Genomic DNA, 203,858 nt, shown 5'->3' on the forward strand with positions numbered 1-203,858 from the left:
GGGGAGCTGAGGGGCCGCTCCGTCCCATTCCCAGACCTCGGGAAAGCCGACCAGCAAAAGAAAGGAACCTAAATCCACCAGCTTCATCTGCTGTGAAGAGAAGATCAACATCAGAGATTCACCAGGTTCCCATCTGTTTTTTTTCCCCGAGCTGCTGAGTGAACCTTTTGGTTTTTTTCTTCCCTGAGACAAACGCTGTCGCAATTCTTTTCCCCCCTCCTCCCTGCCATGTGGTCGGCAGTTGGGTTTTTTTTGTGTGGTTTTTTTTTTGTTGTTTTTTTTTTTTGGGGGGGGGGGGGAGTTTGTTTTGGTTTGGGTTTTTCCCTAGCATTTTAGTTGTGTTTGGGTTTTTTTTGAGTTTTTTTTGTTCCGGTGTGGGTGTGTTTGTGGGATAAGGTTCTGACAATTCAATATCTAGCATTTATTCACTTTTTCTCCCATGCCGTGTGGGCACTTGGTTTGTTAATAAAGGGTTGGTTTTTTCAATTTCATCTACTAACATTCATTTCGTATCGGTGGGAAGGGATTGCTGAAACCCTTTTCTTTAGAGGAAACACTAATTCCAGAGCATTTTCTCCTAAATTTGTCTCTAAACCAAGACACATTGCTTTATACAAAGAAATGGAAATAAATGGGGAAGTTGCTGTAAAGCTTTGAGGCATTAAAGTGTGTGCAGCTGCACCTTCCTGCCTGAAGAAGTTGTCCCCAGCCAGGCCTGTCTGCACCTGCAGCTTGTCAGCTGAGAGTACCACAGGAAAAGTGGGGCTGGGGTTGGAGTCCAGGACAGTGGAAGAAAGCAGCATGCTGGTACTGAATATATGCACAAAAGTGACATTGGCTATCTCCCATCTTACTCTGTTCATCTTTCTGTCTCTCACTGGATGGAAGGCTATTGGGTGCAGAAGGGTTCCTATAAAACATTTAACAGCAGCCAGTGTTTCTGGGATTATCATGAGCCTCTGTGTATTTTACTACGCTTCTTATCTCTTTCTTAGTTTAACATCAGATACCTGTCCTAGCAGAGGCCATGGTTTATGTACAGCTTGCTTTTTCTGTTCCCTCTATACTTTGTAGGGCTGGGAATAAGATGTTGTATTGGGTTGACCCTGAGTTGATGGACAGTCTTTAAGACCAATTACGCTTCTCACAATTTACATATTTAAACCGCACAGAAAGGCGGGACTTCCCCTTTTGGTCGGAGCTCCCTTGCTGGGAGGTGGGGGCAGCTCGGAGCCTCCTGGCCCCGCTGGGCCGGGCCAGGCCGGGGCCACTGCCCCTTTCCCCCTTTCCCAACGCTGCGGCACAGACCCTGGGTGGCTGGGGGGGACTGCCTCAGAGCCACAGGCAGCTAAAACCAGCCATGGACTGCTCACAGCTAAAACCAGCCATGGACTGCTCACAGCTAAACCCATCCAGCGCGGCTTCTGGGGACCGGCGGGTCCCTCTCCTCTCCATGCGGAGCCGGCGGAGTCAACGGGAGCTGGCAGAGCCCCCTGTCTGCAGCCAGCACACTTCGTGCTGAACTGAAGGAGACACCACGCAGCCAGCAGCACAAAGGGAGCGAGGCTTTCCCCACCGTAAAGCCCGAACAAGAACACTCTTCAGCATGGCGGCTTCAGAGTCAGAGAGAAAGAGAAGTGAGTCCCGTGGGACAGAGCTGGAAATGGTGACGGGAGAAAAGAGGGCGGTGCCGCGATTCTGGCGCGCAGCTTAAAAGAAACCTTCTTGCATGCCGTGGTAAGAAACTGTAATACCACAAACTGTTTGTCTCTTTAATCCATTTGAAGAACATGGGGGGATGGAGTATCTTTGTGTGCCTGTGAAGATTGTGAAGAATGCCGATGCCAGGCTATATAGTAGTAAGAAGCTGCTAGAGACTTGTGGCGAAGAAGAGCCTTTGTGTGCAGGCCAAAAGAACTTATCCTTAAAAAGATGAATAACCCCATGTGATGGCCCATGTTTTGCAGTGTGAAGGAACTGTGAGAATTTTCATGGGAGAGATGTTCTACACACAGCAGATTGATTGTTTCCGGGCGGATCTGCTGTTGGTGGCAGTTTGGGAACCACGTGCAACTGAAGGAAAAACCCTTTTTTCCCTTAAGCATAAGAGAGAGACTTTTCAAGAACTGGAACGCTGACTAACATCCCATGTTCTGTTATCCCTTGTGTGAGCTAGGTAAAAGGAGAGAAGTGCTGGGGGGGGGGGGGGGGGATTTGCTTTAATTTTGTTTTGTTATTGTCTCTTTATTTTTAATTCTATTAGTAATAAAACTCTTTCATTGTACTGCAACTGTTTAAGGTTTGTGCCTGCTTTGCTTTTCTCCTAATTCTTATCTCACAGAAGGAAAATAAGTAAGTAATGAATATTTTGAACCAAAATCACTACATTTAATTGGTGTTTTCTGCCCGGTTTCGAACTCAACCCGCTACAGATGTCTAAGATCGGTGGGCTAGAACATCTTGGCCTCATTCAGGAAATCTTTTTTACCTTCAGTTCAAGGTCTACTCATTGATTTAATAAGCATGAAAAAACTAATAAAGCCCACATGCAAGTTAATACAAAGAAACCAACCCTGAACTTACACTTTGCATGCACTTGTAGTGTTCATATCCACTGTGAATGTGATTATCATCTTCCCTGAAAAGCACACTTTGATATCAATAACACAGCAATAGGAACTAGTGGAATACAGAGCTGGAAGACAGGACCCTTATCCTACAGCTGCTCACAGATCCCACTGCACTCAGGGTTTGGCAATTAGCACAATGCTGTTAGAAGGCAATGGTGCACCACTCACCCATCATTGCCTGCTACAGGACAGAGCTCTCAGGGGACCTTCAGCTGTGAGTGCTGGGGATGAGATGGTAGCACACAAGTCCAGCAGCTTATTGTGACAGATCAAAAGGTGCACAATAACTGGGTATGTGCTAATTTGGGGGACTGCGGCAAAAAGACATTTGCCTTAGGCAAAGATGCTATTTTTAACATTGTCCAGAAAATGCTACTGAAGCGCACTTGTTGGGGAAGATGAAACAGGAAAGCCTTATAAATATGATTGCCTGACAAAAGATTTTGGGAATATGAAAACTATAAGCGACATCGAAATGAAAGCCACCTTTGAGATACCAAGTCTTAGTTACTGAACAACTGGAAAACAATGGTATGGCCAACTGAAGGTAATCCCCTCTTGATTGAACAATACCCTCTGCTTGCAGGCAGGTCCAAGGGTCAGAGCAGACCCTACTAGCTCAGAAGAAGGTGTCCAAAGAGTAGTTTTTAGAAGTTAAGATGTAACACTCTATGGTAATATAAGAACTCTCATAGGCTGTATGTAAATGCTACAGGATTTGTATCTTGTATTAGATTGGTTAGTGACAATTAGAATATTCAGTACAGAAGATGATTTATTGTATTGTAACCAGGACTTCAGACACTCTTACTATACACTCTTACTATACACACTCTTAATACACACTCTACTATTCTCTCTTACTATTCACTCTTACTACTACTTCCACTCTCTCTCCTTACTTACCCGCTTACTCTCTTGCTCTCTTGGGCCTGCTCAGAGCTGCCACCTGGCAGCTCTAAGCAGTGCCCCTGTACCCACGCCCTTTGCAATAAACCGCATGTTCCAAGATCTGACTACAGAGATCTCTCGTCACCGTCCGAACCTGCACCGAGCACCCCCCAGACAGAGCTCCCGCAGTCTGGCGCCCATCGTGATTGCCGAACCCCCCTGCACCTACAGTCTGGCGCACAACGTGATTGAAGGCCCGGTTCAGCTTTTTCCATCTGTGGGAGACTTCTCCATGGACGGTAACTAAAAGACCAGTTATAGCCACCTAGAACGTGTCGTGAGCACGGCATACCGTTGCTGCGCATCGTAAAAGCCGGAGCTCTATAATTCTGCCGAGGCAGCCCTCGAGCACAGGGATTACCTGGAGCTCTTGGAGGGAATTGCCTGGCAGTCCTCGAGCACAGGCGGCCACTGCTGCGCAGCGGCTCCCTGGAGCTCTTTGAGGAAGTTTGCCGTGGCACCCCTCGAGCACGGACACGCTGCTAAGCAGTGCCGACCGGAGCTCTAGGGAGGGACCCTGCTGCCCGCCCTGAGCACAGGCGAGTAGTGCTCAGCACCGCCCGCACTGGAGCTCTTAGTGTGACCCACCCGTGAGGTCCTGAGCACGGAAAGCCGTTGCCAAGCGACGCCTCAAACCGGAGCTCTGAGGAAGGACCCAAAAGCAGCGTCCTGAGCGCCGAGTGGAGTGCCTGGCCAGCCCCCACAACGGACCTCTGAGTAAGGACACTGCTCCTGCGACATCATCTAAGTGAGTATCATACTGGTCTAATAATGGGACAAACGCACTCTGCCCGTGACAGAGATCTCTATAAGCAACTTAAGCATTTACTAAGCTCTAGTTCAAGACAATTACCTAAACAGGAGCTAAAAAACCTCTTAGAATGGACTCTGATTAATTTCCCAAATGCTGACCGTTCAGCAGTCTACACCAGAGACTTTTGGGACTCAGTGGGAATCAAATTATTTAATGCCATATCACACTGGGACAAGAGTACCGCAGAACTCATCCCGGCTTGTGCAGCGTTAGTGGAACTATTCGCCGCGCCCCCCCCACCGCCGCGCAGCTCCGCCCCGCCCCCTCGCCCGCCGCCGCCTCAATCGGCCGTGCCGGAGTCACAGAGCGAGTCCCCCGCGGCCCCCCCGCCTCCTCGCCCACCGCCACCGAGATCGGCTGCGCCACTCCCGAGCTCGGCCGTGCCATCACCGCCCCCGCCGGGCCCCATCCCCGCGCCGCAGCCGCCCCCGCCGGGGTCCCCCGACACCGTGCAGCTGTATCCCTCCGCCGCCCAGCCGTATCCCTCCGCACAGCGCAGCCTCGCCTCAGAAGCCGCGAGCAGGGAGGGAACGGGGAGCAATGATGCAGCTCCAGTGGCAGGGGAGACGGAGAGCCCCTCTGCCGGAGCTGATGCTTTAAATCTAACACAGGTTAACTCTGAAAAGCAGCCAGATTTGTTTGCAATGAGCCCCAGAGTCCCACCAGCGAGCGGCGGGGATCTTGCAACCCATAAAGTGAAAAAGAGTTCTGAGAGTTTGTCAGCGCTACCTTCTGAATCAAAAAATCCTCCAAAGTGCTCAGATTATGCTCAATTAACAGATTGGCATGAAATAAAACTCCAAATCTATAAAGATAAAAGTCTTAGTCTATTAGCTAAGCCTGTGATAGCTAGCCAACAGCCTGACAGTCCTAAAACGTGGGCTCCCATCCCCACTCTTGAAATTAAAGAACTAAAAAGGGCTGTAAGATACAGTGGCATTTGCTCACCATATCTTAAACAACTGCTAAAAAGTACCCTAAAAGGAGCACATCAAACTTTAAAACGCATTTTAAATCAACAGAAAGGGGGAAAAGCCCAGGCTACACCTCAAAGAAGGTTGAATGTATGTTTTTAATTTCTTGAACAGCTCTGCAGAAGAGCCTGATCCCCCCATTTTCAGATATTTCTTGAACAATAAAAAAGCAAAACTGAAAGAACAGCCCCCAGTTTTAATTAAGAATCTAGAATCAGGAAAAATAGAAGGACCATACAATCTTATAACATGGGGGAAGGGGTTTGCGTGTGTTTCCACAGGTGGAGAGCTCAAGTGGGTTCCAGCAAAAAAGGTGAAGCCATACCATGCACCAAAGCCTGCTGACGCCTCCACACCAGCCAGTGACCCTGCAAGTGGAAGCCAGGAAGCAAGCACCCAGACCTGAAGTGCGCAGAATCACCAAAAGAAAGCGATCTGCCAAAAACAGCTCAAGAAAAGAATGGAGCTTTCTCATTTGCACGCGTGCATGTTGCTTTTATTCTTATGTTTTAGTTTTTGCAGTGAAGCTTTACCTGTAAATCAACCAAAGACGAATGTCTGGGTTGCCTTAGCCAAATCTGCAGGCTCCGATACCATCTGTCTGTCTGACACAAGCCCTGACAAACCTTTCTCAACTTATAGAGTGCCTTTCCCAGAAGGTTTTAGTACAGTTACAAAACCTAAGGGACCTAGCTAACCAAATTACAACAGATAACCCGTCTTGGCTAGACAGTTTGTTTAATGGTTGGAGCTTTGCACCTTGGCTAAGGGAACTCTGTAAAATAGGCTTGATTATTCTAGTAGTAATAATTATAGTTTTAGTAGCAGTACCTTGTATACTTCAGTGTGTGCAAAAAATGACGAGTAGGACTGTGTCTAATATCTTAGTTGTTCATCGGAACGGGGGAGATGTTGGGGAAGATGAAACAGGAAAGCCTTATAAATATGATTGCCTGACAAAAGATTTTGGGAATATGAAAACTATAAGCGACATCGAAATGAAAGCCACCTTTGAGATACCAAATCTTAGTTACTGAACAACTGGAAAACAATGGTATGGCCGACTGAAGGTAATCCCCTCTTGATTGAACAATACCCTCTGTTTGCAGGCAGGTCCAAGGGTCAGAGCAGACCCTACTAGCTCAGAAGAAGGGGTCCAAAGAGTAGTTTTTAGAAGTTAAGATGTAACACTCTATGGCAATATAAGAACTCTTATAGGCTGTATGTAAATGCTACAGGATTTGTATCTTGTATTAGATTGGTTAGTGACAATTAGAATATTCAGTACAGAAGATGATTTATTGTATTGTAACCAGGACTTCAGACACTCTTACTATACACTCTTACTATACACACTCTTAATACACACTCTTACTATTCTCTCTTACTATTCACTCTTACTACTACTTCCACTCTCTCTCCTTACTTACCCGCTTACTCTCTTGCTCTCTTGGGCCTGCTCAGAGCTGCCAGCTGCAGCTCTAAGCAGTGCCCCTGTACCCACGCCCTTTGCAATAAACCGCATGTTCCAAGATCTGACTACAGAGATCTCTCGTCACCGTCCGAACCCGCACCGAGCACCCCCCAGACAGAGCTCCCGCAGCACTGAAGAGAGGCAGAGGAGAAAATAACTTTTCTGTTGCTAAACCACCTCAGCACAGCAATGAGCAGGGCACTTTAACCTTCATCAAACCAGATGATTGAAAAAAAGTTATAGCAAATTGTATAAATTGTGTTTTGATCAAAATGTTGTAAAAAAATGTAACTATTTGAAGCATTTCAAATACAGAATCACAGTGCTTATAAAGTAAATTCACCTCTGCTTTGTTATGTTCTTTAAAGAACTTAAATCGAATACAAAGAAAGAGTAGGAGTTGCTTTCAGGGATGCAGAAATCCATGTTTGTGAATCTCAGGGGTTTCACCCAGAATGAAAATTGCTTTCACTAATGTTTTATGAACACTAAACAAAACCTCTCCTGAGCCTTCCCTACAAGGCCTGACTTCCCCTTGAAACCCTTCTGCTTTTCCTTCCCTTCCCCTTCTGCTTTCCCTTCCCTTCCCCTTCTGCTTTCCCTTCCCTTTCCTTTCCCCATCCTCTGCAGACTGAGGCACTGTGTGCAGTGCTGCCAAAAACATCCAAACACCTCCTTGATGTACCATTAGTGTTGAAAAGGGAGCAGCGGCCTGAGATCCTGCTTGGTATTTTCATAGTCTTGCCTGGTTAAACATGTTTTTATTTTGTTTATCATGCACATTTATACCAGTGCCACTTACTACACTGAAGCAATATAAAGGATTAGAGAGAACAACAGCATACCCTGTTTCTCTGTTGGTTAGAGAGAGCAATATGCTACACTGAAGCTATTAATTATATTTTGACTAATGAGTATTGTTTGCCAAACGATGATGGAGTGCTCAGACACAGCTAGTCTATAGAAAAATTTCATGGATGTGAAGGTATCCAACCCCCAGTTTTATCCACTTTTTCAGCCCCTTTAATTAATAGAAACTCTCTGTAATAATGTAGAAAACTACACAGAGTCTGCAGTCAGATGAGAATAGAACAAGCAGAAATAGTTGAGCCTGTGGTCTCTGAGTACCTAACAAGGATGATGTCTGATTTGAGATAGCTCTTGAGTCCTGTAGGAAACCCCATGGCTGTAAAAGAAAAAGAAAAACTTTAAAGGTGAAAATACTGCTAAGGGTTTCCAAGATATATGGCAGGTTGTCTATTTAAAAATGAAGGCTGATGATCTCTATAAGACACATTCCCTGGCCAAAGCACCAGTCACTGCCACAGTTCAGAAATTACTTGGTGAATGAGGTTTTGTGAAACTACCAAAATGGGTTTTCCTGACCTTAACAAATATGGAAGATGCTTCTGCAGTGGGAGGTGAACTTCATTAAACTACTTGAAGCCAAGCCACACATTCCTTTTAAACTTTTAAATAGGAATGCCACTAACCAGTTCTTATTCTAGACAGAGATAAACCTTTTAAAAAAGGTTTTATACACTCCCATCGCTGCAGCTAAAGCTTGTCAGTCACCCCTCCAGATACTGTCCTATTGAAAGAAAGCATAAGTAGTTCCTGCTGTCCATGTATTTTTAAACAAGAATAATCACTTGTAAAGAAAACCTGGTTTACATAAATTCTTCCTTCACCACAAGTGTCTTATGGTACTGTGGTTCATCTTTTTTCTGTAGAAACATCATCTTGAATTTCAGCTAAATACTAATTGAAGGTGAATTCTAGGTACTAAAACCAGTATCATATTTTCCTTGGTTGTGTGCCATCAAAGTAAAAACCTAATTGAATCAGGGGAGGAGGGGGAAGCAGAGGTTAAATGATTTGCTAAGAAGCTGTTTGTTAAAAACAACACATACAGCTTGCTCAACACTTATTGTGCCTACCAAAGCAGGATGAGAAGATAGAAGAGTATTGATAAAGGGAAGGAATCTTGACCAAAGATCCTGTTTTCAACCTAAAACTAACTTAAACCAGCCTTGAAGTTTGGACTTGGGCCAGGGACATAAAGAGCATGTGCAGGGAAGCAAGGTGAAGAGTTCAGAAGGATAAAGACTCTTCATCCCGGAGACCCCTGCCCACGACCACCAGACGACACTGTGCAAGCTCAACGCGGATGTAAATGACTTTTGGGCTCATTGTAATACGAGGCGAGGCTGGGCAGGGCCAGGTAATGAATATGTATAGGTGTATTGGGAAATTTAGTGAATAAGTTTGTAACCTGATATACGCCAAGCTGAATGGAGCTGTCGGCACGCAGGACTTTGGAGGAGCTATCGCCCATGTGTCCCAGCGCTGGAATAAACACACCTACTTTACTACTTAGTGGAGTCTTTTCCGTGTATCATTTTGGCGAGCCAGATAGGAGGAACTCTGTCCGGCTGCAGGATCGGCTGAGGAGCGGACATCCTAGGCGCGCCCCAGGGCTTTCCTGGAGGAACTCTGCCTCTTGGCTCGCTCACTGCGGGGGCAGACAGCAACCTGCTGGGACTGTGGATAAAGGGTATGACTGGTATGACTGGTATGATTTAGGGTGTCTGTAAGTCGTACGCGTGGCCAGGGCTGCTGGTAAGCCGCGAGGAGACGTCCCGCACACAGCGTAGTCCCTGTGAGGGTAAAGGTGGGGCTTGCAAGCAACCGGAGCCGGCAAGGGGGAGTCACTGACTGACAGAGCGGCTGCCGGTGATCCTGAGAGCGGATCGGGTGATTCCAAAAAGGGGGCTTCTGCCAGAACTTGATGATTGTATTGAGGAAAATAAATAAGCGGGACCCTGAGGTTATTAAAAGTGAGTGTTATGAATATTTTAGCTACTAGTAGCTGGTTTGAATGTTGTTGGGTCGCTTATATGTCTGTGTGGATATTGGTTGTTGTTGGACTGCTTTTATGTGTATGTTGTCGTGTGTTGTTTGAGTAAGTAGTATTTAAGCATTTGTTTGGAGCTGTGCTAGATTACTGATTTTTGTGCTAATAGAATTAGAATTGTGGCTAGGCGAGAGGTTAGAAGAACCCCTTCCCCTCAGTAGTTTGGTCTTGATTCTTGGAAATTTGTAAATCCGATAGAACATTGGATAGAGAGAAGAGGTGACCAAATTCCTTTAAAGAGAATATACAGAACCTCTGCAGGAAGATTAGTAGCTTTAGATTGGGAACAACCAGCGGCAGAAGATTTAGGTTTTGAAAGAATACATGGAATAACTTGTTTTTGTGGATGCATTAGAATTTTTCGTTCAGCAAGAGGGTGGCATGTTGCGTGGGTAAAACACAGTGTAAAATTTGTAAGAAGAGGTGGTACCTTCTGCCAGGCAGCAGCACTTATGCTTTCAGTGTTATCAGAGGCACTCTAATGAAGTTGATTTTGAGCCTGAGATTTTAATGTTTGTGTGTGGGAAGTTGCATTTGGTACCTGAGGTTTGGGAAGTTTGGGAAGAAAACTGGGAAAGAACTGTGAGAGAGTGTGAAGAAAGGTTTGGGTAGAAGTGAGATAAAACTAGGAGAAAGAGATAGAAACAACAGTGGCTAAGCAGGGAGGGAGGTCGTTACCCCCATCCCACAGTAGTTATATGGTAGGAGTATAGCCCCCGACTCTTTCCATTCATTTGTCCTACGTGCATGAGTGATGCTTTGTGTGTGGGCATAAGAAGATTCCAGCCCCACACCGGCTGTGGGTTTTAGCTCAGTGCGGATTCTGTAGAAGCTGGAGATACTATGATTCTATTTATTTAGCAAACAGAGATCTGTGCCCGGAGTGCTGAGAAAGCAAGGAACATTTTGTTTTAAAACTTTTGTGTGGCAAAGAGCATCACGTTCATGAAAATAGTAGTGTGCTAGAAAATGATTGGGAGGAACTAGTAAAGGCTTTTGAAGAAGATTTTAAGTGGCAGCGAAGCAGGCCTGGCAGAAAGCATAAGAGAATTTATAAAGAGGGGCTTATACAGTATACAGAGTGGGTGGTGTCCAAGCTGCCAGAGGAGAGAGCTTGGTATCAGACTAGAAAGAGCAAGAATAAAAGAACTTGGCAGAAAATGAAGGTGTACATAATGTTAGAGCGAGGGGAGAGTAGCAGAGAATAGTGAGAAATTTGAGATGAACTGGTTAGAAAAGAAGAGATGAAGAAAAGGCAGAAGAAAAGGCAAAAACAAAGGCAAAGGTGATGGCAGAAGTTGTAAGAATTGTGGACATTGTGGTTAATAGATTTGGGTGTTTAGTTCCCTTTTCTGCTTGGCGTTTTGTGCAGAGCTGTAAGGCTTCTGTTACATGGTGCTTGTGCAGAGTTGAAAGGCTCCTGTTTGGAGGGGACCTGTGCCCCTGTGCCTTTTGTGTTTTGTTGTGAAAAGCCAAAATTGGCAGGTTTCAGTCCTGAGGCCAATCTGGGGCTCCTGTCTTGTGGGGAACCCCCCCACCAGTCTGTGGTTTATTGTGGAGAACTAGAATTGGCAGATTCTAATCTTGAAGCCAATTCTGCAGCTACAGCCTTGTAGAGATGGTGGTGTGCCTATGCAGGCCTAGGTATTTGTCATGCAGCCTCATCTGTGGGGGCTTTAGAGAAACTTTAAGAGAAAATGCCTGTCCTGAGTGGCCAGTGAAGGAAAAAAAAATAAAAAAGAGAAAAAGCAAATCAAATGCCTGATTCACAGACCGCAACTCTTGCAAAACTTTTAAAAGCAGTCTCACTCTCTCCGCTGAAGAATCAATTGGAGGAAAGCCCACTGAAAACCTGTAGGAAACAACAGAAGTGGTGCAACAAGCACTTCATAGAATAAAACCAAAACACCACTTGAATAAGTTAATGCAATTAACAACTTGCTTCACTCAGACATATTTTTCATTTTTTTTCAAGGAGGTTTGTTTCTTTTCTCCTTTCTAAGAATGTCAAATATCCCTGCATCGAAAATAAAGCAGTTTGAGAGCAAGGAAACTGCAAGCAGCAAAATCATGCCTAAATGTGATAACCACTGCTTCATTGTCACTTTGTGTTAGCCCCAAAAGGCTTTACTTTTTAATAATCAGTCTAGTGGGCCAAATTTTCACTTTTCTTTTACAGGAATCTACCAACACAGGACATAGAACTGTATGAAAACCAATTAAATTTAAAGTGTCATCATAATTGCTTGCATTGTGAGTTTGTTAATGTTTGTAATTTGTTTGTGTTTTCATTGCAAGTGACTTGGTGGGAGATCAAATAGTAGTTAAAGCATTCTACATATTGTTGAGTTTAATTTTTGTCTAACTTGTTTTGTCTTTTTACTGAAAAATGTTGTAGCTAAAGTCTTATAGATGTATAATTTGTCTCAACCAATATTATCCAGAGAGTTGGTATAAAAATTTATACATATTTGAAATCCTACAAATAGGGACGAACCTTCCCAGCTCTGCCTCAGAAGGCTTCAAAATTATTATAACCTGGCTAAATTTTTTAGATTTTCTTAATTAGTGAATTAAAGAATCTTGACAAAACACAAGCAAATGCTGCATGAGAAATGATTGGATCCCCCTTCCTAAACCAAGAGGAATAGCCATAGACTGCAGATAGGACATGAATAAAACACAGAAAAGCCTTCTACCAGCTCTCAAACTAAAGTGCTGTTGAATCTCATGCCATATGTCTTAAGAAGGTATTTTAGCTTTGCCTCACTCCTCCTATTTATAACACATTCTGCAATCTCAGATGGGGGGTGCAGAATGTGATGAAGGCAATTTATGTTTTACATTTCATGTGTCTGAATTCTAATCTTAATATAATATTTTAGAAGTGGTGATACATATTAGTATCTTCTGTCCAGTAACAGATTTCTTAGAGAAAAAGTATGGCAACCTCACAGTTGTATGATGCGTAAGTATAAAAGTAGTAAAGCCAAAAATTGCCTCGTAGACAAACATGTTGTGTTTATAGGAGATTCCAGAATTCAACAGCTATTCTATTCATTTATAAAACTCATAAATCCTCAAGTCAAAGAAGAGGGAAAACAACCAGTTAGAATTAAACAATAACTCCTCAAAAAGGAAGACAGAGAAAGAATTAGCCCAATAATTGAAAAATTCTTACAGTTAGGACTGTTAAAAGACTGCCAGTCTGATTTTAACACTCCTATCCTGCCTGTCTGCAAACCTGATGGGTCCTACCGAGTGGTACAGGATTTACGGGCTGTTAACAAGATAACTGAAGATCTCTATCCTGTGGTAGCGAATCCTTACACTCTGTTAACATGCCTAACACCAGACCTAACTTGGTTTATCATTTTAGATTTAAAGGATGCCTTCTTTTGCCTCCCTCTCCATGAAGCCAGCCAGAAAATTTTTGCATTTGCATAGGAAAGCCCTAAGAGTGGGCGCAAAACTCAGCTCACATGGACGGTGTTGCCTCAAGATTTAAGAACAGTCCCACCCTGTTTGGAGAACAACTTGCAAAAGATGTAGAGTCCTGGGAAGCCCCACCAGGAGAAGGGAATCTATTGCAGTACATGGATGACCTTTTAATAGCTACCCGAACAGAAAAAGCTTGCACAGCCTGGACGGTAAGCCTCTTAAACTTCCTGGGACTCCAAGGGTACAGGGTATCTAAGAAAAGGCTCAGGTGGTGAAACAAAAAGTGATCTATCTGGGCTGTGAAGTCAGTGCCAGGCAACGAACTTTGGGGCAAGATCGCAAAGAAGCGATATGCCAAACCCCGAAACCCCAGACAGCGAAAGAGTTACGGACTTTTCTGGGGATGACAGGGTGGTGCAGACTGTGGATTTACAATTATGGGCTGCTCGTGAAACCACTATATGAACTCATTACAAAGGAAAGCAGAGCTCTCCAGTGGACAAAGGAGACCATGTGGGCCTTCAATCAGCTAAAGAATGCCCTCATGTCAGCTCCAGCTCTAGGACTTCCAGACGTGAGTAAGCCATTCTTTCTATTTTCCCATGAGAAACAAGGGATTGCCTTGGGAATATCTAGCACAGGACCTGGGCCCATAGCGACGGGCAGTTGCCTATTTCTCTAAGCAGCGAGATGCAGCAGCCAAAGGATGGCCTGGGTGCCTCAGAGCTGTTGCAGCAGTTGTGCTAAACATCCAGGAAGCACACAAATTCACCTTGGGCCAAAGAATGACTGTGCTGGGGTCCCATACGATGTCCACGGTGCTGGAAGTGAAAGATGGGCACTGGCTCTCCCCACAAAGGTTCCTGAAATATCAAATCATCATGGTAGAACAAGATGATGTAGAAATAGTGGTAACTAACATTGTCAACCCAGCTTCCTTTCTCAGTGGAAATCAAGGGGAACCGGTACGCCATGATTGCCTGGAGACTATCGAAGCTCCCTACTCCAGCCACCTAGACCTGAAGGATACTCCTTTAGACGATGCAGAAACCTGGTTTACCGATGGGAGCAGCTACGTCATCAGTGGAAAGCGGCATGCTGGCTATGCAGTTACCACCTGCCACGAGGTGATAGAATCTGGACCCCTGCCAACAAACACCTCTGCACAGAAGGCTGAAAGAATCGCCCTAACCCGTGCCTTAGAGATGGCAAAAGGAAAGAAAATAAACATCTCTACAGACTCAAGGTATGTGTTTGGGGTTTTACACGTACAAAGGGCCATTTAGAAAGAAGGAGGACTGTTAAATTCGCAAAGAAAGAACATCAAACATGCACAAGAAATAATGTGACTGTTAGAAGCAGTCCAGCTACCTGAGAAAGTAGCAATCATGCACATAAGGGCACATCAAAAGGTGAGCTCAGAATTGGGAGAAGGAAATGAACTGGCAGACAGGCAAAAGAAGCAGCAAAAGGTGAGGTAACAACTGGAGCCTTGATCCCAGATGGACAACTTTCCCTAGCGGGTAAGCCAACATATAACAAAAAGGACAAAAAATTGATTAAAGATGAAGGGGGAACATTTAACAAATAGGGGTGGGCTATCACCGTGGAAAGAAAACTGGTTATTCCCTCCCACTTGCTATAGTCACTAGTAAGAGAGGAGCACCAGAAAACGCATCGGGGAACAAATGCCTTATATAACTACTTGTGGGGTATGCCCAGCCCCTGCCCTGGAGGGATCTCGGCTGAGATAAGAGATTTCACAATCGCCCAGCAGGACTCCCTGGAAAGGCAACCACTTCTTTGGTCATGGTGAGAAAAGACAGACCCACAATCCTTTAGGAGACCCTATGCAGATCCTTTGTAACCCATTGGTCCTCACCCATCCCAGATCCCCTGTAACCCATTGGCCTTCACCCATCCCCTGTATCCCTATAAAAGCAAGCCCTCTGCTCCAGTGTGGGAGAGCTCTCGTCCCTGGCTCTCCCCTTTGCTGGAGGGAACCCACAATAAAGCTGCCTCGTGCGGAACCAGCCACACGAGCCTCTCGTCTCTCTCTGGTCTGGCTTGGCCTGGAGGCTGCCCTGCAGAGCTGAGCTGGAATCACGAGCTGATAATCACTAAAGAGCTGGCAGCCTCTGCAAGGGCTCCTCTGCCAGCAGCTGAGGGAAGACACCGGGCCTCGGGAAGGCAATTCCTTTCGGGACCATCTCCCCGGACCGGTCACCTCTTCCTGGGTCAGAGCCACTGACCTCATCCCTAGCCGTAATAACTACTTAATTGGGAAAATTATCACTAGAGCTTTATATAAAACTGTTGTGCAGTTTGCCTCCAGACTAATCCCAAAAATACCCCCAAATCAAAAATGGGTCAAATTGGAAGGGGCCATGGGCCTGGACAGCAGTGGCTAATTGATTTTTATGGAACTTCTGAGAAAAGGGGGGTATTGATATTTGCTAATGTTAACAGATACTTTTTCAAGATAGCCAGAAGCTTTTAGCCTTGAGAAGTTATTCATAGGAGAGAAAACATATGGTCCCAAGCCTTTATGCAGTTTACTAGACTCATGGGGAAATATTCTGATTTAAAAGATTTAAACCTACTGACTGTGGTCATGCACAGAAACCAAGTGTATTCAAAGCAAGAATGAGAAAAACAAAAAGAAAAAACTTGGCAACTTCAGGGAACTGTAAGAGAAGAAATCAAAATAGGGTGATGAATGATTAACGGAACTACTCATAAAAAACCCGACCCAAATTAGTGTTTCAACTATTCCTACAGACAAACATCATGAAATCTGTAGTCATTCAAGTGAAGTAGATTGTTGGTATAATTTTACATTAGTACAGACCGTTGAAGTAGTTTGTCTTTGGGTGCAGGACAGTAATGAGCTTTCATTCAAATTCCAGATAAATACCATAGCTAGGCCTATTAAGCCTGAACCAAAGATTTATTGAATTAGTCCCTATGTAGTAAGGAACACACGCCAGCAATTATTGCTGTTTAATCCAAAGTGCCTCTTAAGTGTGTAGAACTACTAATGCAAATTAATATTTCTGATATCCAAACATCCTTTGAAGGGTGGACAGCCTGGCTGCAAAAGCAAACCCCCCTCAAGGGCAGAATGCAGAAAGACCTGACTGGCATGCTGGGAACAGGACTGGGAGTCATAAATGGAATTGATTCAGAGATACTGATGAACAAATTGGCCACGGCAACCAGGGACCTGACCAAATTAAAACAGCCCCTACAATCCTCCCTATTAACATTAGGAAACAGTCAGAGGCAAGTCTCAAAAATACTCCCAGACTTCACAAAGACCAGCGGCCTGGACCACAGACTGATACTAAACACACTTGGTGTAACTCAAGACAATGTATCATTAGCCCTTAGCTGCATACACGCCCAATTATAGATGTGAAAAACGAGGTGTACTAGTTTGAAAACAAACCAGTGGGAGGCACCAAGTCAGAATAACAATTTAATGGGGAAGTTTAAAGAAAAGGAAAAAAAAAGAAAAAACAACTAAAAGAAAACACTGGTTCAAACTGACAGAGTCAAGATACAACCTGAGTCCCTGTTAGGCAGGGTGGTGGTAGCAGTCTGCTAGAATTATGGCTGCAGTCCTCTGAAGCGGTGATCCTGTAGAAAAGGGTCTGCTCTTCCTCAGAAGGTCCGGTGGCTGTGTAGCTCCTGTCCTCTGGAAATCCAGTGGAAAGGTCTCCTCTCTGGTTTTCAACCTCAGCTTATATCCACGCTGGGATGCTTGGTTCCTCCCTCTGGGTGGAGCATCTCACAATGGGGTAATGAGTCATAAGGCCAGGTGTTGATTGGGCTCATTAACAGATGATAGTCCAGAGGGAGTTATCTATGAGTCATGCGGCAGGACAATGATGGGCCATTAACAGCAAGATAGTCTGGGGGGAGGAGGCAAGGAAACACTGCCCCACCTGATTTCAACGGCTGATGGGGATGGTAATAGAATACACTGCAACCCAGGACATTATCCACCCCTTATTCTATTACCATCTACATCATCCCAAATCAATACCTTCTTTAAACTCTACACATACATATGTATATATATATATATATATATATATATATATATACACACAATGAAACCCTACGCACCGTTCTCACCTAAGATTAGGTCTCCTTGCGGTACACAATGGGTTTCCCCATCTTTTTGCATTACCCACCAAGTGCAACCAGGTCCTTGAGCAAAGACAATCTCACGGATGGGTTTGCCTTTGCCTGAGGTGGGATTGATCCAAACAGTCTTTCCTAAAATACCCCTCAGGTGTACCGCAGGGACTCTATCTCCATCCACTGTGTGCAAGGGTTCAGACTCGGCGGGACCAGCTCGATTGATGGACCCTCGGGTATTGACCATCCAGGTGGCCTTTGCTAAGTTCACTTCCCAATTTTTGAAGGTCCCCCCACCAAGTGCCTTTAGGGTGGTTTTAAGTAGTCCATTGCAGCGTTCAACTTTTCCGGCAGCTGGTGCATGATAAGGAATATGATATATCCATTCAATACCGTGTTCTCTGGCCCAGGTGTTGATGAGGCTGTTCTTAAAATGAGTCCCGTTGTCCGACTCGATCCTGTCAGGGGTGCCATGTCTCCACAGGACTTGCTTTTCCAGGCCCAGGATGGTGTTCCGGGCTGTAGCATGAGGCACAGGGTAGGTCTCCAGCCATCCAGTTGTCGCTTCAACCATGGTCAACACGTAGCGCTTGCCTTGGCGGGTTTGGGGAAGGGTGATGTAATCAACCTGCCAGGCTTCCCCATACCTGTACTTTGACCATCGTCCACCGTACCACAGAGGCTTCACCCGCTTGGCCTGTTTGATTGCAGCACAGGTCTCACAACTGTGGATGACCTGTGAGATGCTGTCCATGGAAAGGTCCACCCCTCGGTCACGGGCCCATCGGTATGTTGCATCTCTCCCCTGATGACCAGAGGCATCATGGGCCCAACGAGCTAGGAATAATTCTCCCTTGTGCTGCCAGTCCAGATCCACCTGAGATACTTTCACCTTAGCAGCTCGGTCCACCTGCTCGTTGTTGCGATGCTCTTCATTAGCCCGACTCTTGGGTACGTGCGCATCCACGTGTCGAACCTTCACGGTCAGCTTCTCTACTCGGGTGGCGATGTCCTGCCAAATCTCAGCGGCCCAGATGGGCTTCCCTCTGCGCTGCCAGTTGGCCTTTCTCCAGCGATCCAGCCATCCCCACAGAGCATTAGCTACCATCCACGAGTCGGTGTAGAGATAGAGCCTCGGCCACTTCTCTCGTTCAGCAATATCCAAAGCCAGCTGGACGGCTTTAAGCTCTGCAACCTGACTCGATCCACCTTGTCCCTCGGTAGCTTGTGCAACTCGTCGTGTGGGGCTCCATACTGCAGCTTTCCACTTTCGGTTAGCGCCTACAATTCGGCAGGAACCATCAGTGAAGAGGGCATAACGTCTTTCAGTCTCCGGTAGCTCATTATATGGTGGGGCTTCCTCAGCACGAGTCACTTGCTCTTCCTCTTCTTCAGAAGATAATCCAAAAGTCTCACCTTCAGGCCAGTTTGTTATAATTTCTAGAATCCCAGGGCGATTCGGGTTTCCAATACGGGCACGCTGTGTGATGAGGGCGATCCATTTGCTCCATGTGGTGTCGGTGGCGTGATGCGTGGAAGGAACCTTTCCCTTGAACATCCAACCCAGCACCGGTAGTCGGGGTGCCAGAAGCAACTGTGCTTCAGTGCCAATTACCTCAGAGGCAGCTTGGACTCCTTCATAGGCTGCCAAGATTTCCTTCTCTGTGGGAGTGTAGTTGGCTTCAGACCCTCTGTAGCTTCGGCTCCAGAATCCCAGTGGTCGGCCACGAGTCTCACCAGGCACCTTCTGCCAGAGGCTCCAGGACAGACCATTGTTCCCGGCTGCAGAGTAGAGCACGTTCTTCACCTCTGGTCCTGTTCTGACTGGGCCAAGGGCTACCGCATGAGCCATTTCCTGCTTGATCTGGGCGAAGGCTTGCTGCTGTTCAGGGCCCCAGTGGAAATCGTTCTTCTTGCGGGTAACCAGGTAGAGAGGACTCACGATCTGGCTGTACTCGGGAATGTGCATCCTCCAGAAACCTATGGCGCCTAGGAAAGCTTGTGTTTCCTTCTTGTTGGTCGGTGGAGACATCGCAGTGATCTTATTGATGACCTCAGTGGGAATCTGACGCCGTCCATCTTGCCACTTTACTCCCAGGAACTGGATCTCTTGAGCAGGTCCCTTGACTTTGCTCCTTTTGATGGCAAAGCCAGCTTCCAGGAGAATCTGGATGATTTTCTCTCCTTTCTCAAACACTTCCTTTGCTGTGTTTCCCCACACAATGATGTCATCGATGTATTGCAGATGTTCTGGAGCCTCACCCTTTTCCAATGCAGTCTGGATCAGTCCGTGGCAAATGGTGGGACTGTGCTTCCACCCCTGGGGCAGTCGATTCCAGGTGTATTGCACACCCTTCCAGGTAAAAGCAAACTGGGGCCTGCATTCTGCTGCCAAAGGAATGGAGAAGAAGGCATTGGCAATGTCAATAGTAGAGTACCACTTCGCTGCTTTGGACTCCAGCTCGTACTGAAGTTCCAACATGTCCGGCACAGCGGCGCTCAATGGTGGCGTGACCTCATTCAGGCCACGGTAGTCCACCGTCAGCCTCCATTCTCCACTGGACTTACGCACTGGCCATATAGGGCTGTTGAAAGGTGAATGGGCCTTGCTGACCACCCCTTGGCTCTCCAGTTTGCGAATCATCTCATGGATGGGAACCACAGAGTCTCTGTCGGTGCGGTATTGCCGACGGTGCACTGTTGCTGTGGCGATTGGCACCTGTTGTTCTTCAACTCTCAGCAGTCCCACAGCAGAGGGGTCATCTGAGAGGCCAGGCAGTGTACTCAGTTGTCTGATATCTTCTGTCTCCACAGCGGCTATCCCAAAAGCCCAACGATGTCCTTTTGGGTCCTTGAAATACCCATTTCTGAGATAGTCTATGCCGAGAATGCACGGGGCCTCCGGGCCAGTCACGATGGGGTGTTTCTGCCACTCATTCCCAGTTAAACTCACTTCAGCTTCCAGTACAGTCAGCTGCTGGGATCCTCCTGTCACTCCGGAAATAGAAATGGGTTCTGCTCCCACATACCTTGATGGCATCAGAGTACATTGAGCACCGGTGTCAACCAAAGCCGTGTATTTTTGTGGGTCAGATGTGCCAGGCCATCGGACCCACACAGTCCAAAAGACCCGATTCTCCCTTTCCTCTACCTGGCTAGAGGCAGGGCCCCTCTATTCCTGGTCATGTTGCATGTTGCTCCCTTCCGGTGAATACGTTCCTGAGGTCCCTTCAAGAGGATCGGTCATATTATCATTCCGGTACCGTCTGGAGTTCTGTGTGCGAGAGACCGGAGCAATATTGACTCTAGATGCGCTTCTTGTGGTAGTTGTCCCTCTTTTTAGTTCACGTACCCGAGCTGCTAAGGAGGAGGTGGGTTTTCCATCCCACTTGCTCATGTCTTCTCCATGTTCCTGAAGGAAAAACCAGAGGTTACCTCGTGGGGTGTATCCTCTCTCCCTGGTTGGGGGACGCCGGCTCCTAATGGCAGAGACTCTTGTTGGTTCTGGCGAGATCGGGTAAATCTCTTCCTTAAGTTCCTTTTTCAGTTTCTGATGGCCTTCTTCAATCAAGCTCCGGACTTGCTCAGCCAAAAGACTTGTTTCCACGGATGAGACATGGGTGCGAAACGGGGCTGTGACGGTGTCCTCGTAAATCCTCAGTTTGTTCACCAAGACACCCACCCTGTCCTCACCTTCCCTCCATTGCAGCGTTGCCAGGTAACGGGAGTATATCTCTGGTCCAAGGCGTGCGAACCTCAACCACATCTGTGACGTGCACTGGACACCATCTGGGCTCTTAGGAAATCTCTCGTCTTCTGAGAAAATGATCTCCAGCACAGCCAATTCCCTCAGGCACCGGATACCTTGTTCCATTGTGCTCCATTTCCCTTGGTGCACCTGGAGGTCTTCTTTACAAAGGTACCTGTCCCTTACACTTGTAAGCAGTCGCCGCCAGAGGCTGAGAGCTTCTTGGGTTCTCCCGATCCCCTGGTCAATGACCACATCCCGGGACAGAGATCCCAGCTGCCTGGCCTCACTTCCGTCCAGAATGGTGTCGTTGGCTGCAGCGTCCCAGATGCGGAGCAGCCAGGTCAGGATAGACTCGTTTGTCTGGCGGGTGAATTCCCTCCGCAGGTCACGCAGCTCACCCAGGGATAGCGACCGAGTGATGATCTCTGGCTCTGCCTCTTCTGCTGGGTGCGAAGGTCCTGCTGCATCCTCGTCAGTCACAATGCGGGCTGATTTGCTTTTTGATTTCTTCTTCTGAACGGGGGCAACTGCAATTGGTTTAGGCTGTTCTGGTTCGGTGACGGTTTGCATGGGGACACTGAGAGTGCTTTTGGTTCCCTTCTCCTCGGTGTCAGTCTGCGTGGACATGGACGCTGTTGTCTTGCATCTGGGTCCTTTCTCCTCGGTGTCAGTCTGCGTAGACATGGACGCCGTTGTCTTGCATCTGAGTTCTTTCTCCTCGGTGACAGTCTGAGTAGACATGGACGCTGTTGCTTTGCATTTGGTTCCTTTCTCCTCTGTGTCAGTCTGCGTAGACATGGACGCCGTTGTCTTGCATCTGAGTTCTTTCTCCTCGGTGACAGTCTGAGTAGACATGGACGCTGTTGCTTTGCACTTGGTTCCTTTCTCCTCTGTGTCAGTCTGCGTAGGCATGATGTTTGTTGCTCTGCTCTTTTTCCCTCCCTCATCCTGAGGATGCTGTGCCATGGCTCTGATCCTAAGCATGGTGTACATGGTGCAGGCTGTACAGAGAAGACAAAGCAGAACTGACAGCAAGTTTATGCCGTCTTTGACATCCAGAGGGAATTCAATATTTTCAAAAACTGCTGTGCCTGGCCTGAAAGGCTGGAAGAAACCACTCTCTACTCCTCCCACCAGGGGCTGGGTGCGATTGTTGAGGAGATCCCAGACATAGGAGCCCAGACTAGGACAGCCAAACAAAACTGAGTATATACTCCGAATGGTATTCATCGCCTCGCAGGTTATCATGCTGTAGACATAATAAACCATTAAAGCAATTCTCATACCATTCCCTGGTTTTAACAGGAGTAATACTACAGGCAGGTAGTTCCCCATGTGAGGAAAAATATAGAGAGCAAGATACAGTACCCACGTAGACAAGCTGAGCACCATGGTGAATAGGTTTCTGTTAACACAAAATTGTAATTCTGACTTTCTCTCAGAGCTGCCCCACGTTGGGCGCCAAATTATGTACTAGTTTGAAAACAAACCAGTGGGAGGCACCAAGTCAGAATAACAATTTAATGGGGAAGTTTAAAGAAAAGGAAAAAAAAAAGAAAAAACAACTAAAAGAAAACACTGGTTCAAACTGACAGAGTCAAGATACAACCTGAGTCCCTGTTAGGCAGGGTGGTGGTAGCAGTCTGCTAGAATTATGGCTGCAGTCCTCTGAAGCGGTGATCCTGTAGAAAAGGGTCTGCTCTTCCTCAGAAGGTCCGGTGGCTGTGTAGCTCCTGTCCTCTGGAAATCCAGTGGAAAGGTCTCCTCTCTGGTTTTCAACCTCAGCTTATATCCACGCTGGGATGCTTGGTTCCTCCCTCTGGGTGGAGCATCTCACAATGGGGTAATGAGTCATAAGGCCAGGTGTTGATTGGGCTCATTAACAGATGATAGTCCAGAGGGAGTTATCTATGAGTCATGCGGCAGGACAATGATGGGCCATTAACAGCAAGATAGTCTGGGGGGAGGAGGCAAGGAAACACTGCCCCACCTGATTTCAACGGCTGATGGGGATGGTAATAGAATACACTGCAACCCAGGACACGAGGTTCACTCTTAGTAAAATTTTAAGAAAAGTTTAATAAAAGGGACAATTAGGAGACAACAGCAAAAAGGGTATTATGGCCAGGTGCTTTGGCAGAGATCCAAAGGCACCCTCTACATCCAAAAGATCGTCTTTAAAAGTACATCTCTTATTGCATATTCATCACAATCATGCATGATTCATAAATTCTTTGGAGTTTCTGTGTATCATCCCATCAGCCTTATCTTCCTCCTTGGCTCCATTCCGTCTCTGCTCCTTCCATAAATTCTTCTCTCTGGTTTCGGGTCTTCTTCTTCTCTGATAAGATGCTCCAGGAACGTGAAGGCTTTCTCTGCCTATCTTTTCTAAATTGACTACATAAACAATAGACATTCTGTATCATGTATTACATTACAGAACTTAGGTAAAGTTTTTCTAACATTAAGGAACATGAAAAAAGCCAACATCACAATACATTCATAACAATTATGTAACATGCGAAAAGCCAACATCACAATATATTCCTAACATAGATGCAGTCAACAGCTTCCTTAATTATAAGAGAGGGAAATGAAGGCGTTTTCCCTATTAAAATCTGAGAAGCTGTTTAGAATAATGCCACTACGTTAAAAGGAAAGCTCCAGTCCTGGTGGACCTTGGTAAATTTCACCTATGACCCAATGACTAACATAGCTACTGCCTTCGTGCTTACGATACGGAATGCCACAGTTTATGTAATTCATCCTATTGTTGCATTGGGACTAAACTATGAAGGAACAGTTTTTTACCCCTCTGAACACAGAGTACAGGCTCAGATGGTAGGAGAAAAATGGCAAACGGTGAATTTAGAATCTTGCATCACACGGGAACAACAAGGATTTATCTGTGAAAGTAATACACTTGATGCTAAAGACATATGTCTTGATGCAGAACAAGGAATGTGTCACTTTGAGATCCACCCAGACACTACACCAAAAACTGTACTTGTATATATTGGTCAAGGTTGTGTGTGCTTAAGAACTATCTGCACTTTTAGATGACAGTAATATGAATGTAGCTGCCAGGAATCACTCCAATTTTTGTATTTGTAATTTTACCAAGATTGTTGGAGGTGACTTTTCATATTTAGCACCGGTTGTGTCTCATCAATTGATAAGGTCTAACTACACCATATACCATAAATTGCTACCCACACCTATTGGGATTGACCTCACATTAGTAAAGCAATTAGTGAAACATCAGGACCTAACTGAGATTCTAGAAGAAATCCAAAAGAACGGGAAAAAGACCTTAGTCACCATCCATCATGACACAGAAGAAATAAGCAGTGAACAAAGCCCTTGGGGAGCTCGAGCAAATTTCTTGCTGGCTTGGGAAAAATGCCTGAGCTACGTCCTCCGTCCTCAGCCAACTTTTATCTGAGGAAGAGAAAACAAGGCAGGCGACGCTGCAGAATAGAGCAGCTATTGATTTCCTTCTTCTTGCCCATGGTCATGGCTGTGAGGAATTTGAAGGACTCTGCTGTATGGACCTTTCCACCAAAAGCAATTCCATTCATGCAAAGATCCAAGAGATACAAGAGCAAGTGGACAGTCTACAAGCACTGGTTTACCAACTTATTTTCAGCCTCCAAATCCCCTTCATCCACCTGGAGCTTCAGCAGCTGGGTCCCATCAATTATAAAAGACATTTTATGGGTTTTGTTTACAATTTTCCTAATTTTACTCGCCCTCCCTATTTTTAAGTGTTTAATTTTAAAATCCCTTAGGTCTTCCCTTTCTTTTCAAAATAATAAAAAGGAGGAGGTGTTGGGGTGGCTCAGCCCACTCTTGGGCCAAGACCATGGAAAACCAATCAAACCAGGGCCATCCACTCAGTAGATTTCCCCACCCAAGACAGTGGGTTGGAGGGAGGATCAGAGGATGTGACTGAGGTCTAAGTCGCCTCCCCCTGGGTGGTTCCTGAGTTCAGACTACCTCTGCCTGTTCTGGAAAGTTCTTTGTTCTTTGGATGTTTATTGGTTCCCTGTCATGACTCCCACCTCCCTTTCTTCCTCATTGGTTATAGAGGATTGTATCCTCCCCTTTGTCTGTATCCCATTGGTTGCTTCCCTTTTCCCCGCCTTGCTCCACCCCCCCCCCCCCCCCCATAAAAAGCTGTGTCCTGTGCTTCTCGGGTCCTTTGCTAGTCCCTGGACCCTCTTGCAAATAAACCTGCTGGAACCCACACCAGAGGCCCCTCTCTGTTCCTGTGCCTCCGGGCTGACGCGAGCCCTGACACCAGCGGCCTGTTGTGTCTCCTCTGAGGAAGAAGCAGCACGCGCGTCTATCCCGTGCCTCGCTTTTCCACCGAAGACGTTCTGAGGACGTCGTGGAAGTGATGCTGCCGTTCCCTCTGACTGAGGGCACACCAGGGCTCGAACATTCGAGCCAGCCAGCGTCAGGTTAGTCCTTCCATACTTGTTCGAGGTGTTGTCAGAGGTCCAGTTCTTAGAGCTGCTTGTTCTCTCACTAAATCCTGGTAATACTGTCCATTTTCAGTAATTCCTCCTCTGAGATTATTCTCAAAACATAGCCACTTTTCTCCTTTAGGACACTCACTGCTTACCTGTTGTGTGCTTGTTCCCAAGTTCTCAGCAATCCAATAGGTCTTTCTATTTTCAGTACAAGTTTCCACCTTGGAGAGGTCAAAGCACCCATCCTTGATGTGAGTGTGAGTTCCGAGGAGGGACCCCTGGTTCATTCCCAGGTAGAGGGGCTGGTAACACTTATGGCAAGACTCTGTATTTATCCCCATTGGGATATATATAGTATACCCCGTTGGGTATACTAGGAGTTGCCACAGGAGAAGTATTAGAGGTCCGGTATGGGATGCATCCCCACTCTCCATACCTGTAGGGTTGCAGCCTACGGTAGAGTTTAAGATGGTTCTATGTGGCTGATGCAATGCCCAACCTGGTCTTGCCCTCTACTCATCTACTCCTCCCCAACAGGATACAATACTCCTCTTTCACTCTTAGTTAAAATTAATTTGATTTGGTGCTTTTTAATTTCTTTTAGGCATTAAAAGGTGAGTGTACAGTATGGGAGTGGAATATTTCCTGAGAAAGCACTTAAAAATCTGAAAACACTTTAACAAAACACTGGTATGTGTTTACGAGTCCTTTTCGTTTGAACACTAACTTGGTGTCACCTGGTGTATTTGCCAAGGCCCGTTCTTCTGGCTCCTTCACAGGTCCTTTGACTCAGCTGGCGTGAGTCCACCCTCTCTCTAGACCAAATTGCAGCCTTGGTGGTCAACAGCACCTGGAACAGACCTTCCCATTCTGGTGGTAGGGACTTTTTTTCCATGTCTTTATTAATACCCATTCCCCTGGGCTAACATTATGGATTTTAAAGTCTAAGGGAGTTGTTTGGGGGATCAACCATTTTGCTTGTAGGTTTTTGAGAGTTCTTGCTATAATGCTGTTGGGGTTTTAGGAGCTCTCCTGGTTTTTTGGTTTTTTTCTGTTAAAGGAATTCATCTCCCCCCCCCCCCCCCCCATACATGTTGCTAGGGAAACAAATGGCCAGGTACTTAAGAAAAACAAAAGACTTGGCTGCTCTTTTTGTTTCACCTGAGTGTGTGGGCAGTTGGGTCTCCTGTGTTTGGACAGAGAGGAGTCTGCTTGCTTCGGCTGCTTTTCCTTCTGCTGGAGAAAGAAATCCCAAAGCCCGCCTTCCGTGCTGCACTCGGAGCCGGGCTGTGGCCGCCCTGCCCCATCGTTGCTTCGAGCCTTTGCTATGTGGTAGCCATGCTTGCCCTGCCTGCCCAGACCTCTGGGGGGGTTCCCCGTTTGGATACATCTCGTCTGCCACCCGGGAGACTCGTCCCTGCCGTTCCAGCCTGCCGCTCCAGCCTGCTGTTCCCGAGGGTCCGGCCGGACACCGGGATCGGCTGCCCAGGGGTTTGTGAAGCTCCTTTGTTCCATCCCTTCCCGGGATCCCGGGGCACCGGTGCCGCGTGCTCCCCGAGCTCGCTCCGGAGCGCCCCCTGCAGCCGCGGGGGAACCATCGCACCTGCCCTGCTCACCGGGAGCCGCCAGCGCCCCTGCCGGCTGCGAGCGGAACTGCACCCGAGGGGAAAGGGCCTGACAGCCGAGAAGGCTGCCACTGGGTTTGGGATTGTTTGCTGTTACTGCCATAGTTATTGTTGTTTGTTTGACTGGTTATACACATATAGATATATAATAGTAAAGAACTGTTATTCCTATTTCCCACATCTTTGCCTAAAAAGCCCCTTGATTTCAAAATTATAATAACTCGGAGGGAAAGGGGTTACATCTGCCATTCCAAGGGAGGCTTCTGCCTTCCTTAGCAGACACCTGTCTTTCAAACCAAGACAAACGCTTGCCTCCCCCTCCTCATATGTAGCAGACTTGTGTTTAGCCATCAGAAAGGGTAACCCAAACATCATCTCATAGGGTGATATTCCCAAATCCATCCTAGGTTGGGTCCTCACTCTCAATAAGGCTAGTGGCAAGCATTTAACCTATGACATTCAAGTTTCTGTCATCAGTTTGGTTAAGGTCATTTTTAGGGTTTGGTTCATCCTTTCCACTTGTCCTGAGCCCTGTGGATGCCATGGGGTATGTAGTTTCCATTCAATTCCTAAGGCTTGGGTCAATTTTTGTAGGATCTTAGAAGTAAAATGTGGTCCCCTGTCTGAGTCTATTTTATTCACCGTCCCATACCTAGGGATAATCAGTTCCAATAGGGTTTTACCTACAGCATTAGTTGTTGCTTTAGCAGTTGGAATAGCCTCTACCCAATGCGTTAGATCGTCAACTATTACCAGTAGGAACTTCCACCTCTGTACCTGGGGTAATTCAGTGATATCCACCTGTTATACTTTGAAATGGTCTCATGGTTAGTTCCAAACCTCCAGGTATAACCTTTCTCATTATCTTTTTGCTTACTCGCTGAGAAATTATACATCCTTATGTTATTCTCTTGGCCAATCCACATACCCCTATGCATCCATAGTATCTCAGGAAGTGGTCACACAGAGCCTGGGTGCCCCAGTGGGTTCTGTGATGCATGTCTTCTAGTATCTCCTGGCCAGAGGCATATTTAATAACTGTCTCCCATCAGGGAGTTTCCACTTTCCAGATTTATCTTTTTCTCCTCCTATCTTAGTCAACTCCTCTTCTTCCATCTCGTCGAATTTTGGAATTTCTAGGGTTTTTTTTGATGTCATAATTAGCATGACTCCCTCACTCCCATTCTCGGCTGCATCCCTAGCCTCTTTATCTGCTAGATTGTTTCCTCTTATCTCCAAGGTGGTTGCCCTTTGATGTCCTTCTACATGCACCACTGATATTTCTTCCAGTCCTTTTAGGGCTTCCAAAATTTCCAAGATAAGTCCCTCATATATTAGCCCTTTTCCTTTTGCATTTAAAAGGCCTCTTTCTTCCCAAATCTTTCCAAAGGCATATTTAGAATCTGTGTAGATGGTTCCTTTCTTCTGTGTTAAGTATTCTAGGCCCCTCTTTAAAGCATATAGTTCACAACACTGGGCAGACCAACTAGAGGGCAATTTTCCTTTCTCAATTACTTCCATTCTGTGTCCATCTATCATTGCATAACCTGAGTGTCTTCTCCCTTGTATGCCTCTAGAGGACCCATCAATGAATATATCTTCTCCTTCCAGGAGGGGTTGGTTTATCAAGTCTTCCCTCACCTTTATTTGATCGTTCACAAGCTCTAGGCAGTCATGTATAAGGTCTTCTTGGGGTTCCCCATATAAAAAGTGGGCTGGATTAAGACTTTTATCAGTCATTAAAATCAGGTTGTCTGAATGAGTTAGAATAGTCTCGTATCTTAACATTCAAGACTCTGTTATACACTGACTTGCTTTTTGGTGTAACACACTCTTTACTGTATGCAGTGTGTTCAATAAGCTTTCCTCCAAAAGTTAATTTATGGCTTTCTTCTACAAGTACTGACATGGCCGCTATTGATTGCACACGTTGGCCATCCTCGGGTAACTGGATCCAATAGCTTGGATAGAAAGGCTATGTGCCTTCTGGTCCCACCCCAATCTTGATCCAAAACCCCATATGCTATCCCATTTTCCACATTTACATACAGATCAAAGGGTTTGTCTAAGGATGGCAGATTTAAAACAGGTGCAGAAACCAATTTGGATTTTAATTTATTTAACCTTTCTTCATCTTTTTCCATCCAAATTGGTAGTTCTTTCTCTACTAGCTTTTAGTACAAAAATTCTACCATCTGGGTGTATTCTTCGATCCACAACCTACAATATCCAATTAGTCCTATGTGGATACTAAAAAGTTGGGAGCAGAGGAATTTTCCAGCTGCTACAGCTTCTTGTGAAGTTTTTCTTTCTCATGCAAGCTAACTAAGAAACAGCTTTAGGTTTTTGTAAACCAAGGCTTTATCTCACAGCTGCAAACTTGTTGTCCAAGTTGTTTGGTACATTGAAGAAAATATTTTGAATGGGCGTTGTGGAACCTCCACCTATCATTCTAGAGGGTCAATGGTCAAGCGACCAGTGGGGTCATGCCACCCTTGTGAACGAAGCTACATAAGTTGATTTATATAATTAAATATAGCCTTTTTGGTCACTTATCCTGAAATTTGAATCGTGTTGGGTTTTTTTGCTGTTCTTCGTACAACAGCGACCTCTGGTGGCCCGCTACATGTACTACAACCGCAACCAGACTTAGAGACGAACTGAGCGCTGCAGCGGTTCAAAGGAAGGCAGCACCCCTTTCCCCCCCCGCCCCAGGGCACGGGGACGGAACTCTAAAATTGAAAAGATGGGGCATAAAAATTCAAAGGAAAGCACGGTCCTTGCTGCCTGGAAAATTACTTTAGTTGCACAAGATGCTGAAATTTTCGAGGAGACCTTGTGTAAGGTATTGCGGTGGGCAGTAGATAATGGCTTTGCAGCAGATGACACAGCATTTAGCTTGGAAACTTGGGAGACAGTTAGGGGATAAATTACTTCATGAGTTCACATACAGAGACATTGAGGTATCTGAACTTGTTCACACTTGGCGCTTCTTATTTGATGCCTTGAAAGGTTTTTATGTGAAACGGCGGAAAGGGACAGCCCCATGTTGGAGGTTTCTGATGGGGAAACAATTTCCAAAGGGTTAGACACAGAGCAGTATTGAGTATCGAGTCTACGGCCCTGTCCCTTGTTCCATCGCCAGCCCCATCGCCAGCGCCATCACCAGGGCAGTCGCCAGTGCCGTCGCCAGCACCATCGCCAGTACCACAGCCGGAAGCTGAGGTGGCTTCCGCGGCCCTGGTAGCGATGAAGCCAGATAAAAGCGCGGAGTAAAGCAAGGAGACAGCACAGGGGTCATACCTTTCACCCCAGAAATATGTTCCACCTATATATCCATCTTTGTGTGACTTTGTGATCCTGAAATATGCCTCGCCTGCCAAACAGTTAGCAGAATTAACCGAGAAATGCAAAAAAATGGGAGTGTTCCCCACCGTTCACTCCAGCGGCTCTTCCTCCCTCTTCCGCGCCGCAGGTGACCACACAGCCACCTATTTCAATTGCTGTAGGGGGATCTGTAATACCTACAGCTCCACCAATGCCACAGCCTGGCACAGCACCCAAGATTCTGCTGCAGCTGGCGCCGGCTCCAGCTCCAGCACTGCCGTTCTTTCCCCCACAGCCAGCCCAGGCGGCGCCGCCTGGCATGCCCACAGCGTCTCGGCCACAGCCGCTTTTAACAACTACAACAGTGGCGTGGCTGCCTGGCAATGTGGTTTATGGAATATATTCCATGGGCGCGCCTGCACGACCTGGGCATTCTATGCATGCGCTTGGGATGCCCTATCAAACTGCGCAGGCATTAGTGGCGCCCGGCCTTTCTACGCAGGCGCTGTTACCTGGGCATCTCCCCCGCGCAAGCACAGACGGGGCAGCTGCGGATGGCAGAACTTCCCACGACTCTACAAAACATTTTGCAGCAGCTGGCAGCGCTGCCGGATATGTTGCGGGAGGCAGTTGCTGCCCGGCCCGCGCCAGGGCGACCCGAGCTGGCTACGCAAACTGGTGCGGCGGCCACGGCCCCGGCAGCAAACACGGAAGTGGCAAACACAGAAGCGGCGAACGCAGAAACAGCGGCGGCTCCGGCAGCGGCGGCTCCGGCAGCAGCGACTGAACAGACACCGGTACCGCTACAAACAACAAGGGCCGCGACTAGCCACGCTGTTACAGTTCACGCAATCGTCTACGCCGTCCACTGGCCTGGTGCCTGTGGCTGGAAGCAGGCAATCAGGAACACGGCTGTCACAAACCTGCCCTTGGATGTTACCCGACTGTAAGGTAACTGTCCGGCCGGGAAATCCGAAGCACTTTTGGGAGGCCGTTAAACTGCGTGCCCTGGAGGAAGGAGACTGGAATCTAATAGAGAAAGTAGGTATGCCTGGAGAAACAGAGGCACCTGTACAGATAGCTCAGGAGGAATCTGTGCAGGTTGCTGCAGCACCCCAGGAAGGTGCAACAGCAACGCAAGACAGTAATGCACCTTCAGAGGGGATTATTCAAGCATTTCCTGTACAGAAACCTGTCCCCAATTCAGGCCAGCCTGACAAACATTATATTATTGCCTGGAAAGTAGGCCAGGACCTACTGGCCAAAGTAGCACAATATGGTCTTGGGTCTCCTGAAATCATGCAGGTTCTTAGAGTACTGAATACTGAGCTACTTTCTCTGTTTGACATTAAGCATTTAGCTCAGGCGTTATTTCAACCTGTGCAATATACAGTTTTTGAGAACCACTGGAGAAGGCTGGCTGACAAGGCTGCAGCTCAGAATATGCTGTTGCCTCCAAATCATCCCAGAGTGGGAGCTGGAATGAAGGCTCTTATGGGACTTGATATCTTGTCAAATCCCGAGCTCCAAGCTAATTGGGATCCTCTGGTCCTTGAACAGGCTCAAAATGTGGGCATGGGAGCTTTATTAAAAAGCATAGACATGGGTGCTCCTAAAATATGATATGTGAAAATTTCTTAGGGGCAGAAAGAGCATTTCTTACCTTTCATGGAAAAGATCACTGCAGCCCTTGAGAAGCAGGTCGAAGATGAGACTTTGAGGCAGATGTTGTGCAGACAACTAGCAAGAGATAACAGCAATGACAAGTGTAGAAGGATTATTGATGTTTTGCCAGGAGAATCCACACTAACAGACATGGTTGAAGCCTGCTCTAAGGTGGGATCTGGAGATCATAAGTCTGCTCTGGCTTCAGTCCTACGGCCTATATAATCAAAGTCTGATCATGGACAAAAGAGGCCTAGAGTTGAGAACAAGCAGAACCAGATTAGCAAAAAGCAGAGAAATAAGGAGAACAGGGGAGCTGCTCAATGCTGGAGATGCAGTAGGCCCGGTCATTCTGCAGAATACTGTGAATCTATGTACCATGCCAATGGTCCACTTCCGACACGCTTGGGAAACTTGAACAGGAGCAGACAGGGGATGTGCGCTCAGACACAAATGTTTCCCCAGGGCATGGCTCCACCGACACAGACCTACTCAGCCAGCTTAGAGCCAGCACCCAGGGATCAGCTGGGGTGGATGTGCACACGACAGCTACAGTCACCTTAGAATCCTGTCGTGTTTATAACGATCCCTTGGATGCATATGGACCCCTAGGTCAAGGCTTCAGCGCATTGCTTGTGGGCAGATCTGGTGTTACCATTCAGGGGATCTTTGTACACCCAGGAGTTATTGATGCTGATTTTACAGGCCAGATTTGTGCTATGGTTTCCACACCCACCCCCTCTGTTACTATTCCTGAAAAGACGCGTATTGCTCAACTTGTGCCCTTTAAGTCATGTGTCCCCAGGAGAGAACAACGAAATCGTGGAGATGGTGGTTTTTGGATCTATGGGACTTCCGCAGATCTTCTGGACTGCAGACATCTCCAGCCAAAAGCCACAGATTATGTGTACCCTAATCCTGCTGAATGCCCATCCACCCCAGATTCAGCTCCGAGGTTTGATTGACACAGGTGCTGATGTGACAATTATCTCCTTCTCTGCGTGGCTTCCTACGTGGCCTTTAGCCCCTGTGGGGTCGGCCACCGCAGGGTTGGGAGGAACCACACAGAGCTATTTAAGCGAACAATCTGTGTTGGTGAAAAATGCAGAGGGGCAAACAGCTACAGTTCGGCCCTATGTCACTGAAGCTCCACTTAACCTCTAGGGGCAGGATGCATTGGCTGCCTGGGGGGTACAGATTGCGACGAATTTTTGATGAGGGCCACTGTGCCAAAGGGCACAGAGTATCCTACACTGCCTTTGCAGTGGCTAGTAAACAAACCTATATGGAACCCTCAGTGGCCCCTACCAAAAGAGAAATTAGTCGCCCTTCGTCAGTTAGTTCAGGAACAATTACAACAGGGACATCTTGAGCCTTCTACTAGTCTCTGGAACACTCCTGTTTTTGTAATTAAGAAAAAATCAGGGAAATGGAGATTGTTGCAGGATCTCTGACAAATCAATGGATGTATGGGGGCATTGCAGCCTGGTATGCCCTCACCCACCATGATTCCTGCGGGGTGAGAAATCCTGGTAGTTGATTTGAAGGATTGTTTTTTCACTATTCCTCTGCATCCTGATGACAAGCCAAAATTTGCTTTTACTGTGCCTGCAGTTAACAATGCTGAACCTGCGCAGAGATACCAATGGAAGGTTCTACCTCAGGGCATGAAGAACAGCCCAACTGTCTGCCAATGGTATGTCACTCAGGCTTTGTCCAGAGTCTGTGAGCAGTTTCCTGAGGCATACTGCTACCATTACATGGATGATATCCTGGTGGCAGCATCCACCCGGGACGAGCTGCTGAGGATACGGCCTCTGCTGCTCGATGCTCTGCATTCTTATGGATTGCAGTTGGCTCCAGAGAAAGTTCAACAGCATCCTCTTTGGAAATATTTAGGAGTCAAAATTCTGGATCAGACTATACAACACCAAGAGGTGCAATTCTCGGGTTCTATTAAGACCTTGCATGATGCTCAGAAATTGCTGGGTATCATCAGTTGGATACATCCTTATTTAGGGCTAACCACAGTGTGGATACAACATGCTGGTAGCAAGAATTTTTCTTGCTTCTTTCCAGTCCCATGAGATATTTTTCTCTCTCACGGAAGATATTAGTAGAGTTCTATAAACTATGAACACCTGTGACCTTGCAAACCTTTGTTTATAGTACAGTAGAAAAATATTTTGACAATGGATGTTTTAGGATTTTAGCCAGTCACCCCAAGGGGTGGCTGATCCTTTGACCAATTAGACTATGAAGAAAAAAGTCTATAAAGAGTTGTAAAATAATTAAATAAATCAATTTTGCTGCACAATTCCTGCCTGCTGGATCTCACTTCTCCTCCCTACCACTGCGGGATACTGTGATACCACAGCACAACTTTCTCCACTTTTTAGTATTTTAAAGGGGGACCCTGAGTTGAATTCACCTTGAAAATTGACTCCTGAAGCACGATGAGCACTGGAGGAGGTGCAACAAGCTGTTTCTGCTCATCAGGTTTATCGAGTGGATCCCTCCATTGCTATCACTGTTTTCATTACCACTCCAGATTTTCATCCTACAGGTTATCATTAGCCAATGGAATAAGCAGTGGCCCAACCCTTCGCTATTCTGAAATGGATCTTTTTCCCACATCAGCCAAAAAAGACAGCACCCACATTCTTTGAATTGATTGCTAGTCTGATAATCAAATGCTGCCAACGGTGTTTGCAATTAATGGCAGTGGACCCTCCAACAATTGTTCTTCCAGTACAGCAGGAACACTTTGAGTGGAGCCTTACTAACAATACTCCTTTGCAAAGTGCGCTGCAGAACTTTTCGGGACAGATTGCCCAGCCACAAACTATTGCAATCGGCAGAATCAACAAGCTTCACCTTGCGGCCAAAAAATAGTCAGGTGCCAGTGCAAGGGCCCACCATCTTCACAGATGGGTCTGGGAAAACTGGGAAAGCTATTGTCACCTGGAAGGAGGAATCTGAGTGGCAGGTGCTGGAAGGCCATGAGTCAGGCTCAGGCCAGCTGGTTGAACTGAGGTCTGTTGCCATGGCTTTTCAGCGGTTTTCTCAGGTACCTTTGAATTTGGTCACTGATTCTGCTTATGTAGCAGATATAACTCAATGTTTAGATTGTTCACTTTTGAAGGAAGTCAATAATGCGGCTCTGTTTTCATTATTGAAAACTTTATGGAGTGCAATTCAAGCTCGAGTGCACCCATATTACATTCTGCATATTCAGAGTCACACCAATTTGCCAGGTTTCATAAAAGAAGGCAATGCCAGGGCTGATATGCTAGCTAACCCGGCGTGGGTAGCACCTCAGCCTGACAAAATTGCACAAGCCAAGGCATTGCACAATTTCTTCCATCAAAGTGAGCATATCTTGCAGAAGCAGTTTCACCTAACACCAACTGAGGCTCGGGACGCTGTCAGCGCTTGTGCTGACTGTCAGAGACTCGCTGCACCTCTGCCATCAGGGGTAAACCCCAGAGGCCTACAGGCCTTTCAGATTTGGCAAACTGATGTAACACACGTTCCTGAATTTGGCAGATTTAAGTATGTGCACCTGTCTATTGACACTTTCTTCTCAGCTATGTGGGCGTCCGCTCATAATGGAGACAAAGGTCACAATGTCATTGCCCATTGGAAATTGGCTTTCTCAATCTTGGGCATGCCTTCTTCTGTGAGGACCAATAATGGCCCTGCCTGTCTCTCAGAAGATGCAGCAGTTTTTGCACTTAAGGGGTGTGAACCATACTTTGGGTATTCCGCATTGTCCTACTGGCCAAGCCATTGTTGAATGTGCTCATGGCACTTTGAAGTGTGTTTTGGAAAAACAAAAAGGGGGAATGCATGCAGAAACCCCACAGAGTCGATTAGAAAAAGCTCTATATACAATCAATCATCTTACAGTGCCACCAAATTCAAATAATCCTGTTATTTTGAATAATTTTTTCTCATTGCAGTCTTCAGGCGAGACACACCTGCCTCGAGCAAAAGTCTGGGTACGGGACCTACTAAGTGGGAAGGCCCGTGTGAGCTTATTGCTTGGGGGCGTGGGTATGCTTGCATTTCCACAGATACTGGGGTACGATGGCTACCTGCAAGATGTGTTCGCCCTGACCTGCGGCACCAGCAGCAGAACAGGCAACCACCAAGGCAACCTCCAGATGATGACCAGAATGCAGATCATCAACCAAATGATCCTCTGATGATGACCAGGATGTCGACCATCAGTCGGATGGTACTTCTACAAGTAGAGACTGGGATGGTCCTTCTACTAGCAGACTGAACTTTAAGTTTCTTTTGTTATGGAGTCAGAACATTAAAGCCATTAAGGCTGTGTAGAATTAAGCTGATGTAGAATTGTAATAGCTGATATAGGGTTGGGTTCACTTGATGTATTTCCTTGGCACTAGTGCTGCCTGCCTTAAATCAGTATCTGATTTAGATTCTGTTTGGTAACTGGCCACTACCAAACGGACCCCTTATGCTGTATTTGTTCTCCTTGCTGCAAGGGATCCCGCAGAGGATTACAAACACTACCTTTTTGGTCATAAACAAAAAGGGGGAATTGCGGATACTAAAAAGCTAGGAGCAGAGGAATTTTCCAGCTGCTACAGCTTCTTGTGAAGTTTTTCTTTCTCATGCAAGCTAACTAAGAAACAGCTTTAGGTTTTTGTAAACCAAGGCTTTATCTCACAGCTGCAAACTTGTTGTCCAAGTTTAGTTTGGTACATTGGAGAAAATATTTTGAATGGGCGTTGTGGAACCTCCACCTATCATTCTAGAGGGTCAATGGTCAAGCGACCAGTGGGGTCATGCCACCCTTGCGAACGAAGCTATATAAGTTGATTTATGTAATTAAATATAGCCTTTTTGGTCACTTATCCTGAAACTTGAATCGTGTCATTTTTTGCTGTTCTCAGTACAACAGTGACAGTCCTAGTAACTTTTTTATCTCTCATTTTGTTTTAGGGGAAGGGAGGGAAAGGCTCCGAGCTACCCATTCACAGCTTAACCTGCAGCTCCCATGTCCTATTATGTGTCCCAAGTACTTTACCTCTTTTTCCACAAATTGTAGCTTTTTCTTGGACACTCTCAACCCACTTCTGCCTAAGAAGTTCAGCAAATTTATGGTGGTTCTTCTCACTGATTCTTTCTCTTCTCCTGATACGAGCAAATCATCCACATATTGTACCACCTGTGTTCCTGGCAAGGCAGGGAAGGATTGTAACAATTCTTCTAAGGCCTGTCCAAATAGGTTCGATGACTCAGTGAAACCCTGGGGAAGTCTAGTCCACCACAGTTGTCGTTTTTGCCCAGTTTCTGGATCTTCCCACTCAAAGGCAAATGCATTTCTACGTTCTTCTGCCAGTGGACAGGCCCAGAAGGCATCCTTAAGGTCTGTGACACTGAACCATCGGCATTGTGGGGACACCTTACTTAGGAGTGTGTAGGGGTTAGGCACTACCGGATACCAGGTCAAGGCTTGCTTATTTACCTCACTCAGGTCCTGAACTAACCTGTATGTCCCATCCAGTTTCTTAATTGGTAAAATTGGGGTGTTATATGGGGACATATAGGGCTCTAGGGTTCCATTTTCAATAAGTTCGTTGATCACGGGCTGTAGGCCCCTCTTTCCTTCTGTGGAAATGAGATATTGGCGTATTCGAATGGGAACGTCCTGCTTCTCTGTATTAATCTTAATTGGGGTAATGTCCAGGCCCATAACTTTTCATCTGTTTCCTTTTTGTCCTCTTGTCCCAGTTGTAATATTTTAACCACCATCCTCCCCTCCTCAGGGACCACCCCTATTTTTAGCTGAATTTGTAAATCCCTCCCTAATAGATAATAGCCTCCTTCAGGTATCGATGAAACATCCCCTACCCCCACTCTGGAATTTCCCTTAAACATTACTTGTTTGATGATTGTTGCTGCAAAGTATTCCCCTTTTGCTCCCATGACCCTGTTAGGGACCGAGTCCGGAGAGCTGGCTGGAAAAACGACACGTACACTGATTCGATTAAGCATTGTTCTCCCTTTATTTTTCAACTATGCCAACTTATATTTACTTTTGCAAAGATTCACGCCCAATCTCTCTAGACAGCCTCTAATCTGCAGGGGAGCTGACCAGTGTATAACTTTGCCAAGTACTCTCAGGCCTTCCTGCAGCCAGGGGGCTGTTCAGGGGCTTTTCCTCAGCAACCCTGGGTTGTCCAATCTTTCCAGGGGTATCATATGCCTCTGTTCCATAAGGAATCCCTCTACATGAGCCTGATCTGTTCTTTACTAATTTGGCATCCTTTTGGCAAATTACACACACATGTCCTCTCAGCTCCAGTATCAACTAAAAATTCATACTCTTCCTCCTGGGGGGCTATCAATAAATTTACCAAGGGCTCCAGATGGTACTTCTCCCCCAGGAGGAAGAGCCCCTGACACCCCAAGTCTTCTGGATTTCCTGTCCACACCTCGTTGACTGTTCTCAAATCCTTAAGCCTGTGTAAACAACCATTCTTGTAATGTCCTTCCTCCACACAGTAGAAGCAAACACCTTTCACAGATCTTTCTGGCCTTGTTCTCATAGGAATCCTGCTCGCTCATTTTTCTTTTTCATTATGTTTTAAATTCTTCGGGGAATCTTTTTCTCGCACGGTAAGCCACCATTATCTTGGCTTTTGCCTTCATCCGCTCTTCATTTCTTCTCACATAAACTTTTTGGGCTTCTCTCAATAGTTCATTCAGTTCTTTCTCCTGCCACTCCTCTTCTTTTCTAGCTTCCTTCTAATGTGTGGCCATGCCCTTGTCACAAAATGCATCTTCAATAGGGTTTGTCCTGCTGGGCTATCGGGGTCCATTCCCGAATACTGTTGTTTATTTCGGTGGAGTCTTCCCAACCATTCAGTGGGAGACTCATCCTTCCCCTGCTGTCCATCAAAGGCCTTTTTAATATTATTCCCTCGGGGTGCTGCCTCCTTTATTCCTTTTCTAAGTAGGTTCCAGTAATCATTTATGTTTCTTCAACCCATCTCATCGTTAGGGTTCCAGTTAGGGGGATGCCATAGGCATTTTATATTCTCCCAGTGGGCCCTGTTGGTTCTCCCTTTCTCAGATCCTCATTCTTGCCACTCTTATCATCTGTCTTTCTTCTGGGGAGAATAAGATTTTCATAATAGAGTTGAGCTCCTCCCACATGTAAAAATTTGGGCCCAAGAACTGGTCGAATTGTTCAGCCAGGCCCATTGGGTCTTCCATGAGTTCTTTTATTTCTCTTTTGAAATTCCTTACTTCTGAGGATGTTAATGAGTCATTAACAAAACTTATTCCCCCTTGGGCTCCTCCCATAGGCGCCTCCCACAAAAGAAACAGGCCAACCTCTTGATCTTTTCTATCTCCAACATTAGTTCCTAGCCTATGAGCCATTTTTCCTCTAGTGTTTTTATAGGGTCCTTCATCAGTAGGGCAGGAAACCGGTGAGCCAGAGGGCTCAGCTGTGAGGTTTGATGTGGGTGTAGTAGCAGGAATACTAGAAGCAGTAGAAGTAGTTGAGCTGACAGGAACAGGTGAGGTGGTAGAGGCAGGTGATGCTATGGGGATAGGAACAACAGGAGCAGCTGGGTCTGCTGGGACAGTGGGATATAAAGGAGGCAATGAATCCAGTGGGTCCCATGTCTTCTCTTTCTTTTTCTCCACTTGTTCTTTTTCAACAGTTTCTGATATCTTAAATACTTTCACCCCCCAATTCCTAATCTCTCCCTTCCAACAAGCAACATATTCACTCTCTTTGGGGTAATATGGTTCCTTCATGTTTATGAAAGTATTTAAGGCCTGGCAAATCCATCTCTCTGATGATCCATACCTGGGCCAATATATATGATCTGACCTTATCTCTCTTTTTGGCCATTCAATCATGCAGTATCGGATCATTTTTACTTTGTCCTTTCTTTTTGTAGATGGATCATTATTCCAATTGGCCAGTTTATATCCCAACAGACTATGTGGAGAGATATCTGCGGTAACTTTCTTATTTCTTTCTCTCTATGAGTTGCTCTTTCCCTGTCCCCTCTCTTCTCAATGGTTTTATTTATTCATTCCTAACTTAAAATTGCCAAATCAGAATGTCGCTTCTCACCTTCACACACGGAAAAGAAAATGGCAACTCAAAATGGCGCCTTCTGCCTTCACAGAAACAACAACTTAAAATGGCGCTTCCCGCCTTCACAGAAACAACAACTTACTTTATTTAATTCGAAACCCCATAATCTGTAGTGATTCCCTGGCAGACCGTCCCAAAGAACTGCTTCCTCCCCTGTCGATCTCAGACCTTCTAGGAGCCTTCAGTTTCACCCTTCCCAACACCCCCTCAGTCTGTGGCCAACAGACACTCTTGGGGCCCTCTCTTTTACCCTTCTTTGCTACTCCTCTTCAGCCTAAGGCCACCTGGATGCTCTCAGGTATAGAGTCCCTTTCCGTTTACCTTCCAGTGAGGAGTCACTTCTACCCTTCCCAGCTGTAAGCTCTCCGTTCCACCCTTCCTGGCTGTTGACTCCCCAACCCTCACTTCTCCCTCTCCCGGCTCTGGATCTAACCCTCAACCCAGCCAAACCGCGAAGAATTTTCCAGTTGCTCACTCACTCTTGTCCACTCGCTTTGTCCCTTCGCCGGCCGACCTCCTCGTGGAGGGACGGAACCGTTGCTAGAAGGACTCCGCGCTCACTTTGTGAATCCGGACTGTCTGGTCCACGTCTCACAGACACGACATTCAGTTCGCCCCTATCCACCCCCCCGCACAGTACTCACGATCTCCTTTTCTTGTACGGGCCTCAGTGGACTAGGATTGTGGGCCACTCCACCAACCTGAGGGAGTCCTTCGGTACCTTTTATCCCTCGGTCATGTGCTTTGTAGGGTCCCTTCTTGTCTTCCGGGGTATTAGCCAGCAATCACTAATGACACCAAAAGAATCCGGTTGAGCTGTAAAAAAGTTGGCAGGGCACGTCTCTTGCCCAAAGTCTTTCAGGGCCGTGGAGAAGAGGCCTATCCCGGATGATTCCCCCAGTTGTGAGAAACAAGCTCACTCACTTAAAATTTTAACAGTTTATTTAACGAACAGTAGGGAACAAATGCAAAATCGTCCAACAAAGCAGAGGAAAACGGCGCCAGGTGCTTTACCACAGACAGGGCATAGCCAGAAGCACACCTTCAAGTCAGTAACATAACCCCACCTTGTCTCCGCCTTCTGAAGTTGTCCTTATTGGCTCATTGTCATCCAATGGTGGCATCCCTTTTATCCCTTTATGCCAATCTAGGAGCAAGGCATACTGCCCACTCTCTCTCTCCCTTCTGGGCAGAAATCTATTACGTAACAAGAATACAACAATCCATTAATTCATTCAACAACAAACATATAACAATAAACTCATCAACTTATTTTAACAATAAAACATATAACAATAAGCCCATCAATTATTACAAAAGCCAATTTTTACAAACTGCATTTATATCCTATAACATGTCATACATGAAATCCCTAATTAGCTTGGTCTTTGCATGTTAAGTGCTTTAATTAGTTAATTCTGAGTTAAATACTTTTTAAATTGAATGTTAAAGTTAACCCATCAGCCCAGGTACAAAAATCAAGTTCTATTATTATTGTTTTCACTTGTTCAAAGCAGTTTATTTGCACCAGTCCCAGTTAAAATCCCCCAGATAAAAATTCCCCAGTTAAAAATCCCTTTTCAAACTTTAAACCACTTGTACACTATAAGAGTCATTTTTCCTATGTTCATTATCTACTTTTACAAGTGTTTTAAGATGTATTAGATGTATTTTAATATTTTTTCTAAGGGTTTTACTTTGCACTTTAGTCTCAGGATCAACTCCAAAACCTCAGTTTCTAACAGCCAACAGCTATTTTTAGCCCCATAGTTGTTATTCTGCAGGCAAGCTCCATGGCAACCTGAATCTTAATGAGGGCATGTTAGCATCCTTACTTCAACTGTTACTGCCCCCCTGACAACGACGAGCTATTGGTAGACAGAACATTTCTGTCAAAGGGAAAGCACCAATCACTTTGGACCAAAGGGGTGGGCTGTGGGCGGACTGGGGCGGAGCAAAGGCACTATAAAACAGCGAGACAAGCCTCAGAGCAGTGCAGACCTCTGCAGAGTGGCTGCTTGTGCTGGGGGTTAAAGCCTTACTCCTATTAAGGAGCCTTTAATAATTTTTTCTTTGACTTTTGGATTAGCTACAAGTCAGCCCAGCACTGCAAGTTTTTCCACCAGAGGTCCAGTGCTGTCTCAGCCTGAAGATCTCAAATCCTTGTGCTCCTGGGGCATACCAACTCACGAGCCATAGGATCTCAAATTTTTATATTTTTCTAATTTTTGTATTTTTTCAATTTTTCTGTTTTCAATAAATTAATTTTTACTAACAGTTGTCTCATTCCTCACATAACATATATATCTTAGTAAAGGACTGCTATTCCTTTTCCCATATCTTTTCCTGAAAGCCCCATAATTTTGGAGTTACAATAATTTGGAGGGAAAGGGGTCACATTTTCTCCTCCAAGGGAGGTTCCCACCTTCCTTGGCAGATACCTGTCTTTCAAACCAATACACCTAAAAATACTTACTCTTTCACACAGCAAAGTTCCAACTGTCCAAGGGAAAACCCCCCAACTGGAGATAATATATAACCATATACAAAATAATCCTGATTTTCTTTGCATAGTCTCAATGTTTCTATCCATTTCTCACTCCTTGTGCATAATCTTTATTTTGCCTATTTGGAAAGGTAAGCTCTTCAGGAAAGGGCCCTTGCAGCCGTAACACAATTGCATATCTATAGCAGTCAGTTTTTAGTATGTTGTTAGTGCTAAGCAAGTAACAATTTGAATCCTAGAAAAACTCCTATGCTAGATGCAATAAAACCCCAAAAGGGATAGAATAAGTGTAGAAACCATGTTTTTACTAGAAAATGGACATCATGTGAACCAGCCACAAAACAGAAGAACCAGAGCATGTAAGACAGAAGGACTTAAGCACCTACACAGGGCAAGAGTCCATGGGGAGGTTGTGAGAAAGGAACAAGCAGCACTGGGGAGGATGTGAATGAGGAACAAGCAAAGGAAGAAAAGGATAAGAAAATGCAAACTGAAGGACAGTTATGACATACATGACAGACAATGTGACACACAGACAAGAGCCAATCACAAAGCATAAAGCAGCGTGTGAAAACAGCCCTTAACCCATAATAATTATGCATAATGACATGTAGGGAAAGAAAGAATTGTGTATTAGGGACAGTAATTAATCAGTAAAATGGCTTCTGCCTGATTCATATTGAATCGTGTAGAGTCCACTGTTTCTCTCTGCAGATAATAACCAAATATTTTGCTTGCCAACTTTCAGGTATTTTAACCCTTTCTCACACATGGCAGCACCTAGCATTCCTGCTATTTCTTGACTCATCTCTAGACTTTAAGTCATTTATGAATTTAGAAATACAGGAATGTGTATTTTAATGTACAATTTAAGTTAAGGCAATAAAAACTGTCTTTCAGCAGGAGCTTTAGCAATGTCACTGGACCTGAACCAGGATTCTGTTGTAGAAAGGAGGATGCAGTTCAGCTGATATCCCCACCCCTCAGGGATGCCTGCTAGACCTGTTGGGATTACAGTCAGAAGAGTGGGTAATGCCATGAGCTCATCAGGCTCTGTAGTTCAATAGGCTTTAGTTTGTGTCACTTCCATTGTTTCAGTTTCTTATGTATGTGGGCAAGATGCAAGAAAACTTTATAAATGTTTTTATGTGCTCTCTGGATTACATGAGATTAGAAGTTCAGTGTAATATGGAATTAGTGAATAAGTCTTACCTCTCTCTTTGCCTGCTTTTCTTCTCTGTCTGTTCCCTGTACATTTTTATTCATAATATTTTTAATGCAATCATGCATTTAATAAAGTGCACACTCGTGTTTGTTGCCATCCTATGTTTGTTGTGAATGACAGTACAACTCTTGATCTATAAAGCTTCCCATACAAGACAGAGTGAATCAAGGCCGAACATGGGTGACTTGTTGGGTTTTACATTTTTGAGCAGCAGTTTTTTTCACATTTGTTTCATATTTGTTTCTTATATCTATGCACTCAGTGCCTCTGATGTGCTTGGCTGGGCCTGCTCTGTGTGGAAATATTTGAAATTCTGGCTGTTACATTTCGATGCCTCATGATCTACTGGCGATCCATCTCACAACTAATTACACCTCAGCCTCAGTTATTGTAGGACCCTTCCAAGTGAACTCCACCTATTCATTCAGTACTATTCTATTCCATTCCCTTCTGTTCCTTTCCATTCCTTCTTTCTCAATTCTCCTTTTTTTAGAGACAAATAGGTTTTTGCTATAAAAACAGCTCTCTAAAAGCTGCTGTGCTATGAATCTATAGTCTGTGAGCATGTCGTCAGCTATTATGACATAATACAGAACAAAAGTCATAAAACGTAAAACTCTTAATTATCAGTGAGATGTGATATTCCCATTGCAGTTAGGCTTTCAGGGTAGGGTTAAAGTTCTTTCCCTTTGTGCAATATGAAGCTTTTAGGGTCATTGCTAGTCATGACTTTGGAATTGCACTCTTCTTCAGAGCTCTAAGCCAAATGAAGATGTGGGGAGCCTTTTCCCAAATCAACTCCTTATTTCTCTCTCCTGCCAGGCTGGACTCAGTACAGAGTAGAATTATTCCTGCTGTCTTCCTCCAACTCTACAGCCCAAACTCAGCTGAGCCCAGGATGTGGGCAGACTCTGTCTTCTGTGACACCTGCTGAGGGTGCTGGAGGCTGCCGAGGGTTTTGGAGCTGCTGCCCGTAATTTGGTATGTGCTGCTGCTGCTGTGAGAAATCTACTGATGAAATTCGGTGGTTGTGCTGGATTTTCTTTTAGGACTTGAGATGGCCAGTTTGGTCCTATGGCTGTCAGTTCATCCCTGGCTGAACAGGTCCTTGTCTGCTTTCTCTATAGTAACTACGGCTGCCTGATGTTGGCAATGCAATGACCGCAGCTGTGCGGTCTCTAACGCGGGTCTCGGAGCCAGTGTGTATCCGAGATGCGGCGCGACCCGGGCACGCGCTGGCTCCTGCTCAGTGTCCCTGCGCGTGACGCCGCACCGTGGGGCCTCGCGCGCGCCCATCGCGCCTTGCGTGGATCCCCGGAGTGCGGCCGACGCCGCAGCGCCGCCCTTTGTCTGCCGCGGGGCTCGGGCAACGGGACCGGGACCGGCCGCGGGCGGGCTCGCTCCCGGCGCGGTGTGCTGAGCGGGCGTCTCGCCGTCACCGCTGCCGCTCGCGTCTCCAGTGCAAGAAGCACTGCGGTGCCGGACCTGCTCTCGGCACGGGTCTCCCGCGCCCCCGATCCAGCGGCTCTGGGCGGTGCCGCCGCGCTCCGCCCCGACCGGTGCCCGCGGTCCGTGACGCGGCGGGGCGGGGCGGGGTAGCGCCCGGCGGCGGCGGCGTTAGCGGGGCGCGGAGCGGAGCGGAGTGGAGTCGAACGGAGCGGGGCCGAGGGCTGTCGGCCGGCAGGATGCTGGAGATCCAGCTGGACGATGGCGGCGTGGGGGGGTACCCGGGCGATGATTACTGCTCGGGGTCGGTGATGTCGGAGCGGGTCTCGGGCCTCGCCAACAGCATCTACCGCGAGTTCGAGCGGCTGATCCACTGCTACGACGAGGAGGTGGTGAAGGAGCTGATGCCGCTGGTGGTGACGGTGCTGGAGAACCTGGACTCGGTGCTCACCGACAACCAGGAGCACGAGGTGGAGCTGGAGCTGCTGCGGGAGGACAACGAGCAGCTGCTCACGCAGTACGAGCGGGAGAAGGCGCTGCGCAAGCAGGCCGAGGAGGTGAGCGCCGCCGCCCCGCGACCATCTTGGCCGCGGCCGGGCGGGGACCCCAATGCAGGGGAGCGGGAGGGCCCAGGGGGTGGCGGGGGCGGCGCAGGGCTGCGGCGGGGCCTCCTCCCAGAGGCCTCCGCTCCGTCGCTCCGATCGCCGCCACTCGCGGGTCCCTGCTGCCCGCGCCCCCGCGGTGGGCCCGGCTCGAGGGGAGGCGTGGAGGGGCGGCGGGAGCCCCGGGGCAGCGGCCGCCGGTACCTTCTAGAAGCGAAGCGCGGGGGCGGGCCCGGGCCCGGCGAAGCGCATCCCTCCCGCGGGGATGCGGGGCTCCCGCCCCCGGGACTCCTCCGGACCCGGCAGGCCCGGCCCGGCCCGGCTCCTCAGCCGCACCGTGGGGCCGGGGCCACTGCGGCTGAGCTGCCCCGTGACAGCGGGAGGGAAAAAAACCGAGACAAAATAGCCGCAATCCTGTGGAATTCCTGAGGAATTAGGAATTCACTTTGCAATGCTAACAGCATCCGGAGGGATCAGCATAATTTACGGTGTAAAAAATAGGTTTTAAAATGGGTAATTGTGCAGCCGTCCAGCATACTCAGTGTCAGCTGCAGGCTGTTTCATTGGAGCAAGGAATTGCCTTTAGAGTATAACTTATTATTTTTGAAACTTATTTTTGCCAAAACTATGCCTCGAGTCATAATAAAATCGTTCCCAAGTCAGCACCTGCCATTTCCTGGAGCGTGGATGCGCTCCCGGGAGAGCCAGAGCAGGGTTGCCCAGCTGCGGGGGGTTGTTTGGAAGTGGCTCATGAGAAATCCAGCCCCTCTGATGGAGCGGAAGGAGAATTCTCGGGTTACAGGGACTCGGATGTAGACAAGACAGAGAGGAGGTGATCTGCACTCTGTCATCTTGCTGCATCTGCGCCTGTCACTGCTGAAATAACAGAGCATTCTTTCAGCCTTGAAGGCTGGGAAGCCATAGGGATTGCTGTTCAGCCTCTTGGAGTGACAGTCTGTGAACTGGGACAGAGCATTGGTGGTGAAAAAAGTCCATCCCCACCACATCATCTTCTTTAAACTTCTTAAAAAGTGGGGTTTTTCTGTCCTTTAGACAAAGCAAGAGCAGAAGATTTAAGATTCAGTTGCTTTCCTTGGAGTCAAGTTCTGATCTGATATGGGGTAATTAATAAAGTAAAAAAAGTGGTAATTAATGAAGTAGTTGCTGAACTGGAGAAGCAAATACAGGATTTTCACAGACGTGTCCTTGTTGATTAATAATCAGGTGCGAGAATCTCAGTAACTCAGTGGGGAGGACACTTGTGGTCCATTGTTCATACTGAAAGCAAGAGCCAATCAGTTAAAAGTTTTAGTCCGGAGTTCTGATTGCATATTAGTGGACTGATAAATGATCCTAAAACTCTTTTTAATGCTTGTATGGGTTGAAAAATTACTCTGAGTACATGAGGTTTATTTAATGTGGTGTAGAGACAGCATTTTGCAGCTTCTGAGAAACAGTAATTTTAAAAGTCCACTATTTATGGGGAAAAAATGGGACTGCAAATGAGGGTTGGAACAGTCCAGTTGGAATCATCTTGCATCTTTGGACTGGGGTGGATTTCTGTTCTGGGCTTAGTAGATACAGAATGTATTTTTTGGAAGCAAATGTAGTGGTCGCAGTTACATTTCCTGCAAGGAAACTTGGGAACCATGGCAGAATACTATTTGCTGATGGTATTTTAAAAAAGTGAGATTTAAGAAGTGCCAGTGATGATGATGAAGATACTCTGTCATCCTTACGCACAGCTCATTGTAAGTGGGAGAAGAAAGTGTCTGCAAGGAGACTTGTTATCAAAAAAGGAATAGATAATGTGTTTCTTATTAGAATAAATGAGCATTCTGCCTCTACAAACCCCCTGTTACAAGGTCATACATGGAATACATGGATGCTCTTTCCCTTGGTATATAACGAAGTACATTACTTATATGCACCTGTTTCCCATGCACTGGTTACTTTGCAGTAAATTACATGTTATGGGGGTGAAAATCTGTGTATGACAGGGAATTACTGTCACAGTCATATTGTCATACAGTATGACTGTGACAATTACTAGGTAATGGTACACAATCAAAAACCAGAAAACTGTTTTCTTCCCAGAACATGCACTGCTGCTCTGAAATGGTGCCATAGTGACCAGGGACTGTCCATCCTACCTCTCCAGCAGCATCAGCCTCCTGGGCTGTGCCTCAAATCTTGGGTGGGATCTTTACTTCTATCTGGGAAGATCCTCCCCTGGAAAAAGGATTTGACCTCAGTCTTGATTCCTCTCTGTGTAGGGGTGACAATTACAACAATTAAATTGACACTGAGAGGTTGGAAATGAAAAACCGATCTGTTCTCTTGCAATATCCTGTCAAAGGACCCTGACTAATAGCTACTTCATATTAATTAATTAAATTCAAAGTAACTGGAACCACAGGTGGACATTTTTCTGGCATTAAAATGTGCATTGTCTTGACTGATTACCACTGTGCAGAGCCATTGCACCTTGCTATTCATCTTTATGCAGCAGTTGTGTACAAACAGACTGTACAGGTATGGTTTGTTAAATTAGGGTTGTTTCCAACAATTGTAGAATCATAGAAACATGGAATAGTTTGGGTTGGAAGGGACTTTAAAGATTGTCTAGTTCCAGCACCTCTGCTGTGGGCAGGGAAACAACTTCCTTTCCACTAAATGCTATAAAGGAAGGTTTTCCTTCTCAATATTACTGTCTTAATTTTACATCAATCTTTGCCAAAAGCAAATTAGTGCCTTATTTTTTAAACGCTTGGGTTGTAGAGACTCCATGTTTTTCACTTATCCTAAAATAGGGCAGCAGAAGCATCTGGGTAAGTGGATTTAGAATAGAAGTTCCTTGACATGAGGCAGTGCTGTCAGTTGCTGTGATTACAGAGCTTAGTACACAATATTGTAGTTTTCCGTGACCTCCAAGCTACTGAAGATATGGGCTTGTGCCAGATTTTTGGTGTTTTTGTTTTCTTCCATCTGTTTCATAGGGTACATATGAACATAGGATGCATATGTTTGAATGTAGGGTCATTATTGCTTGTGTGGTGTGGTGATCTGTGGAATCACATACTCCTCTAGTGTGTCTGTGACCTCCTGAGGTTGAGTGCCACACCCTTGCTCAGTCAGTCAAGGGCAGCTGGAGCAGGTTATCCGGGACCTGCTGAGAGTTTGAGCATCTCCATGGATGGAGACTCTGCAGCCTCTCTGGCCCCCTGTCCCAGTGTCTGACCCCTCGCAGGAAAAACGCACATCCTTGTGTTCAGATGGAATTCCGTGTGGTTTCCCTTGTGCCCATTGCCTCTTGTCCAGAGCAGAATCTGACCCCCTCATCCTTGCTCCCTCCCAGCAGGTACTTGAGCACACTGGTCAGATCCCCCAGAGCCTTCTTGAGCAGCCCCAGCTCTCTTGGCTCCTCCTCCTCTGCAAGATGCTTCAGTCCCTTTACCACCTTTCTGGCCCCAGTATTTGGACTGGTGCATAGGACATTACTTATTTTTACTGGCTAAGTATTTGGTTTAGCTTGATCTCTTAAGGAAATGAAGCTGTTGTGATTGCTCGGTTAGGAGCTGCTCCAAATAACTTAGGAAGCTGGTGGCTGCTTTCAGAGATATTTGTTAAATAGAAAGGTTACTTAAATTTTTTGAGGTGTCTTTTTGGTGAATAGTGAAAGAGAAAGGCCAAGTGAAGGTCCTGCTTGTTGAAGGGACAGACAGAGCTGGCAGCATGCAAGGGATTGGTGGCAGCAGGACAGTTGGCACCTGGGTCTGGGGCAGGTGGGTCCAGCATGCACATGTTCTTGCTTTCTGGGGTCTACTCAGGGGACACGTAGGGGCAGAGCTGGGATGAGGAAAGGGCTAGGGACACCTGCAGAAATCCCCAGGGAAAATAGGCCTTACTGGGTCCACTCTTAATGACATTTTGATTTATGCAATCTGCTTTCCTGATATTCTGTATTCTTCCTCTCTTGAAGACAAGCATCACTGTGTGCCCTAAATGCTTGATTTCTGCAGTGATTGTTCATCACACTGAGCACTGATGCCAAGACGAGTGTGCATGTGTGAATGCACAAGCTTTACAGGGATGTTTGGGGTGTGTTAGTATGGCTTCTTGGAGTTAGGAAAGCCGGATGGGCCTCTGCCGTATGGGAGGTACCTTCAGACCTCTTGTTGCATGGAAACTGCTTCTAGGGAAATTCACATCCCAAGGGAATGGTGGTGGCTGTCTGCAGAACACAAAGTGCATTAGAAGCAAAATAAGAATGTTGTTTGATTTGCAACATCAGTTCATGCTCATTAAAATGTTTAAAATGGTGGTCATTGAAGATGCAGATAGGTATGGTGTAGAGGTAAGGACTCAGTGCTGACCAGGAGGTATGACCCCTCCTGAAGGCTTTTTGTAGCTTGTGTTCTGTGCTGCACCAGTCCAGCACCTGGGAGCAACTTTTGTTGGAATGTGGTTGGGAAAACCTGTCTTAGTACAGTAGTGGCTGTTCCCATACACTGACTGCTGGGGTGGTCGGTGTATTTCCAGGCTGCAGCTGTTTGAGGGCAGGTGCTGCTGCCATGTTAGTGTCCTGGGCCTCTGCTGGGCTCTTGGAGCAAGGAGTCGGCATGTAACTGTGTGGCAGAGCCTGCTGGGCTGCAGTTCTCATGGACTTGTGTTGATGTTGGACTTGGCCAGGAGATGGTCAGTGCTGCCTCGAGCTGCTTGGGGTGCGACGTGGGCTTCAGCAGCACAGTAACCCTTTGTAGCAGTGTGTCCTGCCTCTTGTGACATTCCCAATGTCTTTGGCATTGTCATCTTGTGAGCTTGGGCTTTTCCATGGGTCTTCTGACAGAATCACAGACTGGTTGAGGTTGGAAGGAGCCTTTGGAGCTCATTTGCTCTAACCCATTGCTCAAGCAGTATCACCCTGAGCAGGCTGCCCACAAGCATGTCCAAGCAGTGTTTGAGTATCTCCAAGATGGTAGGAGACTACAAGACCTCCCTGGGCAACCTGTGCCAGTGCTCATAGGGAAAAATGGTCTTCTGATGTTGAAAGGGAATCTCCTGTGTTCCAGTTTGTGTCCATTTCTTGGTGTTCTGTCACTGGGCACCACTGAAGAGAGACTGGCTCCTCCATCTCTGCACTTTCCCTTCAGGTATTTATGTACATTGATGAGACCCCCGGAGTCTGCTCTTTTCTAGGTGCTCCAATCCCTCTGTCATCCTTGTGGCCCTTCAGTGGGCTCTCTCCAGTCTGTCCCTGTCTCCCTGGTGCTGGAGAGTCCAGCACTGGGCATGGCACTCTCGACCTGCTGGCTATAGCCCAGGACACCATTTGCCTCAAGGTCATATCACTGGCTCATGTTTAACCTGGTGTCCACCAGCAGCCCCAGCTTTCTGCCAAGCTGGGTGGCCCCAGCATGTCCCTGTGTTCCCCAGGGGCAGGATGTGAACTGTGAAAGCCCTTTGCTGGCATTGCCAAGTGTAGGACTCTTACTTGAAAGACACCTGGGTGTCATCCTTTCCCACTTTGAAAGAAGCAGTGTCCCTGTCTCCTGCTGTTGTGTGTCTGTGGCCATCACTCCTCATTATAGCTTGCTGTTTGCATTGTTATTTACCTTATAAGCACATTCACTTACCAGTAAGTAATTTTTACGTAATAAGAAGGCTCTGGTGTTTTGTTTGAAGATCAGTGGCAGTATTTTGGAAGAACTGGTCCTTTGTGAGGGGTGCTGTGGCTCACAGGTACCTGAAGAGCTTTCCAACTGGGTGGCAATACGGCGAGCTCGCTGGCTCCTGTCCGCATTTCAAACAGCACAAAGGCTTGTAAAAATCCCCCCCTTCTTAAGGGATAAGGGATACCTTAAATGTTGTCCTGCCTTGTACCCTCCTTCTCTTTAGGGAGATGGGGGGGGAAGGATGACAGAAGTGACAGCTGTGGGCTCCCGCCCCTGGTGTTCGCTGTAAGTGCTTTCTCTTGTCCTGCCTTGTATCTGCTTTCTCTGTGGAATGACTTGCAGCCTGGGAAGGCGTTTTGTTTCCCCACCCTGAAACCTGATCTTACGAGTAGCTGATTAATGGGAGTTTCTGCAGCCTGATGGTGACCTCATACCATCCAAGGAGGAAAGCTTTGCAGAATATCGGACACCAGATGCTTTTACCTGGATCCTTTGCACTATAGGCAAATAATAATTGAAAATAACTGGCAAGCATGAAATGCAGGTTCAGTGAGTACCAGATCTGTCTCCATATCCTTCAGGCCCTCTTGGTCCATTCCTGGAGCCTGCAGGCACTGTCAGATTTCACCCACGGAACAAGCAGCAGTCTTTGTGATTATTGGAGGGTCATTCCAATTTACCTTGAATCTTCTGCAGTTGTCTCGATTTACAAAAGCTGTTGGTCCTGGAGAAACCAGATTCTTCATTTTCATCAGAAGTAGTGATACTTGTAAAGATAATTTTCTGCTGACCAGGCAGATGTTCACTTACATATTTATGATGCTTTCTTCCTTTTTTCCAAAATACATCCATTCAGTTGTTAAGAAGTAGAAAGCAACACAAGTGAGAGCATTTGTGGTGATCCCATTGTGTCTTCTGGGTGAGGCAAACCTCACATTTTGGGGATGTTAATCATTGTGTCTCAATTTTCTCTTATGCCTTTTTTCAGTGATTTCATTTGACCACGATTCAGAATTGATCACAATACTGTAATTATGATCAAAACTCAGCAACTGAAGATCGTAAAATTAAAGTAACCAACAGCAAAAAATGTTTCTGGAGATCCCTGAATTCGAAATTTGTATCTAAGTAGGTTAGTTATTTTAGATGAAGATTCTGATGTTTGCTCTTCCTTCTGAACTGGTGAAAGAAGCTCACTAGCCATCCTTACAGCCTCCTCATGATGTCTTCAAGCTGAATTATCTCTTCCCAGGCTGAATCTTCTCACCTTTTGTAAATGTAACTGATGTAGTCAGATAACTTCTATGAAAGGGATTGATGTCTTCAAGCTGAATTTTCTCACCTTTTGTAAACATGTTGTCTGATAACTCCTGCAATAGAAGTGGCTTAATAAAGAAAAAGAACTTTGTGTTTCAAGCATTATGTAAGATTGTCATACAAATAAATTTGCGTTAGGTAGGCATGGATGTGTATTAGAGAGTCTTATTCATGTAAGTTTTACTGGATAAAATATGTAACTTTTTACCCCATAGTGTGCTTGATTTGTGGAAGCCTACACCTTGCAACCTGCACAGAATAAACTATGTCTCATTTCTGAATTAGACCCTGTGTCTTTGTTTAGAGAGCTCCTAAAACTGGCAACAGCTCAATGCATTGGCCTACAATCAGCAAGTGTCCCATGTGAAAGGTTGGCGATGTTGGGATGCTGAGCATGCCTTTCCTTACAAAACCTGTAGCAATAAAACCGAATAGGATTGTAAGCTAAAAATTTACCATCCCATCATGTGTCTTCTGATGCACAACTAGAATTGATGTTAATACAAATAACAGTGGACTGGGGGATTTGTTAGGGGATAATTCAGTGATGCCTTTTCTCTGCTCAGAGTGAGGGTGGAGAGCTGCCTCTGCCAGCAGGAGTGTTGTTTGCTATTCTGGATCAGGCGCTGCCTCCCCCCTCCTGCCCACAGGACACCAGGGCAGGGACCGCTCTCTTCCCTTTCCTGGTATGATTGCAGTGTTGTGGCAGTCTGCCCTTTTCTCTGACCACCTCCTTTGTGTGTGGCTCCACAGGAGAAGGACAGTGCAGCATGGTTGGCTGTGAAGTGGGGTGACAGCGCGGGTGGAACCTGGGCTGGCTGCAGTGCTGCATTCCTGAAGGATGTGGAATGTGCTGGGCTGTTCTGGGGACTTCGGCTCTTGTGGGATCAGCCAGTGCTGGCTTTGAGCCGTGGAGTGAGGTGTGTCCCACTGCTGGTTTCTCACCGGCTGGTCTGACGGAGGATACCCAATGCAGACTGAGAGCTGAAGTACAAACGCTTTGGGGTTATGCTCTAAGAGATGCAGAAGCAGCTTGTCCTTCGTCTTTGTTGATCTTCTCCCCATCAAAAGTTTGTGTGCAGAAAAAATTTTTTGGTGAAGACTATACATGTTTCTAGCTTGTTAGAGATGATGTTATAGGACATCAGCTGTTGGATAGCCACTTGCTAGAAACACATCATTAGTTACTATAATTTTTTCTAACAAACTATGAATTCTACACTGGTGGGATGAAATGCATTTAGAGACTCTTCTGTTTACAAGTTCTGATAATTTAAAGGAATGGAACAGAGACAGTTTGTGATACTGTTTTGCAATAGAGACTGGCCATATGATGCGTATTTCTAAATCACTTCTCTATGAGGAATCAGGCTTTCCACATGTAATGCCTATCAGTCCTTGCCATTTGGTAACCTTTATGCTCACTTGGATCTCAATCTTGGATTGAGAAAATCTGTATCCAAACACAGATCCTTCGTACAAATCCTCACTCAGGCTCATGGCAGTTATTAATATCAGTGTGTTACTAAAAATTGCCTTTAAAGTAAAATAGTGAGCAAGCACGGTGAGCTGTTATTTATTTAAAAAGCAGTTCAGGATAATCCAAGTATCAGTTGATAATGATGATCAGAGGTGATGGCCAGATTTCTCCTCAACAGGGTTACTTGCATAAGTCAAATTGTTATCCCCAAGTGAGCTTTGATGGGAAACTGGTCTTTCCTCTGATGCAGTGAAGCAGCTGCTGGTCCCTTTCTGTTCATGGCTCTGCAGGTTGATTTGTCAGTGATACTTTTGGGATATCCCCAGGTATATGAAGGCAGAAGTTAACTGCTGGAGATTGAGGAAGCAGAGTTGCAAGAGAAAAGCCAAGAAGTCTGGGGTGGATTTGGCCTTACTATTATTGCAGATGGATTTAAATCATAGAATCACAGACTGGTTTGTGTTGGAATGGACCTTTAAGCTCCTCTTGTTCCACCCCGTGCCATGGGCAGGGACACCTCCCACTGGAGGAAGGTGATGCAAGCCCCATTCAAACCCTGGCCTTGGACACTTCCAGGGATGGGGCAGCCACAGCTTCTCTGGGCAACCTCTGCCAGGGTCTCACCACCCTCACAGGGAATAATTTCTTTGTAATATCTAACCTAAACCTGCCCTCCTTCAGTTTAAAGCCATCCCCCTTTATCCCATCAGGTCTGGAGAGGGATTGTGATGACTGAAGTTTCAAGAAAAATCCCCAGTCAGTCTTTATTTTTCTGAAAGTGATGCAATCTTCCATTTAGCAAATGCACTTGGCCACCTTCATTCTTTCTCTTGCCTGCTGGGGAGGATGAAGATGGCCCACATCCCCATCATCATTGGTTGTCTTGGTGCCTCTGACAAGCTGTAGCAGGCTGGATCCTTTCATGCCACTGAGGAGGAAGCGAGGGCTGTCCCAGGTGAGAGAAGCTGTATTTTGCCTGGCAGGACAGGTGGCTTTAGTTCAGATTTCAGTGGGAAGCGCGGAACTTCTTGCTCCTGAGTTGGATTGTGACATGGTGTCCTCTGATCATGAACAGCTGCTGGAATCTGTCTTCTCTCCAGGTACCCTGGTTGGAAGGGACCTGCTCAAAGCAGGACATGATGCTCAACTGAGTCTTGGCAAAAACAGCTTCACGATCTTATTTCTCTTTCCTGTTCTGCCTGGGTCTTGTCCATCCCACTTGGTGGTATGAATGCAAGTTGCTTACTCAGTTCCAGAGCAGACCTGCTTGTCCCCCTCAAGAGGGGAAGCATCAGCAGAGGGTTGCCTGCCCTTCCACCTGTAAGGTTTTGTGGAGAGGTTTTCCCATTGGACACATGCCGAGTTTCTCCCAAAAGATAACTGTATGTAATAATTGTAAATACCAATTGAAAACAGGAAAATTTACTAATCTGTTAATTGTTAGATATTTTCAATGGCCCAAAAGCATGTTAGGTTTTTGCCCTCTTTGGGTTTGGGATGTGCTTGAGAAAGGACTGAAAGAGCTCACTGGCAACACATTTACAAACAGCATGTGTGGGAGAATTGTACAATGTGATGTACCATACATTTTGAAGAACTTGGTTATGGAAAAGTACCTTCTCTTCCCCACGATGGAGAGAGGTGTCATTTCAGTGTATTGTACCATTTTCTTTCACCAGTCAATGATAGCTTTGGAAAAGAACTCAAATACGTGTTTTGATTTATTAGCAAAACCGGAGAATTCTACTTTGGAGGGGAGGGCAGTGTCTCAGCAGCTGTAGCGACATCACAAAATCCTTTAGGTTAGAAGAAACCTTCAAGGTCATCAAGTCCAACCTTTGACCCATTGCCACCTCGTCAACCAGACCAGAGCACTGAATGCCATGTCCATTTGTTTCTTGGACACCTCCAGGGACAGTGGTTCCACCATCTCCATGGGCTGCCCCACTGCTCCTGTACTGGAGTTGGGGTTGTCTGTCAGGTGATGTCTGTCAGCTTCCTTTCTTCTGGGGTCACTGTGGCTTCAGTGGCAGACCAGTCCCCCATTCTGGGGCCCTGCCATCCCACCAGCCTACTCTACTCCCCTTCAGCTGAGGTGCCCATGGCTGCTCTGCTTCTCATTTGCACATGGTCTTTGATCTTTGGCTTACTTTGTTACAAACTTTTAAACTTGTAAAGTAATAATTTAATGCCTTTTGGAATAGTGTTGCGGTTTAAGACAGTTTTTCATCACAGCCACCTTTTGTATCAGCATTAAATACACCTGCAGTATCTTTGTAAATTCCACCTATTTTCACTGCCCACATTTCAGTAGCCCCACCTTCATCCCACCTCCCTGGTTGTGTGCCTTGCCCTTTCAGCTGTGTGGCTTTTGTGGTAGGTAGTCTTGAGTTCAGTCAAAGTCACCACATAATTTGCACCATAATTCCAGGTAACAAAAATACCTACAAATATATTTTGCCCTCACAAAGGAAGACAAGTTTACACTACCAGCTTGTGTAATTTTAGGTTTTTTTCCTTTTAACAATGTTTATTCTGTTAATATTTGTTTCACTATCTGTTGTTATCCATGCTCTGTCCCTGCTCAGCATTTAAAACCAGTGCATCAGTGTCTTTTATTTCCCTGGATGGAGGCTTGTGCTAAGCTACGCAGAAGGCAGAAAACTGTGGCTTCAATAATGTGATGTCATACATGAAAAAATATATAAAATATTTAGGAAGAAATTAAAAACAAGCAGGCCAAAGTCTGGACAGTGATTGTTGGGTGCTTACAGTTGCTGCACTTGGGGTATGATGAGCTCTATGATTTGGGAGAAGATTCACATCTATGCTCTTGAAATAAGGAAACTCATCTTAAACTAGTACTAACCAGGTAATTGTACTGGGAATGCATCTGTCCAACTGCCCAGCTTCCATAGAGCAGTCTGCTGTGGAAGCAGCATGTGAAGCAGAAGGTCACGCATGTTATGACGTGATGGATGTCTGGCAGCCACTCAGCCTGTTAATACTGAATAGTATAAACTGTATGTTTATACTCACACGTTAAGGTGCTATTAGCATTAAAAATGTGTGTAGCTATAGTAGGTATAGCCACACCACTGGGCACTGTGTTGGTTTAACTACTTCAGACTTTAGCCCTAGGGACCTCTTACTGCATAGTAATTTTTGCCCCAATTCTGTAGCTGTTTTGCCACCAGCATTCTCAGAAACATCCACTCTTCCTTAAAAATTCAGGACAGTAGCACTGGAAGGGATTTCCTGAGTTAGCATGTCCAGTCCCTGAGTATTGCAGGAACTCGAGTCACATAATCTGTTTCATAAATATATCAAGCTTGGTTAAAACTTCCACCTCTACTCTTTCCTTCCTCAAAATTGCAGTGGAATTCTTTTTTTGGGTTTTAATTCATGGCCTGGTTTGCCTGGTTTGTTCTTGTGCTGTCATTGTCTTTTACTATTAGTGAGTTTTTGCCCTATTGAGTATTTATTTCTTTATTTTGTTAAGGGAAACTGGTCCTGTCCTGTCTGGTCTCTGTTTGCAGGGTCCTGGAGCCAAACTCTGTTCCCTTGCCAAAGAAGGCAAGTTTGCTGGCCTCTGTGTCACCTTGTGTCACCTGGTCAGCCTAGTCTTGTTTTACAGATTCCCTCATATTTTTCTTGACTGACCCTTAGCCACATCTGGTGCTTGGGCTGATCCTCTCTGAGAAGCAGGAGGAATAACGTGTGATTTTCCGGGGAAAACTTGCCTTTGCCTTATAGTGTGTGAATGCTCTCTGTGGGTGTCCCAGTGTCCCACAGCCTTTTTCAAAGTGTTAGTAATGAGGTTTATGTGAGGGCTTTCACCTTCATTAGTACAGTCTGGTGTGGCCTATATGACATGGAGTGGCTGCATGTCCATCTCATCTCTGCCCTCCTTGGCTGCAATTGTGCCTGGCCCAGAGCACATCACCATGGGGCCCATTAACTGATGGTTCTGTCATCAGCTCCTTCCTCTCCACCCTCCTCCTTACAGCACAACTGGTGGTTCTCTTCTGCATGCCTGTGCACTCGAGTGCTGTTCAGCCCTGCATTGCTCTGGTCTGCAGCATCTTCCAGTTTTTCCCTGCAATAGTTTGTTCTCTTTAGTGCTGATGACACCTCCTGGTCTAGTGTCATCTGCAGGACTTCACAGTCACACCTCCCTTCTTGTTGGCCATCCTGGTGAAAATAAGGTTGAGGCTGTTCTGAAGGCCAGCTGCTCTGCCGGAAGCTCATCCCTTCTTTGTGCATCCCTTTCTTCTGCATCTTCTGTCCTAATTAACCTTGTCATTAGTCCCACCGGGAGATGAGAGCAGCTGGACGGGTGAACATTGTCTGGGGCAGAGACTGGAGCAGTTTCCAGGATATGGGAGGGTCCCTCTGTATCTCCTGGCTGAGCTGGAAGACCAAGCCAACTTCATGGAGAGCACCATAAGGGAAAAGTAATTCTCCTTTGGAAGAAGGCTCGGGTCTCTTGGAATGGGAATATAGGAGATGGTAAACTTTGCATACATCAAGAAAAAAGACATTTATTTCACAGAAGGCACTCAAAGTCCCATCTATGATTACTGAATATCTAGCAGATAAAAGATGTCATTTTGACTTCTTGAAGTTAGCAGCAGGAGCATAAATCTTTTATCTCCAAGCTTTGCAGATATAAAGGAAATGTTATTTCACTAGAAGGTTGTATGCTTCCATGGAGATTGGAATGTTCTTTCAGGAATGCATTTGTCTTTGAGGATAGCAAAGATTCCAACACAGGGTGTAGCTCAGAGCATCTTTCCATTGATGCCGAAGTGATTTTTGCCATTTTTGCTTTTATGTATTCTCTGCATTCTTTACACATATATTTGTAGCTCTGTAGCCTGTTATTGAAGCTATGTACTGTGTGTCCTTCTGGGCTAATAAATTCTAAAAACTAGGTTAAAAGTACAGTTTAAATGACGTTATATTCTGTTCTCTTTTATAATGTTTTGGCCATTTTGCCAATAATTGGCCATGTTCACTGTCAGCTTTATTTGAGAGCAGAGACCTCACCTGAGGAAGGCTGGTAGTTATTTTTCTGTATGAAATGCTTGTATGTATGTTTTCATGTGATTCAGGGTTATACAGATCTTAAGTATTCAATATAAAAAGGTTATTGTAATCATGCATTTCTAATACAAAATTCTTCCAGAGTTGATTTGTAATGTATGCCATACTGGGAATATGGTTTGAACTTTAGGCCAACCTCTGCAATGAAAACATAAGAGTTTTCATGGTTGCCACAGCTGTGATGGCACAAATACACTCAAAATGAGGAAACCACAGTAAGCAGAACAGGAGACACTGGAGAACACACAGAGCAGAGCGGGGAACATCAGAGAACACAGCTGGAATTTGCTGAGTTTTGTGACAAGTGCAGGGTAAGATTTTGAACAAGTATGAAATTTGAGTTGGTAAATCAGTTACTTGTGAGTTTTAACAAGTGTGCTCTACTTGCAGGCTGGTTCTTCATGCCAGAACTGCAGCTCTGTTCAGCTTGTGGCCTCTTTGCCAGTGCAGTGTTGAGGATGAGAGTTTGGCCTTTTGAGCCTTGTCCTGTAACACTTACAGTGGAGACAGTGTCTTCTGTTTGCTGCAACTGAGATCCTTCAGAGATGGAGAAGATAGAGTCTGTTACCAGAATTTACTCTTACTGAAGGTGTGTTTTCTCATGGCACCAGGATCAGGGGTTCACTCTACAGGTACCATGACTGCGATCACTTGCAACAGGGTCTGCTGAAGGCGGGTGCCTTCCAGGAGAAAGGGTAGCATTGCTTGGGGCACACCAAGATCCGTGGGTCTGTCACCTAAAGGCACTGAGGAGCAAGATGAGTGATGATCAGGTGAAATGCAGGGAGCCCTTTTTTACTTGTAAGTGACACTGCTCTCAAGGACCCAAAACGTTTCTAAAATTTATGTTATGTACAGCTTGATGGAAATGCAGGTATGTTTTTATCACTGGGGGCGGGGGCTAATGACCATGTTTTTCTATTTTCTGAGAGTCCATTTCAGCTCTGGAGACCAGCAAGGGAGAGCAGCTTTAAATATTTTTGAACTCTTTGTTTTCCCAAGGGAAACACTAAATCTGTCTGTACTGCCTTTCTGCTGGGAATGTTTTCATGCAATAAAGTCAAGGTAACTTCGGTGTAAAGAATACAACTCAATTTTTTCTACTTCAGCTTTGCTAAATAAATGACTTCATAGAAATGCCTGTAGGGATCATGGAATGGTTTGGATTGGAGGAGGCCTTAAAGCCCATCTCACCCCAGCCCCTGCCATGGGCAGGGACACCTTCCACTATCCCAGGTTGCTCCAAGCCCTGTCCATCTTGGCCTTGGACACTTTGAGGAATGGGGCAGCCACAGCTTCTCTGGGCAACCTGTACCAGGGCCTCCCCACCCTCACAGGGAACAATTTCTTCCCAATATCTCATCTAACCCTGCCCTCTGGCAGTGGGAGGCCCTCTGAGCATGTCTGTGGCGTCCTCTGGACTTGCTCCAGCAGCTCCGCATCCTTGTGGTGAGGACCCCCAAACTGGAGGCAGCATTGCAGGTAGGGTCTCACCTGAGCGAAGTAGGGGGAAGAATCCCCTCCCTTGCCCTGCTTCCCACGCTAAAAGGAAACCACACCTGCCTTGAGTGAGGGGCTTCCTCCCCCAACACATCTTTCACCCACAGCCCTGCGCCTCCACTCAGGTCTGGACTGAACCCCAGCACTACCTTTGCTAGGCACACACTGCCAGCCACCACAGATTAAGGCTGCATAATGAGATTTCTGCATCTCTGTGCATCTCTGGCTCTGTTTGATTTATCACTAATGTGATGTGATGATTTCTGATGATCTGTTACTATTTTTAGTCATTTTCTTCCTTTGCAAGAGACAGGAAAGCAGGAAGCCAAGCAATCTGCATTGTACCACTGCTCTTCAGAGGAATAGTCATTATTTGGCCTTGGGATGATTTTGTGTTAGTTATTTTCCTTCTGAAGAGAAGTGTGTGAGCCGTTGTTGTTTGCCATAATCCTGGATTACTACAGATCAGTGATCCTACTTGAAATCTGGGAATAGAGTCTAGCAGAAAAAAAATCCATGTGACATTTATATATATAGCAGTTTCATACTCCATTTCTCTCAGATGACTGAGGTGATTAACTGTTTAATTGTTTGTATTCAGAAATTATTCTTTGAAATTAACTGTAGAGGCTCTGGAAAAAAAAAAGATAAAAAATAGTAAACATATTAATGCTCTGGTCAGCCTTGCTGTTGAGAACTCCTGGGACTGGGGGCTGTTTCTGCTTCCAGTGTACCCACTGCTTTCTCATGGTGGGAGACCAAACAAAAGGTATTTTTTCTTTACCGTCAGTGGAATTCTCGTGTCCTTTTTGTTTCTCTTTTCTTAATGTCTTTATTGCATCTCTATAAAGCTGGCGTTGGAAGCTGTGAGTTCCTGAGGTGAGGGTGTGAGCTGAGCTCTGTGCAGTGAAAACTTCAGGGAAAACCAGTGACAGCACCTGGCCCTGGGAATGAGAAACCTCTGAAATCAAGGGCAGCTGCAGCAGCAGGCTCAACCTGGGGTGATTCACCATCACCAGATCTTTTTCTTGCCTTTTGGCAGCACTAAAGTGAAAGAATGCAGTCAACAAATTTGCAATGCAGTGTTAAAACTCAGTAGCCTGGGCCTTGGGATTGTAGCACAGTGCTTTGTAAAGAGTGTATTTAGTTATTTTAAGATGTATTTTAAAAGTCCATGAGACTATGCTGTTTGGTTGTTTCTTTGGGGTTTTTTTCTCCCCTACTTGGATTCAAACTGACAGAGCAGGATTAGATTGACTATTGGGAAGAAATTGTTCCCTGTGAGGGTGGGGAGGCCCTGGCACAGGTTGCCCAGAGAAGCTGTGGCTGCCCCTGGATCCCTGGCAGTGTCCAAGGCCAGGTTGGACACTGGGGCTTGGAGCAACCTGGGATAGTGGAAGGTGTCCCTGCCCATGGCAGGGGCTGGTGCTGAAACAAGGTGGTCTTTAAGGTGCCTTCCAATCCAAACCAGTAGTGTGAGATTCTATGCTCCTGTTAAATGTTTATGTTTATAATGGAAGAGCGTATTTGTGGTGTCTGCTTTCAGAAGTCATTGAAATTGTACTTGAAATTGAGGCTGGAATTGTGGATTTGATTCCTGTGAGTATTCCCTGCCCTTGGGAAAGCTTGCTGGTTAGCCAAGTGTGAGTTAGCGTCCACAGAACTTTGGAATTTCATCTTGGGCATCAAACATCTGTGCAGCGTTTAAGGGAGGATTGGCTGGGCACAGACTGAGATGAAAAACATGAAAAGCAGGAGAATAACTCATAAGGAATCTTCTTCTGTTATAACCAGGTTTGGTGCTCTTTGTAAATATTACAGACAGAAAATGTTCTGATGGGAAGGAGACTTACAAGTTAGTGTTCCCTCTGCCTCGTTATTTTTAGGTGGTTTAAAGGGTTGGGGTGATATACTTCAAGTTCCTGAGAAATTCGCACAGCTTCAGCAGGGCCAGGGTTGTATCGTCCCTCTGAAAGAAATGAAAAAAGTGAAATGCCGATAGATATTTATTTACTGAGTTGCATTCACTCAATAACATGTACTTGCTGTATGACTCCCTCTGGGAGCCTGGTTAATCAAAAAAAAATTTAAAAAAAATTAAAACACTTCATGCAGTTTGTGTTCTCTGTTTCCCCTGCCCTGTTGTGAATTTCCAGCACTATGGGAAGGCAGAGTTTGGTGCAGAGAGCACTGTGTGACTGGGGCTTTCCAGTCTGTGTGCTGGGGATACACTTGGTAGATTGAGTTTAGGCAGGAGAGATGCTGGAGCCAGGCTGGCTGCTCGTCTGGGCCACCTGCAGCCACATGCCTTGGGCCGTGAGCCATAGCATGAGGCCTGTGGTCTGGCATCATGCTGGAGATGAAGGCGCTGCCTCTGCTGTCTCTGGAGGCTTTTGTTCTCAAAAGTAACTCATACAAACGAACATCAAATTCCCGTTTTTCCCCCCAAACTTGTGGTGTAGCTTAGTTGTACTTGTGGGTGTGCTCACATCTCTGACTAAAGTTAGTTAAATCTCTGTTGCTTCTAGTGGCTAGTGAGGCATTTCCCTGGATGCTGTGTGGAATGTCTGTTGTGGGCTTACTGGGAAAAAATAAAGCCTGCCTGGATACCCTCGTGAGAGCTCACTGGTACCATGAAGGATGAGCAGCAGTAACATCTGGACATTAGGAACATTTTCCTTGGGCAATGCCCTGGCAGGAATCCTCTCCTTATTCTGCTATGTTGACTGCTCACTTCACTCTGGATTTAGGAATTTTCCTGCTCTCAGAGCTTGTGATGTGCAGGGAGAAGCTCAGGTGAAATGAGTTCTGATGTCGGAGCAGGTACAAGGTGCTGCAGAGCCAGGAACTGGGTCAAGCCCTTGGGCCCCTGCACACAAATGCCATCGTTTGATCTCCTCAGCTCCAGGATGAGCCATCCTGCAGTGCATTTATCCAAAATGCTGTTCTGCCCTACAAACACTTAGGGCTATATTCATTTTTAATATCGTTGTCTCTCTTTCTTTTCTAGGTACTTAATTGATTTCTGGTTTTATGTTTCTTTGATTTCTTTTGGGTTGCAAAGTAGACAGGTCTGAGGAAAAAGACTGAGCCATATTTGTAGAAGAGTTAATCTTTCAATCCGTTTCCTCGGAATTAAACTGAAACAGCAGTAGTAAATCTAGGAATCCTTTTAAAGGTGACCTACATTATTGGAATAAAATTGGGCTTGTACCTTCTTTTCCTTTATAATTTATTGTTGAGAAAGCTGTGAATTATTTCCTTAACGTGCATTCGTTTTTATTGCTTCTAAATCCCTCATTCCTGCCTGGGGGGTTTACATGCTCCTGGGTGGAGAAATGGGAGCAGGAAAGTGGTGAAAGCTAAGTCACTGTGATGTGATGTGATAAGGATTTAGCCCTTGGCTGTAATTAAAAGGGTTCATCAATAAAGCTTTAGCACAGAGTGCTTCCAGCAAACCCCTATGAGGAGATGGAGATTATACCAGGAAAAAACTGTTGGAATAGTTTCCATCAGCCTCCAGATGGAGCAAGTGAAACTGCTGCTTCTCAACTCTGTTGCTCATTGTCACTGTGTCTGTTAGGACTTCTTTTCCTTTTTTACTCATTCCAAATTTATATTGTTGTTCTGAAAAAGGTTTCAAAAATAAATCCACACATTTACAAAGCAGGTTGTTTTATAAATTTCTCAGAATCCATAAAACAGGCTGCTGGGTCAGTGACTAAGGGATTTCAATGTTTAATTGACATCTCAGGAAGAAACAGTTATAAATCGAAACCCTTGAACAATCTTAAAATTTAACTTAATAGTAAATATTTAGACTCTGAGAGGACTCCTTTATAGCAAAAGAAAGATGTCGGCATTGCTGCTAGCTCTAGAAAATACTGTGTAAAACAGCCATAAGTGAAAAAAACCCCAAACCCTTATTACAGTAAATTTGGGCAGGAAGAGGAATAAAGTTAAAAGCCTAGTTAGAGAATAAAGGCATTGCAGAACACTGAGTGCAGGGAAGCAAGACATGGCTAAAGTGTGTTTGATTGTTTCTATAAATACAGGTATGTAAGAATGCAAACTGAGTCACTGCTCCCAGGAATTTACTGAGGAGTTTTAATAGTTTGCAAGAATCATAAATAATGTGGCGTTCAGTCATCTGCAGAGAGGATCCGATTCATAATGATGGCTGCAGTGTCCCTGCTAATAATTCCAGTAAAAGCAACAGGGAGTGTGCATGGGGTTTACCCTGAGAGTGCAGCAGTGTCAGTTGGTTCATGTGCAGAATTTAACAAAATAATCTTACTGAGCATTTAAATGTGTTAGTTTCCCTTGGAGTCTTTGCCAAAAAAGATTCGCCCCAGTGTCTGACTCTTTTGGAGTAAAGCAAAGCTTTAATTTGTTAAATTGAAATTCTCATGCCTCCGAGCAGGTTTTTTTTGGAGGCAACACTTCCCCCATGCAGAGGGCAGAGGAGAGAGGGATTTTCCTCACCATTACCCATGCTTTTAGACAGAGGAAGTTTCACCAGCCAACGTGAATGTGCTGGTGAATTTGGTGGGGCTGGACCTAAGGAGGATTTGGCAAACAGACGAAGAGAGAGGCAGGGTTAGGAGCAGAGCCTTGTGAGCTCCTCACAGACCCCTGTTACTTCCTGTGGGTAGGTCCAAGTCCAGGGCTGCTCCCAGCCCCAGCTGTGCTCATGTTGTTCAGCTGTTGGGTTGGTGTCCTAATTACTGGACTGGTTGGTGCAGATAATGCTGTACTTACGGCTTCCTTGGATGGAACTACTCAGGAGTAATGTAACGAGACTTGAATTTTTGGGTTTGTGAGCCAGGCCAGGACATGTACTGCAGCTGGTGGGATAGCTTTGCTATACTGTGCCCTTGTGAGCCTGGTGGTAACGTTCAGGCTTGGTTTGCTGGGGAGAGGCACATGTTCTCTGAGCCTTAAGGACTTTCCCACTGCTTTGTGTCAGGGATGGTACTAGAAGCAGCTGTTTCTAAATCTAGACATGTGGGTTATTAGTCATTATTGCACATAGTGTATTGTGCAGAAAACCTCTGATGACCATGTATCACACAAGAACCAGGCTCATCCAGCTATATACAGAGATGTGGAGATGTGTTCACTTTCCAGGGATCTTGCTTAGTTTAAATATTTCATGATACTTCATTATATGATATGATAGAATGATATTATATGATACTTCTATGATATTTCATTATCTGGAGCCCCTGTGGCTCCAGTTCCTACCAAGAGTTGTGTAATACAGTGGAGCTGAACAGAATGTTCCACATGTTTTACTCTGCTCTTGAGTGCTGGTGTCCACAGCAGGAAGTGACTAAAGCTCACAGGTGAGAAGTGAGAGTTTAGAGATAGAATACCCTGAAATCAGGTATTTTCCTGTTGTGTTTTCATCGTGAAATGAGTGTATCTGTAAAACCTTTCCTTTGGTGCAGTGTCCAGTGCAGGAGTCACACCGCTGCCTGCAGCTGCCTCTGTGTTGGTGATGATGGGAGTGAGCAGCACCAGAGCTGGGGCTTAGTTTTCCAAAAGACTTGCACATTTCTGCAAGACTTGTCCCCCACAGGAATTTTGGGTGGAGCTCTCTACATCTGCATCATTAGAAGAGTTAGTCTGAAGATTTCTGACATAGGTATTTATAAATACATGATTGTAGAAATAAAATTTGATTTCTGTGACATCAAAGTAACAGGAATCAAAATGCAGCCTGGCACGAAGAAGACCAGCATTGCTGAAGATGAGAGAGTTGTGCCGGTTTACAGAACTCATGTTGGACCATGGTTTATATATTTATTATGCATTAAAGATAACAATACTTTTCTCATATGAAATAGACTCTTCATCTTGATTAAATGCTGTTGTGCTACTTACAGTACTTAAAAATTTTTATTTCTGATTTTGTAATTTATATTCCCTCATTTTATATTGTCTCAAATTTCTATTTTTGTGAAGAGAGGAAGGGTCATGGTAGGGCAAACCCACTTTACATGTAATCCTCATCTGTGCCTTCATCTCCACTTCTTCCCTATGCAGAAGTTCATAGAGTTTGAAGATGCACTGGAACAGGAGAAGAAAGAACTACAAATCCAAGTGGAACACCTTGAATTTCAGACTCGACAGCTGGAGCTGAAGACCAAAAACTATGCAGACCAGAGTAAGCAAAGCTGTGCACCAGACACCATTATACACATTGCCTTCCACAGATATACAGTGCTACTTTAAAAATAATTTTAATACTTTTTTTGTTTCACTGTAATTTGCGCAAAGCCCAAAATACCTGGTTGTCCCTTACTTGGATGTAAAATTCTGAGCCTTCCAAAGGGTGGGATGTACCTGCACTAATTCAGTAGAGGCTACATTTCTTCTCTTCTGTGGTCAGTCTCTCCAGATGCAAGGTGAAAGATTTGGGCCTTTGGAACCTGGTTTCCAGTTTCTCCTTGTAGAATTTTCCATTTTTTCCTCTTATAAAAATCATCGCATTAATTAGTTAGTTACTCACTTACTTAGTTTGTGTATTTATTTTTACAAATACTTCCATAATACGTGCAGCCATTGAAGTTCCCCTCAGAATTTGTTGGTGTTTTGTCCAGTACTGCTGCTTCTCTAGTAGCCAGAAGAGCCAGTCCCAGAGGATAATTTAAATTGTTGCCAAGCTAAGATGCTTACAGGGCACCAGGCTACTGCTGAAAAACTTCAGTGGTTTTATTGCATTTGTGGTGCAGAATTGCTGGTATTGGGAACATGCAGGTACCCATGAACTAAGTTTCTAACAAAGACCAAATCCCACAATTCTGTTTCTGTTTGTTTTATTCAGTAAGTGTAAATTAATTTCTAACAAAATAGGCTTTGTTGCTCAAACAGTTTATTTTGAGAGCCAGGTGTGTGTTAGCTGATAGTTGGGATCTTCTCTTGGCAGTTTCTCGACTGGAAGAACGTGAATCAGAAATGAAGAAGGAGTATAATGCTCTGCATCAGCGTCACACAGAGGTAGGATGCCATCTTTCTAAATAAATAAACTCTTTGTCGATATCTACATGACTACATTATGTAAAGGAATTTGACTTTACAATCCTGGTGATGACTAGAGCTTCTGAACTTTGGGAACATCAGAAATACCTGACTGGAGGGTATAAAGAGGATGGAGCCAGGCTATGTTCACTGGTGCCCAGTGGAGACAGCTGGCACAAGCTAGGACACAGAAGGCTCACTCCGAAAAACATAGTAAAAACTACTGCGAGGACAATGAGCCCTGGCACAGGTTGTTCAGAGGCGTGTTGGAGTCTCCTTCCTTGGAGATACTCATAAGCCACCTGGATGTGGTGCTGGCAGCCTGCTGTGGGTGGCCCTGTTTCAGCAGGGAGTGGACTGATGGACCTTAGGACGTTCCTTCCAATCTCAGCTGTTCTGTGATGCTGTGCACATCCCCTGCTACCTCATCTCCCGTTGCCAACAATCCTCCAGGAGATGTTTATGTTGTTCTGGGATATCGTCTTTCAAGGCTCTTCGGTTATGGGATTCAGCTGAATTAATTTCTGACACTATTTGCTGACAAATTTTCTGTTGGATTAGACAGAAAATACATTCACTTACATCATCAGCTTAGGAGGCAACAGTAAAGACAAGGAAATGTGCAAAAAAACCCCAGGGAACTGGAAATGGATGCTGTAGAAAATTAAACAAAGGCAGAAAATGAGCCTTTCCTTCTCATCTGTTTACCTCATGGATTTTTCTCTCCTCACAGATGATCCAGACCTATGTGGAGCACATTGAGCGATCTAAGATGCAGCAAGTTGGGGGAAATAACCAAACTGAGGGCAGTGTACCTGGGAGAAGGTAGGACCATGACCTCTCCATGTAACATGTGTCAGCTGGGAACTTACACACTGAGTGTGTGTGTTTAAGAGAGAAAACAGAGCAGGACCTTTCCCTGGGGACGTGGATTGTAGCCGAAGCTCTTTTTAAATAGGTTCTGGGTGAGTTGTGGGTACTTGATGGTGAGGAGCTTTGTATGTTGTTTTACAAAGGTGAGGCTTTATCATGCTGCTGTTGATGGGGCCTGTGGAAAACATGTTTATATTCTTAGGTAGTGTGTAGAGGTTTATCTATAGAATGGATGGAAGTGTCAAAATAAAGTGTCTATGAGTGTACGTGTCTTTGTATGTGGGATAGGCAGCAAAACCGTAGCAATTAAATGCATTAACCCTTACAGGATTTTTTCCCCCGTTGTTCTTTCGGAGGAAGCTTTCTGTCAGTCACCAAAAATCCTACTTATTTCCAAGAAATGGATTTTCCTCCCTTCCTTCATTGTTTGGGTTCTGACTAGAATTAGATTGTCTAAAATATAGGAATCAATTGAGAAAAACAAAAAAAAAAAGCTAGATGTCAGCTTTCCTAGGCAGAAGAGACAGGCATGAGGGGTGTAGAAAGCTAGAGATGATGTGGTATAAAAAGAACCAGTAGTTTGTAGGTGCTCATCTGTTCATAAAATCTCCCTTATCAGACTATTTTTCTTCCTTCTCTTCTATCCCTCACAGTCTGGAAATCCAGAGTGAGCTCCCAGAACATGATCTGATCCTAGTTTTAGAGATCAAATGGGATAAGTGTATTAGGCTTGTTTCTCTCCCCACTTATACTTCTGGAAGTAAGAATATATCTGTGGAAATGCTTACACAGTAAAATCTAAAAGTACTGTAGGCAAAAGCAAACTTAGGGCATCTCTCTTTTAAAGGGTGCCAGTTTTGAGTCATAGAATCATAGAATATCCTGAGTTGGAAGGGAGCCACAAACGTCATCAAAGTCCAACTCCCGGGCTGGACTGCATAGTAGAAGTGGTTTTTTATGAGCTTTTCCTTCTCAGACTTTCAAATAAGCTGATACTAATTGTGGCTTTATATTAACATTCCATGAAAGAGCTGCCCAGTGAAAAATGTTGCTGGTTATAAGACTGCCAGTTTTTGTGGTGAAGGGCAAAATTTTCATCAAGAACTGCCTCTTCATATCAGAGAAGTTGGTCTTTTACCCTTTAAGTGTGGCATATTGCTAGTGTCCTTGGAGAGGACTGTATGTCTGTGAAAAGCCTGTGATGAGACTGTGATCCAAGTGTGTAGTAGCTACCAGTAGGAAATGGGAATTTTTTTCTTAATTTTCAGCTTTGCACTGTTTGTGTATATGCGTGTGTAGCTGTCTGTTTGTTGTGCTTGTGCACAAGCACCTGGGACAGGTGTGTTTTGATGTCATTGCACAGCTGGAGGGGGGAACACCAGTGTTAGTGGATCTTAGTGCACAGGGTGGGGGGACAGGCATAATTTCTCATGACCTGTGACATGAATTTGGGTGCATTTATTTAAAATAAATGGGACTAGGGAGAAGTTTGTGCAAAAGCTTTTGTGGGGGTGGTGTGTATCAATGGCCAAGAGGTGTAATGAGTTTGTATCCTCTTCCACATGGCGTGGGTTGCAGTGCATGTGTACCTTGTGTCTGTGGTAGGTTGCATGTTTGCATGACATTTGCTCTCTAATGGTTGTTCTTTTTGTCTCGCTTTTTGTGGGATTGCTGCTGTTTGGCTGTTATGTTTGTCACTGCAGTCATCGCCAGTCCTGGAGAAAAAGGTAAATCCTATTGCTGCATCTTAACTTCATTAATCCAAGTGTCAGAGGTTGCTGTGGAGTGATGACAATGTGATGCTGGGAATGTATTGTACTGGCATATTTGCTCTTTGTGTCTACTGGTGCCTGTGCTGGACTTGCTGGTTCAGGGGCGAAGAGGGAGCCATGGAGCTGGGATAACACAGCAGAGTGAAGCTTGTGTATGCAAATGCAGAAGACGCAAGTTTGGTCCCAAAACAGGATCGGATGTCTGGGATGGGATGTTCACACTTCACATCCACTAATGTGTTAAAAAGTCATAGAATCATAGACCTGTAGAATCACAGAGTATCCTGAGTTGGAAAGGACCCCGAAGGATTATCAAATCCAACTCCTGGCCCTGCACAGACACCCCAAAATCTCATCCTGTGCCTGAGAGTGTTGTCCAAATGCTCCTGGAGCTCTGGCAGCCTCGGGGCCATGCCCGTTCCCTGGGGAGCCTGTCCAGTGTCCCACCACCCTCTGGGGGTAGAACCTTTTCCTGAAATCCAGCCCAAACCTCCCCTGATACAGCTTCATGCAGTTCCCTCAGGTGCTAAGAAATTTCTTCTCTCTTATTTTACTCTAGAGAACAAGCCGTGCCTGATTTCTGAGTGCAGCAGAGCAAGTGTGTCAGTGTCAGCTTTCAAAAGGCACTTCTGGCTGGTGGTTGGGCAGGAAGTGCTGTGCCCAGAGTCTTCAAAGACACTAGATCTCCTCTTTAAATGCTGGCAAACAAACTGTAGTTTTGTTGTGTTTTGTAAACTTCAGGATGTTGCTTATAAAACATCCTGATCCCAGGTTTTGGTTACTGCTAACCTTTATTGGGGAGTGTGCTGTTCACCTTGTAACTCAAGGTGGAACTAACAAGTGTTAAAACTCACCCTGGCTGAGCCCTGGAAAGATTTGGGTATATGAGGGCAACTACAGCACTCAAAATTTAGACCAGCCCTGAGGATACTTTAAATTTCTTTGAATTAAAATTTGGTAGCCAACTCCAGGACTGCAAAACTGGAGTTAGCTCTGCTGGGGTGTTTGCTTTTTCCCCATTCCTGGGAGGTTTAGGAGAGGCTTGAAGGTGTTTCCAAAGAAACTCAGCAAGGAAATTTCCTGACAGTCTGTGCTAAAATTCTTTCCTGAAGATTCTACAGCTTCTGATGGTACAGAGACCCTGTATCTCTGTCTCTTTAACGGAGACTGAAATTCACACATTTCCTCTCCATTTGGTGTCTCCTGTATTTTCTTGTGCGTTAAGTGTGTATGTGTTTGCATATGAACAAAGAAGAAAAAGGGAAAGTATAATTTAATGCCTCTCTCAGCATATGTTTGGGGCAGCTTTTATGTCTCGGTGTTGTCAGTGAGTTACATCAGGGCATCCCAGCATAGTCACTAAGATATTTTGGCTGCACCACTGGTTTGACATGGACTGTTCTGCAGTTACAAAAAACTTTGTCCTGGTCCAAACACCTGTGAAGGCAAGACTCTCTTAAAACTACCATTCTGTGCTGGAGAAAAGGAAAGATACAAAACTAATGGTTAAAGCATCTCAAAAAATGCTATAATTTTGTTTTCTCCCTAAAAAGAGAGATTTTTTTGAAGTAGACTCTTAGGGACCCTTGGATTATTTCTTTAACTGTAAAATTAGGAATTTTCTGGTTTTGTGGCATAAAGTGGCTCTGATTTCTAGTTTTGAATCCCTTCATAATCTCTTACACATAACTGACTCTACTTTCTGTGGTGCTTGGATCAGTGCCAGGGTGAAGATTTCCTAGGAGGAAAACATTTGCCTAGTATGTTATTTAGAAACTTGAAACCCAGCTGTTACAAACTTCCAGGGTCTTAGAATGATAGCAGTGGGATAGAGAGGTACCTACCAGCAGACAGGCAGAGGTAGTTGTCCTTTGGCATCATGACCTAGTAGGAGCAGGAGGAAGTGGCAGGTTACAGTCATAAATTGGGATTTAGACAAACAGCAGTGGAATGTTTTCTCTGAACCATCAGCGATTATTTAATCACACCCCCACATTTAATGTTAATGATGTTAATGTAAATGATAATTATTTATCACACCCCCACAATTAAGGCACAAGCAGCAAGATGCCTTTGGTAGTGGAAAGGAAAAGCTACAAGGAAACGGACAATTCCTATCACATAGGAGTCTGGGTTTGAATCTGTGGAGGAATAATAGAATCATTAAGGTTGGAGAAGACTCCAAGATCATCAAGTCCAACCTTCAACTGAATACCCTCATGCCCACTAAATCACATCACAAAGTGCCACATCCACACACTTTTTGAATGCTTCCAAGGATTGTGACTCCACCACTTCCCTGGGCAACATGTTTCCATGCTTAACCACTTTTTCAGTGAAGAAATTTTCTGCAATATCCAACCTGAAGCTACCCTGGTGCAACTTGAGGACATTTCCTCTTCTCCTATTGCTTGTTACCTGTGAGAAGGTTAAAGATGTTGTGTCAGTGATCTGTGTTCTTCCAAAATCCAGTTACATGCCTCCTTTCTAAGAGGGTTTGTGTATGAAACTTCCATGTACGAGTCTAGTATCTTCAGGAGAGGATTTTAAGGCAGATTCCTAGGAAAAGTGCATCCCAAGCAGGCCACACTGTAAACACCTTTCTGCCCCATCTTGCCTATCCGAGACAGGCCACAGGAGGCCTTTTTGCCTACTGATGATAGGCACTAATGCATCAATGCAGCATGCTGTGGTGGCTGGGCAATGCTGGGACTGAGAAGGTTAGGCACTGTGGTTTTTCTCAGCAAACGTTGCCTCCTCTGCTGGGCACTCCACCTCTGTCCTTCCTAAAAGAGCTGGCTGGTGTACCATCCCCTGTGTTAGTGTGTTTGCTCTGTCCCAGGGACCCTGTAGCAGTTGTTTGCCATAGTCACAGGTGAGGTGGCTGTGCTTGTTTCCCAGCCTTGGCATGACACCCAATGCTGATGATCATTACAGAAAGGCACATGGAGGTCTGCTGTACTAACAGTGTGCTACACAAGGGCAGGTTTCATCACACCCCCACAATTAAGCAGAAACCCTGTGCAGGAGTAGGTGAAATACGAGTGAGTCGGAGTGTGGGTGCACATCACACAGAGAATCAATTTAGTTCAGCTCTACAGGGAATGGAGTCAATTAGAGATATCCTGAACCAAGTGCTGGGTTCGGCAAGCTGCTGCCACAGCCTTTCCACCTCCACTGCTTGCTCTAGATTTTCTCCCACGGAAGCTTGGTCTCAAAATCTGTGCCAGCTCTTATGTTCAGAATCATACCTGCAGCTAGTGAGTCACCTGCAGTTGCCAGAAAGAAGATGAATAGAACACACTTAGAGACACATTGCAGTATGCATGATGCATTCATTTATATCTTTGTTTAGTTTCTGAATTGAGAGTGCATTGTAATATGGGTATGGAGGGAGGATCAAAGAGTACAAATACTCCCGTGCTTAAAATTGGAAGTGATCCAATCCATCTGGTTCCTTTTGTTGAAGCTTGCCAGATTTCGGGTGGAATGTCATAAGTTTCATGTAGATGACACTTAAAAGCCTTATTCCTCACCCTGTTATGACATCTCTAGAAGCTGTGGGAGCTTTTATTTTTTTGCTGTGAGAGTTGTTTGCTGTGGCTTATTTTCCCCCAGAACCTTTGTTTCTCAGAAGAAGCACTGACTTAAGTTGGCTGGTGTTTGCCTGCACTTTTGTGTTCCTCTAAATTTCTCATGCTGATGGAGCGGTCAGTTGTACCTGTTATGGCCACTGACTCCCTCCCTCTTAGAGTCTCCCCAGGATGAGGTATTACTCTAGCAGTAACACTGTGGGACTGAGCAGCCAGCACCAAGGAAGTGTGGAAATTGGGAGTTCAGACAGCTGCCACATGGGGGTAACGGTTGCAGTCCCATTTCTAGTGTCTCATATTTCACATACACTAGGTGTGCTGTTTGTTTTCTATCAGAACCTTGTACACGGCTAACACAGCTTTCCTCTCTCTCCCTGTTTGTCTCTTTAGCAGGAAGGAACGTCCCAACTCCCTGAATGTCTTCCCCCTCGCTGATGGCATGGTACGTGGGCAGATAGGGGCCAAGATCGTCCCAACACTGGACCACTGGCACCTGAGTGACCTCGGCCAGCTGCAGTCCAACTCCAGCTACAAGGTTTTCTAGACCATCACAGAGCAAGGGTTTCCCACTCTCTCGCTGTTGATAACATCTCACATTTTCATTAAGCTGGAGACAATCTGTGTCCGTAACCCTTTGCAGCCTCTCCCTATGTGTTTGCTCCCATAGTAGCTGTGCTGGAGGTGGGAGGATATTCTTCTGCAGATCTGGCATATGGTGCAGGAAGGATTTGACACAGCTCCTCATGCTGCTTGTCTCAGGGATAATCTCCTTTACTTGGCTGGCCCCAAGTTGAGAGGGATGTTCGTGGAGGCAGTTAAGGATTGAGGGAAGAGAAATCCTTCACTTCTTAATAGATTTTTTGGGAGAGGACATGGTGGAGCCTTTCCCTTCTCTCCACTTTGGTAAGAGCAATGGTTCTGCAACTCAAGTGGGGCCGGGCACTGGGTTGCACTTGCCCTTAAGTGTTTGTCATTTTTGACTGATCTCCTGGCCTTCCTATCTTCACTAAAAAGAGCTCCTTCTTATCCTGTCTGGATGCCCAAGTCTTGCACTGCACTTAAAGGTATTAACATTCCTCCTATGCCTAATCACTGCTCTAGACTTGCACTGTCTGCCTTCAGTACATCTGTCACCGTTACTGCTCTGCCTTCTGTACCAGGTCTTCCAAAATCCTCACAGCATTGCAGCTGCACTGGAGCAGCTCCTGGTGCTGCCTGACATGTCTTGTGCTCTGCTCTGCCATTCGGGGGTCTCCACTCTGCTATTCGGAGACTGGTCTGAGCCCCAAGGCCCAAGTGGTGTGCTCTGAGCTGACAGTTCAGTGCAGCTGTTTACAGATTAGGCTGTGCATGGTGACCCACATTTCCCATGAGCTGTATGTGTAGACTTTGCAAAGTCTTTGTGCTCAGGATCCCACCAAATTCTTCTCTTAAAATGATTTTCCACAAAGGCCTGGTGACAGGTCGGAGAGCCACTGGTTTCTCTGCTGAGCACAGCTCAGCATGTCCACTGGTACCTCACAGAGCTTCTGCTCTACTTCAAAAGTGTCTGATTAAATTTGCCTTCCCTCTGCTTGGAATTTGTAGAACATCGGCTGTTTTATGTGTCACATACAAGGACTGGTCTCCATTTGAAAAGTTGTGAATCACTTTGAAAAGTTGTGAATCACTGATCCTTATAAAATACACTGAGGCAGTAAAGTCAAAGAGGAGATAAAGAAATTCCCAGCTTGTTGTACCCATTCTACCTGTCTCCAGATTCCATGAATGGGCTTTCACCTGAGGGACTCTACAGCCGTGGCCTTCTTGATGCAGAGACAGATTCACAGTTTACTCAGAAAACAAAGCAGCAAGTTAATTTTTTTAACATTACCTCTGTAGAGCAGCCAGACCTAGCACAGCACAAACGTCAGCACTTTGTCAGCTCTCTGCCACTGTGGAATTTGGAAATCCAAAATATCTTTGCCTAGGATGGAGGGTTGGAATCCAGTCCTTACTGTAGTGTTAGAGTTTGGGAAATACAGCAACTTGCAGAATGCCATTCAGGTCCTACAGTCATTTCTGGAAAGCTCTGCCTGGAATTAGGGAATAGCAGTGCCACAGTACAATAACATAATGGATGGTGGAAATGAGGACGGAGCAGAAATGTGTTTCTTCATACTAGTTCTGTGCCAGCACAACCAAAATGTGCAGAGCCCAGCCCACCTTTGGAATCAGTTATTCCTCAGGCTGTGCAAGCAGTGCTGCACACCTTAGTGTGAATAGACCTTGCAGTGATCAGGCTGGGCAGTGGGCATTAGTTTTTAGAGAAGAGCTGAGTGGGCACTGTGGTTAGATCCATCTTCCACAGCCCTGCTAAGGTCTAATTCCTTAAGTGGTCCCATTGACAACTTGCAAAAGAAGTAACCCAGCATCTGCATTGCAGGGGAATGCAGCAGCAACCCAGATAAATGGGAAGCTCTGGTGTCCAAGTTCAGGTCATAGAGGTTGTTCTGCTTTGGGCAGGGAAGACGCCCTGCACGGGGTTTGGAACTAGGTGATGCTTAAGATCCTTTCCAACCCAAACCATTCTGTGAGCATTGACTGGATCTCAGTTATTTGGTGGTGGTGGTATCAGGCCAAAAAAATCTGGTTCCAAGAAAGCTTTGTGCGGAAGTGGCAGTGTGCTGCTCCAAATGTATCGTGCTGGGATTCGTGTTGGTGCTTGTTAGACAGACTGGGAGTAGAATGCTTGGATAAAGGCTAGATGGTACAGCGGAGCTAAGTAGCTTGTGCTGTGGAAGACTTCTGTTACATGAGTATGGAGCAAATCAATGAATAGTTACCTTTAGTTGTGATTGACTGACTTGCTAGTTTGGAATGCAGGTTTTCTTCCCACAAGCTTCTTGCACACTCTTGTGAGTGAAATTCTGTCTCTTAAATCCTCTGTGTGACTGGCTTCTCAGCGGCGTGGCTCATGCCCCCCTTGCCTCTTCTTCAGAGCTCTGATACTTTGCTGACATCACTCACACAACTCACCTTCCCAGTACGTACCTGACTATTCTCACTAGTTTTCCTTCTTCATGGGGCCGTACTGTACTTACATTTTAAGTGTCCTTGTTTACTTTTTATTACTATTTTCTGTTTTAGTTGCTGTCATTATTTTATTTTTGCATTCAGTTGTACATTTATTTTATACAGTGTTTTGGAGATGAAAGTCTTAACATTTTTGTTTTTATGTACTATGCTTTCAGTGTTATAACCATACAATTGTGGCTTCTCATGGTGACATGTGACTGCTATGAATGTTGGGCCTTTACAATGCATTTTGGAGGTCACTACTACACAGTTGATGTTTAGGAGGTTGACAGGTATGGCTGTAGGTAAGTGGTGGCTGTGGAGAGTATTCTTTGGGTGAGCTATGGGTTTTGGAGAAAGCCTCCTGTGCTGGAGAGCTGTACTCTTAGTGCAATATTTAGCATTAACAGAGCACTCAGACAATAGAAGGAAGATACCAGCTTCTGGGCTGTGAAGAGGAGCACGCTTGTAGTATTTACATTTGGGAGAAATTTCTCCAATGCAGGCTGGAAGGTTGATAAAGTAGGTTTTCTAGGTAAATACAGAACTCACATCTGTAACCAAAGAGTAGTGAAAGACCAGGATAGTTACTTATTCATGTGTTCTGTGTAAGGGGCAGGTTATGTCTATAAACAAGAGGTTACAGGATATCTCTGATACAAAGATCACCCTTAGATACTGATGGTCCAGGGCTTTTGAATGACATCTGGTTCATAAGAACAAGGAATGACAAGTGGAGTGGACCCACATGGATGTCTCTTACACAGCTAAGATGCTCCTGAACTTTGGTTATTCTCATAGACTTACAGTGGGTCCAAGAACATCCCTGAATTCTTTCATCCAACAGCAGTTTTGTTTGGGGAAAGAGGTTTTATGGTTGCATTTCACACTTGATACTCTTGTCCCTTTGTACATCAGAAAGCACAGAAGACAAACTGCAGTTGAGGTAGTCCAAGGCTTACTGGATTCTATTTATTATCAAAAATCCCATTTGATTCTTTTTTTTTCTTTACATATTAGGAAAGTAGCTCCTAAACCAGGAATATGAACTAGAGGTGGGAAGTGTGGTTTTCACATGTAGCAGCCTAAGAGCAAAGTTCTCAACTCAGTCTTGATGCTAAAACCAGCATATGTGCAGGGAGATGGTTTGGATATTCTTGTGGGAATGCGGATACTGTTTGGACTGACGATGCAGAAAATAAACAAAACGTGGATTGCATTTACTGGTAGTGCCATTTAAAAAAACCTGAGTTTCCAATATGAATGCGCAGGTGCAGTGTAAACCCTTTGATTTCTACGGTGCAATGTGCAGCAGGGCATTCTAAATAAGCATACAGAGGCCAGTCTAATTAAAGGAAGATTCCAGATTTAACAAAAATATGGCTGCAAAGGGTTAAGTCACCATTTTTTTCAGTCTTCTCATTCATCCCATATTGGATTTTTTTGTCATGTGGTGAAGCTGTTATTAGAATGAGACTTCCAGATGAACAAAGTGAAACAGCGTCACAGCTCCAAGGTTGGGGAGCTCAGGGCAGCCTCTGAGCAGAACCAGGATCTCTCTAGTACTTCCACAGGAGGTGAGAGGCCAGTGGTGAAGATGAAAGCTGGGTGTGGATGTGCAGATGCTGAATGCCACTGCACCCAATTGCAACTCATTGTCACATATAACTCTCAGCATTAATTATGTCACCTCCCTGCAGGGGTTATTAGAGTGGGCTGGCCTTAAGACTGGGGAAATCTCATTTGGGTCTGGGAGAGGTCACAGTGCTGGTCAGGGCATTCCTTGTCTGACTGAAGCAGTGCTGCTTTAATTGGCAAACACAGGTCACAGTGTAAAACCCTGCAAAGCCTTGAAGACTCCTTGCTCCTCAAGAGGTGATGGTACAAGAAGTGGGGCTGTAATGTCTGTTAAAACCAAGAGCCATTTTGCACATTCCACACTGGGAATCCATCTCCTGTGTTCATTTCTCACCTTTCTGAACTCTTGAGTATTGTCATCCTGCCATTTGGAAGTGGGAGACCACATCTGCTGTGTTCTCAAGCTGGACCCATACCTGCCTAGCTCTGCATAAGGTGGTTTGAGGACATAGGTCTCCTGTGCCAGACAAGCCAGACCATCCCAGACAAGTGTCCACTTTGCTTCTGCAGTTTAGTGGCAAAACCAGTTTGCTGTTTTCTCATGCAGGTGTCTTGGTGGCTTACAGTAATGACATCAGCCAAGACTTTTAAGAGGCCACTTCAGATCCTTTCCAAGCAATATCCATGTTGCCTTCCAGCTTTGGGAAACACTGGCCTGGCTTGCCGCAAGTGCCAAAGCCCTTCAGCTTTCACTGTAGTCAGTGTGAGCTACAGGTGCTTTTCACCTGTGCTAAGGCCACCTTTCTTCAGATCACATACCAATGTGATTTGTGAAGACCAGTATTCAGTAGTGAAGGAGGAAGCTTATCAGCCCTTTCACAGGTGGGATTTGCTTGTTGAGTTCAGCACGAGAACTCGCTGCTTCGCTGTGGTGGTAGTGCCCGGTGTCACAGCAAACGCTGGGACATGTAACTGGTACAGTGAGCAAGAGCCATACTCATAATGCTTTAAGGCATCCATACACCAGCAAATGGGACATTAACTGAAATGTATAATTGTGCTTTTCCCTTTCTGTTCTGCCACCCTGGAATTGCCACAGTGCCCCCAAGACGAAATGTCTGAATCTGGGCAGTCCTCAGCAGCTGCCACACCGAGCACCACGGGAACCAAGTCCAATACTCCCACGTCATCTGTGCCCTCTGCCGCTGTCACCCCTCTAAACGAGAGCATCCAGCCCATCAGCGAGTACACCAACGGCACCACCAAGAGTAATAAGAGGGCACGAGAAAAGCGGAACAGCCGGAACATGGAAGTCCAGGTCACACAGGAGATGAGGAATGTCAGTATAGGTATGGCAGCTGGAGCTCAGGTACTTGGTCACTAACATAATCAAATTCCCAGTGCTGGTGTCTCTGTGTTACAGGGAGAGGCTGGGAGACTGCACTGTAAGTATGGAATCTGAGGAAGCCTGACTTGGAAAGGTACATGAATGAGACAGGGTTAATTGGATGTTAGCAGTTTTTTGGGTAGCAAATTTTTGAAAACATCAGTTATATGAGTAATTTCACGAATTCACAGGATGAGAAGAGGTTACTGAGTTCAGTGTCCTGCAGTAGCATGCATTCATGTCATGGAACCTCTTTCACGAGCACTCAAGTCGCATGTTAGGCTGAGCTTTTGGGAAGCTGTGTCTGGACCTCATCAATATGACAGTTAAAAGCTTATATTTCATTTTCTCTCTAGATTTATTCATAAGTATTTTATATCCAGTTGTTAAAATGGCAAATTCGTCAGATGAAATAATTATTTTCCCTCTGTGCACTTATCCCACACTGTGATATGCTTAAAAAAACCAATTGTATCCAGCTGTTTTTCTCAGCTAAATTAGCTAATTTCTTTTAGCCTTTTTCTCACATAAGAACACTCCCAAATCTTTGGAAGTTACAGTTGTTTTCTCTCTGTTTTCCAGAGTCCTTTAGCAATTTGAATTCGTGATTTCTTGTCAGGAAAGCCATCATCTAAGCTTTAGCACCAGGCTGTTAAATAATTAAATGGTGTAATAAACATGATAAAAGGCCCTTTAGCTGTGCCTATGTAGTGTCTGAGCAGATCTCACCCTGGATTGTGAGACTTGCAGTGGCCATCAGAAACGAGAAGTGATCTGTTTTACAGGTCATGAACTTAAAATACAAAAGGACTGTAAGACTTATTAAAGGTTATTAGAATATTCTGCAGGAGCTTAGGGGTAAACACAAGTCTCTGAGGTTGGCATCTGAACCAGCCGATCGTCTTTTTACCCAAGTTATTACATGGGAAGCAGAAGTTACTACTAAAGCAGAAATTCCTCTGCTAACATGCACAGGCTGATTCCTAACAAAGTAAGACTATAAACCAACATGGAACATCTTTTGCTGTAGCACTGAATGAGAACTGCCATGACAGAGTCCCAGTCTGTATTTTCCTGAGGGGGTCCTCAGGGTCACAGATGTCCATCTGTCAGAGACTAGGGTAGTTGTCCGTGGAAGCATATGGGTTCTGCACAGCCTGCTGTTAGATTGTGGTCTGGCTGTGATCCTGGCCAAGGCAAGACCATGTAACGCTTTATCAGGAAAGATAAGTGTGGATGTCAGTAGTTGAATCGCCTATAAATACCCTGATTTTACAGTTGCTGCTTTACAAGCTCTTTTACTATCAAGAGATATCTTGGGTCAGTCATACATCCTATATGTGTGCAATTGTGAGGTGGAAGCTTTTTTTTTTGCACTTTCTTGGTAGAAGTGTGATATTGTGGAATTTGCTCAAAGCAGATAGTTGTGTCTTCCTTATGTGCTCTGCATATTCAACCTTTCTACTATTTCTCACCCCTAATGCAAAATCAATTCTCCATGCTTAGAAGTAATGCACATACTTGAATTTTAATCATGTATTTTATGCATATGTAATTAAAATGTCTGTCAGTGATGCATGTGCCTTAGAGCTGATCTACCAAAAACGGTACTTAGAGGTATTTGCAGAAAAGCTTCCCAGCTTGGTAAAACAAAGCTGAGGAAGGCTCTGTTTGTGTTAGACCCGCTGGACGTGGATGCCTGCTTTGGCAGCAGATCCACATCACACTTTGCCTTCCAGCCTGGGTTTGCTGCCAGTGGGTACACAATGCAAGCCTGAAAGAAAGCAACACACCAGTTGTCATGGACTTCATATATTTGGCTACTGAGATCATTTGGAAAGGTCAAAAATGTCACATCTAATGTCATTGAGGGATTATTGTAATTCAGAAGTGAGGTTGTTAATCCTTCAGGAATTTCCTAGTGTGAACAGACACTGTTCATGTTGCTTGTTCCAAATAGGTGCAAGTCTGAGCTTTTGAAGAGTTTGGTACCCAATAAATGGGACTTGACAAGATGAAGAAATTCTTTATTCTTTAAATACTGGCTTCAGGCTGTAGATTACACAGAAACCGAATTTCATTTATCGGTTTTGAAGTCAAGTGTCACTGTAACGGGTACCTACACCAGTGTAGACTTGAGAATTTGTACTGAAAACATGTTTCTATTTAAACTAAATAGTGCCAGTTCCTAACAGTAGTAATTTCTGTGAAGCTGTACAGAAAATCGCTGTGTTGCCTTCGATCTCAGCTAATGCTGTATGGGGATGGAAGAGTTTTTTATTGGCAGATAAAAAAGGGGGTTTGGAATTTATTTCAATGGATAAAATATTTCTGCTTATCCCATTTTAGTGAGTATTCAGGGCAGTGACTTTGGTGATGCTCTGGAATGGGGGTGAGAAGGGGGATGCTTATGGTGTTCCTGCTCTGGAATTGAGAGGCCACCTTCAGCCACTTTCTGTTCTGATTTTAAGATTTTGAACATGGCAATTTTTTGAACATGACATTTTCAAACCTCGATATTCAAAGCTATGAAAGTACCTTTAAGAAATGCCATTCTCTGAAAGTCCTGATCCTGTATGTGATATATACTGTCTTACCTAGGGATGGGCAGCAGTGATGAGTGGTCCGATGTCCAGGACATCATTGATTCTACCCCAGAGCTGGACATGTGTCAGGATCCCCGCCTGGAACGCACGGGTAGCAGGTACTGATTGTGGCTTTTCCCTTTGTGTTCTGTCACTTGGCTTCACAAGGAGTGAGGAATGGATGCTCTGGCTCACAGCGAGCTCACAATGCAGCTGAGACAGTCCATGTATTCTGCCTAGTATCAGAGGTCCTGATCTGCTTTGGGTTCTCCAAAAGGGCAGATGCCTGCTGGTGATCTGCAGGAGGATATGTACAGCTGACCCAGGACTAGGCTTGTTTGCCTTGCTGGTCAGGGAGTTTGGAGAAATGATGGAGCAGCAGAAGGTTTAAGACAAGCAAAGAGGACATGGGCTTAAGCTGTCAGGAAGTGGGAAAAGGTGCATTTGTCTAATAAGAGCTCAGTTCTGACCTCCATTTTAAAACTTCAAGATTTTTTCATTTCAGTTCTAATTTTTTCAAGTGTTTGAGGAGTAGAGGCAGGGCTGCCTCCTAAGGGAGGACAAGCAGAGGTAACCTCAGCAATCCCAGTCCCACAGGCCTGAGCAGGGAGGCTCAGATCACTGGTAGTGAGCCATGTCAGCAGCTCCAGACAAGGCAAGAGTATGAATTCAGTCCCAGTGCTGCCCATGAGCAGCAGGAAACAGGACTAAAGACAGGTGCAGCTTAGCAAAGGACTGAAGGCATAGGCCTGAGGTCAAAGGGAGCTCTGGGACCAGTGGGTGGGTGGGGCTCCCAGGTGAGGCTGATCAGAGCAATTGTGAACCATGAGTGCACTGAGGAGTGGCTACAAATCCTCAACAGAGTTTTCAGAGGAATTATCAGACCTCTACTAAACTACTCTGCTGCTCTAGTCCCTACCCATCACCCATTTTGTGCTAAATAGGAGGCTTCCTAAAGGGTATTAATTTTGGCACCACATTTCTGTGAGGCATGTGTTAGTCTAGACTTAGTAACTTAGGTACCTTGACTTGTTTTTACTAAAGTTTACTTTTTACCCTTGTCCAGTGGGTAATTTGGCACTATACCAGAAAAAAAAAAAAACCAAAATCTTACAGGTATGCAGAAAATACAGTACTCTGGCAGAGTGAAGGCAAGATTATCCCATGGTCCCAGTCTGGACTGGATTTGCCCACCCTATTGAGCACCCCCACTGAGAAGGGTACGAGCAGCAATAACATCTGCATTTCTCAGCTGGGAAGGCACACACAGTTAAGCTCCCCTTGGGACATGTAGGATGCCTGGATTATTTTTAGGGTCAGGAGGAATCTAGGGAGTTGAAACTGCTCTGTGTGGGGAAGACAGAAGTGACTGATGAGATCAGATAAAAAATGGGTCAAATCCAAGCATAAGAAGGAAACAGAGAGGATTGATGCACCGGAGCTCTTCAGGCAGGAATCTCTGCTCCAAGTGGTGAGACTGAGAGCTACAGGAGACACGGCCTGACTTGGATTGCTGACAGTGTGTATGCTGCTCTGAAAGCAGAGTGCTTTCATGATGCATACGGCTCTGAAAGCTGGATGCCAGAGGAAAGTTCAGTCTGAATTAGGTCTCCAGGTCAGACAGAGTGCTGGTTTCTCTTGCCATTTGTGCCGACCATCGGACTGCGTGAACTGACTAATTGCGGTGCCATCACGGCACCATTTGTACTTCCTCATTGCTCTCAGAAGTCTTGGTAGCTGGAATTTTTCTGTAATTGAAAAATCCACTTTTTTGCCCTCTTCTTTGCAGTGCACTGTAACTGCAATATCAGAGGCTACTACACTCCGTTTGTAATCACTGAGATTATTTATGTTATGATGAAGCAATACAACTTGAGATCATCTCCACTGGTGTTGACCTTTCTGATAGATTGCTGGAGAAATTGCACAGCTGCTTTTCATGCTGGTTGATGTCACTCATACAAGGCAGGGAACTGCAAAGTGTTTATAACCCACATTAAGACAATTTTTTAGAGTAGACAGCTACAATCCCAGAGGTCGCCTCGCCTGCGCATCCTGTAACAGCTGTTTGCTGCTTGAGCCATGAGGCTGTCAAGAAATGTGAGAAGATTCTTGATGGTATCAAAGACACTGAGAGATCAAATGTGCCCTTATCTGATAAGACTAAAAACTATTAACTTTGATTTACCTTCATTTAAATACATCTGGGGACATGAGAAGAAGCCTTTTAATACACAGGCTTACCCAAAGGGAAAACGGACCCTTCTGGCTGATTACACTTAGTGGTTGGCCAAGTAAAAAGGCCATTGCTGTTTTCAGCATTGAATTTCTTACCTGGTATTACTGCTGTCTGAGGTTTCTATCTAGATTGATAGGAGCATGGGAATCCTTGCAGAATCTGAGGTCAAAGCTGAGCACTTCTGTGAGTTGAAATTTTTCTGTGAAATATTCAATAGTCCTTAATTTATATGACTTCAGAGTAAATCTCTGGGCAAGCTCTGGATGAGCTTTGACGTTGTGCATGATAGACGTGTCCTCAGCCCAAGAAGGACATGAAGCTGTTGGAGCAAGTCCAGAGGAGGCCACAGAGGTGCTCCAAGGGCTGGAGGCCCTCTACTCTAGAGCCAGGCTGGGAGAGCTGGGGGTGTTCACCTGGAGAAGAGAAGGCTCCAGGGAGAGCTCAGAGCCCCTTGCAGGGCCTAAAGGGGCTCCAGGAGAGCTGGAGAGAGAGGGACTGGGGACAAGGGCCTGGAGGGACAGGACAAGGGGGAATGGCTTACCATTGCCACAAGGCAGGGATAGATGGGATATTGGGAAAAAATTCTTCACTATGAGGAAATGGTACTTCATGAATGTGATGTAAGAAACAAGATCCACAAGCTGAAAGAGTTCTCTCTAGGTCATATTTGGAGCCCTGGCACAGGTTACCCAGAGAAGCTGTGGCTGCCCCATCTCTGGAAGTGTCAAAGGCCAGGTTGGATGGGGCTTGGAGCAACCTGGGATAGTGGAAGGTGTCCCTGCCCATGGCAGGGGGTTGAAACAAGATGGTCTTTAAGGTCCCTTCCAACCCAAACCATTCCATGGTTCTGTGATATGGGGAATAACACATGCTATTTTCTTTACTCGGTGTGTTCCCTCATTCAGCCAATGGCGAACAGATGGAATGTGCTCTTGGGGTTTTGATTGCAACTATCTGGGATGCTCAGTATTTCAAAGATAAATGTTTGATCTTAAATGTTGCTAAGTAACAAGATTCATTCTGGTTTTTTTGCTTCCAACAACAGCCCAACACAGGGGATTGTGAACAAAGCATTTGGCATCAACACAGACTCCCTGTACCATGAACTTTCCACAGCGGGGTCTGAGGTCATTGGAGATGTTGATGAAGGAGCAGATCTGCTAGGTAAAACCTTGTTAGAACCATTCTGTTTTCTCTGGTACAATGATACTATATTAAGCTTCTAGAAGCATTTAAATTCTCTTTTTCTTTCAGAACTTGGATGTTTAGCTTTTTTAAGAATGCATGGAAATTGAGATACATGTGACAGGAGCATGTACCTGCAGTACAGTAATGATTACTTAGAAAATAATCTCAGCTATTAGGTAACTTTTATTTGGGTTGTCTTTATGTGCATAAGTTATTTTTCTACAGGATTCTCCCACACAAATAATTTGAAGACAAAATTTGCTGCTTCTGTTTCTGGCCCAAAATTCCTCCCCCAGTAATTTTATACTCAGAATAAAGAGTTTGTTTGAAATTTATAAGGAAGTAACTCATTTAGTTAAGTTTTTGATGTTTAAATGATGTGGAATTATGGTCTGTAATGCAGTATTTACTGTTTTACAGTCAGCCTAAGAGATGTGTTGATTCACTTTTTAGGCTGGTTTTGAAAGTGTTTGTAATACCTGCAGCCAGGCTGTGTTCTGTGTTCCTGGCTGGGACTCTGCAGCAGTCAGAGGAGCAGCTTTGCCTCAAGGGAGCCCTCTGAGCCCTGTCCGTACCTTTTGTATTGGATTCTTGAGTATCTAGATTTTGATTTTTGACGGAATTTAAGCATATTCTTAATTCCTGCTGTTTTCCTGCATCAGGACAGTACAAGTGGTCTCTGATTACTCAGGTGATACAGGCAGGTGATAGAGTTTATAACATTTTCCATGTTACTGCTTGCTTTAAGGAGCCTTAGGACACATGAGGACTCCAGAAACAACGGGTTATGTGTACTTACTGGCAAGAGATCTGATCTGAAAGCGAGTGCTTCCTTTCTGGAGACAATCCATATAGAGTAATGCTTATGGATAATCTTATAAATTTGGTTCTATATATATGTCCAGAAAAGAATGAGCTGAAGCGTGTCACACAGACTTGCAGCAGCTCACCTTTGCCCAAATCAGGAAGGTACTTGCATCAGCTTTGATATGTCTTGTGTCAGGGCCCTCAAAAAGCATATGTTTCTGCAGGGGGGATAGATTTTGCCCGATTAACCAAAAACTTAACCTTTAAGGTGTGGACTGAAAACTGGAAAGGAGTGAATACAATACTACTTGTTTGATGAAAGACAAGTATTTGTGAAATTGTACTGTTACAGCCAGTAGTGTGACTGGAATTAAGAACAAGAACCAGACTATCATCAGAATGCTCACAAATGGCTTTTTGATATGGGTATGTTTGGATTGGGGTTTTTTTTAAGCATGCTAGCCCTGCAGCATGCAATAGAGCCCTCATGCCATTGCCTAAAGCATAAAATCATTTCTTGTTTCACCTTCAACTCAGCTCAAGATTGCCAGAAGAAAAAAAATCTGCAAGAGACTCAGGATGAACACACAGGCTTTCTCTGCCTGCAATGGGAGCCAATCTGTGCAAATATTTACAAAATCAAGAATTTAGAAGGAAAAGCAAGATTTCCAGGTTTGAGAATCCCCTGGATGCTGGTAGCCATTTGCAGAAGGGCTGGGGCTCCTGCTTAAAGGGAAGCTTGACAGCAGGAACTACATGTGATGGTTAAAGCTGTAGAATGAATTTTGGTTAGCCAGCTCCATACATTATCAGGAGCTCTCTTCCTAGCAGAATCAGAGCACTAAAACCACAGATGATCTTGCCACTGACTATATGTTTTATCTTGGTCCTTGGGTGCTTCCTTATCAAGGAGCCTTGGGTTGATTCTGCAGCTGTGTCTGCTGATCACTGTGCCAACTGCTGCTTTTCTTCTCCCCCCAAAATGGCTGGGGTATCAGGTATTATTGGCTTGAAAGAGTTACTATTCTGGAAATTTACTTGCTTGGCGTATGAATGGCTTCAGACAATGTGCTTCCCACTTTCCTGCCTTCTGGAAATCCACTTCCTCTTGGGATTACCCTGTAGCCTGACCCAGTGATCAGCAAGAAATGCAGATTGTTGTTTTCAAAGGGCAAAAACTTTTTGTTGCCCAAATCTTGCATGGTTGTTCACTACAGTATCGGATGAAGTGAAAGGTGCTTCACCTCTTCCTGCTATAAGTCTGCCCAAAGACTTCAGTGTGGTGAGATGTCTGTTGTTTGGTAGTTACCACTTGCAATAAAAATGTACAAAGACTTTGTTGAACAGTTGCCATGTAAGTGCAGGCCCTGAAGATCACAGTGTAGTTTCTGAAGTCTGCAGTGTGGCTTACAAGGAGGACATTTCTGTGCTGGGACCATTTTCTGGCCTGAGCACAGGAGCAGAAACCTTGCAGGTGATCCCATGGTGGGCCAGCAAAATAGGAAGGCTGGTTCCTTTTCAAACCTGGGAGATGGACTGTGATGGAATCAGGTAGTTCTGTGCCTTTTTTTTGTGATAAACATGGATCTAAGTAATCCTTTGGCTGAGTTCTGGCTACTGACTCTGGCACATAAGAGTGTTTTAAAATGAACACACACGTTGCTGATTGTACAAAGGGAGGAAGCACAGAGAGATCTCAGGGGTCATGTCTCTCAACAAGAAATGAGACTGGTACTTTTATTTGGCTTTGCCCAATAAAAAGCACAAAAGAAAGTCTGGTAAAGACAGAAGCAAAGAGGTAGATCTTAGGGCTGACAAAAATCTGTCAACACAGTCCCAAATTTTGCCTTTTTTATTAGGTAGAATGTTCTCTCTTTGTGCTGTACCTTTGAGTCTGAAGAGACACAGAGGAAATGGTGCTTTATGAACATGATGTAAGAAACAAGATCCACAAGCTGAAAGAGCTCTCTTTAGGCCATATTTGGAGCTCACTTCTTTCTGTAAATCATATTAACGAATGACTATAAGCTCACTTAAGTGAAGACTTATTACTTCCTCCAGTCTCTCAAAACTTGGCATTCTGTAAACAATATACTCTTTTTTTTTTTGTCTCAGTTTCTTAAAGAAAGGGAAATCTCATTAAAGAGGACCTTAAAAACAGGACTTACAGAAATTACCCTTGAGCAGCGGCTGGCAGGCAAATCTGATTCTAGAATGGAAAATCCCATTTATTTCTGGTACAAAATTGGCACCCTTCATGTTTTATTATATTAAATAAAACGTGCAGGTTTCCCCCACCTCTAATACTGCTTTACATATATGGGTTTGTATAGGAAGTATTCTGGAGAAAATGTGGAGTGAGAACAATTATTTACTAATGGGTATTGAGGACCAAATTCCCTTATTTCTCCTACAGACTTAGGAGCACTAGTTGTCTGTTTTCCTGCATATTCACTTGTTAATCATAGGTGATTCTGGGTAGACTCCTGTTCTCCCATCTCACCTTTTCTCAGCTCCCCCCCTTCTACCAGATCTCCCTTCCTGCTCTTCCCTATCCGAAGTGTTTCCAGACACAAACAATCACTAGCAGTTTGGTTGTGTTCAGTGGACAGGTCCTTTTACTGAGGGTGATGAGCAGATTGCCCAGAGAAGCTGTGGCTGCCCTATCCCTGGAAGTGTTCAAGGTTGGGTTGGATGGGGCTTGGAGCAGCCTGGGATAGTGGGAGGTGTCCCTGCCCGTGGCAGGGGGTGGAACTGGGTGATCATTCCGACCCAAGCCATTCTGTGATTCAGGTCTAGGATAACCAGCCATATTTGCTTTGGAAATTAAACAACAGGGGGTCTGTGGTGAAGACAGAAATGCAGCCTTATTAGCGGTAAGTTTATATACAGTGTTGTGTACAGAAGTTGAAATGGGATTATCAAACTAAGTCCCAGCATTACACTGTACAAAAAAAAGTTTTTAAGTGCAACCAGTTATTTTTTTCAAGCTGAAGCGTCACTGGAGAGCAGTTACTGTCAGAGGATCCAGCTGTTAAAATCACAAGGGGAGGGGAAGTGAGAGGTAGTGGGAATGAGCTGTTCTGCATTTAGTGGTACATGACTAAATAAAGGCAAAATAAAGGTTTACCCAGTCCAGGAAGATCTGATTGCCTCAGATTCACGTCTGGAAATCTGGGGGTAGCTGAGGCATGTGGTTGCAGTTGTACCACAGGTTACCTTTCCTTGGTTTTTTTTTTTTCTGTCCTATATGTAGAGTCATGCCATCAACAGCTATGGCAGGTCCTGTCCTTACTATTTCATGCCTTTTGACATTGAAATGGCTGAATCATTGTTAATTTTTTTTGAACAAAATTTTGATTTTGTTGGTTTCAGTCACTGATTGATCCTTTTTCACTTCCTTTTTCCCTTGTCTCTCTGTGCTTCGCTGGACATGGCGCATAGGGGAGTTCTCAGGTGTGTATCTCCTGCTCAGTTCTCCTTGTTTCTTTTTTTCTGGTTGAGGTTGGATGATGTGGTATACACGTGTGATACTCCCCTGCTCTTGTCCAAACACGGTTGGCTTTGCAGACTTCTCCCACCTCGCCTTGCTTGGTTGCCTCACACTGGTGGGTCCCTGCAGCAGGAGGTCCCTGCTCTGCTCATGCTCCTGCTGCCTTTCAATGCACTTTCTCTTGCGTGGCTGTGGGCAGGTTTGCTCCACAGTGTCACACTGTCCTCTCACTCAACAGAGGGTTTTTTTTCTGCCAGGAAGGGTACTTGTAGCAGAGGTTGGGTGGGCACAGACTGAGTAAGGGTCCCACTGTCCTCCCCACAGCCTGTGCTGTGAGGAGTCCCTCCATGTGCCAGTGGCTGTGGGGGGTTACCTGGTGCGAACCAACTCCCTTCAGGTATTGCGGCAGTGACATTAAAGACACTTTCGTGATGGGTTAAAGTGGCAAAGCCTCTGTCTTTGGTGGAAACTTTGCCTTTCTGGCAGGAATTGGGTGGTGGCTCTGTCCTTTGTTGGAGGAAGCTGCTTGCTGCCCCAAGGCCATGCTCTGCCATCAGGTTTGCACCTGCTTGTAAAATACACTTGGGCCCTGATGCAATTTTAGTTGAAGTCAAGGGGATCTCTTGATTACAGTGCAAACTGGGTGAAGTTTGCCCTGTAGTAAAGGTGGTGACCTGATAGCTGCCATGGTGTGATGCGCCATCAAGCTGTGCCACGTCCCTGTGCCCGGCACTGCTCAGTGCGGGCTCTGCGATGATACCAAGAAAGGGATGGCATCATCCCTTCTTTTCATTCAAACTGGTTTTACTGTAAGCCACATTTTTTGTGGACATTCCTCAGAAAACCTCCCACTGAAGTTGGAGTTTGTTGCCGTGTGGAGGTGGATTTGGGCCTTTTTAGGCCAGATGAAAGCTTTGATACTCACCCCCACTTTTGGTTTTTTCCCCCCTGCTACTGTCTTTCCCTCACCCTGTTCATAATGTCTATTGACCTGCCTTTATTGTGGTGATGGGAAACTCAAGGATGTATCATACAGGGAAGATGATGAAGATGAAAGAAGCAGATGAGGTCATCTCAAGCTTATCGTGACATCTGTTGTGATAGGACAAGGGGCGATGGTTTTGAAAAAAAAGAGGGGAGATTTAAATTAGATATAAGAAAAATTTCTTTTGTAATTAGGGTGGTGAGACCCTGGCACAGGTTGCCCAGAGAAACTGTGGCTGCTTCATCCCTGGGAGTGTTGAAGGCCAGGTTGGATGGGGCCTGGAGAAACGTCGTCTGCTGGGAGGTGTCCCTGCCTGTGGCAGGGGGCTGGAACTGGATGTGTTTTAAAGGTCTCTTTCAACCCAAACTGTTCTGTGACACTCCAAGGTGAAGTCCCAGTTAGGTCAGGCTGCAGCAGAACAAGATACCTTTGTACCAAGCATCACATGTGCTGGCACCACACACTGTACGTGTGCTGATGAGCTGCTCTGTTTGCTGTTTACAGACTGGTACTTAATGGCTGCTTTTTTTCTCTTCCTTTCTTCCCCCTTGTCCCCATCTCTTTCTGTTCCCTTTCTCGTATGGGATGGCTCTCATAGTACGGGATGATTTCTTTGGTAAGGCGAAGGCCTTTTTAATTTTTTCTTTTCTCTTCTTTTCTTTTGTTTTCTTTTGTTTTCTTTTGTTTTCTTTTTTTTTTTTTAATGTTTATTTTTTCCTGCATTCCTTCCATTCACTCCTCATCTGTCCATATGTCTTGCGTCACCTTGGTTTGGTTTTTTGTGGTGGTGGCAGCACCTCTCCAAGAAGCAGGATGCAGCTGCTCTGTAGAGGTGGTTTGGGGATTCTCTTCTGTTTCATTGTAGTTGATGATCCGCTTTGATGCTTCACATTGTTTGCCTGGCTGTGGGAGGAAGATGATATAGGATGAGCTCTGTTGGACAGGGCTCTTCCCAGACCTATTCTCCATTTGCTCCACACCCCAGAGGGTTGAAGAGGTCTCCTTATGGTCTCTCCACACTGAAAGTTTTCTTCCCAAGAGCAGAGCTGTCCCATTACAGCCTGTGCAAGATGATCTCGTAGTGCCATTCCATGGCTCTGGGAGGCTTCATCATGTTCTTTATTGCCAGAGGTGTGGTTAAGGCATTGGGCTGTCACTGCATCACACACAAGTAAGGTAGAAGCTGTGATGAAGGATACTGACAGAATGCTGTGTGGCCTTTAGTTCTGGCATGATAGCTCACCCTCTTCCCCAGAATTCCTTTCTCTCCCAAAAACAGCTGCAGAGAGGGATGCATGACTCAAGAATATGAAGAAAAAAGACTTAATCTGAAAAATATGGGGATGAGCCTTTCCCTCGATGTTCCTCAGCATCTTTAATGTCCTTGTGCCAATTTAATGCCTTACAGGCTAAATATTTATTTGATTATTTGTATAATCACTAAAAATGAGCAAGAAAAGAATCTAATAAACAGAAGTCTTCTGAGTCGTCTGACTTACATGCCGCATGTCACAAAAAAAAAGGGCTATAGATCCTTCACCTTACCAACCCAAAATACACTGTAGTTTGCACTGCAGTTTGTGTTTCCCATTTTGTGCTGTTGGAATATTCTCTGACACACACTGCCTGAAACATCAAAGTGATTCATTATCTGTCACTAATTTTTCAAAAGTTCTTTGAAAATGCTGCTTCTTACTCATTCTTGCTGGGAATTTGCTTTTGTCATCATAAATTCATCCAGTTTAACTGCGGGAAGAGTTATGTTGGAGTGTTGTGGTGTGTTCTCACTTCTCATGTGCTGCCATCTTCCTCTAGCTTCCATTTAATTCAAGTTTGTGTTGTTTTTATTTTCTTGCAAATAATAATTAATCAGCAAATGTGTCATGAAAACTGTTGATGTCTTTGCTGTGAAGGAAGAGAGAGTTCAGAGGGCAGGACAAATACTGATGGTGGGGAGACTTCTTCATGCTCTGGGACCTGTGGTGAGATACGAGCTGCACCCCTCAGCACTGTCCTCCAACAGGAGAGGCCTCCCTGTCTTCAGCTCTCAGGTGGCCTCTGTTCCCCACTATAAGACAGAGGCTGACCCTGGGACTCAGCAAGTCCCTGGCAGCAGGAAACAACCCAGATGTGCTTTTGGTCCCTAAATTTTATTGGTTTTATGAAATACTGAATTCGACCTTCACTCTCAGCCCCAGATGTGTCAATGCTCTTGTAAACCAGTCTGCAGATTGCAGCTGTACGTGGATGCCCAAGTGCAAGTGCAGAGTGTCTGCTGTAGGTGTTGAGTGTGGGTCTGAAGTAGTGGAACTGAGACTTCACATTTTAAAACATCTGTGAGAAAGCTGTTAAAGCTAGATAGAGCAAGGGACAATCTGCAGTCCTGTTAAAATTGCTCTAGCAGAAGGTCAATAATGGGAAGCCTTTCATGTGCATGAAGCTTGTCACAACCATGATCCCAAATCATGCAAACAGAAAATTCGGCTTATACTAAGAAACGAAGAAAATCACTAGTGTGCAGATCAGGACTTGGACAGTGTTCTGCTGTGCTTGTGAAAAACCCATAAACTCTACCTTCTTTCTGTGAGAGGAGTGATAAAAAATGTTTGCAATAGCTCGTGGCTGAACCAGGAGTTACTGCCTGGACTTCCCTGATTGGTATTAGTGAAGCTTTCCCCTCTGTCCCTCTCAAAGAGGTCTGTGAAGGTTGGGGTGAGAAGCTAGGTATGAATTTGGATTCTCTACAGGACACATGGGTGTCTTTGCTGGTGCTGTTTGGTGATTCAGCTAGAGACACTCCCCTCTCCACACAGGACACAGGAATCTAGGGAAGCCTAACAAAAGTGATTTCTTTTTTTGGAGCATGAGTTAGGCAGTTCCACAAAAGCTGCACGTTTCTAGGAGAGCAGGTGAAAACTACCTGGCCTTTCTTTTCAGGAATGGGCAAAGAAGTGGGCAATCTGCTGTTGGAGAACTCGCAGCTGCTGGAGACCAAGTAAGGAACTGTCGCATGCTCTGACCTACCTGCCTGGTTATAAATGAGATGTCACCTTGGTCTTGGCCAGAACTGCCTCACTTGTTTATCTAATTGGTTGTCCTGAATACTTGTTCCTTCACTTGTAGAAGATTTGCTCTCCTGAGCTGTTGCCTAACTGTTCCCTTTCTGCAGGCACTTGGGTAAAGACTCTGGGCATGTGCTGGTAGGGCCTGATGCCATCTGAGATCAATTGCAATCTCTAAATTAACTTCAGGGGGAATCCATGTGTCGGTCTGAGCCTCTGTGAGGATGTTGATGATAATAAGGTTTTATTTGCAAGGTTTGTTTTTAGGAAAGAAACTGTTGTCCCTTGATTTCTCAACTATTTCGTAGTTGATAGAGGAGAAGCAGACAATGTAATGGAGTTGGTTTTTGAGAAAAGCTGGCAAACCAGCTATTAAAGCTGAGAAGCTGGGAAGGGGAAGGCAGAGTGCTCCCAAGGAGAGCTGGAGAGCCTACTCTGATGGGAAGCTGCTGATTTTATAATATTAAGATGTTTTGGAGCTGATTGGAATTGCATATTTCTATTGCCATCATCTACAATTACCCACAACTGCAGATGACAGCAGTTCTGAAAGGTGTGTTTCAGACTTCGTTTTGTCAAAAATAGATACCGGTTGCTCTACACCTGCCTTCTGCAGTGTTCTGCCATCTTCCAAAGGAGAGGTTGGTTTGTTAGTCACGATACAGGAACGGACAAACCTCATCCTGAACCATTATGGTGATTTCTCTGTTCTTCTGCAGCTCCATCTTCCCAAAGTTTAATTTCCCATGAGTCATAGCTGCGCTGAGTTGTTAAACACACTTGTTTCACCTCCCCTTGTAGTGTCTGTGACTTTAGTTAAAGGCCTCTTTTATGGACAGCTGCTGGTTTTGGGCATTTTGGCTTATTGTCCCTTTCACACCTTCAAGAAATGCTTTGAACGTTGTGAAGAATGATTTGATTGCCAAGGTGGACCAGCTGTCTGGGGAGCAGGAAGTGCTGAAGGGAGAACTGGAAGCAACAAAGCAGGCCAAAGCCAAAATAGAAACCAGAGTCAAGGAGCTGGAGGAGGAGCTAAAGAGGTGAGTGATTACCCCCCTGCCCCAAGGAGCTGGGAGTGAAGAGTGGTAAACCCACCTCGTCTGTTTGTTTTACTCTGTTTCACTCATGGGATTGGCATTGGTGTTCAAAGGTACCTTAGAGAGTACAACAAGGCAGGATGAGGATTCTGCAGCAGCAGCTCCAAACCCAGGCTCCCTGGAGCGAAGCATTAAGGGTTTAAATTTGCAATTAAAAGCCAACCAACCAACAACAACTATCAAAAACACCCAAAGAAAGGGAATTTCAAACCCAGTAGTTTTGAAGGAAACTGCCAAGAGCTTGATCCTCCTAGCAGCCAGGATAGCTCTGAGAGAAGTGAATGCCCGTTCATTTACTGAAAGAGCTCATATGGAGTTGCCCAAGCAATATTTAAATGCCTATATTGGTAATTGTTTCATTGCTCATGTTAAGAGTGAGAAGAGGCAGAAGGGATTCTAAAGTTTGATACAGGAAGATGCCACTTTTTATCTTCCTCTCAAACTAGAGAAGCTAAAGCCCAACTGCCCAGCAAAGCCTGGAATGGTTTCACATCCATATACACAAAGCTGCCTCCTGGAGCTCAGAGCAGAACAGTTGCATTGTGGCTGGGTGCACGTGACTGCAGGAGCTCAGGGCAGAGGACAGGGTTTGTTCTCCAGCTGAAATCCAGAAGGTTCTGAAGTCTGAGCTCACAATCACCAAGAGTAACACAGACTGGTCTCTTCATTGTTCAGAATGTCTGAAGTGAAAGTAATCTTGCAAGCAGAGAGATTTTTTTAAATGCCTTTTGTAATGCCTCATAAATTAGGAGTTCAAAGAAATTAAAAGCACTCGCTTAAATACTTTCAATATTTTTTGTCAGGGTTTGGTGTTCTTTACCATTTTGGCAAACTGTTCTTCACATTAGGGGCTTTTTTCACTGTATTGAATCACAAAGAATCAAGTGAATCTTACTGAAACCAGAAGCAGCCCAGAAGAAGCATTTAAGCCAGCATTTTCCCTGTTGAAAATGGCTCAGTTCTCATCAAATATTTGAACGTAGATGCTGGTTCAGAAATAGAAACTGGCTGGATTCTTCCAGTGGTCAATATTTTGGTGCTCACAACAAATGTTTGAAAAAAGGGGGTTGAGGTCAGCGAAGCTGTTCAGAGTAATGTGCTGCCAGAGGGAAGGAAAATGCCAGAGAATCATCTCAGAATTTGTACATTTGGTACACATGGTTTGAGATGGCTCCCTTGTCATGGATGCAGCCAGACTTCCCATAGCTGATTCTCTTCCCAAAGCTAGCAGTGGTGTCACCTGCTGTTTTGATCCCTTTCTTCCTGTTTCCTAGAGTGAAATCTGAAGCGATTGTTGCCCGACGAGAGCCCAAAGAGGAGGTGGAGGATGTAAGCAGCTATCTCTGTACAGAATTGGTATATGACATTACTAAAATGCCTGCGGGGAAAGGGGGTTGATTTACTTACCTATGTTGCTTCATGTATACGAGTCCTGAGATGCAGATTGATGTGCCTTTGTTAGCAATGAGGGCAAGGCTGGTGAATGGGTTGTGGCTGATGAGCATGAAATCCCTTCATATAACTTTCAAAACAGAATCTGGCAGAGAGGAGCAGCTGACCCAGTGGCAATACCACTGTGCAGGGTGTAGTTTCTGTAGCCGGATGCTAGAGCACTGCCCTGCTCAACACCATCCTAATTTAGAAATAAAGTTTAGTGTGCAGTGAGGATTCTCTCTGGGTGTTATGATTGTCAAGCTAATCCAGAAGAGCCTCTCCCCACCTTGGCAGTGAAGATGTAGGTGTGAGGACATCATGCAGCGAAATCCAGTTTACACAGCCAGCTTTGCAACGGTGACTACCACCATGTCTTAGTGCTGCATTTTTCTTGTTAATTCTTTTCCATAAGCTAGTACTGCCTGTTACAGGGTACAGGCAGAGAAGGCTCATGGGCTGTTCTTCTAGGACAGCTCTTGAAACTGTTTTGGCTGGGATAGAGGCTTTTCAACAAAGACTAACTGTAAGTGGGAAAAAAAAAAAAAAGGCAAATCAAGCAGTAACAAGATTTTCCTTGTAAATGTCCCTGCCAGGACAGGGAGTTAAATACATTGCTTGTCAGTGTTACTGTTTTCGTTCTTACACAAGGTATCAGAGCAGGTTCAGTTTTAGCTTAAATCTGTTGTCTTATTTGGGGTGAACTTGGTCTATTGAAAATTTAGGTAGATGGGAATATTTTCAAGTTGGGCTCATGAGCTACTGAAGAGAGTTGGATTTGTTTTCAGCTGAACTGACAGGAGGTCTGGTTCTTTTTTTAATTTAAAAAATAATTTATAAATTCCTCTTTGTTTATACAGTTCTTGTTTTGACTAGTAATACAGATTTGATTAAAAGTCCAGGAGGCTAGAGAGAGGGCTTGGTGAATTTGTGCTATTCCAGCTCTCAGCAGCACTTACCAGCCAGGCTGAGCTTGGGAATTGCCACAGTCTAGCACAGCCCCGTGCCACCTCCTAGTAATGAGTTCCTGAAATCCTTGCAGTCTTTATTTTGGGCAGATACTTTCTGCAACTTACTCATGTTGTTCTCGTTCTCCATTCTTTAAAAGAGACAAAGACTTTCACTCCTGTTGTTCCCAACCCAAAGCTGCCTGTGCCCTCATTGGAAGGTCAAGTTGTGTCACCAAAGAGGAAAAGGTGTTTCCTTAGTTTCGCGTATCCTATCTTTATCCGTCTGTACTAACAGAGTATCTCCTTCCAGTCCTCCTGAGGGGGCAGATGGCATTATGTAGTGCTCCCTGCTGCTTGTGACTGGCTTTGTTACTGAATTAAAACTTTGGTTTCCAGATTTCTGGACCAACGGACCACTGTCAATTCTTACCATTCCTTGAGACTATCAAAGCACCTTGCTGACAATAGTCCCACACACACTAGTGTGTGTGTGTGTGTGTGTGTGTGTGTGAGGTCTATGTGTTCAAGTTGGTGGTGATTCTCATTCTAATTTCCATGGGTTTGCCGAATACCCAGAGGTCCATGGGCCATAGTTTGGAGCTCACTGTCTGAATTAGCTTCTTGTATGGGGAAATGGGGAGGAGATCAAGCAGGACAGGAGAAGAACTAACAAATACATGTCTGTCCCCTGACTTGCCCGGTACTAACCTCAATCCCATTCCATCTTTTGTTGGCTGAAGCAGTGCTCCTCCCCTCTGCAGGACAACATTCCCATTGCCCAGCGCCGGCGCTTCACCCGCGTGGAGATGGCCCGGGTCCTGATGGAGCGCAACCAGTACAAGGAGAGGCTGATGGAGCTCCAGGAGGCTGTCAGGTGGACAGAGATGATCAGGTGAGGCTGGGTGTTAGGTAACATCCCTGTTTAGGACAGAACCTGTGGTCAATGCAACCCCTACCAACATAGGGTTGAGAAATACTGGTAGTTTTCCAGACTGTAGATGCCTCTCTCCTAATACCAATACTTTCTCTCTTCTTCCTGAACCTGGGCTGCAAATCTTATGTTGCCACCGTTACTTGGAGACACTGGACAGTTGTTTGTCTCGCTTGTTTCTTGCGTGCTTATTAAGCTGGGAGAAGATCTGGAGAGGAGTATTGCTTCTGACTGATGAGTTCTAAAGGCTATGACTTGAAGTGACTCTAACGCTGGGGTCTGTAGTTCCCACACTTTCTGTGGCAGACAATGTTACAGAGGGTTGATAAAACTTTGCGTTAAACACGCTTACTTGCCTTTCACGTCAGTGTTGATACTTAAAGTGGTTGGGTGTGTTTGCATTGAAGACGAGTGCATGTCCCTTTCCCTGATGTCTTAGAATGAATTCTGACTTTTGACATGGCTTCCTTAGTGGAAATGACCTGATGCTTGGCAGAGATGCAGAAATTAACTTGGTTCTGCTGTGTTTGTCCATAGAGCTTCCCGTGAGCACCCATCCGTCCAGGAGAAGAAGAAATCCACCATTTGGCAGTTGTAAGTTCTTTGGTGGTTTGTGCAAGATTAAGAAAAGGGAGTGTTGCTGTTTCTACTTCAGACAGCAACTTAGTAGATTCTGACATTAATGTCAGGTAGAAGTGTTGTTGGCTTAACCCTTGTGCCTTCACGGGCTTCCTTTGTCCTTAGTGAAATTAAAATTAGATCTGACCATGCACATTGATTTTGTTTTACAAGATGAAAAAGTTCATGAGTATCCTGGAATGGAAACATTTATATACTCACAGTCAGTTGTAATAAAGGGCTGTTTTCAGAAGGTACCTATTTCTGGAAGCTAAGAACATGTCAGTCAAACCAAGGACGTAGCTCTGGGTTTCAATAGAGCAGTTTTTGTAATGGGCTTAACAGCTTTTGATCCCATACCTCTTGCTTCCCCTTTTGTGTATCTTATGGTGCCTGTCTCTCCAGGTACCTTTTCTCTTACTTTTTGGCCTTTTTCTGTCCCTAGCTTCAGCCGTCTGTTCAGCTCTTCCTCAAGTCCTCCCCCAGCAAAGAGGACCTACCCCTCTGTGAATATCCACTACAAGTCTCCCACCACGGCGGGGTTCAGCCAGCGGCGCAGCCACACCATGTGCCAGATCTCCTCCGGCAGCCGCACCCTCGAGTTCTTCCCTGACGAGTGAGTTGCAGGGCTGTGTGCCAAGCCAGGCCCCCCTGCAGCTCTCCCAAAGAGCAGCAGTGTTTAAAATAAGCTGGTTTCCACTTTAGAAACAGTCTGTGTGACGTTAGTATTTCTCTGTTCTATGTGGTTTATCTCCCTGTGCTTTCACTGATCAATTACTATATGGATGGGTTCAGCAAATCTTGTCCTCCCAAACATACAGTAGCCATGTTTTCCTAGGCCATGATGGATCATCTCAGCAGCGACCACTGGAGCTTGAGTTGGCCTCGCTCTAGTTCTGCACTTGTATTTGCAGACTGGGGTGGAATGAAGGAGGGTTTTTGTGGTGGAATGTGATGGCAGCATCAGGACAAAGGGATAGAATGTCAAGGCGTTTAAGTGAAGATAAAAGTTCTCTCCACAGCGCATTTAAGTTCCAGTACTCGGTTTTAATCTTAACCATGCTAAAAATGAGCCTCTGGGTATAGGTATTACAGTCTTACCCCAATTCTTTGTGCCCCTGACATGAAGGGAGAAAACTCTTTTGTGCTTTACCCGACTTCACAAGATGTTCTGCCATTGCAAAGATTGTGTGGTTTCACATGGCGTGTGTTTTTATGGAAGGACTTTGGAGAATGTGGTGGTAAAGTAGGATAACTTCTACAATAAAAAGGATTTGTTGAAAAGACACTGTATCTTGTAGAAAGGTAAATTTAAACTTTATAGATACCCACTGCCCTTATTCCGTCTTTTTCTCTGATGACGTCTCACAGTCATGCTGTGGTGTCTGAGTGCTTCCCAGCAGTGGATTACATAATGGAGCTGCCCACGGGATTTAATTTTTCTGCTGATGCTGTTTGTACCTCAGAATGATACTTTAAAAACCTATTGAGAGCTGGAGCTGACAAACAGCATTTGCTTATATTAAAACATGTCTAAAAGCTCACAGATAAATTTTTGGTTTAACCTTTGCCAGTGCAAAGCTGGAGTTGTTCTGTTGGAACCAGCAGTTAGTGCATGTTTTCCTTATCAGCAGAGAAAGCTTAAATATGGACAGAAAAATCCATAGTTGAGTATAATGAGGAGGGAGAGAACTCAAAATGCCTTCCTGATGGAGACATTAGATTGGTAAATTGTAACAGCTCAGCAAAAATTGCTGTCATCTCCTAGATTCATAGGCTTTAGAGAAGGATTATTCCCTGTTTCTGAAAGGCTCTTGGAACATCATAAGTGGTGATGACAATGACTTGGCTTGCCACATCTCTCAGGTCAGAACTGCCTGTGTCTGCATCTCAACAGAGTTTTTCTGTCTCCGATTGCCTACATCTGTTTTCACAGCTGGATTTGGTTTGCTGTGTGTGACCTTCCCTGTTCTGGCCCCATTCCCTTCACCCTCAGCTTCTCTCTTTAACCATGAGTTGGAAGGTGACGCTGTGCTTCTCTCCTCAGTGACTGCACATCCTCGGCACGCCGTGAGCAGAAGCGGGAGCAGTACCGGCAGGTCCGGGAGCACGTGCGGAATGATGATGGGCGGTTGCAGGCCTGTGGCTGGAGCCTCCCAGCCAAGTACAAGCAGGTAGGGAACATGCTCTGGACAGGCTGAGGGGGAGGTGACTTTAGTCATTGACATTAATTTAGAGGTACCATGTGCATGTTTTGTTTGTATGATAGTTGTAGGCACAGATCAAATTAATGTTCTGTTTATCTCCACCAAAGTCAGTAGAAGGACATCCTCTGCATGAAAATACTGAAACTGAAAAGCACGCTAAACCAAAAGAAATTAAACTTTTCCATCCAGAGTCTAGTTCTTTTTTTTTTTTTTTTTTTTTTTTTTTAATTTCCTTTGTTATAATTGGGCTGGAACATTAGTTATTTAATTTATACTTTGAGAACTATAACAGTCATTTAGTGTGAAAAACAAATGCAATTTGTGCCCACTTCTTCCCATCAGTAACACAAAATCAAACAGTATCAGCCTTACTTGTTGGGTTATGATGCATTTCACTGGTCAGAGACTCCCTGAAAGGGAGGAGCCTGGCAGCATGGCTTGGAAGTTTCAGGCCATAGAATCATAGAATCATTAAGTTTGGAAAAGACCTTTAAGATCATCAAGTCCAGCTGTCGATGGAAGGTAATGCTGGTGTCCTGACTCTTTGCAGGGAGCATCCTTTCTCTATCAGCAGGGCAATGTGTAACCTCTGTTGGCCATCACTGGGGCAGTGATGACTGTGAGATGGTCTCTTGAGTGCACTGCTCTTCTCCCCTTGTTTCACAGAAGACATGATAGGAAGCCTCAGCAGCAGCCACCTCTGATTGGTTCTGCCACACTGATTCCATCTCTCTTGCCATATCCCAGTGTTTGCAGCTTTATACTGTCTTTTTTGTCTTCTCTCCCCCTAGCTGAGTCCCAATGGTGGTCAGGAAGACACTCGCATGAAAAATGTCCCTGTGCCTGTGTATTGTCGCCCACTAGTAGAGAAGGACCCAACTATGAAGGTATGTTGTTTCTGGTTACCATGCAGTCCAGAAAGGGGACATGAGATATGCAAAGAATTTGGGTCACTAAACCTGCCGTTTTTACAACAATCTAAATTCTTCTGACATTATAGATTCTGAATTCTATCTTCCACTTTCTTTTTTTGAATGGTGGTTTCTAGTCAATGTAGGAAAAAGTATTTTAGGACACAATTCTCAGCTGGTTCTGGTTGCTGGGTCTCCTGCTGCTCTCTGACATCTTTTGCTTTTCTGACACAATTTATTAACAACAGCAACATTTTATGCTTCTAACGCTTTTGCTAAGGCTCCTCAGGGTGTAATGCAAACCAATATAAAAATTCATGAAAATGAGCAAGTGAAAGTAAAAATGCATTTCATCACTCCTTAAATTCTACTGTTGACCAGAATTCATTGGGAACAGGCCCGTATTATCTGGAGTAAATTTTTGTGAAGCCATGTCTATCGATACTAGAATATTTTGAGTAGAATTGCAGATGGGCATAAGTGGTCATGTGGGCAGATGGTAGACTTATCTGCTGTAACTGGTTGTTTTGAAATAGCCAGTTTGTCACTAATTCATTCAGAGATTATTTTTAGAAATCATCCTGATGGTTAAATTGTAAGAAAATTTTAATGCTGTTGTTTCTAGAAGGTTCTACATGTGATCTTTAGATAATGTTCTGTGCAGCATCTTTCCCTTAGGGTTTCGGATAAATCTAGTGTTTGTTTCTGTAGCCCTGTTCCAAGCATTCTCTTAAAAAGCTCCCTGGAAATAACTCATAGGAGATTAGCTGGATTTGATTTCAAAAAACTGCTTGTGTGGGAGCTAAACCAGCAGACTGTTTTTCTACACTTCCAGAGATGGGGCAGCCACAAGCTTCCCTGGGCAAGCTGTGCAAGGGCCTCACACCCTCACAGGGAAGAATCTCTTTCTAATGTCTCATTTAACCTGCCATCTGTCAGTTTGAACACATTAAACATCAGCCATGTCCTGGCTTGCCTGTGACTTTAGTCACTTGCAGTGACTAAAAAGCAGTGATATTGCTGGGTACAGAGATCCTTTGTCTTACCTGCGTCAAATTGGATATCTTCTAGGAGAAATTGTCAAGATCTGGTGTTTACAACTGAATGTTTTAGATGTTTGACATTTGACAGTTCTCCACAAAGGTGCCTAAATTCAAAGAGACCACGGAGCCTGCAGAATCCTTAGTTCAGATTCCTGCTTCTGTTTCTTAGCTGTGGTGTGCAGCTGGAGTCAATCTCTCAGGATGGAGACCTTTGGAACAGGAGCCTGGGAATGGGCAGAAACTAGATCCTGGGCGTGATCCCCTCACCTGTGATAGGGAAGTGGAAGGCGAGAACAACAAAAGTAACCATACATCTCCTGAGAAAAAAAAGGTCAGGAAAGAAAATGGATTTTTTTCCCTCCGATGTTTTTTGTTATTTCATTCCTACCATACCCCTTCTCTCAGTACCTTTGTACTGTGCCATAAAATGCTCTTGTACTTGTGGGGCAGTGCTGTAGTGTTCTGGCTCTTCTGTAACTTTGGGTGTGATTTGGGACAAATCATCCAATATAAAGTTTTCCAACTTTTGCTTTTGAAACGTTTGGAATTTTGAAAAAAATCCTTATAATAAGGGCAATTAAATGCTTGATGAGGTTGCTAGGAAGATTATATAGCCCTCATAATTGTAAATTTGAAAAATAATACATTTAGGCAAAGCTTTGTTAAAGGAACAGAGAGTCTGTGAGTCCATTTGGGCCGCTTGAGATTTAATCCAGTTCCGGTTTTTAGTAGTCTTAAATGATTTTTTGTTTTTCTCCTATTTAAAGAACCAAGCTGTAATTTGCAGATAATAATACAATATTTTATCCTATCTGGTTTGTAGGGTTTTTCTCCACACCTGTTTTACACTGCTGCCTTATACTCTCCTAAGACCAGCTTGCTTAAGCTGATCAGTTGTGGGTGCATCCCAGACTCACAGCATTCTGGATGAATGAATATTCAGTGACATTTGATATGACATTTGTCAGACAAGTCAACAGAGAAATTAGTGGCCATATTGCTCTTGGAGCATAAGGAGTCAGACAGGCTCTTTGGCCAGTGCTCTGGATACTAGTGCAACAACATGAATGGAATCAAATTAATAAAAATAAAAATTAAAATACAACTGATTAGACAACTATATAAAATAGAAAAAAATTCTTATATAATTTTACTATAGAATAGGATGTATAATTTAAAATAAATTACACCATGTGTAAATGTTGCCAAGCATTGTTAGGCTCAGATTGATCCAAGAGGAGTGCTGATTGTGCCTGTGTGTTTGCTCTCTGAAAGGCAAAGGAGCTCCATGAGATGGATGCCACATCCAGCCGTGTCTGGATCCTCACTAGCACGCTGTCAACCAGTAAAGTCGTGATCATTGATGCCAACCAGCCTGGCACAGTGGTGGACCAGTTCACTGTCTGCAACGCTCACGTGCTCTGCATCTCCAGCATCCCCGGTGAGTGGGGCCCAGGCTGGGGTCTGCACAGGGTCACCTGCACCACTGAGGAGTGACAGACGTCCTCACTTGGGAACTGGAACTAACCCTTCCGCCTTCTTGTGTTCTGTCATTGTTCCCCAAAATCATAACCCGGATCTTGCCTTCCTGTAGGACCTTTCTCTGGAGATTCCTCCCTGTTCAGGGTTCAGTAAGTCATTCATTTGGTACACAAACAGTGTTTTTTGGAAGCAGGAGTGAGCCTTGTCTGGTGTGGAAGGGCTGTGTACCTGCCTTGGATACTGATACTAGGGATGAGGGGATCTGCCATGGGTCAGGCTGCTGATGGATGCTGTGGTGCCTCCCCAGGGTGGTGAACCCCAAGGATCAGAATCTCCCATCATTAGGGTGATCTCAGGAGTACAGCTACATTAACTTAGCAGTGACTGCTTGATTTATGTGAGTACCTGTTCTTTTATCTTCAGCGGCCAGTGAGAGTGACTATCCCCCAGGTGAGATCTTCCTGGAGGGGGATGTGAATCCCGAAGAGTCAGCTGGAGCAGATGGTGTCTTGGCAGGGATCACGCTGGTGGGCTGTGCAACCCGCTGCAATGTGCCACGAAGCAACTGTTCCTCGCGTGGGGACACACCTGTGCTGGACAAGGGACAGAGTGAGTTTTGGGATGTAAAACTTAGTGACATTTCAATTACAGCTAGTCCTGTACGAGCTCCTGGTGTTACAGCCACATCCTCCTGTCCTCAAGTTAAACACTTCAGAGGCCTCCAGAATTCTGTTATGATGATACAGGAGTACCAAAGGCCCTTTTGATATATTTCTTCTTAGAGCCCTCCTTTTTTCTCTGATTCACATGCTGCAGCCTGGTTGCAGGAGTCATACAGATGAGATGAGATGTTTGCCCTGCTACAGGTGCTGCTGTTCTGATTGCTTTGTTCTCTGAGCCTTGGGAAGCCAATTAAGCTCACATGCAAATCATACTGCTGCCCTTGCTGACTCCATACTGCAGTGACAGCCATGGAGTCCTTCCAATGCTGTGCTGTGCTAGTCACAGATTAGGCCTCACCTTAAAATAGTGTCTGTTTCCCATCCAGGCAGAAGATGCTGGATGAGCTGCTGTGTCTGTGGCACAGGCTCAGGGCTTGATTGAGTTTGGCAAGGAAAGATAAAATAAAGAATTGACAGCCTGATGTCTAGATAGTTAACTCACCAACTCATTCTCCAGCATGTCTCACACTGTTCATTGTCCTCTAGGTGAGGTGGCTCCTGTCTGCAACGGGAAGATCAACCAGTCTCAGTCGACCGAGGAGGCAACAGAGGCTACAGAGGTACCGGAGAGCAGCGCTGGTGAGGCAGAGCCGACGCAGGCCCGGCCCGGGCCCCTCACCGAGCACGTGTTCACAGACCCTGTCCCAGCCCAGGCACCAAGGCAGAATGGGTAGGTGGGCTGGGGTCAGAGTAATGGTTCTGTTCTGTTACTAGTCAGTTCTGTTTTCATAAGCTTTGTGATAAGAGAACCAGCCTGATCTTCTGATAAAGTGTCAGACTTCTATCCGTTTTGTCCCCAAGGAGTATTACAGCTGGGATAATAGGGAGGCAAAAAATGAAATGAAAACAGACATGGCTCAGCCTACAACTGACTGACTCAGCTGTTAAAATGCAAATATTTGACCTCTCACTTTGAATTTAGACCTGTGGTTAAGGCAGATCCTCCAAAGTATGTGTACACTTCATGTTCTTACTGAAGGAGCTTACTCATATGTGTGTAGAAATGATGATTGATTTATTCTAGTAGTACCTCTGATGTGCTGTAAAAGTAACCAAGAAAGCATATTCACCACTCAAAAGTTCTTGAGACAAACAAGGCTGATGTGATGGCCTTAAGAACAGGTGGAAGTCTTGGATACAGATTGTTCCTGAATGCCCATGTTGTTCTAAGTTGTTTCTGTTGAAGTTGGAAATAAACAGAGAAAATACTGTTTGTGTAATAGTCCTGCTAAACAGTTAGGGTCTGTAGATTTGAAGTACTTGTTGTTTGTAAGGGGAGGAGGAAGGAAATAGTGTAAATTGCAGATTTGCAGTTAAAAACATTGAAGAGCAAGAAGTGATTTGTGTATTCAAGGGCCCATACCTGTCTGTGGCTGCCAGGCTAGGTGGGCATTCTGTGCACTGCTGCTGCTGCTAAACCTCTAACATTGTTCTTTTGCCTCTTCAGGGAGAATGGGCAGCTGAAGATGGAGCCCAGCACAACACTCCCAGATCAGGAGTCAACCGGGGATGCTGGGACCTGCACCAGTGCCGCCCCCACCATGTGGCTGGGAGCTCAGAATGGCTGGTGTGTTCCCCTTGGGTTGGCAGAGCTCTGTGTCACCTCCCTGCTCTGGGCTCTGTTTTTCATGTCCACACACCTTTTGTTCGCTGCTTGTTTCTGGAGAAGGTTTTCATTCCTCATTTCATTGCTCAGCTCACCATAGTCTCAGGGATTTAACATCACTTTCTTACCTCACCTCCACCTTTCCTACCAGAAGAGAAGACTCAAGCCTGGGCAGGCTGAAGGTGTGGGCCCTGCTGCTAACCCTCCCCAATTTGTTCTCTCTCATAGGCTTTACGTGCACTCAGCTGTGTCCAACTGGAAGAAGTGTCTGCACTCAATAAAGCTGAAGGACTCTGTGCTGAGCCTGGTGTAAGTGTGTGTTCCAAGGGTCCTGGAGGAGAAGGTTTGGGGCTTAAGTGATGCTTTGGAGGGGGTTAGCAGCTCTTTCTCACAGGCTTACAGAATCACAGAATACTTTGGGTTGGAATGGACCTTAAAGATCCTCTTGTTTCAACCCCCTGCCATGGGCAGGGATACCTTCCACTATCCCAGGTTGCTCCAAGCCCCATCCATATTCCCAGCCTTGAACACTTCCAAGGATGTGGCAGCCACAATTTTTTGCTTTCTGAAGTGCATTGTTTTGTGAGAGAAGTTTCTGAAGGTTTTTAAAAGTTATGGGAAAGCCTCATACCAACCGTTTTCCTGCTCAGTTGCAGTCCTGACCCAATTCAGTGAATACATGACTAGCAATATCAGGAGAAAGTAAGTGGGGAGGAGAAAGGCAAAATTTCACTGAGGGGTAAATTAGGGGGAATTAGTTGAGATTGATGGTGTTTGTATTGTGAAGGAGAAGAATTTCCTCAACAGAAAATTTACAGATGTGATGATCTTACTGCAGTGAAGGTAAGAGGTGTGACCTCTTGCAGGATGTTCCTGCAGTGCTAAACTGACTGGGAATTGCGGAGACTATGTAAAGATGGTGTGTGTGGATGGCAGGAAGAGTTTTTTAGTCCCTCACTTCTTTGGAGTTTTTATGTATTTACTATTCCGTTATTTCAGGCATGTGAAAGGGAGGGTCCTGGTTGCTCTGGCAGATGGAACACTAGCCATATTCCATCGGGGAGAAGGTAAGACTCAATGTAATAGAGAAAACAAAACTTGGCTAAAAGTGTAGCAGTGGATTAAACACTCTACCGAGGTGAGAAAGGAAGTTGCTGGCTGCTGGAGTATAAACACCGAGTTAAAACACATAGCTATTATACACTAATGGCTATCCTAAACCATCTCAGGTGTACTCTAACACCACTTCCTGAGCTTTTCTGAACAAAAATGTGTGTAGTTGCTGTGTAGCACATGTGGAGTAAACGTGACACTTTCAGGTCATGTTTTATGCTGTGCAGTTGTTTGAGGTACACTTAGTAAATTCAGTTTCTGGTCCTCTTCACTGCTGTGGGTTTTGTTTCCCTGTGGCTTGAGCAGTTTCTTATCTGTGTTCACACCTGACATCACATGGGGAATTAGCTAACTGTGACAAATGTTGGCATATAAAGAACTCAGTTATTCATTGAGTAGCAGTTCATTCAGCAAGCAGAAAGATAGAGATTTCTGGGCTTGTGCATTTCAAGTTTTGATTCAGCCTTTGTCATGAGCTCAAGCCTGACCACTGACACATCAAAATTGTTCCCATCAGAAATAAGATAAAGCTTCATGACATAGAGGCTTCCTGTCTGTGAAGGACACAATATCTGCCTGGTTAGTTGAAAATTAAGAGTGAGAGAAGGGAGATCTGATTCCTTCTTCTGGATTTGACACTTTGGGGGAATTATGTTGTAGGTCTGTGTTGTGAGGAAGCCTCACCACAAGGACTGTATGGCCCATTTCCTTTCAAGTTTCTGCATAGTCTTGTTCAGCTGTCTTCCCTCTTCTCCCACTGGTTTTGTTGTACTTATTAGAGAAGCCTGTTCACTTCATTGCAATAAAAGATGTTTAAATTGGCCTGATTTGAGCACTGTCAGGCACCAAACTAAACTTTATCTAAAACTAAACTTTACGTATTTCATAAGTGTAAGGCTGTGCCTGAAGCAGGAGCCATGGGAAGGTCACAGACATAAGCAAACTGAGCATTTGAGTATCAGCTAAGCCTGTATACCCAGGTATATAGAGAAAGGTAGAGGATTCTGTTGTATGCTCACATGTTGTGGAGGAGATACATCTTTCCACACTTGTTTTTCACCTCAGATGGTCAGTGGGATCTCAGTAATTACCACCTGATGGATCTTGGCCACACTCACCACTCCATCCGCTGCATGGCTGTGGTCTATGATAGAGTCTGGTGTGGCTACAAGAACAAAATCCATGTTATCCAGCCGAAGACAATGCAGATTGAGGTAAGAGAGCACATGCATGTCTGTGCATGCACACACTTGTGTTGGATTTATTCTTACAGCTGTTCTCTGCTGCAGTGTGTGAAATTCAGAACCTTTGGGTTGTCATTGCTGACTGCAAGACCAAGACTGTCAGTCTGGGTTATGTTATGATCTAATCTGCCAGGGGATATTTATTCCTTCCTCCCTTTGCAGAGCATAATTCTATCAGTAAGTCTAAACTGACAATTTTCTTTTCCTTTACTATGGAGTCTATGAGGCCATGTACTGTCCAAACATAGTGTTTGCTTTACAGTGACTCTTCACTTACAATCCGAGGCTTCTCTATCTGTAGGCATTATGGCACAAAGGAACAGTACAGTTAGCAAGCCCCTGGGATTCCACTAAGGAAATAACAATCCTTAGAGCCTTTTGGGTGAAAATCTGTACAGTGGTGTTGGCACAAATCTGAGAGTGCTTGAAATAATTCTAATTGAGGAGAGAAGAAGTGCTGGATCTGAAGTTCACATTAGTGAGCCAAAGCAGTTTGATCTTTGGAATTCATCCTGGAGTTGTGTGTTTTCCTTTTCTACCAAGTACACTGAAAGCTCTTGGCTTCTAAATGTTCTTGCTCCTGAAGTGGTCTGAAAAGACCATCAACTCTGCAAAGCTGCCATGCAGCTGCTCAAGCAAAGGATTGATTGTGTACAGTAGTGAACTGCTGGGGTCAGCTGGCATTAACACAGCTTCTCCAAGATCTTTGGAACCCAAACAAGGGATCTCAGTTGAGGAAAATGGAATGTATGTACATATGGAGTATAGATAATGGCAAACCTTCTGTGAGCTCATGTTGGTTTATTACCGCAGGCCTGGGCTCTAGGGAATATCACCATGTCCCGCAGCCATAGGGAGGAGGAGGAGAGAAGATCCAGCAGGCAGGAATTGTGCAGCGAGATTGATTTATTTAATTATTTTACAAACTCTTTTACAGACTTTTTTCTTCGTAGTCTAATTGGACAAAGGATCAGCCACCCCTTGGGGGTGATTGGCTAAAATCCTAAAAACATTCATTGTCAAAATATTTTTCGACTATACCATAAACAAGACTTTTCAAGGTTGCAGGTGGCTTGGTTGTTTACATACTCTGCTACCTCTTCTGTGAGAGAGAAAAGTCTCTCACGGACTTAGAAAATAGCAAGGAAATCCTTGCTAGCAGCATTTTTGTATCTACATTGGTTCACCTATTTCAGAAATCCTTTGATGCCCATCCTCGTCGGGAGAGCCAGGTGCGACAGCTGGCATGGATTGGAGATGGAGTGTGGGTTTCCATCCGCCTGGACTCCACGCTGAGGCTCTACCATGCCCACAGCCATCAACATCTGCAGGATGTCGACATTGAGCCTTACGTCAGCAAGATGCTCGGTGAGGGTCTGTTGCTCACCGAGCTCAAGGCAGAATTTGCCCAAAGCACACCTTGCCCAAGGTCATCACTGACTCCCCAACTCTCATTCATGCTTCCTAGGCACTGGAAAGCTGGGCTTCTCTTTCGTGCGGATCACGGCCCTGCTCATCGCTGGCAACCGCCTTTGGGTGGGCACCGGGAACGGTGTTGTCATCTCCATTCCCCTGACTGAGAGTAAGTGACATTTATTGAAAGTACTCCTGCGTCCCCCCTAAAAAAAAGAAGCTTTTAGGTGTTATTTGTGCAGCATGGCAGGTGGCTCAGGTAGGCTAATGCCTTCCTGACATTTGACACCCTTTGATCATAGCCATGTTCAGGGTGAAAAGCCCAGAGTGTGAGCAGCCCTGGACCTTGACAGAGCAGAGTGATGTGAACTGATTCTGTAGCTACTGTGAAACAGGAGAAACAAAGTTTTGGGAATTGTAGTAAGTCTTCAAAAGGAGGCCATGGGGTGAGAAGTCATCAGGAAGAACTCCCTGGAAATTTCATTTTGGCATAGTCATCTAAATGTCTCCATAACAGTATTTTCCAGAAACTGATCTTAGAAAAGCTCTATTTACTCAGATTAGGGCTCAGCTTTATCAGTCAAGTAGAAATAGGTATCCTACACCAAATCCAGCCTGGTGAGGGGACCCAGCAATAAGAGTAAATAGTTGAATCTCTGGAGCTGCAAGTTTAGTTGAAGCTCTTACTAGTCCTGTTCTGTACCTGCCCATCAGCATCTTATTTTGAAGAGTCTTATCCAGATCACCATGGGGAAGTAGGATTTGAGGCTGACTGCAATTGCTTTCAGCAGAAAGCAGCCAAATGTATGTTTTTTCACCAATGCTCCCAGGAAAGCTGAGAAACAAACACCTCTTGTATAAAAGAAGCAGACCTCTTGTAATCCTCCTGGAAGTCAGGCTTGGAATGGTCTCCTCTAAGGGCAGTGAAGCTGGATGTGCCTGGGGCTGACACCAGGAAGGCAGTGAGACAGTTCTCTTCATAGATTGCAATTTTGGTCTTGTTTCTGAGTTCCTTTCTGAAGCCCATTCTGTCTTAAGGCTGCTGTCCTTGTTCTGAGTTAAACTTCTTCCCTGCTGTAAACCAATTGCTTTATCTTTCTGCGTTCCTGTAAAAAATGTGGTAAGCAAGAAAATCTCACTAAAAATGTAGCAGTGGATCCTTGTGACATGGTCCCTCTCCCACCTCAGATACCTCATCTGTCCCTGTAAGATAAGAGCAAAGTGAGCAAGAACAGTATTAGTACAAACTCACAGGAGCATCTGTTGTGGTTTCTCTAGGTTTTATACTATTTTTGTTGCCCCCAAATTCTCTCCCAGTAATCACCTTTTTCTTCTCTCCCATCCTGCCCATCACTTCCTGTGCCCCTCTGTGTTCCCACTCCCTGCCTGTGCCTAGCTGTAGTCCTCCACCGCGGCCAACTCCTGGGGCTCCGGGGTAAGTCCACTGCCTCCCCTCCACAGCTGTCATTCCTTTTGCGCCCATCTCCCGCCCTTCCATTCTGCCATTCAACTTCTCTCCATCCATTTTTCCTCATCACTCTTCTGTTTTAAGTTGCATTAGAGAAAAGCAACCAGAGACAATCATGTAAATATTCTCATTTCCCATGGCTCTAAACAATTTTTTCCATCTTTTTGTTGATCCCTCTGTTTTTTTGTGTTAAGAGTAATTATTCTTCAACAGTGGTTTCCTTACTATGGTAGGCCAGTTTGAGATGGGGACTGGAGAGGTTCATTCGTCAGAAGCAGGAAGCAGGAGTAGAGTGTTCTTCCAAGGTCTCCTTTGGTTTTCCAAGGATGCTACTTTCATCAGTTTCAGGCCAATGGCAGGTGGTGCTATGGTACCTGCCACCTGTAAGTCATCAGACAAGATGTTGAACCCAAGGGGACTTGATAAGCATGAAGAATTGCTTAAGTTTGTGCCAGTTAAGGCAGGGTCTGAGTTCAAATTCATACTTTTCCAGTGTCAGAAATTAGAGGGGCTTTTTTCTCACTCAAAGACATTCACGTGGCTGTACAGATGCATTATCAACACGTCTCCTTCTTTTAAAGTATCTGATATTAATTGCAGTAAAAAAGCCAGATACTATACACACACTGACTCTGATTTTTCCATCAAAGTATTTGTACCTGTCCCACCATCCTGGCCTGAGCCTGATAGGGAAAAGTTTCTTTTGTCCAAGTCATGTAACTGAAATTCAGCCCAAGTTAAACCACAGAACTACAGATAATTAATGAAGCAATCAACCTCTCTCACAGAAAAGTGAAAGCTGCCTGGTTTAATATTGTTCCTGTTGTACTGATGTGAGTGTGTGCAGAAGGAAAGCATCTCCCACCCTGAGCTTGGAGCACTGGTCTCTGTTGCTTGGTGAGTGGAAACTGTCGCATTCTCGGAGCCTGGTCACGAAGGATGCAGGCCCCTGAGCCCTCCTTGGAAGCTGTGGATGGTGAACATCTGAAAGATGTTCATTGCTGGAGTAGCTGACAATCTGGTGTCATGGTTAAATCAAGAAGTGAGGAAGGATCTCACTCCACTTCTGTGATGGCTTTGAGTGGGCTGAGAGGCTTCACCACACCCAGAGACTGCTTTCAGCAGCATGTGTGCTCATGACTGGGCATGAGCAAAGGACTTGACTTGGAAATTGAGCAACATCACTAATCCAGAGCAGTTATTCTCCTCCAGGTGCCCTCTGGGGACAGTGGACACTTTGGGTACCCCGTCAGCTACGAAAGATCAAGGTTGATCGTAGGACAGCAGGTTATTTCTGGAGGCTGGACAGAATCACTGCTGGTGACACCAGTCTAGCTTGCCTCAGTCTGAAAGAGAGGGACTGTGTAATCTGGTGTGTTCTCCTCCATCACATCACTCATACAAGACCTTTAAAGAGACCTGCACCTTTAAAGGTTTTCCTTCACAGCTCATGAGTTTTCTCTTTGACTGAGTCCCTTCTGTAAAGGGGACTCAAAGCTATCACTGATGGTGTTCCTGCTCCCTGTCCCCAGCCAACAAGACTTCACCAACCTCTGGAGAGGGCAGTCGCTCCGGTGGGGTCATCCACGTGTATGGCGATGACAACAGTGACAAATCTGCCAGCAGCTTCATTCCCTACTGCTCCATGGCTCAGGCACAACTCTGCTTCCATGGCCACCGTGATGCTGTCAAGTTCTTCGTCTCTGTGCCTGGTAAGGATGTGCACAGCCCTCCCTCTGCAGGGGCTTGTGCCTCCATCCCTTTTGTAGTAGGGGCTGGAGCTGGTCTGTAGCAGACTAGGGTCCAGGCCATGGCTGGCACTTCCTGTGGTTTACACATCTGTGTTTAAACTGGAGTGACTGTCTGATTTGACTGGCAGAAGAAATTGGTCTGCCCAATGTGTTAAGTGTGCGTGTGAACTGTGTTGGGGCTGAGCAGAGGCACCGACAGCACTTCTGTCCTCTCCCAGGCAATGTCCTTGCAACCCTGAACGGGAGTGTGTTGGACAGCCCTTCGGAGAACCCCAGCACAGCAGCCACTGAGACTGAGGGTCAGAAGCTAAAGAACGTCCTGGTGCTGAGTGGAGGAGAAGGGTACATTGATTTCCGGATTGGTGAGTGCCCTTGGTGGGGGGCATCTGGAAAGGTAGCAGGTGCATAGCTGTGGTCATGGAGTGAGGCATCACTGTTGGTGGGAAGCCAAAGCAGAAAAACCCTGCACTGTTTCTCCTGCGTCAGGCTGTGAGGGCTGATACGGATTTTCCTTGCACAGCACAAGGCTGTCAACCTGTGCCCTGTGGCTGCAGTGCCACACAACTGTATTGATGCCTACAAAATCGAGAAACAAAACAACACACTTTCAAGACAATATTAATATAGGAAGTATTATACAAGCAGGTCTTTAATTGGAGGCCTCCAGGTGCAATATACGCATGTGATACAGGACTTCTACATTTTTATAAGTTTAACAAATTAGCATATTTAACAAATACTGTCCAATTAGAAGAGCAGTTGGTTAGGTAATTTTCCCTGGGTTCTGCCCCACTAGAGTTGGTCCAAGAGCTCTGCCCCACATTTATTATGTTTATGATACATGGTAAAAAGCAAGATATCCTTGGTTGACTAAAGAGGCAAGACTAAATAGTATTTCAGGAATGTGTTAGAAGGTTAGCTTGTTACTGTTCTAAAATGTAGGGGGAAAGGGTAGGAAAAGTACGGGGAGTTACAGCCATGCATTAGCAATCTACAAAGCTACAATTATATGAAAAATACCATAAAACAGCATCAGTATGAATGGCTTTGGAAAGAACAAACCCATCTGTGCCACTGGTTCCAAACATTGCTGCCCCACTACGATCACCCATGGTGCTGTTGAAGGTGTTCTGTGAGTAAAAATCGGCTTCCCTGAAAGGAAGGGTGATCTTTGCTGCTGCTGGAGCTGGTTTGTCCCATCCATGTAGTCCAGTTTCAGAAAAAAGTGGTATGCTCTAAATGTTCTCCAGGCACAGAGAAAGATCTCAGCTCAGTGTCTGTTATCAGACTGCTGGGACTCTAAAAGGTGTATTGGCCTCTTTGGAGTATTCCAGAGCAGCGCACTATGGCATTTTCTTTCCTGCCACTTTCACTATCTGTTTTCTCTCTTCAGGGGATGGGGAAGATGATGAGACAGAAGAGAATGCAGGAGATGCCACCCAGGTGAAGCCAGTACTTTCCAAGGCTGAACGCAGCCACATTATTGTGTGGCAGGTATCATACATCCCTGAGTGAGAATTCCTCTTTTCCCATAATAAGTGTCCCTCCTCCCGCCTGAATGCCAAGATGTACATACAGAACGCCTGCATTATAACTCCTGCTGGAAACTGACCCTGGACAACTGCAACGGCTCCTGCCTTGGACTGTGACCCCCTTGAACCTCTGAACTTGCAGCTTTCATCTTGGGCCCGTATGCTTTTGGCGTGGTTAGATTCTTGTTCTGCTCTGGAACTGGCGTCTACAAGGAGAGAAATGGCAGTACATCATGAAGTGAGCTTGGAGCCAGAACTGTGCAAAACCTTTGCCCACTGTCAGGAGGGACAGCTGGAGGGGGGTGGCTCAGGTTCTTGGGCAGGTTGCCTCACTCCCACCTGCATGAGAAAGAAGTGTGTCCCCAGGCATTCCCTGCCAAAGCAGTGATGGTGAATCACTTCTGCAGCACCCCAGCAGAAATCCCTTCTAGTTCACCAGTAGACTCCTCATCTTACCCTTATTCACCCTTAAGCACAGAATAACATCCTCTGGACTTAGAGCAACCAAGGGTCCAAGGAACCCTCCAAGGAGCATCATGGTTTCGGCAGCACTTCTGCTATGGGGCTGGAGAAGGCAACAGCACCCTTACAGAGGGGATCACGCCCTCCATCTTTGCAGGGAGAAAGTCCCTTCTGCTGGTGCTGCCTCAGCAGTCATGTGCTGGGTGCCTGTGTGTGTCCCAAGAGGATCGTTTGGTGGGCTCAGATGGGAGATGGGTGTTTGACTGTAAAGGCCAAACAGCCATAGTAGCAAAGAGGTACTGGAACTTTGCTTTTTTAAGACCAGAAAAGGCAATATTTTTAACCCTCCCTTCCAAAAATGCCAGACAGTAAAGAACTCCTGAGATCATTCTGAAAGGTGGTTATCTCTGCATTGCATTTGGTGGCTTTTAAAACACAGGCAAGGGCAGATGGTGTTGATCTGCTCTGAGTTCTGCACTAACACATTGAAATTGCCTTATCTCAAGGCTGTGTCTCTTTTCCAGGACCTGCTGGAAGGAGATCTCTTTTCACAAAGACTTGGAAAACAGAGACTTGGCAGTTGGTTAGGAAAGACTGTACAGGTGCATTCAAGGCTATGTCTCACCTGATGTCACACAGAAAAAGGAATTGAGGCTAGATTCCTGACATCTTTTACCTAACATCACAGGCACTGACTGTGCTAGTAAGGAGTTTGAAAAGCTGCAAATTTCTGACTCCTGGAAAAAATGGACAGCCCCCAAGAAAAGCAGTGATAGCCCCTTCTGTCTAAGCAATGCTGAGTGATTACAGATGTGCATCCTGCTTACAAAAGAAGCACTAGAAAATGGGGCCAGGGAGAGTGGTTTTGAGCTCAAGATGCAGAATATGGAAGTTCCGGGTATAGAGGCAATGGTGTGTTCCCCTTTCTGACACTGTCCCACAAGGACAAAATCTGTGTCCCTTGAACGCTCTTTTCTGGGTGTGCAGGACTAGGGCAAGTTGCATTTGTTAGAGGTGAATTTGGAAGCTCCTGGTGGTCATATTGTTTCTTCCCTGACCTGTGCAGCACTCCAGGGTTCACAGAGATGTCTTTATGGCAGTATGGGGACAGCTGGGCAATCCTCCATCTCCTAGAAAGCTCGCTGCTGTGTCCTGTGCTTGCTGCCATGGACCAGGCTTGCAGGTCCTGGTGTGCTGCAGGGATGCCATATTCCCAGGGGATGCTCTAACATGTGGCATCTCTCCTGACACAGCAGCACCAAAACCATTTTTGTATCCACAGTTCAGGAAAGGCTGAGGTATACATTTCCCCTGCAAGAAGGCAGGAGACCTCTTTGGTGAACAGAGGCCTCAGCCAGCCACAGTGGTGCCCATGCTGCGTGTGAGCAGTGCTGGTGACACACACCCACCACACCACTCCTCCCCAAGGCAGGAATCCAGCTAGAGGGCATCTTCCAGATATCTGTGTACTGGGCTCTGCATCTGGCACGAGGTTAAGGGATACTTGGAGCCACCACCTGCATGTTGGGGGACCTTTCACCAGGAACATTTCACTGGGGCACTGCTGACTGTGCCAGGCTTCTCATTCACTTCCGCCGTATGCTTTCTGCTAGGAAGACCTCTTTCGATCCCAACACAGAGTGCATTGAAGTTAACAATATAACATCTAGAGCACAGATTCCACTGTCGTGTAGTAGTTCATCAGTTAGGGCCAGGCAAACTCAGAATTTGAGCTAGTTGAAGGGAAAAAAAAAAAAGCCCTGGTAGGGTTCAGTTCCTTAGCTCTGTCTTTCATAGGAAAGTCAGAATTGCAACATTTGTACCGCTGACTGTTCTGTATCTGGTTTGAGCAGTTGAAGGGACAGCACTCGGTCTCCTGTCACCCACTGGGCCCTAACAATACGAGGAAATCTCCCATCAGGTTCCTTTCCAGCTCAATGCCATGTTTTCCTCCAAGAGAAGCACATGGCCCAGAGGGGCAGCTGCAGGGGGGAGACCCAGCCTCTGCTGATAGCTCCTGTGGCCTTGGGTGGCTGCGGGGCATCAAGGTGTGAACTGACTGGCTTCAGTACGCTTCTCTGTCATATCTCCACTGTGATGTATGTAAAGTATCTTGTATGTTACAAAAGGATTTTAAAAAGTGTCTTAAGGCCTGTAAACTCCGCTGTTTGGTCTGAAGATGGCATTCTGTAAAGAGCCTGCTGTATGAATACGTTCCCGTGCTTTGTCCCCTATGCTATCAACAACAAACCATATCTGTTCTGTATGTAATAAACATGTTAACATCAGCTTGGGCAGCGCATTGTGTTCCTATGAAGGCACTGGGATTGCTGCTCAGTCTTTAACAGGACACTTGCAAGGGTGGGAATGCAGCTCAAGTGTTTTCTGTTGAGCAGTTCAGTGGCAAGAAATGAGATGTGGATGGTTCACAAGGCCGGAGCAGAAGGGGCTGGTCCAGCAAGCCACAGTGCAATCTGTAGTTTGTACCAGCGGCAGAAATAAAAGGTGGAAATATAACGTGAAACAACTTCAGAAATACAAGCTGGAGCAGAGAAGCATCCACCTGCTGGCTTCCTGCAACTTTAGTCAGGGTGGCCCTTTCAGGTGAACTTCCAGGGATAACACATCAGGTCAGTTTTCAACACTGTACAGGTTGGCACTTCACAGCCTCACAGGCATCGGTGACATCAGCATCATTCAACTGCAGGAAGCCCCTCAGTCCCAGCAGCACTTGAGACACCTTCATAGTTGTTTTGTAGAACTGCATTGGTTCAAGGGCTGGACATGGCAATGTGCAAGGGAACCATGTCCTTAGGAGAGGAGCATCTTCTGCCCCGAGCAGGGAGCCTTCTTAAGGCGAGTCACCTCCACGACCAACACACACACTGTGGTGTGGCGCAGGCCAGGGTGTCGTACAACTGGCAATGCCTCTGCAGTTAATGGAGGCACCTAAACAATGAGGTTTGGAAACACATGCTGGGATCCGTCCTGAACCCCTGGGGCTGCACCCTTCGATATGGCCAGGAGTGGTTTGAGCAGGGCCCTGGGTGAAGTACAGCCATGTCTGGTACCCACCAGGGTGGCTATGGAAGCAGGTCACTGCTGACACTGCTGACAACAATTCCCCCATGTTGGTAAACGATCTGTGAGGTAACGTACAAGTTTGGGAGGCCCATCAGAGCTCACAGCATGTTCTGGGCATGGAGTCCAACACATGGCAAACAGGCTGTGCAGCTTCCCAGAAGGGACCTTCACTATCAGGGCAAGGCTCCCAGGCTGCCCAGGGCTCTGTGAGAAGACACCCATTCCCCCAGGTGTTATAACTGTGAGCTCACCAGCAGGTCATAACTGTCCTGATCGGTGCCACCTAGACCCCCATCTGTACCCTTTCCTCCTATGTCCCAGGAGCCTCATTTAAGCACAACCTGGGGTCTTCAACATGCCTGTAACCGTGTCTGTCTCTAGCTGCTCCTGGATAGACCCCTTGGACCCAGGGGGCTGGATCTCGACTACAACATCTTCAGAGATCCTTCCTCACCCAAGTTGTTGGGTGAGTCTATGCCTTATCAACTCTATCTGCTTTTGTGCCTGGCTTGGCTCCCTGGTATACCCTGGTCATGGCTCATTTCTTGCCTTTCTGGGACTGCTGGGGGATGCTGTGACCAGCACTTGGCTCTGCCCCCAGTGGTCAGACTCTGTGTGCCCCCTCAGGGATACACTTCCTCTGCTCGAGCTTTGTTCAGATCCCGGCTGTGCAGGACAGAGGTCTAGACTGTTCTACCCATCCCATCACAACTACACCTCCCTCCCAATCTCCCTTCTTCTTGGTTTGTGTTCAGTAGTACCTCAATCACAGGAAGACAGAAGCTCAGCTCAATGCCCAGCAGTGGAGGCTATGGGAATCAGACAAACTACCTTCCAGCCACAGCAGCTGCCATGGGAAAGCTCACAGCCTCAAACCATGCCTTTAACAACATTCCTGATTGTCCCTCTCCTGGATTCTCCCATTCCTTCTGCAGCCAGAGGAACTAGATCTGGCACATGCTCTGCAGTGCTCCTGCCACAACAAGGCAGGCTCAGTTCTTCCCAGACTCTGCTCCTTGTCACAGGACCAGCTTTTAACTCAAAAGAAAAGCCTTCCTTCTTCTCCCATAGCATCTTAATCCTTCAGGGGCCGCTGGTGAGGAACCCTATGGAAATACAGGTAGCCAATGTCAATCTGTGTGCTCCTGCCTGATGATAGCCATTTCCTATTGGCTGGGGCCACATGTTCCCAGCCTCATCCAGGCCACAGACACTGGGTGGAACAGAGTCCAGTTTGTGCTCTCCCTCACTGAATCCCTTCAGGCTATTTGTGATTTCAGGATGCTGCAGTAAATGGAACACAACCTCCAACTACCTGCAGACACAGGAACTAAACAGTTACTTTGCAGGGAACTGATCAATAAAGCTGCACAGCTCTTGTGCTCTCTCCAACCACACCCAAACCAGACCCTCCAACAACCTCTGACACAGCAGAAGCACCCACAGCCACTGCAAGAGAAAAGATCAGAACTGTGCTCAGGAGCTGCATGTTTTAATGTTCACAACATGCTGCCCTGGAACAGGGGTCATTTACAGTTGGCTTCAAATGGTTAGAGCCAATACCACCTCCTTTGCATCACCAGAACTAACATAATTTCTCCTATCTCTTGACAGCCATCTTTGGGAGTAAGAGATGGATAGCTTTGGATTAGCTCAGTATTGAAGTCATGCTCCTCACTTCTTGTTCACTGCCTTCATATGCAAGTAATCCAGATCATTCTGCAGTGTTCAGAGAACTAGATGCTGTGCCTGAGCTAATGGCTCTGCATTTGGCCATCATGATGACCTCCAGGCATTGAAAAAAAATTAATGAGTTTTCTTAGAACTGTGCAGTAGAATTAAGAAAACATTTATTTCCATTTGCAGATACATTTTTTCACAGCTCTGTGAAATACTGTGATATTTGCAGTCATTTTTCTGTGATTCATGCAGGACCCCAGTTATGTAAAAAACATTATGCTCCAAAAAACTGCAGCTGGCTGACTGGAGCTGTGTATTTGGAGACTATCCAGGGAACCAAGAAGATTCCTCTGCTGACTGAAACCAAAGTTATGGAAAAAGAGTCTGAATGTATCTGCATCTTCCCTTTCAGATGACGTGACTGTACGGGGCTGAGGAGAAAGCTGGAAACATCCTACCACAATGGGCACAGAGGGGCTCTGTAAGACCCCTGTGCACTGGGCTTCTAACAGGCAGTGAGAGCACATGGGATGCTCAGGACACAGAACAAGTCTTTATACTGGTGTCCCTGTAGCTTTTTTCTTTGCCTGCTCTTGGGGAGAGGCCAGGACCGTCTCCAGATCAATAACTGGCTCTTCCATTATTGGTTTTCCCTCCTTCTGCCACTGTGCAAGGATCATGGCTCGGAGCAGTGGTGGGTATGGCAGGAACCGAACAGTCTCCTCAGGCACTGGGGTGAATTTCTTGAAGGCTTCCTCCTCGTGTTTGGGCACCATACGCCAGTCATGGTACATGGCTTTGTCAATCTCCTTCACTTCCTCTTCAGTTTTGCCTGGGAAAAGATGATGAACACCAGTGGGCAACACCATCACAAGCATCTGCCTCCAGGAAACACGGCAATTGTTGACTCTTTGGCACCCAAAATACTACAACAGGCAAGAGGAAACAGAGTTTTCAAGGGCGGGACAAATTATTCCCTGTTACACTATGGGATCTCACTTCAGTCCTTGAGAATCAAACCAGAAACAGGCTGGAAGGACTACAGGCAAGATGTTCCAGCCCTGTCGGTGACTCCCTCTCTTAATTTAAAGTTTTGCTTTCTCTTTCTCAAGTTCCATTTCCATGGCTAAGGAACATGAGTAATTTCTCCCTACACTGATCAAAGCTTCCCAGAAAACTAAGTGTTAAAAATGCTCAACAACTTAAAAACCTTCGAATGAGTACTACTTCAGTAATTCCAGTAAGGGAAAACTGTATACTTTATATAAAGCAGCTCTAAAAAGGAAAATTCACTCATACAACTCCAATCATTAATTTAAAATTCCAGTAACACAACTTACTTGCCATTGCACTTTTTCCTTTTTAGTGACAATTTTAGTTGGAATTACCCTCATGCTCTGTCTTGCTTTGAAAGTCTCAGAATACTGTCACCTCATCTAACACGCTTTTAGTGCTGCTGTTCCCCAAGGTCATACTGCACTGGCTCTCCCACAGTATTCCTTGGAAATATATTCTGAAGGGGCTAGATCACAGCTTTTGAAACGCGAGGAACTTCTTTTCCCATTAGAAGATCTGAGAAAAACAAATTTCCCAGGCAGGGAGGCCGCGGTTTCCTTGCCACCCTCACGCACCCGGTGCTCTCTAGCCCTGCTCCCTTGTGTGGGAAAACGAGCCGGTTTTACCTTTGAAGGTCAGGTAGCCCCAGGCTCTTCCATGGTCCATGTTCTGCAAAGAAAAGAGGAACCTGTTGAGGGTGGGTCGCGGCGGGGCGGCGGGCGGGAGCCCCGCAGGGCGCGGCGGGGCGGCGGGGCGGCGGGCGGGACGGGGCAGGTACCTCGGCCGTGTAGTCCGCCTTCACCTTGGTGATGACCCAGTAGCACGGCTCGTCGTGCGCCCACAGCCAGGACTTGCGGGTGACGGTGCGGCCGACGCCGAAGCGCGGCAGGCGGCAGAGCAGCGCCAACAGGCGGCTCTCGTTCCGCACGTCCTCCCAGGCCCGCACCGGCAGCCGTTTCTGGGTCAGGGGCCGCCGCATGGTCTCACAGTCCACGGCGAAGCGCTGAGAGTCCCGCGGCCGATCCTTCAGCGCCCGGTACTCGCGGATCTTCTTGGCCATGGCGGCGATGGGCCGGTGCAGCTTCTTGCGGGTCATGGCGGCGGCCGAGCGCCCGGAGCCGAGCGCCCGGAGCCGAGCGGAACCGAGCACCGCACCGGCAGCCGCTCCTCCCGCCTCTCCCGGAAGCCGCGCCGGGCCCCGCGGAAGTCACCCCGCCCGTCCCCAGCCGCAGCGTTCCGCGTGGCCGCCGCCCGCCGTGGGAGCTCTCAGGCCGCTGCCCCTCGTTGTGGTGCGGAGCCGCCGGTGCCGGCAGGCCCGGCGCGGCCTGACGGTTCTGTGTGCTGGGCGGCTCTTGGGGGAGCCGGGCTTGGTTGCTGAGATCCATCTGAACAGCGTCTGAACAGCTTTAGAAAAATCTGAGCAGATTCAGCTACGTCAGGGAACGTTCAAAGCCTGAGTAAACCAGGAAGATTAAAGCAACGTTGCAGGTCTGGCCCAGTTCAGTCAGAGGCTGGGCTACGAGCAGCAGCCGGGTCGTGGAACTCCGTACCGGGATGAGACAAATTCCCCCGAGCTGCTCCAGCCATGGAATGCCAGCACGGTGAGGCCACACTTTAAATGAGTAGAGTTTAAGCAGGTGCATAGGGCAGCCCCTGGATTTTGGCTACAGACTGGTAAATTAAATCTAACAGGAGAGGGTTTTTTCTTTGAAATCCGTATCTTAAATTAAAGGAAGCACAGCAATTCCAGTATTACTGCAGAGTCTTATATTGAAGGCATGCAGGATACCGAGTGGGTTTTTCCAGGAGGCAAGATCAGTGTGTCAGAAGAGGGTGTGTACATGTGTGCTCCACACAAAAAAGAAAACCACACGTTAAAAAGGCTGACAGCGCTTTTAAGACTAATATGGTGCATCTCTTGAAAAAAGACAGCGGCATAGGAATAAGCAGGAGGTACGTGATTTAGTTGAGAAACACCGATTTAGAATAAGATACTTGATCTCAGTCGACCCAAATTTGGGGGAAATAGCAGAGCAGTTAAACCACTTGTGATAGGGTACAGAGTTGGGAGCTTGTACCCAGGGGTTGTGCAGCCCAAGGATCAAGCTCGTGTCCTTTTAAGGCACCTACACACAAGTTTCTGCGGGTACACAAGAGCAGAAGAGGTGACAAGAATGCTGGAAAAAATGCGAAATTTGCTTTGTTAGATGGACAGAAATGAAAGGCATCACCACGCACACCAAGTCATCTGGAAAACCGATGTAGCTCCACAACAGCCGACCACATACGGCGTCTGCCCCTGCTCGGGAGAACGAGCGCAAATCACATTCCAAACCCGCCGCTTCCTGGAGTCCGAGGGCAGCGAGCAGCGGCAGCAGCGGAGCCCTTCCATTAGTGCTTTTTAAGGCGAATTCTATCAAAGCTAAATTCTATCAAAGCCGTTACTTCGGGGGTGCTGCAGTGCCCTTCGCTGCCCCGGCACAAACACGAGCCCCGCCAGGGGCCTGGGCGGCAGCCACCACCAGAGTGGCCCAGCAGAATAACACGGGCCGCCACCGGCAATTCCCACGATGCGCTCAACGAGCTCCTGCGCAAGTGCCCCTCCGAGCCCATACCGGGCGGGCTGCCCGGGGCGCGTCCGGCAGTGGGGCCGGGTGACCCCGCCGCTGCCCCGGCCCGCGGCCCGCTCGCCAATGGGCGCCGCTGCCGTCACGACGGGGGAGAGGGGGGGGGCCGCTGACAGCCTTCCCGCCCACGTGACAGACCGCTCGCCCACGTGACGGGCCCACCCAATGGGCGCGGCCACCGCCCCCTCCCCCCTGCTCCCGTTCCCGGCAGCCCCCGCGCGGCGCGGCCGGTCTGTGTCGGTAAGATGGCGGCCGTGAGTCTGAGACTCGGAGACTTGGTGTGGTGAGTGGTGGCGCGAGCCGGGCGGCGGCCGCGGACAGGCCGCGGAGCGTGCGGGCCGGACGCCTTCAGCGGAATCACGCTGCGGCTGCGGAGACGCAGGCGGGGCGGTGGTGGGGCTATGCCCGGCCCTGGGAGCGGGAGCCGAGTCGGGCTGGGCCGCCCTGGGCGCTGTCAGCCCGCGGTCGACTCCAGAGAGCGGCTGCGGACAGGGTGGGGCTTGGCAGGGCAGGGTAGGACGAGTGGCGGGGCCGCTGCCGGGTCGCGGGTATCGCCGCCGCCGTCCCTCGGGCGGTGTGGGAGGAGCGGCTGGAGGCGGCCCGGAGGCGGCCCGGAGCCGGGGCACCGGGCCGGCGGGAGGCAGGCTGGGCTGTGAACCGGGCCGGCACTGGAGGCTGGCGGGGGCGGCGCATGAAGGAAGCTGTGTCGAATGGAGAGGTGAGGGAAGCGGGACGGAGGGACGAGCGCCGCGGGGTTCCCTTGTAAGCACGGACTCACCTCCCGAGGAATGCGAGAAGGGATAGAGATAGAAGGTGTTTAGGGAGAGCCACGACACCGTTTCTTGGCAATGCTTTAATGAAGCAGCACAACACTCCAGCGTTTCTTTACAGGTTGGGGTGTCCCTGTGGAAGCCCCCAGAAGCCATTTCCCCTTGTCACTGCGGTCTTACCCTCAGATAGTCAGAGCTGTGATTTTGTGTTTCCTGGTCGGGAGAAGTGAGAGCATTCCATCGCGCCCTGTAAGCACCGACTTAGTGCATAGGTTCTGTGCTGGATGGGCCAGGCTATCCTGCCAGGGCTCAAAGAAGTAGCTAATTTCCAACACACAAATGCATGCATTTATACTGATAACCCAGATAAGAAGCATATGCTTCAGGCTGTGACAACTGCAGCTCTCATCTGAAAAATTGACAGTGCTGGGAAGCTGTCTAATTTATATAGTAAAGTAAGTTAAGATTAGTTACTTCTAGCGTATTTCGTTCAAATGAGAATTTGGGGAGTGTTCTGCTCTTGGTGTTGGAATGCAGATTATCCTGCTTTAGTTTTGTACGTGACAGCCAGATGCTGTCCCTAGAGCTGTCGCAGGGAACTTTAACAATCAGACAGCAACAGCAGAAAGGGTTTGCCGAATGTTTTGCTCAGTACAGGAACTGGAGCACTAAATATGAGACATGGTCATGGTCACAGCTCTTGGCAGCATTCCTGCCTTCCCATGGCTTCTGTTTTCTCTGTGCAGCATTGCCATCTCAAGGGGCTACAGTGCCACTTGCTGAGAAGTTTTGTGTCAGGAGCTGTTGGGCCCCACAGGTTCTTTGCCCGTCTCTTGCAAGACAGTTACTAATGGGATCTTGTGAGTACTGCAGCACAAGTCATTGACAAGGGTGAAATAAGGATAAAGCTGCTGACTAATGTCTCTTCATCTTTTGTGATTACTTCTAGTATTGCAGAGTTTTCATATTGGAAACATTTGCAAGTGTAGGAAGGAAACTTTCTGCCTTTCTTTCATGGCTCTTTGTATCTTCAGTTAGTGTGTTGGTGAGCACCTGAAGAAAGTGATAGTGGAGTACCTGTTGAGGGGATCCTGCCATTAATGCTTTCCTGTGAGAAACAGAACATCAGCTTTCTGAGCTGGGAGTTGGTGGCTGCTTTGCTCACCAACTGCTCTAGACAGATGGATAGAAGGTCCCAACTTGAACTTTGGTCTGATTGCCTGCATCAGTGCTTTTTTTCAGTTCCATGTGAGGGAATCTCCACACTTATGGTGCTGCAGTGCCTATTACTCTCGTATCTTGCAGGCAGCATAGCTGCTGCTCTTCTCTTCAGTTCTGACAGTCCTGCAAGGTCAAACAGAGACCTGAGTTAGGTGCAGATGTCAGCCGTGTATCCTACTTTGCACAGAAGGTTTTGACTGCAAATTGTAGCTCTCTCAATATGAAAAGTATGACATCATGTGAAAAGGCAGACACTGGGATAGTTGGGGTTTTTTTCTCTGTTTCTAGTACCTAATACTTCCTTTTTTCTCTAGGGGGAAGCTGGGCCGTTACCCTCCGTGGCCAGGAAAGGTGAAGTTTGTTTGTATTTATTGTTGCTTTCTTAGTTTTTCATGGTTTGTGGGTTGTTTTTTTTTTTTTTGTTTGGGCGGGATTTTTTTTGTGTTTTCCTTCTGTGTAGGAAAAGCTTTGCCTGAAAACATTTCAGTTGTAGATTAACACTGGTTTTTGTGTTTGTTTTTAAAACACATATACCTCACAAATCTAAAGTGTGAACTAGTTTAGGGCTTTATTTGATCTATTAGCTCAGTCTGTCCATAACAGCTGGTAGTTCAGATGGAATAAAAAGCAAACAGAGAGCCAGCTCTGGAACTGATTGTGTTTCCCAATTTTAGTAGTTTAATCCCTGTCACTTTCTGCAAGACAGGTTTCTTGTCTTCCAAGTTGGTTAACAGTACTGTCTTAAATAATAGAAATAAGGAGTCTGGCTTCCCAAGATACTCTTTTAGAGCTATGGTTTTTGAGAATTATCTGGGGTAGTTTGACCCTACTTCTGGTGTGGTTGGGGTTTTTTCTGATGAAAGATTAAAAAACAAGAATTTTATATGCCATTTCTATTATTTTCACTTCTCTGAAAGACCTTTCTTTTATCTTTTATGTGTTATGAGGGCTAAGCATGCTGAGGTAACAGCCTGAGTCAGGGAAAAGAATTGTCAATGTGGCTGACAGCTAATAAAAATTAGGTTATTGGATCAAGTTAACACCAGGCTCCTCTACAGGTGTCACCTGTGTAACTGAATGATAGCTTTTCTCTTTATTAACGTTTTAAACTTGATAAGCAACCAATTCTGGGAGTAAAGACAAAGTTTAAATTTAAATTTTAAAGGTTACACAAGTGGAACAAACTTTTATTCATGCCAGCTATCTTCCTAATCAGACTTTTTAAAAATCTGCGATAGCTGAATACTGGATGGTAAAATCACAAAATTTGTCACTGTGTGCTTTTTAACTTCGATTTCTAATCACCTTTAGATTGTTAACCCACCTAAAGATCTGAAGAAACCTCGAGGAAAAAAGTGCTTCTTTGTGAAGTTTTTTGGAACAGAAGATCAGTATGTACCTGCTTGTTTTCATCTGGGGAAAATATTGTACCACATAATGTGGATCTTTTGTGGAAGAAATATTTACTAACACAGTGCAATGTAAAGGATTACCTTTGAACCACACAACAGAAGAAATCCAACTATTATTGCATGCTATAGCTGCTCACTGGGGTGTATGAAGACTGCAAAAATTTAGCTTAGGATTTGAGTTGCTGCTGTGATGATAGCTCCCCACTTCTAGGCATGACATGACTGGGTTAGATTTTAGCATGTAATCATGTGTGAGAAAGGTACAGCTCACAGTAGTCTCTTGTTTTGCTGCCAGAGGAATAAAATTAACTATATAATTGCTATTTGTGAAAGAATATACCATCCTACCTGGTGACTGAAAACATTCTTGCTGTGCTTTTGGAAGACTTTACAGTATAAGAGAGCCAAAACTGTTGTAGACTTCCTTTTTGCAAGGCAGAATTTAATGATTTCAAATGCGAACAAAATCGTGGTTGTCTTAGATTTAAATGATTACAAAGTAGGGGAAAAAACCCAACAAAAAAAAAAAAACACCCTGAGAATGTGGATATTTTGTGAAACTGAAAATTAATTTGCTAATTTTTCAGTTTTCCTCTTTATTTTCTGCTATTTCCATTAAGTAATGCAATAAAGAAGAAAATTGTGAATATGTGTGGAAGACTAAAAAACCCTTTACTTTTTGGAAGAAAGGTGACAAGAACTGAGGCAATTTGATGACTCTCTCTTAAGGAAATTATTTTTCACTGCTAAATTATTTTTGCTTAATACTTGAAAATATTTTTCCATTAAGAAATAAGGTCTAAACTTGATAGAGTAGTAGTGAGTGCTGCATGCAAATGGGAATGTTTGGATCTCTAGTAACTTCAGGCAGGTGAAGGTTGATTTGAGGGCAGAGAATGTTTTTTGGTGGTGATATTAAATATGGTTATTTGAGCTAATAAAGTCTGAAGTGGATTATTTCTGTCTTGATTATTTGTTTCAATTCTTGTATTCCACATACTGAATCAAATACAGATTTTTCTTTTTTTGTATTAAGACAAGTGGTCAAATGTCTTGGATACTGTAGCTGAGATTAATAACATGACTGCAAATGAAGAGTTCACAGCTGCAAAATAATAGTGATTTATTGCAGGATTCTAGAGCTCTGGCTGGTGCAAATCCAGTCATCTGGCACAGTAAGGTAGTGTGGTTGTTGTAGTGTTGCCCCCTCCCCCAATCTCCAGCTTGTGAAATTTAGTCATATCATGCTAGATAATCGTGAATTAGAAATTTGCTGGTTTTGATTGGCATACCCTACCTGAAAATTGAATAGAAATAAATACTCTCACCTTTCTTTCAAATAACGTTGATAGAGAAAAGAGAGAAGCTTGTGTACCTCTTCTGTTCTGATTTGGAACTTCAAAAGGCTGTGCTGGTTAGAACTGTGCTGTTCTAACCAGTGTGTTGCTTGAGAAAATTCTCATGTTTGAGCATAATCAATAAGCCAAATGAGGAAAAATAGAAATTATTTCACTTAAAATGTGAACATGAAGAGAAGATCCCTTTACTTATTTTGTACAAATAAATGAGTGGGTTTTGCAAATACTTTTTTCAGGTGTGTGTATAAACAGTACTTGGAAATACATAACTCAGAGAATGTCACCACCTTATGATCAGCCTGAGGAATAGCAAGCAGAGTGCAGAGCTGTCACTGTCCAAGGGATGGTGAGGAGCACACTTACCCATACTGATGGTCTAGTGCATGTAGCTTCTGGTTTTTAGCACCTCACTTTTTCTGCCACATTCACGCTGTACGATGGCATTTCTGTACCATGGATCCATTGCTGCAGCTCTTGTATTACTGCCTTACCCTTTGAGGTTGAACAGGAGAGGATCTGGACATCGGCTATTCACCTCTTGTCCAGTGTGTATAAGGCAAAGGTGATGCTGTTTGCTGGGTACAGTCACTTCCACGAACTTCTGGGGGTTGTTGCCAGCCAGTTTGTGGAGAGGTAGACAGTCTCGGGCCTTACTTTAGTCTTACTTCCTTCTGAGGATTCCTAGGTGCCTGCTGTGGCCAGAAATGCTCCTGTTCCAGGCAGAGTACAAATTGTTCCTTCCTGACTTGTGTGGCTTTGGTTTGTCATACTAAAGGGTAAGGAGAAAGATGTTTAGAAGTAGAAATGGATGTGCCTGAGCAGAGGCACATAAATAACATAAAACATACTGATGAGTTTGGCAGGTTTTGGTGTAGTGTATAGGTTTTGGTTATTTGTGAAATTCTGGCTAGCGTAGGATACAGCACAGAGGAAATGCATTTTCCTTTTCCTGCAAATTGAATATTACCATGTACTGGACCTGTGCAGTGCTGCACTGACTAAAGGAATAGATAAACTGGAAAGCTGCGAGTAGTTTTGGTCCAAGACATACAAGTGAGGGCATGAGTGCATTCAGACTGTTCTCGAAGTCCTGACTTTTGATAAATTTTCTACTGAGCTCTGTGGTCTGTATGTTGATTGTGTTGGTGGTGTTAGTTGCTCCTGTTACTTCTGAAGGAATGGGTTTTCTGGAAGATAAGTACTCTCTACCCATGGAAGCAGATTTTGCTTATGTTTAAACTGTGAAGTACATACATGCTTTACCACAGTGAAAGCCACCTTGATGTTCATAATAGTGATGTAATACCCATGTCCTATTCCAAGTGATTGTGTGCATTGCAATTAAGGCAATCATGTAACGTCTCTTTATTACCTTGTTCTCCAACTTGATAAGGAGGTTTTTTTCTAGTCTGTCTAGGAGTTGTTTATTCGAGTGTCTCTTCTTAAAGTAAGTCACATTAAAAGGATTCTTTATCTAAAATCAAGAACAGTTGATGTTTCCTGCCCACAGACCTGACAAGCATGTAACAACATCCATTACAGGAATCTAAACAACAATTTTAATTTAGTTTAGAAGTGGAACTTAGACCTCTTATCTGTGTTTCTAACTGTACTTCTCAGATAGTATTTAAAATCCCCTTTTATTATTATTTCCATGCTGCAGTCTTGTTGTAGAAAATCTTTGTCGATATTTCAGTAGTCAAGTAAGAACTTTTATTTTGCTATGTGTGTACATTTACTGCTTTTAGTAGTTAGAACTAATAGACTGGCAGATTCACAAGTCTTTCTTGGTGTGCTTCATCCAGTTCAAAATATTTTTACATTTCATGGCCTGCTTAGGAATTCATTATGACATTTGTCAAAACTAAAAGTATCGTTGCTTTGAAGGTATCTTTCTACTGTGATTCTATAGAAATACTAGGGAGAGTCCTCCAGCTGTCAGAGCTGTGTGTGCAAACACAGCCATTCACCTTCCTTCCCCCTTTGATACTCCCTAATGGCCAAATGGACTTGCAAGTTGTGTGTATCAAAGTCTTAACAGGAAGCTGGACAGTCCATTCTTGCTTACAACCTTTTGAAGCTTCAGCATGAAACTAAATATGGTGGGGTCAAGGGGCACTTCCTGACTTGATACATTAAGGAAAAAATGGAGGAAGCTTGCAATCTAAGATAAGTGTAATAATTTGCAGCCTGGTTCCATCAGGCACAGTGATGTTAACACAACACTCACTACATTTCCATCCTCCATGTCCTACTGGGATGAAAGCACCTACCCTTTTCTTCTGCCACTGTTTTCCCTGGTTTTCAAGGAGAGAGTAATTTCAGGATGTAGTCTTTCTGAAATGTTCTTTCAGGTCCTAACATCAGAAAACACTTGCTTTAAGTTTGCCAACCGTTGGAAATACACCTTAACAGTCTGAGAGGCTGGAGGGATAGGCTGAGCTGATGGAGGGGGTGAGCTTGTGTTCTGGTACTTCTCAGTGAGGCAGATTATCCCATGCAGAGCTCTGTGTTCCTGTAGCAGAGCCAGCTGCAATGTTCGACGTTCGTGCAGGCACAGTACCACAGCTGGAAATCACTACAGACAAAACTGTTCCGCCTCTTACTGAGGAGGTATTTCATTGCACAAATTAAAAACCCTAATGCTTAATTTCCTTCAGTATTGCCCTGCTTCTTGGTTTCATCTAAGTATCCCTTCCTTTATTCTAGTATAATGTGGTCATTTTAGTATTTTTTTTTTTTTTTAGAAGTTTACATACTAAGTTGCGGAGTTTAAGTTATTTGAGTTATTTAATTGATGAGGATTGGGATGCTCCCTTTTAGCAGAAGGAAATCCGTCTTGATTTCTGTCATGTGCTCACACACACTGGCCTTGTAAATAACTAAGCAATTTTCTTTTGACTTTCAGAACTGGTTGTGTTAGCATTTAGTGTGGGCATCTAAAGTGCTACAGTCTAAAGCAATAAATTTTTTCCTAGACTGTGGTAAATAGAAATTTGGAGATACAGTGCCATTGTTTTCCATCCCTAGCTATACGGTTTGCAAAAAGTGAGGATTAGTGGATATTCTTCCATCTCATTTCTGCAGTTTCTTATTAGGAGTTGGTATCTGTAGACAGGAAGAGAGTGGCTGGAATGGTGAGGGTTTGAAGATCTCCTTGCCTGTGCCAAGCTTGTGCCAGGGATTTGAATCTGGTGTCTCTGCATCTCTCTGTGCCACTGTTTCCTTGCAGCTGCAGGTCACTTTCATACTTGCTTCTGCTTATTCTAAGTTTTGGTTATTGTTCTTGGTTATAACGTGGATTTGACATGAGTAGTGGTTTTTTAAGAGTGGTATTTTGGAGAGGATGAGGAACAGTGTGGAGAAATGAAAAGAGAAACCCGTTGCTAATGGGTATTTTTATTACATCTTTTCACTTTCCATGTAGCCCATTCTTTACAGATGCCAGGTGACTGTGCAGCAGTATGAACGCAATTTCATCTTAAATATGACATCTTCAGTAACATCGTTAATGTTTTTCTCAGGCATTGGTTCATTGCTGAATCAGGACAGAAATAGTAGCTCCTTTTATATGTTGTATCCTTGAGACTTATCTAAATACTGGCCTTCATTGAGATCTGGTGTATAAACATGAATGATTTTGTTTGGTGAAAAGTTCTTTTGTTTTCAAGTGCTTGAAACACTGCATGCAATTGGTTTATGGACATTGATGTCAAAGACACACTCATCTCTTACAGAAGGTTGTCCAGGTAGGTGATGCATAAAGAAACTGGAAAGGAAAAGACCAATTTAATTTTTCCCCTGTTTTTTCAAAGTTTATTTTTAACTGAGGCAGCGTTTAAGATTGTTTTTCACTTATTAATTTGTCTCTGAGATATCTAGTTCTTTGTCCTGGTGGATCACAAGGACCAAGATGCACCTGTGAAGCCAGGAACCAGAAAACTTTGTGTCAGGCTTTCTCCGTACCAAAGGAAAAGGAATGAAAAAGGAAGCTAATGAACATGTATAGTGAGGAGGGATAGGATGTGCAGAAACCTAAGAGAATGCCTTGAGAGAAAAGAAATTATTTTTATTTAGAAGTTCAGTCCTGCAACAACATTTAACATGCTTTTTTTATATTGTGGCCCAAAATTTTGTTTCCTTATACACATAACAAAAAGCTTCTCATGAGCTGGTGCTCTGTGGTACCCAGGGATGTTTGTCATACAGGCAAGCTTTACAGTGTAAGATAATTTTAAGGTATGTTTCACAGTAATGTCTGGGCAGCTGGGAGAGATTCCTTGAGTAGCTGCTGGACTCAGACTCTAGTCTGAATGCAATGATTTGACTTAGTATATTAAGTTAGTTCTTAAAATGGTGTGAACTAAGTGAAAGGATTCAGCTTTGCATGCAGGAGCACTGGCTTCTTTGGAAAGGGTGCTGGCATTTTCCACAGTCAGTTCTAGCAGGAGGTCTTGTCTCTGCAAATGAGACCCAAAATGTTTCAGTCTACTTTGAGAAGGTTGATTCCTGATTACAAACAATTGCTATTGCCATTGAGGAGAAAGGTTAATGAAGTTATAGAGTTTATTTTGTGAAGAAAGGACAATCAAGATTCAGCAAAACATTACTATTATTTTTTGTTGTTTTAATCTTCACGTTCAGTTTAACTATGCGATATGGTGCTTACAGTATCTGAAAATGCAGGTATTAAATCACTTCATCTACTTGCAGGAGCTAAACTGCAGTGGGGAATATTTAAAACCTGTAATTGTGGATAGTCTATGTAACATAGAGATATCTGGGGACAAGAGAAAATCTGATTGCCTCTTTTTTGCTGTGTGCTGGGTTGCTGTGTGCTAAGAAGTACCACTGGCCGTCCTAACTAAGGGAAGGGTTTTCAAAACTTACACAGTTCTGTTTTCATTATGGTGGAAGTAGCTTTTGCTACTGTACAAGTCAGGTTATGTTAAAATAGCAACTGAAGGAAATAGTTCTTTTATCTCAAAAACAAAATTGTTGTTTTCATGCAGAATACCAGAGTACATCAGAAATATGTGCAGCAATAAGCTGTGGCTTTTGTATTTGCTTTGTGTGGTCAGCTCTATAGTGAGATACATAATTTTGGGGTTTTTTTCCTACAGTGTTTTTAGACTCCTGTGTGCTCAGTATATTTGAACCAGGGATTGATAGCTGAGAATTGTTAGGTGAACTTTGCTTTCAACGACCTCTCAAGCAGATTTGTGGTGTTGGCTACTTTACCTGGAGGCGTGGGACTGTTGGGTGTTCCTCCTGGTGAAACAAGAGCAGTCATTGGGCCGCCATTGTTTTAAATTCATCCTTCGATCACATCCAGAAGCTGTTTTGCAGATAGAGAATATGAATAATGCTTAGAGGGGACAGTGCTAGATTGAGAGGAGATAAAACTTAAGAAATAACAAAGAAGTGCCAGAACAAAATCCTCAGTGAATGCAGTAATGGCAGCCCTTCAGTTTCTAGATAGTAAGCGAGTTTGGGCTGTTGTCATCAGTAGATCTGGGGGAGGAAATGTAGCTGTGTGTTTCTCAAAGGGGGATGATTGAGAAAGCTGCTGTTCGGAGAATATAACTAGCTTCTTTTTTTGTTTCAAGTGCTTGGATCAAAGTGGAGCAGCTGAAGCCTTATCACCCCCACAAAGAGGAAATGATAAAGATTAACAAGGGTAAGCGCTTCCAGCAAGCTGTGGATGCTGTAGAGGAGTTTCTTAGAAAAACCAAAGGCAAGGACCAGGTGAGTGGGTTCTTTTTCACTGTGTGCATCAAAACAGGTCTTGGCATGAATGATGATTAGATGCTTTGTTATGTGAAAGGAGTTTGTTGCCTCTGGCAGGTTGAGAGGGGTTTTGTTTTCCTTCCTTTGGTTTTTGGGATTTGTTTCCTATCCTCTCTTCTTCCCCATTTAATCTTGGTTGGTGGGGAAAAGTGTTATTAAACTGATGGAGAAACTGAAGAGGCTAATTGATCTGCTTGTGATGATTTGGTAAATCAGTCTTAAGAATTTGGTATCTACTAATCTTTTCTTTAGTATGTTGGAAGCTCACACAGTCCTGGCAAGTCTTCACGTGGCCTGTTCTGTTATGTGCTTGCTTAAACTGGTGTGTTTTTGCAGGAGAACTAACCAGGAACTTCACTCACCAACTCCAAAGGGCTAACAGATACGTAGTTTTCAAGTTACTGTGCTGCTGTTTTGCTTGATAGTAATCAGCACAGGCTCCTTCACATCCTTGGTTTTGCATGAAAATCATTCCATCTCTTCTCTTCTTTCCTTACCATCTTCTATTCTATAATCTCTCAGGCGTCTTCCCATAACTCCACTGAAGAGAAGAATCGGCGTAATTCCAGTGAAGAAAGAGGCAAGCAATCTGCTGGTGAAGAGAAACGCAAAGCCAGTTTGTCTGAAGGAAAGGTGAAGAAGGGCACAGGGGAAGGAAAAAAGAGGGTCTCTTCTGTCTCGTCAGAGAGAGGATCAAAGTCACCCTTGAAAAGAGCCCAGGATCAGAGCCCCCGAAAGCGGGGGCGCCCACCCAAGGATGAGAAGGTTTGTGTTGTGCATGTCCGCCAGTGCCCGTGGACTTGGCATCTGGACTTGAGGGCTGACTGGCACCTTGACTAACAGGCCAGCAGGAGGAATCAGTTCAGTCAATATCCCTTTTTTTAAGCTTTTCCATGTTGCTACTTCTAGACCATTTGGCTGCCTGATACCCTTGGCAAGCATATTGTTGATTCTTCCTGTGATATTTACCAGTTAGTTACTGTGAGTGGCTCTGTTCGTATCTTTGAGAGGGCTTTGAAAGCTGTATCGGGAGACTCCATCTTTCATCTTGCCATCCCTCGAGTTCAATTTGTGTGGGATTAGCGAAGAGATATGGGTCTTCATCTGATTCCTGACTTCTCCCATCTCATCTACTTCATATGATCAGGTGATTAGTAGTCGCTCAACTTCAACCTCTGTACTTAGGGGCTAGGGCTTAAAGAAGAAATTCGTAACCTGGGGAATCCACCAGAAGAATTGTCTTCATTTCAGCTTCTATGCTTTAGGATATGTTCATATCCTCCATTATAAAGGAGCATTATTATTTTATCCCCACTACTTCCCTGATATTTCTAAATGTTGTGGCAGCGCTTTGTCTACCCTCATTTAGAGTTCCATCCTTTTTATTGTGGAACTTACTGTTGTGGTCTAGATCTTCCTATTCCAAATGGATATTTATTTTGGTGGATTATTACGAGGCACGTGCTCCATCGGAGACTACACCTGAAGACAACTGGGACACTTCAGCTGAAACACCATACAGCAACATGCTTGCTCACCTGCGCTTCAAGGGGTTCATGTTGTGCTTCACAGTCTTTTCTTTCAGTCAGGATGCAAGTCAAGATGGTGTTCTTTGCTCTCCAGAATTGTGAATGGATTGGCCTTCGCTGGATGAACAGCAGACTCTCTCTTGATGTAGTAAAATGAAGCTGATCATCTCAGATTTTAGCTATGAAGGCATCATAGAATAGAGTCATAGAATATCCTGATTTGGAAGGGACAAACAAGGATCATCAAGTCCAACTCCTAAGGGATTGAAGGAAATAGTGGCTCTTTTTTAGCACCAGTGTCTGTGAAATTAGGCTGCGCTACAAATCCCATCAGTTTCTTCTTTTGAGGGAAGTTGGAGGAGGGGAGAAATGGATGCATATTTATGAATTATAACTAATTGTCGTGACTGATGTCTTGACTGATGCAGGAAAACGCTTCACTGGCAACATAATTTTCACTTTTTTAAGTGTCTTCCTATAAGCATGTTGTGCCTCCACATATTTCTGTTAAAATAAGCCACAAGACCTTTTTTTTCACTTGCAAAATGATTCTGTGTCTTTGAGCTAGATTCATTCCAAAGTTGATCAAAACTAATGGCTGGGAGAATTCTGATTGTGCTGACACATTCCATGCATAGATTTTACTGTGTTGAGTACCTCAGGGCATGGGAGTGCTTTGAGTGAGCTGACTGTGGTAGTAGACATTATTTTACTGGCACATAGCAAGCAGACTGGTTTTAAAGTTGCCACAAATTGGTGGCCAGCTGTGTGATAACTGCCTGGCCACAAAATAGGAAATTAAGCAGGATAAGGTAGGAAAGTAAGCCTTATGGCTTCTGGAAAGTAACAATTAAAATAATTGCCATGAAAATGTAACAACTGCCTTAATACTGTTTTTCAGCCTGTGAAATAATTTTAAAATCTTGTCCTCTTGCCTGGTTCTCATAAATTCCTCAAGTTTTTAGCCCTACAGTAGAAAACATTTTATGTTGTTGTCCTGAATTAATACGATGATAGGATTTCAGGTTTTTTCTCCATCCCAGTCCAAATTCTGCCTTTCCAAGCAATAAGGATGCATAAAATTCAAGAATTCAGTTGTTGCTGAGGTGTGCTCTGTCTAAAAAGGCTCTGTGGCCCTACATGATCATTCACATACTCTCATTTTTAAGCTTATATGAATATTTTCAAAGGAGCAGCAGAACTTCATAGGTATCAAAGCAGGTTTTATCCACACTTTACCAGCTGAAGTACACAGGACTCTCCCTAGACACTTCAAGGTTGGAGACTGATGTCTGCATTGTCCTGCTAGCACTCAGACAGTTGCATCGTTCTGGGATAACTCCAGGGGTCTTGCCCTGGCCATTTTTGCAAACAGTGTCCTTCTCTTGTGCTTCTGTGTGGATACTAAGGTATATTGTGCATTTTCAGGAAGTCATTTTGGAGGGGAGATAATGTGACTCCCATTACTGAACCCTCGTTTCAGAGGAAGACGGCACATATTACGCAGAAGTCCTGTGCGTTCTCTTCATGTAGCATAAAGACCTATATGTCTATAGCATGTGTCTGACCTACAGCAGAAAGACCTATTTTAACCTATATGTCTTGGGGAAGTAAAAGATAAAGTTTAATGTGCTCAACAGTAAAAGCCCCAATATGTTAAGTACTATCATGATATTACAAACCAGGGCCTGTGAAGCAGATGGGGCAGCCCACATACCAGTTTGTCTCATGGATTCTGCAAACTTGAGCAGGTGTGGCTGTCAACCTCATGCTTTGAAAGTTCTCCTGATAACAGGTAGGCTATTCTTTTGTGACAGGGCAGGATTAAAAGAGTTCAGACCTCTGCTTGTAATGATGTTTTTCACTCATTTGTTAAGCTTTTTGCATCCACCAGTGGAAAATATGGGATCAAGCATGTTTGTTTGTTTCTCTGGTCATTGCATAAGTGCACAAGTGCAGTGATTCTTCTTAGGTATGAAGAGTGGACTCTCCAGAAGCCATAAATCTGGTTGAATTCCTTCGCTGGCAGTTCATGTTTTCCTCACCTCACCTGTGTTGATAATACTCTGTGTTTAAATATGAATGCTCACAGAAAGGCCTTTGAAATAGAAGGCATTTATAGTGCTTTCAGAGCTGTCTAGGTGTGCTCAAATGATCATCGTGCTGTGACCAGCCCCTGAGCCAGTTTTAAGCTCTTTCTGATCCTCCTTCTGTCTCCTCAGGACCTCACAATTCCAGAGTCAAGTACAGTGAAGAGAGTGATGACTGGAACAGTGGCTGGATTTAAATGGCCACCGAGTGTGAGCGAGGTGAGAAGCTTTGCAACATCTAGGATCTGAGTTTGTGGCAGCAAATCTAGAGCCTTTTGTCTGGTTGTAAAACAGTGAGATCTTATCTTCTTTCTTGTGTCAGAACATACTGCAGCATAACAAAGCTGAACAATATCCCGGCCAGTTCAGAAATATGCTGGGAAGTGAGATTTCTGTCTCTGTGGAACTATTTGCAGATTCACACTTAACTTGCTGTACTAATTTTTACACTTCTTATTTCAAAAGCATTTCTGAGACTGACTTCCCAAAACTGTAGATGATGTGGATAATCTCTCCCTGTCTGAATACTATCACATGGGGTGATAGTTTGATGGTTTCATTTGATTTCCTTCACAAGCAGCTTTTGAAAACCTTTTGATTTTGTTGAATAAATGAGTGATCAGTAAAGCAGGGTAAGAGCAGTGTGATTCCAGGCTAGCATGTGTGATGCTTACTGGGGAGATGTGGTACCTGGGCCTGCAGTCCTTGTTGCTGTTAGGATGGGTTTGCTTGGCATGTGGCAATCTCCAGCCAATTTCCAGAATGCTGTTTTATGGAATTTCTTGGAAGCTGGAAAGTAAATGTTTTCATTTGCTTGGGAGAGGAAGAAGTGGAATATTAATTTTCTTCCTCTCAGGTTAATCTTGCTCATATACTTCTTTGATTTTCCTGCAGATGTCCAAAAATGAGGAATTTGGTTTGAATGGCTTTGGTTTTGAGAATGAAACACAATGTAAACCACTTAATTGAAACAGGCTGCTTGTGACAGCTGATACATTTTATATTTTCCCCCTTATGCTATTGTTCTCATACAGCTTAGGAGAGCAAGGGAGTTATGCTGTGGTCGCTCAGTTACTCTCTGGATTTATTTCTGAGGCTGTACTTTTTCTCTTTGTAGCCTGTGAAGGACAGTGATCCACACTTTCATCACTTCCTGCTGAGCCAGACAGAGAAGGTAAGGATTTGGCAGACAGCATCATGCTGGTGGGTAGCTTGGAATCCTGCCCTTTGCTGGAACTGAATACAAGGAGTATGCATAAAGAGCTCCAGAATTCTGTTCTTTGAGGGCTGGCAATTAGACTAGTTCAAGTACTTCCCAGCCTTAAGATTTAGAGTGATTTAGCATTAAGTACAGTGAATAGTTTTAAGTAATTCAAGATTATCTAGCACTTGTTTTTGACAGATCTGGTGTAATAAGTTGTGTGGAATGAACATTGATGGACAAGAAAAGCTTTTTTTTGTGTTCAAAAATCCTGTTGTTTGATTGTTTTTGATGGTTGTCCTATCAGTTTCTTCATCTGGATAGGCTTGTCAGTTCACTGAATGTTGCAGGAGAACTTCCAGGACCAGAAAAGCTCCATGTAAAATACAGCCATTTTATCTCCCGAGACTCAGAAGCCTTGCAGGATTTTATATTCAGCAGTGAACATCAGGAGGAAAAGGAAGGATCAAATTAAGCATAAAAGGATTTACATATCTCGCTGAGGATCTGGGCAGAGCCAGAAGGATTAAGAGCTGCTAGCGGTCTTATCTAGACAAGCTGGAAGTAAGCAGCATGGGGAGGAACAGCCTTTGCCTTAGCATTTGTAGAAAGCCACATGCCTTCTCATATTAACCCCAAGGTTTTGGTTGCACAGCTGCAGAGACATAGTGAGCATAGATGTGAGGCTTCATGGCAGGCTCGAGAGAGCTAAATGTAGGAGTAGGGATGGCCTGGGTTCTAGTGCCTCCAGTGGAGCCTGTTGTTGGAACTACAGAAGGGAGTTTGCAGTGCCTCTGTTAGAAGACAGGCTGAATTGCAGGGGCAGGGTGGGAAAGAACAATCTTAATATCTTGCAATATTTTTAGGTTTTATTTTCTTCCCTTGAGGGAAGCCCCAGAGTTGTCCTGCTTTGAAGGTGGTGGTGGGTGGGTGAGCTGCCTGTTTCTGTGGAACAAGGATATGGTCTGTTTGCTCAGCAGAGTAAATCAGCACTGTCCTTCCCTTGAATGCTTTGTCTTCTCCATACAGCCAGCTGTCTGCTATCAAGCTATCACAAAGAAGCTGAAGGTTTGTGAAGAGGTAAAGCAAATCTTGGTTTTGATGGATTTTTATTGTTATGAGGCATTGCAGTCCTTCCAGAGCTGTGCATTATATTGTGTTTATTATTCCCTCCCCCCCACCTCTCTTCCCCCACCTCCCCCCACCCCACTCCCTCAGGAGACAGGATCCACCTCCATCCAGGCAGCAGACAGCACAGCAGTCAATGGCAACATCACGCCTACAGACAAAAAGTAAGATGTCCAACATACTTCAGCCCTTTCCCTTTCTCTCCTTCCCGGCTCACACATACAGCCACTCTCCAGCCTGTCACTGAGAATGAATAAACCTAACGTTTCCCTTCAACTGCACATTCCTTCTGTCCTTGTGTGAAACTGTTCGGGGGGGCAAGATGGGAGGGAGACAGCTAAAAACAAAGCGGGCTGTACAACACAAAATTCAGAGTAAGTTCTGTCTTGCATACGTCTCCAATTCAGGGTGTTTCTGCAGTTGCCCTTTTCAGGAGGTCCCACTGCAGGATGTTAGCAGCAGTATTCCAGAGTGTCTCATGACGTAGGAGGATAAAAGGGGATCTGTCTCCAGTAGTGCCTGGCAGTTGTCTGGGGTTGTTTAATTGCTCTCCTGAGCATGCAGAAGACAAGAGGAAGAGGCAGGTGTGTTCTGCCATCACAAGAACATTGCTGCGTAGCACATGAGCTTTCTGGTTTCTCCTAACACCCCTGTTCTCCTTTCTAGAGTGAGAGACGTCTAACTTGAGCTTCCTGTTTTGCTCTGTAACTTCTGCTCTGTTCAAATTGCGTTCAGGCCGCTCTTGCTGTTTGCTGTTTGCTGTTCAGGCAGTTTTCATGGGATGTCAGTTCTTACCTGTACTGCAGGGGAACAAAAATAACAGTGAAGCTGTTCAGGTAAAACAGTCTCTCAAGAAAATGCGTCTCAGAGGTGGGTTGGGAAGGAAGGAATATCTCTGCTGGTTTAGAGACTTGAAAATAGGTAGACCTTATTTGGGCCATGTAAGGAGCCTGTAGTGATTTGCTCTGCCCTGTCTAAATTAGTTTACTTGGAGAAAAGGCAGCATGCTGGAGGACAGGTGGCTTGTGAAAGCCACAGTGCAACTGTAGTGTGGCTAATTCTGCAGAATTAACAGCGGAATTGCCAGGTAGATTCGTTGTGAAGTTACCTTGGATGTAACTGAAGGCTTCAGAATCTCTCTGAAAACTTTGGGTTTTGTGGGAAGCTGCATGATGGATAAAAGGGTTCTTGCAGCAGTATCTGCAAAGGAATTCCTGTTGCAGGTGATTGTAGAGACTTCTTGGCATACTGTCTTTTTTTTGAATGGAGGAAGCAAAGCTCTTTCCAGCTGGTCGGAGGAGGGGAAGGCTGTTTTCTGGGACTGATGGTGACCTGTACTGGCCTAATGCTTCCTTTCTTCCTGTGTCTGAAATGGCAGCTGTAGAGCTGGGACTAGGTCTTTGGTCTGCCATGATGCTTAGCCCAGTAGTCCTTGCTGGGCTTCATTAAAATAAAGATGGTAATGTATCATTCAATTACACAAGCAAGCATTGTATGTGTGACTTAATTAATCAGAAGATTAATTAGAGAAGCACCTGCTCATTTCTAAATGTTCCCTTTAACTTCAGTAAGGCAATGACTGGCAACAGAAAGCACACAAACAGTAATTTTAGTAAACAAAAAACCACACACAAACCACCCCAAGCAAACAAAAAGAACCCAGACCATCCAAACCTTTAATATTTAGGTGATCTTCTGAAGTAGGCTAAAGTCTTTTTTTCAGGAAATTGTTAGGGATGCTTGGTAAGCAAAATAAATTTCAGCTTGCTTTTAAAGCTCAGTATTTGCCCGTTGTAGCTGTGACTGCAGTGGAACACATTTGTTTGGGTATTTTCTTTGCTGGTGATGCTCCAGTTTGCTCTTCATCATTTCCAGCACCATGAGAAACTGACACTGATTGCTTTCTCTTGCATTAATGTTTATCTATACCCTCAGGATAGGATTTCTGGGCCTTGGTCTGATGGGAAGTGGCATTGTCTCCAACCTGCTGAAGATGGGTCACACTGTCACCGTCTGGAACCGGACTGCTGAGAAGGTAGGCATGTGTTTAAACCTTTCCTAAGCATTCAGTTATCCCTGTATCTCATGTAATCATCCATCAGTGGTGCCTGGGAGAGGATGCCAAAGAAGCACAAGGATATGCTTGCCACTTCGTTCTGTCCCATTTCCTAGGTGCTTGGTGGGCGCTTGTGACTGGGTGCAGCTGTGATCTGTTCTAGTGTGGTCACTCTTACGTCACCAGTCCCTCCCCACTGCTTTTTTGTGTAAGAGGAGAGAGTTGTCAGAAAAATTACACCCTTGTGTAATATATATGTGTTGAAGAATGGGATGTAACATGCTTCTGAAAATATTGCTGATGGGAATAACCATGTCAGTGTGTCGTGCATCTGGCCAAAAAGGCCAGGTGCGGGGAGTTATCTCAGGAGATTGAGGTGTGGTGAGATGTGCTGCTCAGCCGCAGGTTAGTCTACATCTATTGTGCTAGTCATGTTGTGGTAGCAAGGGTTCTGTCAAAGACCTACTGTGTCATGAGACCAGGATGGAGAAAGGGCTTTATAGGGGTATTCAGATTGAAAAATGAGCTTACAATGCATTGCACTTATATGCTAGACAGTGTTAGTCTTTGTAGTGGAGGAGGAAAAGTAGGTAGCTGGGGGAGATGTGGTACTTTTAAGATGCTGTGGAATATCAAAGTAGATAGGGCGCTGTGGTTACTGTCTTAAAAGGGGATTAAAAGATTTATTTTTTCAAGAGCAAAACATGGCTGGTATGAGGGGATAGGGTAAGAAGGAGCTAAGATTTTGAAGCAGCAGCCCACTGAAACATGTCAGGTTCAGCTGTGCATATCCCTGTCCAGTAACACATTTTGCGATATCCTATTTTTTTCCCCTAAATCTCCCTTTTTTCCGTAATAATTTCTTGTCCAATCCACAACATTCTTATCGCTTCACCTAAGGGTTTTGGTTTTTTTGTGTCTTTCTTTCAAAGTTTTTCACCTGTTCTTCAGAAAAGCTGCAAAAGAGCTGTGTGTGTGTGTGCGTGTGTGCATAGACAAAGCAACAGAAGATGACATTGCTGTGTAATTAACATGCCTGACTCCTTTGGAGTTGTGTCTAGCAGTGGAGTTTTTACAGCAAAATGCAAAGAATCCATTTGCTTTGTATTTAATTTGTCTTACCTTTGGACTTGTGCCTTTTGCAGTGTGATTTGTTCATCCAGGAGGGTGCACGTCTGGGAAGAACCCCTGCTGAAGTAGTCTCCACCTGTGACATCACCTTTGCCTGTGTATCAGATCCAAAAGCAGCAAAGGATGTAAGGATTAGCTCTTATTTTACCTCTGCTGGTTAGACTATGAGATGGCAGTCACTGAATGCCAGTTCTGATTCCTGCTAACCACGGTAGCCTGGGTCATTTTACATCCTGAGCAGTGCAGCTGTGTAAAAAATACATGTCCCAACAAAAATTATGATAGCTCTCTGGGGGGGTCTGCCACTGCAGTGCCAGGCTCAGCTGGACTCCTGCAGAACTGGGCTTTCTTTGCAGACACCCTATTGCTTTACCGCTCTTCTGTTCTCCACAGCTGGTGCTTGGTCCAAGTGGAGTGTTGCAGGGGATTCGCCCAGGGAAGTGTTACGTGGATATGTCCACCGTGGATGCAGATACAGTCACAGAGCTGGCCCAGGTAATCTCTGAGCTGAACCTCTTAACAGCTGTGATTCAGCAGCACTTCTGCAGTTTGTGTTGCTTTAGGTGCTTTATTACCTGTTGGTAATAAAACTGCTTCTAGAGATCTTTGGGCTTCTTTTGGGAGAGTCTCAAGTTCCAGGCAAACAAGACAAAATAGCATGTCAGATCCTGACCACCAAACAGTGTCGGATGAGATGTTCCCTGGTGATACCAGCAAAGCCTGTAGATTTGGCAGAGCTGTTACCTGGCACCAGTGCAAACAGACAGCCAAATTTTGATCCCTTAAGAAATATTTGTAGACAGGTTGGTATTCTGTAGCAAACTGGAGGGTAAAACCCTGTCTGGATTAATGACTGATAAAATGCATAATCTGCCTAGTTTAAATGCTCTGGTTGGGGAAGAGGAATGTCTTCACATTTCATTCTGTAGAAATATTATTATACAATTTCCATAGAAGTGTTCTGATTACTTCTGCTGTGGTATCTATGATTTCTTTTTGGCATCTTGATTGTTCCCCACTGCCCTAAGGCAGCGTTTGTGGTTGCACGATGAAGGGGAGCTGGTTTTGGGGAAGTTTTAAGCAGACATGTTGGTGATGCACTATTGTGTAACGTCAATTCGGAGAATGCAAATCACCCATATTAGTAAACCTCTGCCTGAAGAGATCTGTCAAAGGACTTTCCCCTCTGGGAAAGAGGGGAAAATACAATGATCAATCTTCTGGGATTCCCATGCCACATATACACCTTCAGCATTGATCCCTTGGGGAACATAGAATGCCATGACTAAAGCATGTCAGTTCAGCTGCTTAAAACATACACAGCAGTGATAGGTGCAGGAGGGTCTTGCTGGAGTGTGAGGTCAACTTTTGGTCTTAGGCACCCTTTGCAGGATAGAGTTGTGATACATCACATTAGTGCTTTCCTCTCCTGTTTAAATGTTGGAGCTATTTGTTCTGCTTTAAGCTTCTGTCCTCAGGGGCAGGAATGCCCTAAATGATGTTCCTGCTGCTGTTCATGCACAGCTAACCAGAGATGCTCTTCTCCCAGGTGATAGTGTCCCGAGGTGGTCGCTTTCTGGAAGCACCAGTCTCAGGAAACCAGCAGCTCTCTAATGATGGAATGCTTGTGATCCTGGCAGCTGGTGACAGGGGTTTATATGAGGACTGCAGCAGCTGTTTCCAAGCCATGGGGAAGACCTCTTTTTTCCTAGGTAATTGAAAGATGGAGGGCCTGACAGCAGTTTCTTAGTGCAAGGACTGGGAATTTCAGCAAGGAGTCTGAGATGTATATGTCATCTTTTTCTTTTTCCTTTGGGCAGTGTGGGAAATTGGCCTGCTCCTCTGGAACTTGGCCAGTTTCAGAGCCTGCAGGCTAAAGTTTCTTTTTTGAATGCTGGTTCATTTTGGAGGATCTGTGATGCTTTTGGTTTTAAATCATTTTCTTATGATTTCTCCATTCCTTTGAGTGCTTGGAAAATGGGAATAGTTTGTGAAGTCTTTCAGAGGAAGGGAGAGCTGCCAAGTGCTTGATGCCAGGAGTCTAGTAGTGTTACTGCTGTGTGGGCTGGGGAAGCAGGGCTGCTATTTCTCTTCTGGAGGAATTCCAATGGTGTGTCTCGCTCCCAGGTGAAGTAGGCAATGCTGCCAAGATGATGCTGATCGTGAACATGGTCCAAGGCAGCTTCATGGCAACAATAGCAGAAGGACTGACTTTGGCTCAAGTGACTGGCCAGTCCCAGCAGACCCTTCTGGATATCCTCAATCAGGGACAACTTGCCAGCATCTTTCTGGACCAGAAGTGCCAAAGTAAAGTTCTCTTACATTGTTTTCTCACAGGGTTTTTTTGCAATCTAGCAGATTTTCAGATAGTGGCAGAAGTTAGAAAATAACAGTCCCATCTTCATCAGTCTGGGATTACGGTTATTTTAAGCATTCTGGAAATCAAGAGCCGAGTTCCCATTCCTTCCCCTTTGTAGCTAGGACTTCTGAGAATCTGAATTAGCACTGCTTAGGGCTTAAGTTAGGATTTCATTGGGGCAGGGTAACAAGTAAAATGGAGGGCAAGTTGCTTAGAAATCTGAGCTCACTTTGTCAGTGGCAGTAATGACATCATCTGCTGTGGCCAGATGAAGATAGAGAGTAGAGAAACAGGAGAGCTAAAGGTAGTGATCAGCAATGGAAAGGGAGATTGGTGTTGAATTGCAGTCCCTTGCAGCATGGGCTTGGCTTACTTTTGTCATGCTTACTTTTTGCATGGGTTCCTCTCAACAGATATCTTGCAAGGAAACTTTAAACCTGATTTCTACCTGAAATACATACAGAAGGATCTTAGATTAGCTATTGCACTGGGCGATTCTGTCAACCACCCAACTCCCATGGCAGCTGCTGCCAACGAGGTAAGAGTTGTTCAGTGTTCAGATGTGTTCTTCAACATTTATTCAGCAGAGCCATTTGTCAACCAGAGAACACAGATCTAAGAATTACATCATCTCTAAGACAAGGGACCAATGACTGAAATATATTTTGACTAGGGTAGCATTGGATTTGTTTTGATTGTAGAAACCCTTAGAACGTTACATCAGGAAACACAGAAAGAGCTGGCATTTTCTCATCTGCACTTGAATTATTTGGCATACTGTGCAGCTCTCTGGTTGCAGTGGTCAGCAAAGGAGTTTTTCTGCTGGGAAAAGGCTTCACACAAGAGCAGGCTCTGATCCTTTTCTGATTTCTCTTTAGGTCTATAAACGAGCAAAAGCATTGGACCAATCTGACAACGACATGTCTGCAGTGTACAGGGCCTACATCCATTAGGCTGCACCCTTCTTACTGTTCATACGATGATTGTTGATTAATATTATTATACTGGGTTTTAACTCTGGACCAGTCCATCTCTGTCTTTCCATTTCCTTTTATACACAGACTTTGAGACCTGCCATGGAGGCAGCTGCTGCTGTGAGCCTTCCACTGTGGCAGGAGGGGGGAGGAGGGGGCTCGGATTATTGCAGTCTAATTAGAAAAATCCATGCCATGCACTGACAGTCATGAGACGGAACAGCGGCGATTGTTCAGAAGCTCTGAGGCAACTCTGCCAGAAATCTGCTGCTTGGCTGCTTTAATTTTCCTCTTTGTTTGCTAGTCCAAGATGCTGTTTCTAACAATCCCTTTTCTCCTTTGCTGTGAAATAATGCAAATGTTGGACTCTCTGCATCAAGGGGACAGGGTGACATACATCCCATCTATCTGTGAACGTCACTTGGTCCCAAGTAAGGTGAGGAGCATTCCTGCTAATTAGCCACTGTTAGAGAACAAAGCACCTCCCATGGAGGAGAAGGGCAGTTCCAGAGGGTAAGGGGACTTGCGTGCAACACTGTCTTGATTCTGTTTCTTTTTAAACTTCCACTTCCCCAGCACCTTGATGGAAGAATTCCTGTACTGTTAAAGACAACACATTGCATCCATGTCTTCCCCTGTACAGACAACTATAGCTTAGGGAACGCAAACTGTACTGAAAATAGGAGAATGCCAATGTCAGTGAGGCTCCGAAAGGTTTATCACAGCCCATCCAAAACATGATTGGAAAGTAACATGTTTGCATAGAAAACTGCAAGAGAAACATAGAGCCTAAAAACTGGGCTAGAGATTTTACTTGTTCCTGGCCTTAGCTTATGTTACGTTACTGCTTGCTTTTATTTTTTTAACCCTTGTAGTCAATAATTACAAAGGTGTCTTGGATTATAGCAGTGTCACAAGCAGAGTGGTGAGTCTGAAAGGGGAGAGAAGAATGATTCAAGAGATTGAAATTCCTGAGCTCCTTTCCACACTCTCTGGCCTTTGCATGGTTGTCACATCTGTCAGCCAGTTTGCCCATCTATAAAGGTGGGTGATGGTTACCTACCTCACAGGGATACTTTTGTGTACTGACTAGTGATCTTTATACATGTCAGATTTTCCATACATGTTCTTAGTGTTACTACTTTGGGTACAAGCTAGCACAACATGAGCCTTCTCCCTGTATCGGTGACTCTGCTTGTGGCCAGATACCAACTTCTAGAAAGACCAGTAACTGAAACTGGGGAGGCTAAGACCACTGCTGAGCTTTAGTCTAGAGATGGGCGACATGAACTGCAGATGCCGAGGCTAGAGATCAGAGATGCTCTCAGTGTAGATAGCAGAGCAGCCCAGAGTCCAAAGGATGCCTGTCACTAAAAATGCACAGAGTGTGGCTTGGTTTTTTGGTCTGTTTGGGTTTTTCTTTTCCAATTCTCAGTATTAGCCTTTTGGGAGTGTTCTTGCATTTTAAATTTGAGTGTTAGAAAAATGCCAGTGAGAAACTTTGGCTAAAATCACTTCTCAGTGGTATAATCTCCTTCCTCCCTTGGGCTGGGATTCTGAAAGGAAAGAAGACAGATTCAAATTAGGCTGTGTTCCTGACATCTGCCCCTGCCACCTTATTTTTTTTCTAGGAACTTAATGGCTATGTAAGGAAATTGCCCCTGGGTTAGGATTTCTTACCAGGTTCTGCTTTGTGCAGCATGTACGTATGGTTCAGGGGCACCTTGTTAAGAAACAGAGTGTCAGATACTCATTTTGAATCACAACATCTAATGCCTCATGCTGTAAATGTTACTTTGAGTATTTCACCTCCTGTGATGACTGTTCCTTGTGGGCTAATACTGTATTCTGCATTACTTACATCGTGTGGTGAACACCTGGCAACAGAGCTCTCAGACCTCACTGCCTCTTGGCCACTGTGTGTGGGCGATAATAGTTCTACACCCATGTTCCTTTGGCAATGCCACTGCCATCCTGCATGTAGGTATTCACAATAAAGGCACATAAAATTTCCAGGATAGCTAGCCATTTACCTGCTTTTGCACACCGTTCGCCACCCAGAACTCCGCTGTTAACATCTGAAGTCCTTCGTTAAACATGCCACAGTAAAAAAAAATCTCTCATATGAATTATGCATTGAGGGCATCTGAGGGAAGTTGTGGGTTTGAGGGCAGGAGATGAGACTACAGGAAAAAATTTTTTGGGAGGAAGAAGGAGGTACTGTCCCATGTGCAGTTGAGAGTGAACTGTGCTGAACCTGTCCCTGCCCTCTTGGGCCAGAGTGAAGGTGAATGGGTGTGAGCAAAGGTAATGGAGGATCTTTGTTAGTTTGTGGTGCCTTTGGATACAGAGAGAATGCCAAAGGAGGTCTCAAGGCCTGTGACAGGTATTCCATACTGAATTCAAAGAACCATTCCCTAGGCAGCTCACTGCTGCAGAGTTTGTTTCTAGAAATACTGTAGTTCCCAGAATGGAGGTGGTTATTTCTGTGGGAGTGGCAGATGTGGACTAGTTTAACACTGTAATTTATCCTGGGAAGGTCTGGTTGCAGCTTTCAGCCAATGTGGGTGGCTGTAGAGTGCTGCCTGGACAGCTGTACAGTCACAGGTGTGCCCAGGAGGAGCAGGAGGAGACCAAGAGCTCTGATGTGGCTGTGAAGAGGAGGGATGGAAATGGGGGAATCCGGACTGTTCCAGATGCCGGTTGAGATTGCTGTCAGTCTCACTCAGATTCTTGTATTTATGTCTGTAGCCTCTGAACGTGGATTTCAGTCTGTTCCTAGGCCTGAGATTTGGGGGAGGGAAATGGGGGAAGCAGTGGATTGAGAGATGCTCTAATAAAACTGGCTAGTCAATGTTGTCCTAATATTGTTGGCAATTCTGTAAAGTTTCTTTTTATGAGGATTTGTTTTAGCAATTTGCTTTTTTTTGACTCCCTCCTTTTTAAAGAGAAAATGTGACACTTGTGAAAAGCTTGTAAGAAAAGCAGTTTCCTTTATCCTCAATGATAGATCCTGTAGTTCATTAAGGTTGTGAATTTTTATTTTCCTGCCTTGTTTTTAATTAACATTTGTCATTCAGAATAGGATGTGTGAAAATGTTTAAATGGCAACTTTTTTTTTTTTTTTGTGCAATTAACAAAGCTACTGGCAAAAAGAATAAAACCTTTCTTGGTAACACAACGTTCTTGTGGCATTTTCTAAAGCCTGTCAGAGCTGTCTTGGGGCATTAAGGAAGTACGTGTTTCTTACGTAGAACATTAGAAACTCAGAGCTGCTGAAAACCAAGTAATCCTGAGAGCACTTTGGTCATTGCTGAAGGCTGGAACTGTCAGTGAGGCATTACAGAGGATGAGTGTGGATAAATTCTGTGTGCAGAGGGCTGCATGCATCTGGGAGGAGAGAAGGGTGCTTGGTTTTAATGTTCTGGTGTTGATGACAACTTGTGTTAAGTTTTGGGCTGGGGTATCCATCCTTCTGGCATTTCAGTTTTTCTTAGCACTAAGTCTTAGGAGCAGTGGAAGATGCCTGTCCATCGCAGGAGGGTGGAACTAGAGTAGCATTAAGGTTCCTCTCAACCGCAGCCATCCTATGATTCTGTGAACACTAACTCAGTAGTGAGTTGGGTATTCTAAGACATGATCCTTAACTGAGATGTTTACAAGCTCTGGCTTGTGGATAATCAGATGGTTGGACAGCAGTAGCTGTTTCTGCCCTGAGGAACGAGGATGAAATGAAGTGTGGATGAGAGTGGGTTTCAGGTGCAGTGATTACAGGTGCCCGAGGAAGCACTCCTTTTGAGCATGTCATTAAAAGCAACAGATAGAAAGTCGAGAGCTGTGCTTGCAGCAGGAACTGGTGCTGTTGGAAGATCTCCCTGTCCTGGGCGTGAAGGATCATTTCCATATCCCATCCCCCAGCGGCTGGTTCGGTGAAGGTGCTATGCCCGCACGTGTCGCTCGCAGTACAGCCGCTGTGAAAGGGAACTCACCGACTTCTGTGCAAAGACTTCACTGCCAGGACACATGTATTTATTTCGAGAAGTAATGAGACTTCCACGTCTTCACTCATTTCTGGGTATTCTTGCACGCAGCTCGGTTTGATCCTGGCCGCTCTGCGCTGGGCTGGGGCCGGCAGCTCAGCCCCGCCCTGCGGCAGCGCCAGGCTCGGGGCTGTGCGGGGCCGTGGCCCCGCCCTCTCTGACGTCACCCCGGGCCCCGCCCCGCGCGGCGGCGGAGGAAGCGGCGGTGCCCAATCAGGCGCTGCAGGGCCGCGCGCGCGGGGTGTGGGGGGCGGGGCCGGCGGTGTCGGGATGGCGGCGGCCATGGCCAGCCAGGGGGAGCGGGCGGTGCTGGTGAGTCGGGCGGGCGATCGGCGGGGCCGGGGAGAGCGGCAGCGGCCTCTCCCCGCGCATGACAGCACTGCTGGGCCCCCGCAGGCTCGTTCCGTCTGCTCGGGCGGGGAGCCGTGGAATGGCGGCAAGGCCGTCCCCTACCCCCGAGTCCGGGCCGAGCGCTGTACGGGGTCCGCCTTGGCCCGGCCGTAGAGCGGCTGCCCTGACTGCAGGCGCTGCCTAAGTTCCGGCCGTGCTGTCGGGCCAGGCTTTCGGACCGGCGCCCGGGCCCCGTCGCCGCGTGGTTCGAAGGCCGCGGCCTCCTTCCGCCTCGCTCACCAGCGGCGCCCGGGTCTCTGCCACCGGCGCCGCTCCTCCGGTGGGCCTGGTGAGGTGGGGTGGCGAGGCCGGGGCCGCCCTGCTCCCAGCACACCGTGAATGTGCCCTTTGACCTTGGTGTGCCGCTGACCGGCCCCGCACATGGCGGGTGCCTGAGCTGCCCTAGTGACCCGGTAGCAGCGGGGACGGCGCAGAGCAGGCGTCACTGCGGCCTCCCCGGGACAGGAGCTCCGAGGAGAGGTGAAATCTCCGCTCTGGAAAAGGGGTTCAGACATCCATCGGTCTGGGTGGAAAGCGACATAGGAAAACAGATTTTTCTAATGTCCTATGGTTTAGAAGAGTATGACCAGCACTCCCCAAAAATACAACTGTGCAGTGCACAGATGTGCACGAACTTGACTTAGTCCAAAATTAACGGGCAGGGGAAGGGAGGTTTCTTGCTGTGACTAGAGGGAGGAAAGACACCAATGGGGATTTTGAGTAGCAACACCTGCATGGTGCTGGTGGGTTTTGGAGGTACTAAAGGTATGTCCTTCACCCATGGGATCACTGTTCCTTTGGGAACCTGGAGGAGGGCAAACATTACAGAGTGAAAGAGCTGCAGATCCATCTTCTCCCTGGTGATCAGTGACAGGACCTGAGGGAACAGCATGGAGCTCTGTCAGGAGAGGTTTAGGCTGGACATTTGGAAAAGTGTCTTCACCCAGAGGATGGTCAGGCACTGGAATAGGCTCCCCAGGGCAGTGGTCACAGCACCCTGCCTAACAAAGTTCAAGGAGTGTTTTGACAACACTCTCAAGCACATGGTGGAATTCCTGCAGCTGTCCTGTGCAGAGCCCACACTTGGACTTGATGATCCTTGTGGGTCCCTTCCAGTTAGGGATGTTCTATGATCAGTATAGTTCCCAGAAACCCAAAACAGGATTAAAGGGTCAAAGTCAGTGGTCCTGCACCCAAACTGCTTTGAAGGATAACAGGGAATCCTGCCTGGCTTTGTTGTGTGTGCCTGCCTTGGATAAATGTTTTCTGAAACAAACCTGATTTAGTCCTACTGTTTGTTGGGATAACTCTTGCATAAGGTGATGACACATCAGTGGGGGGGTTGCGTTCCTCATGGTGAACAGGAACTGTCTAGCAGAGAAACCACAAGCCTGAAGTTCTGAGTTGACCATACCTTTCCTATTTTTCTATGGGCAATCTGCTCAGAACTCTCCCCATGGAAAATTTCTGTTTTCTTACAGGATGACAAGTGGCAATCTTTTCTTTGTCGCGGGTTCGGTTTGCAACCGGGCAGAAACACCAATCTAGTGTAGTGGTTTGGTCCAAAATACTCATTACTGCTTATCTGCTGTGAGATAAGAATTAGGAGAAATGCAAAGCAGGCACCAAACTTGAAAGAATATAAAGTTTATTAACAGACCTAAAAGAGGGAAGAAAAAAAATTATACCACCTTCAGAACTCTCCTCCTCCCCCCACCTTCCTCCCTTCTCCCACTGACAATGTAAAAAGACAACCCTTAAGATGTTCAGTCTGTTTACCACTTCCATAATAACCTTGTTTAGTCCATTTAGAAAGAGAAGTCTCTTCTTGCTCATGCTATGAAAACATTATCACAACGAGACAGCCACCCACTTCCAAATATCGTTCAGTCCATTTAGGAAGAGGAGTCTCTCTGCCTGCATGTGAGTCCTTTCCCCCGACTTGCAGCTTTTCCCGCAACTGCTTTCGAGGGTCCACTCTTGAAGTTTCTTGGGGTACAATTTTAAGGTTGAGCCGTTCAGAAACAAAAACAGAGGCCCTTCTCCTTCCCTGGGAGCAAAGGGTCTTCCTCATCTTCATTGTTAAGACTATCTCTGGAAGCATCTCTAGGTACTGAGGTTTTCTCCTTTCCCGTTTGGAGCAAAAGTCCTCATCTGGTTCATCTCTCCCTGTCCAAACTTCTCATGAAATTACAGCTGCGTCAGCATCTGCCTATCTCAGCGCAGGTGCTTCTGCTTACGAGTTGAACACTCCACCCCCCATATCTTCAGGAAATTACAACAGGATACTCTGATATATCATAGCTTCACAACAGAATTTCAGCTTTAAGCATCTCCTCTCTCTCTTCCCTCAGGTTTTCAGCTCTTCACAGCACTAAAAGGGTTAATCTCACCTCGGCCTTGCAGCCTTGCAGCTGGAATGTTGAATTTTCCTTATCGAAGTGGAGAGGGGGGAGAGCCGAGCCGCTCCGGCTGCCCACGGCAAGGCAGTGGGGGGGGGTTCCACGGCTGGAACAGGTCCATGGCTCCAGGATGGCCGTGGCCCGGCCCGGCCTGGCCCAAGCAGGGCCTGGCCGGGCCCGCTGGCCCCCACACGGGGCCCGCAGCCACCTGTGCCAGCGCCGGAAACGAGAGAGAGCTTGGAGGGGGAGTTTGCCTATTCTTAAATGTGGATCACAGAGGTGTTGACAACTTTAAGTGGCTTAGAGAATTGTCCATATTCAAACTGGCCAGCTGATAGGTTCTATCAGTTCCCAGAGGAAACTGTAAGCACCCCTCAGCAAGGACGTCCCTTCCGGGACTATGCTTGCTAACCTATGACATATGCTTACTTCTGTTCCCCACTTCTTTGATGATCTGCATGGGGTCTTATGGTTTAACAGAAACATTAGCTGTGCTTTGAGGGTCTGTTTTATACAGGCTTCTCTGTGGCAGCAACCGATGGAGGCTCAAGGCAGTGAGTCATCAGATCCAAACTTGTTTGTTACTGAATTTGCCCCAGTGATTGGGAGTCCCCAGCCTGTGGCCCCCCCACCCCCTTTTCAGTTTAACTTGGTTTGGTTTTAGACTGCTATTGCTTGGGGAGATGCTGGGGGTGGGGGGTGGGGGATGCTCGTTTTAGTTTTTGTCTCTGTTTCTCACCACCTAATTAGCAACAAATTTGTCTGCAAGTTGATTCAGTTTTGCCTTTGCCAGGAATTGATAGTGGATCTCCCTAGCTTTACCTTGGCCCATGATCTTATTTCCTTCCCTGACCCATCAAGGAAGGGGAAGTGAGGGAGGCTGGGTGGGTGTCTGGCAGCCAGGTGAGTCCATCCCAACAGCTTAAAAAGATGCCCCAGTTTTTGAAGCAGCAGGATTTTTACTTTGCTCTGAAATTCGCATTCAATTCTAGGTTTTTTGGTACAGTGATTTGTGTAAATGTTGCTTTCTTAAAGACAAGGCAAGAATGAGGACAGTTCATTGGACTGGAGTGGAGATGGGGAGACTGAGGTGTTTCAACAAATCAGGAAGAAATCTTTTGTTCTCCTCCTTTATTTAAATAGCATGGAAACAGCAGTAGACTTAGAACTTAAACAATTTTCTTATGTGTCTGAGAGATTTGCTTCTGGTGTTTGATTTCTAATGATTCCACTGCTATCTTCCCACGACATAGGAAGAAGAATTTAAATGGCTTTTACAAGAAGAAGTCCATGCTGTTTTGAGACAGCTGCAGGATATTTTGAAGGTGAGATTAATTTTGTCTGGTTTTTGTGTTGTGGCTTTGTTTGACCTTCTATGTAAGGAATGGTGATAGGTTTCCCCTGGAGGAAAAAATTCTTGGTAGAGGCTGCACAGAAAGGTCATCCATACATGTCCAGTTCTGTCCCTAGTGCTTGCTTGCCCTCTGCTCTTAAGGACTCCCAGTAAAGCTGATTTCCCCAAGATTGCTCTGTTCTTGATCCTCTGCTAAGAGCTGCTTTGAAAAGGCACATGGAGGCAGCCAGACCTATCTGCCAGGCATTTGCGTGAGATATGAATATTTTCTGGAACAGAGAATCTGGATCTGCCTGTAATTCTGACATGTGCTGGTGGAAGCAAGCACCATGGCCTTTAGCTGACAGCTGCTACTTGTGCAGTAACTACTAGCATGCACTCTCCTTGTTCTTAATCATCCTTTCCTCGACATGCCCACTCCTCTCCTGGTACCTGCCCCTTTCAGAGGCCTAATGTGTTGAGCTCAAGTAGATGGGCAACACTTTTCTGACCTTTCTCCAGCCCGAGCATGCGTTGCAGGGTCGACTCTTTCCAAGCAGACAGTGGGGATCTGGCCAAAGGGACTTGTGTGCACTGAGAATGCACCATGTGTCTGCTGGGTCAGTGTTCAACAGGCCCAGCCCCTTAACACTCTGTGGTTTTGGGAGGTTATAGTGTGATGGAAGAGCAGGGCCAAAAATGTGGAGGTGAGGGGCACGTGCCAGAGGAGGTAAGAGTGCCATAGTGTTAACTCAGATCCCCAGGACTGGAGTCAGTAGCAGGTGACAATAGACAATACCTGTGTATATAGTACCCACTTTGAAGAATTTATTATAGTTTTAAGGGTGAAGTGTGTAAAGGGCAGTCACCAGCTAGGATAACCAGGTGGCGGGGTGGTTTTCACTCCAGACTTCCTTCATGTGTAAGGACCAGCTGTGATAAGGGGCAGCACCATGGTGCCTGAGGTTGTGCAGAGCTGAGCTATTGGGTGCTGCTCCTTCTGTGGGCAGCTTGGGGATCCTGCTGGCACTGCCCAGCTCCAGGGCGTGGGATTTCCAAATGCCTTTCGCTATAGGTTGCATGCGCTGAGCCTTCTCCTGGGCTGCACCGGTCCTGCAGTAGGACGAAATCCAAGTGCTCTGCTTGGTGGACTTCAGGAGGCTGGCAGAGGTGACTGCTACATATTCAGCCACTTGCTGGTGTCCACATTATCTTTGTTCCTGGCTCATGGTGTGCTGGGCCCAGGCAGATGCTCCAGCACTCACTGTGTCCTCTCTTGGGCAGGAGGCCTCCCACCGCTTTGCCCTGCCCACCAGTGGCTCAGGAAGAGCTGTCAAGCAGGAGAACTTTGTACTAAGCACATCAGGGTAAGTGGTGGTGGTCAGCGGGTCACTTCCCTCTGCAGCAAAGGGTGCAGGTCCTGGAGGATCTGTGGTGAAGGGCTTTGCAGAAGCCCTGGTGTAGTGGGTTTTCTTTAATAGGAGATTTTGCCTTGAGGAAAACAAACTAACTCTCATGGAGGTGAAGGTAACAGTCTGTAGCTGTGTTCCAGGGCTGCCTGAGCCAGCCTTCTGCCATTTTCTGCTGACACCTATAACGTAGTCACTGATTCCTGACCATATGCTCATGTGTTACCTCAGTGCTGTGGGCAGTTTGCCAAGGGGCGTTTTTCTGATTATGACACAGGGAGTTGCAGTTACAAGACACGAACTCTACCCTTGGCTCAGTTTCTGACCCTGACTGTGGAGAAATCTTAACCTTTGTCCTAATCTTCCTAAAATAACAATAGTAAATCTCCTTCACACAAAGCAAACTGAGGCTTTTGCAGAAGGTGCTATAGACGAGCAGTTCTTCTGAAATTGATATCCATTTTTTGATCTTCAGTGTATCCCTTGGACTCAGTAGCTGCTGTGGCAGAGGCCACAAGCTTGTCACAAAGCAGTTCACCTTAGTCCTTAGGAATGTCACAGCATTGCAAAGAATCATGCAGTAATTCTGTACTAAGTTTGAAGGTTGTCTTCTTCAGATCTTAGTTAAACTTAATTTAGTTTTCATTTGTTGTTGTTGTTGTAAGGTGGATCTTGCAGTGTTGATCTGAAAAGTAAGTTGATCTGAAAATGTAAGATATAGCCTAACCACGTGCTTCAGTCTTCTTCTCACACGGTTCATTGTAGATGTGAATCATCTTGCAGGACCTTTCAAAGGGTTTGGGGTGTGGGTTTTTTATTTATTTAAGGTTGTGGGGTTTTACTTATTTAGGGTCTTTTTTCTTGGAATGGGGTGTTGTTTGTAGCTTTCAACTCTTGTAGGAATCACCTAACACTCCAGTGTCAGTAATTAATTTATTGTCTTGTGCTTGTGCCTGCTAGAGCTGTTTGTAACAGCAACCAAATTGTTGACAGGTGATAAAAGGAATAAGAATGGGATCAGAAATGAAGGTAATGTTTTAGGCAGAGCAGTTAGGGTGAGGTGGCCCATAAAGAATACAACAGGAATTGACCACAGGCCAAGAACTGGGGACTTGAAAGTGTGTGTAGTGTTCAGACCCTGGGCAGGAGGAACCGTGCTGGCTACACAGGATGAGGAGGGGAGGTGTTAGGTTGGCAGTTGATAGGTGCCTCTTGTGACATATGTTGCCCAGATGTTTCCTCTCGTTCCAGCACAGACCAGGTGAAAGGTGTGATGACGCTGCAGGGAGATGCACTGTGTCAAGCTGTGAGTACTTGCCACACTTCTTGCTTTGTACTACAAGGGGTGGGTGTTGTCCTTATCACCCTTTCATCACCTCAGGGTGGGAGGTTACCCTGTTTATGTGTTACCTATGATCAGTGTTCTTTGTCAGTCCTCCCTAATTGGCCTCGATGTTTCAGCAACCATTGAAATTTGTCAAGATCCAGCATCTGACACCCCCTCCTACCACCACCACATGGTGGTGAGTGCTAGAGTCAACTTCCATGGGGATTCCTTGCCTTTACCACCTTCGATGTGGAATAACAAGTTTCCTTGGGGGCCTTCTGGGCTCAGGTCATGTGTCCTGCCTGTATCCCACTTCACTCAGTGCCTTTCAACCTATTCTTTGTATTAATATCATCCTGTGCGAGCACTGAGATTCTGGCTTTGCCGGGGCTGCAGAAGGCAGTTTGCCACGATGGTCTGGAAGAATGGAATATGACTGCCAGCCCCCATCTTCTGCATATAGGCATTTCTTACTCTCATGTGTTCATTTCTTTCTTCAAGGATGTTAATCTGAAAATGCCCAGAAACAATCAGCTCCTGCATTTTGCATTCCGGGAAGACAAGCAGTGGAAATTGCAGCAGGTACCTGTTGGCTCTAGATTCCTGCCCGTCCATAGCCTCAGTGCTCTCTGAGCAGTAACTTTAGTCCTTTGAGAGAGACCTGTTATGTCCATTCCATATGAGCTACAGTGGTAAAAGCTAAGGAGGAAGCAGGTGCAATTAAAATCAGTTAAATTCAGTTGGGGTTCCTGGGTGGGCTCCTTCCAGACACGCCAGTTGATCTGAAGGCTGGCTGCTAGCAATCATGCTCTGTTAAAGGAGTGCCTGAGGTGCCTGTGCTGGACTGTCCCATGTCATCCCAGGCTAGCAGGGCAAAGAGCAGCTTCAGGGGCTTTGAGTGGCTTGTTCTCATTCTCTTGCAGATGCATTTGTTTACACTGAGAACAAATTACTGTGTTCCAGTAGTATGTCTGAGTTCCCTCAGGTAAGGAGTTAAAAGGACGCAGCTATCCAGAACCAGAATCTCTTTCCCATCATTTTGCTGGGAGATGACCTGATTTCAGGACCTGACCTAGCGTCTGAAGACATGGTTTGCCTCAATTCCTTTGTCACAGCTGAGTAGGTTGAAGGGAGATGTATTCAATGTACTTCCCTGTGCTGTAGCTCAGGTTTTTCTAGTCGATGAGTGCATTTGGCATTGAGTGCAGTTCCTAACGCCTGCTTTAGCAGTGAAAGCTCTACCTAGTAACTTTGTAGAAATCTAGAAAATTGTGTACTTGGATGCTAATGCCAAACTTGACTGAGTTTGTTTATGCCTTGCAACAAAGCAAGGAAGTTTTTGTGACAACACTCAGCAGTGCCTCTGCTTTTGTGGCTGTTTTGTACTGCTGCCTGGTTGACAGACTTCTACCAGCTTTTATGGAAAACACTTCCCTTTATTTACTTGCATTATGTGTTCTAACGTTGTTCAGATATGGAGTGTGAGTGCCTAAGGGAATGAGTGCAGAAGCAGTGGTTATATGGTGATCTTTGGCCTGTCTAAATTAAAAATTAGCATCTCAAAGGATCACAATTGTCTTCCCTTAGTGAGTGATGTCACCTGGAGTTTTGTTTCTCTGTACAAAGTGAAGTCATGGGTAAGAAGTTGTAGCATAGGCACGTTTTTGAGGAACACAAGTGCAGGCACATAAATGTTGAGGAAGTTGATTAGAAAACAGCAAAATCAAGCAGGAATATGAATGAAGCAAATCATAACAGCAGGGTTGGCACTGCTTGGTTGGGTAATGCTGCCAAGAACAGTTTTGCTTGCTCAGAAGCCTCTGGGAGATGTAAAGGCTGGAGGTGATGATGTTTGGAGATGCCCAAGTACCTGCAGAGTCTTTCTGCAGTCTGACACTGGGCTTATCATTCTCACTCCTCTCTGTAGCCTCCAGTGCAAGAGCTTTCTAAAAGCAAGGTTGTTCTGTGTTCCCTGAGCTCTGCATTAGAAGGTATCGGAGCCAGATCTATGCCAGGGAGGCTTCTACAAGGATGTAGAGCTGGGAGCTGCGATTGCTGGAGGGCACTGTAGATATATCGAACTACAAATACCCCAAGCTGTGTTGCCCGTCTCCCTCCCAGCAGACACTTCTCATACAAGCTTCTCTGTGTAGCTCTTCCATTTGCACCCTCTGATTTACTCCTTGGGCTTGTTTTTCAATTTTTGTGCTGCTGCCTGAAATTGAACAGAAGTCAGTTTCTCCCAGGGCTATTGTCTTCCTCTGGTTTGTCCTTGCTTCTGTGAAAGCAAGGATACACCTATCAACCTTGCTTTGATAACTGTGTTCCTCCTGCTTGAGAGGAATTCGAGCCAGCTGTCTCCTGAGTCTGGTCCGGTCCCACACAATGGCAGAGCTTCTTGATGCTGGAGATAACTCTCAATCCCAACAATTTTACTTTAAAAGGACTCTGGGATACTGCCAGAGACACTGTATTAGAAGTCAGTGCTTGCTGCTCATTGATGTCATTGGTTTTAGCTCTAATAGGATGGAATCATGGTGCTAGAACTGACTGCTGTATGCCATTAGCAGTGAGAATTCCTACCAAGCAGTCATGGTCAGAGCACTCCCAGGATGAGAGTGCCTGATTCAACAATATTTGTACTGACAATCCATGTTGTAGCTGTCAGACTGTTCTGCATCTCCAGTCTGTGAGTGGAGAACCCAGTAATGCTTCTGGGCAGCAGTGGCAGGTTTGTGTTAGAGTGTGTCTGACATTTAGACATGGCATTAACATTTGAGAAGACACCATTCTTAAAGTCAGTGAGATAACTGGGGAAACCTTTACTTTCCAGCATGTGTTATTATGGAGTGTTTCTTTCATAGGGCTGCATTTGTACCTTTGCAGATCCAGGATGCTAGAAACCATGTGAACCAAGCCATTTACCTGCTTATGAACAGAGATGTGAATTACCAGTTCAAAACAGGCTTGGAAGTGCTCAAGGTGAGGAGAAAGCCCCTGCTGCATGGGTAGAAACATGCATTTTTTCCCCTCCATTTGTGTTTTAAACACAGTTAATGCACATTACTGTCTTAGGGGAAACAGACTTCACAGCTGTACCTGTATATACCCATGTCAAGAAGTATCCATGTGACCTCATATTTTATATGAATCTGTACTAGTTTAGCATTAGTAACAGGGCTGTACACCCTGGTGAACAATAATCTGAGCAGTTGGTGCCCTGTTACACACCAGTGATTGATAATCTGGGAGGATCTTCCTTGATCTTCTGTGGATAATGCTGTTACATAATTTACGCTCTTTGTTGATCGGTGCTGCTGGCGAGAGAGCAGCAGTGAGGCAGCCATCAGCAAACAAAAGATGACAGTACTTGTGATTATCTGAAAGTGACTTCTCTCTTGTCAGTAGTATTTGCTGGGGTCTAATACAGAGTACCTGCTGCTGCATGGCAGTGAAGCCCAACCTTTTGCTTGGAAATGCTCTCTGAAGGCACCAGAATTTCGGCTTGTTCATTAGAATCCATCACAACATCAAACATGAGAAAACTATACTTTTTTAGTTTCCATATGGGCAAGGGCTGCTCATAGGAAGAAGCTAGGTAATAAAACTATTCCTTTTACTTTCAGGTGGAAGTAGGGGGAGATATTAGTCATAACACAAAATGCCTTCATCTTAGCAGTCATGAGCTCTATAGCAGACACATGTTGCTTCCCCCTTTTTTTCTGGAAGAGGAAGTCTGCCTGAATAGAGCCTTTGAACTGTGGTTTCCGGCAGGATAGACCTCACAATGAGCTGGTTCTTTTTTCTACTGCCTTGCTCATAGCTGGTTATGAACAGGGGGAGCCCATTCAGCAGTTGTACCTGTGATGTGGGAGTGGGAAGACCGAGAATGCAGCTTGTCATTTTTTCCTTAATGCCTGTTCTTCTGAAGAGCTGATGCTTCTGTGGCATCAGTAATTGATCTTATGTTGCCTTGGTATTCTTGTCATGAATAGCTGTTCTCTCATCAGTCACAGGTATTGAACACTCCTGACCTGTCTCATAAGTCTCTGATAGTGGTACCAGTTAAACTGCATTTATGTGGGAGCCACCCCTTCCCAATAAGTTCCTGAATACTTGGAAGGGTGAAGGGTGGTGGCAGTTGTTGTTTTAACGCTTGCAGAAGGCTGTAGGATTCTGCAGCACAGTGTCCAGAGCTGTCCAGGAATCACACTCAGCAGTGGTTCTGTACATTATCTTGTAGCTTATGGATGCTGTGATGTTGCAGCTCTCCAGAGCCCGAAATCGGCTGACCACTCCTGCCACTCTGACACTACCAGAAATTGCCTCCAGTGGTCTCACAGTAAGTATGTGGTGGTCTAGATCTCTATACAGGTCCAGCAGTCTGAACAGTTTGGGTACTGGGCTGCATCCTGGTGAAAGTGGGTTTCTGAAGTATCTCCTGTGGCAGAACTGAAGCAAGGGCAAATCCTGAGTGGTTTTGGCTGCTTTGTGTCTTCCTGTGGGAATGCAGGTGACTTGGGCATGAGGGCTCTGGTAATTAAGTTCTGTTCTCTGCCCAAGAGTCTTGTCCAGGGATGATTTGCCCTTGTGAACACTGCTCCATCCTCTGTTGTCACTGTCATGCACATACCATTTGATCAAGGGCAGCAGGAGCAACAACCATTGCCTGCAGCTTCTGAGTCTTTGTTTCTCTCCTAATGTTTTTTTTGCCATGGGGTAATTGTAGTGTGGCTTGGGAAAAGGGAATGATTTCCCAGCATTAGAAATTATGATCTTTCCACTGACAAAGAAACTAATTTTCTTGCCAGAAAATGTTCACCCCTATGCTGCCTCCAGACATCCTTGTGAATTTCTATATTAACCTGAACAAGCTGTGCCTCACTGTCTACCAGCTCCATGTGCTGCAGCCCAGCACAACCAAGGTGATGCCTCCTATCTCCTGAGCCTTGTTTAGTTTCCTCTCTTTGCATCCCACTGTGAGGAGGAGATTGCACTGCTACCTGGTGCAATGTTAGTTCATAAGATAATGCAGGAATGAGTTCAGCTGGTGCTAAGTGTCTGTGTTTAGGTCTGCTGCACACAAAGCACTGGCTCTAAATCTGGTTTGGGGCATGGCTGCTTAGCCCAGAAGAACATACCAGTGCTCTGGAGTAAGCCATTTTTTACCAAATATTTTAAATATAGTTTGATAATTCTTTGTAATTTTGGAAGGGCGTAATTATATTAATCCAGTTTACATCAAAGTAGCATCATGGGTTTCCTGAATGGAGTTTTGATGGATACTTTTCTGCTTCACCTGTTGCATGGGTCAACTTGATGTCCTGTAAAAAAAGCATTCAACTCTTAAGCTTTATGAAGTGCAGTCCTTCGATAAGGAAGACTTTCCTAAAAATCTGTATTTTGTTTTTCTTCTGGATCTTCTCATCTTATTTCTGTAGTGATAAAATTTGTAGCTACATTGAACTTAGCCAGTGTGTAAAATTTCTTTCATTGAAGGAGCAGGAAGGGTTCTAACAAGAGGGATTCCATATTGATGGAGTGTCCAGGCAAATAGAGTGTGGGTGTTTCTTGATGTCAGGCTACTGAAAGTGTAAACCTCAAATGTCTTTCTTCTAAGTGGTTTGTTTACTGCATCAAAATCCTAATGATCTTTTCCGTCTCTAGAACTTCAAGCCTGCTGGAGGGTCTGTTTTGCACAACCCTGGGGCCATGTTGTAAGTACAGTCACTACAAGGGTAGTGTACCTGGGTAACAGGTGTTGGTATGTCTTGAGGGTGAAATCCAGACAGCTGTGTGCAGTTTCCATTGTAGCATCTCTGAAGTGGAGAAGCTGGACTGAGTCACTTGCTGTGCCTGTGAATGCTCTCCTGTGTCTCTTTAATTACTTGGTCCTAAAGGCTGAAAGATGTGAATTTCCAGGATTCAGCCCATCTATACAGTGTTTATTTAGAGTTTATCTAGAGATGAGAGTTTACAACCAAAATGAGTGTTTGGTTATTGGCATTGCCATCTGCATTCCCTGCCTCTGTGCCTGTCTGGAACGAGGTGAAGTTCCTACCTTCACCCTTTAGCTTAACTCTAAATCTGGTCAGAGGTGGTCTGAGTGTTTGCATTCTGTAACTTTGCCAGGTGCTGATTTAAATGTGATAGAAATCATCATAATCTCTCCCATGGGAAGGTAGGACAGTTGAGTTGTGTTCTATGCTGTTGTGTGTGAAGCTGTGCTCTTTTCCCCCCCTCCAGTGAGTTTGGCAGCCAGCGATATGAAGTCAGCCATGTCCATAAAGTGGAATGTGTTGTCCCGTGGTTAAATGATGCCCTTGTCTTCTTCACAGTTTCACTGCAGCTTTGCCAGCAACTGAAGGACAAGGTAATGGCCTTGGAAAAGGGGCTTTGTTTTCAACTCTGGATTTTGAGAGGACGTCGGATCTGATGTGATGTTACTCGATTCAACTTGATGAAAACAAGAGATGAGTCAATGTTCTGGAGCCAGGGAGCTGGCTGGCACTGCCTAGCAGAGAGCCATAGGATAAGTATAGTGATGTGGCAGATGTCTGCTGAGCTGGTGACTAGATGGAAAGGACCAAGTAGACACTTCTGTGTTCTCAGTCATGAGGTGGATGAGAGGAAACACCAAGTACTAGAGAGGAGCAACCTAGATTCCAGTAGATCAGTGCTCAGTTCCAGCTCTGCAACTGGCCTGGCTGCCACCTTGAGCAAGTGACTTTGTGCTCCTTGAGTGACACCAGCAGCAGCAAACCTGCCCTTCAGTAGTGCTGTGCTGAAGTGTATAATGCTGTGAAGCTCAGTCCTCCCTCACACATTTTGTGCTCTTTTTTTTTTTGGGGTCCAAGGGGTATAGGAACTTAACTGCTTTTCTTCTTTTCTGCTTTCCAGATCTCCGTTTTCTCCAGTTACTGGAACTACAGGCCATATTAATTCTCTGTGGAATGGTCTAAGCCTTTACAGTACTTCCAGTGTTTCTCTCTTTGTTCTCTCATGCCATCTGAGTCCAGGTCAGCCTGAGGAATGCTGGCGTTCACTGCCAGATGCCCTCCACAGGGCAGGGTCAGTGTACCCAGAGACACAGCTTTAGTAGCCTTGTCTGGAATTGCTGCATAAGCAGGGCACCAAGTAGTGCTGGGTGGTTGGCAGGAGCTTCCACTGGTCCCTCTTGTGCATTGTGTGGCTCATGCTTCCCAAGGGCCTGGTGAGGTCTGTTAAAAAGGACGGGTGCTCTGGACCACCCTCACTAACTAGATCTGCGCATTGTGCTGTAACTAACTCCTGGACTGTGAAGTAGCTGGAAGGGGGGAAAACTTAACACACCTCTTAATAGGTAGGGCATGTTGCTCCATGTAGTGAAATATGTTTCTGTTATCTGGTCCAGCTGTGCTTATGACTAACCCTGAGTGACTCCCTCCCCTGGCTGTTCTGTCCATCCCCATGTTACTGATTCCCCTTTGGGGGTGCTCTTCCTTGCTGCTGTTTGAATTCTTTTTCCCCCCATCCAGCATCAGTGTGATAATTATTTTTTTCCTAAGCCCTAGTTGGGCCGATTGGTCTTTTCCAGGTTTAGTATCTTGTTTTCACTGCCAGCCTTTGGAGTTGCCTTGGTGTACCTTGTGCAGTCTTTCATCTTGTCATTAAACACAAAGTGAGTACCCCGTTGCTACTATGATTTGCTGCCTATGGATGCTACAACGTGTAACTCATCCCTTTAGCCAGTGATAACTGAAATAAAGACCCTCAGACCTGCAATGCTCATGTGGGCTGTGAAAGAATGAGTATCTAAGATCCTGTGCTCTCTCACAAGTGAGTGGCTGTTCTTGGTTATGCATGCTTTTTTTTATGTCTCTTGCTTTACTGGGGGAGGACAGTAGTGGTTTCTGGGGGCACAGCTGAGCAGCTCTTCAAAGGCTGGGCCTGTTTGCATAGCCTCAGCCCAATGCTCATCTGATACTTGAGCACTACCTGAAGTAGTTTTTCAAACGTGCCTTGACAGTCATGTTTTGGAAGAGGCTGTAGGCACTCATACTGGGTTGGGTTAGCGCATGGAGTCGTTCAGAACATCTCTGGCAGAGTGGGAAGTCTCCAGGTCCCCATTTAGTGTCTTCTCAGGAAGCTGCCACCTACCCACATGGCTCTGTTGCCCTTGGAAGTCTTTTGCAACTTTCTCAGCAACAACAGCAACTTTACCTTTTTGTGAACAGGTGTGTTTAAATGCTCCCGAGTTTCACTTCGTTCTGAATAGCCTCAAGGAACAGTGAAAGGGACAGCTGCTCTGACAGGAAGGATGATGGAGAGCATGGGCAGCCGGGTTCCTCTCCCACATCTGCTACTTTGAGCTAGCAGGGGCAGAGGCAATGTGATGGAAGAAGTAGGAATTCCCAGGGATGAGATCCCAATCAGTGGCAAAGTTGGGGCTCAGGAGACCTGGTTGTGCTAGTAAGGGTTTGCTAAGGGATTGGCTGGGAGAACCGTTCCAAATGCATAGCTGTCGGGGTTGACAAAAAGCCCCACACAGAGCCCTAGTAGTGGCAGGCAGCATATCATGCATGCCAGGCATGCTGTGGGCCAGTACAGCCAAGCTCCTCTGGCAAGGAAAGGTCAAGAAAGGCAGTGTAAGGCAACAGACAGCAGTGCTGGGTGGGGACAACAGAGACCCTACTGATCTGACCAGAAAGGAGCAGGGAGAGAAGAGGGGGGACAAGGAGCAGGCAGTCTGCACTCCCTGATGTTACTGGCGCTGGTTCTGGGTGTGCCGTGGCTGAGGGTGCCTCCGCTTCGTGCAGTAAAGCTGCCTCACTTGCTCTGCAGGGACACAGGGGAGGGCCCCCGAGCTGCTCCGGGACCTGGTTCCTGCCAGGCAGAGCTGCGCTTTGCCCAGCCTGGGCAGCCCGAGCACTGCTTCGTCTCGCGGCGGGCAAAGATGTTGGTGCCCCGGGGGGCTGCCCAAGTCCCCGGAGCCGCTCGCCGCCCGTTTCGTCCATCCCGCCTCGCCAGAGGCAGCTGGTCACCCTGGTGCGGGGTGCCCAGCGCCCCGCTCCGCTGCCGGCCGGACCTCACCCGGCCCCGTCTCGTGCCGCCGCTCGCCCTGCTGAGGGCAGCTGCCAGTGCCGGTGCCCTTCTAGCAGAGCCACTGCCTGGTGCCGGTGCCGCCCGGGCAGAGCTGGGGCTCTGCTCGATGCCACTGCCTGTGTCACTCGCTTGCGTTGCCAGTACCGCTCGGGCAGAGCTGCTGATGGGTGCCACTTCTGTCCCCGCTGCCAAGAGCCGCTGCTGGTGCCGGCGCTGGCTCCGCCCCGGCCCCGCGTCCCTGCTCCTGCACTCATTTTCACACACGCACAGGAACACCTGTACCCCGCAACATCGGCCTCCACACGCAGATCGTGCTCAGCACACACCGCTGCCTCCGAGCTCACACGGTGCTCCAGAGGTAGTGCGTTCTGGTGGATGCTCTGACTCTGAGAACAGCCTGACACACATACAGCTCCCAACACACCTGCACATCCACACGCGTATCCCTCAGCACCAGCCACCACTTTCCTGTCCCTGTTGCCCGGGAAAGCTCCAAGGGTTCCTGGGGACCTCTGCTGGAGCACTGGGCAGAGTCTGCATGGCTCTAAGGGAGTGCCCAGGGAGGAAACAACTCCTCGAGGACACACACAAACACGTATTTCAGACCCTCAGCAGCCACCGGGTCATGGCAGGGCTGCTTCCAGCCCCTCTTCTGAGGGGCATTTTCACGGCTATTCGCCTTCCCTCCCTGCCTCTGTGGCTGCTGTGGTGTGTTGTGGGCTGCTGCAGCATCCAGAGTGATAGTGCCACTGGGGAGGGGTGCACGGTCTGTTCAAAATGAGGTATGGCAGGAGCCCCCTTTCCTGGCTCTGGGCAGGTAGGATGGAGGGCTGTACTCACTCAGAAGTGAGGAGGAGATGGAGCAGGAGGCCTAGTGCCTGTACTGCTAGAGGTGATGGAAAGTGCAGCTAACCAGCTCTTACAGGAAGAGCCCACACCAGCCCTGCCCCAGTTGACAGGATCTTGCCAGCAAAAGGGTTCCATGCAGCACCTGGCCAAGACCAGGGCTCTGCACTGTGCAGGACAGAGGCAGAGGGACATTGCGTGGTCCCATACAGAGCCCCCCAACCAACAGAGTTATCACTGGTAGTCTAGGACCCAACATGTGTCCCCACTCTCTGCTGGACCACAGAAGAGGGATATGCTGGCAAGAAGACGCAGTGTCACTTCCTGGCTGCAGTGACTGTACCCGTGCAGGGTCAGCATCTGGGCTCTCATGATGGGTGGGATGGGCTGGACACCTCATCCAGCTGGGCTGCTGTGCCCAGACTGCAAGGGAGCCACTGGCCAGCTGTGGGCTTTGCAGATGGGAACTCCCTGGGGGTGGGTTTTCCTGGTGCTGTTGCCCAGGACTCTGCCTGCTTGCTGCCTGCCTGCAGCTGGCTAGCACCTTGGTGTTGGGCACCACAGTGTCCATGGCTCACATTATGACCCTATGTCTGCCTGTGGGTGTTACCAGTGCAGAGCTACCACTTATTAGAAGGTGTTACCAGTGCCTGCCTGGCACACTGCCTGGGACAGACCCTGGCCTTGGTCAGTGAGAGGCTGCTGCCCTACTGACATGGATTCCTGACAAACCCTGACATCTTTGTAGGACTTGTTTTCCCCAAGCTGGCAGGGTTAAAGCTCCGCATAAAATGTCTTCTGCTCCCAGCTCTGTGCTGTTGAGCATGCTTGCTCAGGGCTCTGGGGCAGGGACTGGCCACGTATGCTGGCCCCTCAAGGTCCATCCTTATCTCCTGGGCACTGCTGCTGTGCCTGCCTTGAGCCCTGCCTAGTCCCTTTCTTCTCGTACCTTTTGCTCTCTCACTGCCTGGGTTCTTGGCCCCTGCAGGGAAGCACCTTCCTCTGGTACCTGTGCAGATTGGCAGGGAGGACAGAGTGCCATTTTTCTGGCCTAGTGGGTAAGAGGGTGGGGGACCCCCAGGACATGTCCATGGATTTCCTGGAAGTGTGTGCTCCAGCTCTGTATGCCCCAGAACTCGGTCCAGTTCCCTGCTCCTCTTCTACATCTCTCTATCCTGCTACTCATCCTTATGGGTCTTTCTCCATCTCATGATCTCCCTCTATTTTCTCCTCCTTATCCATCTTCTTCTCTCCCTGGTTCTGTTTGGCTCCCCGTCTGTATCTTCAGCAGACTAGATCACCAACATATAAAAGAGGCTCTGTATGTGTATCCAAAAGTGTAGTATGTCCATGTACTATGTGTGGGTCACAACATCTATCTATAAAGCCTTGTATTTCTAGAGCTGTAAGACACCAAAGTATTCTCATAGGTTCTCAGATCTGACCCTAAAGGAGAGAAAGGGGGAGGGAGAAGCATCTGAACTGTAAAATTCTCTGGTGGCATTAAAAGCAGGAACTGCAGTAAGTCCCAGGTCCTTGGGGCCATGTCCTCATCTTCTGCCTCCCAGTCTCTCCTTGCCCTACTCTGTATTCCCTAGATCTCTAGATCACTGCCCTCTGTCCCCGCCTCTTCTATTCACAGAATGTTAAAAGTTTGGAATAGACCTTAAAGATCATCTGTTCCCGATCCCCCTGCCATATGGTCCCACTAGACCAGGTTGCTCAAGGCCTTACCCAACTTTGTCTTTAATGTTGCCAGGCATGAGGAAGCTGCAGCTTCTCTGGGCTACCTGTCCCAGTGTCTCACCACTCTCACAGTAAAGAACTTCTTCTTAATGTCTAGTCTAAATTTTGCCTTTCAATTTGTACCTGAGGTAAGCTCATTTGGTGAGAGCATGGTGCTAATAATGTTGTGAGTTTGGTCCCTATATCAGCCATTCACTTAAGAGCTGGACTTGATGATCTTTCTTCCAACTCAGAAGATTTTATGATTCTGTGATTACTTTTTGTCCCATCACTCTAGTGCCTGATGAAGTGTCCTTCTCCTGCTTCCCTGTAGGCCCCCATCAGATACTGGAAGATACTATTGTGCTGTTTGTTGTCCCTCCATCTCTCTCTGCCTGGCTCCCTGTCGTCAGGATTCCCAACCATCTTTTTCCCTTTCTGTAATTTTGTCAACTTCCTTGTACGACAGTTGTTCTCTCTGTTTTGCATCCCAGTCCCATTCCCTCTCTTTCTCTACCCCCCAGTCCTGGTCCCTGTTGCTCTCTCTGTCCTTCTCTCCATCACTAGTTAGGTTTGCTCCATCACTCTGCCTTGCTCCCTATCACTGCTTTTTTATTTCTTCATCCCTTTGATTCATTTCCTACCCTTCCTTTTTTCTCTCTATCTCTCCGTTCCATTCCTCATTCCTCTATTTACACCTCTATCCTTCTGTGCTGTTCCCTGTCCTTTATTTCTCTAATTTTCTATTGTTCTCCCTGTTTCTTTATTTCTCTCTCTATCCCACTGTCTTCTTTGTCACTGTCTTTCTCTCTGGGATCATTTTTTGGCATTCTGTCCCTCAACTTTTTTGTTTATTTCTCTACCCTTCTTTTTCCTTCTCTCTCTCCTGTCCCATTGCCTGCCACTGCTTTTTCTTTCCAGCTCTCTGTCCTGGTATTGTCTCTCTGTCCACCTTCCTGTCCCTATTTTTTGTCTATCTCTCTGTTCATCAACTTGTCATTTCTTGCTACATACCTTCCTGCCCATCACAGTTCTTTCTTTCTCCATCTCCGTCTTGCTCTGTCCCTTATTTTTCTCTGTCCTTCTGCCCTTCTTTCTTCATCTCTGTCCTGCTCCATTGCCCTCTTTTCATTTCAAGTTTGATCTCTGTCCTGCTCCCTGTCCCTGTTGCTTCTTTCTCTTTCAGTGTCTTGCTCCTTGTCCCTTTGTTTCTCTCTTTCACTCTGTCCTGTTCCCTGTCCCTTTATTTTCCATCTCTGTCCTACAGCCTATTGCTATTTTTATTTCTCCATCCCTTTGATTTGCATCTGTATTTGGTTTGTGTGTTTGGCTTTGGTAGGGGGGGAGGGGGGCTACAGGAGTGCTTCCCTGCAAAGCTACTAGAAACCAGTGATACCATCTGATAGAACCAATGGGAAGCCATGACATACCCAAGGCTGAGTCCAACAGCAATGGTGACAGTGCCTCTGGAATAACAAATTAAAGGGGGAAAAAAGTTACTGCACAGAAGCAATTGCAGGCAGAAAAGAGAGGGGTGAGAACATGTGAGAGGAACAGCTCTGCAGACACCAAGGTCGGTGGAGAAGGAGGGGCAGGAGGTTCTCCAGGTGCTGGAGCTGAGTTTCCCCTGCAGCCTGTGGTGAAGATCACGGTGAGGCAGCTGAGTCCATGGCGGGTGAAGAGCTCCACCTCCAGCCCATGAAGGAGCCTATGCCAGGGCAAGGTGAAGCCCAAGGTGGAATCTGTGACCCCTGTGGGAAGCTTGTGCTGGAGTGGCAAGGACCTGTGGCCCTCCCAGTGGAACCCACACTGGATGCTCTTGGATTCCACCTTCAAAATTGAATACATCTGGGAATTAGTCCAACAGAAAAGGTACCAGCACGGAAAGTTGCTGCTGACCTTTACCTTTCTGAGGTATCTTATCATCCGAACCATGTGAGCTAGGAGGTTTCTTGCACAAATAACCGTACTGCCATAATTTTCAAGAATGTACCTCTGAAATTTAAAATATGTCTGGGGATTAATCCCACATAAAAGGTGCCGGCATAGAAAGCTGTTTCTGACTACTACCTCCTCTGGGCAGCCTATCATTGTACTGCAAATACTGGGACTAGCTGTTTGCCTTGCCAAAATAAAGGTATTGCCATAATTTTTTGGAGCCCAACTCTGAAATTTGGATACCAGTTCTAAAATATGTCAGGGTGAATTACTCCCACAAAAGAAAATAAAAGAAGTGCCAGGAAAGTACTCTGACTGGCCTTTGCTTCCCCTGGGCAACCTATCATACCGCTGACAGCTGGCCTAAGTACTTTCCTTCCCAAGAAAAGGCTCTGTTTTTCGCTTTCCAGAGACCACCTCCAAATTTTGAAATCCATGACAAAAATTCTATACTTGTGTGGATTGCTGTCCTACAAGAGGTGCAAAGACACAAAAGTGTTCCTCACCCTTACCTCTTCTGGGTATCCAATTATCTGCGTAGCAAACCTGGGGCTAGGTGTTTTTTGTTCTTAGCAAAGCCATAGTCACCCACTTTGAGAAGTCCCCCTCAAAAAATTACTATGCCTCCTCCAAAATATAAGGCATCCAGAGATGGCTCCTGTCTAGGTTTGGAGACAATTTAAAAGAGGCCCCTCTGGAATGAGTTGTCTCCTCTAAAAGGGTCACAACAATCCCTTTCCACCAATAGGAAATGAATACTAATAGATCAAAGTGAAAAAACCCCAACAGTTTACTAACAAGCAAGGAAAAAAAAAAAAAAAAAGGTAAATAACTGTTAATTATTAAAGTGTCAGACCTTACCCCCACACACACCGGAACAAAGACGCAAAATGCCCCTTCTCCACACATGATACCAGATGGCGCCGGCTTTCCCTCTGCAGAATAAACAGGACAAGTTCCAGCAGCAGATGAAGGCCCGGTGGCTCGTCCAACATCAATCTCCTCTGCACGGCAGAGCTCAGCGAGACAGACAGGCGGAGCAGCTGGGTTGGAGTCGCTCGGTGTGTCTTCTCCCCGGCAGGACACACGGGAGCCACTCTGGACCCTTACCCGGCACGGCTGGGAAAGGAAAAGTTTTTTTGCCTGGGCCAACAAACCAAGTCAGCCAAGGAAAAACCATGCCGCACAGCGCTGCGGAAAACCTGAGCGGCGAGACTTCAAAACGCCCCCGCAGAAGCAGAAACTCTTCCCCTCTGGCCCCACACACCCGTACCGGGCTGCCGGCTCTTAAAGATACAGCAACCATTTTTTTGGGGACAAAGCAGAGGATCATGGAATATACTATCACAATAATTCACTCCAAGACACTCCCACACAAAAGATGCCATGACAGAAAAGCTGTGCCTGGACCTAGCGGTCCCGGGCATTCTATGATCTGCACAACAAACACTGGCTGTGGCTGGCATTTCAACTCTGAAATTTAGATACCGTTGGGGGTTAGGTTTCTTCAGGGCATTTTCTTCCCATGTGTTGTCATGGAGATGGCAAATGGACATCCATTAAGAGACAAAAGATGTAGGTAATTGTCATGATCCATCCTCTTAGAAATGCCTGTGCCCAAATTAAGGTGCAAAGAGACCATATGCCAAAGTCAACAGTATGGGTTTTATTTAATAGCAAATATGGGGGGGGGGGGGGGGGGGGGGGAGAAAGAGAAAGAGAAAAAGAAAGAGAAAGAAGTAGGGGGGAACAGAAAGAGTGACAGAGACAGAATAAAGAAAACATCACCATCCATGGATCACAATGATATTCTGTTGATACTCTCCAGCTGGTCTTCTCGGTGCTGATGATCCCCCCCGAAAAGCAGAGAATCTGATGGGTTAATATATGGCTCAGGCCAGGTGGCAATGCCCAGGTACGTCCGTCCCTGGCGGGGGGGCAGTCCCTTGCAGCAGACTTTGAGCTCTGCAACAGTGAAAAAAATGTGATCATACATTCATCTGGAAAGAAAAAACATAGCACCAGTGTGTGTCTGTTGTGCAGTTTACAGACTGAAAGGGGAAGGTGATGCCCCAGTCTTTCACTCTTTCAGAATTAGGATCCCAAAGAAACACCCACCTAATTGCTCGAACAGTAAAGATGCCAGGACAAAGAGCTCTGCTTGGCTTTTACCCACCCACTGTTGCTGTTCAACAGCTCCACATGATGGCAGTGTGTACTTGCAAAAGAAGTAAATGTTCCATGGTTATCTCTAAACCATCACAATGTGCACATCCAAAGTTGAAAATGTCTAGGCACTACTAGCAAATAAAATGTGCCAGTAAAGAAAACTTTCACTTACCTCCCACTTTCTTTTGCAAACTTGTATTTGAACCACAATCAAGAGGCAGTCAGCTTCCCACCTGCAGCTTGTAAACTGCACAAATCCCATGGTACTCTGCATTTTCCTGATCAGCTGTATGTACTCTCACATGTTTTCGCTCTCAAAGAGCTAAGTGCAGAGGCCTGCGGCGGCTATCCTGCCCTTAACCAGAGCCCTGTGTAGAGAGCAATTTGTTACTTGTTTATCTTAACTTTGATAAATGCCTTCTGTTCTCTTGGGAAGATGCATACTGGAGAAATGACCACAGCTATAAGCACCAGGTGTGAATGTTTTTCCTTTATCTCCCAGAATGCTGGGAGATAGCATGTTTTTGTGAGCGGATGATAAAGGGCAGAAAAGTCTGCCCTGCCAGGTGTTTGGGGGTGTAGCTGTTTTGTCTTTTGCTCTGCCCATTTCCAAAACTTTCTTAAAACTTCTCCATGGTAGAAACATATAAATACTGGAGTGTAATAAGGATAGACCCTGCTTGAAGAAGCAATGGTCTCTGTTTTTCTCCAGGCTGCTGCAAAACTAAGGAGCAAAATTTTAAATGCTGGGCAAAAATCTCAGTCACAAAAGATGCCAAGATGAGAAAGTTCTTGCTGGCGCCACATCTAACTCACACCCCTTAAACTCCATCACACACCCTGGAACTATGCACTTTCCTTCTCAGCTATATGTACCATCATACACTTTCAATTTCACCGAGTCCAAAGTGTCCTTCTACATCTCGCACAGAAAAACATGCCAGGACAGAAGCCGGTGCAGGATCACTCACAGCCTTTCAGCTACACACAGCATACTGGGGCTATGCACAATTCTTCTCAGCTTGTCCTGGTTCTGGCTAGGACAGGTTAGTTTTTGCAGTAGTTGGGAGGGGGCTAGAACAAACAGCCAGTTGTTGCCTTCACCTGTCCCTTGCAGCCTATAATCTACATCAAACATACAGTACTGTGCACTCTCCTCAGGATTTTCTCAATCCCATAGACTACAAAGCTAAAATGATACATTTCCTACTATAGCTTGAAAAGAAAAATGTGCCAAGACAGAAGCAATTGCTTGACTAATCCTCCTTGCAGTGTATCAATGCACCACACATATTAGGATTATGCACTTTTCTTCCCAGCTATAAGTACTATGACATTATTTATGGTCACTCAAGTCAACTTGTTGATTTCAAGTCTTCAAGCCACTGCTCCCAAAAATAAGGTTTTAGAACAAAAACACAGTGCTGGCTATCACCTTCTTCTTGCAGTCTGTAAACTGTACTTCATTCTCGCAGAGCCATGATCCCAAATGGAACTCCTTTCACAGTAAAGCTGCCAGGACAAAAAGCTCTTCTTGGCTTTTACCTTCCCACTGTCATGGTTAAACAACTCCACAAGATGACAGTGTACTTGCAAAATCATTTGAATGTGCAGTGTATATCTCTAAACCACCCAATGTGGAGATCATAAGTTGAAAACATCTAGTCACTACTGGCAAACAAAATGTGCCAGAACAGAAAGTTTTCCTGACATTCTCCTTCCATTTGCAAAATCATATTAACACCACAATGAAGTGGCAGTCACCTTCCCTTTGCAGCCTGTACATGGCACACACTTAGCACTTTCCTTCATATTCAGGAGACCAGTTCCGCCATTAGGAGCCGAGCTCCAGTAATGTATATATGGCTGGGGATTGCTCCCTGCCACAAAACAGGGACAGAAAGGTCTTGCTTGCCTTTCTTGACCTCCCCTGCACAGCCTCTCATCTGAACCTGCGACACTGGAGCTAGGTACTTTTCTTTCTATGGAAAAGGACTGTCATTCTCTTCCAGGAGTCCATCATGTAAATATGGATACCACCTCCAATATTCAATACATTCAAAAATTGCTCCCATATGGAGGGTGCCAGGTCAGAAAGGTCATGCTGGCTTTTACCTCCGCTGGGCAGCCTGCCATCTGCACCCGAAACACTGGGGCTAGGTGCTTTTGTTCCCACGGAGAAGCACTTTAAAACTCTATAGGAGCCCATCACTGAAATTTGGATACAATGTCCACGATCGAGTATGTCCAAGCATTGCTCCCACAGTAACGGTGCCAGGAAAAAAAAGCTTTCATAGTCTTTACCTCTGCGAGGCAGCCTATCATCTACACCTAAAATACTGGCGCTTTCTCCCCCATTTAAAAGCACTGTTGATGCCTTAAGAGCCTCCTAGAAACAGGGACTAGACAGGAGTAAGGGAATAACAGAGGTATTTATTTGAAAGGCTGTCAAAGGTACCCCCTGGGCAGTCTGAAGCTATTCTTAAAATGGACCCCAAGATGGACCCTAGGTCATGAGTTCTTCACTCTTTTCTAGGTTTGGTTCATTTGCATAGCAAGGTTAATTCTCCAATTAAAGCTTCAGTTTTCCCCACAGCTTACCCCCCCCCCCTCCCTTAGCGGCTCTTTGGTTTATACTTTTGGCCTAGGACAGTCTTGGTGTCCTAGGAAAGCAGGGCCGGAGAGGCTTTGTTATGTCTACCTAGCATGAGAGAGCAGAAATTAACAGGCTACAAGAAACTTCAGAGTCACACACCAAGCAGTACAGGATTTGAAAAATATAAAGGTTAAAACCTAAGGCATCACTGTCCTTCCCTTTCAGTAGTCAACCACTGATATTTGGATAACACGTCAAATACTGATTATGTCTAAGGATTGCTCCTACACAAATGGTGCCAGGACAGAAAGGTCTTACTGGCCTTTACCCCCACTGGGAAAATGATCATCTGCAGCACCAAAAGTAGGTCTGGTTTCCTTCTCAAGGATAGGTACTTGTCATTTACACTCAAGAGCCCAGTTCCGACATTAGGAACTGAACTCCAATATCGAATAAAGCTGGGGATTGTTCCCATACAAAATGTGCCAGAACACAGAAGTCTTGCTGTCCTTTACCTCCTCTGGGCAGCCTCTCATCTGTACTGGAAACACTGGAGATAAATCCTTTCTCTCCCATGGACAGGAATTGTAATTCTCTTTCAGGAGCCCATCATCGATATTTGAATACCACTTTCAATAATGGATACATCTAAGGATTGCACCCACTCAAAATGTTCCAGGACAGAAGGATCTTGTCGGCCTTTACCTCCCCTAGGAGTTGTATCATCTGCAGGACAAGGCAAGGGAGAGGTAGACAATGCAAGAAAAGGCAATTGATGGGCAGGCATAGAAAGGCAATGGAGAGGTAAGAAAGACAAAGTAGAGCAAGGGAGCGGCAGGCAAGGCAAGGAAAGGGTAGGCAAGGTAAGACATAACAGAGGAAAGCAAGGCAAGGCAAGTGATGGACAGGCATGGAGTTGCAGTCCACGGTAGGGAACTGTGAGGAGTTCTTTTAAAAATGGATGATCAGGAACAAAATTAAGCCAAACAAGGCAAACATTGTATCTGAGAACCGTTTATTGGTAATGAAAAACAAAAAAAAAAGGAGTTACCCTACTAAAGAGGGCTAGAAAAGACAGAGCAAGACTCAAGAAAATGGGAAGGGAATGGGGGGGGGGGGAGAGAGAGAGAGAAAAAGAGGGCATTACCACCAGAGGTCAGGGAGCGCCATCAACGTCCACGAGGCAGGGGGTGTGCACGCTGCCTGCCTGTGGATGGCTCCTGCGGTGATGGGTGACCAGACACAAGGTTGGGGGGGGAGGTCCAGAAGCCTGGACAGGGTCGTGGCGACGATCGTGGTGGTGCGCTGGCTCGGAGGTGGGCAGGGTTGGATGTAGGTGGCTCAAGCAGGAACACAGAGATGAAGCAAGGCAGGGCGTTGGTCACGGACACGCACAGGGAGGCAGGACAGATACGAGGGCGAGCAAGAGCCAGCCAGGGCAGGAGAGCCAAAGGGCAGGCTGTGGCCAGGGCAAGAAGGGCAAAACCACAAGACTCAAAAGACCCAAAGCCAAAAAGCAAGTCTCCAAAGCCCCCAGAAAGACAAAAGCACAACACCCAAAAGCCCCCGGAGCCTGGGGTACTTTTTATGCCCCCTGGCCCCTCCCAAAGTCTGCCTGCTGGCAGGAGACCATTGGCCCAGTCCAACCTTCCGTGGCAGTTCATTGGTGGAGGCCTTTCGCCATCTAATTGGAGAATGGGGTACAGTGTCGCTGGTGTTCCCCTGCTGACTGCCTGTCCCATGCGAGACATGAACTGGTTGCCAGGCAAAGTCTCCCCAGAGACAAGGCTTTCCTCTAGCTTCTCCTAGCTGCCTCGTGGACTTGGCACATGTGCAACCCCTCCCCCACATGCCTCTGACAACCACTGTTGAGGCAAATCAAACTAAATTGGCTCCTCACACATGGGAAAGCAAAGGCAAGGGAAAGTAAGGGAGGGGTAGGCCAAGCAAGATAAGAGATATGTGGGCAAGACAAAGAAAGGGAGGGGTAGGCAAGGCAAGGCAGGGGCAGGCAAGACAAGGGCAGGGTAGGCAAGGCAAGACGAGGGACAAGTAGGCAAGGCAAAGGCAAGGGAAAAGGAAGGGGAAGGGAAAAGGAAGGAGGGGAAATGGGAGGGTAAGGCAAGGGCAAGGCCAAGGGCAGGCAAAGGCAGGGCAGGGAAGGGAAAGCTACAGATCCTTGGCTTTGCCTCGCTTACCTCTCCTTTTCCTGCATTTCTTGCACTGCCCTGCCTGCCCCTCTCTTGCCTTTCCTTGTGCTTTTTTCCTTCCCTTGCTTTCCCCTGCCTACCCCCCCTTGCCTGGCCTTGCCTTGCCTGCCTGTTGCAATCTGGTCTAAGCACAGAAGAGCAAAGGGAATTACCTCTCTGTGAATAAAATGGGTAAAACACTGAAAGATTCAAAATATACCCAAAAACTTGATTAAAACAAAACAAGGCTAGATGCTGATACCTAAAAATTGATATATTTTATTTAAGAGTAAAAAAGGTAAGGAGAAAGAGAGAGAGAGAGAAAAGAAGGGAGGAAGGGAGGATGGAAGGGAAGACGGAAGGACGGAAAGGAAGTAAGGAAGTAAGGAAGAAAGAAAGAAAGAATTCTTTAATTTCCCTTTCTTTCTCTTTGCCTCTTTTACAGTTAATAAAGTAAAATATTGTGGCTTTGGGATCAACTTTGTTTGAGTTTTAATCTTGTTTTGGAGAATATTTGAACCTGAAGTTCTTTCCACAATTCACACAGAGCTCTCTTTGCTCCTCTGTGATTAAGCAAATTGTAACAACAGTCATCTATAATTCTGCAGGTTTTGTCAGCCCTTCAGTTATATCCATCTGATTCATGACTCCTGAAGCATATGCATACCATTTGTGAACTGTTGGTCTTTGTGCAATTCTTCTCTGGGAGCAGTCCTTGGATGTACTGAATCTAATTGAAATTTTGGTGGTGGGCTCTGGGAAGAGAATGACAGTTCTTTTCCATAGGAAGGAAAGCACGTTGTACTAGTTTGAAAACAAACCAGTGGGAGGCACCAAGTCAGAATAACAATTTAATGGAGAAATTAAAGAAAAGGAAAAACTAAAAGAAAACACTGGTTCAAACTGACAGAGTCAAGATACAACCTGAGTCCCTGTTAGTCAGGGTGGTGGTAGCAGTCTAGTAGAATGGTGGCTACAGTCCTCTGAAGTGGTGATCCTATAGAAAAAGGGTCTGCTCTTCCTCAGGTCCAGTGGTGGCTGTGTAGCTCCTGTCCTCTGGGAATCCAGTGGAAGGGTTTTCAGAGTCTCAGATTATACCCACGATGGGATGCTTGGTTCCTCCCTCTGGGTGGAGCATCTCACAATGGGGTAATGAGTCATGAGGCCAAGTGTTGATTAGGCTCATTAACAGAAGATAGTCCAGAGGGAGTTATCTATGAGTCATGTGGCAGGACAATGATGGGCCATTAACAGAAAGACAGTCCGGAGGGAGGAGGCAAGGAAACACTGCCCCACATGGTTTCAACAGCTCATGAGGACGGTAATAGGATACACTGCAACCCAGGACATTATCCACCCCTTATTCTATTACCATCTACATCATCCCAAATCAATACCTTCCTTAAACTCTACACACACACATACATATATATATAATATAACCCTATACACAGTTCTCACTTAAGATTAGGTCTCCTTGTGGTACACAATGGGTTTCCCCATCTTTCTGCATTACCCACCAAGTGTAACCAGGTCCTTGAGCAAAGACAATCCCATGGATGGGTTTGCCTTTGCCTGAGGTGGGATTAATCCAAACAGTCTTTCCTAAAATACCCCTCAAGTGTACCGCAGGGACTCTATCTCCATCCACTGTGTGCAAGGGTTCAGACTCGGCGGGACCAGCTCGATTGATGGACCCTCGGGTATTGACCATCCAGGTGGCCTTTGCTAAGTTCACTTCCCAATTTTTGAAGGTCCCCCCACCAAGTGCCTTTAGGGTGGTTTTAAGTAGTCCATTGCAGTGTTCAACTTTCCCAGCAGCTGGTGCATGATAAGGAGTTCTCTGGCCCAGGTGTTGATGAGGCTGTTCTTAAAATGAGTCCCGTTGTCTGACTCGATCCTCTCAAGGGTGCCATGTCTCCACAGGACTTGCTTTTCCAGGCCCAGGATGGTGTTCCAGGCTGTAGCATGAGGCACAGGGTAGGTCTCCAGCCATCCAGTGGTTGGTTCCACCATGGTCAACACGTAGCGCTTGCCTTGGCGGGTTTGGGGAAGGGTGATGTAGTCAACCTGCCAGGCTTCCCCATACCTGTACTTTGACCATCGTCCACCGTACCACAGAGGCTTCACCCACTTCGCCTGTTTGACTGCAGCACAGGTCTCACAACTGTGGATGACCTGTGAGATGCTGTCCATGGAAAGGTCCACCCCTCGGTCACGGGCCCATCGGTATGTTGCATCTCTCCCCTGATGACCAGAGGCATCATGGGCCCAACGAGCTAGGAATAATTCTCCCTTGTGCTGCCAGTCCAGATCCACCTGAGATACTTTCACCTTGGCAGCTCGGTCCACCTGCTCGTTGTTGTGATGTTCTTCATTAGCCTGACTCTTGGGTACGTGCGCATCCACGTGTCGAACCTTCACGGTCAGCTTCTCTACTCGGGCGGCGATGTCCTGCCAAATCTCAGCGGCCCAGATGGGTTTCCCTCTGCACTGCCCGTTGGCCTTTCTCCAGCAAACCAGCCATCCCCACACAGCATGAGCTGCCATCCATGAGTCGATGTAGAGATAGAGCCTCGGCCTCTTCTCTCGTTCAGCAATATCCAAAGCCAGCTGGACGGCTTTAAGCTCTGCAACCTGACTCGATCCACCTTGTCCCTTGGTAGCTTGTGCAACTCGTCGTGTGGGGCTCCGTACTGCAGCTTTCCACTTCCAGTTAGGGCCTACAATTTAGCAGGAACCATCAGCGAAGAGGGCATAACGTCCTTCAGTCTCCAGTAGCTCATTATATGGTGGGGCTTCCTCAGCACGAGTCACTTGCTCTTCCTCTTTTCCAGAAGATAATCCAAAAGTCTCACCTTCAGGCCAGTTTGTTATAATTTCCAGATTCCCAGGGCGATTCTGGTTTCCAATACGGGCACGCTGTGTGATGAGGGCGATCCATTTGCTCCATGTGGTGTCGGTGACGTGATGTGTGGAAGGAACCTTTCCCTTGAACGTCCAGTCCAGCACCGGTAGTCGGGGTGCCAGAAGCAGCTGTGCTTCAGTGCCAATTACCTGAGGCAGCTTGACCTCCTTCATAGGCTGCCAAGATTTCCTTCTCTGTGGGAGTGTAGTTGGCTTCAGACCCTCTGTAGCTTCGGCTCCAGAATCCCAGTGGTCGGCCCTGAGTCTCACCAGGCACCTTCTGCCAGAGGCTTCAGGACAGACCATTGTTCCCAGCTGCAGAGTAGAGCACGTTCTTCACCTCAGGTCCTGTTCTGACTGGGCCAAGGGCTACGGCGTGAGCGATTTCCTGCTTGATCTGGGCGAAGGCTTGCTGCTGTTCAGGGCCCCAGTGGAAATCATTCTTCTTGTGGGTAACCAGGTAGAGAGGGCTCACGATCTGGCTGTACTTGGGAATGTGCATCCTCCAGAAACCTATGGCGCCTAGGAAAGCTTGTGTTTCCTTCTTGCTGGTCGGTGGAGACATCGCAGTGATCTTATTGATGACCTCGGTGGGAATCTGACGTCATCCTCTTGCCACTTTACTCCCAGGAACTGGATCTCTTGGGCAGGTCCCTTGACTTTGCTCCTTTTGATGGCGAATCCAGCTTCCAGAAGAATCTGGATGATTTTCTCTCCTTTCTCAAATACTTCCCTTGCTGTGTTTCCCCACATGATGATGTCATCGATGTATTGCAGATGTTCTGGAGCCTCACCCTTTTCCAATGCAGTCTGGATCAGTCCGTGGCAAATGGTGGGACTGTGCTTCCACCCCTGGGGCAGTCAATTCCAGGTGTATTGCACACCCTTCCAGGTGAAAGCAAACTGAGGCCTGCATTCTGCTGCCAAAGGAAGGGAGAAGAAGGCATTGGCAATGTCAATAGTAGAGTACCACTTCGCTGCTTTGGACTCCAGCTCGTACTGAAGTTCCAACATGTCCGGCACAGCGGCGCTCAATGGTGGCGTGACCTCATTCAGGCCACGGTAGTCCACCGTCAGCCTCCATTCTCCACTGGACTTACGCACTGGCCATATAGGGCTGTTGAAAGGTGAATGGGCCTTGCTGACCACCCCTTGGCTCTCCAGCTCATGAATCATCTCATGGATGGGAACCACAGAGTCTCTGTCGGTGCGGTATTGCCGGCGGTGCACTGTTGCTGTGGCGATTGGCACCTGTTGTTCTTCAACTCTCAGCAGTCCCCCGGCAGAGGGGTCATCTGAGATGCCAGGCAAGGTACTCAGTTGTCTGATATCTTCTGTCTCCACAGCAGCTATCCCAAAAGCCCAATGATGTCCTTTTGGGTCCTTGATATATCCATTTCTGAGATAGTCTATGCCGAGAATGCACGGGGCCTCCGGGCCAGTCACGATGGGGTGTTTCTGCCACTCATTCCCAGTTAAACTCACTTCAGCTTCCAGTACAGTCAGCTGCTGGGATCCTCCTGTCACCCCAGAAATAGAAATGGGTTCTGCTCCCACATACCTTGATGGCATCAGAGTACACTGAGTGCCGGTGTCAACCAAAGCCGTGCATTTTTGTGGGTCAGATGTGCCAGGCCATCGGATCCACACAGTCCAAAAGACCCGACTGTCCCTTTCCTCTACCTGGCTAGAGGCAGGGCCCCTCTATTCCTGGTCATGGTACACATTGCTCCCTTCCGGTGAATATGCTCCTGAGGTCTCTTCAAGAGGATTGGCCATATTATCATTCCTATACTGTCTAGAGTTCTGTGCACAAAAGACCGGAGCAGTCTAGATGAGCTTCTTGTGGTAGTTGTCCCTCCTTTTAGTTCACGTACCCGAGCTGCTAAGGAGGAGGTGGGTTTTCCATCCCACTTACTCATGTCTTCTCCATGTTCCTGAAGGAAAAACCAGAGATTACCTTGTGGGGTGTGTCCTCTCTCCCTGGTTGGGGGATGCCGACTCCTAATGGCAGAGACTCTTGTTGGTTCTGGTGAGATCGGGTAAATCTCTTCCTTTTCAATTTCTGATGGCCTTCTTCAATCAAGCTCCGGACTTGCTCAGCTGAAAGACTTGTTTCCACGGATGAGACATGGGTGCGAAATGGGGCTGTGACGGTGTCCTCGTAAATCCTCAGCTTGTTCACCAAGACGCCCACCCTGTCCTCGCCTTCCCTCCATTGCAGCGTTGCCAGGTAACAGGAGTACATCTCTGGTCCAAGGCGTGCGAACCTCAACCACGTCTGTGACGTGCACTGGACGCCATCTGGGCTCTTAGGAAATCTCTCGTCTTCTGAGAAAATGATCTCCAGCACAGCCAATTCCCTCAGGCACCGGATACCTTGTTCCATTGTGCTCCATTTTCCTTGGTGCACCTGGAGGTCTTCTTTACAAAGGTACCTGTCCCTTACACTTGTCAGCAGTCGCCGCCAGAGGCTGAGGTTTTCTTGGGTTCTCCCGATCCCCTGGTCAATGACCACATCCCGGGACAGAGATCCCAGTTGCCTGACCTCACTTCCGTCCAGAATGGTGTCATTGGCTGCAGCGTCCCAAATGCGGAGCAGCCAGGTCAGGATGGACTCGTTCGTCTGGCGGGTGAATTCCCTCCGCAGGTCACGCAGCTCACCCAGGGATAGCGACCGAGTGATGATCTCTGGCTCTGCCTCTTCTGCAGGGTGTGAAGGTCCTGCTGCATCCTCGTCAGTCACTATGCAGACTGATTTGCTTTTTGATTTCTTCTTCTGCACGGGGGCAACTGCAATCGGTTTAGGCTGTTCTGGTTCAGTGACAGTTTGTGTGGAGATGCTGACAGCGCCTTTGGTTTCTTTCTCCTCTGTGACAGTCTGCGTAGACATGGACGCTGTTGCTTTGCATTTGGTTTCTTTCTTCTCTGTGACGGTCTGTGTAGACATGGTGTTTGTTGCTCTGCTCTTTTTCCTTCCCTCATCCTGAGGATGCTGTGCCATAGCTCTGATTCTAAGCATGGTGTACATGGTGCAGGCTGTACAGAGAAGACAAAGCAGAACTGACAGCAAGTTTATGACGTCTTTGACATCCAGAGGGAATTCAATATTTTCAAAAACTGCTGTGCCTGGCCTGAAAGGCTGGAAGAAACTACTCTCTACTCCTCCCACCAGGGGCTGGGTGCGATTGTTGAGGAGATCCCAGACATAGGAGCCCAGACTAGGACAGCCAAACAAAATTGAGTATATATTCCGAATGGTATTCATCGCCTCGCAGGTTATTATGCTATAGGCATAATAAACCAATAAAGCAATTCTCATACCATTCCCTGGTTTTAACAGGAGCAATACAACAGGCAGGCAGTTCCCCAGGTGAGGAAAAATACAGAGAGCAAGATACAGTACCCATATAGACCAGCTGAGCACCATGGCGAATAGGTTTCTGTTAATAAAAAATTGTAATTCTGACTTTCTCTCAGAGCAAGCCCCACCTTGTGCACCAAAATATGTACTAGTTTGAAAACAAACCAGTGGGAGGCACCAAGCCAGAATAACAATTTAATGGAGAAATTAAAGAAAAGGAAAAACCTAAAAGAAAACACTGGTTCGTTTTGACCACCTATTTTTAAGCTGTCCCCACAAAAATCCCACAAGTAGAAGACATGTTGTTTGTGATTATCAGTGGGAATGGCAACAGCGGATTGGAACTCAAAGCCTTTTAGTGAGTTCTGCTCCAAATCCAAGCAAGCAACTTGCAGATGTAGATGTAGATGGGAACCCTGTGTGGGAGCTTGGAAATGCAAATGCTGTGACCCTTATGGTGGGGCAGCTATTGTTGGAGGACCGTTAGGCCCGGGAATCCTGCTGTATTTTGACCCACCAATTGATGACCAAGGGTAGGAAGGCCCCTTTGCTAATGGAACACGGGCTTTGAAAGGACATGATTGGATTTGTGGCCAACATGCTTAGCTCAGGTTACCTCCAAACTGGTCAGGGATATGGTGTATATCTTAGACCATTGTTCTTTTTGCTACTACAAATTCAGGGAAATCACTTAGGAATCAAAATCTGTGATGATTTAATTAGAGAAAAGCAGTCAGCTGATGCAGCCTTGGCTGCAGGGAGCACCCCAAAACGGGGAAAAGATGAATGGCCACCAGAACAAGTTACGCAACATGATGGACCAGCCACTTGGAAACCTAAGGAATTCATCCCAGATGCCTGGGAACCCATTTATCATTTGAATGAGATAATTAGGGTACAAGCTGTCTCGGAAATAATTACCAACCAGCCAGCCACAGCTCTTGACCTTCTTGCTGAGCAACCCACTTCAATGAGGAAAGCGGTATTTCAACATTGGATGGTATTAGATTATCTGTTAGCAGAAGAAGGAGGAGTTTGTGGGAAATTAAATGACTCAAGCTGCTGTTTGCAAGCAGATGACAGCAGAAAAGTGGTCAAACAAATAACACAGGAAATAATGTCAGCTCATGGACCTGTCCAAATGTTGAAAGGATGGTAATGGGACATGTTTTCATGGTTAACTGGCCAGCTATGGGCTAAATGAATACCATTTCTCCTCTTCTATGCTATAGCAAGTCTAATCTTTTGACCATGCGTGACACCATGCTGGGTGCAGCTCTTTCAGCAGGTGGTCAAGGGGATGCTGCTAGCAGCCATGCCTACCTGATCCAGAAATGACTAGAAAAGGACAGAAAAGGATGTCACTGCAAATAATAGCAAAAGCCCAGAAGACTCAAGAAGAAAAAATTAAATCAATGGTAATTAAGGCTTGTAAAGACAAATACAGATCAAATAAAAAAAGGAGGGATTAAAAGGAATGAGATGGATGAGTCTTTACAAACAGACCGTGTGAATTGGCCTGTAGACAAGGCTAGGAACTTATGCGGAGTGAAGTAACAGAAGAAAGTATTAGTTCTCTAGAACTGTTACTAATCAGCAGAGACTGTTGATTAATCAAGGCTGTGTTAAATTCCTGAACCTAGAGCAAGGCAACAAAGACTTAATAGAATTAGGAAAAGTTTCTTTTTCTTCCTTTTCGATGCCAAAAGGGGGGTGCATATTAGAGGAGGGCATAGAGTAGGCAGTTCGGGAAGTCTGTATCTCCCGAGTACCTCAGCCAGTGGGGAAAAGGAAGAGGGTGCTGTGGCCAGGAACTTGGCATCAAAAGGGGGCTGCATCCCGCAACCATTTGAAAAACTCCATGGGAAAAGCCCCATGGCCTCTCCCTGTAGCTGAAGAATGTTGCAGGACTCCTCTGTCTCCTGTTTGGACATCAACCTCAGGCATGGTGGATTAATTTTCCCCAACGGCAGCGACCTGCTGCGTGGTCTCCGTGCTCCTCCCCAGCCCCCCGGGAGGTGTCAAATAGTTGCCGGCGGCTCCCACCGCGCGTTACAGACGGCTGCGCGGCGCCGGGGCTGCTCGCAGTGCTCCCCTGCCCCGCCAGGGCTGGCCGCGGGCTGCGGAGCCACCTCGCCACCGGCGCGGCCAGGGCCAGGGCCCTTCTCGACAGCAGCCGAGGGGCTGCGGAGCGGGCGGCTGCGGGACGATCAGCTCTTTTATGCCGCGCGGTGCTGCCGCCTCCATCTAGCTCCCCATCGCGCCGGCGGCCGACCCCGCCTGGCGCGTTCACGCTCGGCCGCGCTCACCGCCCGCCCAGCCTCGCCGGAAGCTCTCCCGCCCGGGCCGTGCCCCGGCTCCGCCTGCAGAAATGTAGTGGCAGGCTTATGCCATGCTAGAAGTGATGACCTTTCTCTGCCCCAAATTGACCAGCAAAATATTTTGGCTCTTGATTTAAACCCCTGAGCCAGCTGTGTTTCAGGCTGCAGAAGCTGCAGATGTTGTGGCAGACGTGGGGTGCAGCCCTGCCTGCCGGTCCCGACCTGGCGCACGCCGGTGGCAGCCGTCAGCGCCTGGGGTCCCCTGTGCCACCCACGGCAGGGCTCTGCCTGCCTGCTTCGCACCCCTGGTAGCCTCAGGGAAACATCGCACTACTCCATCTGCTTTAAAAACAAACAAGCAAACAAAAAGCCCACTGTAAAAATATGTAAAATCTTGAAACTAATTCTCAGTGCTTACTCAGAGTTTGTTGATGGAGCAAATGGATTTTGGATAAACTGGTACTGCTAGTACTACTTTTAAATTAGGTTCCTAAACTTCAGAAAGGAGAAGATGGTGGTCACGTACCCCTGAGGAATGTTTGAAAAAGTAAGAGTGCTCAGTCATTTAAAGGTGGCCAGAAAATGGGTGTGGCAGTAGAGTGGACACTCTGCGAGTAGGTAGCCTTAAGTCATGCAGCGACTGGCACTTCAGTGGGAATTTTGCATCAACACCAAGAGATCATGTCATGATGTGTTGCATAACAACAAATTGGGCCAAAATTCTGCTGACTTTGACCAAGGACGGGCCACCTTCACTTAACCTGGCAAAGGGACGTAAGTCAATGATGTTTGAAAAGCAGCCATAAAACATAGCCCCTTTGGTTTGTTGGACTGTTGCAAGTCTGCAAAGCTCTGTTGACAGGTCATTGGAAGTAGCTGTTGGAATCTAACTGCAGTTGGACGCTTTGTCAGTCAGCATCACCAGGAGGCTTAAGGGTTTAGGCTGAGAGGTGGTGCATGTTTTTTTCAGAGGAATGGCCCAGTGTTCACTGCCATGACTGCCGTTGTAGCCTTCAAGAGAAATGGGCTAGGCTTAGCACTGTGTGAGAATTCTTGGTTCATTCAGAGAGAACTTCCTTGGTTCTGCTGGTTTGGTTTCACAGCTGGAGCAAAGGTACAGCACTGGAAGCAATTCCTAGGGCAGAAGCGGGAGATATCCAAAGCTCTGGGCTTTGTTGTCCTCAGCACAGTGAGTGTAGTTGTCTTGTTTTGAAAGACAGGTGTCTGCTAAGGAAGGCAGGAGCCTCCCTTGGAATGGAAGATGTGACCCCCCTTCCCTCTGAGTTGTTATAATTTTGAAATCGAGGGCTTTTAGGCAAAGATGTGGGAAATAGGAGTAACAGTTCTTTACTATTATATATCTATATGTGTATAACCAGTCAAACAAACAACAATAACTATGGCAGTAACAGCAAACAATCCCAAACCCAGTGCCAGCCTTCTCGGCTGTCAGGCCCTTTCCCCTCGGGTGCAGTTCCGCTCGCAGCCGGCAGGGGCGCTGGCGGCTCCCGGTGAGCAGGGCAGGTGCGATGGTTCCCCCGCGGCTGCAGGGGGCGCTCCGGAGCGAGCTCGGGGAGCACGCGGCACCGGTGGCCTGGGATCCCGGGAAGGGATGGAACAAAGGAGCTTCACAAACCGCTGGGCAGCTGATCCCGGGATCCCGGGAAGGGATGGAACAAAGGCTTCACAAACCGCTGGGCAGGTGATCCCGGTGTCCGGCCGGACCCTCGGGAACAGCAGGCTGGAGCGGCAGGGACGAGCACAAATCCCAGCTGGCAAACAAGATGTATCCAAACTGTGGAGCTGCGGCGGGAACCCCCGGAGGTCTGGGCAGGCAGGGAGAGCAGGGCTACAACGCAGCGAAGGCTCGAAGCAACAGCAGGGGCAGGGCGGCCACGGCCTGGCTCCCAGCAGGGCAGGGAAGGCGGGCTTGGGATCCTGGGGTTTCTCTGGCAGAAGCAAAAGCAGCTGAAGAAAGCAGCTTCCCTCTCCGTCCAAACGCCGGGGACCAACTGCCCACAAACCCAGGTGAAACAAAAGCTAGGTCTTTTGTTTTTCTTAACTATCCAGCAATTTGTCCCCCTAGCAGCACATACAGGGAAAATTCCTTTAACAGAAAAAAACCAGGAGAAATCCTAAAACCCCAACATTATCCACCCTGAATTTTTCCCATACTAACATGTTACATGAAACTTAACCTTTTTAACCATTTAAATACATGCATCACCCGAATTACATACATATATACATGCTGGTACTGATACAAGTACAGAGCCATGGGTAGTTCACCCTAAAACAAGGTCCCCTTGAGGTAAGCATCGGGTCTCTCCATCCTTTTGCATCACCCACCAGGTGCAACCTGGTCCTGGAGCGAAGACAGCCCCATGGATGGGTTTGTCTTTGCTCAAGGCAGACTTTACCCAAACAGTTTTTCCAAGCATACCTCTCATGTGCACCACTGGAACCTTATCCCGTCGTTTGTAGGGGTTCGGATTGGGCAGGGCCTGCTCGGCTGGTGGAGCCTCAGGTGTTAACTAACCAGGTGGCTCTTGCTAAATGCACCTCCCAGTTTTTGAAAGTCCCCCCACCCAGTGCCTTCAAGGTGGTTTTAAGCAGTCCATTACACCGCTCAACCTTCCCAGCTGCTGGTGCATGGTAAGGGATGTGATACACCCACTCTATGCCATGTTCTCTAGCCCAGGTGTTTATAAGGCTGTTCTTGAAATGAGTCCCATTGTCAGATTCAATTCTCTCAGGGGTGCCACACCTCCAAAGGACTTGCTTTTCCAGGCCCAGGATGGTGTTCCGGGCAGTAGCATGAGGCACAGGATAGGTCTCCAGCCATCCTGTGGTGGCTTCTACCATTGTGAGCACATAGCGCTTGCCTTGGCGGGTTTGAGGCAGTGTGATGTAATCAATCTGCCAGGCCTCCCCATACTTGTATTTGGACCACCGCCCACCATACCACAGGGGCCTCACCCGCTTGGCCTGCTTGATCGCAGCGCATGTCTCACAATCATGGATAACCTGGGAAATACTGTCCATGGTTAGATCCACCCCTTGATCTCGTGCCCACTTATAGGTGGCATCTCTGCCCTGATGACCTGAGGCATCATGGGCCCATTGAGTTAAGAACAGTTCTCCTTTATGTTGCCAGTCCAAGTCTATCTGGGACACCTCTATTTTCGCAACCTGATCTACCTGTTTGTTGTTACAATGTTCTTCATTAGCCCAGCTCTTGGGGACATGAGCATCTACATGACGGACCTTCATGGATAGCTTCTTTACCCAACTGGCAATGCCTTTCCACTCCTCAGCAGCCCAGATTGGTTTTCCTCTGCGCTGCCAGTCTGCCTTCTACCACCTTTCCAGCCAACCCCACAGAGCATTGGCTACCACCCATGAATCAGTGTAGAGGTAGAGCTTTGGCCACTTCTCTCTTTCAGCTATGTCCAGAGCTAATTGAACAGCTTTGAGCTCAGCAAATTGGCTCAATCCACCTTCTCCTTCAGTAGCCTGTGCAACTTGTCGTGTGGGGCTCCATACAGCAGCTTTCCATTTCCAGCTAGCGCCTACAATTCGGCAGGAAGCATCAGTGAAGAGGGCGTATTGTCTTTCACTCTCTGGTAGCTCGTTATATGGTGGGGCTTCTTCGGCACGTGTCACCTGCTCCTCTTCTTCTTCAGAAGATAACCCAAAAGTCTCACCTTCCGGCCAGTTTGTTATTATTTCCAAGATCCCAGGGCGACTTGGGTTTCAAATTCGGGTGCGCTGTATGATGAGGGCGATCCATTTGCTCCAAGTAGCATCAGTGGCGTGATGCGTGGAAGGAACCTTTCCCTTGAACATCCAACCCAGCACCAGTAGTCGGGGTGCCAGGAGGAGTTGTGCCTCTGTGCCAATTACCTCTGAGGCAGCTTGGACTCCTTCATAGGCTGCCAAGATTTCCTTCTCTGTGGGAGTGTAGTTGGCTTCAGACCCTCTGTAGCTTCGGCTGCAGAATCCCAGTGGTCGGCCCTGAGTCTCACCAGGCACCTTCTGCCAGAGGCTCCAGGACAGACCATTGTTCCTGGCTGCAGATTAGAGCACGTTCTTCACCTCAGGTCCTGTTCTGACTGGGCCAAGGGCTACGGCGTGAGCGATTTCCTGCTTGATCTGGGCGAAGGCTTGCTGCTGTTCAGGGCCCCAGTGGAAATCATTCTTCTTGTGGGTAACCAGGTAGAGAGGACTCACGATCTGGCTGTACTTGGGAATGTGCATCCTCCAGAAACCTATGGCGCCTAGGAAAGCTTGTGTTTCCTTCTTGTTGGTTGGTGGAGACATTGCTGTGATCTTATTGATGACCTCGGTGGGAATCTGACGTCGTCCATCTTGCCACTCTACTCCTAGGAACTGGATCTCTCAGGCAGGTCCCTTGACTTTGCTCTTCTTGATGGCGAATCCAGCTTCCAGGAAAATTTGAGTTATTCTCTCTCCTTTCTCAAACACTTCTGTTGGGGTGTTCCCCCACACAATGATGTCATCAATGTATTGCAGATGCTCTGGAGCCTCACCCTTTTCCAGTGCAGCCTGGATCAGTCCATGGCAGATGGTGGGACTGTGCTTCCACCCTTGGGGCAGTCAGCAATTGCATGCCCCTCCAGGTGAAGGCAAACTGGGGCCTGCACTCTGCTGCCAAAGGAATGGAGAAGAAGGCATTAGCAATGTCAATAGTGGAGTACCACTTCGCTGCTTTGGACTCCAGCTCGTACTGGAGCTCCAACATGTCCGGCACGGCAGCGCTCAGCGGTGGAGTCACTTCATTCAAGGCACGATAGTCCACAGTCAATCTCCATTCCCCGTCAGACTTGTGCACAGGCCAGATGGGGCTGTTGAAGGGTGAGTGGGTCTTGCTGACCACCCCTTGGCTCTCCAGCTCACGGATCATCTTGTGGATGGGGATCACAGCATCTCGATTTGTCCGATACTGCCGGCGGTGCACTGTCAAGGTGGCAATTGGCACTCATTGCTCTTCCACTTTCAGGAGCCCAACTGCAGAAGGATTCTCTGATAGTCCAGACAGGGGGTTCAATTGCCTAGTGCCCTCTGCCTCCACAGCAGCAATACCAAATGCCCACCTGAGTCCTTTCGGGTCTTTGTAATAGCCATTCCGAAGGAAGTTGTCATAGGTTAGCAAGCATAGTCCCGGAAGGGACGTCCTTGCTAAGGGGTGCTTACAGTTTCCTCTGGGAACTGATAGAACCTATCAGCTGGCCAGTTTGAATATGGACAATTCTCTAAGCCACTTAAAGTTGTCAACACCTCTGTGATCCACATTTAAGAATAGGCAAACTCCCCCTCCAAGCTCTCTCTCGTTTCCGGCGCTGGCACAGGTGGCTGCGGGCCCCGTGTGGGGGCCAGCGGGCCCGGCCAGGCCCTGCTTGGGCCAGGCTGGGCCGGGCCACGGCCATCCTGGAGCCATGGACCTGTTCCAGCCGTGGAACCCCCCCCCACTGCCTTGCCGTGGGCAGCCGGAGCGGCTCGGCTCTCCCCCCTCTCCACTGCGATAAGAAAAATTCAACATTCCAGCTGCAAAGCTGCAAGGCCGAGGTGAGATTAACCCTTTTAGTGCTGTGAAGAGCTGAAAACCTGAGGGAAGAGAGAGAGGAGATGCTTAAAGCTGAAATTCTGTTGTGAAGCTATGATATATCAGAGTATCCTGTTGTAATTTCCTGAAGATATGGGGGGTGGAGTGTTCAACTCGTAAGCAGAAGCACCTGCGCTGAGATAGGCAGATGCTGACGCAGCTGTAATTTCATGAGAAGTTTGGACAGGGAGAGATGAACCAGATGAGGACTTTTGCTCCAAACGGGAAAGGAGAAAACCTCAGTACCTAGAGATGCTTCCAGAGATAGTCTTAACGATGAAGATGATGAGGACCCTTTGCTCCCAGGGAAGGAGAAGGGCCTCTGTTTTTGTTTCTGAACAGCTCAACCTTAAAATTGTACCCCAAGAAACTTCAAGAGTGGACCCTCGAAAGCAGTTGCGGGAAAAGCTGCAAGTCGGGGGAAAGGACTCACACGCAGGCAGAGAGACTCCTCTTCCTAAATGGACTGAACAATATTTGGAAGTGGGCGGCTGTCTCGCTGTGATAATGTTTTCATAGCATGAGCAAGAAGAGACTTCTCTTTCTAAATGGACTGAGCAAGGTTATTATGGAAGTGGTAAACAGACTGAACATCTTAAGGGTTGTTTTTTCACATTGTCAGTGGGAGAAGGGAGGAAGGTGGGGGGAGGAGGAGAGTTCTGAAGGTGGTATAATTTTTCTTTTCCTTCTTTTAGAGTTGTTAATAAACTTCTTTATATTCTTTCAAGTTTGGTGCCTGCTTTGCATTTCTCCTAATTCTTATCTCACAGCAGATAAACAGTAATGAGTATTTTGGACCAAACCACTACACTAAATTGGTGTTTCCGCCCGGTTGCAAATCGAACCCGCTACAGAAGTCTATGCCCAGAATACATGGGGCCTCTGGGCCAGTCACAATCAGATGCTTTTGCCACTCCTTCCCAGTCAGGCTCACCTCAGCTTCCTACAGGGTCAACTGCTGTGATCCCCTGGTCACCCCAGCGATAGAAACAGGTTCTGCCCCCACACGTCCTGATGGCATTAAAGTACACTGTGCCTCAGTATCAACCAACACATCATATTTTTGTGGTTCTGATGTGCCAGGCCATCGAATCCACACCGTCCAGTGAACCTGGTTCTCCCGTGCCTCTTCCTGGCTAGAGGCAGGGCCCCTCTAGCCCTGGTTATCATTCTTTCCCTGGGTGTACATGCTCGAGGTACCTTCAAGGGGATCTGACATATCATCCTCCCTTCTGTAATACCTGGCAGCTCGGTCACGGGAGGCTGAGGCTACTTTCACCTTAGCGGAACCCCCTCGGTTAGTGCCTCCCTCCTTGAGTTCACGTACCCACGCAACCAGGACAGAGGTGGGTTTCCCATCCCACCTTCTTATGTCTTCCTCATGCTCACACAGGAAAAACTACAGCTCAGCTTGTGGCGTTGTACCCTCTCTCTCTTGCTGGGGGACGACGGGCTCTGACTTGGGGGCCTGTGACTCACACTGGTGCCACACTGATCTTCCTCATCTCCTACCTCATCTCCTTCATCTCCTCTTTGAGGTCCTGGACCACAGCAGAGACATGAGCTTTCAGCGGGCCATTGACCATGCTGTCATAATTCCTGAGCTTCTTGGCAACAGAGCCCACTGTTTCTCGGTTGTTGTCAGCATCAGTCGTTGCAATGAAGGTGGTGTATTGCGATGGCCCTAGCTTTGCCAGGTTCCACATCATCTGTCCTGTGCACGTGACCTTATTGGGGTCCTGCTGTCCATCCTTCCCAAAGAGTACCTCTAATATTGCCACCTCTCTTATTTGCTGGATCCCTTCCTCGAGTGTCTTCCACTGCATTCTATGATGATACTCCTGCATTCTTTCTTTGTGAATGAACCTTTCTCTCACACTCATTAAGAGCCGCTCCCAGAGAGAAGGGGGCCCTGGCTCCCTCACAAATATCTGGTCCACACCTGGGTCCTGGGTCAACGATCCCAGATACCTTGCCTCACCACTATCCAGTTGCACACTTGTGCCCATAAGGTCCCAAACCCGAAGCAGCCAGGTGGTATAAGGCTCACGCCCCCTTCGCACAATGTCTTTTTGCATAGCATGGAGACTGTCGTGCGACAGGGACTCCGTGATGATTTCTGGCTCTGGCTCTCCTGCTGGTTGTGAGGGCCCTGGTTCCCCATCATCATTAACTGGTCGTACTGATTTGGTCTTATACTTCCTCCTTTGCACAGGGGCGACTGCTGCTGGCTGTGGTTGTCCTTGTGGTTCAGCTGAAACCTGGACGGTTGTAACATCCGTGGGTTCCACTGCTGCACCATGGGACTCACCCTCTTTGGGGCAGGGAGAGGGCTTTTCACTAGCTGAGGAGGTGTATTCCCTTAGCAATTGGTATATCCCCTGGCGCACCTGGCCCATCTCCTGGCACATCTCCTGGCGCACCTGGCCCATCTCCTGGCATATCCCCTGCATCCCTTTCACCAGTACTCCCACCCAGTTTGGGTAGTCCATTTCTGAGGTGGGCTGTTGGGCAGTATCAGGCTGTGGGGCAGCGTCTCTACTGTCTGGGGCTGTGTCAGGTTCTGGGGCAGGATCAGGCTCTGGGGTAGGATCTCTAATCTCTGGGGCTGGTGTCTGGGTAGTTATCCAAGCCAATCTCAGCTTTTCCCTGAGTGCTAAATTGACTAAGCCTACCAGCACCAGTTGGTTAGTACTCAGAGGGAATCTAAACCCTTCAAAAATTGGTGGGGTGGGCCCAAAGAACTGGTTGAGGGGTTGGGAGAAAACTTCCCCTGGTGTCATTTCCTCACAGAAGGTACCATCTTTAATGTAACCCCAAAAACATGCATTTAGTGTGTGATAGCCCTTTATTCATGTACCCACATTCCAGAGGAAGTTAAAGACCTGTGAATTCCTCACCTTCTCGACCCATAATGCAAACTGGATAACAGCAATGGTAGCCTTAGTCAGAGGACCCATGTTTAGGTAAGGAGCTGCAAAGGGGAAGAATACAGCCACAACCACCTGCCACCCGAACCAGGGTAAACTAGACCTAGTGCAGCCTAACAAGGTTCCTATATCCAGCACAATAAGTTAAGTTATCCAGGAACTGTTATTCCCTTTTCACCTCTCTCTCTTAATGGCCTCGAGCCCCACATTGGGTGCCAAGATCCGTCTTGGTTTGAAAGCCAGGTGTCTGCTAAGGATGGCAGAAGCCTCCCTTGGAATGGCAGATGCAACCCCCCTTCCCTCCAAGTTATTATAATTTTGAAATCGAGGGGCTTTTAGGCAAAGATGTGGGAAATAGGAGTAACAGTTCTTTACTATTATATATCTATATGTGTATAACCAGTCAAACAAACAACAATAACTATGGCAGTAACAGCAAACAATCCCAAACCCAGTGCCAGCCTTCTCGGCTGTCAGGCCCTTTCCCCTCGGGTGCAGTTCCGCTCGCAGCCGGCAGGGGCGCTGGCGGCTCCCGGTGAGCAGGGCAGGTGCGATGGTTCCCCCGCGGCTGCAGGGGGCGCTCCGGAGCGAGCTCGGGGAGCACGCGGCACCGGTGGCCTGGGATCCCGGGAAGGGATGGAACAAAGAAGCTTCACAAACCGCTGGGCAGCTGATCCCGGGATCCCGGGAAGGGATGGAACAAAGGCTTCACAAACCGCTGGGCAGGTGATCCCGGTGTCCGGCCGGACCCTCGGGAACAGCAGGCTGGAGCGGCAGGGACGAGCACAAATCCCAGCTGGCAAACGTGATGTATCCAAACGGGGAACCCCCCGGAGGTCTGGGCAGTGTTATAAACATATATTGTAATATTGGCTTCTCGCAAGTATTAAGGTAGATATTATATAATGTTAGAAATGCTTTTGCTGTGTGGATGTAGTTTTCTTTCTTTTTAGCAAGAATGTTAGCAAGTGTGAGCAAGTAAGATAACCTCCAAGCGAGCAGAGGATGAGGCCCAAGGAGCTGCTAATCAACACTGTCCAGAGAACAAAAGGGCCCAAAGGCTACTCTGGGGGGTGGGCAGGGGGGCCCAGAGCCACTATCACCGCTCTGCCTGGGGGACCAAAGAGGCCCAAAGCTGCAATCAGCCCTGACTATCTGGAGAATAAAGAGATCCACCCCACCATCAACTCTCACCTAGCGAGCCCAAGCCCAAGAATCAAAAGAAATAAAACCGCAAGGCAGAAGAATATGCATGCTCTAAAAAGGCAGAACCAAAGAGTGGCCATGCAGAACAGCTCCAGGAAAAGTTTGAATATGAACAGACAGTAAAAATGGTATAAAAAGGACTAACCTTGAGCATCAGGTGTGATCTTGGCAGAGCGCCAAGGCACCCGGCCGTTATCCCTTTGCTTTATTTTATGTGTCTCTTATTGTCTTTATATTAAACCCTTTAAATTCTAACAGGAGAGTGGACCTCGTTTTTCACAGCAGGCAGGGCGAGCACAGCTACAGCGTAGCGAAGGCTCGAAGCAGTGGCGGGGCAGGGCGGCCACAGCCTGGCCTCCAGCGGGGCAGGGAAGGTGGGCCCCCGGGGATTCTGGGGTCTTTCTCCACAGAAAGAGAAAACGGCCGCAAAGAACAAGCAGCTTCTCTCTCTCGAACCCAGAGAGCAACTGACCCCACACCCAGGTGAAACGAAAGAGTAGCCAGGTGCACCCCACCCCCAGTGGGCAGCTCTTTTTAGTCTTCCTTAAGTACCCCAGCGATTTGTTGTCTTAGTATGGGGGGAAAATTAACAGAAAAAAAAAACAAAACTAGAACTCTTAAAACCCCAACAGTAGTGAAGAGAAAGCAATCATAGATTCCCTTCAAAACCTAGTGGAGATTTTACAGAAACAATTAGATGAAGAAAGGAATGAAAATCATTTGCTAGAGGCTGCTTTAAAAGAGGAATATTCTAAGAATTCAAAGAATGCTGACTCACCAAAGGAGACAGAGGAAAAAAAAGGAAACTCCTCACATTAACCAAATATACCCCCAGGAAGAACTAGTGCTAGTGAAAAATTGTGGGGAAAACTGCTGCCCTCCTATGAGACCTCTAATTAAAACAGAATATAATTATATCAATGATGAAGATTTTGAACCGCATATCACCACTAAACAAATACCATACACTGCTCCTGAGTTGGCGAAGTTAAAAAAGGAGTACGGGCGGCTTCCCCACGAAGCTGAGACGGAATATGTCTTCCAAGTGTCTCTCACCGGAGGAGACCAAATTCAATTCACTGAACAGGAGGCCAGTGGATATTGGGGACATGGAGTTTTCTTAACAACAGGAGACAAACCTAACACATGGTCGCTGACTCAGCTCGCAGCTTTCTGGGCCGGGGGACTCAATCCTTTAGAAAGGGGAGACCCTTTCGCTACAGTTGGTACCCCTGATCAACTTCTAGAAAGCGTCCACAAAGCCGCCTGTCTGCAAATGATCCATGAAAGGAAATTAACTCCTGGATATGAATCCCCCACGCAATTACCTGTGAAACCTGAACTGATGACCCCTTTAATTCGAGGCCTTCCAGAATCACTCAAATCTACAGCATAGGACCCGTAGAAAGGCTGGATAGATTCCTTGGAAACCTGAGTGACCGAACTGCATCTACCGATCCTGGGTTTACTCCATATTCAACCCCCTCTCAGCCGCCAGGTTCACAATCAAATTCACCTGCCGGTGATTGCAAAGTTTGGACATGGAGTGAGGTTGAAGAAGATCTGATTAATTACAGTAGGAAATATGGACCGATAAAAATCCCAGAGGAAAAATCAGAAAAAACAAAAGGTGTCAGGTACATTAGGGCTCCTCATAGTGAAAAACCAAAGAATGTAACCAGAGATCCCTAACCGTCAGCATTGGTGCTTATTAGGTATCAAAAAGGGGGTCCCCAGAAATGCGATGGATGGCTTAGCCCTTGATCAGTTGAGTAAGGTAGTGTCTAACTGGCACTGCCAAAAGCCCCTTCTACCCAATCCGTCACTTCAACCCAGTGCACCCCTCCTCCCTCAGAATCTGGGCAGTGAGTCAAAGCCACTTCTCCCTCAAAGTCCGGCCAATGAGCCAGAACAGATTCTTCCTCAAAACCAGGGAAACTAGACCCTCTGTTTCTTGTCAGTGGGCAAAGAAACGGAGCATAGGTATACCTGAGAATGCTCACTAAAAATAAAACGGGAGATATAACGATCACAGCTATTACAAGTCCTAAACGGGCACCTGTAACTTTTCTGATTGACACTGGGGCACAAATTTCTGCGCTGACAAAGAAAGATGCCCAGAGGTGTGGAATTGTTCCAACAAAGAACCGATATTGTGTTTTAAGTGCCTTGGGCACAACAACAGAATCTATGAATGGGGCCTTAGTCAAGCTCCCTTTGCCTGGAGAGGAAAACCAACTCTCCATCCATGGGGTGATTGGAGATATTCCCACCAATGTATTAGGGCTGAATGCCCTTGCTAGGAGGCAGTGGGAGGACTCAGAGGGTCTTCTGTGGTCTTTTGGCACACCACATTTTAACATCAGCCTGCTCCAAGCTGCAGCCTCCCTACCATTCAGCAAAGTAACTAATGTGAAACAATACCTCCTTCCCCTGGGTGCCAAAGAGGGTATCAAGCCAGTGATACAGGAGCTGCAAGAACAAGGAGTAATAATACCCATTCTCCTTCCAATTCTCTGGTGTGGCCACTGCGAAATCCTAATGGGAAGTGGAGGCTGACAATAGATTTTTGCAGGCTAAATGCCAACACAGACCCTCTTACAGCAGCAGTCCCAAATCTAGCAGAATTCATAACATTGATTCAAGAAAAGGCTCATTCAATCATGCCACCTGTAGATGTCAAAGACATGTTTTTTACAACACCTTTACAGCCAGAAGATATGGACCGTTTTGCTTTCGCATGGCAAGGACAGCAACACACTTTCACTAGGCTTCCCCAAGGGTACAAACATTCTCCTACCCTGGCTCATCACGCTTTAGCCCAAGAGTTCGAAAAAGTACCCAAAGCTGACAATGTGACTGTTTATCAATACATTGATGATACCCCTGTGGGAGGAGATGAAATAGAAGAAGTGAGAGATACCCAACAGAAAATAACCTCCCACTTAGAAAGCCTTGATTTGCAAATTCCTTCAGAAAAAACCTAAAACCCTTCACATGAAGTGAAATTGTTGGGAATTTGGTGGAAAGGAGGTATGACATGTATCCCACCTGATACCCTAACCTCTTTAGAGCAGATTAAAATGCCTGAATCCAAAAAAGATCTCCAACATGCTTTAGGATTATTAGTGTTCTGGAGAAAACACATCCCAGATTTTCCATATTCAGACCTCTTTATAACTTGTTGAGAAAAGGGATAAAATGGGAATGGAGTGCTTCTCAAGAAGAAGCACTGCAATTGTTGGTTTTTGAAGCAACAGCCTCACCAAGCCCTGGGCCCTATTCACCCTACAGATCCTTTCTAGGTGGAATGGGGATTTGTCTCCTCAGGGTTGTCAGTACACATATGGCAGCGGGGTCCTGAGGGTCCGACGAAGCCTCTTGGTTTTTACTCCCGTGGCTTCAAAGATGCTGAAAAAAGGTACAGTACCTGGGAGAAAGGATTGTTTGTGGTTAGCTTAGCTCTCTTAGAAGCGGAGAAGATTGCACAACAACAACCAATTGTTTTGAGAGGCCCTTTCCAAGTTATTAAGGCCATCTCTACTGGGACCCTCCCACCAGACAGGGTGGCCCAGAGGACCTCAGTAAGGAAGTGGTATGCTCAGATTGAACATGATTGTAGCGTCTTCTCAAGAACTGAAGGAGCTGTAAAAGATCTGGCAATCCAAGAAACTGAAAACTTGGGTAGCAGCCAGAACAAACCTGCCTCAGTCATTAAAGTAGCCCCTCCTTTTTCCCCCAAACGGTCAGCAAATTCTTGGCTTACGGATGCTTCTGTCAAGCGAGAAGGAAAGGTGTGGAAACATAAGGCTGTAGCCCTCCACACTTCCTCAGGTGAAGGAATTATCACAGAGGGGGAAGGCAGTGCCCAAGCTGGCGAGCTGATAGCTGTTTGGAGTGTTTTCCAACATGAGGCAGGGAATACTTCTCCTGTCTGTATCTACACCGATTCCTATGCTGTGTTTAAGGGATGGAATGAGTGGCTCCCTTTTTGGCAGCAAAATGATTGGGAAGTTAACAGAATAACATGAAACCAACAAGAAAAAGGAAAAGGACAAGAAAAAAGAAAAGAAAGAAAAAGGAAGCAACAAGAAATAGAAACAGAAAGCAAAAGATATAAAAATAATGAAAGCAAGAAAGCAGGGAAGGAATTCGGAAGGAATTCGGAAGGAATTCGGAAGGAATTCGGAAGGAATTCGGAAGGAATTTGGAAGGAAGGAAGGAATTCGGAAGGAAGGAAGGAAGGAAGGAATTCGGAAGGAAGGAAGGAATTCGGAAGGAATTCGGAAGGAATTCGGAAGGAATTTGGAAGGAATTTGGAAGGAATTCGGAAGGAAGGAAGGAATTCGGAAGGAATTCGGAAGGAAGGAATTCGGAAGGAATTCGGAAGGAAGGAAGGAAGGAAGGAAGGAAGGAAGGAAGGAAGGAAGGAAGGAAGGAAGGAAGGAAGGAAGGAAGGAATTCGGAAGGAAGGAAGGAAGGAAGGAATTCAGAAGGAAGGAAGGAAGGAATTCGGAAGGAATTCGGAAGGAATTCGGAAGGAATTCGGAAGGAAGGAAGGAAGGAAGGAAGGAAGGAAGGAAGGAAGGAAGGAAGGAAGGAAGGAAGGAAGGAAGGAAGGAAGGAAGGAAGGAAGGAAGGAAGGAAGGAAGGAAGGAAGGAAGGAATTCGGAAGGAAGGAAGGAAGGAAGGAAGGAATTCGGAAGGAAGGAAGGAAGGAAGGAAGGAAGGAAGGAAGGAAGGAAGGAAGGAAGGAAGGAAGGAAGGAAGGAAGGAAGGAAGGAAGGAAGGAAGGAAGGAAGGAAGGAAGGAAGGAAGGAAGGAAGGAAGGAATTCGGAAGGAAGGAAGGGAGGAAGGAAGGAAGGAAGGAAGGAAGGAAGGAAGGAAGGAAGGAAGGAAGGAAGGAAGGAAGGAAGGAAGGAAGGAAGGAAGGAAGGAAGGAAGGAAGGAAGGAAGGAAGGAAGGAAGGAAGGAAGGAAGGAAGGAAGGAAGGAATTCGGAAGGAAGGAATTCGGAAGGAAGGAAGGAAGGAATTCGGAAGGAAGGAAGGAAGGAAGGAAGGAAGGAAGGAAGGAAGGAAGGAAGGAAGGAAGGAATTCGGAAGGAAGGAAGGAAGGAAGGAAGGAATTCGGAATTCGGAAGGAAGGAATTCGGAATTCGGAAGGAAGGAATTCGGAAGGAAGGAAGGAAGGAATTCGGAAGGAAGGAAGGAAGGAAGGAATTCGGAAGGAAGGAAGGAAGGAAGGAAGGAAGGAAATCGGAAGGAATTCGGAAGGAAGGAATTCGGAAGGAAGGAAGGAAGGAAGGAAGGAAGGAAGGAAGGAAGGAAGGAAGGAAGGAAGGAAGGAAGGAATTCGGAAGGAAGGAATTCGGAAGGAAGGAATTCGGAAGGAAGGAAGGAATTCGGAAGGAATTCGGAAGGAAGGAAGGAAGGAAGGAAGGAAGGAAGGAAGGAAGGAAGGAAGGAAGGAAGGAAGGAAGGAATTCGGAAGGAAGGAAGGAAGGAATTCGGAAGGAATTCGGAAGGAATTCGGAAGGAATTCGGAAGGAAGGAATTCGGAAGGAAGGAATTCGGAAGGAAGGAAGGAAGGAAGGAAGGAAGGAAGGAAGGAAGGAAGGAAGGAAGGAAGGAAGGAAGGAAGGAATTCGGAAGGAAGGAAGGAATTCGGAAGGAAGGAATTCGGAAGGAATTCGGAAGGAATTCGGAAGGAATTCGGAAGGAATTCGGAAGGAAGGAAGGAAGGAAGGA

At 46.2% G+C, this 203,858-nt stretch overlaps 4 protein-coding genes across 8 annotated transcripts; 3 read left to right on the top strand and 1 right to left on the bottom strand.

Moving 5' to 3' along the window:
- Positions 1-45,770: 45,770 nt before the first annotated feature.
- MAPK8IP3 (mitogen-activated protein kinase 8 interacting protein 3) lies at positions 45,771-119,066 on the top strand (the record flags this gene model as incomplete). 2 transcript variants are annotated; one of them, XM_082292245.1, is made up of 31 exons in its annotated part: positions 45,771-46,088; positions 67,266-67,386; positions 68,149-68,219; positions 68,974-69,065; positions 70,817-70,840; positions 74,869-74,920; positions 80,213-80,462; positions 83,102-83,204; positions 86,370-86,488; positions 94,735-94,792; positions 95,747-95,899; positions 97,231-97,312; positions 99,099-99,229; positions 99,806-99,862; positions 100,332-100,502; positions 101,934-102,060; positions 102,885-102,980; positions 104,217-104,378; positions 105,323-105,488; positions 105,953-106,138; positions 106,738-106,921; positions 107,699-107,818; positions 108,086-108,166; positions 108,857-108,924; positions 110,036-110,184; positions 111,411-111,582; positions 111,683-111,796; positions 113,024-113,062; positions 114,628-114,807; positions 115,065-115,208; positions 116,240-119,066. In XM_082292245.1, 31 exons carry the CDS (start codon positions 45,771-45,773, stop codon positions 116,359-116,361), a joined length of 3,912 nt encoding a protein of 1,303 aa, XP_082148371.1. In that variant the 3' UTR covers positions 116,362-119,066. The 2 variants fall into 2 exon arrangements, with proteins under 2 accessions (XP_082148371.1, XP_082148372.1); XM_082292246.1 differs by having other exon boundaries at positions 97,231-97,285.
- Positions 119,067-121,757: 2,691 nt separating this feature from the next.
- On the bottom strand, positions 121,758-123,859 carry MRPS34 (mitochondrial ribosomal protein S34). Its single transcript, XM_082292483.1, has 3 exons — positions 123,439-123,859; positions 123,287-123,329; positions 121,758-122,436 (listed from the first exon to the last, which is right to left on the bottom strand). The coding sequence occupies exons 1-3, from the start codon at positions 123,754-123,756 to the stop codon at positions 122,159-122,161; spliced, it is 639 nt and encodes a 212-aa protein (XP_082148609.1). The 5' UTR covers positions 123,757-123,859; the 3' UTR covers positions 121,758-122,158.
- Positions 123,860-125,474: 1,615 nt separating this feature from the next.
- Positions 125,475-151,481, top strand: GLYR1 (glyoxylate reductase 1 homolog). 2 transcript variants are annotated; one of them, XM_082292229.1, is made up of 16 exons: positions 125,475-125,570; positions 127,593-127,629; positions 128,590-128,669; positions 135,658-135,796; positions 136,361-136,603; positions 139,590-139,676; positions 140,575-140,631; positions 141,688-141,738; positions 141,877-141,950; positions 143,722-143,821; positions 144,988-145,098; positions 145,367-145,468; positions 146,523-146,685; positions 147,101-147,280; positions 147,746-147,870; positions 148,211-151,481. In XM_082292229.1, the coding sequence occupies exons 1-16, from the start codon at positions 125,533-125,535 to the stop codon at positions 148,283-148,285; spliced, it is 1,662 nt and encodes a 553-aa protein (XP_082148355.1). In that variant the 5' UTR covers positions 125,475-125,532; the 3' UTR covers positions 148,286-151,481. The 2 variants fall into 2 exon arrangements, with proteins under 2 accessions (XP_082148355.1, XP_082148356.1); XM_082292230.1 differs by having other exon boundaries at positions 125,499-125,570; positions 145,370-145,468.
- A 1,128-nt stretch (positions 151,482-152,609) lies between these two features.
- ROGDI (rogdi atypical leucine zipper) lies at positions 152,610-168,276 on the top strand. 3 transcript variants are annotated; one of them, XR_014226873.1, is made up of 12 exons: positions 152,610-152,658; positions 156,392-156,463; positions 157,756-157,838; positions 159,132-159,186; positions 159,709-159,789; positions 162,094-162,189; positions 163,451-163,549; positions 164,019-164,132; positions 164,875-164,924; positions 165,454-165,580; positions 166,108-166,226; positions 166,784-168,276. XR_014226873.1 is itself a non-coding variant. In XM_082292232.1 (11 exons), exons 1-11 carry the CDS (start codon positions 152,617-152,619, stop codon positions 166,147-166,149), a joined length of 861 nt encoding a protein of 286 aa, XP_082148358.1. In that variant the 5' UTR covers positions 152,611-152,616; the 3' UTR covers positions 166,150-168,276. The 3 variants fall into 3 exon arrangements, 2 of the variants coding, with proteins under 2 accessions (XP_082148357.1, XP_082148358.1); XM_082292232.1 differs by having other exon boundaries at positions 152,611-152,658; positions 166,108-168,276; XM_082292231.1 differs by lacking the exon at positions 164,019-164,132 and having other exon boundaries at positions 166,108-168,276.
- The last annotated feature ends 35,582 nt before the right edge of the window (positions 168,277-203,858 follow it).

The sequence above is a fragment of the Coloeus monedula genome (assembly GCF_965178545.1).
Source record: "Coloeus monedula genome assembly, chromosome: 16".
NCBI classification, from domain to species: Eukaryota; Metazoa; Chordata; class Aves; order Passeriformes; family Corvidae; genus Coloeus; species Coloeus monedula.

Coding starts and splice junctions, on each gene's coding strand:
- MRPS34 (XM_082292483.1), bottom strand. CDS start 123,756: ATGACCCGCAAGAAGCTGCACCGGCCCATCGCCGCCATGGCCAAGAAG. Junction 123,330..123,438: donor AGGCGGACTACACGGCCGAG/GTACCTGCCCCG, acceptor TTTTCTTTGCAG/AACATGGACCATGGAAGAGC. Junction 122,437..123,286: donor GGGCTACCTGACCTTCAAAG/GTAAAACCGGCT, acceptor ATCTTTTCCCAG/GCAAAACTGAAGAGGAAGTG.
- GLYR1 (XM_082292229.1), top strand. CDS start 125,533: ATGGCGGCCGTGAGTCTGAGACTCGGAGACTTGGTGTG. Junction 125,571..127,592: donor AGACTCGGAGACTTGGTGTG/GTGAGTGGTGGC, acceptor TTTTTTCTCTAG/GGGGAAGCTGGGCCGTTACC. Junction 136,604..139,589: donor GCCCACCCAAGGATGAGAAG/GTTTGTGTTGTG, acceptor CTGTCTCCTCAG/GACCTCACAATTCCAGAGTC.
- ROGDI (XM_082292232.1), top strand. CDS start 152,617: ATGGCGGCGGCCATGGCCAGCCAGGGGGAGCGGGCGGTGCTG. Junction 156,464..157,755: donor AGCTGCAGGATATTTTGAAG/GTGAGATTAATT, acceptor TCTCTTGGGCAG/GAGGCCTCCCACCGCTTTGC. Junction 164,925..165,453: donor CACAACCCTGGGGCCATGTT/GTAAGTACAGTC, acceptor CCCCCCCTCCAG/TGAGTTTGGCAGCCAGCGAT.